Here is a 288358-nt window from a genome sequence, read left to right as displayed (position 1 = left end):
TGCCCACAAATTAATTTTAATGAAGGTGTCAATCCGATATTAATATCTGATACTAAACCAATCAAAACTGACTATGGTAAAAATTCACTCAAACCTGGCCAAAAGCACGTGCCAATTTAAGATGCCAAGTTGAACAATTGTACCATCACATGATGTTTTCAACATTAGGAAGCTAATTTACCTTATTAAAGAACATATAAAATTCCCAAACAATATTTATTCCATCAGATACTTCCAAAATACTTGAACAGAAAAAGGAAATAGCCGTCTTTTGTTTACATTGCCATGTTGTTGTGTATCAAGAGCATGTTTTTGGCGGGAAAATTAGTTAAGAAATAGATCATAAAATTCCCCAAGTCTAAAAATAGTACAGCAAGTGTGGGGCGATTTGTTTTATAAATCATATTGGGTTTTTGTCATAAATAAACTACATATAAACATAATATTTATAAACAAAACAAAATGACTAGAGTGCCAATGTCGTGTAACGTGCCCAAAATACAGCGCTATCTGAAAATCCTGCAGAGAACCCTGTAGGGATGATACATTTGTAACATTATCATGAAAATCAGGGGATCTCCAGTACTTGGCAATCACAATCCTAGTATATACCAGTACTATTGTCCACAAAACTGGAATAAAAAAAATATTCCTGTATTGAATATACCAGTATTGTACAAGTATTGCAATTTTCCAAAAAATATATTAATTGTGTATACATGTAGTACTGTAGTATTGTGAATATTCTAGTATTTTATACCAGTATTGTAACTTTGCAAAATATTTATTTGCAACTTCTTCTGGACACAGGTATATTATTATTATGATTATGAGGGTCGGCATAGTAATAGCAATACTGGTAAGCTCGTTGATGTTTAAAACGTACGGATTTCTGGCATAGACGCAGGTAAATTTTAAGAATCGGTACTAATATGCTGTGTAATAATTAGAAAGTTTGTTGAATTAAGAATAGAAACGATCGAAGTTCAAATTATTTGAGTCCTAAAACTATCAAATTTACCAGATGATTCCAACAAAAGTGTAATAAAGTACAAAATAAAAATGTAAACAATCCGATTCTCCATTTCGAAACCGGAAGACAGGTAATACAGGTAAAAATTACTTCCCTTTAACTCGTGTTGAGGTTATTTCCCCTTTTCCAATTTCTCTACATCTATGTATTTCAAAGATGAATTACCAAATATGCATCCTTAATTGTTATCCGGGAACTAAAAGTTACTCCACCATATCCTATTCCAGAAACAATATGTTGAACAGAAATCCATGATCTCAAGGTCCTTTTTTTCGAAACTATGAAACATTAGATGACAGTTCTAAACACTCTACGTTGTCATTATTAAGTGTAAGTTTTTGTAAGAATCAGGGAAAATGGGAAAATCATATGCATCCATGTAAAAACACCGGTCTGACAATATAATTTCACTCCAGGATGCCGCTAAATTCTCTACTGGAAAAGACCCTTGTTAATATTGTGATCCCTGAATGCCACTGGATTTTCTCACGGAAATTTGTCAACAGAATGTTTATAGAGAAGTGAAATATTTTACAGGGTATCCTGCCATTGAAATGTTAATTTTCAGTGCATTTCAATGAAATGCTACCTTCTACTTTTTCCTTGATTATGATGGTGCAAATAGTCATATCAAACTGTCGAACTGTTTTTATCAATTTAGATCGAGGATCAGAATTGATATATAGCAGTCGCCAGAGCCTTTAACTTTGTAAAGCCTGATAGCATCTGTAATTATCTTACACTGCCATAGGAAAGAAGTCCCATCTGCATACATGTGTACCTCATTAAGATTCAAATGTAGATGGTTAGGTCACCTTTATAAGTATTTCTAATCTATCAAATTCAACTTTATGTTATTTTCGTTAATAAACAAACCCAAATAAACAACTTTTGCTGCAAACTGAATTTGCCTATTAATTTGATTTGTATTAACAATAATCAAAAAAATATTTGACCTCTATCCTCTTATATTATTATGATCAAGACGTGTTTTTTTTACGCGTTTACCCGAATAAACCAGTCGTTCAGTTTCGATATATTGAAGCTGCCTATTTATTTTTAGACGCATAATAAGCCATTTGATGTTCAGCTAAAAATGAAACCTTACAATATTATTAATAGTCAACAATCATAGAATTGAAATATAAAGAAGGAGGAATAGCTGTCCTCAGATGTCGTCATGCAGGCCCCGGGTGGTTACGATCAAGAAAATTTGTATAAATAAAAGGGGTTTAGGGCTCATATATTGATTTTCTTACTATTGGATTAATATACGCATTTGCCTGTATAAACCAGTTGTTCTTTATAGTTTATTCAATGTATCGATATGAATATTCAAGTTGCCTACAAATTCTGTATTCTTAGATGCATAATAAACCATTTGATGTTTAGCCAGAAATGAAAACCGTGCGAGGTTATAAATATTCATCGATCATAGAAATGAAATATAAAGGGGAATGCAGAGTATCAAATGGAAGAGCTGTATTCAGATATTTCCCGCAGGTCCTGGCGGATCCATGAATTTACAAAAAGGGGGCAGTGGTGCCGATTAAGAAACTGATATAAACAGTTTAGAAGTCCCAGACAGGGACTTCATTTTCTGTTTCAGGCTATTATTTGCCGTTCAATTTTTGCCAAACTTTTTAACAAAGTATAGCATAACCCCCAAAACCATCCTGATAAATCACCCACTGTATCGTTTTTTATTACAGTTACTGTCTCGCGACTTTGAAAGCCTGGAGATGACAATTAAATAAAATGAAACTTTGCTTATAGACGATGGAATAGTCGTTTTGATAATGCATTTCTCGGGAATGGTGTCAGTCTACGGTGTTGTAGTATTGCCTTTTGTAATATTTAGTGATCATTCTATTTGGCTATTCGACCATGTTTTATTGTGATAGAGCTGTAGGTGCTTCAGGGCCTTAAAAGTGCATGGCTAATGTTTCCTGTACAGACATAATTGTTGAACTTTTATTCTTAGACTTTTGTGCTATGTTAATGTACATGACTGTGGAACTAGGTGCCCAGAAATTAAGCGCTTTTACATGACACAAAGGTTTTTATGTAATAACTTGTAGGACTTGAAATACGTAGTTTATCGACCTTGAGACTAAGCTAGTTTAGAAGGACATTTATCTAAGGACATGTTTAATTTCAATTGCGGCTTAAGTTTGAATAACAGATAGTTTCGAACTGGAGACCTTTAAATTGAGTTTTGACTTAATAATGTAGAAACCGGGAAAAACCAACTAGTAGTTTGTAGTTCAATTATGCAATATGTTTGAGAGTTTTGTTTTCATTCAAAAATGGCGCACTGCTACGATGCATCTCGAATTTTGTTGAGTGTTTATTACATGTCCTTCGTAAGAGAATGGTGAATTGAAGAAGTAAATCAAATACTTCAATATTAACCATTTACAACAATATTCTTGTGTACAGATACGTTTGAATTCAATCCCCGTACTTTCCTTTTATCACATATGTTTGCAGTTTGACGATTATTTCAGGCGTAAAAATTCAAACGACCGATATAAATTGATTCAGTACTTGAGTATTTTGATTTTTCATGCAATAATTCACCCACTGCCTGATTCTTACAGGGACTGACACTTAATATTTTGATGATCACTTTTTGTTTGCTTCATAATTATTTCATGTATTTTGCGAAATACACGATAGTTGCTGTGATTAAATAACCTCCTTCCAAACCATCTTGAATCTGTACCCTTAGTAAATGATTGAGCGTTTAATTTACACGTGTACATCGATAAGTTGATTGTTGTTGCTTGTTTTATATTATTGCAAGTATTTCGTGAATAACCAAGACTAGAACGAGTTAAAACCGAAATCACGTTGAAACCTATCGGGATTAGGAAGGGAAACATAGTAAGAAACACCAACCGTCACTGGAATGCCAGAAACATATCATTATAGGGCTTATATGCAAAACCCCGAAAATTAATCCTAGCCTTCCTATGGCGGAATAGCACGAATAACAACTTATGGTGTTCTATACACTTCACTAAAATGATTGTATCTGTAGATGACGACAGCACTACATCATTATAAAACCGCCTTTTAATACCCCCGTATCGAATAAGAGGGGTATACTGTTTTAACTTAAAGTTTGTCCGTGCGTCCGTCCTTATCAATTTTTCTCATCTAAGCAACTAATCATTACAGTGGCTTGGAATTTTTACAGTCATATTCTTCCTGTAGATATGCCATATGCAGTGGCGAATCCAGGGGTGCAGGGGGTTGGTATCCTTCCTTTTTATTGGAAAATTTGTTATTGTGTTATGCAGAATTGACATTTGGAAAAGGGCAAATAATGTCCTAGCAATCCTCTTTTTTCTGAGGAACCCGGGCTGGCACCCCTCCTTTTCAATTTGTTTGAAATCGCCCTGCATATGGTGGGATCCATTTTAAAATAAGAAGCCCCTGTTCATCGAGGATTTTTCTTATATCGTGATTGAAAAGGAAGGGGGGAGGGTTCACTGGTAAGAGATGATCGCTCAGATTTCTTGCTCTTTCTTCTTTTTTTGCGGTTGAATTAGAAATTAGCACTAATTTAAAAGTTTTAAGACAGATTGATATTCGTGTAACACGTCGTTGAGATGTTTTGGCGGGAGAAAGTCTGAAAGTGAAATTACCGATTTTATGTCACGGTGTAAATTATCGAATTTTTTTTTACACCGGGAACTTTCGGTAAATCACTGCGCATGCTATCTACATAATAAAAAGTAACAACAAACCATCGATCAATGTCCAGTATTAAATCAAATCTTTGCTTTCGTGTTTACTTACGTATTCAGTTTGTTAGGGGAAATTTTCGATATTTTTTTTAGTAAAAAATAAAGTATTTTATTGAATCAAACTCGGTAATACTTGGTGAGTCAACTGCATTTTTAGAAACTAAGCAACCGTTGATTGTCGACATTTAGCTACTACCTTCAGCTTGAGGAGCTCTGGGGAAAACAAAAACAAAATTACTTCCATTTTATCTTTTCTAATGTAATCCGTCCACCGATACCGTTTTTACAAAAATAAGTCCCCAAGAACCGATTTAAGCCAGATTGGACAAGCCCACTGTCTTAGTAATTAATGCCCACTGTGCAATCACACCACTGACTAGCGAAATCACAAGACTTAGTGTGGCAGTGGTATAAAAGAGTTGAAATTACTAGCATACCCTCCGTACAGGGTGTTTTATGTGGTATTGTTCATCAAAGGAGTATTTTCTGTCTTATGATTACGTCAAAATTCATTCGAACAAAATGTGACAGAACATGATTGAATGAAACAATGAGTGGGTGTGAATTTTATTAAATTGGCATACTCATAGAAGACAAAAAAAGACAGTTGAAAGATATATCATATACCGGAGTACATGTATGATATCACGTTAATATATGGATATATAAGTTATATCATGCAAGTCAACAATTTAAAAAAAAATGTGAAAGATTTATATTTCAAGAAATACAACAAAAAGATGTCTCCAGTCTGTTTGTTGGTGACCCCAACGATCTGAAATCAAAGAAAAATGTATTGTATAGCTACTTTGATGTACATTGCCAAAGTACGAAACGTCAAATAAAAAAAAACTCTTTCATAGCACTGCCACACTTGTGACCATGCTTTTGGAATTTCGGCTAGCGGTTTGATACAAAAGTTCAGGTGGTGATCTTGTTTACTATTGTTGCTTTGTATGTATTATTTTGGTTATTTTATGTTCTTTGTTGTGTATATCTGTTTTCCTAGTCTGTCCCTGGATTGCTTTTTTATTTCCGCTAGAATATTTGTTCCCTTGATTACTTTTATACATTATGCTATCTACAGGCGCGGGACTGGAAGCATTTTAACCTACTCAATTCACATACTATAAAGTAAATTGCAAAATTTCAACTCAGAATTTAAATGAGAAATCATCATGATGTTGCTAAAAAGTAGGCTGGTCAGAAATCATAACAGTCCAAAAAACAAAAACAAGGTGACACCGATAGTATGTGATATGAGATATCTGTCCGTGCAATACCCCTTTTTTCCAGCTTATCGACACAAATATAATGTGTTCCTGTATCCTTTTACCTCAGAGTTACCAAACAATTGGTCACAAAAACTAGGAAAAAATTAAAATGAAATAAACGGAAGCATATTTTCCACTTTTTATATCTCGTTTAATAGAAAATCCTTTTTTTTTCTTTTAATTTTCTAACTTCGTATGATCTTTTGCCTCAGCTTTCTAACAGTATCAAGAATGATACTGTTAGGTTTAAGTGATGTCATTTGGCGATTTTCATAATCAGAATTTATCAAAAATTTTGATAAAAAAATATACATATTAATTAAGTCAATTTAAGCAATTTGTCGGTGGAAAAGGGGTGTATATGAGCATTTATAGCAGAAATGACATTCTATCATACAGTTATGGAAGTCCGAACAGCCCTGATTTTTTTTCAAATTCTTTACCAAACATTATATCTGGGGATAGAAATGGTCATTCATAGATAGAATGGATAGCTGAACAATTGAAAAGGAGAACATCGAACATAGACTCAAAACCTATGGAATAACAAAAAGTTTAATTCTTCTTAAATCAATAGGTAACTGTAACTATCCTAGTTTACCATTTCACTCGCTGTAAAAGAACGACTTTTGGGACCAACATCTAGCAGTACCACTTCAATTTTCATGGTTTAAAAAAGTTTCAATACATAATGAAAAAAATGCTGAATCTGTCTACGCACTGGACATTGATTTAGCTATATCTTAACCAATATATCTTAATTTTCTACAAAGTAAACAATACTTTCCAGCTAATGGGGGGAGGGGGCTAAATCCCGGAGACCTTCTGCGTCCGCCACCACCACGCGAAAGTACCAACTGAACCTGACCAGAATGTTAGCACAAAAGAGTCTATTATGTTAATTCTTACCACAATTTTACTTTACTATTCATCAGTGCCAGACGATTCTGTCGAATCAATGACGGGCTCTAAACTATTTCCCACTAAATTAGGTTCGTCTGAGCCTGCTTGAACCTCGTGTGAAACGTGGTGTTGGCAATGCGTACCGCAACATGAATACACGCACTTTACAATGACATGTGCCTCTTGAGATTTGGGGTGACTATGGTTGCACTCTGCATCGTTGTGGCAATGTATGTGGAATGGGCAATGACAATCCCTTCCGAAAAGCTCTTCAGTCCATCTCTTGCCGACATGGTTTTTCCTTTGTGTCGGAAGTAAGAGTCGTCTGCTCTGCACAGGGCTGGAGTTAGCTAAAAAAAAGTAAAGTAAAATTTTATTTTTATGGTATTGGAATTAAGCGCTTTTATAGAGCTACACTATTTAACACCATTTAAAATTTCAATCAGATAATTCAATATAAGACACCTTCACGATCCTGTACCCCCCCTTCATTTTGAGTACAATCACTATTGCTCCGTTTTGTCAGGATTTTTAATTCATTCACGAAAAAAAATGTATCAACAAATAGTCACCTAAAACAGTGCATCCGATGAAAACTAAAATAAATAAACTAACTCCTGCCATTTTATTCCTTATTATTAAACGTTCAAGGCAAGCAGTTATGGTTCTTTGATTGTTTGGATTAAGGTTTATTTACAAATTGATAACCACGAAAAACTGGGTGATTTCGTCACTTGGATTTCCATCATCATGTAAACACATGGCTCTTTATACATTCCTATGTTAACTATGTAAAATTTGAAATTTTGAGAAAAGAAATTTTGGAGGTAGTATGAGTGAATCAAAAATCAAGAATAATAATAAAAAAAAAAGGTTTGGTTTTGATAAATTCCACTGTACCTATCTTTTCCACTTATTATAAACCAAATTATTTCCAGGGACATTTTATTTGGTATTTTCATCGTACTAGTTTAGAGTAACATTTTTCTGTTAACAAAAAGGTGTGTGCAGATAAACTCAACCGACACACCAACCGAGCTTAATGCAGCTTTGAATTTTGATTGTGGTTAGACATTGGCCAATTTAATAGGATACAATAATATAATCAGAAATGAAGGGGTCATATTGGTCTATAAATCTAAACCTCCAATCCTAATAAATTAGGACAAAATCCATTGAGTGGTTTCCGAGGAGTTACATCCTCAAAGTTTTCCTACAAATTCAACAAAGTCCCATAACTCCTGTAAAATTTGTCCAATCAAAATGGCGGCACAATTTTAGAAATCCGTACGAGGGTCCACCCCTATGAACTCCTACCGTTAAGCTGTATATATGTGTGGTCCCTGCATTACAAACCGACTATATCAAATTTATAATTTCGCAAGTTTTCATGGATTTGTGAACTAATGCCACAATTTAAGTTCCTTCTAGATCTGTTTTATTATACTTAATATCTGTATTTATAAGAGTATGGTGCATGTTGAGGAGAATAAGAGTATTGTTAACGTTACATATCTGCACGCCTTTTACATTTTTTCCTGGTAATGCGGGTTATCAGGCGCGTAGCTGCCGTTAGGCAAAAAAGCTTTTGCCTGCACTTAATTTTGCCAATTTTCTAAAACGCTATCTCCGCGGGGCTTGGGGGGGGGGGGGGCTAGCCTCCGGACCCTGATGGAGGCCTTTAGCAGCCCCCAGACACCCTGCCGTAATTTTGCCTACACTTCAATTTGGCCACAGCTACGCGCCTGGTTATTGGTGGAATCGGATGCGGATTTCATAACGTCATACATGGATTTAGGTTACAGACCACCAATTCAACCAATGAGCATTTGGAACGTACGCAAAAATAGTCAAACGCGGAAATTACCCCTGTTCCTCATAGTGCTGTGAAAAAAAGTTTTCATCTTATTTAAAAAAATGAAACAGTTTCTGAAACGAAAAACATTTCTGTACATTTTATAGGTGCATTTTGCTTCTTGTGATGTGAAGCCTAATCTCCATAATGGTTTCTAAATATACCCCTATCTTGTGAAAACACTGGGATTCCCCCATGCTATTTATAGACCCTTCACTTCCGGTGACCAGTACTGCACTGCAAGTCTGCTAACCCCACATGCCATTCTGAGGATTGCGAGCTGACATATGTAGAATCATGCTGATATATAGTCCTCTGCAGGTTATAGTTAAGGTAAAGTCCAGAGAAGCCATTGAATATTGTGAAATTAGCATAGAAGCCTATGGGAAGTGGAATTAGTGGTTTCTAGCCTGGACCATAAAATTTGCCAGGAATAAATTGGGGTTACAGATTTTTTAACTGCTTATTAAATAATTTATTAATCTGTTGATAAATATTCAATAACATGTTAACAAATATTTCATCAACATGTGCATAAATGATTTATTGATATCAATAAATAGGAAATAAATTCCTCAACGGCTTGTCACAACGGGAGAAATCAACGAAACAAACTTAAAAAAAAAACTATTATCTTGAGAGAGTCAAGATCAAATTAGGAGATAAAAACTACTCCTGCACAACATTAAAAGAATACCAGTCGCACCGTAAGTGGATTGATTTCTAAACATATGTACACACACAAACACACACACACAATAGCTGCACCCAGTATACCAGGGCGTACCAGATAACGGCTAGAAACACAAAAACCACTACACTAAATCTCGGACCTTACTACTAATGAATGAGTAATCAAGGGAACAAAAATTCTAGCGGAAATCAGAAGAACGAAGTCCAGGGGAAAAGATCAAGACATGGAAAACAGACAAACAAATCTAAGAAGATAAAAGTAACTAAAATGATACATTCAAAGAAACATGAGCAAATGAGCAACTCGAACTCCACTAAAAACTGGGAGCATGGACCAGGTGCACCGGTTGGGTAAGGGTCCTCTGCTTTTCTAGAAACACCCGCCGAGTTGCTCATAAAAAGTCAAATCCGGGTTAGACGAAAGAAGAAAGGAAAACTATGACACGTTGAACAAATCACTTTTCATGGCGCAGATGGATACACCTTAATGGTCCACGAGTTCATGATGACAACCATAAAACTTCTGTTGTGAAGAATCTGTTGGAGACGGAAACATGTGTAGTATACGCCATATCCACTTACAATTTTTTATGAATGAATAGAAGTGAACTTAACCTGTCAATGACCTGACACACTAACACATTGTCTTTACGAGGACACGAGAGGCAGCGTTAAGTAGAAATACAGATCATTGACACCTATTCAAAAGTTTGTTTTATTTATCTCAAATTATATAAACATCACAATACTACGGGGCGCCAAATGGGACGCTTGTGGTTTTGTACTCAAAATTCAATTTTGTACAGACAAAAGTGAATTTTGTTCAACAAAAATGAGTTCAGATAAGCAAAATTTATAACATGCTATAAATTTTCAATTTGTGTCACAAAAGTCAATTTTGTATGCAAATTAGTTTGCAGATTCCTTTGGATATGCAACAGAATTCTCTCATCACGATTTTGTAAGGTTTCTCATTGGATATAGTAACCGTGGGTCTCGCAGTCGCAAATTTCCGATTACTTCGAGCAAGGACATATCATATGGGTGATGAGCTACAGGGACGAATCCAGAATTTCATATTATGTGGGGGAGGCGCACAGTTACATTTTTTTTTAGCTAGGTTAAGTTTTTGAAATATTCTTCCTGGTGAATCGAATTTTTTTCTACTATCTCTCGTTGCAAAGGGTACGGATGAGATCAGTTATAGTCTCTCAGGGGATCGGAACTTACGGATGAGATCAGTTACAGTCTCTCAGGGGATCAGAACTAACTGAGCCGGCTCAAAGACAATTCTAAAGGTGACATAGAGCAGTCCTAGAGTCAGCTCTTCTGAAAGTTCTACTATCAGAACCGGCTCTACGAGAACATTTCTGGTAGTAGAGCCGTCTCTGCTAGAACTGTCAGAAGAGCTGACCGATAACTGTTTTAAATCTCTCATAGAACTGTTCTTCTGACAGTTTTATAACAGTTCTGTGAAAGGTCAGAACTGATCTCATCTGAATATTCGCTATTTTAAAGACTTGAAACCTCTGCAACATTTAGTACTAAACCCCGCATCTTTATGCAAATTATACAGTACAGCTACTCGTACGTCGTGGATTTATGATAACTATTGCTCATGCCTTGACAAAATACTCACATTCTATAGCTGACATTATAAGCGAGCTTTTTAATGCATAGAATATCGTTAAAAAATTCATCATAATGATATTTGAGAAACTTTCGTGGAAGCAAAACATTACATCGTAATCTAATGAAGCTTTTGAAATGGTGAAAATGTTGCATACACCAGTGGCGCATTTAGAGGGGGTGCAGGGGTTGGCACACAATTTTTATTGGAAAATTTGTTATTCTTATGTATAAAAAAGACAAAAAATGGTAAATGATAGCACCCTCCTTTCTCAGGAACATCGACTGGCACCCACTTTTCAGAGTATTTGGAACTGGCCCTGCCCCGGGTTTCAAAAAAAATCTACGGCAACACCGATCGCGGGACGGTTCGAACGATAATTTTACAAATATTTAGAATACCCAATGATAAAAATATCCTAAATATTAACTCGGCAAGTATGATAAATATCACGAAGTCTAAGACTTCTTCGTTGAAAAGGGAACCTAAAACATCATGCTTCGGACTTCGCTTGCACTCAAGTCTATTGCTTTTCTCGAATTACTAAATAAAGGAGCTGAGTGATGCGAAGTAAACCAGGAAAGGGTTAAAGGTCTGTGGATGAAATTAAAGTTGGTCATTCAGTTAAGCAATCTCCTGCGCAGAAGGTATAGTTACTATTTTAATGATTTGTACTCACTGTTAAGCCCCACCCCTTAGTGCAAGTCAGTACAACACACCGGAAACAGCTTCGCGTACTTCTAATTAGTGCTCCTGCCCTGTGATTTTTTATCACATCTTGTAATTTAAACATGTAGCAGAATGATTACTTCTACGGAGAAGATTGTTTGTGAACTTATTCATGTTAATCAAATATTTATTAATTTTTTTTGAATGTTGATTCTAAAATCTCGTTACCTTGTCACCCTCCTCCGTAATGACATAGTTTTCGCTCTAGTTCTGGAACTTTTCCATGAGCCATGTTTATTATTTACATTAGAAAGCAATTACGAAGTCTAATGTTTATTTGTTTTAACAGATATCCAGTTATCTTTGCATCCGTATCTAGTTAAAAAGGAATTCTTCATTATGCGTCTTAATGGATAAAATGGCGAAAATTGTGTTTAAATTCATTTTTATTTCCTGCTTAATCTTAGGTAAATATATTTACTTCTTTCTTATGAATACTGGTATTTTTAAAAGGAATACTAAATATTTTTGTGCAACATCGAGTGCAATACCTTTTTTTTCTATTTTGTAACCATACAGTCATGTACCAATACAAATTGTGAACTGAAATGCTTGCATGGCATATTTAAATAACACTATAACAATAAAGTTGAAAATGATAGCACTTTCCGTATATCCGTTACACCCTTCATTTCGTGAGTTATAAAGCTAGGATATCGTGGCTTCGAGCAGATAATTTGAGATATAAACCACTAAAATCCCCCAAATTTTTTCGTAACACAACGTTAGCCAATCAATTTGCACGATATGAGTGACGTTGACCATCAGCTGGTTGCATCCTATACGTGGTTTAATTGTTGTTTTCGTGCTAACATATATACTCAATATACTGTTAGACCTGGTTTGCACTTTTGTGTGGTATTTGTAATACATGACGGACTGAGGGGTTTCTTAAAGTCATTGTCTATCATTTAGGGTCCCTGACGGACGGTGTAAAGCATCGAAGGGTTTACACAGTCCCCAGCATAGTCATACCCGTAAATGTGGGTCATGGTGTATTGGGGGGAAATTAGTTGTCTTGTGACCTGGTTCATTCTTTAAATTCATTAAAAGCATTACACGTAATTTAATGTCGATCCGTGACTTAGTGATCCAATTTGTTATCTGCCTACAGCATTTGCTGAATCTTTGACCCAGCGAAATACTATTTGGGATAAAATCAACTTTCCAGTGCAAAAAATAACGTTATGTTTCCGATCGCCATTCTAAAATTTTCATTTTTATTTAAATTTTGAAACGAAATAAGTCATAGTGACATCAAATCAGAATACAATGAAAACCAAATCATGAAAGACTAAACATGTAACAGACTTCGTCCACGGCCTAATTTCTTTTGGATTCGGCGCTGGAGATATTTTTTGTTTTGATGGTGTTGGTAAAAACAAACAATTATCTCAAGCGTCGAATAAAAAAAAAGAAAAAAAAGGATTATCCACGGCCAAGAGCACACACGGCCAGCTAGGCTATATGCACTAAGTCCAGCGCCCTAGACCACTCGACCAGCTAGGCTATATAGCCTAGCTGGCCGATTGGTCTAGGACGCTGGACTTAGTGCAGGCGGTGTTGCCATAGATGTCACAGCGGTACGAGTTTGAGTCCCGCGGAGGGAACGACCAAAAAATTGCATCGCAAATTTGATAGTTCTAACATCGTTGGGAATTTTTCCAGACCTTTCTATAAGTTTACGTTATCTTCCCTGTATCAATTTGATCCGATGGAGTAGTGTAGCGAATGGAGTCGTCATATTCTGAGACGTTATATATATATATATATATATATATATATATATATATGTAACATTAACTGTATTGTACATGGTGGACATTTACCAGGTTGTGTGAAGAACGTGCAGCAGAGTTAATATTTAAATACCACATCCATTCCTTCTATATTGCTTTTAGTTTCAGAATTTAACAATGTGTGACAGGACGGCCTATCTCCGATGTAGTAGGTAGTGCGATTAAATTGTATAGTCAGTTGATATTCTTGGTTAAATGATTAGTTTGTAACTCAGTCATCGTGCGGTCTAGAGTTCGATCCTCGATGACGGAGGTACAATTTTGTAATGAGAATTATGTTTTCCCGTTACATTTGGCGCTCAACTAAAAACCCCACAGGGTTTGGTTAGCTAATGAGCTAGTGTTTAGAGTTCTACATGGAATGAAGCCTATTGAGGTGGGGGAGTGTAACAGGACGCTCTACCTACTTGGTAGTAGGAAGTGAGATTACTTGTAGGACGTTTCACCGAGCGATCTAGGTTTCGATCCTCAATTTTGTAATGAAAATCATGCTCTCCTGTTAAAATGAAATCCTTTAAAATGGTAGATCACGTCACAGTACTGTCATACAGCAAAATTATGTCTACAAGACGACGATAGACGATCCGAAAACGTGACATACAATGTATGTACCGTTGATCGATTGATTCATCACGGTTGTGGTTTCAAAGTCTTCGTAAAACTTATGATTTGCGTTCAACTGCGACATCTTATGATACTCAAAGTAAGTTAGACAGATTTTCGTAAATTCTAAGTATTTTTTTAAGCTTATTCCAGTCCATTGCAGAGCAGACGATCGTTATCGCAAATATTTAGGAAAAGTCACTTGGGTAAAAGATGGGCAGACGATATATTTGGAAAATATTGTCGTTGTCCCTTCCATATTCATTGTCACAGTGATGCTGAATGTAATCATAGCCATCCACGATCAACAGAAGAAAGAGTAATGGTGAAATGTGTTTTATCGTGCTGTGGAACAAGATGCCATTATCGAGCGTCTCAAGAAGCAGCAGACGACAGTGCGCCTAATTCACGTGAAAACCATTCAAAGCTATCTTCAACTGTAGATTCATCAGAATTATGAAATGACAGGTAAATATAGAATTATACAAGCAATACGATGATGTACAAATCGTCCCACTACATTTAATGTCAATTTAATGCAAATAATTATACTCCACATTTGAAAAGAGACTTAATATGATTTTCTTGAATTGCTAAAATATTATATGAAACACATAAGTATTTTGATTTTGTCCATGGCCTTAACATATGCTTTTTTATAAACAGACTAAATCAAAAAAAAAATTTCGAAAACCACAATAAAACAAAATATACCAGCCACAAATATCCAAGTGTAATAAGCAGTATATGTCTTATTTTTCTAGTTTACAGTTGCCTGCCTTTTCATTTCAGGAAAAGCGCTTGTGGATGGAATTGAGGTTCTACTTACTAAAAAATAACAAATTAACAAAAACAAAAACAAAAGTATCATAAATTGAAAAATTTGTACTGTATGTATTCTTCTTTGGGTTATCCCAGACTGGATTGTTCCTCAAGCTAACTTGTGAATGTGTATATTCTGCCATAGAAAATGGAGAAATAATTTATTAATGAATAAATAATAGACCGATGACGATCCGCTTTCCCCGTAGTATTGAAGAAGAAAAAAAATTGAGAGAAGGGATTACCTTTTGTGGAAGAATAATCGAAAGAATGCAATCCAGGGACAAGGACCAGACATGGAAAACTGACATAGACAAGAATGAACATAGAGTAACTAAAATTATACATACAAAGTAACAAAAGCAAATGAGCAACTCGGACTCCACTAAACACTGGGAGCATGGACTAGGTGCACCGGTAGGGTAAGCGTTCTCTGCTTTTCAAGAAACACCCACCGAGTTGCTCATAAAAGTCAAGTCCGGGGTAGACAAACGAGGAAAGGAAAACTGACCAGTTGAATAAATCAGTTTTCATGGTGCTGATGGATACACCATAACGATCCACGAGTTCATGATGACGACATAAAACTTCTGTATTGATGACTTCAATCTTGTAGCAACTTAACCCTGTTCCAGAAGCCTATTTTTAAGAAGTATAGCGCAATACAAAAAATCTGCGTAGTCTCGGCAAGCTCTGGTATAACGTATGAGTTGCGATATGAACACTCAATACACACGCAGGTGCTGAAGGGATGTTGCCACAGATGAAAGGAAAGTTGACAATTCTGAATGAAAAGTCATTATGTTTGTCGTAAAGCTTGGTCAATAGTTTTCCTTTACCATCGATTTCTAAGTGTAGGTCAGGATATGAGGCTGACGTCACATTGTCTGTAGTATCCTTTATCTCAAGATCTTTTGGGTAGATGCGATGTATCAAATCCCCGAAATTAGGATTGTTTAAAGATAATATGTCATCTATATAGCGGATTAACTGAGATTAAAGGATCTAGCCAAATGATATTATTTCTTTCGGATCAGATCAGCTATAAAGTCAGCCCCATAAGAGTAAAGGAAAATATCAGCAAGTAAAGGAGCACAATTTGTTCCCATTGGAATGCAGACCTTTTGTTGAAAAACACGTCCACCACACTGGACAAATATATTTTGTAAACATCTTCCTCTGTATATTTGGAAGATGATTTGGAGTTATTTCTTACAAAGTATGAGGAATCTCTACCAAGAACTATATATTTGTATCTAGGTGTACCATCTTTTTGGAAAAACAACGATGTATAATGTGTTAAGTCGGGATTTTAACTAAATATGGGGAATAGAAGTATACAGTGTTGAAAAATCAGGTTTTAATGCTATTATATTCAGATAACAGTCTTGAACCGGTTGTCTCCAAAAGATCTTTCGAATTTTTCAGGATCCACAATAAATTAATACCACTACGGGAGTAACAAGTGTTGTGGTAGGACTGCAGACCCTCTTTGACAGTTGTGGGTATAGATGTTAAAAGTTTTGAAAGAGGTTTGGTGATACGTTTTGCAGATCCCGCTATGAAACGTTTTTTGTATGGATTCTTATGGAGTTCAGGTAAATCACAATCATCGCCCTTGGTAGAGAGACCATTAAAAGAGGATTACACAGATTTATGGTTTTCCACAATCTCTTCTTTGGAGAGTGTGGTAGCAGTATAGGTCTGATCATTGCTATTATTTTCTACGTCTGCATCTGATAATAAACATTGGAAGTAAAACGTTTTGCAGACAAAAAGCAATGTTGTTTGGAGATTTGTCTGCTGGTACGACAACATATTTGTCATGTTTAGTAGACGATGTTTTTGCTACATCGGGGTCTTTGAAAACTGATGTAGCCTTGGCACTCATTGACTACTTAAAACTTTCATTCGTTTCAAAATTAAAGACCTCACGGCCTTTAACCACTCTGACACAGAATCAATGTCTTCTTGTTCTCGTTTTATCCATTTTCTCGCATAGTCTTCCACGGCATCAATAAGAACTTTAAAGTCATAATTCCAATTTCTGGAGCGTGGTTCACGGTACTTGCGCCCTTTAGAAAGAATATTACGCAGAGATTCGTTTTCGATGATAGTTAAATCTCCCGTAACGATGTGACCAGAAGGACCATATTTGAATGGAGAATTTTTGCAAGAACAGTCAGGTAGTTTAGCCTTAAAGTCCTCAATCTCGAGGTTCTGCAATAACCTTTTATAATTGAAAATTTTGGATGCAATGGGTGAAGTATAGGAATATGAAATAATTGGTTTAGATTTGTCTTTGAAATATGGGGGAATTTTGTTGGTAACGTAGTTTAATTACCAACCCAGGATTGAATTTCACATACATTTGAAACTCGGTTATAAGTAATAAATTTATTTGTGTAAGAATAGAACGGCACAAACATAAACATAATCAAGTTATGCTAATTGGTCATTCTATAGCCTCGTATCTTGACCTACGATACACTCAGAGATCGATGGTAAAGGAAAACTACTGACAAAACTATATATACGACAAACGCGATGACTTTTCATTCCATAATGTCAATTTTCTTTCATCTGTGGCAACATCCCTAAGCACTTGCGGACGGAGTTTTCATATCACAAACTCATACGTCATGCCATAACTTGAGCTTACCGTAACTACGCAGACTTTTTGTATTGCGCTATTCTTCTTACAGTTAGGCTTCTGGAACAGGGTTAAGTTGCTACAAGATTGAAGTCATCACAATAGAAGTTTTATGGTCTTCACCATTAGCTCGTGGATCGTTGTGGTGTGTCCATCTGAACCATGAGAGCTAATTTGTTCAACAAATCATTGTTTTTCTCCCTCTTTCGTCTTCCCTGGACTTGACTTTTTATGAGCAGCTCAGCCAGTGTTTCTAGAAAGGCAGAGGACGCTTACCCTACCGGTGCGCATGGTCCACGCTCCATGTTTTTAGTGGAGTTCTAGTTGCTCATTTACATTTGTTACTTTGTATGTATTATTTTGGTTAGTTTATGTCCTTTATTGTGTGTGTCTATTTTCCATGCCTGGTCTTTGTCTCTGGATTATATTCTTTTGATTTCGGCTAGAATCTTTTTTCTCTCGATGATTACCCTTCAAGTGAATTTAATCATCTCTCGACCAACTGTTGTAGGATTATGAAATTTCATCTTCCCATCTTGATAGTAAAATGACAGTTTTCTTTAGTATTCGCAAGAACTCATGCTGAAAATGCCGTTTTTTAATTACTTCGATTACAGAAATCTGATAAATCTAGAAGCCATGATTTATAAAATGAATATGATATTATTCCATGCATCTATTTTTAAATATGATGTTAAAAAAGTAAAAAATGTTAAAAAAGACAAAAACAAAAAAACAAAACAAAAAAACAAAACAAAATAAAAACAAAAACAAAAAACAAACAAAACACACCACAAACCGCAAATCACAATTAACAAAAAAAAACAACCCAAAAAACCCAAAGCATTAATACAGATATAAGGACAATTAAGTTACACCAGAGTCCATAAACATGATGTTGACAAGGTATTAAACTACAATTGTACATTGAAGATAAGATAAACAAGACATTACACACAAAACCTTATAGGTTCAACCACACCCCCCCAAAAAAACAAAAAAACCAAAAACAAAAAAAAAACCAAAAAAAAAAAAAAAAAAAAAAAAAAGCAAAACAAAACAAACAAAAAACCCCCCCAAAAAAAACTGAGTTGCATCATGTTCTGTAGATGGTTCCGCTAGCGGCACCCGTTACATATTGTAAGTGCATGAGTGAAAATCCGGTAAGCGTCAAGTACGGTAGATTATCATTCCGGTGAAATAAAAGCATCATGTAATTCAATCACATGCTGAGGGGTGACATTTTGTTTGCCCACCTGTATTTTTGTCTATTTCAAAACCACTTCAGATTTGAAACTAACATACCGGTAACATTTTCATTCGAAAGGCTCTCTGTAAGCAATTTCCAAGCACATTTTTTAACTCTATATACAGTTCATTTGGCGTTTCCGTCTATCAAAAACAAGTTCTTTTAATTCCTTATATAGATAGCAGTGTTTTATCGAAGGTTACCAGTGTAATAAATTCCGATAATTCACACTATGAAATAAATTCGGTAATTTCACTCTCGCGCTTTCTCCCGCAAAAATGTCACAACTTTGATATCAATTTGCCAATCACAGAATTCAAAAGTTACATTGAAAATCTATAGAATAAATAGGATAATCAATTGGTTATCGTGAACAACCAAAATATTATCACTCGTGCGAAGAACTCTTGAGGATTTAACTCGTGCGTGAAACAAGTTCCGCACAGTCGTTAATTTTAGGCGTTATTCGGAACTCAAGATAATATTTTGGTTATTCACTCTATCCCATTAATTATCATATTATTCATCACAGCGTTCCCAGTTCCCGTCCTCTTTGAGAATACTTTTTAACCTAACAGGAACGTTTTTCCTGTATTCGTCTAAGACATTTCTATTCACGTGATTGAAAGTTACATGACAGATCCGACTAAAATTGTCCCATTCAGTATTTTAGAACAACAACTGACCATGACACCAAACAAGACTGTATCAAACTGTACTACTTCACGGACAAGAGTAATAAAATGAACCAAGATTCTAGTGGAAATCAAATGAATGTAATCCAGGAACCAAAGGCAGACTTGGAAAACAGACATACTCAACAAAGAACATAAAATAAAAAAAAATACAAATAAAGTAACAAAAGCAAATCAGCTACTCGGACACCACTAAAAGCTGAAAGAGGAAAAGAAGACTAACCCTAACCCTGATTAATTTGACAGGTTCAAAAAATTAGTTTTTATGGTGCATTTGGATACACCGTAACGTTCCACGAGTTAATGACGACGACGACCTGTAGGGATGACTTAAATGTAGCAACATAACCCTCTTCCAGAAGCCTTCCTGTAAAAAGTCTAGCGCGATGCAAGAAGTCTGCGTAGGTACGGTAAGCTCGAGCTCTGGCATGACGTATGAGTTTGTGATATGAAAACTACATACGCAGGTACCGAAGGGATGTTGCCACAGATGAAAGGAAAGTTGACATTATGGAATTTTATCGCGTTTGTCGTATAGTTTTGTTAGAAGTTTTCCTTGACCATCGATCTTTAAGTGTAGGTCAAGATATAAGGCTGACTTTGATAATTTTCTTTTATCTCAAGTTCTTTGGTGAAGAAACAATGTATTAAATCCCCGAAACTAGGATTGTTTAACGATAATAAGTCATCTATATAGAGGGTTAAAGGGTCTGGCTAAACGATGTACTTTTTTTTTTTTTAGATCAGATCAAATATAAGAGTGAAGGAATAGATCAGCAAGCAGAGGAACAGAATTTGTTTCTATAAGAATGTCGACCGTTTGTTGAAAAACGCGTCAACCACACTGGACAAATATGTTGTCGTTAAAAAATTCGGGCATTTTGAAAACATCTTCTTTGGTGTATTTGGAAGATAATGTTTAGAATTTTTTTGTACCAAGAATGAGAAATCTCTACCAAGAACTACGTATTTGTATCTAGGTGAACCGTCTTTTTTTTTTAGTAACAACGATGTTCTTTGTTTTGTGTGTCTGTTTTTACCTGTCTAGTCTTTAACCTTTGGTAATATTCTTTTGATCTATGCTGCAATCTTAATTTCCTTAAATAACTTTATTGCTGGACTTTTAATCAAAATGTTAATCCAAACTATTACAGTCAATGACGCTACCGGATATGTTAAGTCCTAGTTTGAGACAAATGCAAAAACATGGTAAATTCATTCAATTCAGCTTCTAACGGGTTGTCACATGGTATATTTACTCCAGCAGTGCTAGCGGTTGTTTGGCAAGCTCTTTTTCTTACTTCTGTTCTGAGGAACAGAATTCCAACCTCTTACGTTGTAGGAGTAATGGTATACTCAGCAACATTAAAATCGACAACCGGATTATACTCACTTGAATATGATGTGTGCTGCTGGCGGAGCAGGACATTCTTACCCTTCCGGAACACCTGGTATTACTCCCGTTTTTTGTGGAAGTTCATATTGCAAGAGCTTTAGTTTTTCTTTGTGTGAAGTCTTCTGTATCTTCAGTTGTTACGTGTAATCTTTTTATTTGGTTCGCTGCATTGTGTATATAAATCGTCTAGCTCTGTTACATGTGTTCACGTTTATGTCATGCTTTTTGATTTTAGCGTATTTGAATCACACTACTGCGGACGTTTTGGTATTTTTTGCCGATATTGACCTAGTTATTACCAAAGATGAGTGTAATATCAAGGACAATCATTGTTTACATGTTCTAAACTGCTTAACATTACCATATCAATTTTTGTCAAACCGACTTTTGAACATTGATTGCATGATTTTTCTAGAAATGCAGAGGACGCTTACCCTACCGGTGCAACTGGTCCATGCTCCCAGTTTTTATTGGAGTCCGAGTTGCTCATTTGCTTTTGTTACTTTGTATGTATGATTTTAGTTACTTTATGTTCTTTGTTGTGTATGTCTGTTTTCCATGTCTGGTCTTTGTTCCTGGATTCATTCTTGTGATTACCGCTATAACCTTGGTTCCCTTGATTGCTCTTTAAATATGTATGGAAGACAAAACACATATTCTTTCTGTATTTTATGAAAATCACTGGAATGCTTGACAAAAAAATATTTAAGTGAACCAAGTGCCAGTTTCAATGATTAATTTGGTTTCCCCGGAGAACATTAAGGTGCGGGGTTTGTAGATTAACGGAGAAATGAATCGCACTTCGTCCCTCGATATTCAAATGGAGTATCTCTATTGTATTCCTGTCGAATTGAGTAATCCCTGATACCTATATGATTTTTTCCAAGCTAACATGTCAATACAAAAATGTATGGAACCCTATGGAATCAATAATTATGCTTCTGTTCGGAAGTCCTAATAAAAAAAACTTTACATAATAGAATGAGAAGTCTTTGCTCTTTAAGGATTTTTTTGAGTAACCGCATATACCAAACTAATTATTGTCATAAAAAGAAAATGACAATAGAAAAAAATAAGTAGATTGTTATTGTCTACATATTAGGTACCAATCCATATAAAATTCAGACACTGCCGTGAGTCATGGTATAGATAATCTAAACGAACAAACGATACTTTTTCGATATACATACAATATATTTTTGCATAACAATAATCTTTCTTCTATTCAGATCAGTAGTTTGAGAAAAAAATATTTTCATTTACCACTAAAATCAATCAGATCAAACCAAACAAAGGACGATAACTGTTGCAAACCGTAAATTTCATGTACAATCAATATATAATTTTTACTTCAAAAGTGCAACAACCAAAATACAAACTAAAACTGTTTATAGGCCGTAACTGTTTCTGAACGAGAAATAAAAAAAAGTAAATTTGGTGGATTTTCACCTCTGGTAATTTTTTCTGTATATAGATTTCTACGTTATACCATATAAACAACTGTATTGTAATAAATATAAAAAAAATATAGTATTTATTTTGTTAAACAGACAAAAGCAGAAAAAAATTATTAAGGAAAACTTGCACAAAAATCAAGCTTCAAAGAGTTTGAATAAATATGAAGGGAATGAATACGTATCTGACTATTTGGCTGTTTACTAAAAAAAACAGACAATTCTGTTCCGATCCGAAAGAAAGAATACCGTTTAGCTAGATCCTTTAATCTCAGTTAATCCGCTATATAGATGACATATTATCTTAAAACAATGCTAATTTTGGGCATTTGATACAGCGTATCTACTCCCTAGAACTTGAGATAAAGGATACTACAGACACAGTAAAGTCAGTCATATCTTGACCTACATTTAGAAATCGATGGTAAATGACAACTATTGACCAAACTTTACGATAAACGTGATGACTTTTCATTCAAAATTGTCAACTTTCCTTTCATCTCTGGCAACATTCCTTCAGCACCTGCGTATGGAGTGTTCATATCACAACTCTTACGTTATGCCAGAGCTTGCCGAGACTACGCAGACTTTTTGTATCGCTAGACTTCTAACAACTAGGCTTTTGGAGCAGGGTTATGTCGTTACAGGATTGAAGTCATCACAATTAAAGTTTTATGGCCGTCATCATGAACTCGTGGATCGTTATAATGTATACATCTGCGCCATGAAAAGTGATTTGTTCAACGTGTCATAGTTTTCCTTCCCTCTTTCGTCTCCCCCGGAGCAGAGGACACTTATCCTATCAGTACACCTAGTCCACGCTCCCAATTTTTAGTGGAGTTCGAGTTGCTCATTTGCTTTTGTTACTTTTTATGTATGATTTTAGTTACTCTATGTTGTTTGTTGTGTATGATTTTAGTTATTCTGTGTTCTTTGTTGTGTATGTCTGTTTTCCATGTCTGGTCTTTGTCCCTGGATTACATTCTTTTGATTACCGCTATAACCTTGGTTCCCATGATTATTCTTTCTAGTTGAATTATTATGCAATGTTACTATCCGTTCTTTTTTAGCGTTTTCTTAACATTTTTTCTTATTTTTTTTTATTTCTCTAAAGTCTCTATTTTTCCTGCAAAAAATACCAATGGAAAGTCACGATTCCGAATGTAATTTATTCCGGTCCAAATACATGATAAAATTTTGGACAGTACCTTATAGGTTTTTACCCATACCTAAATGACTTTCCAAGGGGATATTATAGAATTACACTAACTTCATATGTCTTATTAAGTGAAGGTCTTAGTTTGTAAGAATCAGGCAAAATAGGAAGAAATCAGAAACTTGCATGTCAAAAACCCAGTGATCCGACATTATACTAATAATTTCATTCAATGTTTTTTTTTTCTTTTCGAAAAGACCACCATTTGTTTCCCGCATTACTGATTTTTTTTTCAGAAATATTTCAATAGAATGTTCGAAAAAATATTTTTTGATAGAGTTATCTTCCCTTGAAATGATACAGAATTTTTTTTCTCTCTTTGATTCAGTTGGTGCAAATAATCAAATAACACTTTCAAAATGGGGTTTTTATACCATGTTTCACCAACTGCCTGAGTCTTACAGAAACTGACACTTGAATCATCCTTTTAATTAAGTCATCACATTGAAACTTGATAAGATACTTCGGTTGCAGGACAGATTAAAGTTTGTATTGGTGGCCCACTGAACGAAAAATATGCTATCACAACTCAAACTCATGCAAACATACCCATCATAGTAAATTAACTTCGTCCATTGTTAATATCAATAGAAAAAGCGACACAGGATATTTTAAGCTACCTTGACATGCACAGTTGCAAAAATGAGGACATTTTTTAAATGTTTGATTGTATGTGTGTTTTTATGTTCTTTTGGTAAGTAACTATATAACAGCTTAAGATTGATATGGATGTTTTTGATCTATCTTTAACCCTTCTTTATATTTATGTTTAGTAGCAGTTGAATGAGACAATCTTAAATTGTCCATGCGTTTTCTTGTACAATCTCCATAACTGTTTGAAATCAACATGTATGTATAGTTAAGAAAGAAATATACAATACAGAACCAGAAAAACGGCCAAAATCAACACCTACATAGATATAAAAGAAATCAAACACGGACATTACTAACAAGTACTAAATTTTAAAATAAATATAGCCGACGCATTAAAATTTGTTTCTTTTACTTATAATTTTCTACATTTCATTCAGAAAAAAACACATGTGGGGCGCAATTTTAATTTTCGTTTGAGTTTTTTCGAATGCCACTAAGTAATAAGTATTTGGGCAATCAGGAAACAGAATTGCGATCAGGTGATTTGCGTTTCCATGGAAGAGCGTCTTCAAGGTCAAAGGGTAAAAAGCGAAACTATACCGACTGCGTCGGAAAAACTGGTAGCATGAATCAAGTCCACCGATACGGTGAGCGTTCTCTGCTTTTCTAGAAGCACTTGGTCCATGCTCCCGTATTTTTGCCTCTGGAATCCGGGTTGCTAGTTTATTATTGTTTTTTTTTGTACGTATTATTTTGGTTATTTCATGTTCTTTGTTGTGTGTGTTTATTTCTTCCTTGGAATTATTTTTTTGCTCGAATCATCGTTCTCTTGATTTCTCTTTATGAAAGAACTAGTAATAATTTAACCTTTTGATCAAAACAAATTCTTATCTATCTCTTTCTGTGAAATATGAACACCATGCAAGCGATCAAAACAAACCAATCAAAAGAATTACTAACAGCAGTACAGGTAATTTATTTATGTTATGTTCTTTTTACAGTATATGCAAAACCAAAATTATTCAAAAAACATAAATGGAGTGACGATATGTTTGGACCCGGATGTCGATGTTCAATGCAGTTTGATTGTCATAGCGATAGCAATTGTCATCACCACTACGGTTTACATTATAAATGTATGTTAACGTGCTGTGGTACAAGATGTACAATCAATTCAGCTACGCATGCGTTCGGATAATAGGTAATGAGTAAATAAGTTTTTCCCGTTATTAAACATAATACATTATTCGTTTTTTTTTTTTATATCATGCCACTATTCGTGATATGGCACAAGAATTACCTATGACTGCGTTACAACAAACCAGTTGTATTACCGTTCATAAATTTAAATGTAACGACAGATACTAAGATCAACGCCTTATTTAAACATTATGGAAGCGATCGAGCATTAAAATTGAAACATGTGACATCTGGTGTTAATTTTTTTTTCTGTTTAATTGTATGGCGTTGTTTGTTAAATAAATCACTTAATAAAACTTATGAAAGTTGACAATTCCCTTGAAAAATGAGACATTACTCTAGCAAGTACAACAAGTTTGAATGTAACGTTAAAAGTATGAGAATGTTGTCCGATTAATTTCAATTGGACGTCATATCGGAATGTATTGCCAACATCATATTATACAATTGAAATGACAGTATTTTAATAGATACGGTACCTTCCTGAGTAAAGCTTCTCTTTTAATGACATAACTGACTGAAGTTGTTTATGGAATTAGTTAATGGGAAATTGTGTTCGGACTATTATGGATTGAATGTGGGGCATCGGATAGTGGGGTGTTCGGGCTATTATGGATTGGATGTGGGGCATCGGATAGTGGGGTGTTCGGGCTATTATGGACTGGATGTAGGGCATCGGATAGTGGGGTGTTCGGGCTATTATGGATTGATTGTTGTTTGTTTGTTGGGGTTTAACGTCCGAGCAGCAATATTTCAGCTATATTCAGACAATGAACATGAAATGGATGATAAAATGAACATTAAATGAAAAAAAAAGGAAGGGTCACAAGGATAATAGGATCGACAAATTTTGATTGCCACTGGAAAAGGGGGGATGGGTAAGGTCGGGCAATTTAGCCTCCTGTGGCGGAGCGCAAAGGTTCCTACTCCTATCGAATACCACAACAGGGTTCTTTAACGTGCGAGGAACGTGGCATCTTTCCCAACACGGTGCACCACTATGGTTTGCGGTCAGGTCTTCCGTATTACAGCCTGACAACCCCAGCATGCAACACGCCAGGGGTACCCCATTCCACCACCTGGGGCACACATCTCAGTTGCTCTGTGGGCAGAGCGCCTAGACCCCGGCTAGGTTTCTGAGCACTATTTAGTTGCCTTATACGACAAGCTTAGCGCTGCTGCAGGCCTATTCTTTTAACACCCGGACCTGCACGGGGCTATTATGGATTGAATGTGGGGCATCGGATAGTTGGGCGTTCGGGCTATTATGGATTGGATGTGGGGCATCGGATAGTGGGGTGTTAGGGCTATTATGGATTGGATGTGGAGCATCGGATAGTCGGGTGTTTGGGCTATTATGGATTGAATGTTGGGTATCGGATAGTCGGGTGTTTGGGCTATTATGAATTGAATGTGGGGCATCGGATAGTCGGATGTTCGGGCTATTATAGATTAAATATTGGGCATCAGATAGTGGGGTGTTCGGGCTATAGAGAACAGGATGTGGGGCATCGGATAGTCAGGTGTTCGGGCTATTGAGAACAGGATGTGGAGGATCGGATAGTCGGGTGTTCGGGCTATTATGAATTGGATGTGGGGCATCGGATTGTTGGGTGTTAGGGCTATTATGAATTGAATGTGGGGTATCGGAAAGTCGGGTGTTTGAGCTATTATGAATTGAATGTGGGGTATCGGATAGTCGGGTGTTTGGGCTATTATGAATTGAATGTGGGGCATCGGATAGTCGGGTATTCGGGTTATTATGAATTGAATGTGGAGCATCGGATAGTCGGGTGTTTAGTCTATTATGAATTGGATGTGGGGCATCGGATAGTCGGGTATTCGGGCTATTATGAATTGAATGTGGGGCATCGGATAGTCGGGTGTTTGGGCTATAATGAATTGAATGTGGGGTATCGGATAGTCGGGTGTTTGGGCTATTATGAATTAAATGTGGGGCATCGTATAGTCGGGTGTTAGGGCTATTATAAATTGAATGTGGAGCATCGGATAGTCGGGTGTTTAGACTATTATGAATTGGATGTGAAGCATCGGATAGTCGGGTGTACGGACTATTATGGATTGAATGTGGGGCATCGGAATAAACCAAAACTGTCCAGACCAATCCATGAGTGAACCAAAACCCGACAAAACTGAACCATGAATTAACTTAAAAACCTGTTAAAACCGAACCATGAATTAACCAAAAACCTGTTAAAACTGAAAACTGAATTAACCAAAAAACTGTCTAAACTGAACCACGAATTAACCAAATATACAGTCATAAGTTTTTTGAAGACCCTTCATATCAGTTAAAATGTAATTTGAAACTTCGTTAACCGAAAACCTATCTTTATCGAACAAAGTTTTAAGTTATTAAGAGGTTTGGTTTATACAGTTTATAAGTATAATTCTATTACACGAAAATTAACCTAAAATTTTACCGTTTCAGGTTTTTTTCGACGAGATATGGCATCATCTACAAAACGAATAACCAAGTGTTTTTGGAGAAAAAAAACATTATCTAACAAGTATTTGTAGCTAATTATGTAACATTAAAGACTTTTTAAGAATATGAACGTTCATGATTGAATTTGTTTTATTTCAATATTAAATTCAAATAAATCACATGAGTACATACATTAGTTTGACTGGTTTACAAGAAAGAGTAATCAATGGAACTAAGATTCTAGGCGATAAATAGATTAATGATAAATATAATGATTGCAGATGAATACTTCCGGTTTTCGTCAATGCATGTGTTACTTTTTAGCCACTTTCAGACTGATTCCTTTATAGACATACGATTTTATATATACATAAGATTTTGTTCTTATTTTTTATTGTTATAAAAAATAATAAAAATATAAAAAAAAAAATTTACTATTGCTTAATTACGTTTTTTCTGTTATATATAGAAGCGATCACACAATACAATACAGAGAAACCTGTTTAATACAAACCATGAATGAAACGAAAACCTGTAAAAATCAGACCCGGAATTAAACGAAAACCTGTCTAAACCAGATCCGGAATTAAACGAAAACCTGTAAAAGCAAGACCCGGAATTAAACGAAAACCTTTCTCAACCAGATCCAGAATTAAACGAAAACCCGTCTAAACCAGATCAGGAATTAGACAAAAAACCTGAAAAAAAAACCCGGAATTAAACGAAAACCTTTCTCAACCAGATCCAGAATTAAACGAAAACCCGTCAAAAACAGATCCGGAAATAAATGAAAACCTGTAAAAAACAGACCCGAAATTAAACGAAAACCTGTCTAAACCAGATCCGGAATTAAACGCAAACCTGGCTAAACCAGATCCGGAATTAAACGAAAACCTGTAAAAACAGACCCGAAATTAAACGAAAACCTGTCTAAACAAGATCCGGAATTAAACGAAAACCTGTAAAAAAACAGACCCGAAATTAAACAAAAACCTGTCTAAATCAGATCCGGAATTAAACGAAAACCTGTTTAAAACGAACCCGGAATTAAACGAAAACCTGGCTAATTCAGACCCTTATATATCAATTATAATGTATTTCAAATCTAACTAAACCTAACACCTGTCTAAACCAAACAAAATATATGCGATTAAGACGTCACTGTATCATGTTCTATTTATTCTGCAATCATCGACTTCATGTAAAAATTCCAGATGTGGAATACAGCTTTAGTGAGTTTTGTTTACGTTAACGTTTATTATCAGAGATTATTATGAAGCAACTGATTCCACGTGCGTTCCGTGCACCACAACGTGAATATAAATTCAAGACAAAACTGGGAAAAATATTACTAAACAAATGTATATTTACATTTATGAATTCATGAACGCAGTACCATTGCTGGCAAAAAAAATAATAGTACTGTGGAAAAGTACAGCCTGTATGTGTACTCGGTACAGGACGCTGAGAATGCTATGTGAAGCTACACAACTGTATATGTAAGCTACAATAGTATGGAAATATTTAATTGATACATCTGCATTATGAAAATGAAAGAAAACATGGAACTGCGTCACTGATAAAACAAACCTATAGAACAAACACACACAAAAAAATAACAAACTAAAAACAAAACGAAACAAAAAAAACCAACAATCAAACTTAAAATCGATGAGCCGTCAACAAATAAATGAGAACTTTATCACAGCTGGAGACAGGTCATGAATTGGTCATCATATCGGTTTAGGATCATAAGCATCTCTTTATTCCTCATACACGAGAAACCTATAATTCATAATTAAACAAGGTTGATAATACTAGAAGGTCAAGACATGGAATATGCACAAAGGATGCGGCGGTGTTAACTGGTTTGATGGGCACGTTTGGGCACTATCCCCTCTCTGCTTTGTGCGAAATCGTTTGATTTTGTTATTTTTTGTCACTGCAAAGGTCGATGAAAGAGATTTGTAACTTATATATGGGATAAAATTAGTGCAATATTGTCTACAGAAGCGATGCTTTATAGAGGATCATACAGAATTGTTATTAAGTATCAGTCTCTGTAAAAATAAGGCAGTGGGTTAAACACCATTTTGAAAGTTTAATTTGACTATTTGCACCATCAGAATCAACAAAAAAGGCAAGATTTTCCATATTAAATGGTGCATTGAGTTATAACTTCATTAAAATGCAATGAAAATGAACATTTCAAGGGTAGATAACTCTCAAAAACATCATTTTTTAAATTCATTTTATTTGAAAAATTCTGAGCAAATCAGTGGTACAGAGATCAAAGAGTAATCAAGGGAACCAAGGTTATAGCGGTAATAAAAAAAATGCAATCCAGGGACAAAGACCAGACATGGGAAACAGACATACACAACAAGGAACATAAAGTAACTAAATTATATCACACAAAGCAACAAAGGCAAATGAGCAACTTGGACTCCACTAAAACTGGGGGCATGGACCAGGTGCACCGGTAGGGTAAGCGTCCTCTGTTTTTCTATAAAACACCCACCGAGTTGCTCATAAAAAGTCAAGTCCACGTTAGACGAAAGAAATAATGGTTTTTTTTTGCCTGCTTCTTACAAAAGCTTACACTTAAACACTACGTTTTGCGCTATGTATAAAGTGATTATAGTGTCCGCCTATTTGTTTGTCTGTCCACAGCAATTTGTTACAACTACTTAATATGTTACATAAGCTTTATATAATAGGTATGCCATATTATGGGAATACCTGTCTATATAAAATTCAGACACTGACAATGGTAAAGTGATTCATGGTGAAGAAAAAACCACCGATCAAACGATGCTTCATATGCTATACTTTCAGATAACGATACTCATTTCTGCACGCAGATCTGCACTTTTTATACATTCACACCCACTCAAATCAACCAAATGAAACCAAATCAAGAACGATAACGCTTGCGAAGTGTCATTTTCATGTACAATCTATATAATTTTTATCTCAAAAGCGCAAAAAAACAAAATGAAAAATTAAGACTAGTTATATGATATGTTACTGTTTCTGAACAAGAAATAAAACTGAATTCGGTGGGTTTTTGACTTGCATGAATCAACCTCTGTCTGATTTTTAGGAAGTCTGCTACTTTAAAGACTGATACGAAAATTTGACTACAACTTTTGGTAACCTTTGATCATATAGGTAGGAGGGATAGTATACTTTAAAAAAGTTATCTTAGTTTTAATTTACAAATTAAGAATCAGATCTATATTTTTCGTCCACGAAGGCATAACTTTTATATTTATAATTCATTTTAACACTACATTAATATTTGTGTCAAGAAAAAAAACAGAGCAAAAATGAAAAGCAAAATGAAATCAATAAATGAAAGAAAAAGAGGCTGGTTTCGCTAAATAACCCTAAAACGTGCCTAAACCGAACCCTGAATAACCCTAAAACCCGTCTTAACCTGAACCCTGAATAACCCTAACACCCGTCTTAACCTGAACCCTGAATAACCCTAAAACCAGACAAAATCAAGACAACCAACTTTATTTATCAAAAAGCGAATTTAATCAAACCACAAACAGCAGGTGTTTTTTACTTGTATTGTACATGAATATAAACAATTTTTAAAGCTTCAGCTTCGTTCAGCGTTTAGAAATGAAGCGGTTCATAACATCGTCAAGAAGTAATTATGTTACTATTAAAAGATTGAATTTGGGATGCTAACTGATAAATACGACCTAACTCTTCAGGCGTGTTTAATAGACATACAAACCATGTTATCTGTAGAAGATTGATAAAGAGTTAAAGTTTATTGAACAATTTTCTTCGTTTTTATTGCATATCTATTCCGAAGAGAAGAAATGTGAAGACACTTCTTAGAAGATTTTATCGACACTACAGAATATTGTTCTCATTTTCAAATTAAATTTGGAATAAAAATAAAGACTTTTAAATGCACATTAATTCAACGTTATGAATCAATTTGTATTGCAAAGCTACGATTTTCTTTGCAAGTCAACACATTCTGTAAGACTGTACAAGCAGATGTTTAGTACAGATACAATACCAGGATCTTTGTAGACAAGATCAAAGTTGCACGACATGGGAAATGAGTCAAGAGATAAGGTCTACATAAATGCCTCGAAAACGGAATCATGGGACAAAGTACCCGAAAACATGTGAAATATTAGCATTTTAGTATATCTAAAACAGCTTAATGTAGACAAAGCGTACTTAGCCATATTGTTTCAAGAAGCTTTTGCACAATATTTTGTTCAAATCTGCACGCTCCAAACGAAAGGTCTATGCTAAGTTCTGACATCTTCAAAGTGATATCGTATTTTAAGCTCTATAATAGTATTACCTCCACATTTACAACATTGACCATCCCCATTCCCCACAAAATCTCCATAGTATTAATTTAAACTAGAATTATTATTTTTACAAATAGTTGTTTTTAAGTGATTTCTTTCCTTCCCCCATATGAAGTCCCTGTTTTCTATCCTTTTTCCTTCCTCCATTTTCCGATAAACCATTGTCTGGTGAGTATTCCCCAACCAAGTACTCTATATTTGCATTCAATGGCAAAGCAAAACTCCAAACTCATCAGAAGCGTAATGGCAAGATTCTGAAAATCCATGTTTTATGTTTACTAGTTACCATTTGTTCATGTCTAATGTACACCAATCCATTCAACGGCAAGGTAAATAATCAATTCGTTATAATTAAGATAGTGTACTTAACTTCAGACAAAAGAGGGCACAACAGAACAGATAGACAGCTTATCTACCTGCCATTTGCTCGCGTTTTATTTATATCAAAACATTCATTCAATGTAAAGAATTGCAAGGTAAATAAGCAATTAAGATAGTGGTCTCAACTTCGGGCAAAAAGAGGGCACACCAGAACAACAAAACAGCAAAAACAGTCAATAGAAATTTGCAAAGGGGTGTACATAAAAGGTACTGTTAATTAGTTTAGCAATTTGATACACCAAGTAACTGAGGCGATAAAACTCTCCTTTTTGACGTTGTCGAATGTAAACGTATTGTGATGTGTTAGGGTGGGACGAGATGAAGTACCCCTTCTGAAGTTTTCAACATAAAGTAAAGTAGTCAAGAAGGTCAGTTCCTGAAGACAAATGTACAATTCACAAAAAAATGTATGAATTCTAAAAGTGGGTGTACATTTTTGAAATTCTGCAAAGGAAATATTTACTGAACTGTGGAGGATTATGACATTGGCTATATTAAATTCAGAAAATGCCAGGGAATGACGTTCGGTAAGTAACTTATTGATAATGTTAAAAATTGCTTGGAGATATTTTCACGATTTTCATGGTTTCGCCGTAAGCGGTATTATCGACGTCTTAAAGAAAGACATTTTTCAATCTATTTTTGTAAAATCGCAAAAATGTAGATCTACGCTTAAAGTATATTCTATTCAATCATTTCATATAGATAAAATATTTTGGTCACAGGTTTAACTTTGAAACATATTTTTACCCTTTTTGATTTTGCTTTTTGTTTTCGTTCTCTCCGTAAGGGCATTTTTGATCGTGTTGTTGAAAACTTTTAAGTTATGTCAATGAAGTTAACGGCAAAAATATTTTTAAACTCAGAAAACTGAACAGGAACACACATTTAGAAGGCAAACGATCCTTAGCGAATAACTATGATCTCATCTATTTCTACAGTAAATAGGTACATTAACCACACCACATATTTTGCACCTGTCCCAAATCAGGAATTTCTGGCTTCTGTATGTCTTGTATCTTTTACACCTTTAGTTTATATGTTTGTTACTTGAGTATATAAGGGCAACTATTTCGCTGTATCTGTGTATAGTGATGTTTTGGGGCCAGCTGAAGCCTGTCTTGTAGTTTGAGGGTTTCTTCGTCGTACATTGAAGACCAATGGATGTTCTTGGGCTGTCATTTTCATACCGGTGGAGTTGTTGTCTCTTTGACATAGTCACCATACGTATTCTCGTATTACATAAAGTTATTAATATCCCATAAATTAAAATCTGAAAAAAAATCCAGTAACTAAGTTCATACGAGTCTTTCGTCATGTACAAGTTTCAAGTATTTCTGTTTTGCAGATTGTATCTAGAATTTCATATTTTTGATGTTCGTCAGTGTCTTATTTCAAATTTTGCACCAACTATTGTACTGCATTCTAGTTGAAATAAAACAACCATACATGTATGTTAGTTCTAATTTAAATCTGTGGTTTAAAATTGTAATCGGACACTACTGTGAAAGTACTTTAATACGCGGATGAGGGAAGACACACAAATTCGTGGATTCTTGAATTCGTGGTTTCTGACTCATCCACGAAGATCACGAAGATTGGTTTCTCACGAACAATGTTACTTTCACACTATTTGGTATAATAGTTAAAACTCCTTATACTGCTCATGGTAACAAACTTGACGTTGGTAAGAATTTTATACATTTATGCAAAATTTTCAAATAATTCCCATCAAAAGGCCAAAATAACACAATTCTTAATGTACCAATGTATAAAACTGACAGGAATGTGTCAACTCAATTGGACATTTCGGGATGACTCAGCAAAAATCCAATATTAATTTTTGTCCCAAGAATGTTTCCATAAGACAACAGAGGCGTTCATAATAGTAGATTACTATCCTGTTGTGTGACAAAAAAATATTGAGGGATGGTCATATGGAATATATTTCAAGCATCATTTCAAGGCAAGAAATATTAAGAAATTGAATAAATGAAAAGTACAAATGCCATGCAGAAGACTAAGCAGTAATGTTCATACACCTATTGTTATAAATCTCTCTATCTTCTGTACCTTCAGCACTGCATGAAGTTTAAACATCAGTCTCTGTAAGAACCAGGCAGTGGGTGAAACATGGTATGGAAAACCCATAATTTGATAGTGTAATTTGACTATTTGCATCATCAGAATCAAGGAAAAAAAAACAATATTTCTCATATCGTTTTGGTGAATTGAGTTATAATTTCATTGAAATGCACTGAAAATGAAAAGTGCTTCTGTCAAAAACGTCATTTTCTAACATTCTATTGAAAAATTTCTGAGCAAATTCAGTGATGCAAGTTATGGTCTTTTCAGATAGAGGAATCATCCTTGATTGGTATTTCATTGTCAGTCGAGATCGGTGTGGTTTTGACATGTATGCTTCTGATTTTTCCAATTTTGCCTGATACTTACAAACGCTTACACTTTAAACCATATATATATGTATATGTTGCAAGATGATTTTACGTCATTTGCTTCTAACTCTGGAAGAGAGATAAAATGGTTTACTATTCTGATTTTTATCAATTGATCAACAATCTGATGAATACACCTTTTTGTTACTTACCCAACAATATTAATACCTAAGATGCATCTAACAATACACGAAAATAGAAATAATGTATCTCTAAAGATAGAATTTATGTTCTTTAAGTACCATTCTTTGTAAGAATCAGGCAATTAGTGGCACATCATTTTTCTCAATGTGATCTTTTTGCCTCAATTATTTTCAAATACATCTTGAAAACAACTAAAAAACTATTAAATTTATTCTGAAGCATTGGTGACGTCACGTAGATATTTTTGACTGTTTATGTAAGGAAAGAATTCGGGAAAAATTTCACGCTTCTTTTCCATAGTGCTTTTCAATTAAATTTAACCACTTTGACAGTAATTTCTTGTGATTGTAAGATATAAATAATTGGATAATGCAATAAAATCTCTGTGTATTTTTACTTCATGTGCCACACCTTATACACATTTTGCCTTATCCTTAGAGATTAATTGAATACACACTATTTAACAGAATATTAAACCAACTCCTTCAAACATTGGCTCCAGCTGACGAATATTTTAAGCTCCGGATTTGGGTAAATGCTTACATGCCTGTGCGCAATTCAAATCTAAGAACGAAGATAAATTAATTCAAATAAGAATAGGTAAAGTTATGATAATAAAAAGACAAAGCAGTAACAAAAAAAATCAAACAAAAAAAAAAACTTGAAAAAGTACATGAAAAGAATCAATTATATACAAAAAAATTCGAGGCACAAATGTTGTAATTTTATATTTCCACGTACTATTTTTGAGGATATAAAGAAAAATATATGTGTACACACATAGCAAAATCATTTTGAATATTATACCAAAGTAGAAAGACACTGTATACACACTATGTCATTTGTATAAGAGAATACTGTGTTATTGTTCTGCATTATTCAAAAAAATTCTTATTTATGAAACAAAATATTTTCTGGTTAACCATGGGCGCACTGACTATACATCGTATATAAATACCTTTTGACTTCATAGCTGATCTGATCAGAAAGAAAGAATATCGTTTGGCTAGTTCCTCCAATCTCAGTTTCCGCTATATAGATTACGTATTATCTTTAAATAATCCTAATTTCGGGTATTTGATACGTCGCATCTACCCAAAAGAACTTGAGATAAAGGATACTACAGACACTGTGAAGTCAGCCTCATATCTTGACCTACACTTAGAATTCAATGGTAAAGGAAAACTATTGACCAAACTTTACGACAAACGTGATGACTTTCATTCAGAATTGTCAACTTTCCTTTCATCTGTGGCAACATCCCTTCAGCACCTGCGTATGGAGTGTTCATATCACAACTCATACGTTATGCCAGAGCTTGCCGAAACTACACAGACTGTTTGTATCGCGCTAGTACTCTAACAAATGGGCTTCTGGAACAGAGTTAAGTTGCTACAAGATTGAAGTCATCACTACAGAAGTTTTATGGTCGTCATCATGAACTCGTGGATCGTTATGGTGTATCCATCTGCACCATGAAAACTGATTTATTCAACTTGTCACCGTTTTCCTTCCCTCGTTTGTCTACCCCGGACTTGACTTTTTATGAGCAACTCGGCGGGTGTTTCTAGAAAAGCAGAAGATGCTTACCCTACTGGTGCACCTGGTCCATACTCCGAGTTTTTAGTGGAGTTCGAGTTGCTCATTTACTTTTGTTACTTTGTGTGTATGATTTTAGTTACTTTATGTTCTTTGTTGTGTATGTATAGTGTAGGTCAAGATATGAGGCTGACTTCACAAGGTCTGTAATATCATTTATCTCAAGTTCTTTGGGGTAGATGCGATGTATCAAATCCCCGAAATTAGGATTGTTTAAACTTGAAATTGAATGTTAAATATTAATAAAAGATATTATTAAAGTTTCGATAAAGGAGAAGTACTATGTGTCCATTCAGGATTGATAAGTAGACAACGAAACATACAAAATAATATAATTCGATAAAAAAGTAGAAAATAAAACTGTGCTATTGGAGCACATGACAAATGTAAAAAACATAGGCAGTCTTGCCACATAACCGATATAAGGTTAAAAAATACAGTGATATATGTCTAAACTAGACACTTTTAAAATTTCCCTTTATATTAATATAAATGTACTTATTTTGAACTTTAGTAAACAGAACACCTGTCCAAACCGACCTCAGCTTTCATTGAATCAAAATTAATAGGCGATATATTATTAATTGCCAAAGCTTTCTACTTTGATTACACATTGCTATTTTAAAGCATTGTATCACACATTTTACAAATGAATTTTAAAAAAATTAAATTACACTTTCCAAATGCATTCTTAGCATTTTTAATTATATACATTAAGAAGGTAGACCTACACGAAGGGACATAACCCTTACAAATCATTGGTACTTCTGTGTTAATCATTTCACATGCATCTCCCGTAAGCATCTAAGCAACCTATACTCATTTCATCCTATTTTAAATGAATGCTTGGCAGACTTTGATGAAATTGAATGTGAAGCAAACATATTAATGATTACAAAAGTTATGTCCCTTCTCCTAGGTGTACCTCCTGAAATGCTTAATGTTGTTCTTTTCAAAGGTAATATATATTATTAATCTATGACAGGAACTTGTTGCTTTTATTTATCTTCGGTTAATAAATTTTAACACGTAACTTTGCAAGCCCCACGCAGCGGCGTATGTTCGTCCAGTCTCTCTCTTACCGCTGCAGACAAGCTTTTCGAAATACTCGGACACTATTCAATTAAAACGTCGTATGACAATCGAATAATCGCGTATAACCATTTACTTTTTTCCGACTTAGCAAAATTATTGCATTTTCCGACAGGACTGGCTGCACCGTATACAGTATAGAGTGAATTTCGAACGTCAGACGCTGTTCGGAGCTTGTTAACATTGATAGTTCAAAACCTTTTTACTTGTGTTTTCAGTTATTTAACAGCACCAAACGTACCACCTCCAATACGAACTCAAAGGTATTGTTCTTATTGAAGTATTTATCGTATAATATAGAAGTGTTGAAGAACCTGTATAAACCGAACTTCTTTTAGACGACTTGTGTTCAGCTTTAACAAGTGATTAATTCTCACAAAATAAACTTAAAGATACTTGCATTGTAGACTTACATTTGTTTAAAGAAGATACTCAAATAACATAATTGATGTTTACAGCAACAAATCATCGATTCTTTCACTGAACCTTGATTTTTTTTTTTAAATGTTTCTATTCAAATAGGCTTAGCAGCAAGCGGGTCACATCGCAGCTAATTTTGTCTTCTATTTCACATGAAAAAAAAAATCAGCGTTTCAGAATGAATCAAATGCATTGTGGGTAAAAAGTTCTGAAGCGTTCGAAAAACGACTTCTTTGGTTATAAACAAAACTTATGTAACTTCATTGGATGAAAATTGGTAATTTGTACTGACAAAATTTTAGAAAACATTTGACCCCCTTTTTCTGAAATTCCATGAGAAAATAATATTGTTGTAGTGATTTTTTAGTTACGTTTACTTTACTTCTACTAGTGCATGCTGCATTGCTGTTTTTTTTTCTTTCCCTTTTGGTTTGTTTCGTAAATATATAAATATAAATTCCTTGTCTTGTATTTTCTTGTATTCCCTTTTCTAGGAATAACTGAATAGTGATGTCAAGTTTCAATGATTGATGGGTGGTTCAAATTACCAAATTAACCAAATTCCTGGACACTATCTTCTGATGCATAATCATTTAAATTTTCTTGATCAAGGTCTTGATACTTATACTTAACATGTAGTCTTATTTAGGACCTTCTGACGGATATTTCATTTATAATGGGAAACAGTCCACTACTGACAAATAAATTTGAACCCTTGACAAATATATCTATTTCTATACCATACCGACCAAAGGATCTTTAACGATTATCTTGTTGAGTCGTTTCCGTTTACAATTTTTTAAAATATTTATATTAATATACGACAAACCTTTTATTTTCTTTTACAGAAGAACAATAGCTTGGTGGATATTACTAGGACTATTTGTTGGACTATTTGGTATCATCTACGTGCACACTGTAGGGGTTGGATATGCTGTTGTTGATCATATTAATTCAACATATGACTATATTATAGGTATGTTAAGACATGTCATTACTGAATCATATTAATTTCAGAAATGCCACTCATGTGCATCTTGTTACGGAAACAATAGGTAGTGTCTTCTGACAGTTGGAAACTACCAATGCCATTCCCCAAAGACTTCAAGGATAGCTTTCCGAAATGTCCTACAATAACCGAACCCGTCTGAGCTTTAACTTTGGTTTGCATAGGGTATGAAAGTCTCGTCCTAGTTTTATTTTCTTTACCGGAATTTCCGATGTAGGACGTATTGAAAACCTGCATTAATTTGTTTACTTCCGGATACTCGAAACGCTGTATAACATTGCAAAATCGTCTATTTTCTGTTTTTATTTATTAATACCTTTATTATGTAGAAATGGATATTTGTCATTTTTAATCGGTATTTTTTACAAAAAAAAAGATATTTTGCCCTTAACACTGACCTCTATGCTCTCTAAAAGACAAGACACCATACTTTTGAATGGTAGACTAGGACCCATTCTAGTGAAATCACGGAGTAACAAGACGAGACTTACATACACTATTACGCAGGTGTTCAGTTTACCAAGGTACAACATATTTAATATAAAGGGCACCAGTGTAAGCCAAAAGTCGTCATGATAGTTATCTTGTCAAGACAATATAATAATAAATTATCTTGACATCCTGACAAGTCGATGTCACTTACACCCAAATACTATGAAGGTATTAATTATCACGGATTCCGTCAACATAATTATATTTGCGAGTATGGATTTTCGCAGATTAAAAACAAATTAGCGTTACATAGTGTTAAATCAATTTCGCGGGTTAAATTTTTGCTGGTTTTCTCTCCATCGAGACAAAAGCGAAAATTAGGACGTTTACATGTACATCTGTAGAGCTGCCTGTGTTGTTTATTTTCTGGGAAAATGCGTTCAAATTTTTGTCTCTCACGCCTGAATTTCGCTTAGGATAACAATTTTTTACACTTCCAAGATTTAACACGATTAGATTTCCTTGACTAATTGACAAACCGCCTGGATTTCCTAATGATTATTAGTATATGAGATATTGTTTATTAACCAAGGAACCGATTAGCCCACTTTGTGTAACTAATTAGCGCAATTGTTGTAAAGAATTTTTTTGTTGTTGTGTTATATTGACGAACAGCTATGAGATATCTATCGTCTTTAATTGATGGATATCATATATTACTGTTCACTAACTATTTTGTGAACGAATTTTTCTGCTATTTTGCGAGCAAGATAAAAACCAAAAAAAAGTAAATCGCCGCGAATAAGCCCCTTAGTATAGAATATATATCAGGCACATTGCAGGTCGCGAAAACACAGTCAGCATCAGAGGCTCTGCCTCTTGTTTAATGTTTACTTTTACCCAGGATTCCTTCAATCCGGAAATAGTAAAGTATATGCATGGCCATTCTCATATTGAATATGAGTAAACCCATGAAGAACTACCAAGAAAATCAGGTAAAAGTATACACATGGAGAATTATGTGCATATATAGAAAAGCTATAGAGAACAAGTATGTGCATATATAGACAAGTATGTACATATATAGCAAAAGTATGTGCATATAGAGAAAAAGTATGTTCATGTATAGAAATAATTCCACATAAGGCAGCTGCGGCGTTCCATAAAAGTAGATTATAATATCGGAGAACGCGAATCTGATACTGCATGCTGAGGAAACCCGCGATATAGACGTTCACAGAATACCAAGTCTGCATTTTATTGTTAAAAAATCGAAATTCATTTTTTGTCATGTGCAGCTGATTCACGACCTTTTAGCAAATGTAACTGCAAGTTTTTAAGTCAGCCTGAGGGAGGGCTATCACGTGACAATAATTCTGAAGGTATTTGGAAGACAACCCAACAACGAAATTCTTCCAAAAAGCTCTTCAAATATGATGGAGAAAAGTAAAATAAGATCTCAAATATTTCCAATTAAATGGAACATAACCTATGTCTCACGCTAAGAACTGAATACAATTCTCTCAATTTTTCATTTAAATGATAATTTTTTTCCACCTTAGGTAGAGAATGACCCTTGACTGTAGTTGTATATTATCAAATCTTTAATGTGAAAATAAGAAAAAAGTTCCTCCCGCAACTATCATTCTCACAAAGAAACTGTATTACTCTGCCTTTAACATCTAATGTTACTTATTGGTGTTTTCAGTTGGAGGTGGGACTTCTGGGTCAGTTTTAGCCAATCGTCTATCTGAGGACCCAAACGTCCGAGTCCTACTCCTCGAAGCAGGAGGAGAAGAGACAAGAATCCCTAATGTTGATATACCGCTCCTGTCTACATTTCTCAGATACAAGGAATTCGACTGGAACTACTTCACAGAACCACAGTCAAATGCGTTTTTAGGACATAAGAACAAGGTAAAACACAGTACTTCATATACAGTGAAACAGGTCTAAATCGAACCCATTTTGAACTTTAAAATGCGTACGATATAGACAGATGTTCGATTAATACAGGCCCAAAAAATGGACTTTAAGAAGTGCTTCTTTATTTAAGTTTTAGAGTTATTCAGGGTTTGGTTTATACAGGTTTTATTGTACTGTTTCTGGTGAGGTAATGACTTGAACCTTTTTTACTGTAATTTTTATTTTAAAAAAGTGTATAAACTGTATCGGAATTGAAGCCTTCGTGATTTTAAAGGGTAATTTCGTAAACTAGATCTCGAGATATATATTGGTAATGGTGCCCATTATCAAGCCCAAAAAGCTTCTTCAATTCATAGTTCATTCTAGATCTAGAAGCGTCAGAAATACTGTACAGAAATGGCAATATCCTATCCCCGCATTATTGCTTAAAATAAATGATTGTGTACGATGCTTTCTGATTGCCAAATGACGTTTGATTTGCCCTCTTTAAATCAAAAGCATTGGTTATTTTGTCCGTTAGTCCTTTTTTCATGTTAGCTTAAAGCTATTTTATTAAAATAAAACGTGTTGTTTTGTGTGATTTTTTATTGTTGCATTATCACGTCAATAATACTTCACGACTTCCAAAGGCGACATATGTCAAGACTGGAGTCGCTTCGGGTAAAATGCTCAACTGAGCCTCACATTGCTTATGGTTTAGAGCTTCGTATGTATATCGGTTTTATGTCGTATTGTTTATATACAGAGATTTTAAGCTAAGCACCTTAGATGTGTATTAATTTGTTTTATCAATCAGGTATGTTAATGCTTTAGTTGTTAAATATATTTCATATTTCGTCTGTGAGAAGCTATTCATTGCAAAGGTGTAACTGCCACTCAAAAGAATCTAATCGAATGTAAGAATCTTCAATTTCACAATCCTTATTCCATATGGATACGTGCTTAAAGAGTAAATTGGCTGTTAAGATACAAAATACATTGCATCATGATGGTAAAAACAGCTGTTTTGCAGAAGAAGACGTTGAACCCTTTAAAAATAAGACAAGAAAATTTGATATTCTGCATTGCTTTAAAGCCATATGTATGAGCTAGGCAATGCAGCCATTAATTACAACTGTTTGTAGGTATATGACGGGAAATATCAATAAAACTGCAGTGTGAAGATGATATTTTAAAAATATGTATGCATACTGAAAGGGCAATGAATTATACTTTGCGGAATTTCAGTTTCCTCTAGTTTTGGCACACACTTACAATATTTTATTACCTAATTATAAGGTTTTATCTTGTTTATTTTATATACACATATTTTTCTCTATTTTCAAAATTTATTCAGGACAGGGCGATCTATTGCATTGTCGATGTACTATTGCACAGTGCAATAGTCTCCTTGAGGAGTCTATTGTACTGACCCCATAATGACCTTTATCTAAGCCTTTTGATTGGTTGAACTTTTTTAAGCGCTTCATTGAATTGGAATTTACGCACAAAAAACTCGTGTGTAAAAACGTAGATGTGACTATCGGCTGCCAATTCGTAAACATGGAGCGGTCAATTTCCTATTCCTGGTCGAATGGTTGTCTCTTTGACATATTCCCCATTTCCATTCTTTATTATATCTCACAGACAAATTAGGTAATAAAACAGTTATTAAATGGGATGGATGCAATAGACCAGAACATTTGTCCTTTGGTACTGCGAATGATCAAGTGTTCTATTGCACGAGGCCAACAACACTTGATCATTCTCAGTACCCCAGGACAAATATTCTGGTCTTATGCATCCAACCCATTTAATAACTGTATAATATTTAATGAAAGTTTCTAACAAAAAGGCAAGTGTCAGGCAAAACGTTATAAATACATTTTTCCTATGTCCTTTTCCAAATGTTTCTAAAGTATGGATCGGGCATGCCTGATATTGCAAAAATACTTCAGTGCACTTTAAGGTAAAAAGGTGCGTTCAATTCAATTCAGAACTATACTCATATTAATTCTCGTTATTTTCGTAATGGACAGATAAATCGTACCAATGAAGATTATTTGTCACTAAGATTATTATATCACTAAAATTATTATATTACTATTAACTTCTCCTTAAACCTCGAAAATTATCCCCGCGAAACTTAGTAAATAAACGAATTTACAATATAACACTATCGCCATCATTACAGATGCATGATTTTTACGCGAGTAATTTAATAACCAACAAATTTTAATTGCACGTACTCAAAACTGTGAGTTTGATGTGCATATGGAAGAATTTGATCATAACGACCTGCTGTTAGATAATTAGCAACAAGGCAGGTGTGCTTTTAATCAAGTAATAAGAGAAGTGTAGTAATTATCTGAGTCTTTAGATTCTTTTCGTTTGATACAGACAAGCTAATACTGTTTGTTTAGACTGCATGCTAGTTTTTCATAAATGTTTTTTTTTTTGAAAATTAAAGGAAAATTTAACTAATAACTAAAAATAAAAGGAAGCTGCATTTAAAACCACTTTGTATTTTGAAAAAAAATATGTGTATTGCAAATACACTGTTTCAATTTGTAAAATATTTAACATCTGTTTATTTTGATTTACGAAGACTGATTCATACCAATGTTGAAAAAGGGAAGTGTTTGCCTCATTGCATTCTTTTGATTGCCGCTATAGCCTTGGTTCCCTTTGTTATTCTTAGACACAATAACCAAAATAATATGCATAAAGCAAAAAAGAGTAAAATGAGCAACTCGGACTCTACTATAAACTGGGAGCATGGACCGGACGCACCGATAGGGTAAGCTTCCAAGAAGGAACGTCGTTTAGCCATATCCTCTGATCATGGTTTCAGCTATAAAGATGACGTATTCTCTTTAAACAATTTTAGTTTCGGGGATTTTACACATCGCATTTACCCTCGAAGAACTTGAGATAATGGACACTACAGACACTATGGAATCAGCCTCGTATCTTGTCCTTAACTTAGAGATCGTTGGATCTATATATTAATTATCTATATTATCGTTAAAATTTAGTTTTAACTTTATGTAAATTTAGAACTGGATATTACCAACTAACGGTGGAATCGGGAAGATTGCAAGGCACTAACAAGAAGAATAGAAAATGCCATCTTTGCTATTCCTCTAATTTCGGGAATGAATTACACTATATATCGACATGTCCTTCTTTCCTTCTTTGAATCAGAACGAAATAGATTATTGCCTCTTATTTATACAAATGATAGTAACATTATTAAGTTTGGAACATTTTTTCATAGCGTAAACATTGTAGATTTATAAAATTATTAATGTGGAGTGAACCCTGCTGGTAAGCATTTATTTATCTATGACATTTATGTGCTTTATAATTACATGTATGTATATTTTCGCAATGTCTTATCTTTTCTGTAACTATATCATTCATTCATTCATGGAAAATATTGTTTGTTTGTTGTTTGTTGGGGTTTAACGTCCGAGCAGCAATAAACTCATGACAATACTATACGACAAACGCGGTGACTTCTCATTTCACATTCCGTATTGTCAAATTTCCTTTCATTTGTAGCAACATCTCTTCAGCACTTGCGTATGGACATATCACAACTCATACATTTTGCCAGAGCTTGCCTTAACTAACATTGTTATTAGTGTACTGTGATCGAAATCCGACAAATAGGCTTCTGGAATACGGTTATTTTGCTACAAGATGAAGTCTTCACTACAGATCATGAAATCGTGGATCGTTATGGTGTATCCATCCGCACCATAAGTACCGATTTGTTTACCGTGTTAAAGTTGTCCTCTTTCGTCTACCCCGAACCTGACAGTTTATAAACAACTCGGTGGGTGGTTATAGAAAATCAGAGTACGCTTAGTCTACCTGTACACCTGTTCCATGCTCCCACTTTTTGATGCATTCGCTCATATTTCCTTTTATTTCCTTTTACGTGTTGTTTTTGTTTTTTCAAGCTTTTTTGTTTTGTGTGTCTGAATTCCTTGCCTAGTCTTTGTCTTGGATTACATTTTTTAAAATTTTTGCTCGAATCTTGGTTCCCTTGATTACTATTGTCAAGATTTTGAGTATTGCATATGTAAATTAAATTTCTCTTTTGCAAGAAATTTCATCTTCCACATGGGCGTGTAATTGGTGGCTCCAGTACGTTAAACAGAATGTTATACATGAGAGGAAGTTCCTCAGTGTACAACGAGTGGGAGGAACAAGGCATTAGTGGATGGAGCTACAAAGATGTGCTTCCCTATTTTCGTAAATCAGAAGACAATCAGAACGAAGAACTTAAGCTAAGTGGTAATTATCATTGGTATTAGCAGGATTGATTAAGTATTGATTTGACTTTTGCCTCGAGGATAATCAAAGTTATGCATTATCTTTTAACTGTTAAGTATTAATGTCACAAGTAAAAGAGCGTCGAATATGCAAAAGCAATTACCGCTTTGGTATACTATAATGACATAAATATGGATCAGAGATATAATTATGATATTTTATTAAATGACTATTCCTCTTATTTATGTTTTTTTCCTATTATCCCACTGGCAATACTATTTCAGTGTAAGTGTTTGTAAGAATCAGGCAAAATGGGAAGAAATAAGAAACATGCATGTCCAAACCCCACCAATATGATAACGAAATACCACTCATGGATGCTTTCTCTATTTGAAATGACCATTATTTGATATGTGCATCACTGGCTTTGCTCAGAAATTTTTCAATATAATGTTAGGAAAATGATGTTTTTGACAGAGTTATCCGCCTTTAAATGTTCATTTTCAGTGCATTTTAATTAAACTTTAACTCAATGCACCAACATTATATGGAACATATAATGATTTTTTTATTGATTCTGATGGTTTAAATAGTCTAATTACACTATCAAAATGGTAGGTTTTTTCATACCATGTTTCACCCGTTGCCTGATTCTTACAGAGACTGACACTTAAGTATTTTTATCATATTCAATAACATTGTACCTCTCATACTCAAATGAAAAAATTACCTATTATTTAAACATTTCTGTTTACATCATGGAATATACTAAAGCTCCTGTCGTTTATAATCATGTTTTAAATAATGAATTATATTTAGAATAAGAAAAAGAGCCTTAAAGGTTCTTCCCAAGATCTAAGACGCACGTACATACACATAAAATTGTCTATATTGTCATAATTGTAACTGGAGAGCATGAATTGACTCACAAAATTATACTACGCCACCGAGGATCAAACGCTAGACCGCTCGGTGACAAACCGATTCGGCTTAAGAATTAACTGGCTATTTAAATCTCTCTACCTACTACAACGCAGATAGGCCGTCCTGCCACATTTCCCCCACCTTCAGAGTCTTCGTACCACAAACGACTCTAACACCCGTGGGTTTTTCAGTTGGGTCCCAAATGTAATGGGAGAGCATGAATTGACTCACAAAATTATACTCCGCCACTGAGGATTAAACCCTAGACCGCTTGGTGACAAGCCAGCGTCAAACCGATTCGGCTAAATAATTTATCTTTTAGTCAAGTGAATTAACTGTCTATTTAAATCTCTTTACCTACTACAACGCAAGTAGGCCGTCCTGCCACATTATTATAGAACAATGCACGACAACTTTCTGGGACGCTTGTATACAGTATTTTCAACAGAAGAACTTTGGTGTTATTTGGGATTTTCAAAGCAAAATATGGGAGATGTTTTTCTATTGGCATCGTGTTTAGGGCCTCACAATGTTGCATTTATAAAATATCGCAAAAATAGAAAATATTTTTTTTTTCTATATATTTTTGGTGGAAAAAAGTACTCCCTGTTCAAAACTCATTCATTTCATTTTAACGGTTTCTCCCCTAAAACCAAGATTGACAAGTACTCAACAAGTTGTCAAAATAACAGTTAACAAAAAGAAAAAAAAATGGAATAAAATACCCATTTCGTTTGTCTGCTTATTTAAAAAAATAGAATGACCAACAAATGTACGCGTAAAAGGGAAATTGCATTTCAGCGACGTCATATATATGTAGAATGTATAACAAGAACTATAAATGGCTAAAAGTATTCTGACAGAAGTTGGTCGACACGAAAGCAGACAATTGCACATGTGTTGAGGGGCCGTTTTGTCAGGATACGATTTTATTTTCAATTATATATCTAATACTCTCTCGGAGGGGGCGTTAGTAATTTTATCCTCAACTGGATTATGTTACCTGTATGCTTATGACCAGAAAAATCACAAATGTCAGGTTTCATGGCTGTTTACACATTCAGTTATGGCTTCATTTGCGTATACTCTGTTAATGAGATTGAGAATCAAACCAGTCTACGAAAATGTTCGCTAACTTTAATGATTAAAACCAAATCGAATCATAGCTTTTTCCAAGTTAAGGATGGTTAAAACAGTCTTCAACATGGCGCCTCGATGTTTACGAAAATGACGTATAATTCCTTTGTGCTTTAACATTACGAAACAAAAACGAAACAAAACAAAACGAAAATAATCGATAAAAAGTAAATTAAAACGAACCAACTGCAAACAAAATTAATACAAACGAATTAGAATCTAAGAAAACGAAACAAATCGAAACAGCATAATACGAAACGAAATGAAATAAAACCAATCTTTAAAGACGTTTCGTGGTTTATAAGTACCATATGTTTCACCTATTCCGGACAATTTGATCTTTAGACATTTCGTATCATAGCAATTTGGAGCATGTATTGCAAATATGTAGGACAGTCAAACCTACATCAGGAAGAGGAAGGTTATTAGAATAATAGAACAGGGATACAAAATGAAGGTTGGCATTAATTTATGTTTCATATTACTAAGTAATAATTCGGAAATTGTTGGCTGTGTGGTAATGGTTTTAGGGTACACATTGAGATCCATACATCATAGGTTTAAGCCTATAATCATATTAGCTTATTACCATTCTTATGTGTTTACAAGTATATGTGCGTCTCAGATCTTGACTTGGGAAGAATCTTGACTATTTTTCGGCCCCGTGCAGGTCCGGGTGTTAAAAGAATAGGCCTGCGGCAGCGCTAAGCTTGTCGTAAAAGGCGACTAAATAGTGCTCAGAACCCTAGCCGGGGGCTAGGGCGCTCTGCCCACAGAGCAACTGGGATGTGTGCCCCAGGTGGTGGAATGAGGTACCCCTGGCGTGTTACATGCTGGGGTTGTCAGGCAAAAATACGGAAAACCTGACCGCGAACCATAGTGGTGCACCGTGTTGGGAAAGATGCCACGTTTCTCGCACGTTAAAGAACCCTACTGTGGTATTCTCCCGGAGTAGGAACCATAGGGCTCCGCCACAGGAGGCTAAATTGCCCGACCCTACCCACCTCTCTCTATTTTCAGTGGCAATCAAAATTTGTCGACCCCATTGTCCTTGTTTCCCATCCCATTTTCATTTCATCATCATTTCATGTTCATTTTATCATCAATTTCATGTTTAACGTCTGGATATAGTTGAAATATTGCTGATCGAACGTTAAACCCCAACAAACAAACAAACAAACTATTTTTCGTGTCGTCATTTGTTTGCAAAATACATACATGTTTAATTCAATGTGATATTTTTTTTTTCGAAAAGTCCTAGACATTAATTTTTCAAATCGATGTTGTTTCTGGACAAGTAAAGTACGCAGGTCAGCTTAGTGTTAAGTGGTGTCCGAAATTCAAGCTTTTTATGTTAATGCGAATGAGCAATATACAAGCTCCTAAAAGGTAGATGTGGTACTGGAATACATCTTTTATACTTTCAGCATTCCACTCAGTTGGGGGACCCCTTACAGTAACCGAGGGATCACACCAGGAATTAACTTCAATAATGCAGACAGGAGCTGCTTATTTAGGGCACAGACCAACAGACTGCAATGGAAAAGATAATATCGGTATTTTTTTTATCTGATTCAGACGATATGAAATCAAATTGAAATCGAACATAATCAAGAATTCAAAATTAGAAGATGAAGACAGAGCCTTGGAAACATTTTCATACAACACAACAACTAAAAACAAATCATCAAGAAATCATCAAACGAATGTATTAATTGAAACTCTATAGTGGTTCATTTTTTGTTAAACAACAGTCGTACTTGTTACAAAAAACGTTATTTTGTCATAATTCAAAAAGCCTGGAGAAGTCATTCCCATTCGATAACTGGAACCATTAATTGATTGATCCTTCAAAACATGCAAGATTAATTTCAATTTAAGCACAGGCTTTTGTTTGAAAAATGTGAAACAAACATGTCGAACACCCACTGATTTGACAATTTACCTTTACACGATCAAGAAAGTCTCAGACCGCTATTTTATCTCTACATTACTGGAATAGCCTGAAAAGTTTGCATCAGAAAATTTGGAAATGTTGATTTTTGACAGATTTATCTGCTGCCTATATGTTTTTATGCAATTATATTTCATTTCACCAAAATTATATGGAAAATCTTCTTTCTTGGTTCTGATAAGAAGTCTTGTTTCGCTCGACTCTTAAAGCAACTGACATTCAAAACATAAATATTTGATTGATAACAATATCATTAGATCGAAAAATATCTGACATCTTAATGTTATTTCAGGCTTTTGTAAAAACCATATTACAATAAATCAAGGTGTCCGTCTTAACAGTGCTCTTGCTTACATTCGACCTTGTATGAAGCGTAAAAACCTTCACATCGCTCTGTACTCCCATGTTATCAAGGTACATGTATTTGTAATATTTGTAATATATTAACCGTTTCCTAATTTACATGGGCATATCACTCTGCATGTTATCCATAACATCATTACCAATCAGCTGTTTTCGCTGCATTGGTAGGTTTTGCAGTGAAAGAGTTATCAAGGAACCAATATTCTAGCGGAAATCACTAGAAAGAAAAAACATATAAAAAATGATATTTTAATAATATCAACAGTTTTTTTCTTAAATCATCAATCACTACTTTTTTGAGTGATACTAAACTAAGAATGTAATAATAATGATGCATCTTATTTCGTATAAACCCATATTGTTGAATAGACACAAATATAATATGATAATCATGGAAGACACCCAAACCATCTACAAATTATCTCAGTATTTTCAAGGTAAATATTTAATTAACACCTGCACCTGTTTATATCAAAAGAATTCGTAAATTACATACCTCATTGGTAAGTTATTGACGTTGTAAGGTTGTTATACAGTTCATCTAACGAAAGAAAACCTATTTACGACAAACCTTTCATATTTTTGATTTTTCTTACGGGAATCCTTTATTCAAACTATTTTATGCATTGTAAAGCCTGTATACAATAGGAAATCCCTACGTATGGAGTTTTCATACAACAACTCATACGCTATGCCAGAGCTTGTCGTAATTACGCAAACTTTTTGTAGACTCCAACAGTTAGGCTTCTGTAACAGGGTTATATTGCTTTAAGATTGAAGTCTTCTTCATGCTTTCATCTTATCTGGGTCCATGCTCCCAGTTTTTTAGTGGAGTCCGAGTTGCTCATTTACTTTTGTTACTTTGTATGTATGATTTTAGTTACTTTATGTTCTTTGTTGTGAATGTCTGTTTTCCATGTCTGGTCTTTGTCCCTGGATTACATTCTTTTGATTACCGCTATAACCTTGGTTCCCTTGATTACTCTTTCCCTAAGTGCTTATTGTTATATACATATATAGATGCATTTAACAATGTTTCAGTGCTAAATTTGAAGTACTGTTGAAACTATGAATGAAAACATATCTTTAAGGAATGTCCTAGATTTTGATTTTATATTAACCTTAACCATACCTATTGATTTCTACATTTCTACAGATTCTTATCTCAAATGGAAAAGCTTTAGGTGTTGAATATGTGAGGAATGGTCGGAAGGAGACGGTTGGTGCAGTAAGGGAGATAATTTTATCTGCAGGACCAATTTCATCTCCTCATATACTCATGTTGTCAGGAGTTGGCCCAGAAAAAGTGCTTGACGATCTCAAAGTAGGATAATAAAATGAATAGTAGTATGACTTGTGCTATGGGGGTGCGAATCTTGAACTAAATATGCATTTTAGATAACGTTGATATAGGAATAATTGCAAAAGTCGTTTATATATATATATATATATATATATATATATATATATATATATATATATATATATATATATATATATATATAAACGACTATTGCAATTATTCGTACGGAATCCAAGCCATTTTACTCGTTTTTAAAGGGACGCAAGCCACCAATACACGACAACCTGATTGGTGGTCTCATTGAGGAAAGGAAGAACATTAAATATATTTGTTTGAAACTCCAACTATTGACACTTCGGTCTGTAGCATAATGATGTAAAATAAATTATTTAAAAGTATCTTAATACTAACCGCAGTTACAATACATCAAAGTTTTGAATTTGAAGTACATTGCTGTCCATTGCTTCTATCGGACAGTAAACCAGGCTGTCCAGTTGGAGAGTAAATTCGCTTGATTCAAAATTTAATAAAAAAAAAGTTAAAAAAAAAACGAAGTTAAAGTCGGTAGTATGAAAAAGGTCTATGGTTTATTGGAGTAAAAAGGGCTTTTGAATTGCAGCAGCTATTCGCATTGTGAACTTGTTAACATTTGTAGCTAAATAATCGATGACATACCATAACATGACATCCAGTTTTTAGTGGAGTCCGAGTTATTCATTTACTTGTGTTACTTTGATCATTTCATGTTTATGTTGAATGACCCTGTTTTCCATGCCTGGTCTCTGAATTACATTTTTAGGCTTCTGGATCAGGGTTATGTTGCTGCACGATCAAAGTCGTCACTACAGAAATTTTATGGTCGTCATCATGAACTCGCACTTACGGTGTATCCATCTACATCATTAAAACTGATTTGTTTAACATGTCATAGTTTTCCTTTTCTCTTTCATCTACCTTGGACTTTACTTTTAATAAGCAACTTCGTTTCTAGAAAATCAGAAGACGTTTAACTTACCGGTACACCTAGTCCATGCTCCCAGTTTTACCCTACCAGTACACCTGGTCCATGCTCCCAGGTTTTAGTTAAGTCCAAGTTGCTCATTTACTTTTATTATTTTGTATGTGTTATTTTAGTTATTTTATGTTCTTTGTTGTGTGTGTCTGTTTTCTATTTTGCCAAATTTATTTTGGACTTGACTTGGTTATGTATCAGATTAGTGTTCAGTAATTGTTTTTCGTATTTCCTTATCTGGTTTTTGCACTGGACTACATTCTTTTGATATCCGCTCGAATCTTGGTTCCCTTGATTACTTTTTGAAATCCGCTAGAATCTTGGTTCCCATGATTACTCTACCTATCGATAGAGAAATTTGTTTTATCAACAATTATTAAATAGGATTTTTCCGAAATAGTTATTTTTTTTTAAATAAATACATTAATAATATTTCTATTAATATAAACCGGCATTTCCAAATGATTCCTACATACTGTTTAGGTTTCTATGTTTCGCAGCAGCCTATATAAATTTTACCTATAATAGTTCGTAGATTTTCTTGATGCGTAATGGCAGCTGGAAGTACAAGATACAAAATAGTAAAATTCTAGCAATAATATACCTCGGAAATGTCTTCATTTTAACACAGTAAAAATTACCAGTCAATAATAAGAACAGTGAACAGGATATCCAAAAATATAGGGACATAGATAAGACATTACAGTGACACCGTGCAAAGCTCCATATATAAACAAATTTACTAAATAAACAAAAATTAAATACGCAGAACCGACGCAGGGAACATGCATCAGGTGCACAGGTAGTAAAAATTTTCCCTGCTTTCTAGAAACATGATCCAATTTGCTCGGATGACGTGAAAGCTAACAGCAATCATTTTATCTTATTCTAGATACCACCCAAGGCAGTGCTACCAGTCGGCCAGATCTTACAAGATCAAGTAATATTTCCATTAACATTCCTTATGAATGAAACTTATACAATAACGCCAGCCAGAGCTACCAGTATTATCAATCGTCTGAAGTATAGACTCACGGGAAAAGGTTTGAATTTACTATGCTGAACAGGTGACAAAGACCAGACAGCGAGAATTGACTGACACTACAAAAGAACATGAAATAACCAAAACAAGAGGCTCCCATGAGCCTGAACCGCGCACCTGGTTAAATTTTTGCCTTTCAAGGGCAATAACTCTAATAAGAAGTTGTCCAACAATTTTGACTCCATGCAGACTTTGGTAGGACTTATCATGAAGATCATTGCATCAATCGGAAGTTTCATTCAATCTATTATAGTTTTCAAAATATTGACTGAAAACTGCAAAAAAAACCCTTTGTTTTTGCCTTTCAAGGGCAATAACCCTTACATGGAGTCGTCTGACAATTTTGATCCCTGAAGAATTTTGTAGGCCTTATAATAAGGATATTTCAGCAAATGAAAGATATTGGCCAAACCGAACGGTTTTGGAGAAATATGTAAAAAAAACTACTGTACGACTCCTATGTTCTATTTTTAGTAAAGTCGGCAATGTTTTAAATGTTTTTAAGGATACCCTAAAAACAAAAATACCAACTTTCATTGAATTCTGTATAGTAGTTTCTGAGGAGAAGATTATTTTAAAGTAATAACATCAAAAACAGCAAACAATGTCCAAAAAGGGCAATTACTCCAACATGGGTCAACAAATTTTCACCAAAATTTGTCCACAGAAAGATCTCATCATGCTGAATGCTTTTATCCATGTCAGAATTTGGCGAAACCTAACGGTTTTGGAAATATATGCAAAAACTCTGCTGTCTAACCCCTATATTCTATTTTTAGTAACAGCTGCCATGTTTTTGAACCGATAAAAAATCCAAGTAGTCATTTTGTGCAGGATACTCTAAAGAACAACCATAATAAGTTTCATGCAAATCTATCAGTAGTTTCAGAGGAGGATATGTTTAAAAGATTTTTAACGACGACGACAGACGACGACGACGGACGCCAAGTGATGGCAATAGCTTACATAGCCTATGGCCAGGTGAGCTAATAAAACGTACAAAAAGCAAAAAGTAAATAAACAACCCGGACTCCAGTACAGACTGGGAGTATAGACTATATGGACCGTTGGGTTCGCGTAAAAGAGTAACCAAGGGAACCAAGGCTCAAAAGAATGTAATCTAGAGACAAAACCAGTCATGGAAAACAGACATACTTAACAAAGAACATAAAGTAACTAAAGTAATGCATACAAAGTAACAAAAGCAAATGTGTAACTTGGACTCCACTAAAAACTGGGAGCATGGACCAGGTGCACCGGTAGGATAAGCGTCCTCTGCTTTTCTAGAAAAAACCGCCGAGTTGCTCATAAAAAATTATGTCCGGGGTAGTCGAAAAATCAAAGAAAACTATGACTCGTTCAACAAATCAGTTTTCATGGCGCAGATGGATACACCGTAACGATCCACATGTTGCGACCACAAAACTTCTGTAGTGATGACTTCAATCTTATGGCAACATAACCCTGTTCCAGACGCCTAGTTGTTAGAAGTCTAGCGCGATACAAAATGTCTACGTAGTTTCGGCAAGCTTTGGCATAACGTTTGAGTTGTGATATGAACACACCATATGCAGATGCTGAAAGGATTTTGCCACATATGAAAGAACAGTTGACAATTCTGAATGAAAAGTCATCACGTTTGACGTAAAGTTTTATCAATAGTTTTTCATAACCATCACACATTGATAGAATGACGGTTGTCCTTAAAAAAGACGGCTGCAAATTTGTTTCATTTAATCATATCATTTCAATGTTGCCGATTTTGCCTGTTAACGTTGTATATGTTGAATATTATCAATACACAAATGTTCCCAATGTATAATATTAATACACTAAACAATGTTTGAACGCCATCCACGATAAGTTCAAATTCTTTATCCGGTGAGTATCACTGACCGCATACAGAATAGAAGCATAAAGTATGTGTCATAGAAGAATATCACTAAATGTCTACAATATATTTTAAGCCTGTGATGAAATATGTCCGAGATTCTCTTGAGGACTTATTCAACCGCGTAACGAGTTACTTTACAGTGCACCGTGCGCCATGTCAATTAATTTAATTTTGATTACATTAAATATTACAAAATCATATAGAAATGTGTGGTATACCTGGGAGATTAAAACGCTTCACAGACACAAGCTTCTGAAATTTCAAAAGATGATCTTGATGAGACACAATAAAAACAATTTTTAAAGGTATGCTTTCCTCTAATGGTGGAATAGTTGGACATATTCTAATGGACTCTTCTAACGCTTCAACGTCAAATAAACAACCAAACGTCCAGATCACAATGGCAGCCATAATACCACAGAACTGGGAAAGTTCAGAAACTACAGAAAAGATGGTTTGTAAAACTCAACAGAATAGGATTTCTTAAAAGCCTCAAATTGAGTTTCTAAAGTGGATTAAATGAAAATATCTATTGGAAATTTTTCTTACAAAAGAGTGATCAAGGGAACCACGATTCTAGCGGAAATTAAAAGGTTACGACCCAGGGATAAAGAATAGACAGGGGAAATCAAACACACACGACAAAGAACATGAAATATAACACGTACAAAAAAAATTAAATGGGGAACTCGGACTCAACAAAAAACTGGGAGTATGGACCAGGTGTGCCGATAGGCTAAGCGTCATCTGCTTTTTTGTAGTATTACCCATAACATTGCTGCAATTACATGCAGTGCCACTATAAGAGATTATGGCACATGATAGTTTCAAAATTGTAGTTAAATTTGGTTGATGATATGTTGACATAAAAGGAGTAAAACAAGAGAAAAACAATATTTCGGGTTTACCACTATTAGAACGTGTATATATATCAAAATTAATTTGTAGTGATTTTGCAACATTGAACTTGTAGTGTAAGTATGGAATTTTATTTTAAAAGTGTAGAAAGGTATTGTCTTGTCTTATATTTAGTATAACAAGTAAAACTAAGCACTTTCAAGGGCTTTCTTCTATACTACATTTTATATGATTTTTTTTAGATCTGAGACAAGTTATTATCTCTCCTATTCGCAATGCATTCTATGTAAACAATATCTGCAGAGGAAATTTGAAAAAAATAATATTTCACCGTAGAAGTTTAACAGATAAATACAAAAAATAGGAAGTTAGTCCTATCTTATGCTACACAACTTTCACATTTGCTGCTGATCAGAGGTTACCCCCTCGAAACGCGTGATACCGACATACCGACATTGACATATATTTTAGAATTGGTGGTTTTTAATAAGATTTTGTTTTTATTCTATGTACAATTTTCGTCTGCAAATTATGTTAAAAATAGAACAAACATATCGTTATTTGAAAATGTTTTATATATACACATTAAACAGAATTCACATCTATTAAACATGAATGTGCATTTCTGTATACAATCAAACCTTTTTGATATTATGTATGATTTCTTTTGTGTCTTTTAAAACGTGAAAAATAAGTGTTGACTAAACGGCTGAATGCATTTAAGATAGACCATCATAAGTAGATGTGCATAAAAGTTTTGAAATTTTAAACATGGTTGCCATTATGAATTGGCCGCTGTTCAAACTTTTTAAAAATTCATGAAAACATAAAAAAAAACGTAGATATTCATACTTGGTTAAAAGATAGGTTGCCACAAGGGCTTCCGACCCGCCATGTTGAATTGTAAAAATGGCTGTCATTCCATGATGGACGCCGGTCAAAGTTTTAAAAAAAATTGATTTTAAATGCTCCTGTGTAAAAAAGGGGGCTGATTGAACAAGCTGTTATTCTATACATCTGGTATGTATTTGATTTCAGTTGGTATTTTTGTTTTCAATGCAAACTTGTTTGGATATCTATTGTCATTGCTCTGTCACCATGGATTTTTTTACGTTTATTGTCGGGCCCTTCAAAGCTTACTTAAAATTTTGATGATGCCTGAAAGTTTTTACTACTTTGTATTTAAGTTATATGCTGGTGCATTTGTTATATTTTACCATCTTACAAGATCAATAATAAACTTTTGTAATAAACTTTTGTTGCGTATAAAATTTTTATTTATTTCTTTGGATAATTTTATTTTCAAAAGATGCAGGATGGTCATGGTAACAGAAAAGTGACAGAAGGTTTCACCATGTATATACAGTTACTTAGACCTGAAAGTAAAGGAAATATGACAATACTAAGCAATAATCCCTTCGATCAGCCAACGATAGATCCACAATATTTAACGATAGAAAATGATACCAAAGCATTGATTAATGGTAAGTCCAACATTATCTTTCACCGAAACTAATATCTTTTTGGAGAATACATAGCTTATGATGTGATAATTTCAATTTCAGGTACCAAAACAGCAATAATGCTCACAAAAACTAAACCATTTAGAAAGATCTCACCTCGCCTCCTACCGTCATTATACAAGAAATGCATTACTCATAAACTACACACTGACGCATATTATGAGTGCATATTACGTCATACAGCTCTTCCGGTCAGTAGCATTGTGGGAACCAACAGAATGGGAGGAGTCAATGACTCAACTGCTGTTGTTGACCGCTTACTCGGGTAAGCCATTTGAGTTTTTGTTGTATAGTCTTCTCCTTTAAAAGATATTTCTTTAGATTTCTATTGAGGCATTTCCAATAAAAATGTTTGTTCTAAAATATTGGAAGAATCGATCCCCTTTGATATTAAGAGAAAATAAAGGGCTTAAGAAGTGCTTTATTTCAGGAATTTTTCTGAAATTCTTTATTTTGTCAGGAGCTCACGACTTTTGATTTGTTTAATTTCAATAAATATATGCCTCTAGTATGGAAGCAGTTTTTATATTACTATACAGAAATTGTTTTGAACTAAAATCTAGAATTGTAAATGTATTCACATCAATGAACAATTTAGTAAAGAAGTGGTTAAATGTAGATATGTGACAAACGAATAAGCTTTGCACATTTGCAACCATCGCTTTTCCGTCTGTTGTGCTGTAACCGTTTATGTTGGTCTGAAATAAAAAGTGCGCTTTGCTAAATTATCTGTACATGTATTTTTATTAACTTGTATTAACTTGAGGGGTTATCGATTTCTAAATTGTGTGCTATTACCATCACTTAACGTCTGTCGTCGTTTACATGTTCAAAATTCTTTTTCTTTGATACTATTGGATCTATTAGAATCAAACTTGGTATGGTTGTTTCCTTAGGGTTATGCGCCTAGAACTGGCGTAAGGACTTTTATCCGTTACAAAATTGGCCGCCGTTTCTAAAAAAAATATAATCCAGGGACAAAGACCAGACATCACAGCAGCTTTTTTGCATGTATTGTCTTAACTGCTAAGTTAAGCCGAATTATGATACGGAGTAAAAGTGTTCAGTATCATGAGATCTGTCTGTAGTCCAAATTTTAATGTAAACCTTCTAAGCAGAGTTGGAGTTGTCTCCCTTTTCGACGTTTTTTTTTCGCTATATTAATGGTTATTACTCTCGAAAAGTTTCCCCGTTGACAATACAGTAACAATTGGGACCAAGCTCGTTATGAATGTTCCTAAGGGTACTCTGCCTAGAATTGTTGTGGGGATTTTGATCTGTCGAAAATGGCTGCCGTTACTAAAAATAATGTTTGCATATATCTTATCAAATCGTATGGTTTAGTCAAATTCTGACAAGAAGGAAAAGTTTCCAGTATGATGAGATCTATTTGTGTTAAAATTTTCTTGTAAATCTTTCCGGTCATGTTGGAGTTATTGTCCTTTTTGAGGTTTTTTCGCTATTTTCAATTTTATTTCTTCAAAATATCTTCTACTTAGGAAAGTTGGTATAATTGTTCCTTGTGGTGTCCTGGAGAAAATGACCATAAGAATTCTGATCTGTGAAAAAAAAAAATGCTAAAAAAACTTACTGAAGGTGGCAGACAGCAGTTTGTTGTATATATTTCCCAAATTGTTGAGTAAAATTCTGACAGAAGTTATAGTGTTCTGCAAAATTAGATCTATGTGTGCTCAAATTTTCGTGCGAATCTGTCATGTTCGAGTTATTGCCCTTTTTTAACGTTCTTTTGCTATTTTTGATATTTTCTCCTCGGGAACTACTGGACAGAATTCAATGTAAGTTGATATGATTTTTTCTTAGGTATGAGAGTTATAAAGTTTTATCCAAGAAGAAAAACATGGCCGTTTTTACAAGAATTAAAATGTGGCTCATGAACTTAAGTGAGCAATTCCGGCTCTTTAGATTCTTAAAGTATTTGCTTGACAGTGTTTATGTATAGCGAAACTTATGAGTCTAGTGTTGACAAAACACGCGTCCCTCTAGCGTAAACCGGTCATACACCTTGTATATTAACCTTTGAAATCAGGTAAATTACACCAAAGTTGTGTGTTTTATTGATTAATGTTTGTTTCCCTTTTTAAGCTCCGAAACAATGTCTGACGTTCGAAATTCACCATAGACGCTGGAGCCAGCTCCCCCCCCCAAAAAAGCAAGAATCCTACAAAGTCAGAAAAAAGTTAACGGCATTTGACTCGAGTTAGTAAGACAGGAAACAAACAACTGCCGCTGCATGGAGCTTGACCTTTTTTCCAATAAAACCTTATTAATTTCAATATTTCTTTATCGTCTCTCTTTATTTATTCCCCTTCATTTCTTTTGTAGAGTAAAAGGAGTAGATAGGTTAAGAATCGTTGACGCCTCTGTGATGCCAACTCATGTTTCTGGTGACCACTATGCCCCATTAGTCATGATTGCAGAGAAGGCTGCAGATATGATTAAATCTATTTACAGAAAAATACCTTTAAAGAAAAGTAAACCACGGTAGCAGTGTCGCTTGAAACAAAATGAATGATAGGCAGGCGATTCTTTAGTTGTGGACTCTTAAATCTCATGAAAAATAACAATTTATAAGAACGATTTTCAACAACTTATATCCAATCATTTCTCGTCTTACTATTGTTTTACAATTATAGCATTTTTTTCTATGTAAACAATTTTAACTGCAAGTTTTCTAAGAATCAGGCAAAATGCGGAAACTGAAACATTCATATGTTAATCTTCTCCAATTGAAATGACCAGTATATGGAATCTCAGCAGCACTGGAGATATTTGAAAAGTTTAGTGGAATGCTAAAATGATATGATAAATGTTTTGTTTATTCTGACAGTAAAAGTAGGAACATTACTCTGTCAAAGTTTTATGTCATTCCATACCAAGTTCCACATGCTGCCTGATTCTTACAGAGACTGACACTTTATACCTTATTTAGTGTTGTAACAATCAACACTTCTTGGAATATGTACATAGTAATTAAGGCAAAAAAATGTGCATTTCAATTTAATAAAATATATTTTGTTTACTGACAACAAAACAAACCAATTGGAACCTATCAGTCTTTTTCGTTACAAAGGATGAAAATTTGGCGGAAGAATCTATCCGGAATATGCCGATCCGATTCTAAAATCAAAGCTAAACATGTTGTTATTTTTTACTAGCTCCTCTATTCATGCCAACATTCTTGTAAGAGTAAGACTTTTTAGTAATATTAACTGAAAAACCTAGCACAATTTGGTGGTTGGAACTACAGTACCTTGGCCCGCGTAACACTATAACTTCCTGAAATAATTTAAGACGTTCTTCTTTCTGCATCCGAGGTAATGGCTGAGTAGTTCCGATTGCAAAATAAACCCAAACGTTTTTCCATGACGAGATTTGTAAACCTCAAGATATAGATAAGAATTACAGCATGTGTATTTTTCGCTCCAACAGCAATAACAATCCAATGTTAAGCTAAACCTAACGGTTTTAGGAGTTACTCTATGTTATCCATTTAGTAACGGTAGTGATCTTTTTCGACAGATTAAAAATCGAGGCATAAACTTTGTGCAAGATGCTCTATGGAAGAATCATACATGCAAGGTTACATTTTGTAAATTGAATTCCGTCCATTAGTTCCAGAGATTATATTAGTGAACACGACGATGACGACGGACGTCAAGTGATGGCAATTATCTAACCTTTAACCAGATAACCCAAAAACTAAAACTCAAGAGATTTAACTCCTTAAAATGCACAATATGAACAAAATTATATCAACAACAAAAAAATTAATAAATAACTCTGGATCTGCCAATGCATGGATGTAGACGTTTTATGTCGTTGAATTGAGTTACATATTTAGGTCCCCTTATACACTAAACGTATCTATCGAATTCATATGTAACTGTTAACACATTCTTAAGTTTGTGACTTATCACAGTTTTGATTTGCAGGTTAGTTTTCAACAATGTAAATGTCGATAGAAGCTTGAGAATACTTTATGGTGTTTACATGTGACACGCGTCCACTCCGTCATCATTTTCGATGGTGGCGAAAATCTGTGAGCTGTAAATACCAGATGCAACATTTCTGGGATATATTTGATTGAAAATCTCGATTCGTTTTGTAGCTCGATACTTAAGGATTGTGCAACTAATCCTAAATAAGCATCATCGATACAAAACAGTTTGATGAACGGAATTTCTGATTTAAAACGTTTAACGACATCCATATCCATAACAATAGATCCTCCGAGTAGATATGGAGGGAATCTATCAGAAGGGAAGTCCTTCCACGATAGGAACCATTTGCTTTTCCTGTCTCTGACAGGACCCGATCCAACGTCTTTGGTGCCAACAGCCAACTTTCCAGTTCTATTTTTGTCATGTACATTTAAATATTCAAGTAATTTCGGAAGATTAAGAAAATAATCATCGTCTATAAACAATACATATCTAGCTCCAGAACAGGTGTTTACTACCCAATCAAACCCCATGACAGTTTTTAATGTATTATTCCGGTAAGTATCGAGGTAGTTCTGTTGGATCAAATCTCCATGTTTGTGTTGTTCCATGTTTACAAGTTGAACATTGAATGGACTATATCCTAACGAAAACACTACTTTAATATCACTATTGATAAAACTTCCCCATGTCTTCCGAATAGCATCTCGGTGTTCTATGTTAAGAACTCTCGACTTAACAATTATAAGCAGGTAGGGATCCTTTTTTGCACCGTTTAATTTACAAGTTTGAAATGGCTGATTAAGGTATTGATATGTGCTGTAGCTATGGTATTTTGTTCTTTTGTTGTTTTGTGTTGTTTGTTTGTCTTCTTTTGTGGTCATGAGATAACTTTCTGCAACAACCTTGTTTTTATTTTTTACAACATTGTTTTGAATGTCTGTTTCAAAAGCTTTTTCTTTGTCTGTCACATTTTTCTGTTCGGTTGCTATCGCACTTTTACGTTGATTCATACCGAATTGTTGCGTCACTTTGAACCGCTCTTTTGAAATAAAAAAGAAGTACATAATTACCAAAAGTGGAAATGTTAGCATTGCACGACTGATTATTATTTTAGCTAAATGAATAAGCTTCATATCCCTAATTATATTCTATTGAAGACTCTTGATTGTACTTTATCTTCGGTAATATTGGTTGCTAACCTCTGTTACCAATCATGAATCACAATTTATCTTCTGTAGCCTCTATTTACTACCCTCGTTTAACAGTTTATTTTCTTCCTGTAATTTCCGTTGCCAATCCTGAGAAGTATAAACGTAACATACATTTGTAGTATTGCCATTCGGGTGCAACAGACTCTTATGCTTCAAGAATTTATCATGAAAGGTAAAATCAGAGTTGCTCATTTATATTATTTTTTCTCTGTGGTTCTATATCCCCACTCCACACTGCGCATGGCAAAGTTAGCACTGTACAGTGATAAGTGGTCTGTCCTTCCGCCCGTACTAGGATTTTGTCATTCGGAAGCGGGTTTCAACATGAAAACATTTGACTATGAGATTGACGGAGATAATATTGATTAATAAATATTTTTAGATTACTAATGTATTAATACTAATACTAATTAGTATACAATGTATATATTTTATTTTCTATATCGTCCCATGTATCAAATAGAGATTTCCGTGTCAAACGCGAGTGCTATCCTCGAGGGTTGATGCAAGGGACGATATGAAACAAAGCAATGTCATATTCTTTTTATAATGTATTTGGATCGTTACAAAATATCTAGATGACTATTTCAGTTCATATTTGAAAGGTATTTCTTCATTGTCGTTAACGACGGGTCAACAAGCAGATATCAGCCCCTGGCTCTCGGCGTTATTAAAGTGAAAAACGTCTATATCACTTCCAAATGTGTGATAAAAATGATATCAGTGTAAAATATCTAAACATTAAATGTATATAGATGTACTTACCCTAATAAGGAAGGATCTGATAATGAAAATGACGGTGACAATATTCATTACTAAGTATAAAAAACCAGCGTAAATAATCAATTCATGCTGGGAGAAAAATTAATAGTGAACAGATTGTAAAAGTTATTGTATAAATAATTAAGTAATTACATTCCACATTTATGTAACTAATGTTATAGGATGAAAACTCCATTTCTAAAAGAAAGCGAAAGACCCTGTCCTTTCTTTGTTTGGGAAAAAAGAAAAGTGTCAGTCCCTGTAAGAATCAGGCGGTAGGTGAAAATGGTATGAAAAAAAACCATCATTTTGATAGTGTAATTTGACTATTTGCATCATCAGAATCAAGGAAAAGAGACAAGATTTTCCATGTTATGCTGGTCTATTGAGTTACAATTTCATTGAAATACACTGAAAATGAACATTTCAAGGGCAGATAACTCTGTCAAAAACCTCATTTACTTAAATTCCATTGAAAAATTTCTCAGCAAAGCCATTGATGCAGTTAACAAATAATGGTCCTTTCAAATGGAGAAAGCATCCTTCAGTGATGTTGTATTGTCAAATCGGTGGGGTTTTGACATGCATGTTTCTAATTTATCCCATTTTGCCTGGTTTTGTATCTTTTACCAACTTTTTTTTCTCTTACTATCCAAACATTAAATATCTACCTTTATAGGTCCACACCTTACAACAGACACTGTTGTCTGGTAAGGCTGTGCTTTGTATCCTCTTACTGTCAAACCATTAAGTATATACTTTATAGGTCCACACCTTACAACAGACACTGTTGTCTTGTAATGCTGTGCTTTGTTTCTTCTTACTGTCCAACCATTAAATATATACTTTATAGGTCCATCCCTTACAACAGACAATGTTGTCTTGTAAGGCTGTGATGTGCGCTCAAATTTTTTAAGGATAGTGCCCCGCAAATTCCAACAAAGTGTACCCAGGTCAGCACGTTCAGTCTGTTGACCATCTATTCCAGAACAAAAATACTGAAAAATACAAATTAATCAAACGAAGTTTGATCTTTTTAAATTTGACTGCAAACCATATTACACTATATCAAAATGTGGAATCAAAAATTGCCAAACGTGCAGCATTCTAATTCCCTTCTTCCTATGAAGAAAAAATCTATCTCCTGGGATTTTATGCATTGCAGCTACCCCCAAAGAATTTGAAAGAGATAAAGAATACTACAGACAAGGCGAAGTCAGTCTCATATCTTGACAAACACATAGAGAGCAATGTAAAAGAACAAACTGTTGCCCAAAACTATACGACAAACGCGATGACTTTTCATTCCATAAAACTTATTATAACTCATATGCTCTGCAGGGCTTGACGTAACTACACAGAATTTTTGCACAGCGTTCGATTTCTTGTAATTATGCTTCTGGAACAGGGTTAAAATATTGCTACACGATTGAAGTCATCATTACAGTTTTACACCAAATTTTGATGGTCGTCATCATGAATTCGTGGATCGCTACGGTGTATCCATCTGACCATGAGAATCGATTTATTCAACGGGATATAGATTTCCTTTCCTATTTCGTCTACCCCGGACTTTTTATGAACAACTCGGCAGGTGCTTCTAGAAAATCATACCGGTGTACCTGGTCCATGCTCCCGGCTTTTAGAGGATTCCGAATTGCTCATTTACTTTTACATTTGCTTTATACATATTGTTTGGGTTATTTTATGTTTTTTGGTGCGTGTGTCTGTTTCCCATGTCTGGTCTTTGTCCCTGGGTTACGTACAACCTTTTAATTTCCGCTACAATCTTTGTTTCCTTGATTACTTCATCAGCCCTTTCGTTCGTTGAAATTAAATGTAAAATCCAAGATGATAGAATTTCTTTTTACTCTTTTTGTTTTACAAATTTAACTGCCAAATACCCATTGTTACTTAATTACCAGTCCTATTATCCTCAGTCGTGTAAAAATGCCATTCCCAAGTAAAAACATCTGAGGCTTTTTGTATCGGCGACCAAGATTTCAAGGCTAATTGTGACATGATGAAATATTCCGGGCTCGTCGGGTCAGCCTAATTTTATACTGTACAACCAAAACGTCGCCAATGAACGGTTTTCATTTTCGGGGTGGGGGGGGGGGGGTGTGCCAAAGTGTTAATTTCATGAAAGTACATGTAACTGTCTTATTTTTAATCATGTGCAGGTGAATTATGAACAACGGACCTTCAGTTTTCTTTGTACTGCCCACCAATTTGGAGCAAATGTCAAAACTCGCATTATTTACAAATAGTTGCAATAGAACGGTTTTCACTTGCATTTCACAATAAATACTTTCAATTTTATTGTTTTCATCTTGAACCAGAGGTGCCATCCCTTCTACGACCAAGATCAATATTGAATATCACCTTGTCTCTACAGTCTGGGTCCGACAGCGTTTCTATCTCGGTTTTCACTTTTAGTACTTTTGTCCTAACGAATGTTGTAAGGCCGAACATTTTGGCCTTGTATGTAGTTCCCTTTCACTTTATAAAGGTTTTTTATATACAGTCAAATCAGTCTTTGTGACCACCTGACTGTGTTCAGTAATAACCTGTCATAGATGCCACCTGTATTTAGAGATAACCTGTCAATCATGATGTACATTATCAAATTAACCTGTATATAAAGTCCACCTGACCAGTCTTATGTGACCTGGATTTTGCTCTCCCTTGTAAGGTCATTTAAGACAGGTTTCAATAAATCATTTCTTTCTTATCAGTCATATTGATGACATACTTATATAAAACCTTGTATACGCACTGAAAATCGCGTATTTAATGAATTTCATCTCTTTAACAGTAGGTTAGAACATTGTATTGTAATTTTGCTGTAAATTACAGAAAATAGAAGAGAATGCTAGCTAAAACGTGGAAATATAGATTATACTTCTGTCTCGAGTGGAATAAAATAATTCTACACACGAGTTAGTTAAAATCATCCAGATTTTTTACATTCGAGCTTCAGCGGTATATGCATAATTGGGCATTTCTCCCCTCTTTGAAGAATTACCATACCGCTCGCCCAGGTGATAAAAATGGTTTAATTCTAGGGGATTCATGTCTCGTGTAATAGATTTGTGTCTTGTCCCTGGATTACATTCTTTTCATTTCCGCTATAAACGTAGTTCCCTTTATTACTCTTGCACTAAAAGCGTTAAAAGTGCAATTAAAGTTTATTTTTGTATAAAAATACAATATACATATCAAATGTTGATTTTCTTTTAACAAAATTTAAAGGTGATATTTTACTGTCCATTTTAAACTTGATTGACAAAAAACGTTGTCCAAACAGAATTTGTTAACGACTTACAGAAATTACATATAGATATTTGCAGGTTTACATACCAAAATTCCTTAAAAAATTTTGCCAATTTTATATACAACTAAACCAGAAAATAATTTTCTTTTGACGAAGACTAAGCGATTGACCTCATCCACCTTATTAAGTTGTATATTTGACATCATTAGTACGCAGATAAATATTTTACGGAAGTTTTACGATAAATTATACACTCGTTTCACTGAAAACGCCTGAATTATACCAAGGCAGAATTTAACATGAGCTGTGTAATTAGGAAAGCCATGAAATTTGTGCAACTATTTTATATAAAACTAAACAATTTCAGGCATATTCATAATCCCAAATAATGATAATTACCGTGGTTTCAATACGATATCAGCCCATAAGCATCGTTTTTTATTGCAAAACAGCAAAGCAAATACATAAGCAGAGCAAAACTCAAGAATACAAATACCTCACATATCGTCCAAGAGGTACATTTGTCAATGATCACATAGAAGAATAGAATTTAGAAGATTATGACTAGATTGCAATACAATGACCAGTTCCCAAAAGTTCGCCTGTCAATCAGTCAAAGTCAAATCGTAAAACATGATACACATTCATATAACTAGAAAAATTATTACACAATACATAAAATATTTATATTAAAAACAATATTGCAGACTATTATAAAACTCCCCCCAGCCGTGAAATGACTACCCGTAAGGACTTCATAATATCCAAGATGGTACGTGCTGTTTCAGTCTGTATACCCTGGAACGGATCTGTATCAGCTAAAGACGTTGAACACTGGATTTTCTGGTACCAATCCGTACTTCATGTAGACTTGGAAAATTTTTTTCCCAGAGGTTATCCAACTGGGTGTTTGTCGAGTGCGTGTTGATCGACGGGTCGTCTGAGAAAGAAGAAATCGATGATTTCTCAGAAAGTTCCTCCTGTTGTTCACTGTCTGTCTCATGTGAAGGCGTCCCTCTACTTCTATGACCACCGGGATCCGACTGTCCCATGAGCTTCATCAAACTGATCCGGCTCATCTTCTTGAAAACGAGCGTCCCCTTCAGGTCGCGGTCCAGTTCCATCAGCACCTCTCTTACAATCTAATTTGGTGTGTCTTCCGGCTGAGCAGTTTCCGCGGTTACTGTTGAGTCACTGTGATCCTGATCTGTTGGTTCCACCACCACGATTTCAACTAAGTCTTCATCAGGCGATTCTTGGTGCTCTGTCGATCTAATCGCCCTTAGTGCAGGTTTCGGTGTTGGCTTCTTTACAGATCTTGACTTCGGTACCGGTCGTGTAGGCTCGATCAAGTGTCCCACTGGCAGCAGCTGATTCCAAACATCAGGTAGTATGGTGAAAAACCGGTTGACTCCTGTCTTGTACAGTTGTATGCATGAACAAGTGGTCCCACATACGCATTCCAGTTTCTCTTCTTGACTGGTTCAATGTTTCCAAGCATATTCTTGAGAATCTGGTTGAATCTCTCACACATACCATTACCATGGGGATGGTAGCTGGTAGTGCGAGACTTGGTCATTCCTGTCATATTGCAAAGTCCCTTGATAATCTTCGACACGAAATTTACACCTTGATCTGAGTGAATTCGGTCAGGAATTCCGTGGTCACCGGACGATGACATGTTGGTAGAAGGCCTCAGCTGTTGTCTTTGCTGTCTGGTTTTTGGTGGGAATGGCCTGTGCATACCTGGTAAAATGGTCTAATGAGAAGTGCATATTGCTGTCCTCCTTTGGATGGTTCCAAATCCATGGATACCAGTTGGAGTGGTGACGTCTCGATGTTGACTAGTGGTGCCACTTGGTTAGTGCAGGTCTTCCTGCGGATACATCTTCCACACCTGGCTATCCAATCAGCAACATCCTTGGCCGTACCAGGCCAGTAGAACCTGTCTCTAACCAACGACAAGTTACGTTCCTTTCCTGGATGTCCCAAGTCGTGTAGCGCTTCCTTTCAAAATAGCGTTGATGTAAACTGCTAGTAGTACGAGCTGCTGCTTTACTTCATCGTCGATCGCAACATGCGATACAGTACTCCGTCGTCAATCCTAAGGTGGTTATACTCTCGCTTTAGTGTACTATCTTCCTTTTCTGGTATTATGTTGTTCTTTATGGTTTCTATCCAGTGTTGTACCGTTGTATCCTGTCTCTGTGCTTTCTTCCAGTCAATGATATCAGATGTAAGTGTTCCATTCTGTCCATCATCATCACTGAGAATGCTTGGTGCCACAGCTAAACATTCAGCAAAGTTCGCGATGGTTGTTGAATTACAGATGGCTTTAAACGAGTCGCTGCTGATATTGACTTCCTCTTTTTGTGGACATCTGCTAAAAGCATCAGCTTCAGTGTTGGTTTTACCTGGCTGGTGTTGTAGGTCGCAAGGTCAGCAAGCCATCGGTGACCGGTAGCATCCTGTTTAGCGGTGGTGATAACATATGTCAGTGGGTTGTTATCAGTGATGATGGTTGAGTGTTGTCAGTAGAGGTAATCTCTGAATTTGTCCGTCACTTGCCCAAAGCCAAGAATTCCAGTTTGTGGGCCGGGTAGTTCTTCTCCGCTTTAGTCAATCCTGTACTGGCGTAGCATATTATCTTCTTTTGTCTTTGCTGGATCTGATGCAATATTGCTCCAAGTCCTATACCACTGGCATTTGTATAAAGCTCATATATGCCGTCAGGTTGTTGGTAGCTGAGTACTGGTACTGATGTTAAGAGCTCCTTTAACTTGTTGAATGCTGCATCCTCTCTGTCTCCCAAATGCCAGTCGCTTTGTGGTTTCTTCTTCCTATGTTCCTTCTTGCCTGCTTTTCTGGCATCAACTGGTCGACTGATCTAGCTAAAGGTCCCAATGAAGCGACGATAGTATCCGGCGAGTCCAAGAAAGCAACGGGCCTCTTCTTGTGATATTGGTTCAGGCCAGTTGGTGAACACACAGCATATCTTATGGTAGTAGTCACCAAGACATCTCTTCATTAGCCTCTGGTACGTAGCCGGCTGTTGGTCAGTCCAAACATCATTCTATTGTACTCATAGAAACCAAGCAGTCCTACGGTGAAGGCTGTCCGCTCTTTGTGTGCTTCCAGTATCTCGGCTTAATTTCATAGTCACGCTGCTGAAGAATCTGCTACCTGTCAGACAATCCAACAAGTCTTCTATCCTTGGCAAAGCATAGCTTTCCCGTATCGTCTGGTTATTCAGTTGAGGGTAATCAACACAGAGAAGCAAGGTGTTGTCCTTCTTCCTAGCCAAGACTACATTGGATGCAAAAGGGCTTTTGGATGGTCTGATGATCTTGCCGTACAAGAGCTGTCGAAGATGACTGTGTAATTCGTCATAGGCTGAAGGTGGTATTCCCCTATATCGTTGCTTGAAGAGTTTCTCGTCAATCAGATCTATTCGATGCTTCACGATATCCGTGTCGCCATAATCGTCGTCAGCTTTGGAAAATAAGTCCATATAGAAACGGATAAGTTGATGTCTGTCTTCAAGTTGACTATCAGTGAGGTCACTCTTGGTTATAATCTTTGTAGCTTCTTCCTCAGTCGTTGGTTCACGTAACGTCTTCATGGTTACAGGTTAAACTTCTGCAACGATAGATCGTGGTGGAATGCTGAGGGTGCGGGTGGTGACATTCGTTATGTTGATCTTATGATGTCCAATATGTTGGTGCTGGTATGATGACATAGACGACTTCAAGAATGTTGTTTTCACGGATGAATCAACAAGTGAACTCGGTGCTAACGGAAACTGTTCTTTTACCAGCCATCTTCTCTGTTACCAGGAAAAAAAGCCAAAGCATGGATATAAGGTAAAATCAGGGATACTGATGTACATGTACATGTATGTGTAGTTGCCTCAATTAGTCGTGTATCTTTGGTATGATGGATATAATTAAGCAACAATCAACTTACTATCACAATAGACTAACACTAAATTTCACTAGTTTGGATCACACATTCATCGAAATTTCCTCGTAGTTGTCCAACGTCCTGAATATTGACCGGAATTTACTAAATCACGGATCTGTTTCCGGAAACACCTGATGCCCGTACAGATAAAGTATGAGATCTCACACGACCGGCACAGAAATCGGAATATTCCTGGGTACTAGGCGTAGTAAAACATCCAAGCGTTGGACGCCATTGTCACAACCCTGTTTTCTAAGGGGGTTGATAGAAGAAAAAACTCTAATTTCTAGGGTTGTGTATGCTTTATTGCCAGTAATTCATATGTAAAAATTGATGCCCTGAAAAATACAGTTAATATATTTAATTCACAGTACAAGATAAATAATAGTATCTTGCAAATCAAGACAACATTAATCAAAGCACCGAACGTGCTGAAACTCGGAAGTCGCTTGGCGTGCAATCTGCAAGATAGGTTCCCGATGTTTATTTCTTAAGCAATGTGCTAGAGTGCCGGTCATGACATGGACCAAGGTTTGAGAATGTTTTGGTGTTGAACCCATATTTCCCTTGCAACCTGCAGCAAAACAAAACAAAGATACACAAATATCGTGAAAATAAGATTATTGCATTTATTTACGTTCTTGAGAACTTAAACTTGAAAAAAAAGGCAGATGACGATGTTGATTGTGACGCTTCTTGATAGAATGATTTTCATTATACCATTCACGGGGCATAGTTAAAATCCAACACCACCCAAAGAGAGATCACTCCAATTGAAATGAATTGGGTATTATTTATCTTCTTTTAAATTACTACGCGGCCAAGCGCAAAAAAGTTTGGCGTCTCGATTTACCAGTTCGACAATATTTAGCTGGAAAATTAACACTTAAAATGTTTGAAATATCATTCATTTGGGATATCGGTGAAATATTTAAGTTTAAAAGAGAATCACGCATTAATTTGAAGAAAGCATTTCCGTCCGTGAAGTTATCTGCCGGAAGCCCTTTTGTCATTCTTATACTTACAATACTTGAAGCCACTGACGTGACTTCCGAATAAAAATTAACCATATGTGAATGTATTTTTTTTGTACATTTACCTATCATAGGAAAAATATAACCTGTGAGTAAATTTAATATACAGCTTCATCAATCTATTTGTGAAGCATAAACGAACTAGTTAAATATGTAGTTTGTCTCATTTGGGTTTTTACTCCATATTCAAATGTCGCAAATTATAAGAGAACGGTACATACAATAAGCGTAAAAATAGCAAAGCAAATACATAAGCAAAGCAAAAACTAAAGAATACAAAACACTTTGCTTACCTCACATATCGTGCAAGGGGTGCATTTGTTAATGGTCACAGGTATAATCCCCAGTACTACTGTATTGTACCTGAAGTATCAAAAATCAAATAAAGTTTTAAAAAAATACTTTATAGTCGCAGTATGTGATCGATTTAAAGATTTACACTTTTATTTTCGTGCGGTCCACTCGAATTGTCAAACAAATCAAAATTATTTAAGCATACCAAATATCATATTTGCGATATGTATATAGAAAATAAGCAATACTCAGTAACAAAAAAGGTAGTTCACTTAATTATGCACGTGGTCTATAATGTGTTTCATCGACACATGAAACATTCTTGAAAACATCACTTGTAAAGCCGATTATCCCACGAGATTAGTGTATTTTAACGACATACATAGTAAATGTAATTATAAGGTCAGCACAATGCTTCAATCTTGTAGCAACATAACCCTGTTCCAGAGGCCTAATTGTAAGAAGTCTATCGCAATACAAAAAGTCTGCGTAGTTACGGCAAGCTCTGGCAAAACTCAATACGTAGGTGCAGAAGGGATGTTGCCACAGATGGAAGGAAAGTTGACAATACGGAATGAAAAGTCATCGCGTTTGTCGTATAGTTTGGTCAATAGTTTTTTTTCTTTACCATCAATCTATAAGCGTAGGTCAATTCTTCATCTCAAGTTCACAGTAAACATTATCCCCCCTCTCTCTCTTTCTCTCCTTGATTACTCTCTGTAATATGTTGATATTTGAATTTGAAGTATGCTGCTGTCCATTGCTCCAATTTGGCAGTAAACCAGTCTGTCGGGTGACAAATTTGTAGAAAGTTACTCCCACGCTTTGCTTGAAGTCATAAAAAACGAAGCCAAAGTCGGGAATATGAAAAAGGATTATAGTCCGACGGCTAAATAATACGACAGTACGATAGCCCGACAGTTCGATAGTCCAACGGTTCCATATATATCTCGTTATTTGAGAGTAGCTGTTGGTTTGTATATTCCCGTTAGCTTACTGGTGGAATTTAAAACTATATCCACTTAATTTGAAGAATTAATTAGTAAGGATTGATTAAAGACTTTGTGCAAACCTTTGTGAGTAAAGTAAGGATCACCCGTTTAAGGCGCAGACCATTTTCCTCTCAAAGGAGGGGGGGCTGGAATTTTATGTTGACGTCAGAATTTTTTTTTATAAATTCATGTATTTGAAAATCAACATTGATAAGTAATGAGGAACTATTGCATTATAATTTTTTTCTTTCAAGGCTCATAAAAAAAATATTCTGGTCTAATTTGAATAATATTTTTTTTCAAAATATCACCCCCACCCCGAGTTCCAAAATGCTCGGTGTCTTACAGGGCATTGCTGCTATACATGCCATTAATTGGGTGTTATTGCTTTTATATTTTAGTTGTTTGTTTTGGCTAGATACATTAATTTTTCATTTCACAACATCTAACCCCAGAATTCTTGCTTCGCTTGACCTTTAATTGACATTAATTCTTTTTACCCCCACCCCACCCCTTTTATAAACCTGTAGTCCTGGATCCTCCTCTGCAAGTTACAAGACACTAGCATCCATACCCTGTCCAAGACTGAAATTCCCTTTCCCACTTTTAGAATAAGCCGTGGCTATTTGACGGTTGAATAGCTAACCCATTATTTGCAGGCTATTCGACCGGTTCCAATTCAGTAGCTTTTTGACCGGAATTAGAGGGACTTCGAGAACATCTTGCGACTATATATATCACCATATCAATATGTACACAATGTAATGCAATTTTGATGAATCTGATATATTATTTTGTCCAAAAAGTCTATTTATAGAACTCAATGTGCAATAAAGTTGTTCACAGAAACATTACAAGCAATTACACTTTTTGAAGAATTATACAAATACTAGAGTGTTAGTAAAATGGAATTATAATGCGAGTTGTTGAAACTAAAGATACCGGAACTGATTAAATGCAGTCGAAGATTCCACCTCATTAATGCTGCCTGAACGTCGTTGGTGTTAAGCCTTCCGTTTTCGGCGGGAGCCTCCCAACATTTCATGAAAAATTCAACAATCTCCGGCTTACACACCCGACTTTAAATAAGGTAATGACTTACCATCGTGCATGGACGAATTCAGACATTTTGAAGAGGGAGGGTGCCTATAGCGGCCGGGGTTCCACGGATAAAAATGGGGGATGCTTGGATATTACTTACCATTTTTTTTTAAATTTACACATAAAAAAGACAAGTATTCTAATATGAAGGATAGGTGCCAAACCCCCTGGATCTGCCACTGCTACCTGAAACACGACACGTGCAACACGACATGTACACGTGAAACACACCAAAATATTCTCAAATATTATCATGCAGCGATGAATCTTTATGACTGTACATGTAAAATATTTTGTAAATATTTTAAAATGCAATTAAGATTAACGTTATTTTTTTAAGTCCGGTAATTGCATGGACTGTTCATAATAAATGATTCCTCCGGATCCGACTATTCAATCCCGTTCGGTCGAATACCCATGCACTGCCTTTAAAATAAGTCTAACATTTATTTACCTTTGGGTTAAAATCCCCTCCAAAGAGGAATCGCAGTTACTGAATTGCGTACAACAGGTGTAATAGGGTGCTAGTGCTCTGTACAGTGTGTGTTGGTGCTCTTTACTCTTTCACATCCACCACCATGAACTTGTTTGTTTACATATGTACATCTATACACTCAAATATCATCATCATTTAGAATAATAATATAAAAATGCAATCCACATCAAGTTAAAAATATATATATAAATTATATTTGTCAGACTCTCTGGCTTGCAGTCTAATAAAACGGTTGAGTTTATAATAGTTTTTTTTTCGAATAAGTTAAAAAGATAAGTGTCACTTATTTAAAAGTCTATAAGCCTTCCTATTTCTTCACACTTTTAATATCTAAAACTTTATTTAACGTCTCTCGTATAACTACTATTCATTTTAAAAGATTTTACAAAAAAAATCTAAAAAAACTATCGTTCTTGAATTTATACAGTCTTTAGTAGAAAAATTAAATTTTGAATTTTAAACAGATTAAAAGTCAGGTTTTCATTGTCCATAAAATGTAAAAAAAAAATAAGACCCGGGCCCGGTAACGGTGTTTCTCCAGTTTGATTAGGTGTTTCTCCTTCTATGCTTACTATTCTTATTTCTTTGATCTATGGTTCCTTCAGTATTAAAGGCCTTTTAATATGGAGCCTGAACATCAGTCTCCTCAGCAACCATTCTATCCTTGCGGCATCGGTTATATTGTCTTTATTTCGTCTGATTATAGACGTATTATCCAGAAGATTTTTGTAATTTAACTGTAATGTTTAGTTCTTCATAACTGATTGGATTGCTATGTTTATTTTGCTATATCTCGGACACTTCATTACGGATGTCTGTTTTCTCGTTTTGCAGTTTCTCACGATGTAATATGAAATGTGGAAGATTTTCTTCTGCTTTCCCACAGGAAGGCATGTAGGATCTGTTTCATGACGATATAACTAAATACGTTTGGATTGGAGGATATATATTCCAGTCACTATTCGTAATCTTATTGGGATCCTAGTAATTTCCAGCGTTGATTGTATCTTGTGCTTCAGTATTGGATGGATGTTTCCTTTGCTGAAATTTTCTTTGTTCAAGAATCTTAGTCCATTATATAACTATGCCAAGTCCACTATTCTTGTACTCCAGTATATCCAGTATTTTTGCCTTGATCATTGTAATCCATTTTGATTTTTTTCATAGGATAATCCAGGTAGGTATATGCCTCATCATTGAGGTCGTACTGTCTGAGTAATTTGTTAACCGCGATAAACCAGATGTTATTGTCATCTCTACATACTATCAGCTGCCTTCGTGTCAGTTCTTTCTCAGTGGTGGTTTCCTCTTTGTGACAAATGTTATTGAAGAAGGTTTGCACTTTAATATGGATTTGTGCGTCTATTGGGAAAATTCCGGACAGGATGATATATATAAAGCAGGATCTTGGCATCTCATACGTAATGAAAGAATTTGTTTCAATGTCCTCTTTTTGAATAACGTAAACTGGTCTGGAGGTTTGGGGCTGGTGTTAACTGGTCTGGAGGTTTGGGGCTGGTGTTAACTGGTCTGGAGGTTTGGGGCTGGTGTTAACTGGTCTGGAGGTTTGGGGCTGGTGTTAACTGGTCTGGAGGTTTGGGGCTGGTGTTAACTGCTCTGGAGGTTTGGGGCTGGTGTTAATAGCACCATGTCATACAGTATATATGTGCAGGACTGATTCTGGATTTAGTCCATTTTAACCGTGAAATCCACATCTAAATAAGCTGTATGCACTCCCCCTGGCTTTAGTGATGTTTTCCTCCAAATTAGTTTGTATGTTTGTTTTTAGTATGTGGTTCTGATGATCCCCAGATGTGTAGCTTTTTCTACATTAAGCATTGATATACTGCATAATTGTAGATCTTGGTTGCCTCTGCGTATATATTTTTGCCTTTGATTTTGATTACCACACTCTTCTTGGGTTGTAATTCGTATAGATCTCTCTAGATTCGCAAAGTCCAATGCCATATTCACAAAAAATTGTGCCTCACTAGGACTTTCATTTAGCAATGCCACGTCATCTGCGCACCCAGTTTTATTGATGTTGATATTATCAATGTTCATCTCAAGATTGATACTGCCGTCGAGGACTATACAAGAAAATGGATAAAACGAGAACAAGAAGACATTGAATCTATGTCAGAGTGGTTAAAGGCCGTGAGGTCATTTTGAAACGAATGAAAGTATTAAGTAGGTCAATGAGGGTGCCAAAGCTATATCAGTTTTCAAAGACCCCGATGTAGCAAAAAACATTGTCTACTATATGTTGTCGTACCAGCAGACAAAGTCCAAAACAACATTGTTTTTGTCTGCAAAACGTATTATATCCAATGTTTATTATCAGAGTTAGACGTAGAAAGTAATAGCAGTGATAAGACCTATACTGCTACCACTCTCTCCAAAGAAGAAATTGTGGAAAACCATAAATCTGTGTTATCCTCTTTTGGTCTCTACTAAGGACGATGATTTTGATTTACCGTCTATGTACTGGATTCCTAAACTCCACAAGAATCCATACAAACAACGTCTCATAGCTGGATCTGCAAAATGTACCACCAAACCTCTTTCAAAACGTTTAACTTCTATACTCACAACTGTCAAAGAGGGTCTGCAGTCCTACCACAACACTTGTTACTCCCGTAGTGGTATTAATTCAATGGGGAATCTGAAAAATTCGAAAGATCTTTTGAAGACAATCAGTTCAAGACTATTATCTGAATATAATAGCATTAAAACCTATGATTTTTCAACACTTTATACTTCTATTCCCCAAACAGTTATAATCCCGACTTAAAAACATTATTCATCGTTGTTTTTTTTTTTCAAAAAGGTTGGTACACCTAGATATAAATATATACAGTTCTTGGAAGAGATTCCTCATATTGTGTAAGAACTAATTCAAAATCATCTTCCAAATATACAGAGAAAGATGTTTACAAAATGCTGCAATTTTTAATCGACAACATATATATATAGAAAGGTCTGAAAAATTCCCAACGATGTTAGGACTGTCAAATTTGCGATGCAAATTTTTGGTCGTTCCCTCCGCGGGACTCGAACTCGTACTAGCTGGTCGAGTGGTCTAGGGCACTGGACTTTGTGCAGGCGGTGTTGCCATAAATGTCACAGCGGTACGAGTTCGAGTCCCGCGGAGGGAACGACCAAAGATTTGCATCGCAAATTTGACAGTTCTAACATCGTTGGGAATTTTTCAGACCTTTCTATACGTTTACATATCTTCTCTGTATCAATTTGATCCGATGGAGCAGTGTAGCGAATAGAATCGTCACATTCTGAGACGTTGTATATATATATATATTTGTCCAGTGTGGTGGACGTGTTTTTCAACAAACGCTCGGCATTTCAGTGGGAACAAATTGTGTTCCTTTACTTGCTGACCTATTCCTCCACTCTTATGAGGCTGACTTTAAAGCTGATTTGATCCGAAAGAAAGAATATCGTTTGGCTAGATCCTTTTCTCAGTTTCCACTATATAGATGACGTATTATCTTTAAACAATCATAATTTCGGGAATTTGATACATTGCATCTACCCCAAAGAACTTGAAATAAAGGATACTACAGACACTGTAAGGTCAGTCTCATATCTTGACCTACACTTAGAAATCGATGGTCAAGGAAAACTATTGACCAAACTTTACGACAAACGTGATGACTTTTCATTCAGAATGTCAACTTTCCTTTTGTCTGTGGCAACATCCCTTCAGCACCTGCGTATGGAGTATTCATATCACAACTCATACGTTATGCCAGAGCTTGCCGAAACTACGCAGACTTTTTATATCGCGCTAGAACTCTAACAAATAGGCTTCTGGAACAGGCTTATGTTGCTACAAGATTGAAGTCATCACTACAGAAGTTCTATGGTCGTCATCATGAACTCGTGGATCGTTATGGTGTATCCATCAGCACCATGAAAACTGATTTATTCAACGGGTCATAGTTTTCCTTTTCTCGTTTGTCTACCCCGGACTTGACTTTTTATGAGCAACTCGGCGGGTGTTTCTAGAAAAGCAGAGGACGCTTACCCTACCGGTGCACCTGATCCATGCTCCCAGTTTTTAGTGGAGTCCGAGTTGCTTATTTACTTTTGCTAATTTGTATGTATGATCTTAGTTACTTTATGTTCTTTGTTGTGTATGTCTGTTTTCCATGTCTGGTCTTTCTACATCTACATTGGTAATCCGTAAAAAGCCTGTCCGGCTCATCACACGAATGGGGAAAAAACTAGTGAACGTCATCCAAAAAGGTGCTTTACAATATTTACATGTGAAAGGTGAAGTGCAGATAAAAACATGGCTAGCTCTCTACGGATTCTGGACATAGGATATGAGGCTGGTCTTAAATGCCTCATAGTCCTCCTGGTCGATCAGTTGTGCTGGTAAGGCGTTCCAGTCTATGAGTGTTCGAACAAAGAAGCTGTTTTTTCTCTGCTCACTAGTAGAGCCTAGTCTAATGAAACGCCTTTGGTAATGGGTTGATATAAAATTTATACATGGCGGGTCATTGGCGGATTTCCATGTTAATTTTGAATGCATTTGATTATTTCCAGTCCATTTCATTTGCTTTAATCGGGTAACTGGATCTAAATTCAGTAAACAGTATATAGATCTGTTTCCAATGACAGATTGCAAACTTGAGTGAAAAAAGTATCAAAACTATGTAGATTTTCTTGGAAGTTTTCCAAATTAATATTAAATTTTTCCGAATAATTTCTCAGCAACACCGGTTTATTTTCGTTTCGCAGTTTATACGTACGGAGTTATCTCCCTTTAAAGATCTCCTACGAGAAGGAAAAAAAAAAGCATTATTTTGCAAATCATACCGGCGAGACAAAATGGTAAGAAAAATCTGCTTTTTCTAGCACAAACTGTGTTCAGTTGTTTTCAAACATTTATATTTAGGGTAAACATTTTTGTGTATAAACCATCGTCTTCATTGAGAACATGCTTTACGGAAAGTGATACAAATCACACTTGTAGTTGTACTACTACTAGTTGTAGACCAAATGTAGTACATATAATGCTTTTTGTCGATTGCAACAACAAGACAACGAGCTTAACGTAGAAAAAAAATGTAATAAAACATAAGCTCTTTAAGTCTCAGGTTATTCTCTGATGAATAGGTGATAAAGAATAGAATAGACCAAAATATTTTTATACCCAAATTACGTGGCTAATTCAGTAATTGTAATGAAGAGCATATGCTCCTACAACGTAAGAGGTTGAAATTTCGTTCCTCCTAATCCCAAAAGTGATTACGTTCCTCCATACCCCAACTTCTTACTTCCAAGCACCATATTGCATAATGCTCATTTCGCTGTTCTTTGAAATCGGCAGAATTATAGTTCAATTTGTCATTTAAAACATTTTATATAGTTTCTGTACCATAATATGGCAGAAGGTGACCAAATTGAAGAAAAACAAAGGGTGCAGGATGTTTCGTAACCTGGTCATTTCGTACCAGGTCGTTTCGTACCTATACTCGACGTTACATACAATACATTTTCGAATTGAAGCTCTACTTTTTAAACTGCTGGGACTTACCGCTAGAGTTGTCTCTCTTTTATTTAATATGAAGATAGTTCGCATATATGCATGACGTGTTAGTACCAACGAGTCGCTTATTAGCTTTAATCATGCGTAACAAATCCTTATGGGAAAATCCTGTACTAATATCCGCCATGTTGGTTTCTACGGGACGATTTGTTTACAAACAAAGTTCGTAAGTTCCCGTCGAACTCCGGTGACAATCGTCTGCTTGATCAACTTCTCGGTATTGTATGTTGTTCGCGTAAAATAAATCTGAGATATCTGAAATAACGCTGAAATGCATTCTGGGTTCTTCGGTTTTTGGACAAACCATTTTAACGTAAACAACATCTCCTAGTAACCCGATCACTGTAAACATGGCCGACTTTTTACAATGTAAATATTGGCACCGAGAATTAAAATCTGATTGGAATTTAACGATTCAATGTTTAGGGAGAAGCTGTTTGGCTAAACGAATGAGCAAGTCATTTAAGACAATTTAAACGACGGTAGGTGTCAATAAGTTGTAGAAAATATTTTTATTCAAATTTTAACAGTATGTTATTTATGTGATGCTGAGTATAGGTAAATTTCAAAGTGGGATGTTTCGTACCTGGGTTATATCACACAGAGACATTTAATACCTATTGTTTAACATACAGCATTGTTATTTTTTAGAGGGTCCTTATAGATTACTACGTTGATGTTCGCTCCTTCTCAGTTATTTTCTGTTAAATTATCTCTTACCTTTAAGATTCATCTAAATGATTTGAAAAATATGACCGTAGCAAGTGTAGTTTGAAAACTTTTAAAGGTTAGCTGATATAATAAATTGTTCAATATATCTAATAAACATGACCATGTCTTCACAATCTTGCGAATTGTCGGGAAGAGTTTGCCCAGGTACGAAACATCTCACTATGAAATTTAACCCAGGTACAAAACATCTTGCTATGAAATTTAACCCAGGTACGAAACGTCTCAATTGAGGTACGAATCGACCTGGTACAAAACGACCAGGTTACGAAATGTCTAGCATTCAAAACAAATGACCTACCTGATGAGAAAATCCAGCAATCCTGGAAATCCTTTGTTAAAGCAGTTAAAATGAACTTCACATTTGGTTTTAAACTTTTGAGTGTGTAATTCCAGTTGATAAAATTACAGATTTTAAAATTTGCAAAACGAACATATAAAATTAACCAAAGAATTGCCTTTCCCAACTTTTAAGTTTGTTTTGTCAAAAATATATTGCATTTCATAAAATAAGTGACCTTATTCAAAATGGCTGGTCATTTTGACAACTGTCTTCATTACAAATGTTTTATAGGTATTTAACAAATATTTACGATTCAGATCACTCGATTTCCGGTATTAGTTAAACTTCTTTTATGTAGAAGAACATAATGAAATTTAATTTTTTAGGTTATGTTTATGAAGAATGGTGCTCAATATCGTAAGCGCCTCCACACTCGTGCAATGGTCTACTTCCGTGTTTATAAATTTCATAACATCTGTCAGAATGTTTTGGTTTTTTTTTCACAAAATGTACAATTTATGTTGACAATAGTAACGAATAAGGAGGAAATCTGCAAAAATGTATATAGGACAATCATCTGGTTATTGTGAATATCCACAATATGATCACTTATGCAAAGAACACATTAAGATTTACATGTAACCCACTCGTTAAATTTATGCTTCTTTGGCATGAGTGATAATATTTTAGTTACTCACTCTTTCCAATTAACTATCCTATTATTACAAACTTACATGTACATGTATGTCTTCACTTAACCTTTCAACAGTGGTCTTATGCATAGGTAGACCAAAGTGCCATTATGCCTCTGTGGCTTTGGACCATCTGAATGGTCAAGCAATTTCCTGTGGGTTTTACTGTCATTTTTCCTTGAAAGGGGTATTATACTTGATCCCCCATTGTTAAAGGAGAGTAAATATATATAAATGGTTTTAAGATAAACTTAATCTCTTTTGGAACTCAGTGTCCAGAGCTCTTTTCTTATTTCTATAAATCAAAACTGAATCCCAAAAGGGATTTAGATTAATACACAGTCACAGACAAAAAAAAATCTTGAAGCAAATACATGTAACTTGACATCAAGTAGTACAGATGTTCAAAATGTACAAATGTAAGACTGACACAATTGCCCAATATATATACACATGTAGTGGCATTTCACATTTATATAATATATGTCAAATTGTTTTGGTTGGTTAACTTGTTGTAGTGTACAAGTACAAATCACTACTATTAACACTCTGGCAGTTTATAATAAAATGTTTTCAGGGATCAAATTTCATAATTTTTTCCACTAGCTAATTTTAGCAAGTACTGAAAATTGCAACTTGCATTTAGCAAGTATTTCCCTTCACATTTGATCACTGGTTTTAAGTCATTTTAGTATGTATAATTAAGTTATACATATTTTTCTTTCTTTGTAGTTTCGTAATCAGTACGACAATGATGTTACTGTCTGGAGTCCACAGGTAAGAAATTTTTAAGACCACACGTACGCTAAGTCATATAAAGGATATTGTTAGATACACATGTATTTCCCACACACAGAATTGTTTATTTCTTATCACTGGCAGGATTCAACATGAACAGTGGTTTGATAGTCCTGTGCCTTACCTTAATGTAATTTAAAGGAGGACTGTAAGCTACATTGAAATTTAACGGGTAGTTCTTTTGGCGTACTAAATCAATGTCTTAAATTGTTATTAGTCCTTAAGGATGGGATCTCAAAATAATTTTGAAGGTCTCCCCAATTCATCTATCAATTATCCTGTGGGTCCTACTACTTAGCAAGAAAAGTTAGCATCAAGCCCTGATCTTGTGGAAACACTGTGACACCTACTGTTTTGTTGTTTCCAACACAATCCAACAAAAAACCCAATAAAAATATCAGGAATCCATGTTTTATACAACAAATACATGTAGGGCTAGAGAGAAATAGAAAGTACAATTGTATTACTGCCCTGTAAATTTATAAATGACACTCAGCTTTCAAAGTATCTATGGTGGACTGACTATTTACTATTGACTAACTTGTCTTAGCAACCACCTGTATTTATTAATAAATTGTCTTAGCAACCACCTGATTTCATTGATAAATAGTCTTAGCAACCACTTATATTCATTGACAAATCGCCTTAGCAACCACCTGTATTCATTAATAACTTGTCTTAGCAACCACCTGTATTCATTATTAACTTGTCTTAGCAACCACCTGTATTCATAAATGACCTGCGTTAGCAACCCAATCACCTGTATTCATTAATAACCTGCCTTAACAACCAGCAGTAATCATTAATTACTTGTCTTAGCAACCACCTGTATTCATTAATAACCTGCCTTAGCAACCATCTGTCTTCATTGATAACCTGTCTTAGCAACCACCTGTATCCATTAATAACCTGCCTTAGCAACCCCCAGATCCATTGATAACTTGTCTTAGCAACCATCTGTTTTCATTAATGACATGTCTTAAGAGACTATAATTAAAATATCCAAATGTACATTGTAGTCCATTCTATGTAAAGTTGACCTGTATATAAAGATTTGTCTTTTCTGACAATGGTTTTGCTCTCCCTAATGAGAGCTCACTTAAAACAGGGTTTTACTGTATTTAACCCCTTGCTATCGCAATATAAATGGCCAGCCTATGGTAAAACAAAAATAAAATGGAGTTTCTGTGATTTATTTCTGAATTTTACTTCCTTATTGATTAACAGGGCAGGATCCATCAGTTAGAATATGCAATGGAAGCAGTCAAACAAGGGTCTGCTGCTGTTGGTATCAAGTCAAAAACACATGCTATTCTTGTAGCTTTGAAGGTAAGGAAAATAGTTCATCTTAAAGTAATACATGGTAGTTTTAATGCAAATCTGCCCAGGTACACTTCAGTCAGCTTGAATTTTATTTTTCCACTTATTGTAATCAGGCATGATTTTTTTCTTGCTTTTTAGTGGAATTCCATTGTTTCAAATCGGTATTTTGCTGTTAAGATTCTTTTTTTTTAACTGTATTTTTACTTCTGATTTGGCCAATTTCCACTATATTGACCTTGTTAGTTCATCCCTGTACTAAACACAATTAAGTAAAATGTTGGCTTCACTTTAACTCCACTATGTCTCTAAGAAAACTTTGGTGAAGTTTTAATTTGGAGAAAACTATTGAATCCTTTATGATACACATTGTTTGATTGTAGGATAGTTAATTTTTAAATATGCAAGAAATAAGTTTTTAAAGCCTTTGTGTGAATTTTCGAAAAAAATTTTCCATGTACAAAATGTACCATGGTAATGTGAAAAACTGTTTAAAATGTAAATTAATGGGTGGTTCTGATTTAAAATGGTTGACGAACATGTTAAAATGAGTGAAGTTTATTACGGAGAAATTGATCATACATGTACATGTATTGTATTTTTCTTACTGTAAATCCTGTCTTAGCATAGCCTTAACATAACCCTTTTGAGCTGAAAGATTTGTTTGCTAAGACGAAAAAAAAAATAATGTACTTTTTTCCTGCTACCAGCCAGAAAAAGTAGGATTGGTTGGTAGAAAAATTTTTTTCTTTTTCTTTCACATTTATATACTTGTGCTTAAGGTCAGGACCAACATGATGCCTACATTGGTGCTGTCAAGTAACCATACACTCATCATTTTTGATGTTTACATTTAGAAAATATGCATCAACAAAATTTGTGTTTTTTGGAATTGATCATAGTACACGCTATCTTTCCTTGTGTGTGCACTCATTCAACCGAATCAAAAGTGCACATTAGCTGAAAAGGTCCTGGCCACGTTATCATACATATAAATGCCAAAAATCGGAAGACGGTGAAGGCAAAACATGGATTTTTTTAACAATTCAAACAAAAAACGTTTAGGGTCAGCAGCAAAAGATAAGATCGGTTAGGTAGCAGGAAACACAACTATTTTTTTTTGGCGTAAAGAAAGTGTACAGATTGAACAGTTGCACAATGCTTTGTTAATAGACAATCTTCAAAGACATTTTGCTTAGTCAGGTTTCAAGTTTATATATGGGCAGGGTTCAGTTTAGACAGGTTTCAGGTTTATTTAGGGCATGGTTCAGTTTAGACAGGTTTCAGGTTTATATTAGACAGGGTTCAGTTTAGACAGGTTTCAGGTTAATTTAGGCAGGGGTCAGGTTAGACAGGTTTCAAATTAATTTTAGACAGGGTTCAGTTTAGATGGGTTTCAGATTAATTTTAGGCAGGGTTCAGTTTAGACAGGTTTCAAATTAATTTTAGACAGAATTCAGTTTAGACGGGTTTCAGATTAATTTTAGGCAGGTTTCAGGTTAATTTTAGGCATGGTTCATTTTAGACAGGTTTCAATGTACATGATATACTGTATGCTGTAAATTTGTTTTTTTTTTAAATTTTAGCGTGCTCCTTCAGAGCTATCTGCCCATCAGAAGAAAATTTTACCTATTGATGACCATGTTGGTGTGGCTATTGCTGGATTAACCGCTGATGCTAGATTATTAAGGTGAAACAATACTGCAGTTTTAATATGAGGAATGCATTGGCCTTAAGTGCTAGTGAAGTCTGAAGCATAAAGTACTAGGTTCTATTTTCAACAAAGTAGACGTTAAGGCATTTATCATTTTTATTAAACAGCAAAAAAAAAAAATTTCAGTCTTATTATGGTATCACCCTGACATCATTATAGTCTGTTACAGAGTTAGAAATAGTAGCCTGCCCGCCAGCCCGTGACTGGCAATTTTGGGCAGGACTGGCCAATTTTAGCAAAAATTTATATAGCCATATAGTAAATTTATTGAAAAATTGTATTCAGGATTGGCTAGAATTTGAGTGAGTTTCCTACCCTGTCTATTATCTTTAGTTTTGTGTCTACACTTGCCCCAAATGTTCAGGGTTCAACCACTGCTGTTGTATCATGCTATGCTCCGCAAAGGTCTTTATTCTTTATTGAGTAGGAAGTACATGTAGCTTTTTTGAAAATGTGAAAGTAGTTCTTATCAAAACACATGGATGTCTTTAAAATGTTTTGTCTAGGCAGCCTTTTTGACTATTTCTAAAGTTCCAACAGATTGTGATGAAGTGTTTTGATTTGACAAGTTTCTCAAGGGTCAGTATTATGAATTTTTAAAAGAATTTCTTTACATTTGAGAGCCAGCTCTACTTGCTTATTATACCGCTGCTTTGTGAGAGTATCTAGTCATCTTGATGTCTGTCCATCTCACTTATTGTCTGTCTGACCACAACTTTTTCGTTATAGTTTTCTCCACTACAACTTCTTATTGTACTTTGTTTCTACATGATATTTTGATAGAAACTTGAAAAAGGTATACCATATCGTGGGATTTGATTTCAAACTGAAGTGACAGAACTTCCTGTTTGATGAGTCATGATAACTCATTTTGACCCTATGGTTACAGAGGAGTGGAGTAAGAGTGGGGTGTGTTTAATTTATTGCACTTAAGGAGGTAGACCTTGGGTAAGGGACATAACTCTTAAAAATCATTGGAACGTTTGCATTGAGCATTGAGCATTTCACATCAATATTATGTAAGCATCAAATTAACTTGGATTGATTTTATTCTTCTTCAAATGAAAGCTGGAGAGGCTTTGGTGAAATTGAATATGATACAAACATATCACTGATTTCAAGAGTTATATCCATTACCATTGGTTTACCTCCTTAAATGCTCACAGTTTTTCTAGTTTTTACTTGTTGGCTTTAAGGTTAATATATAACAAAAGCGGGGTTAGACTAGACAACTGGCTTTTCTCCATACTTTCTTGTTTCGGAGGAAATATTATAAAATTGTAGTGCATAGTTACTTAAGATTGCATGAAAAGATTTGAATGAGACTTGCACAGATACAAAAAAAGGTAGATGGATGAATGAAAAGGGCAATCCATCTATTGGTTCAAATTTTATGATTGGTAAATTGATGTTCCTGTTATGATGTTTTGGCAGGAGAAATCTGACAGTGAAATTATCAAATTTACTTATCATGAATTATCATAATGAATTGAATCGATTGATAAATCACTACTATCTGTTTAATGATATGATCATTTATAATATATATAACAAGAATAGGTATTGTGTATATGTCAAAGAGACAACAATCCCACTGGAATGAAAATGTCAGCTCAAGGCCACACGTTGGTCTTCAATGAACGACGAGGAAACCCTCACACTACAGGGCATGCTGCAGGTGGCCTCAAAACATCATTATACACAGGTACAGTGAAAGAGTTGCCCTTATATACTCAAGTAACATAGAAGTAAACTAAAGGTGAAAATGAAATGAGACATATAGAGGCCAGAAATTCCGTACTTGGGACAGGTGCAAAAAATGTAGCGGGGTTAAAGTACTTTGATGTGATAGTCTACAATCAGTATTGTTATGTTCTTTTTTTTTGTTATTTTGTAGCAATTATATGAGATCTGAATGTCTGAACTCCAGATATGCTTACGATCAACCGTTCCCAGTATCTAGACTGGTAGCAAATGTAGGAAACAGTATCCTTTATAACATTGCCATAGGTATCTTGATACAGGAATGACCATACACAACAGCATTTGGAATGATTTTAAAAATATTCAACAGATTTAAAAATGCTGAATTTTGTTGAAGCCAGGTTTGATTGTTAGAGTCTATAACTTTGATCTTAACAAAGATTAATGGATTTTTCCTCATAAGACATGTCCAACTTTACTCTCTGCTCAGTAATTTTATAAATTTTATTTTGAAATAGTTGCACTTTAATCTGTATTGTATCGTATCAATATCTCAATACCTCACTTAAATTATGTATCATATTGTGACCAAAAGTATCTTAATACATGGATATAGCAATTAAGGGTTTCATCCTTAATCCCCGAAAAAAAAGACATCGTTTTTTTTTTTGGTTTTTTTTTGCATTATATTCCTACTCAATGTATGGTTTGTATATTTGAATGGCTTTTTGTGTTCGTCTGTACATTATTTTGTTCTTCCAAATTTATTTGTAGTTATCTCGACACTTTATCAATTAATTGATTTTTCAAATTTGGTATGTGGCTTAATGAAAATAGGTCAGATGTTATAAATGACATTGGTTGCTGTCCATAATTTACTCCTTTTTTCATGGGACTGTCATTTTTCACTATAGGGAACAAGTTAAATAGAATACCTACAAAAACGTAGTACAACAGCTCATGCAGCTTCATGTTTTTTAAAGAGACTGGCCATTCAAAAATTATGCAGTGGATGGCACATGACAAACTTTGTTAAAAAAAAAAAATTCTGTCCATTTCATATACCGGTAACTAATGCATCCTTTCTCAAAGTGGGATGTTGGTTTTTTTGATAAACTGCAAAACTTGGTTGCTTTGCTAGGGAACTTAAAAATAATTTGCATGCCATTCTTTTTTGACTTGAAAAGATCTTTTTGACATACATATGATAAAAAACATTACATTGTAACATTGGAACATAAAATCAGTTGAATGAAATTTACAATGTGCCACCAATATCAAAGGAACTGTCTGGTTTTTACATAGGCAGTATCTTAAAATGATTGATTTTCAAAGCTTCAAATTAGTGTTAGTCTGAGAACAAGGACTGTCAATTTCTGATCTTGGACCTTTAATTTTTTTTTACATTGGTCCTTGACCTTCAAACATTTTAATTAACACTTTAATGTGGACTTAAGCTTCAGGGCCTAATCTAGACATTGATTGCAAGGAGAAGTTTTAGTAAATTCTTGTTTGAAAAAAAAAATGATATTGACATTTTTGTCCATGTAATCTATACAAAAACTTCTCCCTATCACAAACAAATGGGAGAAGTGAGCACAAACAAGGAGAAGTTTTTGCTCATTTCTCCTGCTTGATTTCTTCAAGTCGACCTTTGGTTTGAAACTTGCAAGTCCAGGACCTTGCACTCTTGAAGGAAAATTTGAATCCCTGTGATTTTATTTATGTCCTTAACCGATGTCAAGAATCACAGATTCCAACACAGAGGTACGGTCGTAGACCATTTGGCGTAGGACTTCTAGTAGCAGGTTATGATGTAAGTTTTCTATAGCTAATTAAAGAAGAGTCATTTCTACTGTTCAAAGATAAACACATTTATCTTACAGGGATTTTCAGAAATGGGTGAACTCTTGCAAAATTTACATCAGTTTTCCTGTTACTTTTTTTTCATGCTACTTAAAATACCACTGACATCCCTGTGGACAGTATTATTTTAAACAATATAATCAGATAGCTTTATTGGCATTAAATATAAATAAAACTTGAACTTATGGAAGACCGACAGACTCAAGCAGTAAAAGGAAAAAGTTTGAATATATATCGCAGGGATCCTTTTGAAATTTACCTATTGTGACATAATGTGGCTCAAATATGGTCATTATTTATTTGAAAACTAATCAAGAAGTAGATGAAATGAAATGAAAACAAGACACGTGCTTACCTGTGTGTCCCTTATTATTATTTTTTTTACAAGGGTTAAAGTATTTTTAACCCAGGTGAAAGTCTTGTCGGCGATCTTCGGAAGTAATGGCGAAAAATAATTAGATCAGAGCTATTGATCTTCCCTGATTTAATAAAGGTTGTTTTCACAATATTCTGTAGGTATTATCGACATTTATTGCTTCAATTGCATTACTACAAACTTATTTCATTGAATCAGCAAAATTTAGTAGAATCAAAACTGAACAAATTTGGCAGCTAATGCAGCTTTAAATAAGTACATTTTTTTATAAACTTTCTTGTAAAATAGTCCCACACCAATCTGAATTTTGAGGGAATTTGATGCGTTTTTAAAACATACAAAAAAGAAATATGGTCATAAAAAGGTATCATTTTCATATGTATTTTCAGTCACAAGGTCCTCATATCTACCAGACATGTCCATCTGCAAATTATTATGATTGTAAAGCCATGGCCATTGGAGCCCGATCACAGTCAGCTAGAACATACCTAGAGAAATTTTTGGACCGATTCCTTGACTGTAGGTATTTTATAGAAGGTAAAAACGGACAGGTATGGTGAAAATGTAACTTACGTGGCAGTGTACAACCTTCATGGTAAATAGAAAATAGTAAATATTTTCAGAGTTCACTGAAAGGTCTTCAAAAGTTCAATAAGAGTAAACTCACCTTTTACGTAAGCTCAGTAAGGCCCTGGAAAAAAAATAAAATCCATAGTAACAAAACGATGACAAGGTAAATTTTAAAGAGTTTGTGGGTTTTTAGGGCCTCCTCTTTGGTTTTGAGAGGGTCTCCTTACATTTTGTAATATATATCATATGTATCATTTTAATCAGGACACAAACTGTCATCATTTTCTTCAGGCAATGTGCAAGTAAAAAATATCTTTTTGGCTTTTTTCTGACAAACAAAACGATGTTTCATAATGCCTTTAACTCTCACTGGAATTGCTTGAGAACATAGAAATAATATTTGTTTGGCTTTATCCTGAATTTTTTTAAGGGAGGTAAATTTTGAATGAAAGCCAATCGGTGAAACAAAGAATATCCTTTTCATTCAGACTGTAACTTAGGCTTGGGAGATTTTTTTGTGTGTATGAGTTGAAATTTTCACAGGAAAATTGCAACATGTTTCCTTATGTCTAAATATTCCTAGCAAGACCTTGTGTGCAATATCTTGTTATTAAGTAACACTCCGTGTAGGAATCATGCTACATATGCTTTATGGCTAGAAAGTCTATGTATTTTTATTTTTTGATATTTTGTTTAAAGTGTCATAGTAAAGAGAAATTAAATGTGTGACTTTTCCTATAGGTTGTGTTCTTAAGATATAAAAATTATATAGAGTACTGTAGAATTCAAAATTAAGGGAGATAACTATAAATGACACTGAAATACAAAAAGAAACTGTTGGATTTTCTGTGTGGATTATCTTGTAAGAGCAGACTGATTGGAATGAATGATAAGTCATTTCATCATATAGACCAATAAAGCAACTTAATAACGAAAATTAAAATGTGTGGCCCTTTTGGGTTGTTTCACATTTTACAAAATTTGCATGATTCTTACAAAGACTGCTACTAAACAAGTCTAAAGTATCTGGATACTGCTACATCTTTATAACTACGTAGTTTCAGGATACTGCTACATCAGTATAACTACATAGTTTCAGGAAATATTTATTTTTAATAAAAAAAAAAATCTTGTTAATCAAAGGGAATAAGTCCTTTCATTGTGAATTTTGTCTTTTTCAATGTAAGTCCAGAAATAAAAATTGATATTATGAAATGAAAAAAAAAGTTGTTTCACAGAAATAAATTTATCTGTTAACATGATAATATCAATGCACTGACTTGACATTAAGCTAATGTAACACATATGGATGAGAAAAGATTTTTTTTAAATATTGTGACCATCTTTTTAAACTTGCTGCATTTATATGTAAAATCATATTTCCTTCAGGTGATTTAGAAGAGCTGGTAAAGCATGGCTTGAGAGCATTAAGAGATACACTTCCACAAGAAGTTGATCTTACTACAAAGGTACGCTACATCAAAATAGATCAGGGAAGTTTTAAATTAGTCTCATCTTTTTACCATTTCTATTATACCCCCAATTAAGGAGGTAGACCTAGGGTAAGGGACATAACTCCTGAAATCAGTGATATGTTTGCATCATACTCAATTTCATCAAAGCCTCTCAAGCTTTCGTTTGAAGCAGAATAAAATTAATCCAAGTTAATTAGATGCTTAGACAAGATTGATGTAAACTTTCCAATAATTTATGTCCCTTATTACTCTAGGTCTACCTCCTTAACAAGTGGGTGATATATTAGAATCACTTTGTCTGTCATTCCATTTTTATGTCGCAATTATCATGGGTGCCAATAGATGGATTGATTTCAGATTTGGTGTGCTGCTTGGATAGGCCGTATGTTGTAAGTGATTTTGGTTGCTGTCTTTCATCTTCCTGTAAGAGTGGGAATATACATAGCATGACAACATGTACAGCTTCATGTTTTATTGAAGTGTTAGGATCTCTCTTCTCATTAACAGTGACTTATATTTTAATGAAGTTTTAAGGTCTCTCTATTCATTAACAGTATCTTATATTTTAAAGAAGTTTTAGGATCTGTCTTTTCATCAATAATAATTAGGATCTCTCTATTCATTAACAATATCTTAATATTTTTCATTGTAAACAAAAATGTTCAAAAGTATAGGAAATAGTTAAGTGGAACTTTTTCATGTGTTCTCTTTACAAATCTGTTTTTATTTGGACTTTATTTCAGAACTGTTCACTTGGAATTGTTGGTAAAGGAATGGACTTCACCATTTATGATGATGAAAGAGTGGCCCCATATGTATCCTTAAAAAGTAATTGTTTTACATAAAGAATTATCTATATCTGGTCATCAGTCAAACCCCAATTGCTACCATTATGGTAAATGATGGTCTGATGATTAATTAGATCATTATGATAATGTCATCAACATATCAACTATACTGTTTAAACTGCAGGTTTCATTAAGTTTGTCCTGTGGCATCTTCTTGCTGCCTGTTTGTATTGTAGTATAAAAGTACTTCTCTGTCTAGGAATCAGTTAGAATATGTATAAGGTGTGGCATATAATGGAAAAAAAAGATTTTTTTGTATGAACAAAGTATTTATACCTGATATCATCCAGAAATAACCATCAAGGTGTTTGTAAAATTTACCTTTTTAGGATATTGATTGGTCAAACTTAGTTGAAATGCACTGTGAAAAAAATAGCCACACTTTTTCTTTATATAAACAGTCAAAAAATATCTACATTGCAGATCCTTCAGGATAAATTTAAATAGTTTTCAGTTTTTTTCAGATGTACTAATTATATTTGAGGCCAAAAAAAAAAAACACACAAATTGAAAATTATGATGTGTCACCCATTGGCCAATCCAATTTACGAAGTTAAAGTAAATAAAGAACCAGGGACCAGTTTCACAAAGAATTTTGATCTGAGATTTTCCTCAAATACTTCAACTAATTTTTACCAATCAAATCACTAGAAAATTGAACATTTTAGGACAAACTCAAGGATTTAAAGAAAACCTTAAGTAGAGATTTTTCCATGGAATCAAGGCCACCAAAGTTAAATGACAAGCCATTGACTTCTCCACTGTTTCTTATATTATAAACTTTTGGTCTGTCATTTTTTTCTACAAAAACTCTAAATTTGGCATAGATTACATGATGTCACACAGTTCAATGTCTGATGGAAATCTTTGGCCTTAAAAAAAAACAAGGTCTGGTTAAAAAAAATTGTTCAATCATCATATTTTAAGATGAATTGTTGATAGATTTGGTCAGACTAACAAATTGACAATTTTCAGCAGGTTTGCATGTAATGTTTATGTTCTGTCTAATGAAACAAATTTACTTAATGTAAGTATATATCAGTTTCATGGTAGCATGCTTGGCTGAAGTGGGGAGGTCATGGGTGGCATCCTGTGGCAGTGTCACATGTAGACTTTGATTATCCACAAAGTTTAATGTTGGCATAGAGAAGATAGAGTGACATTGGCTCAGAACACTGTAAACATACTAACTTTGTTAATTTTGTGGTGGAAATAAAATGTAAAATATAACATGCAAAAATCAATTTTTAACCTGTACAATGCTAATCATTCTTTGAAACTGTGAAAATTGATGCATGCTAATATGTTCAATTGACAGAAGCAGTTAAAATTAGCCACCATGACAGTTAATATGTTTATATTTGTCATAGTCAAAATAATATGTTTGATTGGGGTGCCATACATGTACCTACTTTTGTACACACAGGGTGTGAACAAGAAAATTAAAAAATCTAGCTAGGCATGTCAAAGACTTTTTCAAGGCAGGATCTGTTGAAGTTATTGTGTCTTCTTGTCCTGGAATGGATAAAATATCTTCCATAGGAGACAAAACCAAAATCAATCAAGATTGAGGTTGACAGGCCATTTGTTATTGGGACTTTTAAGGTTAAGGTTTGGTGCAGTGTTCTAGGATTCTACTTGTCCATCACATTGGGCAAGTGCAGTTTTGCTGTGTGAAAGTTGTATATTTTATTTTACTTTCCCTTTAATTGGCTAGTAGAAAACTTGAATTTTTCCAGGATTTGTTTAATTAGGAAAGCAGACTTTAAATGTGAGAAATTTAATCTTTATTTGGAAAAATATTAGTACAAAGTGTTTCAAAAATTTTTAACTCAAATCATTTTAATTTTGAAGTTCTAAAAGTCAATTGTAATTAATGTAAATGATTGTTTTTTACATGTTTCCTTAACATTGTTTCTCAGCTGCAATTGATAGAAGGGGAGGAAAGAACTAATGCAAGACCCCCAGCAGAGGGTGCTGGTGAGGTAAGCTCACATATAAATCAGTACCAGACAGGGAATGTATTCTACTAACAATTTTCAGAGCAGTTAAAATGAAACATACAAAAACTGTGTAGAGTGTGGGGATCATTTTTGCCAGGTTTTTGTTTTTGCTACCCTCAATTTTGGCTGATGATATCATGTCTTCTTTCAAAAGCTTAACTGGAATAATAAATCATTATTAAATATTGTAATTTATTGCTAAATTTAAGGAAAAAAGTCCTGCCCAAATGGAAGAAACAGATATTTGCATGCGTAATACATTTTTACATATAATATAAGGCCCAGTAACTTAGAAGGTAGATTTTCACCCAACCATCACAAAAAATATGAGGTGTGTGGGAGGATTTTACTTTTTATTCCTTACCAGATATTTGCTAGCCTTATTTTAGCTCTTTTAGGTAATGATATGTTCGAAATCCAGAGAAGGAACATCATTTTAATCACCAAGAAATGAAAGATTGTGTGGAGTAGTATCTCAATAGTAGTAACAGATGTGAAAAAAAACCTGATTTTGAAATTCCAGCCCCAATTTTTTTTTATATTTTTGTCAATTTTTAGGGGGGGGAGAGGATGAAAATCTACTAATTAATTTTATTTGGCCTAACTGTGGGAAATAAAAAATCATATCTTATATGTGATTTTAAGATAATATTTTTTTCACTGTGATTGTGATCTGCTTAAAGAAATTGTTTTACCCAGATTCATTGAGCAAATTTTTTTTTTTGGTGGTCTACAGTTATGTAGAGTGATTTCATTTTAAATACAAAAGTTTTGAAAATGAGTTCCACTGGCAAATTAGGAACACTGTTATGCTTTCATCAATTTACATGTTTATTACCACACTGGCAAAACTTTTCATATGTTTTAAAACTCCATTTTAGGCTGCCATGGAAACTGAAGGTGAAGATAGACAAGGTGAAGGTCAGGATCCACAGCCAGCTGATGCTCAAGCTGAGGAAAGAATGGACCAATGATATTGAGATTCGTTATTTTCTTCTACTGTCATTCTCCATCAACATCACAATGTACAAATGTACAATGTCCTTCACACATAATGTACTATTGAACTGTAAGATTATATGAAGAAATATTGGACTTGCTTTGTGCGTTCATTTGTTAATAAAACTATCTAATTATTTATGTGCATATGTTTATATTGTACTGTTACTTGTGTCAGATGCTTCCTGTAACCCTTACATAAAAATACAAATTCAGAATGGTGAGACTGTTCAGGGTACACACAGCCTTTATTATACCCCATGCAACAAAGTTTTGTACGGTATAATGTTTTTGACCTGTCAGTAGTTTTCCTGACTTTTTCTTAACACTTGCAGACGTTGAGCTGATCTTTTATTTTCAAGTTTACCTTGATGAGTTACAGATCAAGTTTTTGTTTTGTTCCACTTTGCTGATTTTTAATGAAAGTTATGGGCCTTAGACTTAGCAAATTTTACAAAAATAAAAGTTTTCTAGACCTAGAAATGTTTTCTGCAATTTAGCTAATTTTTGGTATGCGAGTTTACCATGATGTGTTACAGATCAAGGTCATGTTTCTTTCTGCTCTGCAGATTTTATTGAAATACAGGCCTTGGATTTAGAAAATTTCATAAAAAATACTGTTTTCCAGATTTTTTTACTAAATGCTTGCAGTTATTGTTATGTGTATACCAATGTTTTTATATAGGTTTAACAGAATTAAGTGAAAGGTGTCTGATTCAACCATGATGAAATACAGAACAAGTTTATATTTGGTTCTCTTCCTATTTTTACTGAAAAAAAAACAGGCCATAGACTTAGCAAATTTCATCAAAATGAGTTTCCCTTATTTTTATTTTCTATAGGCTTTCAGATATTGAGCTGAATTAGGGGGGCTCTGAACTTTCTAATAGTATTTTTTTCAAATACTATTTCAGGGTCAAATATGTGGACTTGTTTGGTATGTGAGTGTGCTCACTAAGATTCTTTAATTTGACTTTTTGAATATTCACAATTGTTGATTGGTAGTCTTCCATTAAGTCTTACGTACCTGTTCATTGGTGCAAAGAGAGAAAATTTAGATTTTTTTGTATGGGGCCAATATACCTGTATATGAGTATCACATCCTTTATTATCATTTTATCATATTTGGACTTATTTACCATTTATCTATCAAACTAGCCATAAAAACTGGTTTTACTTACCATTTCACTTTGAAATGTCTGTACACAGTTAGTAAAAGCAAATTTCATTTTTGTCCTGGTGTATTGTTGATTTTGCCATTTCACGTACACATACATCTAGTTAAATAAACATTATACAAAAAAAAATGTCATTGATGAACTCAGGGACTTTATTATGTAGTCCCTGGTGAAAGTAAATTTAGAATAAAAAGCTTTGCCGAGCCCTGTATGATATGCTACAGTGGTCAAATTCAGAACAGTTGGGGCAGGTGTGGACACAATATTACTTTTTGACAAAATTAAAGTATTGGGACCTACAATTCATTATGGACACAACAACTGGTTTGGACACTATATTGCACGAAATTTTAAATTCAAATCGAAATGTTCAAAACCAGACCAAAAATTTAAAGAAAAACTATTTTTTTGGGTGTAGTCCTTTTGAATTCTTGTTATTCTAAATCCATAATGAAGAGATTCCAGAAATCTGATTGAAAAATGCAGGCAGGGATCTTCATGAGGAGTCCAATGAAAAAAAAAAAAAACAAAATCGGATCAAAAATAAAAGGAAGTCCTTTTTTGGGGGAATGTGGTCCTATGTCCTCGTATTATTGTAAATTCATAAGAGATTTCAGAAATCTGAAAAAAAGCAGGCAAGGATTTTCATGAGGAATCCAATACATGAAAAAAAGATTTCGAAATCGGGCCAAAAATGAAAAAGTAGATTTTTTTGGCGTTGCCCTACTTTCTATCCCATAACTTGAAAACGGTAAAACGCATCAAATCTGCTGATACATTTGAAAAACTAACATTCTACGTGGCTTTTCACAAAACACCTTATTCTAAAACCGTATGGGCCACAAACTCCAAATTAAATGGGAACGTTCCTTTAGTAGTTAGTAAAATCCTATGTTTTGTTGCATTTATATTCCCCTGGCTGTGACTTTTATGGAATTAAAGTATTCATCAGAATTTCATAACAATTGGTCAACCACATTGAATAGATCTCTTTAAAATGCAATTAATGCGCCACATTATCTAAGGGAAGCTTAGATGGATGGATTGGTTATTATACGCCCGTCAATTTTGATGGGACGTGTTATGGTATATAAATGTCCGGCGTCCGTCTGTCCGTCGTAAACATGTCGCACTGTAACTTGAGAACAGCTTATCCAATTGTCTTGAAATTTAAAAAGTTGTTTCTTATAGTGGTCAAAGAGTCTGTAACTATACTTTTTGGTGAAAATTAGATTCAAACTTTTCGAGTTACGGGACTTCGTAAGTAAAATAGGGGGTGTTGTTTTTCACATGTCGCGATTATTGTTAAAACTTTACTCACTTGTTAGATATACATGTATTCATCTCAAGAACTGTATACCTTTTGGATGATGATTTGATATTTTATTTTCGAGTTATTGAGTCTTTGTTAAAGAAAGGGGGGTTCACATGTCGCATCGTATCTCAGAAGATATTTATCATTTTTGCATAAAACTTTACACACGTGTTAGTTCTATTCACCTGAAGATCTGTATACATTGTGGTGATGATCCTTCATTTTATTTTTGATGCCTTTCCTCCAATTTAGGAATTAGGAGTCAAAAGGGCTACTTGATTTTATCTGATTAAGTTAAACAAACTCGGTCAGAATCAAATGGTCGTCCCCTCTAATCGCAAAACGAAATTTAGAGCGCCATCAATCTTATATAAGATATGTGAATACTTGTCCCAGTCGTATGTACACGGTCTGAATTTATTTGACACTATAACATACTGGTTATAATTCCACTCGCTTCAAAATGCCTTATATTCATCAGATCTATATTTTTCGATAAATCTATGAAATACATTAGTCTCTTTCACTGTTGGACTTACCGCAACTGCAGTTACCGACAACAGCTGACCATCAGTTATAGCTTTTATGGTGAATTTCCTCGACAACAGCTGACCATCAGTTATAGCTTTTATGGTGAATTTCCTCGACAACAGCTGACCATCAGTTATAGCTGTTATGGTGAATTTCCTCGACAACAGCTGACCATCAGTTATAGCTTTTATGGTGAATTTCCTCGACAACAGCTGACCATCAGTTATAGCTGTTATGGTGAATTTCCTCGACAACAGCTGACCATCAGTTATAGCTTTTACGGTGAATTTCCTCGACAACAGCTGACCATCAGTTATAGCTTTTATGGTGAATTTCCTCGACAACAGCTGACCATCAGTTATAGCTGTTATGGTGAATTTCCTCGACAACAGCTGACCATCAGTTATAGCTGTTATGGTGAATTTCCTCGACAACAGCTGACCATCAGTTATAGCTTTTATGGTGAATTTCCTCGACAACAGCTGACCATCAGTTATAGCTTTTATGGTGAATTTCCTCGACAACAGCTGACCATCAGTTATAGCTTTTATGGTGAATTTCCTCGACAACAGCTGACCATCAGTTATATTTGAGGCTGTTATGGTGAATTTCCTATTCCTGGACATTTTTCTTGGAGGGAATACAGAACTTTTTTTCTCGATGATGAATGATAGGGTGGGGATTTATGCCATTTAAGTTCTTTAAATATTTAACAAACTAATTACTTGAAGGGATACTGATTCGAAGCAATATTGGAGAACATTGAATTCTTCAAAGTTTGAAGACAATCCAGATAGTATTGTAGAGCTTCATGCTGGTTCTATTTCATAAAACAGTTTCATCAAGAGCTTCATGTTTGAATCCGAATCTAACTTATCCCCTCGGTCTAATGAATTAACTGACAAACCTATTATCATTACTGAATTACATAAATGGATAAAAAGGCTCAGTTCTGGAAAAAGTGCTGGTCCTCATGAAAATTTTCTAATGAAATTCTCAAATATAGTAGTATTGTTAAATGTAATGCCAATTTGAAACTTTTCAATCTAATTCTCGACTGCAGAAAATCTTTTATGATTCTTATTATACATAAATCAGAGAATAAACGATAGATACAAACACGTATAGAGGTATTTCTATATGTACAAAATTGCATAGCCATGCAAACACGTATAGAGGTATTTCTATATGTACAAAATTACATAGCCATCCAAACAAGTATAGAGGTATTTCTATATGTACAAAATTGCAAAGCCATGCAAACACGTATAGAGGTATTTCTATATGTACAAAATAGCATAGCCATCCAACCAAGTATAGAGGTATTTCTATATGTACAAACTTACATAGCCATCCAAACAAGTATAGAGGTATTTCTATATGTGCAAAATTGCATAGCCATGTAAACAAGTATAGAGGTATTTCTATATGTACAAAATTGCATAGCCATGCAAACAAGATTAGTTAACTTCTATGAAAATAAATTTGCTAATCTAGTATTTGGCCTTCGTGTAAATTAAAGGACAGCAGACATACTTAAATTACTGACAACCAAGAGTATTTAGCTAAGAAAGTAAAATATTCTCTTGAATTGTTGGTCCACGTCGTGCATTTGACATTGTGTGGCACGACGGACTCCTATATAAATAAATAAAAAATGAAATTGGCTCAAAGTTATTTAGTATTATTAAGATATTTTTAAATCCTGTAAATCATCAGTAAAAATGATTCTATCTAATCGAACAATTTTAAGGTTAAGGGGTGTGTTAAACAAGGAGATAGTTTAGCCCTCTACTATTTAAAATTTATCTACATTCAATATTTGATATCTATCTCTTGTGATCCAGTACGGCTGGACAAATAAAAAATTAATACTTTGAACTTTGAAGATGGTATTATGATTTTATCGGAGTTTGCTAACTTAAGGGTTAACAGTCAGTACTTCAAATGGTAGAAAATTATTGTAAAAAAATGGCAGTTATCTGTTCATATTAAAACGACTAAGATATTTTTTCAAAGAGGCATTCAACCAAATGATATTTCTTTATCATAAGCGACTGTTGTGGGAAGTAAAGGAATTCAATTTCTTATGAAATATCACTGAACATAAAGTAAAGTTAAAAGGTGACACAAAAACTTTCAAAAAAGGTCTAAAAGCATTATATTTCCCTTAAGAAATGTAATATTATAAACATATTCCAATGAATTTATCTTGTAAATTATTGGATACTGTAATTAGACCAGTAATGTTATATATAATAGTGAAGTTTGGTTTATGGATGCATATATTTGACAGTCTATAAAGCTATTCAGAGATCTGTTATAAGTGGAAGAACTTAAGGTGTCTCTAGCTGACAGATTCACGTTCGAAATAATATACATTAAATTTTGTAAATATGTGTTTTAGGTGTACAAACAGCAAGCAATATTGCTTCAAAATCTGAACTGGGTAGATTGTTTTTGAAATCATTCATGATAACACAAGTTAACAATCATTATACTAGAATAAATTCTCATGACATTAATTCCCTAGATCTATAGTTAAGGAAGCATTATTCTTCACAAAAACCTCAGTATAGAAACTTGGTATAGCCTTTCCACCTCCATTATGAATGGTTTCAATGAGACAAAACTGATTTTGAACACCCTGAAACATCTTCTAATGAAATCAAGTCTAAAGAGTAATCAAGATATTCTTCTTTCTTCGATTACTACGCAAACTAAGGTTTTAATATGAAACTAAAATGTTTTAGTAGTCACATAAATATCTAAAAATCACCAAACCCATACTTTTTCGGTGATAAAACATACATTTAATTTGCGAAAGCTGACATTATGCATTAAGGTATATACACTATCGAGAACAAAATAACTCCCAGGTTTTTGTTTGTTTTTTTTTCGTTTTTAAGGGGGTGGTCCGGGTCGCTCATTTACTTTTGGTTCTTTGTACGTGTTCTATGAACTTTATCTGAAGAAAAAGAAAGAAACAACATTGCAATGACAAAAGTAAAATTGATTAATTGATTGTTAAACACCAAGTATCAGCTATGACATAAGGACGAGGAAATTACATCTAACTCCAACCTAAACAGTAGTCTTTATCTGTAAGATGTCGATTGCTTGGAGAAGAAGCTAATTTTAAAGGCTTTTACATGATTCGGCTGGGGATTGAATCGACAACCTCTCAAAATCAAAGCGAGCAATTTCCCTAGACACAGATTTTGATGCGAATCTGTAAAATGTATCTACAATTTTATATATGTAATAACAATATATTTGTTAACAGATATGAAAGGAATCGATATCTGATTTACGCTAATTTGTCTGTTCCACATTGACAAAAAGATATTTTATAGTATTATACAAGGTCAATCTACTTGAAAGAGTAATCAAGGGAACTAAGATTCTAGCGGAAATCAAAAGAACGCAAACCAGGGACAAGGATCAGACATATACAAAAAGAATATAAAATAATCAAATGATACGTCCCAGTGGCGGATCCGGGGGGGGGGGGGGGGAGGACACCCCCCTTAGAAAATAAGTGTTGAAAAATTGTGTGGGTTAATCATGAAAACAACCACTTCGTGATCCTCATCGGTGATCTTGTCAAAGAATTTTTTTTTGTCCCCACCCCTTTTACCTAAAACTCTGGATCCGCCACTGCGTACAAAGCAACAAACGTAAATGAGCAACTCGGTGCACCGGTAGGATAAGAGTTCTTTGCTTTCCTAGAACACTACGTGTTCTACGTGTCTTTTTCCTAGAATGAGAACGGGGAGTTTAATTACATTAAAAGATAAAACGATCGGTTAGCATGCAGCGAACATTAAGCAGTTTCCGATTCAGACACATGGGTTCGTTACAATTGACTATATAGGTCAAATGTATTACAACAAAGGATTTTTCAAACGTCCTTAATTGCACTACTCTTACGAGTCTCGCATAGTGCCATTGCCAATTGTTTAATCTGGTTCCTGATCTGGTTCCCATGGTCAATATCATCAGCGACCCAAGGATAAAACTAGGTTATATACTAGTGGGGCTGCATATTTTAAATGCAAAATAAATACAAAATGAATAGCAACGACTCCAAGCCATTACATGTGCGTGTCGAAATAAGAATCAGACTTTTTTTCGAAAAAGGCCAAGCATATGGTCTTAGCTCCTTAAAAAAACTTATCTTGTTTTCTCCGAACTCTTGAACTTTTACCCATGTTACTCGACTATTTTGTCCATTTTAGAATTGCGGATTCATCCTGTCTCGCATACTTAAGTAACAGTCCACATAAAATTCAGGCACTCTTCATATTAAAGTGATTCATGGTGAAGAAAACCCACCAAACAAACAATGCTTTTTTAATCTACATATACTATTTTTTTTTACTTTACAGTTTTTTCTCTACATATTCAGATCTAACTTTTGAGAAAATCATACTCAAAATTATCTCCCACAAAAATCAACCAAATCGAGAAAAAAAATCAAGAACGAGTCGATAACTCTTGCAAAGTGATAATTTCATATACAATCTATGTGAATTCAAATCTCAAAAGCGCAACATCCAAATGATAAAATATGACTGGTTATCTGATTCGGTCTGTAACAGATTCTGAATAAAAAAAATAAGTGAATTCGGCGGCTTTTTGACATGTACAATGTATGAATTATATCCTGTCTGATTTTTATGAAGAATGCTGCTTAAAGATATAACGCAATTTTCGCATGCGTACCTCTATATATCTCCCAAAGCCACGCGCCGATCCAAGGATCCGTACATGTAAAGTAGACCTGAATTCAAGTCTACGTGTTTTCTTATTGGCGATTCTTAATTATCAACTTTTGACTATATTTGTTGAGACCGCAGAGCCACTACTCGGCTACAGCCTTTCTAAGACAAAAGTTGTATTTATGGAAATATCAATAGGTGAAAGATCAGTGATCATAGAAAAAATAAATGATCACTGAGAAATGCCTAGGTGAATGATTACTTACATATATGACCAGATGAATGATCACTGACAATGACAAGGTGAATGATAACTGACCAATATGTGGGTAATGATCACTGACCAATGACAAGGTGAATAATGGCTTACCAATGACTACATGAATTATCACTGACTAATGAAGAGGTGAATGATCACTAAACAATCACAAGGTGTTCATTTAAACGCTCAATAGAAGCTGTTGTTTATTTTTGTGCTATGATTATTTCATTGATTCAACTTTAATTTTTATCTTTTTTTGCTATTATTAATTTATTAGTTTCATTAATTTTCTTTTTTCTTTATTCATTATTTATTAATATTATAATTTGTTATCGTTCGACTCGTGTGTTTAAACACATGATATGGGCATTCGTCTATTGCTTGGAGCGTTTGTTTATCGTGCGTTTAAACACATCCTGGGAGCGTTTGTTTGTTGTGCTTTAAATGCACGATAGAAGTGTTTGTTTATTGTGTGTTTGGTGAGGGTTTAGCGTCATTTGGGTATCGTGCATGCAGGAAACATAAACGTCTCATGGAGTGTAAGAGGAGGTGAATAATCACTGGCCAATGACAAGGTGAATTTTCGCCGACTAATGACAAATTGGATGACCAATATCTAGGCAAATCATCACTGACCAATAGCAAGATGAATGACTAATGACAAGGTGAATGGTCACTGACACATGACCTGGTGATAGACCAATGATCATTGGCAAGATAAATGATAAACTACCAATGACATAGGGAATTACCACTGACCAATAGCAAGGCAAATCATCACTGACCAATAGAAAGGCAAATCCTCACCAACAAATGGCAAGGCAAGTTATCACTGACCAATGGCAAGGTAAGTCATCACTGACCAGTGGCAAGGTAGGTCATCACTGACCAATGGCAAGGCAAGTCATCACTGACCAATGGCAAGGCAAATCATCACTGACCAATGACAAGGTGAAAGAACACAAACCAATGACAAGGTGAATGATTGTTTACCAATAAGGATGTTAAGGACAACTGACCAAAGACCAGGTGAATAGTCACTGACCAGTGACAAGGTAAATACAATGACAAGGTGAATGACCACTGACCTATGACAAAGTGAGTTATCTCTGACCAATCAAGAGGTGAAAGATCATTGATCATAGAAAATATATATGAGACACAGACACTGAGAAATGACAAGATGAATGGTCACTTACCAATGACAAGGTGAATGATTGCTAACCAATGACTACAGAAATAATCACTTTCCAATGAAGAAGTGAATGATCACTAAAACAATCACAAGGTGAATAATCACTGACTAATGATAAAATGAATGATAACTGATCCATGACAAGGTGAATGATCACTAACCAAGATAATGTGTATGACCACGGTCTGATGACAAGGTGAATGATCAATGACCAATGATGTTGTAAATATTCACTGACCAATGATATTGTGAATGATCACTGACCATTGACATTATAAATGATCATTGACCTTTGACAAGATAAATGATCATTAATCATTTTACTACCCCAGATTTGACTTTTTATGAGCAACTTGGTGGGTGTTTCTAGAAAAGCAGAGAGAGGATGCTTACCCTGCTGATGCACATAGTCCATGCTCCAAGGTTTTAGTGGAGTCCGAGTTGCTCATTTGCTTTTGTTACTTTGTATTAATACGTTGAACTTGGCAGATAATCTTACGATTTTATCTGAGTCTGCTAAGGGTTTACAGGGTTATGTTGCTACAAGTTTTAAGTCATCACTACAGAAGTTTTATGGTCGTCATCATGAACATGTGGATGGTTACAGTGCATCTATTTGCACCATGAAAACTGATTTGTTCAATGTGTCCTAGTTTTCCTTTCCTCTGTTGTCTACATATATCCAGGACTTGACCGAAGGCCATGTAAGCTATTGCCATCACTTGGCATCCATTGTCGTCGTCGTCGTCAACAATTTTTTCAAAACTCTCTTTCTCTGACACTACATAACCAATTTGAAACAAACTTGGTATGAATGTTTCTTGGGGTATCCTGCATAAAACTATTGTAGGGATTTATGATCCTGTCGATAAACATGGCCATTGTTACTAAAAGTAGAACTTAGAGATCAGACAGCAGTTTTTCACATATATCTCCAAAACCATTAGGTTTAGCCAAATTCTAACGGGATGGAAAGTGTTCAGCATGATGCAATCTATCTGTGGTAAAATTTTTATTTCAATTTGTTGAGTCGTGTTAGAGTTTATTGCCCTTTTGACGTTTTTTTTTGGCTATTTTTAATCTTTTCCTCTGACACTACTTGAACAATTGGAACCAAACTTGGTATGAATATTCCTTGGGGTATCTGCATAGATCTCATGAAAAATATCGCCGCTGTTACTTAAAATAGAACATAGGGGTCAGATAGTAGTTTTTCGTCTATATCTCCAAAACCGTCAGTTTTAGCAAAATCATTTCCATTGCTGAAATGATCCTTATTATAAGGCTTTCAAAAGTCTTCAGGGATCAAAATTGTCAGGCGACTCCTTGTAAGAGTTATTACCCTTGAAAGATGAAAAATGACTTTTTTTTCTGTTTTTGAAAACTTGAAAACTATAATAGATAGAAAGAAACTTTCAATTGCTGAAATGATCCTTATGATAGTCCTACCAAAGTCTTTTTGAGTCTAAATTGTTGGACAATTCCTTGTTAAATTTATTGCTCTTGAAAGACAAACTTTAACCAGGTGAATGATTCAGGCTCTTTGGAGCCTCTCTTATGAGCAACTCGGTGGGTGTTTCTAGAAAACAGAGGAAGCTTACCCTACCGGTGCACCTGGTCCATTTCCCAGTTTTTGTTGGAGTCCGAGTTGCTCATTTGCTTTTGTTACTTTGTATGTATGATTTTAGTTACTTTATGTTCTTTGTTGTGAATGTCTGTTTTCCATGTCTTGTATTTGTCCCTGATTTACATTCTATTGATTACCGCTATAACCTTGGTTCCCTTGATTACTTAATCATTAATTAGGTGAATGATCACTGACCAAAGACAAGGTTAATGATCACCGATTAATGAGGTGAACAATTCACATTGTCATTAGTCAGTGATCATTCAACTTGTCATAGAACTATTATTACTGACCAGTCACAAGGTGAATGATTACTGACCATAGAAAAATTACAGAAGTACAGTATTATTTTTTACATGTACTTATTAAATAGGATACAGGGACAGACAGTAGTTCATTCATTTAAAACACAAAAAACTAAACAATAATTTTAAACAGACTGAGTTGAAATTGCCTGATTGTTCATTTTGTTGAAAATTGTTTGTTTCAGGAATGTATGCCAACAGTAATGATATTTGCATTGTCTGGATACAGTCAACTTTAATACAGCTAATTATCACACGTAAAATGTTCAAAATAAAAAGCTAAGACGCATATATAAGGATGTCATTATCAGATGAAGAGGCTGATTTTCTCAGACTGGTCATTTTGGAGTTAAAAGTGGCACCGCAAGCTGTCAGATATTTGTTTAATCAGAGGTTTCCTCCTCCTAATCTGGCATCTATCCTTCAAAATAATTTGGTAAACCTGAATCGACTGAAAAATTCAAGAATCCTCAATGTAGCTCAGTGGGATTTACTGTTCCTCCCATCAGTAGATTTAAGTTATAGTTAGAATAATTTATAAAGTAAATACCCCTAAAAATTCTGAGAAAACTCTTTTTCTTCACTATTTCGATATTATTCCATAGCACCAAAATATTTTGTGTTTGATTTTTTGTTGTCTCAACAAAAAGACTTTTAAGTGTCAGTCTTTGTACGAATCAGGCAGTGGATGAAACATGGTATGAAAAAACTTTGAAAGTGTAATTTGACTATTTTACCATCAGAATCAAGGAAAACAGACATGATTTCTCATATCGTATATTACAGTTTGTAAGTTATAATTTCATTGACATGCACTGAAAATGAACATTTCAAGGGCAGATAGCTCTGTCAAAAACCTCATTTTGTAACATTTTATTGAAAAATTTATTAGCAAATCCAGTGGTGCAAAGATCAAATAATGGTAATATCAAATAGAGAAAGCATCCTTTAGTGAAATTATAATTGTCAGGTTGGTGGGGCTTTGACATGCATGTTTCAGATATTTCCCTTCAAAAGCTAACAAGCATTCAAAGGGAATACCCTATCACAGGGATTTATATATTCACTCCCATCCTAGAATATTAAATAAAGTATGAAAACATAAACATGATAATACCCCCCTTTTTTGCACATATGTTTTCATCTGTCTGTCAGTTTGTGTACATTTTTGCTATGCACATTGCTTTCTCAATGTTAAGATGGTAAACAGATGTCATTTGTATCTGATCCTCTGAAAAGAAAACCTGTTACTTTACATGATATGGACCTTTAGAATTCTTGTTGGTCACATGACCGTAAAAAGACAACTCTGCACATTTAAATTGATGAACAATCACAACATTAACAATTTCTTTGTTTTCAGCGTCCAGGCATTTAAGAATTTTTGAGATGCAGATTCCTAAATTTCACAGTTTTGTAGTGATGATATTTTGTTTGTTTAAAATAAAATAGTTTATTATGAATTAAAAATTAACATCTGATCAATTTGTAAGATTTAAGAAGTTTTGCCTGATTCTGATTTTGAAGACTAGGACTTAAAACAAAGGTCTGTTTTTGAGCTTAGACACATTTATTAGAATTGAGTTATTTTTTCAGGGAATACTACTTGGTCCTCGACATATGATGATTTGCTTGCTACAGAATATTGTACAGCATGGATCAAGATCTCCATCTGTACTGAGACCGCCAACAGGGTTTGACCAACTACCACCAAATGCTGATTTATCTGAAGGAACAGACCTTGCAAGGATCAAACACTACAGAAACTATGTAGCTTATCATTAAGAGGGAAAGATAGCTAGAACTGATTTTAACTTAGCTTGGACAGATTTGTCTGGGGTAATTTTTATTTACTAGTGCTTATGTAAAGTGTGATTCAAGATTGGAAAGCCTACATACTTTTATTTTTGATATTTTTTTTAAATGTTATAGTAAGCAGAAATTAACACGTGGCTTTTGTTAACCCTTGTTCTTAGATAAAAATTATATGGAATGTACTGTAGAATTCAAAATTAAGGGAAGCAACTCTGTAAATGACACTAAGATTCAGTTGAAAGAGTAATCAAGGGAACCAAGGTTATAGCGGTAATCAAAAGAATGTAATCCAGGGACAAAGACCAGACATGGAAAACAGACATTCACAACAAAGAACATAAAGTAACTAAAATCATACATACAAAGTAACAAAAGTAAATGAGCAACTCGGACTCCACTAAAAACTGGGAGCATAGACCAGGTGCACCGGTAGGGTAAGCGTCCTCTGCTTTTCTAGAAACACCCGCCGAGTTGCTCATAAAAAGTCAAGTCCGGGGTAGACAAACGAGGAAAGGAAACTATGACCCGTTGAATACATCAGTTTTCATGGTGCTGATGGATACATCATAACGATCCACGAGTTCATGATGACGACCATAGAACTTCTGTAGTGATGACTTCAATCTTGTAGCAATATAACCCTGTTCTAGAAGCCTATTTGTTAGAGTTCTAGCGCAATACAAAAAGTCTGCGTAGTTTCGGCAAGCTCTGGCATAACGTATGAGTTGTGATATGAACACTCCATACGCAGGAGCCGAAGGGATGTTGCCACAGATGAAAGGAAAGTTAACAATTCTGAATGAAAAGTCATCACATTTGTCGTAAAGCTTGGTCAATAGTTTTCCTTTACCATCGATTTCTAAGTGTAGGTCAAGATATGAGGCTGACTTTACAGTATCTGTAGTATCCTTTATCTCATGTTCTCTTGGGTAGATGCGATGTATCAAATCACCGAAATTAGGATTGTTTAAAGATAATACGTCATCTATATAGCGGAAATTGAGATCGAAGGATTTAGCCAAACGATATTCATTCTTTCTGATCAGATCAGCTATAAAGGCAGCCTCATAAGAGTGAAGGAATAGGTCAGCAAGTAAAGGAGCACAATTTGTTCCCATTGGAATGCCGACCGTTTGTTGAAACCCACGTCCACCACAAACTGTTCAATTTTCAATGTGGATTATCTCTCTGTTATGCTCTACTCCTGGGCCTATACTATTGGTTTGTCTGGTTCTGGTCGATTTACAATGTAATACGTCTTTAAAATGTTTGTTCCATCTTTCCATTTGTTCTTCTAGCTTAGTTAATGTCTTTCCATGTTTATTTTTCACAGATTCTGTTTAGATGGTTTAATTTGTTAATAAAGTTTTTTTCTCTGAAGTTTTGTTTGACTTTTTTATCTATCTTCTGATATTTCTTATTGGTTTCATTTTTTCTGATGTCTTGTTTTTGCATTGTTTACACTATCTTTCGCTTTCTTCCTTTCTTCAATTTTTGCCCATATACCTTTTGATTTTCAATCTTTCATTTTGTTAGTCTTTTTTCCCAGCACTTTGTCAGTTGTCATTTTTATGGCAGTTTTGCCTACTTCCCATTCTGTGTCAATGTCTAACTTGTCTCAATACTACGAAGTGCTTCAAATATATCTGAGCTCAATTTGGAATTCCTGCTTTTGTACCACATCTCTGAACTTCTCAACATTGTATTTTGCACATTTGTGTTCTGTAATTTTCTCTTTTGCAAGTTTGATTTTTACTTTAGCAATTAGTAAATGATGGTCTGAGCTTACACCCCTCATTGCCTTCACATCCTGTAATGAACTTCTCCATCTTTGACTTATTATGATGCGGTCCCTTATGATAAAGCTTACTAAAGTCCATATTGTTTAAGGTATCAGAATGACTCCTTGCTAGAGTTATTGCCCTTGAAAAGTGAACAATTAACCAGGTGAGCGATTCAGGCTTCTCGGGTAGTTACTAGTTTTATAAAAGAGTGAAAGTTTCTTTTATGTCTTAAACAGAGCTTGTCTGGGTGTATTTTATGACTTGTAGTGTAAGATTTAATTTATTTTTGCTCTATCATTGTGTGTCCATCATTGTTGTCCTTCGTCATTGTCGTCGGTAAACTTTTTCAAACATTAAAACGAGAACAAGAAGACATTGGTTCTTGTCAGAGTGGTTAAAGGACGTGAGATCTTTTATTTTGAAACGAATGAAAGTATTAAGTAGGTCAATGAGTGCCATAGCTACATCAGTTTTCAAAGACCCCGATGTAGCAAAAACATTGTCTACTATACATGACAAATATGTTGTCGTACCAGCAGACAAAGCCCAAAACAACATTGTTTTTGTCTGCAAAACATTTTACATCAAATGTCTATTATCAGAGGTAGACGTAGAAAATAATAGATAAGACCTGTACTGCTACCACACTCTCCAAAGAAGAGATTGTTGAAAACCATAAATCTGTGCTATCCTCTTTTGGTCTCTCTACCAAGGACGATGATTGTGATTTATCGTCTATGTACTGGATTCCTAAACTCCACAATGATCCATACAAACACATTTCATAGCTGGATCTGCAAAATGTACCACCAAACCTCTTTCAAAACGTTTAACTTCTATACTCACAACTGACAAAGAGGGTCTGCAGTCCTACCACAACACTTGTTACTCCCGTAGTGGTATTAATTCAATGTGGATCCTGAAAAATTCGAAAGATCTTTTGGAGACAATCAGTTCAAGACTATTATCTGAATATAATAGCATTAAAACCTATGATTTTTCAACACTGTATACTTTTATTCCCCATACTCAGTTAAAATCCAGACTTAAAAATATTATGCATCGTTGTTTTTCCAAAAAAGATGGTACACCTAGATACAAATGTATAGTTCTTGGTAGAGATTCCTCATACTTTGTTAGAAATAATTCCAAATCATCTTCCAAATATACAGAGGAAGATGTTTACAAAATGCTGGAATTTTTCATCGGCAACATGATTGTCCAGTGTGGTGGACGTGTTTTTCAACAAACGGTCGGCATTCCAATGGGAACAAATTGTGCTCCTTTACTTGCTGACCTATTCCTTCACTCTTATGAGGATGACTTTATAGTTAATTTGATCCGAAAGAATGAATATCGTTTGGCGGGATCCTTTAATCTCAGTTTCCGCTATATAGATGATGTATTATCTTTAAACAATCCTAATTTCGGGGATTTGATACATCGTATCTACCCAAGAGAACATGAGATAAAGGATACTACAGACACTGCAAGGTCAGCCTCATATCTTAACTTACACTTAGACATCGATGGTAAAGGAAAACTATTGACCAAACTTTACGACAAATGTGATGACTTTTCATTCAGAATTGTCAACTTTCCTTTCATCTGTGGCAACATCCTATCGGCTCCTGCGTATGGAGTGTTCATATCACAACTCATACTTTATGCCAGAGCTTGCCGAAACTACGCAGACTTTTTGTATCGTGCTAGAGCTCTAACAAATAGGCTTCTGGAACAGGCTTACCCTACCGGTACACCTGGTCCATGCTCCCAGTTTTTTGTGGAGTCCGAGTTGCTCATTTGCTTTTGTTACTTTGTATGTATGATTTTAGTTATTTTATGTTCTTTGTTGTGTATGTCTGTTTTCCATGTCTGGTCTTTGTCCCTGGATTGCATTCTTCTGATTACCGCTATAACCTTGGTTCACTTGATTACTCGTTGACAAATGAATAAGTTTTTTTAAATCTTCTCTTAGACAACTTGTAGGATGGATTGTAACCAATTATTGCATGAATTTTTGTTAGGATATCTTTAACAATTTTATATCTGTGAAAAACATGGCCATCACTACTTAACATTGACGACTTGAAATTACTTGAAAACCAAAGGGTTTAGCCTAAGTTTCTAGGAAGGAAATTGGTCAGTATGGTGAGCCCGACTTATGCCGATATTTTCATATAAATCTGTTCCTCAGTGTTGGAGTTACTATCCTTGAAGAGAAAAAATGACAATTTATTTTATAATATGAAAACTGGGTGGATGACTTAAATTCTCTGCATTGATTAAATGATTCTTATGACAATAGTATGATAAGTTCAAGAGTCCAGCTTTAGCTATAATTTAAAGACTATTTTTGCCAGGTGAGCAATTAAGACTCTCTAGAGCCTCTAGTTCAATTGTACATGTATGATGTGGTAGGAAGTCGTACTTAGTCAATGTTAGCTGTATAGGCATGTGGCAACGCTCAGGGCCTATACATCTGATCAATGCCCAATACCTCTGTTAAAGGACCATATACATGCTTTATATGAAAACAGCTGTTTAACCATTACTACACCTTAACCAGTTGACTGGAAACGGAAGTTTAAACAATAAAAAATTATACAGGGCACTTGTCTTTATTAATATTGATACTAGGCACATGCCATGTATTTATTGGTTCTGTATAAAAGTTTGGATTACAATTACTGAACAGATACTTGTGTATCAAATTGTCCATTTCTATAGTATTTTGATTTATTGGGTGATTAAAGTTAGTAATGGAGGATATGGTGTTTGGGGATGTATATAGATTTCAAACTGGTCTTGTTGTGTTTAATATAACAATCGAATAATAAATTGTAAGCTGGTATATTCACTCAGAACCACAAAAACCAGAACTAATCATAAATGGTGTTACATTAAAGAAATATTATGTTTTCTTGTCCATCCAATTACAGGCAGTAACAAGACTAGGTGCTGGTAATTATAACCAAGAATGTTGTGAATTGAGAGTAGCCTCCCTTTATGGATCGGACAGAGAAGTTTATAGGGAAGTCCTTAAAACACATGCAGAACTTGAACCTCTTGGAAAGGAAGTAGACGATATAAAGAAAGATAACGGTAAAGGTGCTTCTTTATGTCCCCTTTTTAGTTCACCTTAAGTTAGTTTACACCACCATTTTAGCATCTGTTGTCCATGAAATGATCCTTATAATAAGTCCTACTAAAGTTTGAGTTAAAGTTGTCAGACAACTCCTTGTTCGAGTTATTGTCCTTGAAAGGCAAAACATTAAGAAGGTGAGCGATTCCTGGGAGCCTCTTGTTTCATCTGTTGTCCATTTCTCTGGTGTATCTTTTCCATTAACTTTTCACATTTTTCTCCACTTCATGAAAATTCCTTGACCAATTACAGCTAAACTTGGCAGGGTATCTTCAAATAATTCAGTTTTAGTTCCATTTTATCAAACAGTATGGATGCTAAAGGCTATCTAAGCTTCTAATTTTAAAGATCAGCGTCTCAGACTAGTGCTAGGCAAGGTCTGTTGGATTGGTCAATCATTTCTTGTCCTGAATACATAAAATATCTGTTATAGGACATTAAACCATAATCAATCTATCAATCAAACCTAAAAAATGACAACAACTGATAGACTACAATGATAGAGTTGTTAATTACTATTAAAAAAAAAGATGTTTTTAAGTTTAAAGATAAAAATCTATCATAGAAGGACTTTTACTGTTACAATTTTCTGTGCTTATATCAAAGGTTTCTTTTTTTTTTATTAATTTAACACTATGGTCTGTATATCCATAACTACTTTTTAAGCAGCTTGCAGCATTGTTATGAAACGTTGTGGGATGTTATATAACCACATGGAGATTTGCCTACTGTTAGGAATTTGAGTTTGAGCAAACATTATAGAAATGACACCTGTTGGTCTTAGGTGTTTTTCATCAGAACTTTGTCTAATTCGTTTAATAGTGTTAAATTGCCATATCGGGAGTTGCAATTCGTCAGGAAATTTTGTTTTGGCAAAAATTGTAGAAATGACAGCTGATAGACTTAGGCATTTTTTCAGTAAAACTTTGCCTGAGGTGTTATCCGCAACTCCTCCTCAACAACTTTTAGAATTGTGAAATTTGTTGGAGTACGACATTACCATATTGAGATGTCAGGAATTTGTTGGAGTAGGACATTACCATGTTCAGATGTCAGGAATTTGTTGGAGTACGACATTACCATATTGAGATGTCAGGAATTTGGGTGAAAATTATAGAAATAAGAGTTGTTGATCTTTGGTGATTTTCAGCAAACTTCTCAATGAATTGCAGGATTGATATGAAACTCAACGGAGTGTTAGATTACCATTATGTGGTGTGCATATTGTCAGGAATTTATGTTTACAGTAAATTTGCAGTCATATTCTATCATTGTGTTTTCAACACACACAAAAAAAAAAAAAAAAAAAAAAAAAAAAAAAGTGCTGATTTCTTTTTGGAGTTGACTGTCTTAGAATGGCAGCAAAATTTTGTGTCAAAAGTGCTTATTAATCTATCCCCCATAAAATATTAGGATAAATATGAATCATATGTACTGTCCACATCGCTCCCCAAATGTACACGCTTTAACGCTTTAACACGGTTTATGTGTTGTTCAGCTTCACTGATATTTGTCCAAGTTATGGCCCTTGAACTTCGAAAAATTTACTTAAATTTAAGTTTTCTGCTTTTCTGAATACTTGCAGATATTGAGCTGTATTTTGGTATGTGAGTCTATTCTGATGAGTTACAGATCAAGTTGAGGTTTCTTTTACTCTGCCTATTTTTGTTTGAGTTATGGCTCTTGAACTTTGTAAAATTTACTGAAATTTTAGTTTTCTGCACTTTTTTCCTGACTGTTTGCAGATATTGAGCTGATTTATGGTATGCGCATCTACTCTCATGAGTTACAGATCATGTGTACATTTTGTTCCGTTTCACTGATTTTTGTCTGAGTTATGGCCCGTGAACTTTGAAAAATTTACTGAAATTTAAATTTTCCGCATTTTTTCTCTAAATGCATATATTGAGCTGATTTTTGGTATGTCAGTCTACCTTGATGAATTACAGATCAACTTTATGTTTTGTTCCGCACTGTTGATTTTTTTGTCCAAGTTATGGCTCTTGAACTTTAAAAAAAATTACTGAAATTTAAGTTTTCCGCTTTTTTAAAATGCTTGTAGATATTGAGCTGCATTTTGGTATGTGTGTCTACCTTAATAAGTTACAGATCAACCTTATGATTTGTTCCATTCCTTTGATTTTTGTCCGAGTTATGGCCCTTTAAACTTTGAAAAAATTACCTAAATTTAAGTTATCCTCATTTTTTTGGAATTGCTAGCAGATATTGAGTTGCTATTTGGTTTGTCAGTCTACCTTGACGAGTTTCAGATCAACTGTATGTTTTGCTCTGTGCTGTTGATTTTTTGTCCCAAGTTATGGCCTTTGAACTTTGAAAAAAATACCTAAATTGAAGTTTTCCGCATTTTTTTTCTAAATACTTGCAGATATTCAGCTGATTTTTTTATATGTAGGTCTACCTTGATGAATGTAATATCTGATTAGAGGTGTACATTAAGATGTGTCTGAAATCAATATTTTATGATTGTATATCTTAAAACTTGATGAGGCAACTTCAATACAACCCATTTTTGAATGATATGACTTTAAGTATTACTCAATATAAATCAAGTAAAATGTGATTCATGGTTGGAAAACCTACGTATTTTGTTTTGATATTTTGTTAAAATTGTAGGAAATAGAAAGTAACACGTAGTTTTGTATGACGGTTTCCTTGTTGTTCATTTAGACCAATTGGTGGCCTGGGCTGACATTTTCATCCCAGTGGGGTTGCTGTCTGACATATACACTATACCTATTCTCGTTATATCTCGTTATATAACTCTCAATATTAAGTGAGATAAATCTGTTAATGACAAAGAAATACAATAGAAACTATTGGATTTTCAACGTAAATAATTTCCCAAGAACAGATAGATTGGAATGAATAATTATACGTCTCATCATAAAGATCCATAATCCAACTGAATAACAAAACTATGATTCTTACAAATACGTCTACTTAAATATCAATTTCTCTACTTACAGAGAGACTAGGTGATAGTATCCCAGAGCATATGAAAGGTAAGAGAAATATTTAGAGTGAATCATTGATCAAGATATTAATGAAAAAAAAACAGACAAAACTTTTGCTAGACAACGTTGACATGAAGGACAAGACAACTTTGACATCAGGAACAAAACAACATTGACTTGAGCTAGGAGACAACATTGACAGAGGAAAAAACACCATTAACATTGGAGACATGAGAACATTGACATAAGAGACAAGACAAAGTTGACATGAAGGACAAGGCAACTTTGACATGAGGGATAAGAGACCATTGACATGAGGGATATGAAAACATTGACATGATGGTTAAGAAAATATCAGCATGAAGTACAAGACAACATTGACATGAATGACAAGAGACCATTGACACAAGGGACATGACAACATTGACATGAGGGACAAAACAATATTGACATGAGGGACAAGAGAATATTGACATGCAGGACACCATTGACATGAGGGACAAAACTCCTATGACATTATTGACATGACAGACAATACAAACAATGACATGAAGGACAGGATAACATTAACACGGGGGACTAGACAACATTGACTTTAGGGACAAGACTTCCTTGACATTATGGACAAGACAACATTGACATGAAGAACAAGACATCATTGACATGACGGATATGACAACATGTACATGAAAAACAAGACACAATTGTCATAAGGGACATGACTCCATTGTCATAAGGAACATGACACCATTGTCATAAGGAACATGACAACAATGACATGAGGGACAAGACACCATTGACATTAAGGACATGATAACTTGAGATGAAGGATAAGACATAGTAAGAGCCCATTGGCATGAAGTACAAGGCATCATTGGCATGAGGGACAGGACAACATTGACAATCTGAACTAGACAACATTGACATGAAGCACAAGACAATGTTGACATGAGGAACAAGGCAACATCGACATGGCGGACAAGACACCATTTACATGAGGGACAAGACAGTATTGACATGAGGGACACTAGATAATGGAACAGATATGGTGAAACACAACAAATGCACTGTTTGAATAACACCTTTAAAAAGGTAAATACTTACTTAAAGGTTTTTTACTAAGTGTAAACACACCTTTCAGTATAAGCTCTGAAAGGCCCCAACAATAAAAGTAATAAAATCCATGGTGAGACTCTTTCAAAATAAACTAAAAAGTCAAATAATGACAGGAAGACACATTAATGACCAACATTGTCAAAGGCTATAGACATTAGGGCAATATAATTCATTTCTAAGTATCATGCTCCAAGCACAGCAGACAACTTAGAAAGAGTGGACAAAAATCAAAACTTGACAAAATTAGAAATCACTAAAATCATGCTTTATTCATAGATTATTTGTTGAAAATTTTGAATTTGATCTTGAACTTGATATCACAGAGTAATAACTTGTATGCTAATGAACAATATAGGGTCAAAAATTTTAAAAGAAATGAAATGCAGAAAAATGAGTTCAATCATATATTTTCAGAATTATTACAGCTGGACCAGTGTAAGGATATTGGTGTATCTTGAATATATATAGGACATATTTTAAGAGCATTTGATTAAATTAAGTAAAGATTAAAACTGGAAATGAAATGTGTTTTGAAAGAAATCAAGCCATGGATGAGATACAAGAGCAAAGTCATTAAATATTGTTCAAAGTGTGCTCTGATTTGATAAAAAAATCATTATCAAACACATCCACATCCAGTAAAGGATAAAATAAATCTTATCTCTCCAGAAATGGACTTACCAACTTACATAAAATCTTTAGTAATTTGAACGCACTCTCAGGATAGTCATGTGATTAAAAAATGTAATAGAGAATCGTAGGGAATTCTATGACTTAGACTCCCTTGACTTCAAGTCAAAGGAGTCACTTTACTGTGGCTGGAAAGTGTAATGTTTGGTGGGTAGTCATTCCAGTAAGACATGTTGGCTTAATTGAGACAACATATAGATACTAGGACAAAGACAGTATTAATATTTAAAGAGAAAAAAAAACTAACTAGATGTACTTGACTCAACCACATTAGATATATACCCAAATAGGTTTTTTTAATATTTTTTTTAAATAAAGATGAAGAGTAACTCGCTAATTAAGTGTGATATTCTACACAGAAAGGTAATAAAACAATTATGGCAACTCAGTGCATGCAATATTGTCTTTTATGGAACATTTTAAAGCGATATCGACAGTTGCCTACATGGACTGCCTCGCTTCAGAAAATGACGTAACCTGTTGTGTATGTTTTTCTCTTTCCTTCCACAAGAATTGTAAACTAAACATGTATCTGAAAAGTATAATATAGCAAATAGTTCATGATACTCGGGGTCAAATTGCAATATAAAGACTAGTTGGTCAGCCCCCCAAAAATTAGTGCTTCAGTCCATATTAGTTTTTGGGGACAACCAACCAGTCCATATATTGCCATTATGGCCCTCATCATCATGAACTATTTGCTTAATGTCTTACTGCAGTTCCAAGTAGAAGTTTACAATTTTAACATGTTAAGCAACTTGACAGTAATTCAATTACATATACCTTATCTCCTTAACTCATTAACCTTATTTGAATTTTCAATTTTCAGTTAAGTATGCCATTCACATTAAAGAATGGAAGAAAGATGAAGAAAAATTTACTGTTACCAGGGCAACAGATCATGTGGCTAATTTGATCGAAGAGAACAATGTTATCGTAGTAACTGGTAGCTCTGGTTCTGGGAAGTCTTCGATCATACACCATGTGGCACTAGAATTACATAGAAATAAGGGATACGACATCATCCCATTTGTCACGAGTCCTTCAGATATTATACAGTATCGTGAAATGAAAAAGAATCAGGTCTTTGTGATAGATGATATTTGTGGGAAAAATTTCATTGATGAACAAAACTTGCAATCATGGAAAAAACAGATTGATAAAATTGAGAAACTGTTTCCATCAGAAGCAATCAATAAACAAGATACAGAAAATGTAACGATGGAAGAAAACTATGGAATACTGAAAATCCTTGTCTCATGCCGCTTACAAATATCAAAGGATGAAAAATTCAAGTCCCTGAAGATTTTCACCAAACAAACAGTAGATTTACAATCTGAAGAACATTGTTTGCTTTTAGAAGAAAAACATAAAATGATGAAGAAGTACATAACTAAACCAGAATCAGATTTGAAGGGAATGAATAAAATTTTTGAAAAGTATTCATACTTCCCCCTGCTTTGTAAGATATCAAAGGGAAAACAAGTAGAGCAGTTGACAGAACTTTTCACATCTCCTGTAGAAAGTATAAAGAATGATATCAAAGACTTGATAGAATATAAACATTTTGAGTTCTGTGCCTTGGTATTATGTGTATTGTTTCCTAATGAATTAGATGAAACATACAGAAATCCTAGAACAGCACCACAAGATGTTAAAGAGAAAGTAACAGAAATAGTTGCTAATTTTAGAATCAATCTAAAAATAGAACTAGAAAGAAAACAACTTGTTGACACCTTCAATAGACTTGATGGAACATATATCAAGAAAACAGGATCAGTCTACAGTATAGCCCATGATAAACTGTATGATATCATTGCTGTAACTTGTGGTCAAAAACTTGTAGAACTTTTCATTGAATATTCACCTTCATCATTCATAGCAGAAAGATTCAGACTTTTGTCAGGTCAAAATCTAGAACAAGATGATTCCTTCTTGTACTTATCTGATGATATTGAGAATGTTTACTTTGACAGAATATTCAGAGATCTCAAAAAACAAGATGGAAAGTCCTTCTTTTTATAATCAACAATTGAAAGAAAAAAGATATAAAGACAAATTGATGGGATATATAAAGAAACACACAGATTCATGTAAACATTTATTCCTGGAGTTGGATGATAAATGTCTTATAGATAAAAATATATATATTGATATTGATTGGTTAAATAGATATTACACTAGTACACCAATGATTGAAGCCTCAAAGATTGGCTTTTATGAATTAGTTAAATATCTCATTTCTATAAAATGTAATGTAAACAAAACAGATAGGTATGGATATTCACCTTTGTACTCTGGTTGTTGGAATGATCATGTAAATATTGTAGAACTGTTAATAACAAATGGTGTAAACATTCAGGGTGCTTTGTGTTGGGCATGTAGGTATGATGATATTAATATAGTGAGAAAGTGTCTAGAGAGAAATGCTGATGTGTCACAGTCTGGTGGTAGGTGGGGAGAGACTCCACTGTTTACTGCATGTGTGTGTGTGTGTGGGGGGGGTCATACTGATATTGTCAGATTGTTACTACTGAGTAATGCAGACCCCAGACAGAGAGTGTGGTGGGGTCTCACACCTTTAGATGTAGCAAGGTATGAAACAATTAAAAACCTTCTAAAGAGTTACATAAAAGATTGATATTCATTCTCGATCATGTCTCAATAAACTACACATGATTTATTTATAATGACCCTTTACTGTATTTGTTTTAAATATTTGACATGATTTGTGGGGTCTTGTTTTAATCAACTTTTTGTACTGAATCAGAAAATATAATTATTTTTATGATTTGTGAAAACAAGTTGTTTTTCTTAATTTTCTGGAATGTTCTGTACAGTGGATGTTCTATTTTTTGAGTTGATTTTTGTGATTTATTTTTAAACTTTTTTCATGATGGTGTTTATTTTTTATATTCAATATTTAACATGACGTGTGGGGTCTTGTTTAAATCAACTTTTTGTTTGGAAGCTGAAAATATTTATTTTTATGATGCTTGGAAAAAAAGTAAATTTTCTGGAATGTTCTGTACAGTAGATTTTTATATTTGCAGTTGATTTTGACGAAATATTTTTATATTTTTAAGTTTTTATCAAATTATTGGTAGTTCATATTACTTGTACATTTTATATCATTTGGTGTAAATATAGATTTTTTAAAACGAAAATAAAGATGAATTAATTTTAGTTAATGATAAAAATTGACAGGAAATGTTGTCTGTGGACTCAAACAATTTGATTTCCTGGGTTTTTGTTTTTTTGGTTTTTTTGTAGGGAGTGTTAAAACAAATTTTGACCTACTTTTGTTTCCAAAATTGTTTGGCCATCATGTAGAATGACAAATTTTAAGGGCGTATGCTTTCCTTTTGAAAAAAAAAAAAGATTTTCCAGATATATATGTAAACCATTGAAAAAATTATCAGGATGTTAAAGTGGGCATACAAAGAATGTTGTCCTGTGTGAAAACCCATAGTTCTAATCTCCCCAGGAAATCAATCGTCTATGCCTTCAAAACAGTTTAAAAGTACACATGGTTGGATCCTTAATACATATACTATGTTCAAAGAGGTATGAATTGGTAGTCAATGCTTTTGTGACTTAAAAAATAGTAATTTCTTCTTAGAAATAGTCGAAATTGTTAGTCAGTGGTCTTTAAAGACACGGGAAACGGTAGTCACTGCCACAGTCAGGAGTAATCCTGCCATTTTTGTCAGTCGTCAGTGATACTGTCGTTTTAGTCACAGTCATGAGTGATCCTGTCATTCTAGTCAAAATCAGGAGTGATTCTGTCATTCTAGTCACAATTAGAAGTGATCTTGTCATTCTAGTCACAATCAGGAGTCATGTTTACCATGGAGTCGTAAAATGGGTATGATCAAGTGTTCCATGGAGTCGCAAAACGGGTGTGATCAAATTCACTATGATATTGTTGAACAAGTTTTATCAAGTTTACCAAGGTATTGTAGAACGGGCATGACCAAGTTTACCATTGTGTTGTCAAACGGTTATGATCAAGTTTACCATGAAGTTGTTGAACGGGCATCCTCAAGTTTAAGTACTATATATTGTAAAACGCGTATGATCAAGTTAACCATTGTTTTGTGTGGAACGGGCAAGATCAAGTTTACCGTGGTATTGTAGAACGCGTACAATGAAGTTTACCGGTATGATAACGTTTACCTTGGTGATGTAAGACGGTCATGACAATGAAATTGAGGAACGGATATGATTAGTTTTACCAATTGTGGTAGAACAGATATGATCAAGTTTACCATGGTTGGTAGAACGAGTATGAACAAGTTTACCATGGATTTGATTAGTGTATATAATCAAGTATACCAAGGTATTGTAGAATGGGTATGATCAAGTCTACCATGGCGTTATCAAACGAATATGATCAAATTTGCCATAATGTTGTAGAACTGAAATGAAAAAGTTTACCATATATGCTATTGTTGAACGGGTATGCTCAAGCTTATCATGATGTTGTTATACGGGTATGATCAAGTTTACCAATGTGTTTTAAAACGACCATGATCAAGTTAACCATTGTGTTGTAGAAGGGCATGATCATGTTAACAATTGTGTTGTAGAACGGGCATGATCAAGTTTACCCATGGTATTGAAGATCGGGTATCATCAAGTTTACCATGGAGTTATTGAACGGGTATAAATTTTTTTCAGTTGTCTGCATTGTGTTTGTTGGTCGTCGCAGTTCCATGTAATCAAGTTTTTGCAATTTTGGATTCGGTTGTCTCCGATCGTCCTTCTGATTTAATGCTAGTGTATTTTTTTCCGATATTCTGACGTATCTGAGCTTTTGTTATGCTTTGAAGCTTCTGTATTTTTTTGTGTATATATTTGACATAGGTTCAGTAAAGTTTTTTTCTAGTTTTTTTCATGAAACTGTCTTTTTTTAGTCCATGGACTGGGAGGGTCCAGCATGCACCATCCCTCCCCACCCCTAACTCATCAAGTCCATAGTGATATTTAGATACTTTTATACCTCCTATTACCGAATCAATTTGTCGTTAAAGAATATGCTCGGATTCTTTTCAGTATAAGCCTATGATTGTACCCTCTGGCCATGGTCAAAAAGCCAAGATTTTTATGACTCAATTATTCTAGTGCCAAAGTCTTCCTCGTACAGCACGTGTAAAGAAACTAAACACATATAGATATCATCATACAACCCAATGTCCCAGCTTTACAATGATACCAAGAATGTTGCAGTAACACGTAGTGTTCTGTGGTTAACTGAAAAAATGTACCCCTACCCCGCCGAAAAATCGCTTAAATTGACATACTTTTCCATGTAAAAACCCCTAAAGCTTACTAGGTACTTTCTATTTAGTATTACCACAGTTACACAATTTTTGGGTTCTTTTCATGACTTGTGGTAAATTTTGTAGTCAGCATTTATCAAAAACTGCAAAACATGGGATTTTAGATTTTCCCGTAAAAAGTCGCGTAAATTCGACTTTACAAATTATTACTCGACTAAAACGTCTCAAATTTGAAATCATTCGATAGACAATTTTATTTTCTACTTAAATAAACCACCACGAAAAACTATTTGTAAAGAAACAATATTCATAAAATGTTGAAAATAATACCCCCTACCCCAAGAAAACTGGTCTCAGTATCAAACAAAATTCTCATCCACAGCATACTGACTCCGTAAAACTCATATTTTAGTCATTCACAGGTGAGATGATGATATACCCAACATATCTGATCAATTTGTGCGCTTAGATTTTCTTTTTGGGTTTACAATTACAGTAAATACTATCAAATTGTAAAAAGAGGAATTTTCAGAATTTTTTTATGTCACCTGTTATTGTCATTTTCACAGAATACCGTAGTAAAAACAAGCTTTTGCGTGATACAGTACATTTATATAGTGTCTAAAATTTTAAATTAGCCCAAGTTATAAATATTTGAACTTTTTCAAGGGAGTTAAATGAAAAATTGCCACCCCAACCTATGAAAATAATACCTCATTATAAACCAAAATGTTAATTTTTAGCATATAAACAGTGTAGACATATTGGATGCTATTGTTTTAATTTCAGGCGCGTATGTTTCAGTTTGTCTGTACGTGAAAATAATGAGTTTTTCACAAAAAGGGGATTTTTTAAGTTTCATATTTTCTTGTTTCAATGGTGCACTGATACAACTTCTTCAAGTCCAATAAGATGAATAATTGCAACCCCTGCTCATGAAATAAATACCTCAAAATGTTACCTAAATGGTTTTTTTTCAGCATGCATTTTATTGATTTTATTGATTGAAAAAGACTTGTTGGGTACAGGTGTTTTCATTGTCGATGTACAGAGGCTTGTTTTTCAGTTTAAATGTGACAATAATGAGTTTTTCATTAAATAAGGGGATTTTTTTTTAAATATCATATTTTCTTCCAATTCAACCGTAGTGTTTATTTTTTTCAAGTACCCTCTAGCTCCTACAAACAAGATTTTGTATATTCAAACACATTTATGTAGAATTATCTTTCTAATGAGCCAAGGGAGTGAATATTTAAAGAGTTTCAGGACATTTAGGTGAAATGTGCGAACGGTTGTTTGAAATTTACTTCGTTTTGTGGTAAGAAATAAAAAAAAACAACATAAAAACGAATTTTGACTCAGCGAGGTATGAAAAGTAGCTCAAAATTACAAAAAAATGCTTCCTTATATTTATTTGCAACAAAATGATTGGTAAATGGGAGGTATAAGGGTAGCTGGAAGTCATACTTTGGTTGAAGAGTTGGGGTGCATGCATGAGGGGTTATCTCAGCCTACGTGTTATTTTCCTATGAAAGACTTTGTTCTCATTTTTTAGAAATAAAATATAATTATCTTTATCATAATGTAATGAAAACCCATATTTATAGTCACTGTATACTTTCTTCAGTCCGACGACGGGAACCATAAACAACTGATAATTCTATCTTATGTCTGTCTGCCAGACTAATCTCATTCTAAGGACTGTATACTAGTAATGGGAACCATAATCACAATAGTCTGTCTGTCTGTCGGTCTGCCTGCCTGCCTGTTCTCTACGTCAGTCTGTCCTGTACATCTGTGTGTCTGCCTGCCTGTTAAATTCACTTCAGTCCTAGGATACATGCATTCACAATGGTGGCCTATTTTGTCATTTCTAATCACCCAAGAACAACAGCCGCGATAGAGATCCTGTTTGTTTAAATAGCATTGTAGAAGTCACATTACCAGACTGTTTTACATCATTCTGCAATCCCAGAATAATCATGAATTACACAGCTCGTCAGTAAAAACCATATTTAGGGATCTAAGTTACAAACACCGCCTATAATGTTGGTCCAAGAGTCACTTATGTCTTCTTGTCCTCCTGTCTGTCAAAAACACACAAGCCAAACTATATCTATACATGTAGACACGCGTGTTTCTTTTTCTATCTTTTCAAAGAATATAAAACACTTCACATGTAGTGAGACGTTTTTAAAATTGACATGGGTTGACACTATTCTGAACAAACATCTTGTTGCTCTGTCTGTCTGTCTAACATCAGTTAGGGGACGGTCACATTCACATGTGTTACCTGTCATGTTATTTTACTGTGTTCATTTTGTACACTTTGGTGCCAAAAAATGGACAATAATAATCCGGAACTCCCCCCTTTTTCTGTCACATCCTCTTCTAAAATTTCTGGATTTATGCCTGAATCTTGAGAATACGTATACGAATCCATGTAAAATTGTACCATAAGCTTTTGTCGAATGTTATCAATGGAGGAATTGTAGAGATTGTGTATACTGAATTCAACCATGAACTAGTAAGACCATAAATTAAAATCTTTAAGCTCTTTTTTGTCTCACAAACCATTGCGTTATAAGGCATTAAATCATAAGCTAAATTCGTATAGATCTGCATCGAATATTGTGCCCATATTTGCTCGAACATTACAAGGTTCTACCTCTATGGCTGTATCGAGCTGCGCCTTGCGGGCCTTTTTATCAAAACTATCATTAAAGATAGCGCTTCGCCTAGCGTAAAGCAGTTGAGCTCGTTTCATGGTTGATGAATCAATGGGACATCGTTTATTAAGTTTCTGTTTTTTTCATGAGTGAACGAAGAGCAAACAGTTTATAAATTACTGAACATAAACTCTATAACCTGGCTTGAAAATGCAGAGTGCTTGACTACACATGAGAAAAGAACCCATTCTATAGAACAGACTTTTCTTTATAATATATTTAGAGCTACTAATCAATATAGTTTTAATCTGTCACAATTGTTACTCAATGAAATAAACGAAGGACTTGTTACAAAATGTAGTAGATGTGCAACTCGTAGGGGGTACAACTGGCAGCTTTTATCTTGCAGTCCGTCCGTTCGTCCACTAAAAAATCTGCGTTGCATTAGTCTGAACCTCTACTTCGATGGTTTCATATATTTTATGTGTAGTTTTGACGAAGAGTCGGACGTTGTCATTATCATCCGGGTAAAACCATTAATTCCAATGCGGTGCATATATATATGCCAATGTAGTTTTGAACATGAACACAGGGAAAAAGAAAGACAAGTGTACTCAATTCTCTTCAAGAAACAGTCACACCATTCCTTACTTTTAAACTGTCCACGTCTAACAATGTCTTCATCGTTGGAAAAATCTCTTTGATTAAGAAATATATCACTTTGAAGTTACGAATTAAATTCTAAAAATCTGAACTATCCTTTTTTTTGTATTGTAAGAGTAATCATGGGAACCATGATTCTAGCGGAAATTGAGGGAATTTTATCCAGGGACAAAGACCAGACATGGAAAACATACAAACACAACAAAGAACATAAAATAACAAAATTAATACGTACAAATAACAAAAGTGAAAGACAAACTCGGACTCGACTAAGAACTGGGAGCATGAACCAGGTGCACCGGTAGGGTAAGAGTCCACTGCTTTTCTAGAAACACTCGCCGAGCTGCTAATTGTTAAATCTTTACTAAAAATTAACATTACTTTGTGTCATCTAAAAACAATATCTGAAAAAACCAACTCAAAGCAACAGACATGATTTAGAAAATTAAACAAATATTATGCAATGGCGGATGTACGAAATAGATTTTTAGGCTATGCATAATACATATCACGTGATTTCACTAGTTTTATTTAGTAAGGGCTAGGTCCGGGAAAACTGTCTCCAGCTGATACCATTATAATGACAAAAAAAAACCCAAACAAACAAACAAAACAAAATAAAAAAACAAAAAAAACGAAACAAAACAAAGATAAAATAATAATAAACATGATTTACCTGGAGTATGAAAACATGAGGCTGTTAAAGGTAAAGCAAATTACTCAAACTAAAATTGTGAGGAGGTTCTAAGGAAGGGGTGGTAAAAGGTAAAACAAATTACTCAAACTAAAATTGTGAGGGGGTTCTAAGGAAGGGGTGGTAAAAGGTAAAACAAATTACTCAAACTAAAATTGTGAGGAGGTTCTAAGGAAGGGGTGGTAAAAGGTAAAACAAATTACTCAAACTAAAATTGTGAGGGGGTTCTGAGGAGGGGTGGTAAAAGGTAAAACAAATTACTCAAACTAAAATTGTGAGGGGGTTCTAAGGAAGGGGTGGTAAAAGGTAAAACAAATTACTCAAACTAAAATTGTGAGGGGGTTCTGAGGAGGGGTGGTAAAAGGTAAAACAAATTACTCAAACTAAAATTGTGAGGAGGTTCTAAGGAAGGGGTGGTAAAAGGTAAAACAAATTACTCAAACTAAAATTGTGAGGGGGTTCTGAGGAGGGGTGGTAAAAGGTAAAGCAAATTACTCAAACTAAAATTGTGAGGGGGTTCTAAGGAAGGGGTGGTAAAAGGTAAAACAAATTACTCAAACTAAAATTGTGAGGGGGTTCTGAGGAGGGGTGGTAAAAGGTAAAACAAATTACTCAAACTAAAATTCTGAGGAGGTTCTAAGGAAGGGGTGGTAAAAGGTAAAACAAATTACTCAAACTAAATTGTGAGGAGTTTCTGAGGAGAGGTGGTAAAAGGTAAAGCAAATTACTCAAACTAAAATTGTGAGGAGGTTCTAAGGAAGGGGTGGTAAAAGGTAAAACAAATTACTCAAACTAAAATTCTGAGGAGGTTCTAAGGAAGGGGTGGTAAAAGGTAAAACAAATTACTCAAACTAAAATTCTGAGGAGGTTCTAAGGAAGGGGTGGTAAAAGGTAAAACAAATTACTCAAACTAAAATTGTGAGGGGGTTCTGAGGAGAGGTGGTAAAAGGTAAAAAAAAAATACTCAAACTAAAATTCTGAGGGGGTTCTAAGGAGGGATGGTAAAAGGTAAAACAAATTACTCAAACTAAATTGTGAGGAGGTTCTTACAAATTTGTTAGGGATTTCTTACAACAACAACATAATGAGGGTATGATATTAAAACAGGGAAAAGCCAACAGTGAAATGTGATCACGGAAGTCCATAATACATCAGCGTGTCGCATCACCGGAAATTACATGGCTGAAATCAATTATAGAATTAATTATTTAATCTACACTTAAGTATCTATCAACAATAAGTTACCTTGTGAAAATTGACCAAAAAAGGAAATAGCAAAAAAATCTGTGAGCAAAGCCCACTTGGTGATACCCCTGCTTTCCTATCCAGAATCAATATAGGATACCCTATATGTAAGTGATTGCAGCATTTAGATGGAAAAAAAAACCAAACAAACAAAATAGCGGATGCACAATGGCATCATGTAACATATAATCTGTTAAGATTACATCGAATTTCATGTAATGGTTTCAGAGGAGTTGTGGATTAGAAGAGGGTAGTACTACCCCCTTTGTCAACAAATGACGAAGTCAATATTTTGCATCAGGAAACCCCGTAAGTCTTCAAATGGAAAAATGAAATAAAAGGTGAACAATGGCATCGTGTAATAAAGAATCTGTGTAAGTTTCATCTATTCAGCGGTTTCAGAATGGACGGTCGGACAGACGGACACCATGATCACTATATACCTCACGCTTTTCACACGGATGTACAAGTATGATAAAACCTGTATCAGTATTAGATATGATTCCCGGGCGGAAACAGATATAATTGTTCAAGGGTTTGGTATGAGTCCTACTTTTGGATAACATCGACAAAATGTTCTCTCAAAATCAGTGCTAAACGTCACTTTGAATCGAAGTAAATGTAACTTTAATTACTTTTGACTATCCAACTATTAAGCTAATTACTCGTAGCGTTCTCTATTTTTGTTTAGCATTTAATACAATCACTTCTTTGTGTCTACAAACTGCACTTATGCAGATGGTCTTTTTCACTCGTGATGGCTTTGTCCGACGCTTTATTAAAGAATTACTTCAAACAGAGCTTCTGTCAAAACATTTGTATAACCCATATCTGTGTTAAGGAAAAAATGACGAAGTAAAACACATTTTTAAGTAACTAATTGATTTAATCAACTTCTTGAACCAGTTTAATTTTTTTTTTAAGTTTTTAAAATTAGTTCGGGGAATCGTGTTGATAGGATAGATATTTTTTACACCCATAAACCTGATAAGTTAAGAACTAAATATTATTTTGGGACAATAAGCAACGACTGTAATCTAAACTAAGTAAACTGACCGACGAGCAGATTAGAAACTATAAAGATGCCGTCACAAATGAAATGTTTATTATAACCATAAAATGAAATGAAAGGAAACCATGTTCTAAAAAAAATAGAAAAAAAGCAACCAAAAAAAAAAACAAAAAACAAAATAAAAAACAAAAAAACATAAGAAAAGAATAATAATAGGGCATAAATTGAACAACAAATGAAACCGCCACGTAATGTGCAAAAAGAGGATTGCAAAATGTTAAAAAAGTCATTGATTCGTTCTTAAGTTATTATGTAAAAGGTCCTCTCTGTTTTCTGAAACACTAGTCGACTTTTTACGCTACACAGATATAAATAGATCATACAATCTATTTATGGTGCTTATACCAGTTCGAAATATTAAGGGTGTTTATAATTAGCTAAAGGAGTTAATATTACAATGCAGTTTTTTGCGTCAGATAGCAACAAAACTATCATAAATAACCAGTAATGCAACATCGTACTTGGGCTCAATTTGTTGGTGTATGTAAAATAAAGGTCGGACATTTCACAGGCGCCTGGTAGGTTTTAACATAACAAAAATAACGGTCGACATATTTTAAAACTTAATTTCCGTTAAATTCCCTCCGCTATAGACTTTTAATTCTATACTGCCGCTATGGTCATAACCCGTACAATTTACCACATTAATCTCTAGGTATATGTGTAGGACCGGACTGAATTCTCCGGGTCACTTAGCTTCATTTCTCATTCATTTTTGTATTAAAATCATACGCACATAGTTACAATATCACTATGAAAATGCCTTATGAGCCTTTTCATCAACACAAAATTGACCATTTCTATTTTTCTGTAATTAGGATGAAAAGTTCACTATTCAATTTCTGATTTTACAAACGAAAAGTTGAGTGAACTTAAAACAATATGAGAAGTTTCCGATGTTTGGAAAATGAAAAAAAAGGTGGTACAAACTTTAACTCACTCATGCAGTTTTGCATAAATTTCATACAAAAAGCAAAAGTTTGATACGCATAATAGTAGGGGTTCAAAAAACCGAACCGCATCCCTTTTTGCATCTACCAATGACGTCACAAAACACCTAAGCTTTTCACTACCAGGAACCATTTGTGAGTAGAGTAGAACTTGTCAAAACTGAACAGTTTATTCCAAACAGTTTGGTAGTTGTTTTGAGATGTAAGTCTTTGTAAGAGTCAGGCAAACTGGATAAAAATCAGAAACATGTCAAAACCCACCGATCAGACAATATAGTTTCATTCAAGGATGTTTTCTCTGTTTTTGTAAAGAGCACTATTTAATCTCTTCGTCACTGGATTCGCTAAACAAATTTCAGTAAAATGTTAGAAAAATTTGGTTTTTGACAGAGTTATCCACCCGTGACATGTGCATTTTAAGTGAATTTCAATGGAGTTATAATTTCATTTAACCAAAATGGAAAAATCTTGACTTTTTTCTTCAGTCTTATGGTGCAAACAGTCATATCAAACTTTTTAAAAGTTTTTTTTATATCAAGTTTCACCCACTGCCTGATTCTTACACAGAATGACATTTAATTTGATGATTGCTTAACATCAGTGAATTTTCCGGATATCACTGTAACTTAGACTTAAGTACTTCTCCGTACAATAAGGGGGTAAAATATGTATAAGGTTTTGCACAACAAAGGAACGCAAAGATTTTATTGCATTTAACAAGTATTTATACCTGACAACCACATGTAATAACCATCGAAGTGTTTGTAAAATATATTGATACATATAGATAAAATTTTGTTGAAATGCATTTATGTAAAAATGGCGGGATAAATGTCCCGTACTTTTTCCTTATATAAACTGTAAAATATATCAACGTCAAAGATGCTTCAGGATAAATTTAGATATTTTTGTTTGTTTTTCTTAGATGTATTGGATATATTAGATGAATAAAAACCAAAATGAGAATAATGATGTGCCACCAATTACCTGATTTTTTTCACAGAATGTTACTTAAGTTTGTTGATGCGACGGCTATACTTGATTAAAGATGACGTTTTTTATACTAACTCTGTTAACTTTTTGTCCAATTTAATTTTTTTGAGAATTACTTGTAAATGATAGGAACAGTCTTGTTCTATTTGCTAAAAGATTTTACATAAAACATTAATTAAAATTTTGTCATTTTGAGAATGAATTGAACATCCCTTCACAAACCGATCGAAAACCAGACAAAAAGTTCGTAACAATAATATCAAATATGTGGTGATTTGACATTGAAACGGGACAATTGTTTGAGTTTCTATACAAATAATAAGCCCCCTTGGCGGGAGCCACTTTACCCTTCAAAATCGCATTAAACTTGAAAACAGCTGTTCTTTAATGAACTATGCGTTGATATTTAAATTTGGTCCCCGGAATCATGAGTGAAGCATGGATTCCTTATTGTACTCACAATATTAACAAAACTGTAAATATCAATGGTTAAAAGTAATATTTTATGAGTGTGAACTTTAAGGTGATGCATATTTACTATACCACCACGTTTTGCAAGTGAAAATTATGAAGATACGGTGTAAATATAAGTGATATCGGTTTATGTTCATAAGTGATATCACGTGAGGCCAAGCCATATAAAGCACATGATGTGCGCTTATGGACGCAGTTTGAAAGTTAGGTCGAGAGCAGCAAGGCCATTTCACAGAGTTACTATTTAAAGTCAGATGTTCACTGTTCACGGTTTATTTTTGGTGCTGATTTTGGGGATAGAGTTACAGGGTAAGTTTCTGATTTATTTTTGTAATGATTTAATTTTGATCTATAGAGAAAGATTGCATTTTTTCAAAAGAATTTTGTAATACGCAATACCACATGCTTATGTAATGCAATCAATCTGTAGTTTTTTCCCCATAAGAAATTACTATGTTTTTCATAAGAATCTTCAATGTAAATGCCCGTCGTGTATTTCTAAACTATTTCTCACCCGCGAACAACGTGTTAATATGATACAATGCAATCATGTATAAAAAAGGTGACTTTATCTTTCATAAGCATTTTCAATTGTTATGTCTTTGTCTTCGATTGCAAAAAGAGTTTTGTTTTTTTTTTAATTTTTATTTGTTGTGCCTTGCATTCAGTGCATGCTTATATTTTTTCTCACGTCTTTAACACATAAATCATTTTGTAGTTTATTTACTTTCATTACACTTTTCTTTATGTTGCTGTCTTTTCTATCTATTTTTAAAAAAATTAAATTCGAATCCCTATTAATCATGCAGGCCGGTCTGCGGTTTTTTGTAAAGGGGAGGTTGGGATTGGTTGGCATGGAGGGCGTTTTTCCCTTTCAAGACGTCAGAAAATGTACGAAAAATTGAACAATGCAATGCACTTCTTACGCTTTCTAAACTCAGCTTTATGAGGTTGATATTTTATAAATTGTTGATAAAACTAACGCACCCCTCTCCCAAAACGGTCATGCCAATGATACTTTTCGGTTTTATTTTACATGCATTTTTCTAAAGGTAAACCTGTTTTAATTCCTTAATGTTCCTAATTAACTGTAGAAATAGTTTTAATCACTGTTTTCTTGCAGGTATATATGCCCGGCCATCGTCGGACATTTCACAGAGTTGCCCGTCCACTGGCATACCACAGGGTTCACAAAGAGGAGTGAATGTTAGAACAGATAGCAAACCTGTTTACAAATTAGTTGTTTCGGACTTGAAGAAATCTGGATATAAACCAGGAACACAGTATGAAGGTAAGTCTTTATGTCTACATATCTGTAGATCGTGTCATTAACTTCATCAAGTTCGAATAAAGGGTACTGCAGCTTATACATTGTACATGTAGTTTATGTGTTGATAGCTATATGTATATAATATGTTGTATGGCTCTCCCTTGTTTTCTTATTTGTATTCTAAATTCTTTTATGGTTGTCTTGTGGCACTTTCTCCATGCATCTTCGTTTTAGATTTCTGGTTACATATTTGTATGTGCTTGAATGTCGTTGTATTCTAAATTTAAAGATTAGCTGGGCTGCACAAACGAGATGTCGAATTTACATGTAGATAGATTAATGATTTTATATATTTTTTCCTTGGGCTTTTTCGTTATTCAAGGTGCACCATCGTAAATGTATATCAAATAATAGTTTTCAAAGTCTTTATCTTGGAATGTGTTCTTTTGATTTCCTCTCGAACTCTGGTTTCCGTGATACTATTTTTCAACCGTTAACCGAAAGAACAAGAGCAAATTAAAAAAAAACTTCACTATCAGGTAAATATCTTTGTTGCTTACATGTACAAGGGCATTTATATTTTGGTTACAGTCACCGTTCTTGCACAAGATCCCAACAATCGCTTTGGCGACGTCCTGCTTTGGCTACAAGACGAACCAAAGCGGTGCGGAACCGGACAACTGGACGCCAGTCCCGGACAGTATTTACAGCCAAAAAACTGTCCACGAATGGTTTTCAAGGACACAAAAGCTGCTGAGTACACATTTTCGTTTAGGTGGACGGCTCCTGCGTGTGGATGTCTGCTTATCAGGTAAGGATATTGATTGTTATATCAATTGACTAAAGATTATACGGGGAGATGGAAAGGGGAAGGGGTGGGATACTCCGATGCGGTCAATTTTTTCCCTAATGATAACGTACAAAAATATTCATTTTATTCACAATGTGTGTTTTTAAATACACATGTACATGTAATGTCAAATTAGAGCGATTGTTCTATTGTTTATTAAATTAAACTGTTTTCTTAAAGTATATTTACTTTACTATGGGTTTTCTTTCGGGGTTTTACGGTGGTAGGCGGTCTTTTTTTGTTAAGGTAAGGCATATCTATTACATGAAACATGTTGGTCATCTTGAAAATTCATATAACATTATAATTTTGAATGAGCTTATCGTGTTTGATAAAGGATTGAAATAATCCTTTTATTCTAAATCTTTTTACTAAATACTGTAAAATTTCAAACAGGCATTTTAATCACGGATGAATAATTGGCGGGAAATTGTTCTAGTATAAAGAGTAATCAAGGGAACCAAGGTTATAGCGGTAATCAAAAGAATATAACCCAGGGACAAAGACCAGACATAGAAAACAGACACACACAACAAAGAACATGAAGTAACTAAAATCATACATACAAAGTAACAAAAGTAAATGAGCAACTCGGACTCCACTAAAAACTGGGAGCATGGACCAGGTGCACCGGTAGGGTAAGCGTCCTCTGCTTTTCTAGAAACACCTGCCGAGTTGCTCATAAAAAGTCAAGTCCGGGGTAGACAAACGAGGAAAGGTAAACTATGACCCGTTGAATAAATCAGTTTAAAAATGTAAATGGGATTTCATTTGTTTTATAATAGAGCTCGGATTGGATCAGCTGACGAGAGCATCTACTTTATGGAAGATGAAGAGGTTATTGATGGTTACTTGACAAAAAGAGTCTGTCCTCAAGATGACTCAATTACTTTGAATTTGGTAGGTTATAAATCAATCGTCGCAACTTCTGCCGAGTGCGTGGCGGACTAACCCGATGTTTGCCGAATTGGTAATAAATGAAATCATGTACGAATAGACTTTTACAGATTCTTCTGATTCGTATAGAAGTGCAAAATCTAAGATTCTTCCAGGGAATGATTTACTGGTAGAAAAACTAACAGTATGGTGTTTAGAGTTATAGCTATTATAAGAATGAATAACTTTCAATTGAGTTTGCAAACACTATAATAACTGTCGCTTCAGTTATATTGGAAGGTTTCAATATAAAAAAAATCAGCGGTCATTACATTGATCAAATTCATAAAGCTTTCTGACGTACACCAGAAATAAAACCATGTAATTTTTTTTAACAGAAAAATCCCTTTATTTTATATTGTGAATTACTCTTACAAAGACAGTTACTGGTAATCAGATTTAAGCCATTCTCTCTAAGAGTCAGGCAAAATTGAGACATGCATACATTTACATTTATAATGCAAATGTACCAAACTACTTGACATTGTAATTACATGTAACAGAATCAAGGTAATAAAATTCCCCCAAAAATGTTTTAAAGGAGTTGTAATACACTGATACACTGCAGAAAACAATCCAAGGATAGATAAAACACTGTTGTAAATCATTAAAAATATTAGAATTTTCAGTATACTACGTTTTATGTTATTATTTTTAATAATATGCATATTTCAGTTTTTGATATAAACCAAAATATGTATGACGTTTTTGTCTTGCAACATATTTTTTTCCAGATGTCAAAGGAAGAAAAGCACAAATTACTTTGTGAAGTGACAAAATCAGCAAAAGCTGATGATATAGCCCTGCGGTCCTATGTCCAGTCCAGACGGAAGGTGGATTTTTCTGAGATGTCGCCTATAGAAAGGGAGGCGTGGGTGATGTCGTTTGATCAGAAAATATTTGAAGTACAACAGTGTTGTAAGATGGTGAGTAACTTTTACAGTGAGTACATTTTGTTCTCACAAATCGTGAGTACCTTATTCATTAGAACAAATGAATTAGGTATACATTTAGTCTTACTGTCATTTACAATTATTATGAAAGTGTAAGAAAAAAAGATTCCCCTTCGGAAAATGAAGAGTTTCAACTTAAGCGAACATGCTAAAATCTTAAATCTACTGTAAAGAGTCAAGAAAATCTAAAGTAAAGATTTGACTTCCTCTCATGATACCTGTAACAAACTTGAAAATATGAAATGGGAGAAATCATTCACAGAAATTTATTCAACGCCCGATTGTAAAAGAGTTAACTTTTTCATCATCAACTTTGAGTAGGAGAAATAAATTTTCTATCAAGGAAAGAAATAAATCTATCAATTAAAAAAAAAAACAACAACAACACAAAACAAAATATGAGGCAAAGTAATTTAGAAAAGTCATGAGAAAGCACATACATGTAGTTCCAAGAGGTACATGTAAATGAAAATCTTTGTTTTGTGACTTCTTGTACTTCATGCAGAACAAAATAAACTGGATTCAATTTCAGAAATTTATGAAGTAATAGTTGGGTTAAAATCATAATTGAAGTGGTGAATAAATTTCCAGTCAAACATTACATAAACGTTAACTTGTATCTTTCAAAAGGTTCCGTCAGAGCAAGACGACTGCTTAGCTGATATTCGGCGCCACAGAATAGACCGTTATTGCGTGTATGGAGAGTCAGTCGTGCCATTCACTGCCAAACGACGAGATTTCATGCTAAAGATGGAGGAAGAGTGTTGTTGGAGACTGGGTAAGTACTTAAAACACTTTTTAAAAAGTAATATTAAATTTCAAAGGGATACAGTATTGTTTCGGTACGCTCTGCAACCTGGCGATAAATATACGTTTTGAAAATTACACGCAGCGATGTAGCGTTCACATACACGTACAATAGTGTAGTTCTTGCAATAATCCATCTACACATATTTAACGTTTGTATCAAATCAAAAACAAAAAATGACGCCTCATTTTTATACTTGCATGATATGCTTATTTAAGACAGCAAACCCAAATTAGTATGTGTCACCAAAAGAAACTGTAAGTATCATAGCGTAGATGGTGTTAGATATCTTCCCTTCAATATTCAGTGAAATTTCAGGCGAAGGGAGATACCAATGTTTTTCAAGTGGCCCTTTGATGGACGGAAATGGCCGCCATGTTGAAGTCTCGGAAAACATGGATGAATCGGATCCAGTCAATGATTTAGAAGATTTCCGAACAGAAATCGGTCACAAGGTAGTTGGTATAGTTATATTGCTGTCACTTTTTGTTAATTTATTCATATGTTATTGTTTTTTTTTATCCTGGAGCGATCATTTGGTTTGTTGAAGATTTGCTAGTCCGTTATATAAGTCAAAGCATCTATTTACACCTGAATGTATGGAATGATGGTGAAAATCTGAAAGTTTCTTAATAAAACAAAAATGTCATGCTTGGCACATTCTGAAACATTCGAAAAAATCGAATGGTCGCTCAAATTCTGTTTTTAAGAGAACTAATCCTCTTTTCTCCTGCAGGTTTGAAGTATTTTTTCCTTATTTCTAAATCTTTGTTTTTTTTTTAAAATCGTTATAGCTTATTGAAGCAAAAATGACAGAAAAAAATATGGATAAAGACAAAAAGAAGTCGGAAGATGATGATGTGGATGATTCGGAGGAAATGGAAGATTATAATATCGATGATAATGAAGGCAGCATTAGGGTGGTAGAGAAAGCTTTGAGCACAACGCCAGGGGATAGGAAACTTGACGATGTGAAATCTGTTGTCAAAGATAATATGGCTCTGTCTATGTCAGCACAAATCATTGACAAGACGAAAGCGAATGAGGTATCGACAACATCAACTAAAGAACCGAAACAATCGACAACAGCAATATCTTCTGGTATGTAAAGTAAAATCCCCACATAATGTTTTTGCTTGTTTCTATTTGCTTTTGGTCAATGTATATCCAATTCTATTTCTTTGTTTCTATAGCCTTCTGCTGCGCAATGGTCATATTCCAGGCGTATATATGTTAATGTGTTTTTCTTATTTATAACAATACGTTTTGATCTTTAAGTTTTTTTTTTGACATGACTATATTTGTTTACTGTTTGTCCTGCATTTTATCTAAACATTGATAATTTCAAATTTCAAATTCAAAATGCACTCCAAAAAACAGAATAATTCGAGGGACCAGTAGTCCGGTGCATTCAAATACACTATCAGGTAAAGGTTTCCAAAGTATTCTGTATCCAGTACAAACATACTTTTACTAATTCTACATCTAATGATGTGGTGTCCGACGGTTTGTTCCTCAACTTCCTGTTTTGACGATTTGGTTAAGTTTAAGACTTTATGGTTACTAGGGTTGAGGGCCCGGATCGCTAATTTCAATAAATATTCGCCCTCATACTAAGCATACTATCACTTTATTTTCAGTTTTAAAGAAAAAACTGGTGAGAACACAAACTAAATTGGAATGTTGTGACATTGGGACGAAGTATGGAGAGGGATATTTTAACGTCGATGTATGGAATTGGTGTGAAAACGAGGCGCATGTTACTGCTAAAAGATACCGAACAGGAAAAAGGCTCTGCAAGAACTATTTTCTTAGATGTTGCATCGAAAATTCCAAGAGGTAAAGCATTTTTTCTTATCAATTTTGGAAGTTTTGTAAATATTTTTGTTCGAACACACGGTATCTAAAATCAGCCGCACAATTAGGCAAATTTAAGAATTGCGCAAAAGCAAGCTGCATGTAAATTATACATACATGTGTCATTTGGGAAAATAGTGTTTGAACCTTTCAGGATGCCTCATATTAATGTTTTGAACAAAAATGACATGTCAGTAAAATTTGGTTAAGAATATGTGTTTAGGAACTATCCTTGCATTATACAATGAAAACTAAACGAAAAAAATTCGGCCTAAGATTTAAACCAATTTTACTCTACCAAGATAATTTTGTATTATACATTCATGTATGAATTAACAATTTTTTTTAAAAACATACTCTAACATAGGTTTTACTTTTTAATTTTGAAGAAATCGAAATTTTTAAGATAACTAATTAAGAATAATTTTATACAACTTTCAGGAGGGATACCAACAATTTAAACCATCTAGCAAGAATTCTGCAAAGTCACTTGACAAAACTTAATTTTTTAATCGATGCCATTCAAAGATCGAAAGGAAATGTTAAATCTTTATATCAATTGAAAGCCAACGACTTACTGAAAAGGATTACGATTCTTGTAAACAAACTTCAGAAATCAACACGTCAACAGTCACGTGATTATAAGCATTTCTCGACCAATGAAATTCCGTTCAATATACGCCTAGTCCAACAACAAAGCAGACTAGCACAAACAGTATAACATAAAAACGGTATGACGATTATAACACCATAATCCTATTTGCTGTTTTCATCTTGATCTCCTTTCCAACCTTTCTGCCAAACCCGTTTCATCGCCATGAAGATTTCCGTACATTGCATATGGCTATTAATATTAATTCAGTTTTTATCGAATTCGAACACTTTGGGTGACACGAAATATCCTTTTTTTAAAGCGTAAGGACACATTTATTTATGCATTCAGTTGACGAAAGCCATTATTCTCATATCTCTAATCGAGATTTTGTTTGCTATACAAACGTTTATTTGTTATAAATCTCCTTAACCTTTGGATTCATTCTATATAAAAAAAAATCAAGGGCGGAGATTTTGAAAGGGGCGCAAAGGGGTTCAAGGCTATTTTTTCCTCATTTTGCCCGATTGTTGAACGGAATAAAAAATAACTTCGATATAATTGAGTGGGGTTGGGGTAAAGGGTTACCACTGCCCACTGGATCTGCTTTTGTATATATGCATTTTACAGTTTGTGAATCATCGATATACATGTATCAAACTTGTATCTGCACTTGCATTGCTTTTTGGCATTCTATTTCTTCTCATATGTAATCTGATTTATTGTTTACTTGTTTTATATATAGATAATTCCGATGTTATCATGTTTAATACAATCAAGGAATATTTTTTACAATCATTTGAGAGCCTTGAAAATACTACACATTTCGTTCATAAATTTAATCTTTTGGTGCTTGTAAAGACAATACTTTCTTTTTTTTCCTAAGCATTTCAGTTTATTTGCTGAATAAAGGTGAATGATTGTTTTTCTCTTTTTGTATCAATATATGAAAATTCAAGACAATTCTGTATAATTATATATGTACGAGTTTACATTTCTTTAGGAAAAGCGAGGAGGCTGAATTTTTTAGTAAATGCATAGTATACTTCCATTGTCGCTAAGATATCTTCTTTCATATTCCAGGTCTACTATCGACCAATACAATTACAACGATAATGACGACGATGACGACGACGATGAGGAGGAAAAGGATGCGAGTCTTGAAGCAGATGAACAAGTCCATGACAAATTGACAAGAAAAGAAAACAAAAATTCTCAACAGATGTCACAAAACGACGACAATGACGACAAACAAAATACCAACGAAAGACGTCGGCGAAGAAATAAGAATAAAAAACGAAGGAGACGAAATAAGAACAGAAACACAAAACGAAAAGACAGAAAAACTCTTTAGTAACATCTGAAACCATAGAATATGCCTTCATTGGTACTAAGACTATGATAATTAACTAATTTTTTGTTCGACAAGGCCCTAAGTTGTAAATTTTCTTCCTTTATTTATTAACTTATACGAATTATTTGTATGAGTTCACCTGGATTGGGCGATCCATAGGGCCAACTCGAATCGTTTTGTTCACTTGGTGCTTTTTATTCACGTTGTTGTGTTCAAATATTATAATACACTCCTGAGGAGTATTTACTGGAAACACTATGTGTATAATTGTTTTCTTTGTTGTAAGAAAGTTAAGTTCCTAATCAGATATATGAGTTGCTCTAGTATATGTAGGTAACAGCGAAATCTGTCTGAACCGAACCCTGAATAATCGCAAACCCGTGTTTATCGAACCCTGAATAATCCGAATATCTGGCTTAACCAGACATTTTTAAAATCCCTTTATATCTATAATCGTTTTTCATATTTACGGAATTTAGCTATTTAGCACGTCTTTTCTCAAAGGGACGTAATCCACCAACATCCGACAACTTGGATGGCGGTCTCATTGGATGAATTGAAAACAATAAATATTTTTCTTGGAAACTGAAACTATTTCACTCCGGTAAGTACCTGAATGGTTTGAAATAAGTTATTTAAGTATCCAAGTACTTACCGCGATTCTATTCAATTGCATACTTGAATTTAAAATCAAGTTGAAATTTGTAAAGAGTTACTACCCCTTTCTGAAAATCTTTAAAAACGAAGCCAATGTCGGGATTATAAAAAAGGACTATTCAAATGTATTTCGAACATTGGTAAATAGAAAAGCTGTCTAAACCCAGTCCAAAAAAAAAAAGGTTCTGGTTAGTCTGATTTCACTACATATCTGTCTGCAACAAGTACAAATAAGCATGAATGTAGATGTTTTTTGTTTAACTTGTTTGGATTTTACAGCTTTTACCAATAAAATATTTCAGTTCTAGTTTTTTAGTATCATTTGACGGAATTGTTTATACAGTCAAAGTTAATAAAAAAAGTGCCAAATGACTGTATGTCGACAAATCTAAGATTATATTTGTATTGATATGAAACCAAACCACTATTAATTAACTAATGTGCTATGTTATGGCATACATTCCTTGAAAAAAAACTAAAAAAATACATTTGGTTTATATGTCTGTCTGTCAGTTTGAACCTATAACAAGAGACAGACGGCGTTCGAATGGCAAAATAAATAAAACTTCGTAGATTTCAAGATTACCTAATAAGTTACATAATGGAAACCTGTCTAAAACAGACACCTTTAAATTTAAAAATCTTTGTTTCAAATCGGATGTATATAAATTCTTGATAAACCAAACATTTGTTTAAACTGAACTAATTTTACAGCTGGAAAGGGGCCTGTTTAGAGAGGTTGCACTTTAGTAATGATCCATAGGGTATGTAAGTCTCTTTCTAGTTTCGTTTTCTTTACCGGAATTTCCGGCATAGAACGTATTGAAAACCGGAGACCGATCTGCAATTTTATTGTTTACTTCCGGGTACTGGAAACGCTGTATAACAATGCAAAATCTTCTATTTTATGTTTTTTTTTTCTTAATACCTTTATAATGTAGAAATAAATATTTGTCTTTTACACTGAACTCAACACTCTCTAAATGAAAAATCTCCATGCTTTTAAATGGTAGACTAGGACCCATTCTTGTAAAATCAAGGGGTCACCAGACGAGACTTACATACCATATTGCAGTTCAAACGAATTTTAATCCAGACCATACATTACATTACATTCAGATCCTATTTGAAACATGTAACGTATTGACATACAACCAATTCGATAAATATTAAAGAATATAGAAGGTACAGAACCCGTTTGGACTGCACACCTAATTTTGTTGAGACACGTGTTCTGTTTTACTTAGGTTCACAATACATTATTTGAATTTTTACAATTGATCTTCAGAAAAATGTCTGGTTTAGCCAGGTTTTTTTGATTATTCAGGGTTCGCTTCAGAAAAATGTCACTGTATGTCCAAAATGTAAATGGAAAAAAAAATACAAAAATCTTTTGTTTTTTAAAAAAAAATACATACCTGTACAATAGTATAGTACATATATATAACATATGTAGACCGAAAAAAACATAGTTTGCTCGATTCGAGAGGTATGCTCTACAGTTTGCAGTATGTGAAGTTTACATGTAATGGTACAAAATAATTAAAGTTAGATCACATATTCTTAATTGATAATTAACAGGGTTCCCATGCACACAAAAAAAAAACAAAACAAAACAAAAATAAATAAATAAATAAAACAAAAACAAAAACAAAAACGAAAAAAAAACACAAAAACAAAAACAAAAACTCAGGCAGTGGATGGCACTTTAAAAAAGTTTATATCACTAATGCATAATTTCCTCTTTTGTCTACCGCGAACTTGACTTTTTTATGAACAATTCGGTGGGTGTTTTCTGCAATAATTAAAATGAAATAAATTACATAGAAAACATTGAAATTCATTAAAATAGGGAAATAACTCTAATTTGAGCAAAATTTTGTTGCTTTGTTGGGGAACTTTCAAATCATTTTCTGAGCAATCTATTGCCGATTTAGAACAAACTTTTTTATTATTTGACATATATTTGATATACATCACATTGGAACAAAAAGTCAGTGGGATAAAATTTACCGTGTGCCACTCATATCATAGGGTCTGTACGAATGTATTTGGAAGGTCTCTGAAAATGATATGACGAACTTCAATAGTTACAGTTTCCATTTCCACTGCATATATAAATATGTGTGTGATACAAAATAGAAAAAAAAAGGAATCTATTTCCTTATTTCAACTTGATCGTTACTTAAGTATAAAATATGGAACTACCATTTGATTTATATGTGGTGTCAAGGATCAAATTGAAGAAAAGGACGTGACAACCCATTAGAATAAAAGGAATAATCCAGCATTTCCATGCTATGTTTTAGTATATATTTAAAATATTCGGCGTTGAACCGAAGAAAAGAGGACAGAACCTACATTTTCTCCAAATGAACAGGCAGGATAGAAAATTTGATCCTTACCCTCCATCATCATAAAAATCAAAATCTTGCTGTCTAGCAATTAAGTTACATGCATTTGCAGCAAGCATTATTCGGTTTTAAATGTTAAATTAAAAAATATCGGCGGCGACCACAATGGATCTTACCAGTTGAAAACATTCTTAAAGTTTCATTATAATGTTGTACTATTAAATTTAAAATAAATGACTCTGTGGTCCATTTTTAAGCCATAAGTAAACATGCCTCCAACTGTATTTAATAACAACCACTTTGGAACATTTTTGTCTTGTACATACAGTAAAATCAGATCTCTCTTAACCCCGAATAATTCAAATATCTGGCTAAATCAGACATTTCTTTTTGTAAAGTTATATTGTTTCAATTCAAACGTATTTTGAGCCGAACACCTGTCTACACCAACCAAGTCGCGAAGGCCTAAACGCATATTGTATATATACGTACTTTCGAAATGTGCTGCAATAACATACATTGTACCTAACTAAAATTTGGACCACTTTAACTTTAATGGCCTGGGGAATTTATTCACATGGAATTGTCTCTCTTCGGTCTCTGATAAATCAATATCAAGTTAAAATGTTGATTTTTGTCTCAGTAGTATGTAATATTTGTTTGAATGTTGATTTTTTTACCCCTCCCCCTGACAATTGAGCATTTACCCACAAGGTATCGTGTGTGTTTTTACTTACAAATAGTCTTCTGGTATTAGGTTTCTACAAAACTTAAGTCATCACTACAGAGGATTTTTGGTCGTCACGAACTCGTGAATCGTAACAATGTATCCATCTGCATCATGATAATCGATTTGTTCACCGTGTTATTGTTTTCCTATCTTCTTTCGTCTACCCAGGACGGACATTTTATGAACAACACGGTGAGTTTGCGTTTCTACGAAAGAAGAGGACGCTTCCTCCACCGTTGCACCTTGTCTTAATGCATAAACCTTGATCCTTTGATTATTACTTAACCTCACACTAAGAGTTAAATTGAAAGAGAAATCAAGGGAATTAAGATTTTAGCAGAAATCAAAACAATGTAATCCAGGGACAAAGACCAGACATGGAAAACAGACAATCATAACAAAGAACATAAAGTAACTAAAATCATACATACAAAGTTACAAAAGTCAATGAGCAACTCGGACTCCACTAAAAACTGAACACATGCAACTAAAAACTGAACACATGCACACAAATCAAAAATAGGCTGCACATAAAATGCTTAAAAGACACGTAAAAAGATAAACCTAAGCTTAATTTCATTTTTTTTCACTTGCTATAGAATGGTTTAACATTTATTAGCATCCATAAACTTCGACCCTGAGTCCAGGATTTCCTCCTTTGTGCCAAGTCACGGGTAGAAACCGGACAAATCTTGCCTCAACTGGATTCGGAAGATAACGTTTAACAATTGTGTCGTAATTCACACTACCCTGGAATACCTATAAGGAAAAATAAGTTAGGTGTCAATTTTTGTAAGAATCAGGCAAAATGGGAAAAATCAGAAACATGCATGTGAAAACCCCACCGATTTGACAATAAAACATCACTCAAGGATGCTTTCTCCATTTGAAAAGACTATTATTTGACCTCTTCATTATTGGAGTTGCTCAGAAATTTTTCAATAGAATCTCAAAAAAAATGAGGTTTTTGACAGAGTTAACTGCCCTTGAAATGTTCATTTTCAGTGCATTTCAATGAAACTCAATGATCCAGCATAATATGGAAAATCTTGTTTGTTTTCCTTGATTCTGATGCTGTAAATAGTCAAATTACACTATCAAAATGATGGGCTTCTTATACCATGTTTCACCTACTGCCTGATTCTTACACTGACACTTAATTAATTTAGTAGACCTCGAGTATCTTGAAGTTTATTATGCTTCTTTTGTTTTATTAATTTGACAAATTTAAAAGATTATTTACCATGCAAGTTGTGAGTAATGTCTGCTCAAATATTTTTTTAAATATGAAGAATTGACTAATGTGAATCATGTGTAGTTGCTTGCCATCATTTTGCCTCCCTTTATATGTTTAAAATCAGATATGAATTCACATTGTCAAATAGTAGGGGCTTTTATTATTCAAAATGAAAAATGTTGGCGAGAGGTTTCATTTTTTTCAACTAATCTTACAAAAATGGCAATTCATGGACTGTCGCAATTAAAACCAGAAAAAAAGTTCTAGTAAAGTTCACCGATTTCTTTTTCAAGTGCATAAACTATTTTAAGATAAGACAATGAAAAAAAAAACCAATATTTATAAATTCTTAGACTAAAACAATTGAAGTAAACAAGAAGAGGGTCTAAAGAGCCTGAATCGCTAACCTGGCTTAATAAGCTACATTCGTTTATTGAAAAAGCGGCCATGATTTTCTTAAATAAAATTTCATAACGCTCATATCTAAGGAACAATAAAAAAATGACCACAGTTCGTCCTAATCGTGTAGCACACTTTTACCTCGTATCAGTATTTTGTTTAACGCAAGGTTTTTGAAGATAAATGCGAAAATACTTCTGTCCTACCGCTATGTTCTATTTTTTGGTATCGTCTGTCATGTATTCCAAAGGTTAAAAAAACCTCACATCAGTTCTATTCTGAATACTCTATGAAATATCAATTCTAGTAGTCCTTAGTTTGTACCTTTGTGTAATTTACATTCAGTTTCTTTATTTCCGTTGTAACAATAGACTTATGCCTTTTTGAACTGATTTCCAGATTTAAATGTGTAATATTAATGCAACAGTGGCCAGATTTGAACGGGAATGGGCTGTGATCAGGTCAAAATACTTTAACTCCGCCGCATTTTTTGTGCCTATCCCAAGTCAGGTATTTCTGGTCTCTGTATGTCTTGTTTCGTTCTCACTTATAGTTTATTTATATGTGCAACTCTTTCGCTATACCTATGTATAATGATGCTTTGGGGTCTGCTGCAGCGTTTCGTGTGGTATGAGGGTTTCCTCGTCGTTCATTGAGGACCAATGGGTGGCCTTGGGATGACATTTTCATGCCAGTAGGGTTGTGTCTCTTTGACATATTCGCCATTCCTGTTCTCGTTATATACCAAGTTTGGTTCATATTGGTCTAGTAATGTCAGAGGAGAAGATTTTTGAAAGAAATAACACCAAAAAAAGAAAAGAGAAAAAGAAAAAGATAACGTAAAAAAGGGCAATTACTCGTAAATGGGTGAACAGATTAACTCGAAAAATTGATCACTGATAGATCTAATCATTTTTATTAATAATATCTCGTTAAAAATCGGCTAAACTTCACGATTGTGTAGATGTATGCGAAAAACTGCTGTCTGGACCCTTTGTACTTTTTTTTGTCCGGTCAGTCATGTTACTCGACGGATTAAAAAATCCCCAGATCAGTTTTAAAAGGATATCCAAGAAAAAATTCATATCAATTTGGGTTTTAATTGGTCAAGTAGTATAAGAAAAGAAGGGTTTTGAAAAAATGTCAACGACGACGATCACGGGACGACGTCGAACAGAAAGTGATGTTTATAGCTGACATTGCGCTTCGGAATGATTATGCTAAAAATAACTCGATTTTAAGCTTAGATGACTTATGTAATTATAAAAAAGCAATGCCTAGAGTAGCATAAAACAATCATTTAAAATAATATCAACTTAGTATTTGTTATTAACTATCGTACTAGAACGAAGTAATGATAGTTTCCAATTAACGTCATAATTCAAAACTATACAAAGGCATTATTGAATATACATATCGTAATCATGTCAATGCTTTACACTGGAATCTTGATGTGTCCAGGCGCGTAGCTGAGGCCAAATTGAAGTATAGGCAAAATTACGGCAGGGGGTCTGGGCGGAGCCCTGGTAGGGGGTCCGGGGGGGCGAAGCCACCTCCCCAAGCTCCGCGGAGATAGCGTTTTAGAGCATCATTTATGCCTCTCCTGGATGTATTTTATCTCAAAAAAAAAAAAAAAAAAAAAAAAAAAAAAATAGCAAAATTAAGTGCAGGCAAAAGCTTTTTTGCCTAACGGCAGCTACGTGCCTGGTGTCGAACTCGGATTAGTCGAAATCTCGGATAACTCGAACTGATTACCTAGTCCCAGCAAAACCCCCCTTACATTTTAATTGTTATAAAAATACCTATTGTTATAATATAAACACCTACTGTTATAATATAAACCCCTTTCCTTATAATATAAACATCTATTGAAGTATCTTTGTTGGCATTCAAGGATTAGGTAACATATAAAATGTTGGCATTCGAGGAAGACACCCCCTTACTCTAATACAATTTCACCTCGGATGACTCGAACTCGGATGAATCGAAACCTATTGGATGACTCGAGGTAATCAATCAGCCCTCGATAGGACTTCGAGGTTAGTTAAACCTGATGTGTCAATGTCAACTAATTAGTCGGAAAACTGATTGTTTTATTACAAACCATGATCGAAAGGTGTTTTAACAACGATTAGCGTGTCTTTTGAAATTCATTTGTTGACACTCATTTATGGCTTGATTTGTGTATTTACAAATGTAATCAATTTAGAATTGCGCCTGTAGTGATTTATTTTGGACCCCCCCTTACCCATGGTGTACTTTATTAATATTTTTGATGATTACACTTAGATTACAAACCTCATGACCTCGACCTTGTGAGTCCTCTACATACTTAAATGTGTTGCCATCAGAACTGTATTGAAGGTTATAGGTCAAAGTGTAGTAGGATGAAGAGCGGTAACCTTGTGTGGCTACAGTGTAAACATGTCTTGTTTCCCCGAGATCGACCTTTGATTTAAAAGCAAAATTAAAATTTCTAGACATTTTATTACAGTAATGAAACAATATGGCGACTGTGGATATGAATGGTTGATGATATCGATATGAAGATATTTTGTTATGTCAATACTCCCAGTTTTTAGTGGGCGGAGTCCGAGTTGCTCATTTGCTTTTGCTTTGTCACTTCGTATGTATTATACTGATTGTTTTATGTTCTTTGTTGTGTTTTTTTTCTGTTTTCTTTGTCTGGTCTTTGTCCCTGGATTACATTCTTTTGATTTCCGCTAGAATCTCAGTTCCTTTAATAACTCTCACGTGTAAGCAATATAAACACAAAGAAACAATTTGTTAAGTATGCAACAACATGTCACATGAAATAACTATTGATCAAAGTGTGTAAAGTACCAGTCCATGTAAAACTCAGGCACTGCCTATAGTAAAGTACCAGCCGATTTAAAAATCAGGCACTGCTTATAGAAAGCTACCAGTTCATGTAAAACTCAGACACTGCCTATCATAAAGGTGATTCACAGTGTAGGAATACTTCGTTCTGGAGTTTCCAATGTCATATGTAATGTCTATTATTTATCTTAAATTTTCAATAACCTAATGACAAACTAGCAATGGTCATTTGGTCTACAACTGTTTCTGAATCAGATATACAGTAAATTTGTTGTGTTTTTTATTTGATAAAATTACCTCCCGTCTGATATTATATGGAATGGTAATCTTTAAAGCATTCCACTCATCAACATTATAAACATGAAATAATCGTTTGCATTAACATGCTCACCTGAAGCCAGGAACCGCCTCCGGTTCCAACCCATCCATCATTACTGTTCAGACGTCCATGTGCAGCAGTCATTGTCTGAAAAGTATAGTGGGCAGCCATCTGAGCGTCTGGGATTGTCTTCTTACCATTGTCAACACCAAATGCATTAGAAGGACAATCTGCAAAATCGATTTAACATGTCAACAAGTTTCCGGAAACAAACATTTTTGTTTTGTCATCTATTGGGTATCATCATTAGTTTTGAAAACTTAATATACCAATCTGTTGTTTATGCCGAGTTCGATTTTTCATAAGTGCATTAATGTGACGAAAATAGGTATGATAAATATGTCAAAGAGACAACAGCCCTACTTTGATTAAAATGTCAGCCCAAGGTCACCTTCAATGAACAACGAGGAAGCCCTCACACAACAGGGCAGACTGCAGTTGGTCCTAAAACTTCATTATACACAGGTGCAGCGAAAGAGTTGCCCCTCATTACTCAAGTAACATGAAAATAAACTGACGGTAAAAACGAAACAAGTTATACAAAGGAAAGAAATTCCTGACCTGGGACAAGCGAACAAAATAGCGGCAGTGTTAAAATACTTTCGCGTGATCACAATCCTCCCCTTTAAAATTTAAAAAATATTACACAATTAACACACCTAAAATAAATTCAAAGAGGTCTGCGTCCTGCTACAACGGAAATAAAAAATACGGAATATAAATTATACAAATGTACAGACTAAAGACTACTACATGTAGCAATTAACTGGCATGCCAGCTCCAGGCCAATTCTAACCTCCAAAAAAGTTATGTCCCCATCGTATGTAAAATCAATCCAAATTCTTTCCACGTAGGTTGAGAATCACGGTACATCATAAGTCAAAGAATAAGGACACAGCTTAAGTCATCCCAAAAACTGCTTTTAAATATAGTGTTTTAATTTCTATGTAAAGAACCTATGATCGAGTCAATGTTAATACCAAAAAAGCTACCCTTAACGATTTGACAACAATATCATAACTATTTCCCTTACGAATGAGCCTATTAAAGTGTTCAATTTAATTATTAGGTGAGTATCAAGCCTTCCGTCCTTCGTGTAGAATGTTACCGTAAAACAAAGGGTGAGCCGCACGTATTAATCCTTTACATCTGTATTTGAGAATTTGTTCCTTGTATTGATTAATAAAATTGTGAATGTTTTTACGAGCTTGTGATATCGAAAACCTTGATGTAGTATTTTTTCGGTTATATAGAGTTACATATTGTGGACAAAACCGATTAAATTAATTCTAAAAATCAATTCTAAACATAAATATCGATTTTGCATTCATTTAGTTAAAGCTGATAATTCGTTAGGCATTAGTGTATCTATTAAAATCCGTTACTACGGCATGCTCGTCCATTGTTTCACTATAGGTCTATTTTGTTCTGTTTTTTTTTGTATTGTCCTGCCCATAAACAATAAAAGATGCCTTTAAGATCTAAATTCAACTCGTTTTAATTACCGTACGTTTTTTCTAACTATGCAAAGGTAAACAAGACTTATTTTGTTCCAGTCTTTAATTTTAATATGTTAAAACTTTATTTGCATACTGGTTTTGTACATTAGTAACACGTTTCGGTTACATGCATAAGCAAATGAAACCATTCAGTTGAAATGAGTCATACCACAACTACGTCTTGGAACAAAAACAAGTAGGGGTAAGACGTCACATGCTCATGTTATCATCATATAAATAGTAGTAATGGGTACACTGCTTCTTGTTTCTGCTTCATCATCTTATTCGTGATACAGTTAAGTCAAGCACGATCTATGGAGCCATTGACAAATATATAGTATACATGAATTCATATTTACTTATTTCACACAAGTTGCCGCCATAATCCTGTGCGCATGTGCAATTGAAGCCATTAAAACCATCCGAGCAAGTTCCACCGTGCCTGCATGGACTGCTAAGACACTGGTCTCTTTCTATAACAAAACAAACTTGTTTTCTGGTTCTGGCTATTTTCTGTAATACTTTCAAGCTTACGGAAAATAGTTTATTTCATGTTTAGGCAACTGAACAAAAAGGCAAGCACTATATTGTTTACATACATGCTTTGTAGAAATTCTAAATAAACATTTTTCATATCTAAATTACATGTAAAAAAGCGCCTGTAAACTCTTTGTTTTATGCTTAAATATTTTCTAAATATAACGAAGTTGGAACACTTGCAGAAGAGTAATCAAGGGAATCAAGATTCTAGCGAAAAAAAAAACGTAATTAAAGGACCAAAAACAAACATGGAAAACAGACAAACACAACAAAGAACATAACGTAACTAAATAATACATACAAAGTAACAAAAGTAAATGAGTAACTCGGACTCTACTAAAACGGGGGAAATGGACCAGGTGCACCGGTAGGGTAAGCGTCCTCAGCTTTTCTAGAAACACCAGCTAAGTAGCTCATTAAATTTAAGTCCGAGGTAGAGGAAAGAGGGAAGGAAAACTATTACACGTTGAAAAAATCAGTTTTCATAGTGCAGGTGGATAAACCGTAAAGATCCACGAGTTCATGATGACGACTATAAAACTTCTATAATGATGACTTCAACCTTGAAGCAACATAACCTTGTTCCAGAAGCCTAATTGTAAGAGTCCTAGCGCGATACAAAAAGTCTGCGTATTTACGGCAAGCTCTGGCATAACGTATGAGTTATGTCATGAAAACTCCATATGCAGGTGCCGAAGGGATGTTGCCACAGACAATAGGAAAGTTGACAATTCTGAATGAAAATACCTCATGCTTGTCGTAAGGTTTAGTCAATAGTTTTCCTTTACCATCGATCTCTGAGTGTAGGTCAAGATATGAAGCTCACTTCACAGAGTCTGTGGTATCCTTTATCTCAGGATCTTTAGGGTAGATGCGATGGATCAAATCCCCGAAACTACGATTGTTTAAAGATAATACTTCATATATATAGCGGAAACTGAGATTAAAGGATCTAGATAAACGATATTCTTTCTTTCGGATTAGATCAGCTATAAAGTCAGCCTCATTAAAGTGAAGGAATATACCAGCAAGTAGAGGAGCACAGTTTGTTCCAATTGGAACGCCGACCGTTTGTTGAAAAACGTGTCCACTACACTAGACAAATATGTTGTCGATAAAAAATTCCAGCATTTTGAAAACATCTTCTCGTGTATATTTGGAGATGATTTTGAATTATTTTGGGGAATAGAAGTATACAGTATTGAAAAATCATAGGGTTTAATGCTATTATATTCTGATGATAATATTGAATTGAGGGTTTTCAGAAGACCTCTCGAATTTTTCAGGATCCACATTGAATTAATACTACTACGGGAGTAACAAGTGTTGTGGTAGGATTGGAGACTCTCTTTGACATCTATGAGTGTAGAAGTTCAAAGTTTTGAAAGAGGTTTGGTGGTACATTTTGCTGATCCAGCTATGTAACGTTGTTTGTATAGATTTTTGTGGAGTTTAGGAATCCAGTACACAGATGGTAAATCACAATCATCGTGTTTGGTAGAGAGACAAAAAGATGATAGCACAGATTTATGGTTTTCCACTATCCCATCTTTGGAGAGCGTGGTGGAAATATAGGTCTTATCACTGCGATTATGCTTTACGTCTACCTCTGATAATAAGCATTGGATTTTATACGTTTTGCAAACAAAAAAAATGTTGTTTTGGGCTTTGTCTGCTAGTACGACAACATATTTGTCATGTATAGTAGACAATGTTTTTGCTACATCGGGTTCTTTGAAAAAACTGACATAACAATGACACTCATTGGCCTACTTAAATCTTTCATTCGTTTCAAAATAAAAGACCTGATGGCATTTACCCACTCTGACGGAGAATCAATGCCTTCTTGTTCTCGTTTTATCCATTGTCTTGCGTAGTCCTCCACAGCATTCATAACAACTTTAAAATTATAATTCCAATTTATGGAGCGAGGTTCACGGTATTTGTGACCTTCAGAAAGGACCTTACGCAGAGATTCGTTTTCGATGATGCTTAAATCTCGTGTAACGACGTGACCGGCATGGTTATTTATTGTTAGCGTAATTGATATTTAAATTAGTATTGGGAACATAATTGAAACATGAACCCTACCCTGAATAACTATCGAGAAACTGCCATCTGTATATAGTCCATGAAACATGAACCCTACCCTGAATAACTATCGAGAAACTGCCATCTGTATATAGTCCATGAAACATGAACCCTACCCTGAATAAATATCGAGAAACTGCCATCTGTATATAGTCCATGAAACATGAACCCTACCCTGAATAACTATCGAGAAACTACCATCTGTATATAGTCCATGAAACATGAACCCTACCCTGAATAACTATCGAGAAACTGCCATCTGTATATAGTCCGTGAAACATGAACCCTACCCTGAATAAATATCGAGAAACTGCCATCTGTATATAGTCCATGAAACATTAGCCCTACCTCGAAGATCTATCGAGAAACTGCCATCTTCACGTTGTCCATGAAACATTAGCATTACCTCGAATATCTATCGAGAAACTGCCATCTGCATATTTTCCATGCGAGTCAGTTGCTCGGATAGTAAATGTGTATGTAGCGTCCACATCAGGGGCCCTACCCGTGATGTGACCGTTCTTGCTGTTAAGATTTGTACCAGGAGGAAGATGTCCGGATACCTGTTGGTAGGTAATGTTTCCGCCATCAGGATCCTAGAAGAAATCAACTTCCCACAATAAGTGTGGACGTTTGCAGATGTCATGGTAAAGTTAATGTTTTTTTTATTAAGTCTTGATTATGCTTTTACTACCCACTTTTACATAAGTAAGTTGTTATTGTCACTTGTATAAATAAGTTTAATATGGAATTTCTGGATGGGAAACATTACTGGATACGCAAATATGAACATCTATATGTGGTAAGAATATCTTATCATAAATATCTATTTTCTTTAAGAACATTCAAGTTGGCCATGATAAATATGTGTAATATAAACACATAGAGTAATGGAAAAAGTTATTTTTTTATCTGTATGAAAAAAGACTAACCAAAGCCTGAACTGACACAGATACTGCTGACCCGGAAGTAAAGGTTCCCAGGGTACCATGCACTGATTGTTTCGTCCATACTGGTGGCAAACTCTTTACTTTCTAAAACATGACAAATACAATCCTTTTAAACAACATTTCTTTTAATCTGTAAAGAACTGTAAAAGCTTGATGTATGCCTTAATTCTAAATGAAATATGGTTAAAAAGATTTGTTAAAGATTCTAACTTGAATAAACTTCCTTAGGTCGGTCCCAGCAATAAAAACAGTACCGCCTTTTCCTGGTTCCAAGATGACGTCACCTCGAGTCCCGGCCTATGTAAAACAAAAGAAAATTTTGATTGATCAAATAAATTACATATTAGTACAATTTGCCGAATTAAAATGCAAATAAACGTTCCTTTTTATCTTATTTTCTATGGGATTTTTAAGGCTATTAGCATAATAAAGTAGATTAACCTTGCTTCATTAAAGTAAACTGATTACGTTTTTCCTCAGCACCTTCGTATGGAGTTTTCATATCACAACTCATACATTATGACAGAGCTACACAGACATTTTTGTATCGCGCTAGGCTTAAATTCTTACAATCGGTCTTCTTGAACGGGCTTTGTTGCTACTAGATGGGTCATCACTACAGAAGTTTTATGGTCGCCATCATGAACTCGTTGGTCGTCATCATGAACTCGTAGATTGTTACGATGTATCCATCTACACCAAGAAAATTGAGCTATTCAACGTGTCATAGTTTTCCTTTCCTCTTTCGCCCTCCCTTGACTTGACTTTTTATGAGCAACTCGGCGGGTTTTTCTTCAAAAGCAGAGGACGCTTACCCTATACCGATGCATCTGGTCTATGCTATGAGTCCGAATTGCTCATTTACTTTCATTACTTTGTAAGTATCATTTTTGTAATTCATGTTCTTTGTTTTGTATGTCTGTTTTCCATATCTGGTCTTTGTCCCTTTTTGGATTATATCCTTGTTGATTTCCGCCAGAATCCTGGTTACCTTGATTACTCTTTCTTCATTCGCGAAATTACAAATTAGATAAAAGAACGGCAAAATGTTTCTATTTCAGTGAAACAAAGCAATACTTTCCTACTAAGAAATCAGAAATGTATGAAGACCAGTACTACATGTTAAACATTTTAAGGTGATTGTGGTCTTTCGCAAAATGTAAATTAAAAATAGGATGAAAAATTCCATTTACGAATCAAAATTAAAAGTTATTTATTTTTATTTGAATGAAAAGCTTGGTTAGTTTGAAATATAATATTACCTCAAAAGTAAGATCTCCGTTGGGATCGGCAGAAATGTTCACATTTGGATAATCAATCTGGAAGAAGCTGTAGAAAAAATATAAACAGTTTTTTTTATTTAAATCTACACATTAACATTGACTTAGGATATACAATTTGGAGAGATACTTATAATATAAACAAAGAGGAAACGTTTAACAAAGATTACCTGCCATATGCTGTAAGCGGGATCAACGCACATATTACAAAATAACTCGTAACCGCCATTTTGTCTTAACAATATACAAAGTTACCCAAAAGGTTAAGAAATTATTTACATATTTCAGGGAGGTACCAAAATTATTTTGACAGCAAATTGACATTGCAATTGTGCAGCATCACTGTACGAAATCCCAAATTCCATCTAACACCAGGAAGCCTTGCAAACACATATTCACCCGACTTAAAAATGTTCACACTGTGGAGATAAAAAGAAGATAAACAATAATTCAAATTTACAGTACTAATATTTATTCTGTTTGTATAACTTGAAGGGTCGTGAATGCCTTGAAACATAATAATGTCTTAAAGTACAAGTGTCCTCAAAACATGTCATCAGCACGAACGCCAGTGATTATGAGTTTGTATGTAGTTTTTTGGTTGGTTCTTTTCTTGTTTTCCAAGAATGTTCGATCAGAGGATGGGTGAGTAAAATGTAATATATTCTTTATTCTTTTAGGAATTCAATTTTAACAATTGCTCTACGATTGACAAATGATTGAAATAAAAAAAAATATGACCTTGACATTTATAACATCAGAAAAATGAGATTAATGGGGGTTTTCAGGGTCAAAAGATATTCCTATCTCTGACAATTTCAAGTATTTTGTATTAATCTTGAAATAGATTCAATACAAATTACGATCTGGATAAAATCAATTCGATAAAATTATAAGTTTAAAAGAAATTTTAATAATTATGAGTAACTGTTTTGCCAATGAAATTAAAACATACCAAAGGGGGAATATACCTTTGACATAAAACATAAAGACATAAAACGCACCCGAAAAACTGACAAGGAAAATGATTTATCAGGGGAACCAATCTTTTAATGGAAATCAAACGAATGTAATGCAAGGACAGATACCAGGCAGGAAAAACAGACTCACACCAAAGTACACAAAACTAACGAAATAAACAAAGCAACTAAAATAAATGAGGAACTCGGACTCCACTAAAATGCGGGAGCATGAACCAGGTGCATCAGTCGGATAAGCGTCTGGTTTTCTTGAAACTCCCGCCGATATAGACAATAAAAAGTCAAGTCTGGGGTAGAAGAAAGAGAAAAGATGAAGTATGACGCATTCAACAAATCGTCTTACACACCATAACGATCCACGAGTTCATTAAGACGACCATAAAACATGAAACAATGGGAAAACAAAAAGAATAAATCCGCACAGGGTAAAAATCCCAGGGAAAAACAATTTAAGTGTTCCAGCAGGCAAAACTGGCCCTGCTTCTGCCAAAATATTCACTATGCTGTTCAATGAAAGGCGACAATATATGACAAATTTAGTTTATTATATACCCTTGAAACAAAGCATAAGAAGTATTACAAAAAGAACGGTAAATATAGAAATGTGGATTCTCAATGACAAACGACAACATAACGAAAAGATTAGCTCATTGAAGTTTTATGCTACCCTATTTTTTATTTTGGTACGAGCATTTTAGAGTAGTAATATATTAGTACCAACTCATATTAAATTCAGTCACTGCCAATAGTAAGGTAATTCATGGTGTAAAAACACAAAACAAACGACGTTTTTTTTTTAAATCATAATATGTGTTATATAACGATAATCCTTTCTGTATTCAGATCTGTATTTTCGAGAAAATCATACAGTCAGCTCACAGGAAAAGTCAACCTTAACTCAATAGCTCTTTTAAAGTGCCAATTTCATGTACAATCTATATAATTTTCTTCTCAAAAGGCGACAACAAATTAAACCAGACTGATATATAATCAATAAGTGTTTCTGAACAAGCGCTAGAATTGAATTCGGTGAGTTTTTGACATGTATGAAGCAACTCCTGTCTGAGTTATATGTAGACAGCTGCTTAATTAATCAAACATATATTAAACTTTTGTATCAAGAGTAGTCTTTTTTCTACGGTAAACACTTCACATAACTGTATGTGTGCGGTGCGTGTGTATATGATTTTCGGTAATGAGTTTGTTAAAACCTTGCATTCCTAAAACGTTTATTAATTTGCAGTGTTCTTGATATCAATGTTCCAAATGTTATCATCAAAGCACAGAGTTCAGGAGACATTCACTTGCAGGTAAGTAGTAATCAATCAACCGAGTAGACCTGATTACCACTTCCTGTGTACTACCTATTACTCCGCATGTTTTCACACTATGTTATTCCCAAAGCATATCCACTGCTGATGACAATTCTGTAAAGCTGTTTTGCATATAATGTAATAATGAACATAGAAAATCACAAATAAGTACTGAATAATCTTGTGTATAAGTTTTGATACAGATGATATACCAAATCGATTGTCTACAGAGATCAAATCGGAAATATGTTCATTTTATTTTGTTAAAGAACATTACATTTAGAAAAAACAAACATAAAGTTGAAACAATTCCATATTTCTATTATCGACATGAAATGCACGAGAGGAGAAAACGAAAACTATAGACTCATAATAAAAACCAACCAACCTGTCTTGTGATACCTAACACATTCTCCATAGAATCAATAGTTTATCTCTTCTCTTTTACTAGAAAAAGTTCGATATTTTCGAAACTGCCCACAAATACTAAGCTTCATTACTAATGTATGCAGAAAACGGTGCATTCATTATCATGAGTTCAGAAGAAATACTTTACAGTTAAGCAATACCATGATTAATAATAACACACATGTCGGATTAGTCTAGTAAAATTAAGTTCAAAGTCATTTATTTAAAGTCAAATCCATATGCAAAAGACCTCTTCCTCAAATCAGGACCACAAGGGACATTGCGATTCGATGGCCAAGACCTACTTGAGGTGATAAAAGTAAGTCTTCATACACTTATCCTGAAACACAATAACGAAAATGTTATAGCTTTTATATTCTGCTATATCTTACTGTGATACTGCAATCGGTTAGAAGTCAAACAGTGTTCTTATTTGTTAAAGCAAACAAATGTTACTCAAATCATTACTGTATATTGTATATATTTTAAAAATGTCCCATTCATATTATATATCTGATCTTATTGCTACAATCGGAGCATAAGTGACGCGGTTACTTTTCTTTGTTCTGATGCTTTAACGTTAAAGATCCTCTTTAGATGGCACAGACACTACCTCCTTTATGGTTATCCCATGCCCATTTTGGTTTTTTTGGAACGTTTGAGGGAGGACAGACGATTCATATTAAGTTAGAAGCCAGGGTAAGTTAGTCTGTAAACCAATATATTTTCGCAGCTGTGTATTTTCGCGATAGAGGAACTTTTTTGGTTACTTGCGACGAATACTTACTTTAATTTGTATTTCACGATAAAGGTCTCAGTATCGTATTAATTTTCCCATAGACTTCTATAGTGAAGTGCATATTTTTAGGATTTTTTAAAAATATGTAAATTGATTCAATAAAACTTTCACTTATGTAGCATTTCTAAGGACATGTGAAAAAATAATTTCCCGCAAAGAAAATAGGGTGAGTCCACGAAGATTGGACAGAAAAGTAGTCTTGAACTATAAATAGCCATTTTCCCTACTTTCACTTTCGTTTTGCACTCACCAAACCAACCTTTTCAGTGGAACATTTTTATGATATTATGTTAGATTTTCTTTTAAAAAAGTTCTTCATCTTACAGTGTGATGTTTGCTCTATTTTTTAAGTCATTGTTCATGTCTTTTGACAAAACATTAGTTTGTAGAGAGGCAAAAAGAAAATGCACTATATTTTTATGGCATCCATGTTTTGACGTACACCCGCTCAGGGATATGCAATACGATACTGGTACCTATTACTAATAAACATTTCAATATAATCCTAAAAGTTGTTGTTTTTCTGCTAGAGTATTCATTTCCATACTGAAAATTCAGAATATCATTGCCCTGCTACAAACATGAGTTTTCTATTAAAATTCTTATATAGGTACCCTATTCCAGGCATAAGACTAATATCTCAATGTTAGCCAGAAAATATTACTTTTGATAAAAAGCTGCTGCATTAATCAAACTAAGCAACTTTGTGGTTTATTCTGACATGGTAGATACATGAGCTGTACTATGAGTTCCAAATCATTATTTAATCCCCACTTGTGAGTTCCATATATGGAAATATTAATATCCGAACCTCCTTTTTTGTCTTTAACTCAAGGGAGCCTCTTGTTTAAAGTAAAGTATAATGACCGGTACAACCATCTGTTTTAAACTATAGATATGGTCATTTCAATTATAATAAATCCAGAAAAAATTATACCAATATCATAGTTTTAAAAAAATACAGCTTTTCATATGCAGAAAAGACAGATTTTAAGCCATTTTGGTACCCCAGGCAGATACAAATGGACCTCAATGTGACAGGAAAAGGACTTTTTCTTTAAAACAGATAGCTATGATGCAAGAAATATAGTTTACTGGTATAAATATTATAATAACAATTGTCTGCTTTAGATACTTTTTGAAAAAATTCAGTTTTTATATGAAAAAACACCATTATTTTTCTTGCCGCATTAGAATCTGTCCATTTGAACCACTAAAAAAAGTCCACTAAAAAATTGGCTGATGACTTTTGTGACATTTCTGTGTTTAAATCAACCACACAGTTATATGGCAACTCATTTTAGCTATTTATTTGAAAGAAAAACAAAAAATAAAAAAAATATTCATTTTTTCATATATAAGAGGAAATGTATGGAAAATGACTATTTTCAAGTCCTAACCACATACTTAAAATGTGTTGTAACTTGAAAACTATCCTTTATGCAGGAGTATTACTTGCTTTAGGTTACCTGAATATAGATATGCTCATCATAAATAGTCAAGATAATAATTTTATTGAACTGATATCCTACAAATTCATGAAAACAAAATGCATTTCCAAATTTGGTAAAGATTAACCATAAATGCAAAAAACCAGAGCTACCATAAAAAATCAGGTTCAAAAGTTGGCTAATTCATCTTAAAAGTGTTACCTGTATTGGGGTACTACTTTTTCAGCTGGTAAAGACCACTTGCTGAATATCTAACTTTACTTGAAAAACTGGCTTACTAGGTCTCAGTATCGTATTAATTTTCCCATAGACTTCTATAGTGAAGTGCATATTTTTAGGATTTTTAAAAAAATATGTAAATTGATTCAATAAAACTTTCACTTATGTAGCATTTCTAAGGACATGTGAAAAAATAATTTCCCGCAAAGAAAATAGGGTGAGTCCACGAAGATTGGACAGAAAAGTAGTCTTGAACTATAAATAGCCATTTTCCCTACTTTCACTTTCGTTTTGCACTCACCAAACCAACCTTTTCAGTGGAACATTTTTATGATATTATGTTAGATTTTCTTTTAAAAAAGTTCTTCATCTTACAGTGTGATGTTTGCTCTATTTTTTAAGTCATTGTTCATGTCTTTTGACAAAACATTAGTTTGTAGAGAGGCAAAAAGAAAATGCACTATATTTTTATGGCATCCATGTTTTGACGTACACCCGCTCAGGGATATGCAATACGATACTGGTACCTAAAGGGACCTTTTCGCATTGATTTTTTTCGTGACATTTTCTGTCTCTTAAAATTAACGAAGATAAATTACTCTCGAATAAATTGGTAAGCAGAACATTATTTGTAAAATTTCTGACAAATCTTTGGTAAGGAAAATTCAGTATCCTTAAAAGTCTAAAGATCATTTCCAAGTTTAGCACTTGAATATACCGGCTATTAATTCATGTACAACATTCATTACCAGATATCAGGAAAATATACATGTACAACATTCATTATCAGATATCAGGAAAATATACATGTACAACATTCATTATCAGATATCAGGAAAATATACATGTACAACATTCATTATCAGATATCAGGAAAATATACATGAATTTGATGTGTTGTATCCATTCATTCCGCACAATGTTTGGTTTCATTTCAATTGATGTGATCGCTAATTATGACAATAGCATGCAAATTGGTATTTAAACACCACTGGTATATTCACGCCGTGATGAAAGAAGGAGGTTTAGCGCACTTTGAAGCCTTTATTTAACCCATTTCGTTTGAAATATCTGTACCAAGCCAGGACAGCTGCGATACCAGCTGCTCCGGTGGTGTAATATCTATTTTGCCAGATTTGTTTGGGATTTGATTTGATTCTAGGGTTCGGTATTTTATTGTTATCCTCATTTATTTCCACTTCAACTATGCAATATGATTTCGTATCAGCCTCTCAAATGCTTTCTATTTCATAGGCTTGTCTGACCTCATGTTTCTATTTGTAATTATACCAAAATAAACGGTAATGAGGTTGGCAGTTTTGATGAGCATCCATTGTAAAGTTTTGTAATAGAAATGACAACTACAATCTGGTGATAGTTTACTCATAATTAGGTACCGAAAGCCAATTACCTCACGACAAATGTTGGCCATTACAAAAACAACAAAAAACATGGTAATAAAAAGGCAACAAAAAATAAATAGAAAATTGGAAACAACTGCAATGGTCCTGGTGTGTACAGGCATTTATAAAGGAAACAGAGGATCAAACAAGGTATATAATGCGCTAAATCTCCCAATCCTATTCAGGCTAGCTGTTTCCAATTTGTTGCAATACAACTAGGCAGCATAAAACTGCTTCCTAACAAAGTTGATAAAATCAGTATTTAAAAGGTGCTAGAAATATGTTGATGGTAAACCCAAAAGCGTAAAGTAAAGTGTGAATAAACAAGGAAAGTTTTACGATAACCAAAGGGTATTTTGTATCCCCATTTATCTGTTGGGTACCTATTTTGTAATATCACTTTTGAATGTTTTGTTTTCTTAGTTTCTTTGTTTGGTGGCTTTGAAATATTACATTAAGATTCTGAAATTTTGACAGAACCCTGATGACAGTGATCTTGAATACAGACTAATTGCTGGAAACCTACCTCATGGTATAACACTTGATGAAAATGGTGGATATCTTAACGGTGAAGTACCCGATATAGAACGGTTGTATTCATTCACCATCAGAGCCATCAACAATCAAACTAAGTACGCAGACTCAGTGTTCAAAATGGAAGTAATTGGTAAGCATTGTACCATAAATTTTCCTTATTATCAAATTGATAAAATGGAAGAAACAATGGCGTAGCGTATTTGCAACACCCAGGATGAGTAGAACTATTTATCTAACATTTTGTAAGAGAAAATTTTCTACAATTATTTTAAAATTTCTTCATGGGCTGTACTTCGTAATTTAACTTTTATTACACTTCATACGAGTACCATAGCATATACTCACTGTAAATATATCAAATTTTGCAGTGTACTGATTTTCGCCATTTTCGTTGTTGACAGAAAATCGCGTAAAAAAGAAACCAAACAAATACACAATCTATCGCTGATAATTTTTCAAACCGTGAAAATTAATACCCACGAATATGTTCCATAGACAGAATCCGCAAAAATCGGCAGCTTCAACAGATTGTACGTTTGAAGTATTCAAAGAATAACCAAGGGTACCAATGTTATAGCGGTAATCAAAAGAATGTAATCCAGGGACGAAGACCAGACATGGAAAACAAGCATACACAACAAAGAACATAAACTAAAATCATACATACAAAGTAACAAAAGCAAATGAGCAACTCGGACTCCACTAAACTACAAATTATCGAAATATCTTTTAATCCAGGTAAAGACAATTGCAAATCAAATCCCTGTCAAAATAAAGGCGCATGTGTTGATCAGAGAAACAACACGTTTTCTTGTATTTGTGCGGACCAATACAGTGGGCAAAAGTGTGATATTGGTATGTTATATAAAACCATGACCGTTCCTTTTTTTTAGATAAGATCGGCTACTAAGCAAGCCTCATAAAAAATGAAAGGATGGGTCAGCGGGTTGTAGAGTACTGTTTGTTCCCATTTGATCACCAACCGTATATTGAAAAAAATAAGTCCACCCACTGGACAAATATGTTGTAAATGGAAATGATCAATTAACACGTAGTCAAAAGGAATGTATATCGGGAAAGTCCGTATTATAAATGGCAATATTAGGTCAAGACCGGACATTTGGAAACCCGCTGCAATGGTACTGTTTTGGTACATGCGTTTCAATATGAAAGTTGGGTTAAACCAGGTTCTATTGCTCGCCAAACACCCCGTTACAATCGGCTCAATACTACCTATATATTTTAACACAATTTTATATGGCTTGCTATTCGTCTTTTGCTTTTTTGTGTTCACGGGTTTGTTTTTTTTTTCGGATATCAATTCGTTTTGAAATTCGTTTTTTTTCTTTTTGATATACCTACGCTACAATGTAGCATTTATTTCCATTATCTGATAATTGGTTCTTTTGACATTGTTTGAATGATTTGATCTTAGATTGCAAAAACAATGCCTTCGGTGTAGCTGATAAGAGGAAAATACCTGATGCCCAGATGTCTGCATACCTGTCACAAAGTACATACCTAGCCTCTAATGGAAGGTATGGTGGAGGAAGCTATTGGTGCGGAGCTAACAATAACGCTTGGTTACAGATCGATTTAGGTACAAACGCCTTCTTCAATACTGGTATGGTGAAAACTTCTTATTCTATGGAACATGGGGGTGGGTTAGGGTTTGAAGATTGGGATACCATATTGGGGACGGAGATGTTGAATGAGATGGTTGGGAATATTAGTTTTAAAACTATTTATTGATGTGATAAACGTATTAAATTCAATCAATAAAAAAATGTACATGTTGAGAAAAAAAAAGTGTAATTTAGTAGTATACATATTTGCTAAGAACTATTCGATGGGCATTATATGGGAGGATATTAACTTTTGTATGGAAAATGGGGAATTCTCAGTGGGGAATGTGGATGAGGAAATCTCAGCGGGGAATGAGGATGAGGAGAATGGGTAATGGGGTTGATATATGGTATAAATGAAAAGTTTGTACTAGAGCTGTATTCTTGCATATCAAGTAGCAATCTTCTATAAAATCAGACAGGAGATGATTCATGTCGAAAACACACCGGATTCACTTTTTTCCTATTCAGAACCAGTTATCAACCACAAAACCATTCTTAGTAATTTATATCCAGTTTCTTCATTTCCGTTGTAGCATAAACAAGGGCCTAATACATTTTTGAACTGATGTTTCAGTGTGTGTAATTGTGTAATATTTCTTCCACAGTGGCCTGATTTAAAAGATTGTAGTGATCTCGCCAAAGTACTTTAACCCGCCGCATTTTTGTGCCTGTCTCCATTAAGGAATTCTGAATTTCTTTGTGATTGGAACTTAAAGCATCCTTATTATCGAATCCTTCCACTTCCTACAATCGCATCCCCGATATCTTCTGGTATCCCCAATAACTCTGGAGTGCCTCATGTTCGATTCACTGACTTTGGAAACAATTAAATGTAATTAAGTTCGACATGTGCAAGGCAAATATTTAAATTCAAAAAAATTACTTGGACAAATACGTAGTAAATATGATGATGCAAGTACATATAGGCACACTTTATACTTCAAGACGAACCGAAAGATAGAGAGGTTTGTCATAGGTGTTAACTGTTCAAAAAATAAATATCCCCGTCTTCATCGATTACATTTAAAAATATTTCTCCAAATGGTAATGATACCATTTCTTCTTGAATTCTGTTAAATAACATATTTTCTGTTACAATTATTTGCGGTTTTGATTGACTTGTAGTGTTTCGTAGACTTGTAATAAGGATATAATCGATAGGCATCATGTCATGTTCAAGTAGTTTTTAAAATAAATGATACTGAAATAAATTTATACAAACTGGTATATTCATTTCATTGAAAAACAAAAATGAGGGACATCTTGTGAATGCATACATGTATATCATGGTAAAACCGGAGAGCTCGATCAAAGTCCTTGGATTGGATCTCTTCTGTCTCGTTTAAAAGAAATAAAGCAAGCCAAATAAAAAACCGACTTATTAAATTCACAGTCTAATCGTTTTAGGAGATGTAAGGAAGGTATATAAAACAAGATACCAGTATTATAATTCCAATTATTACGTGGATGGTTACACTATTTCTACAAGTGTCGATGGTGTCAACTTTCAATTCCTTAATGATACAAATGGAATTCATGTGAGTAATGTAATGAAGAGAAGAATTCGAAGGATACTCCGAGAACATTAAATAAGGATAATGACTATAAAACGAGTACATATACAAAGACCAAATATGAAATAACCACGGAAACATGCACATAGCAGTAAAAGTTAATACGTAAAAGTGGGAGCTAGGACCAGATGCACCAGTGGGGTGAGCGTTCTATGCTTTTCTAGAAACAACTATCATGTTGTTTATAAAATATCAAGTCAAGAAAAAAAAAGGAAGAGGAAATGAACAGGAAAACCATGACACGGTTAACAAATCGGTTTCCATGGTATAATGATTACGCGATAAGAAATGTTTCTAACCTCATCCGTATATCTAAATGTGTGACTGCATTATTTTCAAATTAGTTTTTTTCAGTTAATTAAAGTTTCAAAAGTGTAAATAAATATACCGGAAATCTATGGTCTTCATTACTACAATAAAAAGTGTGAAAAATTAATTTTATCAACTTATTATTTGTGAATAATTTCATATGAGGTAAAATAATATAAAACTGGAACAGAATACGACTTTCGTATAGTCAAACGCTGAGTTGACCACTGTTTTACCCATTCTGAATTTTGTGCACAAAAGATTCCTTTTACGAAACTTTAAAGCTACTTTTGAAGTGGGATATTTGGTTAGCCGAAGACCATAGTTATCCCATTATACCACTTTATTATAACTTTACCAGAAACATAGTGTTTTTTTTCATTTTTTTTACTTTGCCACTTCAAGTATACTTTATTATTTTTTATTTAACGAATATTTGGTCATGAGGTCGGTAATTTTGTTAATTCCTTTTATATTACATATCACATTATTGTTTATGGAATACAATTGTTGTTATCTAAAATATTCAAATAACATAGATCACAATGTTGTTGAAATAGCAATGCATTTTTATTGTTTAAAATCGGATAAAATATCAATAAGGTCATAATATGTGAAGAGCAGTGTTAGTGCTGAATTAAAACGGAAACATTGTTCCTGTCATTCTAAATGCCATTTTTCATGACCGTATTTTTTTATCAAATAAAAGACTATTCAAAAATATTTCCAGACATTTCATGGCGGTAGAAGTACGTATACTGATGAGCTACCAGCACCAAAGGTGGCACGATTTATCCGCTACCATCCACAAGGCTATAGAAGTGGATATTATCCCTGCATGAGGGTCGAGCTGTATGGCTGTTAAATTGGAAACATTTTTATGTTTTACCATTATCACAACAATAAAGATTGCCCATATCAAAAAGCCTTAGTTACATATAAAACTTTTTGTAAATGTCATTCATGTATAGATCTGGATGATACTTTACTTCTCATATTTAGGACATACTGAATGTAACAGATAATTGACTAATGTATAATTGTAAACTTTTTTCTTCTTTTCTTGGTTAATGAAACATGGCTACAACTCAATAACAATTACTCCTACTCAACAACAATTTTTATATGTTGTATGTTTTTTTTATTAATATAAAAAGTACAGGACTTATGAATATACAAAAAAAGTTTCAAGATAAGGACAAAAACCAATTAAAACTTCAACAGGAATGATATAAAATGTTCATTATCAACTGTTTTTTTTTTACATGAATGACGTATCACTTATAATTTGTTAACAAATATAAGCACATCCGACATCTTCCCTCAATTATCCGGAACTAATATTGATCTAAAACCGGAAACCGAGAGCAGCTTACGTTCGAACATTAGGATAAACGAAGTTATATGATCATCCGTTTTAAACAACAACGCTTACCCTACCGGTGCACCTGGTCCATGTTCCAGTTTTTAGCGGTGTCCGAGTTGCTCGTTTGCTTTTGTTACTTTGTATGTATGATTTTCGTTACTTTATGGTCTTTGTTATGTATGTCTGTTTTCTATGTCTCGTCTTTGTCCCTGGATTACATTCTTTTGATTACCGCTATAACCTTGATTCCCTTGAAGTAATTTATGCAACATCTTCAGTTTTGAGAATTTTCTAACACGTATTATTATTTATTGTGGTAAGACGTTTATTGTATTGATATGAATATCGACGAGCTACTCTGACAAAGCTAGCTTCATCATTGATATGAATATCGACGAGCTACTCTGACAAGGCTAGCTTTATCATTGATTGAAGCTACCGCTACGGTCTCCACAATGATTTAATTTGCACCGTAGATAGTTAGTTTTTAATTTGACAAAAGATCATTTGTCATAGCTGTTATTCACCAATCGTCAATTTTACACCTTTTGAATGGTAAAAACTTCCTTTTTACACCACACACAATCGGATCCTCTATTCCCCATTTCTTATAGAGAATTCCATTTTATCCAACGAAAAATTTCCGTGCCCTATTCAAAGCTCATTGCATCATTTACACGATCACATTAAATTGTATATTTTGAAATACTTTAACATTTGAAAGATTATTTTCAATTAATTTTGATATATTTTCCTTATAATATAGTATGTAAATATGTGTTTTTTTATGAAACACTCGAACAATCACCACATCACTCTATTTATATCTTGTTAAATTTAGAGGATTATTTAAAACAAAAACAATATTATTAAAATCAACTATTTAAGAAATCGCCAATCGTGTTAACTTTTTAAAATATAGTGTTATTGCACTTATATTAGTGAATACTGTTCTGAATAGATATTATATCTCAAAAGCTTATAAATGCAAACTTATACTCTCAGAGGGTTAATCTTTATCAAGTTGAATATAAATGCAATTATTCTTTATAAAATAGTTATGAATATTTCAGAAATGCTTATTTGCGTGCTTGCGTAGATCTCATTTATTCAATATCCACCTGACAGCAACTACTTTAATGCATTTTGTTATGATTGGATTCCGCGATTTTGTGTTGATGTTTGACAACAATTTAATATTATTACGTCAATTTCGGAACGTTTCAGTAATTTTCCGAAATTGTATAATTTCCGAGAGAAAACAGAAATAGTATGTATTGTTTTTTCCCTAGGTTTTCTATCAAAATTAACAAGCAAATATCTATAACCAAATGAAAATACATGAAATTTTGAATTGAAAAATGAAAATTCTGTACGATTAGAATGAAACCTTTTGTTCAATAACCGATCATAGTAAGTGACTGATTCTAAAACAATTAGCATTAAGGAAAGCAGACGAAACGCAAATAAAAAGAACACAAAAATATCTCCAACTTATCCGAAAAATCAAAACAAAAAAAAATTAACGAAATAAAAGATTGTTAAAAATAGATACATTATTTATGGTAGCAAAAAGTATAAAAAATTACAAAAATCATTGTACTAACTATATAAAAGTTCAGACAATATTTTTATCAACATGATACAAGTAAATAGCATTACAATATAAATGGGAAACAGAGGAATCCATTGGAGGTTTTAAGTAAGAGGAAACAGTGGTTCATTACTATGAAGGTGTTCGGATATGTCGTACTTTCTATAGAAATATGCAGTATTTTGTCATCTCCAGGAGAGTAAGTATAAGAGTATTTATATTTTAATACTTTACTTTGAAAGTTTCGAAGTGGTGCTTTGAACTCATGGTAAAGGTGACATTTGATACCCAAAATTTAAGTGTCAAAACGAACTAATATACAACTGTAAAAGGCGCGTATGTAAGGTAAATGAACAAAACACAACTTACACTCCACGAAAATTTTGACGCCGTCCATGTATTCTTCAACAGCTTATAGTAATACCTAACAGATAGGGATGTACTACATTCCTGTCGTTTTTCTACCAGTTTTTATTTTTTTTTCTCTCTCTCTCTCTCTCACACAATAATGACTAAATTTAATGTTCAGTAACATTTTGAAATCAGTATCAGCCTTTATGTCTTACTTTGTAATTTCTACCGTTTTAAACGTCGTGCTTATATATATAGTAAGAGTGGGACATTAACCCTAAACAGCCAGGTAGACAATATTGAAAACAATAAGGTTACTTATGTTAACTTGTTATGTAATTTTAATTCTTAGAGTGCTACAAATGCATTTTCCGAGCGTTACAATAGCTGCACAGGAAGATGGTGACCTCACTGCTGAGGTATGTATATGGTTAAATGTATATATTAATAATTTAGTTTCGGAAAAAGAAAGCCTTCTGATTGGTTGAAAATTTTCTCCATCATCTCATGGACCAAATTTTGTAGCGTGACTGTGACGTCATCAACATTTTTAATGGTATACTCTTTAAATTTGATACTAAAGTTAAATTACAAGGAATGACTGTTACATGTCTTCGGTCTATTTGAAATAACCTCAATGCCCGTGGTGCACACTTGAAAATAATCTGCTTTGTAAGTTATTTAGTGACCACCACGTGATTGAGGTAATTTCAAATAAACCGAAAAAAATATAATAGTAATTCCCTTAATAATGGTTAAACGCTGAATATTTTCATAAACTTGCCAATATTGTATACACAAGAATTTGTAGTACAAAAATAAAATAATCAAATGAAACAAACAAATACAATCTTTTTAATTGAACAAAGAAACACATTTTTATTCGAAAGTAAATACTTAGTTGATTAAATTTATCATATTACAATACAAAATGGAATACAATTGTTTTAATTTAGTCGGGCCAGGATGGGGATATTCACATCAACACTGGCAATGGATCTGAAGCAGTTTATTTCGAAGGAAATGATTTGTTGGAGTTGATAGAGGTGAACTGTCCTGTTGTTTTAAAGTTTAAATGGGACATATCTAAAATGATACACAGAGAAAACAATTACACTGCGGGTGATGTGTGCATAAAAATTTCTTTTTTTTTTATAGATTTAATGTTAGAGAAACCCACTGGAGTCATGCATATTTTTTACAAGACTTAGCTTCAATAACCTGTCATGTATCATCCTGTCCAATTTGAATTGTGTTAGATCACTGAAATATAAGAAAAAACTCATTAAGTGGAACTCCACCAAAACACAGAAAATCAATAGAGGAATTATACGGAAAAGCACTAGATACGCATTATTAAAAAAATGATTAATGTTCATAGATAACATCATTTTTAATTTACAGATTGTATACAGTTTGCCACACAAGACTTAGGTTCAAAAACCTGTCATGTATCATTCCCTGTCTAATTTGACTGTGTTAGATCACTGAAAAATAACAAAAACACATTAAGTGGAACTCCAATATAACACGAAAAATCAAGAGAGGAAGTATACGAACAAGCACTAGATACGCTTTATTAAAAAAATGATTAATGTTCATAGATATCTTTTTTTCAATTTCCAGATTGTATACAGTTTGCCACCAGTTTGGCTGGATCATTCGGAAGTAGGATTTGTTGGCACGTTTGAAGGAGGGAAAATGATCGACATACCGCTCAACGTTCTAGTGAGTAATGCGTTTAAACATCCAGCTCTACTGAATCAACACTTCTATTTTCCCACTGACCAAGTCTTTTCTGTTTTTAAATAGATTTCATATTTCGGCGAGTTTCAGTGTTTTGTATCAGGTCAAAATTTAAAAAAAACAAGATGTGTCTAATGGATACCAGTAAGTTTCTTAAAGGACAAAACTGGGTTTTTATGTTGTTGATACAAAACCTAATTTCTGTTCATCAATTAAGTGCCAGATCCCCAGAAGAATCATACTGTAAGGCAAACATGGTCTTAAACATAATGACCACTGGAAGAAGTTCCTATGGCTAAAGGTTTGAATACTGATTTTATACTGTAGGGATTTACACCTAAATGATATATCAGTATCATCCTCTAATAGGACCCCTCGGGAAAGAGCGTCAAGTTCTCATTAGTTGCCGGAGATCTGCCCCCGAGTGTACACATTGACTCAGACAGACAGAAAATATTTGGTATTGCTCCAGATCAAGATGCCCAGTACACTTTTACTATCAGAGCAACTGGAACGACAGGGAAATTTGAGGATGCTGTTTTCAAACTAGAAACTATTGGTAGGTTATAACTTATTAATATTCATCTAAAAGTTCTTTTCGTATGAAAAGAGTAGTCAAGGTAACAAAGATTCTAGTGGAATTGAAAAGAATACAATCCAGGGATAAAGACTAGACAGGGAAAGCAGACTCACACAACAAAGAACACGAAATAACCAAAATAGCACGTACAAAAAAAACAACAAAAAACAAAAGTAAATGACCAAATCCGAGTCCACTGAAAAAAAAACTGGGAGCATAGATCAGGTTCTCCGGGTAACCTCCATTCGTTAACAAAAAGAGAAATCTTAATATCATAATGTTAATTATCAAAAAATAATGCAAAACAGAATATATAGATCTAATTTACCACCTAGGTGGTCTCAGGGTAGTGGTCTCGCCTAAAAAGTTATACCAATGACCTTAAAATTGGTAGACGACTGATTGGCTCGAATAAGAATAATTTGTACTAGTTGGGTGGCATGTATACGTGTATCTGGCGGCTATTGGTTGCTTCTTTGAGCTAGCGTAGCGACTTAAAGCGTTCATTAAGTACACAGCAGAGTATATTCCGATTGATAAATCGTTCTCGCTTTGGCCATAGAACGTTAAACCATAACCAATCATAAAATCTATTTAAACTTAGTTTAAAACTTTATTTCCCGACCACTCTCAAATTCAATAACTGAAAACAAACAGGAATGCTACAGTACTGTAGGCTTTCATTTCTAAAACAAATAATTCTAGCAGAAGCAGATTGCTAAAAACATCTTTACAATGGTGAAATGTATGAACAGGAATGTTCTTTTTTCATGTTGTTTACACAGAAATGCAGCATTGCATGTTCGAACCATGTCTGAATGGTGCCACATGTAACGAGACGAACTTTGGTAAAGGGTACGAATGTGAATGTGTTAGTAACTATGGTGGAAGCAATTGTGACACAGGTAACTTTCATATTAAATGACCTCAAATATTTTCAAATGTGTATGTTTGAAACAAGAATATTCAATTTAGCCTTAGCTAATGAAAAATTTCATCTCATCAATACGTGATATAAAACACGAGACATGGATGCCATGTTTATATAACATGTATAATAGAGAAATACGGATATGGTAAAACGTAACAAATGCACCATAGTATATAGTACAAGAGTATAACCTAAATGCAAAATGATTAATATTGTCAGGGGCTAAAGCGTAATATAACGACACAAATACACAATCATCATCAATATTTCTTTACTGTTGACAGGCGCATGGAATCTGCGGTGGGGATAAACTATAACTTTTTAAGACCTTAACCACTCCCAAATTTATGGTGTTTTTTTTTTTGTTTTTGTTTTTTTGTTTTGTTTGTTTTGTTTCGCATTACCAATTGCATGATATCATTTTAAAAAATAATACCAGTCATAAAGTATTTTCTGTATAAATTAGGTTACTTGAACCACAAAATTTCTCGTCCCTTATTATTTATTCAGGAATCAAACGGTATATAGTGGCATTGATTTACTGTTATTATACTTATTTTCGTGTGATACTTATTTTCACGTATTTCGGAGTCATGCACTATCTGCGAAAAGTACACCAGAAAAAAATTTCTACCATTATTCTTTACGCAAAAAGTACGATTTCCGCGAATATGTTCTAGGACCAATAATCGCGAAATTAAGTACAGCGAAAATAAGTACTATTGCAGCATTCTAGATATATTAAATTATATATGATAGTATTATCAGAATTCACAAATAAAATCATAATATTGCTTAAATAAACATTTTGCAGACTGTAGAGAAAATGAACTTGGAGTGGAAAATCCATCATTGATTCCGAATGCACAGATGACCGCCTATTTATCTCATGAGCAGTCAAATGCCACTAACGCTAGACTTAGTCGAGAGGGAAAGGGATGGTGTGGAGAGAATGCAAATTCCTGGTTACAAATAGATTTAGGTGACAGTTGATATCCTGTCTTACTTAAAGTCCGTCAAGCCAGAATCTTTTCTAAAGTCAAATAACACTTGAAAAACTGCGTAAAATTTGTCCGCTAAATTCTGTCACGTTAGTGCTGTAACAAATGTATAATGTTTTTCTTTCTTTTTGCTTTTCTGAACGATTATGTAGCAGTATTTGTAAGAATCATGCAAATGTTATACATGATGCACCTAAAAAAAGTTACACATATTTAATTTGTTTGAAACGTGTAGTTTTTTCATTTCAATCTGACTGGTCTCCCAAAACATTAGATTGTATCATTTCAATTTCATATCCCTTAATATTAAATTCATCAATACTTTTCATAAAATAGAACATGCATTTGACAAGCTTTTGTCAATGAATAACCTATGTTATGAAAACATACTTATAATTATATAGCCAAAAAGCCAACAATGATCGAAAATTAGTTTTTGTTTATTGTCATTATTATGCATTTGACAGGAAAGAAGTCGAAAGTGGTTGGAGTGTCCGTGTATGGATATAATATGCAATATAAAGTGGATGCATACCAATTATCGTATAGTTCTGACGGACACCATTTCACGTACAGTCAGAATGGCAGCTCTCCAATTGTAGGTTTTATGAATTGATTTGTATCAATGGCATTACATATCACATGTTTTATTGGCCTTACATTATGTACCAATCCACATAAAATTTAAGCATTGACAATGATAGAGGTGAATCATGGTGTACACAAAACATGGAACGTACGATGCTTTTTTTTTATCTTTATACAACATTGTGTACGTAATTTTATCCTTCATGTATACAGACCAGCAATTTGGAGATAACTATACAAGTATTATCTAAACATGTATATTCACACGTGACATAAATTAACCAATAAAGAACAATAACTCTTGCAAAATATCAATTTCATACATCATTTATGTATTTTTTTATTATGAAAAGTGGAACAACCGAATGACAAGCTAAAAATGGTAATGTGGTTCTATAAATGTTTCCGAGTAAGACATTGAATATTTTGACATGCATGAATTTCTGTCTGATTTTTATGTAAAGACTTATCTATAGACCTGCTGATAAAATAACGTGACTAGTGTTTGGGGGAAATAGAATATAATACACTAATTGTTTTCCGGAGACAACACCATGTTATATGAGATCCGTGAAGTGAGAGAAATTATTCTGAATTTTCGTTGGTGTTTTACATTGTTTACTTTAATTATCTCAATTACCATTGAACATTTATTTTGACCTATTAATTTGGGACGTTAATTTGTATGTGGTTAAACTCATTTTACGTTAAATGTTGCATGTAGTTTCTGTTTTATTCTAGGTGTACCATGGTAGAGTTGGGAGTCAGTATTCTAAGATATACGAGATCTTCTCAGCAAAATTTGTTCGTGTCCATCCCTATTCTTACAATGCAAAGTTTCAGCCCTGCTTAAAAGTAGAACTTTACGGTTGTGTTTTGTAGTTTAATACATGTAATGACGAATAAACTGATACCCTGTTAAATATTTTCTTTCTTTATCTACAATTATAATTCAATTTAATTTGTAACAAGCTTTATGATTGGTTGGTTATCTATTAGCGAACCAGGTTATTTCGTGTAAACCGGCTGGGTACTATGACGTCATTAAGGACTATTGGTTCTCACTCCGCGATTCAAATTATTCGAAACAAAGTAATGTTTTGATTCAGAATCATGTATTAATATCATCCATTAGACATTAGTTAATTATCGATGTTTAAAGAATGTTTGGACTAGGTTACACTTATTGACCAGGCTATTGAGTATGAGCTGTTCAGAAATTAGAAACATCAGAAAGTAGGTGCTCATGACGTTGTGGTGAACGTTTGGTATACTACGAAAGAGATAAAGACAGCAAACAAAAAAGGAACAAAATCACGTGTGTTCAGGCGGGAATGTATAGACAACCAGATAGTACATACACAAAGCCATTTCGTAATAGAGGGGTAATACAACAGTATTTGAAATTGGTTTGTCCTTTCTTTAATGTCTATAAACAAGAAAAAATCAAATCACCAAAAAAAAAAAAAAAAAACAAAATAAATAAATAAAACAAAATAAAACAAAATCAAAAACAAAACTAAAAAAAAATCAACATAATAAAATTTTTAAACAAACGAGTGGAAATCTGTACATAGGGGGTATCCGCGGAAAAACGAGTGGGTATCCCTGTACAAACGAGGGGAAATATGTGTTACCAACGAAGGGAAATCTGGGGACAAACGAGGGGAATTCTGTGTACAAACGAGCGGAAATATGTTGATAAACAAGGGTATATCTGTAGATAAAACGAGTGGAATAGTGCTATGTACAAGTTAATCACTTTATTATTAATTGCTTGTCAATGCGAATTTCAATTCAGTTTATCACTTCACAGCCATACACTTCAATGCGCATGCCTGGTTTTCCATGGTATGTATGCGGTTTGAACCTGATATATCTGGCGGTTACTGGATGTGGAAACTGGTGCTTTACAACACTGTTGACACTGCTACTTGCACTGAAGTCCTGTAACCAAAACATTTATTAAAAAAGTAGAGGAAACTTTTGTAATGGCAGAATGGTTACATAAGCCAATTTGAAAAAGCACAATATATATATACACTATTAACTAGTAAATGATATGCAGAACAGTAATATTTAACATTGATTTTTCTTTAAACAATCAAATAGTTTGACATCCCTATTCTTTTACCCCTCTAAAAATGTTAAATGTTTAGTGTTTAAAACGAGAGAAAAAAATTCTAACATAATTTTGCTGCTGATGAGAGATTATTTTTGAAACACATACACTGCCTATCGACATTTTCAATTGTCAATATTTCTATAACTGGTATTTTATTATTGTACCCTGAGTCTTTTGAAAGATGGCATGAATTCATATATTTTTACCATATTAGAGGAGCTATTAGTCACATAACTAAATGAATTTCCGTCCACACTATACTGAACATAATATGACTGGAGATAATTAGATGAAGACTGTCCTTGTGTTGCCACTGCGTATACTGATGACACATGTCCAATATCAACCTAGCAATGTAAAGGATAAAAGCAGAGGTAAAATGATCCTACGTTCTATATATAGGGCAACAGAAATCTGCTTTTTCACTCATCATAATTGTAGAACAAGGCGCACAATGAGAAAAACGTTAAGTTGCACGAGCTGTTGTTGCGCCACGGATACCCTAATTACTTTGAAAGTACTATTGCTCGTGGGATACGTATTTTCGTGGTTTTCTTGGATAGACCAAACCACTAAATTTAATTCCCAACGAAAAGGAGATTTCAATTTTATGTGTATACTGAAAACCACAAAACCACGATTTCTAGAATCCACGAATTTGTGTTTTTTTCCATAATCCACGAAAATTGGTATCCACGAATTAAAGAACTTTCACAGTAGTACTGTAAGTTGATTTCGGACAGCACCAATTTAGACCCGAGATTGTTTTGTGATCAACCTTTATTATTCAATTTAGATTACAAATGTTATATCATTTCATTTCCTTTTGATTTAAATACAACTGTAAAATGATGTTAGTTTTCAATGGAAAACTCGTAGTTTTTAATCGAAAACCGTCACTTTAAAACGAAATGACATTGCCCTAATATTGTATGTAAGAAAACTTTTGTTTTGGTGTTTTTAAAAAAAATGTGCTGCTTTTTGTAACTCTGGTTGTGTAAAAAAGATTTAATGATTAATATACTGCTAGAAATGCATGTTTATATTCTACAGCCGATAAGAAGATTATAGAAAAATGTATCTTCAAATCATACCTGCAGCCAAGAGTCTGTGTTTGTTCCCGTCCATCCTCTGAGATTATTTAGCCGTCCGTCAGAAGCTGGACGGTCACCAGAGGCGTAATGACCCGATAACTGAGCATCAGGGATACTTTTAATGTTCTGGTCAATTCCAATGGCTTTGTTAATACAGTCTACAAGACAACAATAAAAACAAGTAAAAACAAATGTTTACCTTGTCTTTTCCTTGTAACACACACTTGCTTTTGTAGGAAGATTCCAACATATTTTTTTCGTCATATGCTTAAAAGAGTAATCAAGGGAACCAAGGTTATAGTGGTAATCAAACAAAAGTAATCGAGGAACAAAGACCAAACATGGAAAACAGACATACACACCAAACAACAGAGTAAATAAAATCATACATACAAAGTAACAAAAGCAAATAAGCAACTCGGACTCCACTAAAAATGGGAGCATGGACCAGGCGTCGGTTTCACAAAACGTCGTAAGTGTGAAATTGATCGTAAATCATGACGTCACAATGCTATTTTAGTTTATGACGTCATTACTTACGATCTACTTTACACTTACGACTTTTTGTGAAATCGAGACCTGGTGTATCGGTAGGGTACGTGTCCCAGGGTAACACCCACCGAGTTGCTCACAGGAAAAAAAGCGGTGAGTAAATATGTTTTTGAATAAAAAGAATGGTTAAATATTTTTCTGGTTTTTTTTTGAAAGCGTATGCCTTTCGTGACTGAAATTTTCGAAAAAAACATTTTTTTTTATGACTTTATGCACATATTTTCAAGACTAATCTCGTTAGTCTGTATCATACGTTTGTCATGTTTACATGTTAATCATTCATCCGGGTGTGAAAGTTTGAAAAAACATGCATTACTTTTACATACTAATTTGACAAGTTGGTCCACCGTATGGTATTGAACAGTTACATTTAAAGCCATCAATATCATCTTCACAAACTCCACTGTTTTCACAAGGGTTGCTGGCACACTGATCTTTTTCTAGAGCAAAAAGAATTGACATGGCCTTAAAATATGGAGTGAGTAATAAAAATTAAAATATACTCATAACTAAATGTTTTGGAGATAGAATTATTAACGAAACTGATAGTATATAATTTTTTTTCTTTACACTTTCCTACTGCCTGATAGGGTCAGAGCGTCCGCGACGTTCTTTATATGTAAATTTTAGAAGTATGGATGGCCCAAAATCATTTTGCCTGACATGACGTATTTTTGGAATTGAAATAACGTATGAAGTTAGTTAGGAACTGACAAACTGACAATTTAAACCTTAAAAAACACAGACGCATAGTGTATGTTGTAGGAAGACTCCGGTTGGTTCGGACATCAGAGATGAAACAACATACATGTACCTCATAGGCAAATCCTAAAATCATAATGATATATATATATTTCATATGGTGTGGCGTTCTTCTATCCTAATTAGCCAGTTGATTTAACAGATAATTTGAGCACCAAAAGCCATCTTACTATTTGCATGTGTATGGACGCTATGTTTTTATTTATATATATATATATATACGCTGTGTTTCTTTAAGAGTAGATACGGATACGAACTTTTCTGATATCACAGAAACCTTGGTTGCAAGGAACTTGATATATAACATAGTGATAAAGTTTATTACGTTTAACATTAAAAAGGAAAACGCAATGTTGCCCGTTGCCATGGCAGCCGACTTTACCGCCAAAACTTGAATTTGACATGGCTAGTTTGAATTTTTAAGTTTCGAGACGATTCAAAATCGACGTTGCCATAGCGTCAGATTTCTCCGCCAAACTTTTAAAATGTTTGGTCTAGGAGAAAGGAGGTGTTTATGGTGAAAATGATATACAGAGACCAAATTTCGAGTGAAGTAGACATATTTCCAAAATTCACGCTATACTTATGTATATATATAAGTTACTAATATGGTTAAAGTTCATAACTGATAAATATATAATTAAACTGTTTCATTGTTTTATCTCGAATTTAACAAATGTATTATTTAACCAGACGTGGTAATGTTGTTTTCTTGCTATCAATTAATCACTTTAACTCAACGGATTATATGCACTGGCATTTTGACGTGCGCCGCTGGCGGAGCAGAACATGCCTACCTTGATGACACATTTTTTGTTGGAGTTCATATTTCATATTGATAGTGCTTAAGTTTTTCGTGTGATGTCTTTTTTGAGAAAAAAATACGATCCGTATAAGAGAATCATGGGACTTTTTTACGATTTATTTATTATTCCCGTCTATATTTGTCAGCTAAAATAAATATAAAAATGATAAAAACATGTAAAACTGAGTTAATTGTACAATTTTTTCATACTGGGTTCTAGGCAAACATATATTATTTTGACTGTCATGTTCGACATCAATAACTCTATCTACACGGTCTAAAATTCGGACACTGCCAATGGTATTTGTATTCATGGTGTAGAAAAACCCACCAAACAAACGATACTTTTTCAATCTATAACAATAATTATTCTGTATTCAGATCTGCACTTTTGAGAAAATGATACATTTTATCTTCCACTCAAAATAACCAAATCAAACAAAATCAAGATCGATAACTCTTGCAAATACCAATTTTATGTACAATTTATATAAATCTTATCTAAAAGACTTGTTATGATCAGTAACTGTTTCTGAACAAGAAATAAAAATGAATTTTGCGGATTTATGACATGCATGAATCACCTCATGTCAGATTTTTACAAAGACTGCTACTTAAATAAAACAAATCTGATAAATCAATTGATAAAATACCTCTGGTGTCGATTGTAAAAATCTGATCAGCATATTTCCCATGCTTGTCTGTGACCCTGATGCCAAACTCATATGTTGCATCAACATCAGGAACTTTGCCTTGTAATTTTCCTGTATTCTTAATCAGGTATACGCCAGGTGGAAGGGCTCCAGATACTTTTTCAAAAGTCAAATTTCCGCCTTCTGGATCCTAAAATATTAATATAAGACATGTCTTATTCAATGCGATGGAAATGGTATCATGTATTTTTAAAACGTGAGAGGCACGAGACAGATATTTTGAAATCGCACATTCACGAAACAAAAGTTTTTTTTAATTTTTTTATTTTATTTTATTTTTTTTAAATTTCCCTTTAATGATAATATTTTAAGACCATATACAATTCTATTAACTTCGTCGTGTTATAAATCTCCCAAGTAGCCATGGGGAAGCCATGGAAAAGTGGTAATAATTAGTACATACTATAGCTTCTAACAAAACGTTGACAGATTGCCCTCCAATAAATACACCGAGGGAACCATGTGCCGAATTCACTTTCCATGTCGGTGGAAGACTATTTACTATCTAGAAAAGGACATTATTTAAAAAATAGTCCATATTTACAACTATATGTAATTTGGAACCCGTTATATGATTTATTTATTTTGTTGTTATTGTTGTAAAAAGCATTTAAAAGTAAGATAAATTGTCTTTAGAAAGAAGAATATGTCGTTGCTAGGGAAATAAACTATCATGATTCCATTGCATACAATATATTCATGTCTGTCAATAAAGGTTTACGCTTGCCCGGAAAGAGACATTAGTTTCTTTTTTTTTCTAGTAAAGCTTTAAAAATACTGTAATACTTACCTCAAATAACTTGAGCATGTCAGTTTGTCCAATGTATACGGTGCCATGGCCTCTTGGTTTCATATAAATATCCCCTCCTAGTGGACCTGCCTAAATATGATTGCGTAAAACATCATTTTATAATTATTCCTGTTCTTTCATTTTTATGTGTCTTGTTTACAAATTCAAAAATATCACTGATATAGATATTACAAAATCGGTATTCTGTACACGTGTTTCAAGGACTAACCTATTATTAGCAACGTTAGAACTTGATTTCACAATTAAATTGAAATTCAAGTTTCCTGTAAAGTAAATAAGCATACAAAAAGTGCTTAAACCAAAACAAATATCAAAGAAGGAACCTCATCAAGCACCGATAATTTCTGATTTCGCGTTCAAACTTTGAGACAGACACACGAAGGATGAACAGGCAAGACAAAATAAATATATCTCTATCAAAATGGGGATAATATTAAGGTCAAATAGAATATCTATGTCCTACAGTTCTAAGGACAAAATCAAAATGATTCACATAACGCCGTCCTAGGAACACCCCAAATCAACCATTTATGGTAATTTTTAGCTGATGTCGATAGTGAATATGATAAGATCAGCGTTTTGTAATATGAGTAATCAAGCGAACCAAGAATCTAGCGGAAACGAGACCAGACATTGATAACAGACACACACAACAAAGAACATAGATTAACCAAAATGATACAAAGTAATAACAGTAAATGAGCAACGTGGACTCGACTAAAAACTGGGAGATGGACCAGGTGTACCAGTAAGGTAAGAGTCCTCTGCTTTTCTAGAAACACCCGCCGAGTTAATGTTAAAAAGTCTGGTCCAGGGCAGACGAATGATGAACGGAAAACTATGACACTTAGAACAAATCAGTTTTCACAGTGCACATGAATACATAATAACGATACACGAGTTATTATTGACGTCCATACAACTTCCACAGAGATGACTTCAAACTTGTAACAACAAAACCCTGTTCAAGAAACTTTATTGTAAGAATTCTAGCACGATACAAATAGTATGCGTAATACAGCAAGCTCTGGCATAACGTATGAGTTGTGATATGAAAACTTCATACGCGAGAAAAAAATACCTACAATAATATTTTTCGAAAATTTACATGAAGTTCAAGCCAAGTAGCCTTAGAATAATTCACAACTGTCAAAATTAAAGTCTTGTATTTAGAATATAATAAAAATAAAGTCATACCGTGCAAAATGTGCAAGATAGTACATACACGGTAGATTATTTTGAGTTTTTATTGCCGTAAAACTTGATGATGTAGGAAATAATTTTTTTTTGTAACGCTGAACGACATAGCACTATAGGGAGATTCAATGTGAACTCACTTGAATAGTAAGATTCCCACCATTCTCCGCTGTTATATACACATTAGGATATTGAATATCAAAGAAACTGAAATAGATGTTGGAATTTAAAGACAATACATGAAGATAAGCACGTTTTACATCGCAGAAAACGGTCACAAATCAACTATAAAGAAATGTTTTCGTCAGTACAACTGATTCTATCAAAGAAGCTATTTTCAGTGTGTGCGTGTATGTGTGTGTGTGTGTGTGTGTGTGTGTGTGTGTGTGTGTGTGTGTGTGTGCTCATTTTTATTTTTTTTTATTTTTTAATGTAAAATAATGGAAAAAGATTTGAATTGTACAATTCACCTTTGAATTCTTGAACAAAATTTAACATAAAAGTTATAAGAACAACAGCACAATAATTTGATATAAAATCTATGAAGAAATGAAAGATGAGTCAACATTAAGTCAAGGATGAAAAAGAAAATGAAAATATATAAATACTTAACTAACTTACCTTGCATATATAGTAAGGAACAACTCTATGAAAATGATAAATCTTAACGCATCCATGTTACTCCTTTATCAAGATATTAACAAGCAGATATTTTCTTACATCATGTAGTTGTTATCGCTCTGAAGACTTAACGTAAATCGGTGTCCGTATTATTTCAATTTTACAAATCTGTTAGAAAAAGTCTTTCTTCTCATATAAAGTATATTATTTTCATTTTTACTTAATCCACTTAAAGAAAGAAAAATCATGAAGTTAATACAACCAAGAACCGTTACAGGTATTCTTAACTATGTACATGACGAAAATAATTAATAAAAACAAACAAAGAAAAACACTAATTAAAAAAAACAACCTCTATATACACAAACAAAACTGATTAGACTAATACAGAGAAAGTAGGGGATGTGAGATTTGTCATAGGGACTACAACCCTATCAAATAGTGGCAATATGCCACATATTTCATGGGGATTCAATAGACGGTGATAACATATCAACGACAGCAATTCCCCAAAAAATTATCTGTAATTTCTTTTTGAAACACATGAATAAAATTTAAAGTTTGAGGAAGAATGTCAAGGTCGTATATAGGTATCCATAGTGATAGAACAATCTGAATATGTAATGTCTGAATAAAAAAAACATCAAATCATGCAAAGTCGAATGAACAACAGAAAAATCAAATAAATACAAACAAAAGCAAAATATATAGCATACAAGAAAAATGGTTATGAACATAAAAACAACGTTATTATCACACAACCAGTTTTAACTACTTCTTGTTTTTGTTTTCTTTTGTTTGTCACTTGTAATGAAAAACTTAACACAACAACAACAACAAAAAATGACGCCACTGGGATGAACCCTACGGTGATATACATCTTATGAGTATCGAGATTTTCAGGCTGCGGTTTGCACTAGTTTCGTAGTTTACGGTCATTGCAAGGGAACTCATTTTGCGGTTAGCAGGGTATATTTACAAAAGGAACTCAATTTGCAGTTTTCCTTACATTAGTGGATATGAAATAAATGTGAATGTTGTTTCTACGTGCAATTTTCATTTATATTAGAGAAATATAAAGAAAATATTGAGTTCATAAAAAATAATAAAACTCTCTAAGTGCAAAGTAGAACATTTATCGCAAAGTTGAAAATCTTATTACTTAAAACAACTTGCATATCTATTAGTATCTATTAGTATTATTATCTACACTCCGACACAGTTATGCAAATAAATAAATGAACAAGTATGAAAATTTATCATGAAATTTGACACTTGTATATTTTGAAAGGTCTTCTTATCTAAGAAGAAAAGATATTTCAGTGAAACAGGTACTTTCCCAAATAAGTATACTTCTGACCAATGGGAAGTCATTTTGTAATAAAGACTGCCCATTTCAAATGTTTGTCCTTTAGATCTGTTTTCGCAACAAAATGACCTCCAAAATGGCGATTTTTGTTCTGTTTGGAACATTTTTATTTTTGCAATGTTCTGCTCAAAGCCTAACCGAGTAAGTAATGTTAGTTTTTTATGTTTTCGCCATTTGTTATACAGACTAAACTGACTCTCCTTTTGACTATTTCAAAGAGCTTGTAAATGCATTTTGTCTTTATTTATATCGAACAACCATCAAACGTTTAGACTTCATAAAATAATTATGATAGGGAAAAGTAGTCCATACTATTCAAACAAATTAAGAAATGGGTTATTAAAAGATCATTTTAAGGAAGCAAAACAAATAATCAAAATATTTTACATGATACCCATGTTATACATGTCGCTTTTTGGGGCGACTAATTCCAGCACAGTACAGACGAGCTGTGTAATGTCGTCATCTTGAACTAGTTAATCGTTATTGCATATCCATCGGTACCATGAAAATCGATTTGTTCATGGGGCTTTTTTTTTCCTTTCCTCTTTTTTGTACCGCCCTTGAATTTTTATGAGCAACACGGAGGGTGTTTCCAGAAAAGCAGAGGTCGCTTACCCTACCGGTCCATTTTGTCCGAGCTCCCAGCTTTTAGAGTCCGAGTTGCGTATTTACTTTTGTTACTATGGATGTATAATTTTGGTTATTTTATATTTTTTGGTTATATGTATCCGTTTTCCCTGTCTGGTCTTTGTCCCTGGACTACCTTATTTTGATTTCCGCTAGAGATTTTTTGGTTCCCTTAAGTACTCTATCTGTATCATACACCTACTTATCATACTATCGGTGTTTTATTCCGCAAAAATACATCCTAAGAAGGTAAAACTAGAATAAGGAACATTACTCAGTGATATGTTTGAATCATATTCAATTTTACCTAAGCCTATCAAGATTTCACCTTAAACAGAATGAAAATTATTCAAGTTACTTTGGTGCCTACATGAGATTGATGTAAGATATTTTACACAAACGTTCCGATATTTTTTAAGATTCATGCTCCTTAGCCAAGCCTTTTCCTTTGTGTATCGAGAAAGACTTAGACATCATTTGGACTCATATTATTTTGAAGAACAGAATCAAAATACAATGTATCAACATTTTAAACTTATCGACTTTGAATCGCTTTTCTATTTGTTTTAGTCCGTTGAAAGTTGATTTTCCAAGTGTTACCGTTCATGCAGTTTCAACTGGCGACGTGAACTTGTTGGTATGTTTTATATTGAGTCATTCATATATCCTCCGATATAAAAGCGCTGGTGAGGTTTATATTGAGTCATTAATATATTCTCTGGTATGAAAGTGATGATAAGGTTTATATTGAGTCGTCCATATATCATCTGGTATGAAAGCGTTGGTTAGGTTTATATTGAGTCGTCCATATATCTTCTGGTATGAAAGCGTTGGTAAGGTTTATTTTGAGTCATCCATATATCATCTGGTATGAAAGCGTTGGTAAGGTTTATTTTGAGTCATCCATATATCATCTGGTATGAAAGAGCGTAAAGCTAAGCAATTATTGAAACAAAAGAGATCTTTTACTAAAAACACAAGAATGAAATGGGATAAATTCACTGAGGATAAAAATACGTTTCATAATAAGAACACTTTGAAGAAATGTCGTGGAAAACTGACTAAGCCAAGAAATTTTTTTATAGAAACATTACAAATTAATATTTGTTACTATCCGTAATATCGAGCATTTACAGAACATGAACCATTCTACAAAATATACTGAATATTCAGTACAAAAATAAGACTGAATACCCTTTTATTGCTATACTACATTTCAGACTCTATTTATGGCTCATTTCAAAGGATTTGATATATTCATGTTTTTGACTGCTCTTGGTGTAAAGCTCATAATTGCTTTTACATATAAATATTATTGAGTTTATGAGTAGAAAAAAACAGACACTAGACCAACAAAAATATATAGATCTCCCGTATATCATAACTTGGGGCATTATATAATGCAATTGTACTTTCCGGAAATAATGATAGAGATTTTTTAAATCAAAATGAACGTCTTGATAAATTTTTGCAAAATACTTTAAGTCAAATTGTATTCATAAATTGTATATCCGGTTTTTAGGTACACCATGGTAAATTTACACCTCCAGCCTTTTTGAAAGCTACACGTTAAATTACCTGGATTGCTACCTTTTCGGAATAGCATATGTCGCATTATGGTTGGAGAATGTTTGTTTTTGTTGTGGACTAAAAAAATGTTTGTTTTGTTGGGCTTTGGTAAAACCAATACAATACTTGAATCAATAAAAAAAATATTTTCAGAGTCGAAATGGAGATATTATGCTTGAACATAACGGAACAGGGAGAGTCATGTTTGACGGGGAAGATCTGAATTACATCATTCAGGTATAACTAGACGTAATTAATTCAGAGGGCATCCAAGCAAAAAAAAAGGTTGCACAGGACATTTTTTTTTCAAACAAACTTTCACCTATTTCATATTGCAAATTAACCTTTTCTCATAGTTGATTGTTGGTTTTTGATTAATTGCAACGATTGAAGAGAAGTAACATGCTTCCATGGAAAGCATTGGCATTAATTTAAACGGAAGATTGCTCTTTATTTTGTGCAAAATTTGGATGGGTTTTTGGTTGAATTTTAAAAGCAATTGGATGTAAGTTTAAAATAATCTTTATGCTATTTTGCATACATATGATACATGTATATACATTACATTAGAACAAAATATTCAGTTGGACAAAATTAACCATCCGCCGCCTTTATCATGGAAACTGCCTGATTTCCTCATAGGCAGTCCCTTAATCATATGTATAGACTGATACTGATTTGTATGATTAATTGTTCTTCAGAATTGTTTTTGAATTAAGCAAGCATTTTGCAACTATACTTAAATTTAAATCCGATAACCATAAAATAACAATGGTATACAGATATTCAAATCAGTCATGATACATGGTACGAAATAGAGGTGAACATACAGAAATAACACAAACGAGAAATAAACAGTGTGAAAGAGAAGCAAAGACACATAGAGTATAAAATCTGTTACAGAAGAACATTTACAGTTTTGATGATTGTAATAAAATTACACAATTTTTTCAGCTTTGACTTTTGTTGCATATTCATTTGTGATTGAAACTTGTATATGAGAGAGTAATCAAGAGAACCAAGGTTATAGCGATAATCAAAAGAATGTAATCCAGGGACAAAGACCAGACATGGAAAACAGACACACACAACAGAGAAAATGGAATAACTAAAATCATACATACAAATTAACAAAAGAAATGAGCAACTCGGACTCCACTAAAAACTGGGAGCATGAACCAGGTGCACCAGTAGGGTAAGCGTCTTCTGCTTTCCTAGAAACATCCGCCTAGTTGCTCATAAAAATTCAAGTCCGGAGTAGACGAAAGAGGAAAGGAAAACTACGACACGTTGAATAAATCAGTTTTCATGGCGCAGATGGATACACCGTAACGATCCACGAGTTTATGATGACGGCTATAAAAGTTTTGTAGTGATGACTTCAACCTTGTAGCAACATAACCCAGCTCCAGAAGCCTATTTGTTAGAATTCTACCGCGATACAAAAAGTCTGCGTAGTTTCGGCAAGCTCTGGCATAACGTATGAGTTGTGATATGAACACTCCATACGCAGGTGCTGAAGGGATGTTGCCACAGATGAAAGGAAAGTTAACAATTTTGAATGAAAAGTCATCACGTTTGTCGTAAAGTTTGGTCAATAGTTTTCCTTTACCATCGATTTCTAAGTGTAGGTCAAGATAACAGTTAGCACTTTCGATCTTTTTTATATTCTCCTATTTGTTTTGAAACTTTTATACCTATGAATATAATGCTCTTCATCCCCAATTTTATTTTCATTGTATATCATTTCTGATTACGGTCTCGACCGCTCTATTGATAGAGGTTTAAAAAAATTAAAATCACTTTATTTTACAAAAATATTTGACAAATGCAACATGCATGTTTGGTTGCCTTTATGTTGTTGGCCCGTTGACATATTCGCCATACCTATTCTCGTTATATTCAAAATATAACTTTTCATTATAAGCATTTTACTTGGTTGTGAAATTTTTGATGTTTACCATTGAGGAGTATATATTTCCTCCCTTTAATAGTTAATTTTAAGTCAACCACCCATATGGGAAGAGCACTCACCGTTCGGCTACCTGGGTGAATACCATGCAGGAAAGAAGATCAGTGTTACTGTGAAAGCTAAGGTAAATAGTTCAGAATGGACTTTGGATGATTCTTAACTATTCTAATATACATTATCCATTTCGGCAAAACTGATTAACATCGAATATAATGTAGAGCAACCGTCCAGAAACTTACATAAATTGTCTGTTAATTTTAAAGTCGTGAACGGTTGACTTTTGCAGTATTTCCAAACTTCACTATTGTTCACAACACTGTGATGTTACTTATTTTCGCAACAAAAATCCATAAACAATGGGAAATGCTCTCATTTGGATAACTTAAATTACATCTTAAATAAAAGTCGCGTAACCAACATACAAACAATGGAAGTATTAGAGACGCCTCTGAAGTAACAAACTCAACAAAGGAGCGTTTTAGAGTCATTTCAGTGCGCATCGCATTTTGTGTCATTAAACTTATACCATAATACCCGTTTGATCTTACACAAAGACAGAAAAGTGTGAGAAAGGAAATTAACTTTCAGTGATGTAAACAATTTTTGATTACCCTTTATTTACAATTTAAACAAATTTGTATGAAAAAGCTAAATAAATCTATAGAAATTAAAAATGTTAAAGATCTTTGAAATAAATGTATTTTTTTCCTAATTCCAAAAACCTCAATATGATTGTAATCGTAGTTTTTAAATTCGTATTAATAAAAAAATGTTAACACTGAACTAACTGTATGTCAAAAACCAAACAAAAACCAAAACAAAAACAAAACAAAACAAAACAAAAACAAAAACAAAACAAAACAAAAAACAAAACAAAACAAAACAAAAAACAAAAAAAACAAATTTTTCATCCAAAACTATGAAATTACAGGTGAAGTTTTGGGATAACAGTAATTACAGGGAACCTAGATCCGAATGTTAACCAAACGAATATAATCTACGGACAAAGACTAGACGCCTACTAAGAAACAAAAAGTAACCCAGACTCCACTAAAACCTTTAAGTATTGGCCAGTTACATCGGTAGGATAACCACCCTCTGCTTTTCATGAAACACTCGCGTGTTGCTCATAAATTCTCACGTCCGAGGTCCACGAATGAGTAAAGAAAAACATACCTCTTTTTCGGAAGCTTCATTATAAAATGTCCATGTATTTTCATTCAGCTCTGATATAATGTATGTGTTGTGGTATGATAAAATGAGGAGAAAAAAAAAACACACACAGGCACGTAAAAATACATCTTTAATATCTATGTCGTTAATAATTTGAAATTGTTATACTAAATATAAATTATTTTCACAGGATCCAGAAGGGCACTCACTTGTTTACTCTGTAGTTGCTGGATCACTGCCACCGGGGATAAAATTAGAAGCATCGTCGGGAAGAATACACGGTATAATCCCAGATTCTGATGCCACATACACAGTAACAGTTAGAGCTACAGATAATTATGGACATTTTGCAGACAGCGTTTTAAAAATTGTTACAAGAGGTACATATACAGTTATTCTAAGCTAAATTGATCACCAAAAGAAATATCTTGAAATTATAAACGCCGTATTTGTCCTGCTGTTTAACTCATAATAATTTAATACTAAACATGCTTCATTTAACGAACAATTTCAAAAAGGTATTTAACAATAGAAGGTATATAATGGAAATAAGTAATAAGGTATCTGTAAAACTTTCTTCATATAAATTTCAGACAGAGATGTATGGGGGAATCCCTTTTCGTAGCGAATGGACGTACGAACAGACAAGCGTAAGGACACCCCTATCACTATACATCCTTCACTCAAAGTGGTGATATAAATTACAGTGTTACAATTCCATGAATAAAGGGAGCATTATTTCAATTGGGCAAACAAATATAATACTTCTCAATAAAATCACTTCAGGCATAATTTACTGTGATATGAGTCCATGTGTTAACCAAGGTGTTTGTTTGGACAAAGATACAGGCTACAAATGTTACTGTCCAAATCCATATGGTGGCCTACGATGTGAAATAGGTAAATATGTATATTAACCATGAATGGGCAGCACACTGGAAAGTCGTATATTTTTTTCTGTTGTTGTTTTATTACTGTTGTAATAGAAAAATGATGTGAACCAGATCCTTATATATCGTCTTTGAAAGGCTTTGAGACCACAAACGTGATTGATTTCCGATTGCAACATGAGAAACATGCTATAACATGGATTGTGATTACCTCCCGCAATTTTTATTCATTCTGGTACAGTGAGGTAAAATCAAATTCATATATAGTAAAACATAATAAATGGACTGTGAGTTTTTTTCGGAACTTTTTTGTAATTAAAAAAAAAATTTTCTTCCATTTAGATTGCCGAAATAATCACTTGATAGGCAATACAAATTCAAAAGTTGTACCAGATGCAAGTCTTACTGGTTACCTGATGTATAGCACCTACCAGGCTATTGGAGCTAGGATGAACAGTGGTGGTTGGTACGGGTTGAACTCAAGTTCATATCTACAAGTCGACCTAGGTTAGTATGCATAATATTATTTAACTAATCTTTGTATGCTGTGTGTATTAATCAGCAAAGTATATGACACTTACCTCACCCCCAACCCGATAAACCTGGTCCATGCCCCTCATTTTCAATGGAGTACGGTTTAATTACTTATTTAAGTTTCTTTGTTGTTTGTGTTTGTATTTCCTGATCAGTTTTATATTTGGAAAATATATTCTTTTGATTTTCGCTCGAAGTTTTAATTTCTATCAGGAGCGGATCCATGATTTTATGGACGGAAGCGTGATTACGAGAATCAGTATAAACGGAAACCAGATTATGACATGTTTAATGAATGGATATGATAAATTATCATATTCAATTCAATATTTAACAGATTACGATAGATTTTCTTCTCTTAAAACTGGGGGCGTACGCCCATTGCGCCCCAACTTGGATTTAACAACATCCCTTCGGCTCCTGCGTTTGGAGTGTTAATATCACTCATACGTTATGCCAGAGCTTGCCGAAACTACGCAAGCTATTGTTGCTACAAGATTGAAGTCATCACTACAGAAGTTTTATTGTCGTCATCATGAACTCGTGGATCGTTATGGTGTGTCCATCATAGTTTTCCTTTCCTCGATTGTCTACCCTGGACTTAACTTTTTATGAGCAACTCGGCGGGTGTTTCTAGAAAAGCAGAGGACGCTTACCATACCGGTGCACCTGGTCCATGCTCCCAGTTTTTAGAGGAGTCCGAGTTGCTCATTTGCTTTTGTTACTTTGTATGTATGATTTTGGTTACTTTATGTTTTTTGTTGTGTATATCTGTTTTCCATGTCTGGTCTTTGTCCCTGGATTACATTCTTTTGATTACCGCTATAACCTTGGTTCCCTTGATTACTCTTTTGGACCCGCCACAGTCTATTTGCAAGAAAAAGAAGTATATACTTTGGAGATAGATTTTACAGACAAACCTAATTGATTTGAGTGATTTTTTAAATTTATTAAATACGTATTGTTTGAGCCTTTACTCTCCTTAGGTTGGAATATTGACATTATACAACCTGGTAGAGATAAAATATCCGGGGTAAATCAACCCAAAGATGCTTAGATATGGTTAATATACAGTTGAAACATATACCCTCGAAAAAAATGTGCTGCTAGAAATCACCTCATCTTGACATGGAATGAACTTGTTTATCACATATTTTTGCACAAACTGACAACGTTAAAAACGTAGAATAAAAAAAATGTCAGCATTACCATTTATTGAAATATCTTGTGTACCTAATACTTTTGTATGAGTGGTCGTTCATGTCATTATAAATGATTTTTTAATATTACAAAATGAATTTCTAATATTAAAACATCTTTTTTAATATTAAAAAAAATGATTTTGTAATATTAAAAATTCATTTTCTAAAATTACAATATTGATTTTTGTCCACTTTTGGCTTGCCAAACAGTTAGGTCATTTCTGAAAATTGTATCTCATTTCTTTTAAATAAAACTTGCTTTTAGGCAGTCGGCACAGAAATTTCAAGTGTTTGTTTTTCATAAAAAAGTGCATATTTTAAAAATCTTTGGTGTGTGGAGGTTCAAGTATTTCTAAGTAATTTAGTGATTATTGTTATAAAATCCAGTAACTATGGTAACATACAGAAACAATATTAGTTTTAGTACAAATCAGGGGTGCCTTTCAAAAACAAACAGCAAAATACTATGTTTTATAAACTATCAGGCACTGCGACACTACCACTGGATGAAAGAGTAATCAAGGGAACCAAGGTTATAGCGGTAATCAAAAGAATGTAATCCAGGGACAAAGACCAGACGTGGAAAACAGACATACACAACAAAGAACATAAAGTAACTAAAACCATACATACAAAGTAACAAAAGTAAATGAGCAACTCGGACTCCACTAAAAACTGGAAGCATGGACCAGGTGTACCGGTATGGTAAGTATCCTCTGCTTTTCTAGAAACACCCGCCGAGTTGCTCATAAAAGTCAAGTCCGGGGTAGGCAAACGAGGGAAGGAAAACTATGACCCGTTGAATAAATCAGTTCTCATGGTGCTGATGGATACACCATAACGGTCCACGAGTTCATGATAACGACTTCTATAGTGATGACTTCAATCTTGTAGCAACATAACTCTGTTCCAGAAGCCTATTTGTTAGAGTTCTAGTGCGATACAAAAAGTCTGCGTAGTTTCGGCAAGCTCTGGCATAACGTATGAGTGATATTAACACTCCATACGCAGGAGCCGAAGGGATGTTGCCACAGATGAAAGGAAAGTTGACAATTCTGAATGAAAAGTCATCACGTTTATCGTAAAGTTTGGTCAATAGTTTTCCTTTACCATCGATTTCTAAGTGTAGGTCAAGATATGAGGCTGACATCACAGTGTCTGTAGTATCCTTTATCTCAAGTTCTTTTGGGTAGATGCGATGTATCAAATCCCCGAAATTAGGATTGTTTTAAGATAATACGTCATCTATATAGCGGAAACTGAGATTGAAGGATCTAGCCAAACGATATTCTTTCTTTCTGATCAGATCAGCTATAAAGTCAGCTTCATAAGAGTGAAGGAATAGGTCAGCAAGTAAAGGAGCACAATTTGTTCCCATTGGAATACCGACTATTGAAAAACACGTCCACCACACTGGACAAATATGTTGTCGATTAAAAATTCAAGCATTTTGTAAACACCTTCCTCTGTATATTTGGAAGATGATTTGGAATTATTTCTTCCAAAGTATGAGGAATCTCTACCAAGGACTATATATTTGTATCTAGGTGTACCATCTTTTTTGGGAAAACAACGATGTATAATGTTTTTAAGTCGGGATTTGAATTGAGTATGGGGAATAGAAGTATACAGTGTTGACAAATCATAGGTTTTAATGCTGTTATATTCAGATAATAGTCTTGACCTGATTGTCTCCAAAAGATCTTTCGAATTTTTCAGGATCCACATTGAATTCATACCACTAAGGGAGTAACAAGTATTGTGGTAGGACTGGAGATCCTCTTTGACAGTTGTGAGTATAGAAGTTAAAAGTTTTGAAAGAGGTTTGGTGGTACATTTTGCAGATCCAGCTATGAAACGTTGTTTGTATGGATTCTTGTGAAGTTTAGGAATCCAGTACATAAACGGTAAATCACAATCATCGTCCTTGGTAGAGAGACCAAAAGAGGATAGCACAGATTTATGGTTTTCCACAATTTCGTTTTTGGTGAGAGTGGTAGCAGTGTAGGTCTTATCACTGCTATTATGTTCTACGTCTACCTCTGATAGTAAACATTGGATATAAAACGTTTTACAGACAAAAACAATGTTGTTTTGGGCTTTGTCTGCTGGTACGACAACATATTTGTCACAATAGTAGACAATATTTTTGCTACATCGGGGTCTTTGAAAACTGATGTAGCCTTGGCACTCATTGACCTACTTAAAACTTTCATTCGTTTCAAAATTAAAGACCTCACGGCCTTGAACCACTCTGACAGAGAATCAATGTCTTCTTGTTCTCGTTTTCTCCATTTTCTTGCATAGTCATCGACGGCATCCATAAGAACTTTAAAGTTATAATTCCAATATATGGAGCGTGGTTCATGGTATTTGGGATCTTTAGAAAGGATATTACGCAGAGATTCGTTTTCGATAATGGTTAAATCTCCCGTAACGACGTGACCAGAAAGATCATATTTGAATGGAGGGGTTTTGCAAAAACTGTCAGGTGGTTTAACCTTGAAGTCCTCAATCTCGAGGTTCTGCAATAGCCTTTTATAATTGAAAATTTTGGATGCGATGGGTGAAGTATAGGAATATGAAATAATTGGTATGGATTTGTCTTTGAAATATGGGGGAATTTTGTTGGTAACGTTTTTGTGATGGAGTATGTTAGTCAAATTAATTGCATCTATACCTTTGTTGACAAACGGTAGTGGAAGAAATGATCGTTTTTCTTCATCTTGCCTTTTCACACAAACTGGTTTAAAGAGTCTGTGGAAACCAATATCCAAAATGATGGCAACAAGTCTGTATAATGATGAGGTGGGGTCAGAAACAGGAGTGTCAAGACTTGTCTTGTAAAGGGAGTGTAGTAGAGTGAGAGGTATAGAATAAAGTTTGGTTCTAATGTGATGAAGTCCAAGAGTTTTTTTTGTATGAAAGGAAGGAGACCATCTATGGAGACATCATGTAACTTAGGTGACGTATAGTGGCGATGGCCATGACTCCTTCCCGTCTTGGATTTTTGTCAAATAAATTCATCACATTTATGTTATTGTTCTATTGGCTTGAAAGGTTTCCTATACTTTTGATGTTGTCATTGCATCCGTTAGGTATTGCAGTACCTAGTCTGCGTATCCAGTACTCCTCTCTCTTTCCCTACGATAGTTTTTACTTAGAACGGGACTATTCGTAGGATGGTAATTTTTTTTTCTAAAATACGAACTTTCATGGAGAGGATTGAATGATCTTGTTGATTAAAGTGTTGATAAATTGTCGAGAATTTGGTGGTGTTAATTCCCGAACGATGACCGCAGATTCTTTTATTTAATCGTTCTGGCGTTTCTCCGACATATATTAAACCGCATAAGTTGCATTCTAATCCATATATTAAGTTTGTTGATTTGCAACTTAAGTCATCGTGCCTTCTTGTATGGAAGGTTTGGTTTGTAAGGGAACTGGAGAAGTAAGGGTCGGTTATAAGAATGTTGCATGTTTTGCAATTTTTAATAACACATTTTGATATGGTACAATGTGGTTCGTCATCGTTGTAGTCAAATATATCGTTTAAAGTGATGGAACATGGTTTGATAATTTTAAAATAGTCAGAATTTTTGTACTGGAATAGATGGTCTGCAGACTGAACGTGTGATTGGATACTTTTAGTTGAATTGGTCGGGGCACTTTCCATACCAGATGTGAGTGTGCTAAGATTCCCATCTGGGGACACCACATACTTACAAGACAACAGAGTGTCCGATCTGCTGTCAGGTTCGGACCTTTTTATACTGGGTGACGTCCGAGCCAGTTTTTCTTTCATTCCTCTTATTAAAACCATTAATTTTAAAAATTGTATTACTGGGTTGATACCCTCTGGGACAAAATCCACCAGCAGACGTATCGACCCAGGGTGTGAAAGAGTAATCAAGGGAACCAAGGTTATAGCGGTAATCAAAAGAATGTAATCCAGGGACAAAGACCAGACATGGAAAACAGACATACACAACAAAGAACATAAAGTAACTAAAATCATACATACAAAGTAACAAAAGTAAATGAGCAACTCGGACTCCACTAAAAACTGGGAGCATGGACTAGGTGCATCGGTATGGTAAGCGTCCTCTGCTTTTCTAGAAACACCCGCCGAGTTGCTCATGAAAAGTCAAGTCACGCATGAGGTAGGTGGAAAAAGGGTAAAAATAATAAGACCCTTTTCGATTCATTCTCTCACAATTTTAGTTCCAAAAGTTCGTGCGAAAAAAGGTATTTTGAAAATCAGTCATCTGATGCCGAGGAGAGACCTTAATACGACAAGGGACTGAAGAGTTCCGGATACCATTTCTCATTTAAATTACACCTGTTTACCATTACATATATTACATCTGTCTATGTATAAAGGCTTAACTACATTTAAACAATATATCCAACAAATTTCAACTTTTAATTTTAAGTTTTACAGAAATCAAGGTTGGTAACTTGGTGTGCGAATCAGTGCCCCTTAATATAACTGTATAGTGCATCCTTGATATTCACTTCGATATTTAAATCCATTCTATATTCAATATACAACCCAAAAACGAATGTCAAACGAATATCGAACAGCAAAAGAAATCCTGTTTGATATTCAGTTTGATATTAAAATCCGTCCTATATTCAATATATAAAACGGAAACGAATGTCAAACGAATATCAAACAGTAAACAAATTCTGTTTGATATTCAGTTTAATATTCAAATCCACTCTATATTCAATATATAACCCGGAAACAAACGTCAAACAAATATCGAACAGCAAAAGAAATTCTGTTTGATATTCAGTTTGATATTCAAAGCCATTCTATATTCAATGTATTAACCGGAAACGAATGTCAAACGAATATCGAACGGACCAAACTCCTGTTTAATATTCAGTTTGATATTCAAATCCGTCCTACATTCAATATATAACCCGGAAACGAAAGTCAAACGAATATCGAACAGCAAAAATATCCTATTTGATATTCAATTCGATATTCAAATCCGTTCTATATTCAAAATATAACCCGGAAGCGAACATCAAACGAATATCGAACAGACAAAAATCCCGTTTGATATTCATTTGATATTCATTTAGAGTTTACATTCTTAAAAGTAGTCAGAAATGAATATCAAACGAATATCAATGCTGTTTTGGCGTAGTCCACTACGTTGATGAGTTCTTGCTGGTACCTGTCTTTGAGTAGCTGAAGTCTGGTGTCTATCACTCTGTATCTGCGTCTCTTGGGTGGGCGAGCTCCTTCTGCTGCGTACTGGATGATGGTGCATTCTGTAACTGACTGGGTCTTCTGTAGTGCCTTTATGATCTGGTAGATGTTTGGGTGGGCATGCTGAACTTTCTTTTTGATCTTGTTGTGTCTGCTTCAGGGCAGTTTTGGTGGATGAAATTTAAAAATCCTAGATTGGACGCAGAATAATGTTTACATTATGTCACTTTTAAGTTTTTAAGTTTTCATTTTTCAGATTGTTAATTAATTCACTTAAAAAGTATGAAATAAGTAATAATTACACAGTTACAAAATAACGAAAGTTAAAAAACTGTATCAGTATAATTTAAAATTAAGCATATTTTATCAAACATGTTAAAGATATTTCAACAAAAGCATAGGGTATTTCAGCAAAAATTTTACAAGTTTTATTTCAAGTTAAGCATATTTTTTAATATGTTACGGATATTTCACCAAAATCATAATATTTTAGCAAATTTGTAAAGTATTTCGTCAAAAGTGTACAAGTTTTACAAATTTTGTTGTTAAAATTAAGCATAATGTTTACAGTTTGTGAAAGATTTATTGTTAAAATGTGCATATGTAACTTAATTCAATAATAAATTATAGAATTATTTATAGGTGAAATACAGGTACATTTCAGAAACAAACTTTAATTGTTTAAACAACATAACCCTTATGTTTAATTATATCTGTAATTAAAAATGGACAACCCAGGATGACACCGTTAAAACACCCCAATGGAAAAAAATGATGGGAATATCCTTATTTTGAATAAGGTTGGGTGTTTCTAATAAAGCAGAGGACGCTTACCATACCGGTGCACCTGGTCCATGCTCCCAGTTTTAAGTGGAGTCCGAGTTGCTCATTTGCTTTTGTTACTTTGTATGTATGATTTTAGTTACTTTGTGTTCTTTGTTGTGTATGTCTGTTTTCCCTGTCTGGTCTTTGTCCCTAGATTACATTATTTTGATTACCGCTATAACCTTTTTTCCCTTGATTACTCTTTAACATTACGGCCACTTATACTTTTGACATATAAAGATTATCCAAAGAAAAGCTCCAGGATTGTAACTTTTTATGTTATGTTCGTAATTTTTGCAATTAATAACAATACAGTAATGTTCTGTCAAAAGATTTGACAAAAAATTTCCCTTACAAAAAGTGTTCTCTTTTTACTAGGTAACATATCACACATCGACAACATCCAAATCAAAGGTCGAGATTCATCCAGTTATAGGTATTATTATACTGGTACTTTTTATATACAGTACAGCGATGATGGAAATATCTTCCGGAACTACACATCCAAATCTACAGGAAATACCCATGTATGTATCTAATCTCATTATTTACTCTGCATGTGTATACACATGGGTTTAATCTCATTCATTCACTGTATACGTACATGTTTTGGGTTTATGTTATAGAAATGACATTGTTTCCCATTTAGTACATCAATAAAAACAATATATTCATACTTTTCATACTTACTGCTATGACATTAATAGTAGAAAACAGAATGCACCAGAGTATAACCTAAAAAAAATTAATAATATCCATCAGATGGCATATAAGATATTAGTATTACACAGTAATAAAATATAGAGATATAACATGCTATGGCATTCATGTAGCATGATCGATGTGTCTTCTGTATGTTTGTAGTCCAGGCGAGAGAAGATATAGTGACGAAAATTAAATCTTTTAATGAGTAGAGAACAAGGTTAACATTTTTCCTCTATCCAGTGACGAGGGGCAGAACTCTACCTGTCTTTGGTAGTCACAATTGCTTTCTTTTTTCTTTTATTCTTTTTTTTATTCTGAAGATTTTGATATAGAGAGTATAGTCGGTCCGCAGTGGACACCAAAGGATGGTGCTCATTTGAATCATTGCATTCCTCTTCGCATTCTATGTTGATTGGAAATACCGAATAAATTTATAATGGCAAACACTTTTAAAGATCACAAAAATGTCTTTAATAAATATGAACAAACCTTTATACATACGATCTAGAAGGCTACGACAACAAAAGTAATAAAATCTAAAATAACCTTGGTAACTGAACGACGACAATTCTACTGAATCAAACTTATTTTAAAAGTTGTATCGACATTAAGACACAATAATAACCAACAACTCTTGACTCTGGACATGAGCTAAAAATTTGCTGTCGAGTTAAACTAGATTTATATTAGGCAATAATCCCCCTCCCCTACTATAAAGTCAAAAATGAACTGAATAAAAGAAAAAACAAATTCACTAAGTACATGTATACCATCAATCCTCTCCATGGAATACCTCAACATACACCATTTAGATAAAATTACTAATATTCTACTTTGAAATGATCATTTTTCAGATATTTAATGGCATTTCATATAACAGTGTTCACAAAGAAAATCTTCCGGAGCCTCTTGATACCAGATTTATCCGGTTCTTTCCGTTATCTTGGAACAGGAGTTACAAGCCGTACATGAATATTGAAATCAATGGATGTAATGATAACTAAACAAATAAAATCAACTGCCTTTTTATGTAAATTCAGAAATTGCTTCTACATTAAATTATTGCATACAAAATGCGGATTCGCAATAAAACTCGCATTGCGGATTTTTTTTTAACTTAATTGATGGTGTATATTTCTTAAATCGCAAAGATTAAAAACGCTATTGCGGTTGAAATCGCAAAATTGCAAGAATTATTGCATACAGTAGTCTCAGTAATAATATCACAGCATTTATTTTGTGTTTTGGTGACCAAATGATATTATTGCTTTTCTTTAATGTTTACATTTGTGAAAATTAAGAAATAAACAAGTATAATACTGATCTTGATTTTCATATCTTACGATAAAACACTTTTAACATATAAAATACTTTAAGTAGAAAATTTTTCAAGTCGTACATTGAATCTATCAAGTATTCGGTGTGTTCACATTTGGCTTTAGTTGTGAATTACAGATAAAACAGGTAAAAAAAATACTAAGGCGAAATGGAAATTTTATTTTTTTTTAATAAAATAGAAACAAAACTGTAAACTAATTAGGTGTTGTTACATTTTTTTTAAACGGACCACTTTCTTCTAGAGGGGAATGGGAGTGGAGCCAAGGATATTATTTTGCGTGTTAATTTTTTTTTGCGCACGCGCAAAAATAATTAAGTTTTTTTTTTCATGAACAGTCTGTTTCAAGCCACAAATTTAAACAGTTGAATACTTTTCAAATATTTTTTTGCTGAAATACCCTATGCTTTTGTTGACATATCTTTAACATGTTTGATAAAATATGCTTAATTTTTTATTATACTGATACAATTATTTTAACATTCATTATGTTTTAACTATGTAATCATCACTTATTTCATACTTTCTTAGTGAATTAATTAACAATCTGAAAAATAAAATTGTTCAGTGTCCAAGCTTAAAAATGACATAATGTAAACACTATTCTGCGTCCAATCTAGGATTTTTAAATTTCATCCACCAAAACTGCCCTGAAGCAGACACAACAAGATCAAAAAGAAAGTTCAGCATGCCCACCCAAACATCTACCAGATCATAAAGGTACTACAGAAGACCCAGTAAGTTACTGAATGCACCATCATCCAGTACGCAGCAGAAGGAGCTCGCCCACCCAAGAGATGCAGATGCAGAGTGATAGACATCAGACTTCAGCTACTCAAAGACAGGTACCAGCAAAAACTCATCAACGTAGTGGACTACGCCAAAACAGCATCCCATCTACTTCACTTCGGCTAAAAGATTTCTGATTGTTACTGTGAATATTATATTTTTGTAATACGAATCAACAGTGCTTATTTAAATATATTTTGTGATAAAAATTGCATAATTTGTAAATTCATTGTTTTCAAGACCAGACATGGAAAACAGACACACACAACAGAGAAAATGGAATAACTAAAATCATACATACAAATTAACAAAAGAAATGAGCAACTCGGACTCCACTAAAAACTGGGAGCATGGACCAGGTGCACCGGTAGGGTAAGCGTCTTCTGCTTTTCTAGAACACCAGCCGAGTTGTTCAAGTCAAGTCCGGGGTAGACAAACGAGGAAAGAAAAACTATGACCCGTCGAATAAATGCAGATGGATACACCATAACGATCCACGAGTTCATGATGACGACCATAAAACGTCTGTAGTGATGCCTTCAATCTTGTAGCAACATAACCCTGTTCCAGAAGCCTATTTGTTAAGAGTTCTAGTACGATACAAAAAGTCTGCGTAGTTTCGGCAAGCTCTGGCATAACGTATGAACTGTGATGTGAACACTCCATACGCAGGGGCTGAAGGGATGTTGCCACAGATGAAAGACAAACTGCTAAACATCATTTTTTGCCTTTCAAGAGCAATAACTTCAACAATGAGTCGTCCGACACCTTATAACACGGATCATTTCGGAAATTGAAAGAATTTGGCTAAACCTGGCAGAACTGGAGAAGTATAACAAAAATTTTGACCCCTATGCTCTATTTTAGTAACAGCGGCCATGTTTTTCAAAGGATCAGAAATCCTTACATCAGATCTATGCAGAACCCAAGGAACGTTCATACCAAGTTTGGTTCTACTTGGTAAAGTAGTGTCAGAGGAGAAGAGTTTTGAAAAATTAGCCAGGTGAGCTAAAACATGTTTTCAAGTAGTGGTACACATGTAATTTAGGGACCAATAAAAACCAAAACTGGAGTTTACCAATGAACATGATTTTTTAAAATTAATTTAATAAGCGTAAATGCATAGGATTAAATTTGTTTAACGAAGGTATTATTAAGTACTCATCATCGACATGTAATTTTCAAATTCTTTATTTATCTGCAAATCCAATATCAATAAATTGACATTATTAAATTTGGAGCATAAGTAATAGATAATTACATGAAATAAGCTGAACATCATATAATTAAAAGTTGACTTGCTTATACTTACTGTAACTTTGTAACTTGTTGCAATTTTGTTCTTTAAAATCATTTAACAACTTTAACCATTTAAAAACCATGAGTGGCACTGATCTACATGTTTACACGAAGTTCCCATTTTGCCTTAGTTCACCCCAAATCTTACTATGGCGAAATGGAAATAATTTTAAGTACCAAATTTGTCTGCTTAGGCGAAATGGAACAAGCAAAGTGGGTTAAATGGATATGCTAGAAAATGGGTCCATGCTCCCAGTTTTTAGTGGAGTCCAAGTTGCTCATTTGCTTTTGCCACTTTGTATGTATGATTTCAGTTACTTCATGTTCTTTGTTGTGTATGTCTGGTCTTTATCCCTCGATGACATTCTTTTGATAACCGCCATAACCTTGGTTCCCTAGATTACTCTTAAACAAATTAAGTAGATAAGATGCAATGGTAGGTGATATCGTATAGATCGTTTTGGGTCTTGACATAAATGTTGATTTACCATTACGTTTTAACGGTTTATGCATGGTAACCCTGTTTGTTGACATGATAGGAAATAAAATATCAAGTTAATATACACGTATCCAGCCATTTCAGATATAAAGGAAAACTAATAATCAGTCATATTAAAATAAAACCGGTTGTAAATAATCTACTCGTTTCTGAAAAGTTTTTCTGCAACAGACATCGATAGATGCAATATGGTGGCTCAATTTATTTTCTTTAACTAAACCATCTGCACCATGAGATCCGATTTGTTTACATGTCATAGTTTGTCTATCGTGGATGTGATATCTTAAGAACAACTTTGTGGGTGCTTGTAGATACACCTGGTTCATGCACCCAGTTTTAGTTAAGTTCGATTTGAACATTTACTTTTGTTTCTTTGTACGTAATATTTGGATTATATCATGTTTTTTGTGCGTGTTTGTTTTCCCTGTCTAAACTTCACCTTTAGTTTTTCGATCGATATTTGTATCCGTGGTGTGTACTCTTTCACTAACAACAGAGACATAGAGAGCAAAAACAACAAAAAAGAAACCATCTGAAATACAAATGTATTTAATATACTTTTCAAGAATGTTCAATATCACCATTTAAAGTTTATTAATATCACAAGTAACAAAAATATATACAACAGTAAAAAAAAGAACTTTCTTTTTCAATAACTACTTATTCAATTCAAAGGGAAGTAACTCCCACACCAGACAGACAGGTTCACAAGGAGAAGGACCAAACAGGGAAAACATTAAACTATACAGGATGTTTAATTTATGATTTGTTCCCCTCTTTTTCACGTTGCAGGCAACCAGTCTGTCTGATGAGCAAGTTGTTTCCCTGCGTATGAAAAATCACCAGGGGCGTAGCCAGGTACAGCAGGTACGGCTAACACAATACCAATAATTTTCGTTGATACGGAATGGAGTACCTAAAATAGTTAATAACAAAACAAATAAAAATACAGAATGTTTTACTTGGTTTTTAATCAAAACATGTTCTATCATAACAAAGCGTTTTTTCAACGTTACCAATCAAGATTTTGGTACTACGCCTCAGGTAACAGTAAAATAAAGTACATGTTCGCCCAAGAACTTTATTTGATTTGCAGCACGCTTTCTGATTGGTCGTTTCTCTTTTAGCAAACCAGGTTATTTAATTTAATCTAGCATGATATTGTGACAGAAATTATGTTCATTGTATTACTTTTTGATCACTAATCTATTATGTACTGGAATTCATTAAAAATTAAATACAAGTAATGTTTTTCATTTTTTAACAGATTATACAATTAAGAAATAACCTGGTACGCAAAGCTCATAAATTAGAAACATTCCTCAACATGCTAAATAAAGCAAAACCCATATCAACTTTCCTTAATTGTTAAAAGCACCTGTTAATGATTAGAAAGTATTTAAAAGGTTGGAAAAGTAAAGACAAGAGGCTCCAAGGAGCCCGAATCGCTCCGAGCAACTATCCGTCAAAGATCATTTCATCAATTGAAAGTTTCATTCTATCTGTTACAGGTTTCAAGATATTGGCTGAAAATTGCTAAAAACATATTTTAGTAGAGTCCGAGTTGCTCAGTTGCTTTTGTTACTTTGTATGTATTATTTAAGTTACTTTATGTTCTTTGTTATGTATGTCTGTTTTCCATGTCTGATCTTTGTCCCTGGATTGCATTCTTTTGATTACCGCTATAACATTGGTTTCTTTGATTACTCTTTTGCCTTTCTAGGGCAATATAGCTGTAACAAGAAGTCGTCCAACAAATTTGATCTACGCAAACTTTCGTAGGCCGTATCTTAAGGATCATTTTAGCATTGGAAGTTTCATTTTAATTTCATAGTTTTCAAGATATTGGCTAAAAACTGTAAAAAAACCATCATTTTGCACCTTTCAAGGGCAATAACTCTTACAAGGAGTTGTCTGGCAACTTTGATCCCTAGAAACTTTTGCAGGCCTTATAATAAGGATAATTCCAGTAATAAAATAGCTAAACCTAATAATTTTGGAGATATATAAGAAAAACTTCTGATTGACCCCTTTGTTCTTTTTTAGTTACAGCGGCAATGTTTTTCCACGAATCAAAAAGTCCGGAATGAAAAACCACCCTAAAGAATATTCATACCAAATTCGGTTCCAATTACTCAAGTAATGGCAAAGGAGAAGAATTTTTAAAGAAATGACATAAAAATAGCAAAAAAAAAAAAAAAAACCTCAAATAAGAAAATGAACTCTATACGGTTTAACAGAAAAAACCAAAATTTTAACAAAGATAGATCTTATTATGCTGAACACATTAACACCATATCAAAATTCGGCCAAACGTTACCGTTTTGGAGATATATGCGGAAAAAAACTACTGACTGACCCCTATGTTCGATTTTAAGTAACAGCGGCCATGTTTTTTCGAAGAATCAAATATCTCACCATCAGTTCTCTGCAGGATTCCCCATGGAACATTCATACTAAGTTTGGTTCCAGTTGGTCAAAAAGATTTTTTAAGAAATAACACTGCAAAGAGCAAAAAATATGTAGAAAAAGAGCAATAACTCCAACATGGCTAAACAGATCAACATGAAAATTAATCCACAAAAAGATCTCATCATACTGAATACTTTTACCCTATGTCAAAATTTCAAGTAGTGTCAGAGGAGAAGAGTTTTGAAAAATTGTGAACAACGATAACGACAGACGCCAAATAATGCAATAACTCACCTTCGATAGGTAAAGTAATAAAAAATGGGTCATAGAGAGAAATGCCCGAATTTCATTGAACAGGAAGCAGATGTCTGACAGTATTGACATCCAACGGTATGGGACTCGTTCCAATCGGAACTCCCCGGTCTGTCAAGTTACACAAAAGATAAACCTCAGAGGCACTAGGCAGAAGACTTTGTCCGATCCAATTCTAAAATTATAGTTTTACAAGTTGCAATTTTTACCATTACTTTTTGTCCTAGCTCCTTGCCATAGTTCTTGTCTGAGTTATTGTTCATTGTTTTTAGTGATATATAACCATTTTTTAGCGCCACCTGGTGAACAGAACTACTTTGAGTCGCATTTGACTACAATTCCAGCAATGTTTTCAAGAAGAAATTCTCTTTTCTGCATCCAAGGTTATTTTTTTAGTGTAGCGGAAATGGCCGATTAGTTCCTATTGACCCCCGTAACTGAAGCTGGCTACTAAATATCAAGAGGCTACAATCAGCGGTTGCTGAAAAAAGTGTTACAAAATAATTTCCCCACCCGTCCTCCATTCGGAGTACCAACAGTCACTATACTTTAACCTGATTTTTACTATGTAAAATTCAGCCAAAAATGAAAAGAAATGTGTTTCTATAAAATTCAGCTACAATGTTTCAAACTATTTTTCTTAACTTTCCCTGTCTTATATAACTCTAATTGGTATTTTCCTTGATAACAAATACTTTTTTCAAAATATTTGTAAAAAACCTGTTTTCATAAAACTATCAATATTAAAATAAAAAATAACATTAATTAAAAAAACACTTTCAAAGGGAGGTAAGTAGGAAAATGTTCTATAAAATAAAAATGGGAATTAAATGGTTTTGAATTTTACAAGAAAAGGGTTAGGTGGCCCAAATTTCTACTTGTACTATAAAAGAATGTCAGATAAGCGTTTTTTTCTTTTTATATGATTTTTTTACAAATGCTATATCAATTTTTGATAGTGAAATCTTAATAATGAAAATTCCCAAATTAATCTATAGAAAATGTAAAAATCTGCCTTCATACACACTCAATGTCTCAAAATCAAGTTTGATGACAACAATTTTTACATTATTTTTTTCTTGAAGTATGATCATTGTGAAAACAGGTTGCATTCTATGTTATTCTAAGCATACTTCCACTCAACCTGGAAAAGGGCAACACAGACTTGATCGGTTTTTCGGGAAAATAAGTGAGGAACCTGAAAAATGGTGACATGGTACAAGACAACATGTAAAAGCCATATACCAAATACATAAGCATTCCCTCAAAAAGAAGCTGATAAATCTGTTACAAAATTGCCATTATGTACCACCTGCAAAATCATGATATTGAATGGTAAACAGAAAGTAAATGAGCAAGGAGTTTGAAAAGTAGAGACACAGTACAAGTCATAATGCAAAAGTAATATTTTTACATGAGCATTCCCTCAAATAGAAAAAGAGAACTTGGTTACAAAAAAATGAACTGACTGACTGACAGTTGATTGCAGAAAAGCCCCACTCTAATGACTTGGGTTATAATTAGGAAAATCTTTAAATTCTGAAAAAATTGCTACAATCTATTTTAACTCCATTTTCATTTGCATTATTCTTAGGTAGGACTGTAGTTAAAAAAATCAAATTGTAAACACAACATTGACAAATGGTCCATTTCTTAAATTAAAGCAACATTTATAAAATTCTGCTGCCTTTGATTATAAAATAAAATGTAAATGCTCTTTTACAACATTCAAATATGATAAAATAATGAAAATGTTTTTATATAAACATATAGTATGTATGAAAAGATTAAGCAAAAATCAACTCTATTTTCAACTTTCTTCCAAGTTCAACTGGACAGCAAATTTTCAATAATAAATAATGATTATAAGAATGATGATCAAAGATAAAACTGAATGGCATTCAAAAATAAAACTGAAGTGAATAATATAAAAAAAAAAATTTTTTCATAGGTCTTCTGAAAAAAAGTTTAATTTCACAGAGTCTGCCAGTAATACATTTCCTCAAAGTGATGCTGTATCAATACTTAAGTAACAGTCTTTTTAAGAATCATGCAACTTTTGTAATATGTGATACACCCTAAAAAGGCTACATATTTTGATTTTCAATATTAGGTTGTTTTAAAAAAAACTATATGATGAAATGTATTATCATTCATTCCAATCTTACTGTTCTTAGGAAATAATTTACATCAAATATTCAATAAAGTTTCTATTGTATTTCAGTGTCATTCACAGATTTATCTCCCTTGGTTTAAAAAATTCTGTACATTTACCATTTATACCCCCTATGAACAGGGATTATTTAAAAAGCCACATCTTACTTCCTCTTTACTTTAAAATACCAAACAAAATTTCAAAAATAAAAATATGTAGGCTTTCCAACAATTTATCACATGTTGCATGATTCTAACCTGGAGAGCCACTTCAAAAGCATATTAAAAAATCAACCTTATGCTCATTTGACAAACTGTACATAGTCCTTAATGAGTTCAGGCATTTGAAATATTATGTATATGTTCGTTTAAATCCCTGTTATCTGTTATATGACAATAAAGTTTTTTTTAGGCTTTCCAAAACATATGTCTTCTATGTTCCAAGGTTCAAGGGTATAAATCTGATAAAATTCAGTGGATCATAATATAATCCAAATCAATAATATCATGTTCTGACTACCAATGAAGTTTCATGAAATTTATGGCAGTAGTTCCTGAGGAGCTGCACTTACAAATGTATGTCAATAAACAGATGGTTAGGGCAAAAATAATGTCTCCCAACCAAAGTAGGTGTATACAGACAGATGGTCAGGGCAAAAACAATGTCTCCAAACCAAAGTAAGTGTACACAGACAGATGGTCAGGGCAAAAATAAAGTCTCCCAACCAAAGATGGTGGATAGAGACAGATGGTCAGGGCAAAAATGATGTCTCCCAACCAAAGTAGGTGGATACAGACAGATAGTGCAATTAGAATTTTGTTATAGATTGGTTTGTGCTATATATGGAATATTTCCCAAATGTTTATGTTTGTCTTAATTAGCTTTGTGTTATGTACATAATACAACTAATTATATAGATAGTGGTTATCTATCAAATGTTCCCGGTGTAAAAAAATTTCGATAATTCACACTGTGGATAAAATATTTATAATAAACAGGAAAAATCAATGACCTAAATATAATCAATCATGCCAAGAATGTGTGAATTTTTAACTCATGCATGGAACAAGTTCTGCACACTCGTTAAATCTGTGTTCTCATGTTTTAGCTTATTCATTGTCATATTTTCCTTTCTTCATTCCTCTACCCTACCAGTGCACCTGGTCCATGTTCACAGTTTTTGAGTGGAGTCCGAGTTGCTCATTATCTTTTGCTACTTTGTATGTATTATTTTGTTTATTTTATGTTCTTTGTAGTGTATGTCTGTTTCCATGTCTGGTCATTGTCCCTAGATTACATTCTGATTTCCACTAGAATCTTGGTTCCCTTGATTACTCCTTCCAATCAATTATACTGTTATTAATCAAAACTTCATGGTCAATTTTATTATGCCTCAAATAACTGGGCATAATATGTATTCAGAATACATCATCATTTATGTAAAAAATAAGCAAAAAAGACTTTTTAAAAAAACAGGGGCTGATTTAAACTGTTTTAAAATTACTGGGCATACTATGTAAGCAGATGACTTCATTCATGAAAAAAACAAGTAAAATAAAAATAAAACTGAAGATAAAAGGGGCTGTTTGAAAACCGTTCTGTCTACAGTTTTCTGAGGTATTTTATACTATTATTACAAAACTTGTCATCTTATATAAAAACGTGAATTGTCTTCTCCACTGGTGAGGAACATATCAGACAAACTGAAACATTCACTCCACATTCAGCACAGCAAACAAGATGGCCACATGGTATGAAAACAAGGTTGACTTCTTGTCTACCACAAATCTTGCAGGATGTCTTATTTTTCATTTCTCTGTTCTCTTGGGACAAACTGCTTACATCTAAAAAAAATCAATAAACAAAATGAAAATGAAAAACAATCATAATGTTTTAGTGACTGTTTGGTAAATCGTTATTACTGGTAACTATAATACTATATGGTAAATCATTATTGAAGGAAACTATGGTAGTATATGGTAAATTAATATTGATGATACATGTAGCTATAGAATATATATTAAATTGCTATTTATGATAAGTATAGTACTATATGGTAAATCGTTGTTGATGATAACTATAGTACTATATGGTAAATCGTTGTGGATGATAATTATAGAAATATATGGTAAATCGTTGTTGATGATAATTATAGAAATATATGGTAAATCGTTGTTGATGATAACTATAGTACTATATGGTAAATGGTTGTTGATGATAATTATAGAAATATATTGTAAATCGTTACAGATGGTAACTACACTACTATATTGTAAATAGTTATTGATGGGAACTAAAGTACTACATGGTCAACTGTTATTGATAATAACTATAGAAATATGAATTACAAATGAAAAAAGGTTATAAAACAAAGATAGTTCTTTGATGTTCTTTGAGTGCTGGTGGTCCCCCAGCACCAAATCATGTGGTTGAGCCTTCACATACCTATAGTGTTTGTGGTTGTTCCACTGGCTTGACTAATCTGTATCTCAAGGATGGCCTGGACTAAAGATTCCACATCAATTCCATTAGGAGAACCTTAAATTATCGTGAAAATAACTAAAAGTACATGTGTTTGTTCTTAGGCATAAACAAAGGAAACAAAACATTAATTACAAAAAATATGTGAGCCAATGTCCACAAGTGATACATTAAATACATGAAATCCATGAGTCAATGCCCACTAGTGATACATTAATCACAAGAAATCTGTGAGTCAATGCCCACTAGTGATACATTAATCACAAGAAATCTGTGAGCCAATGCCCATTAGTGATACATCATATACATGAAATCTGCGAGTCAATGCCCACTAGTGATACATTAATCACAAGAAATCTGTGAGCCAATGCCCAAATACAGTGATTTAGCAAGAGCTAATCACTTTAGTCATTGACTAATTAAATTGTCAAGTGACTAATCAATTTGTCCCATAAAGATAAAACATTTGTCATTTTTCATATTATTTTCATTTAATTTAGCAAAAGTCACTAATGGTTTCAAAATCCTGGCTAAACTACTCTAATAGTGAAACATTAACTACAAGAAATAAATGAGCCAATACCCACTAGTGATACATATACTACAAGAAATAAATGAGCCAATACCCACTAGTGATACATATACTACAAGAAATAAATGAGCCAATACCCACTAGTGATACATATACTACAAGAAATCTGTGAGTCAATGCCCAATGATGATACATTAATCACAAGAAATCTGTGAGCCAATGCCCACTAGTGATATATGAGCAACCAGAAAACTGAGAGCCAATACCCACTGGTGACACATTTACTACATTAATCCTGTCAGTTAATACCAACAAGTGATACATTAGCTACCAGAAATCTATGAGCCAATGCTCACTAGTGATACATTAATCACAAGAAATCTGTTAGCCAATGCCCAAAAGTGAAACATTAACTACAAGAAATATGTGAGCCAATACCCAAAAGTAATACATTGTCTACAAGACATCTGTGAATCAATGCCCACTAGTGATACATTAATCACAAGAAATCTGTGAGCCAATGTTCACTAGTGATACATTTTCTACTAGAAATCTGTGAGCCAAAATCCAATTGTGATACATTGACTACAAGAATCCTGTGAGTCAATGCAACAAGTCATACATTAAGTACATGACACCTGTAAGCCAAAGTGATGGACAAACAGCATGAAATACAGGTATTACCAAATAAAAACATAGTATTTTATCTCGATTCTCCAATATACCTAGCTTCTTCATGGCTTCACTGATACTCATTTGATCAAATCCCATCTGTAGAGCTTCCAGCTGAGCTGCCGTCGCAGAACTAGCTGCAATAGTTGATGGTCCTTGGTTTGCGTAAGTGTTTTGATGTAAATCTGTAAAATATATATACATGTAAAAAATTTCATGCCTTGTTGTGCTATGTATACTCCCACTCGTACAGGAAGTAAATATTGGAGAGCAACCAAATTGCTCATGACATATGTCCCATCTATATGAAGAAACACCAAATTTGAAATCAATCCATCCATTGGGAGATAAGTGTGATTCCAATAAACATATGTACTACCCACTTGTTGAGTGAGGGTATAACAAGTACTTACAAAATAACCCACTTAATCATACATATACTATATGAATATATTTTTTTGAAATCATTTAGTATTTGGTCTATGTCAAAAGGCAGACCACTAAGATGAATTGCCCCATTTTCAATATCAACAAAGAAAAAGTCAAAACTCTGTAATGTCATGGAGACAAAACATGATTTTCCAGTCCGCCCAACCTTCATTACACAATAACCTGATTTTCATAATGTGAAACTCCACCAAATAAACTGTGTTAAAAGCACGCATGCCCAAAAAATGTGAACATTTCAGTCCACACTAGATGAAAATGTTGGGGCACCAAACCGGGCATATCAAAGCATTCTTTTTTTAAAATTTCATAGTGCTCTGATTAAATCAGTCATATTTAACCTACTTGAAATAAAACAATTTCCTTTTTCCTTAAATATACCATATGCCAAACATACAAGTACCATATGTACTGTAGGTGTAATTAAACAATTTGACAAAATTGAAGGAAGTTGATGAAGTGTATAATACAATGTGCTATAGTTCATTTCTTCTACATTTTTATGCTCCTCTACTGTCCGATCCTAACTAGGACTGTTTCTTCCAATATACATGCCTAGTGGTCTACTTAAGGTCTTGTGCCTAGTGAAACAGAACAAACACAGATTGCTATGTTTAGCCATATGTCCCCCTCCGCCGCAAAAAAAGTTCAAATGCATAATACTGTTAACTTCTGTCAAAATTTGTTGAATCAAAATGGTGGCACAATATGATCAACAACATGTACTGACTTACTTACTGCCTCTTTTTGCCTGCTGGCATGTAGAACAACAAAGGTATATACATACCAGCTATATTAGGTAACTGAAACAATCCTAGTTTGAAGAAAATACAGTGACAGGTTTTTTGGAGAAGTTGTATCTACATTGTATAATGTTGCATGTTCACATTCAACAAAGTCCCATAACTCCTGTAAGACTAGGCAAACCAAAGTGCTGGTGCAATATGATCAACTGCATATGGTGAGTAATGATCCTTCTACATTTAAACAAATTTTGAAGAGTTGCATCCACTAAGTGTAACAGATGGATGCATGGATGTTCCCTTTCATGTTGCAGCAGAGGGCAGAATAATGTAATTGTATTCAGTTTTTTACTCATTATAATCTGATCGATGGAACACCTACAAAATGTAGCTGGGGTAAATTTGGTAAGTTTATCTTTTTTTCAGATAGTACCTTATAAATGTAGCAAGTAGAGCAATAACTGGCTGAGGAGGGGGGACCACTCCAGTGATTTCCATTTTTTGTATGTAATCAACCATAACACCATCCTCCATCTGAACCTGCCTATAATTGTTTCACATTCCAATTACTTAAAGGGGTAGAGTTTAGATTGAAAAATGAAGAAGGTAGGAATTCTATCCCCACTTTCTTTGCCTTAATTATGCACAGAACTAACAAAACTTCCTAACCACTGGTACAATGTCCCTTCCTACTGTATTTGCTATTGTAGTGCCTGCTATTCTGTTGAATTTTGATTAGTATATGAAAATTTTAGTGCTACCCATGGTTTCATTATAATTTTCCCAAAATTTTTTGTTTTAGTCATGCTTAAATGTACTTTAGTCAAAAGAAAAAACTTACATGCCCCCGCCTGAGCACCTTCTTGGCTATGTCCATACTGAAACAAAAATAGATGTTTATAGAACTTTATTTCTTTCCATAAGAAATTGCCATTAACAGTCATAATGAATATAAATATTGCACAAGCTACATACATGTAGTTTACTTGTAAATACATACAAATGTAAGACAAAACTGAAATAATATTACAGAGTAGTAGTTGATAAGACCAAACAGAATAATACCTCTGTTTCCTCTAACAGATCTTGGCCTAAAAATTGCAAAAATAAAACTGCCGAAAAAATTTCATGGTTTACAAAAGTATCAGTAATTGTAATAATCATGCAGGTTTGGGAATGTGATACATCCCAAAAACAGCTACAGTTTTATTTTTTATAAAGTTGCTTTATGGGTCTAACTGACGAAATGTGTAATTAGTCATTCCAATCTATCTGGTCTTCAGAAAAAACTCACATCAAAAATACAATGCTTACATGTATGTATCTCCATAAACTTTGAATACTAGAACACATTCTATATAAACTATACCTCCTAGACCCAAGGTTATAAGCCATGAGTTAACATGAGTTCACTGAAACATTTTTAATAAAAAAAAAAAAAAAAAAAAAAAAAAAAAAATACATGTATCTACAGTATCCTTCCAAAGGAGTGCTACATTATTGATTGAATGGCCAGGCATTAAAAAATGAAATAAAAAAAGATTACATATGAATATTTGACTTTTTCATGAAATTGAATGTGTGTACATTTCTATATGTATTTATAGCAGTCATGCAACCTGTATTTTTAATGTTCACCAAAATTGATGTTATCATACATGTACTGGTAACTTTTCCTTACACATCACACATACATGTACATGCATTTTTATCCTTCCTTTTGAAGTCAATTTAAGTCAAATAAACACACTGATTATGTAGATAGCAGTGTTTTATAGAATGTTCCAACTGAAATAAATTTTGATAATTCACACTGTGTAAATTCAGTAACTTCAATCTCAGACTTTCTCCCGCCAACACTTCTCAACTTTGATAAAAATCTGCTGTTTCACAAATTTTAAAATTGATGTTGAAAATAGAATGAATAATCGATGAAATCTATATAATAAATAGGATAATCAATTGGTTATCATGAATTATCATGAATTAGCATGCTCACATACCCTACGCGTCCCCATGTTGGATACTAAAGTAATTTTTTTCGTAAGAGAAATACTGTAAATGTAAAAGGAATAAGAGTATTTTTTAGGCTTTAGACCTTTATCTTCTAACTAACTTCAGTTACTCAGAATGGTAGTTTAAAACTCAAGACTGTGATTTCTTAAAGTTTTAGTTCATCTAAAGTAAATATCATTGTAGCGGAACAAAATGTCCCCATGACCTATCATGGTGAATTTACATGTATATACCAAAAATCATGTCATAATCTGCAAGCGTTTGGAAAAAAAAGACAGAAAAATGGTTATTTCTGTGAATTACAGCTAAGTTCAATGTCCATAGTTTTGGTAAAAATCATTGGAGCAGAACCAACTACAGCCTTGTCCTGTAACTTATCATGGTGAATTTAAATACTAAAAATCATCTCAATATCTGCAAGCGTTTAGAAAAAAAGTCCGGAATACTATTATTTCTGTGAAATTTGTTAAGTTCAAAGCCTGTAATTTTGAAAGAAATCATCAGAGCAAAACGAAAATTTCAGTTAACCTGTAACTTTCCTTGGTGAATTTACATACCAAAAATCATGTCAATACCCGCAAGCTTATAGAAAAAAGTCAGGAAAATGCTTTTTTCTGTGAATTTTGCTATGTTAAACCCATAATTTAGGTAAAAATCATCAGAGTGCAACAAAACTTAAACTTGACCTATAACTTATCAAAGTGAACTTATATATATAAAAACCATGTCAATATCTGCAAGGGTTTACAAAAAAAAGTCAGGAAAACTGTTATTTCTGTGAATTTTGTTAAGTTCAAGGCCTGTAGTTTTTTTTTAAATAATTGGAGCGGAACGAAATGTAAACTTGACTTATAACTTATCATTGTGAAATTATAGATAAAAAATCATGCCAATATCTGCAAGCGTTTAGAAAAACAGTCTGGAAAACTGTGAATTTTGTTAAGTTCAAGGCCTGTAATTTGATAAAAAATCATCAGAGAAGAACGAAACTTAAACTTGACCTGTAACTTATTTTGGTGAACTTATATACCAAAAATCATGTCAATATCTGCAAGTGTTTAGTAAAAAAGTTCGTAAAACTGACGGAATGACAGATGGACAGGTCAAAAACATTATACCGTTCACAACTTTGTTGCGTGGGGTATGATAACCAAAATTTAATAAGTCATGCCAAGAATGCAGTCAGATTTAACTCCTGGGTGGAACAAGTTCCTCACACTCATTAAATCTAGGTGTTCTAGGGCACTCATGATCATACTTTGGTTATTCACTCCTTCCAATTAATTATCCTATTAGTATTAATCATAATGAGAATGGATATGGTGAATATGTCAAAAAGACAACAACCCCAAAAATGTCAGCACAAGGCCACCCATAGGTCTTTAAGGAATCATGAGGAAACCCTCACATCACAGGGAAGACTGCAGCTTGCCCTTTAAGCATGACCCAACGAAAAAAACACATTCTACAACCATTTTGTTATGATGTACAAAACGTACATGTTACTATGTATATTGTATAATAGTCAAAACTCATTTCATTTCCATGTGACAAAAAACAAATCTTTAAGACAGTGCTTAACATTTGTTTTTCTTTGATTTTAAGGGAGAGAAAGGCAATGGAAAAAAGGATGGTGTTTGAATATTTTAGAAAAAAATAATTTGTCATCGTAATGAGAAAAAATTATTTCTCTCAGTGTTAGACTTCTTACAATAAGGCTTCTGGAACTGGGTTATGTTGCTACATGTACAAGATTGAAGTCATCACTACAGAAGTTTTATGGTCGTCATCATGAACATGTGGATCGTTATGGTGTATCCATCTGCACCATGAAAACTAATTTGTTCAACTTGTCATAGTTTTCCTTTCCTCTTTCGACAACCCCGGACTTGACTTTTTATGAACAACTCGGCGAGTGTTTCTAGAAAAGCAGATGACAATTACCCTACCAGCGCACCTGGTCCACACTCCGCGTTTTTGGTAGAGTCCGAGTTGCTCATTTACTTTTGTTTCTCTGTATGTATTATTTTTTTTTATGTTCTTTGTTGTGTGTGTCTGTTTCCCGTGTCTGGTCTTTGTCCCTGGATGACATTCTTTTTATGTCCATGGGAGTACGAATTGCTCATTTGTATGCATTGTTTTGGTTATTTTATGTGTTGCTCATTTACTTTTGTTACTCTGTATGTATTATTTACGTAATTTGTTGTGTTTTCCATGTCTGGTCTTTGTCCCTGGATTATATTCTTTTGATTTCCAGTAGAATCTTGGTTCCCTCGATTACTCTTTTAATACCATAAACTAAGCATCTGAAGAAAAAAGTATTTGACTTGTCTTGGAAAACAATCCATAGCACCTCCCCCTTAGAAAATCAAACGGTTGCTGCCTAAGAATGTAAGAGAGGCTGTACATGTCAACCTGTAATGGGTTTTAAGGAGGTAGACCTATGGTAAGGGACATTACTCTTACAAATCATGGGAACGTTTGCATTTACCATTTTACATCAATCTCATGTAAGCATCAAAGTAACTTGGACTGATTTCATTCTGTTTCAAATGAAAGCTTGAAAGACATTAGTGAAATTTAATGTGATACAAACAAATGATTTCATGAGTTATGTCCCTTACTCTAGGTCTACCTCCTTAAACAAAATTTGTATATGTATCAAAAGCAAACCTAAAAACATCTTAGTACCCAACTTATAAATCAAACCAATATAAATCAACATACAAAGTCCTTTCATGGTCATAACTTTAAAGAATTATGCAGTCAAAATCTTGAAAATGTACAATGTATCATCACTGTAAAAATCCTAATATTGTGAAAGTACTATTGTTCATGGAGTACCAATTTTTGTGGTTTTTGTGGGTAGACTAAACCACAAAATTAGGTTCCCAACAAAAAGGAGGTTTCCATTAATGTATATACTGAAAACCTCAAAACCCAAATTCATGCATCCACAAATTTGTGTTCCTTCCCAATCCAATAAAATTGGTATCCACAAATTAAAGAATTTTCACAGCACTTGTCAATGCATATACATTGTATAAAGAAAGCATGTTCCCTGCTAATGGTTAAATCTACAGCCCAGAAATGTACATGTAAGTCATATGTGTCCACCAAAAACATTGAAGTCACAATATGAAATAGAAAACCATGCAGTCTGGATGTGGATAATAATCAAAAGAATATAATCCAAGGATAACGTCTAGTCAGGGAGTACCGACTAGCCAAAACACTAAAAATTGATCCTAAAGAATCGTTATTGGTGTAAAGGTTATCTCCCTTCTAAGATTTTACTTATTTTAGCCTATATTAAAAGAAAACATGATCACACCTGAACAATATGGTCCACAAATTCTTTTCCTTTAGATGCTATGATCCATTGGCAAGGCAATCCCATAAACTGCTGGGCAATTTTTGCATGTTCAACTATAGGAATATCACTAGCTTCCCATTCAGAAATAGCAACTCCACACCAAAAACATTTAGTCCTGTCTCCTTGTCCTGAAAAGCAAATCATAAAAATTACCAAATCAAACCAATCGATGCATGTTATATGATACAGAAACACATGTGTACATGTATATAAAAGATGTATATTTAATTTCTGCACTTGTCTTGGAACTGCTAGTAGTCCTTTGTTTGTGCATACATGTATGTGTAACTATAATCAGTTTCTTTATTTCTGCTTTAACAAGTGACTCAGGTCTTTTTTAACTGATTTTTAGGTTATTTAATTGTGAATTATTTTTGTCACAGTGGCCAGATTTAAAAACAGGGAGGGTTGTGATGATACAACAGTACTTTAACCCCACCACATTTTTGTGCCTGTCACAAGTCAGAAATTTCTGGCCTCTGTATGTTTTGTTTGAATTTGGCTTTCAGCTTACTTTTATGTTGCTGAAGTATATACCAATATACTTCACTGTATCTGTGTATATTATTTATATGTTCCTGGAGTATGTACCAATATACTTCACTGTACATGTGTATAATACTTTTATGTTGCTGGAGTATATACCAATATACTTCACTGTACATGTGTATAATACTTACATGTTCCTGGAGTATGTACCAATATACTTCCCTGTACCTGTGTATAATACTTATATGTTCCTGGAGTATGTACCAATATACTTCACTGTACATGTGTATAATACGTTTATGTTGCTGGAGTATATACCAATATACTTCACTGTACCTGTGTATAATACTTATATGTTCCTGGAGTATGTACCAATATACTTCACTGTACCTGTGTATAATACTTTTATGTTGCTGGAGTATATAACAATATACTTCACTGTACATGTGTATAATACTTTTATGTTGCCTGAGTATATACAATGTATCAATATACTTCACTGTGCTTGTGTATAATACTTGTATGTTGCGGGAGTATATACCAATATACTTCACTATACCTGTGTATAATATTGTTTTGGGGCCATCCTGTACATTTGAGGTTATAATCTTGAGGAAAATAATGAAACAAAACCTAATAGATAAAGTTGTACGAACAAATCACAAATGTTAAGCTCATACATTTCTATTCTGTTCAAGTGTTTACCCAAAAAATTTGTGAAGGTATGGTCCTTTATGTACATGTATTTTGAAGGTACTAAATTGTTACTAAACATGCTAAAGGTTATTTTGAGGGCAATACATGAGGGCAAATTATTTTCTAAGATCTGCAATAAAAAAAAACAGCCTTCACCCTAATATGATGTTGTAAATTGGTGGCAACACTGCAGGAATATTTGTTTAATTGCAAATTATTTCAAGATGATATAAGAAATCTAAAACTGAAAGCTTGGTTTGGCCTATTGGGGGCACATTGTAAAATTCATGATGAGGGCAAAATGCTGTTTGAAGATGAAGGCATGGTGCAGCACCATACGTGTATATAGTAAATTGGTCCATGGAAATCTCACAATACATTTTTAGAACTATGAACTGTTTTGCAGTACATTTTCATGACTATGTTTTTCAGTAGAATTTTGGTACTGTCTTTTCTTGGGGGCTATGGATTTTTTTCAAAGACAAACTTTTTTTACTTTGAGCAAAAATAACTTGTAATTTTTTCAAGGGCCAATTAAAAAAAATTTTTTTTCACCATCTTTTGGAAACAATCTTTTTTTTTGTCATCTCACCACTTTTTTTCATGTTTTAAATTAGGCAACCTTTTTTTGTCATTTTTTAAAACAACCTTTTTTTCTCTCCAGCGATAAGTCAAATTATCTTTTTTTCATACTTTCCAGAAACAATTACATGTATCTCTCCAAAAAATCCATAGCCAGAAAATCAAATGTTTACTGCAGTAATGTTACAGTAAGTGACAGTGCTGTTTCAGTAGTCAATACAACATTACACTTACAGCACAAAATAGAAATGTACATGTACATGTATAAGCCTAATATTAGTAACAGGTGAAAAAATGTCTGCTTAAATACATGTATGGATGTGGCTCCTTTCACCCCTTAGAACTTGAAAACTGGAAGACTACCTATAATCTGATTGAAAAAAAACAGGAAACTCTCAAGGATTTTCATAAAAAGTTTCATAATTGGACAATAAATCATTATTAAAAAACAAGAGGATCCCAGGAACCTGATTTGCTCACAGGATTGAATTTTGCCTTTAGAAAGCAATAAATTTAACAAGACGTTTTCCAACAATTTTGACTCAAGATGAATTTGGTAGGACTTATCATAAGGATCATTTCAGCAATAAAATAGTTTCTTTCTATCTATTGTAGTTTTCAAGATATTAACTGTAAAGTGAAAAGAAGACTTTTGAAATATATGTAACATTCAAAATAGCAAAAAAATGTTATAAAGGGCAATAACTCCAACATGGTTTAATGGATTAAAACGAAAATTTGACCACATGTACATATGCAGATCTCATCAGGCTGAACACTTTTACCTTGTCAAAATTTGGCTAACCTAATACTTTTGGCGTTATATGCGAAAAACTACTGTCTGACTCCTATGCTCTATTTTCACAATGTAGTAATGGCAGCCATGTTTCTCGACGGATCATAAATCCCTAACTCAGTTCTATGCAGGATACCCCAAAGAACAACCATACAAAGTTTGGTTCTGATTGGTCAAGTAGTATCAGAGGAGAAGAGCTTTGAAAAATTGTTAAGGACAAAGAACGCCAAGTGATGGCAATAGCTCAGTTGGCCTTTGGCCAGGTGAGCTAAAAAGTCCATTGATAAGAGTGTGACCCCCTTTGACCACTTTAAATGTGATTTACATGTATAAATTTAACTCTAAAACCATAAGGGATTTCTGAATAAACAAATACATGAATACCCCATATTGCATCTTTTAGGCAAGTATTATTAAACTTTTACTTGTCCCAATGTTAATTTTACTTGTCCCAGGCAACAAGACAACATTTAAGCATGGAGTTAAAAAAAAACACAGGCAAGGATTTCGATAAGGAAACCAATGAAAAAAATATTTGTAATCGGAACACAAATGAAAAGTTAGGGTATGGTCATTTTAACCTGTTTTAATTTGAAAACAGTAAGAGATATCTGAAATCTGATTGACAAGCATGAGCAGGGATTTTCATAAGAAATTCCAATTAATGAAAAATTTTCAAATCAGAGCACACATAAAAAAAGTAGATGTTTTGGGACATGGCGCAATTTCCATGATTTCGTTTCTTAAACTCCAACAGGATTAATAAGTCTACCCTGTAAAAAAAAACTTTTTAAACAGAATTTCAAAAGGAACATTTTTACATCTTAATCATATAATAGGATCAAAAATAAACTTTATTGACCTATCAATTCTAACAATAACATCCATTTCCCCCTTTTAAGCCCCTTATTCTAAAAGGAGTGGGGCAGAAACCTCCAAAAACTATGGGCCCTCCTCAATGTCCATACGAAAAATGTGTGATTTAATTTTAAAAAGACCTGATTCATGTGCATGTAAGTTTCACTCAAGTTAATTACCATTAATAAATGAAGTTAATGGACCCCAAAGAAAAAAACAATAGGGTGATACCATTATAACACTGAAAAAAAAATTGATGATTGTATAAAAACTTAAAAATTACCTAAATAAAATAGCCCTGCATCTGCTAAGTCTTCTGGCTTCTGTTGCATCTGTGGAGGCCACCCATGAAAGCTAGACTTTCTCATTGAGGAGTCTTTGTATGAGAGAAATTTGATTGGAGATTTCACCAATGGGCATTGTGGAAAATTACGCTTGTGTTCCTCACATATATTATCATTTGGTTCCCAGTCACTCAATATTCCTCCACAGTAAACACATTGCACTCTGTCTGCATTGCCATGACCTAGATAGTAAAACCCTTGATTAACAAGTTCGTCAATTGATAAGAAATTTTTCTCTGGTGGCCATCCATGTTGGAATGATTCTCTCCGTAAACTGGATTCATTTCTCAAGGGAGCAAGTCTATTTCTTGGATGATTCATACCTTGAACAGTCAGGCTACATGTTTACTGGACACAACAGAAGATATTGATGATATACCTTGTACCTGTAATCATGCCATATCACCTAAAATAAATGAAGAAAAAGTTGTAACCATGTACATGTACAGTATATTAATCCCTTTTGGGATTTGGTACTGGAGATATATTTTTTTTTGTTTTGACCATCATTAACTGTTTTCAAAACAAAAAATATCTCCAGCGCTAAATCCCAAAAGGGATTACATTTACATGTACATGAAATCATCAGATAAAATCACAGGCACATGTCTTAGAAAAAAACCCTCTTATTCAAAGAGGGACAATTTTGATGGGGGAAGAAGCGGTAAATCATATACAACAACTTCAAAATGCTTTCCTTTTCATTGCATCCTTTAAATGTTCGGAAAATTGTTCTGCATCTTCACAATGTTTTGTTTTATTTCATAAAAGAAAAAAAAATGACTGAAAGGGAAAGTAATTTTATTTTCAAAAATGTGAGAAGAGGGCAAGTTTTAATTAATATGACCCCTTTTATCTGTATATTAAGTAATAGTCCATATAAAATACAGACATTGCCCATATTAAAGTGATTCATGGTGAATGAAATCCTACCGAACAAATGATGATTTTTTCAATTTATGTATGCTACATGCAAGAAAATTTGGGTACATGTACAAAATGTAGGTACATGTATATAGGGAAATTATTTCATTTTTCCAATACCACTTTCATTGAGTTAATGGGGAAACAATCTTTATTTCAACAGAGCAAAATGGCCACAAAATGGTTTACAAAAAAACTCTACAAAATGTACATGTACATGTAGCCATAATGTCTGTAGGTACACGTACATATATATTTTTTGTACATTATTTGTAAGGTACAAATGTAGCATGGAACAGACAAATTTGTTTTGCTTTGCCAAGGTTTCTCTTAGGATTTTGAAAGCTTTAGTCAGAAAAGGCCGACCATTTTAATAGTATATTTTTGCATCCGACATAAAATATTTTTCAGTATCATCTATTATTTACAGCACTGTGTAAAGACAATGAATAAAACTTAAATGTACATGTACATTGCATATGAAAAAAGCACATAATTTTTTTTCACTTTCATGCAACCATGTTGACCAAACAATTCAAATAGCATACTTGAGATTTAATTAAAACAGCAACTCCCAAGCCTTTTAGAATCATCAAAAATAGAAATCCTTTTACACTCTTATACTTAACTAGGGACCACATACATGCAATCTAAAATTTTTAATGTCTTTAATATTGAAAAAATGCTGTTTTCTGCATGGCCTGCCCACCCTTTGTAGAAACACAAAAATACATCTAGCACAGTGTAGATATACATGTAGATACATGTATGAACTGCCTTAACATGCACCAGTACTTATAATATGCATTGAACGGATAAAAAATTTTTCAAATAAGTATGAATTGCTCCTGTGGTTCCTCATGAGATCCTATTTTTAGCACAATTTCAAGTGTGCTATAGGAGTCAAGACCGAGGTTAATGACAAATTTACTAAATGTATTTTTTCACATTTATATTTACATAAATTAATTTGAGATAAATACTGTTATCTGATTGGTTAAAATAATTTTGTTATATCTCGATGGATAAAAAAAATATTGACACATCCCTTTTCAGTTAAATTCTGAGCTATTTTTCTCATGTTTAAAAAAAAATATGTTTTAAAATTAATTTAGAAGAATTGGCAGTGATAAAAATTTTGTCTATTGAAAAATAACAAAAATTTTCCATGTGCATATTTTGTTTATTGCACTTGTGCAAACAATATGCACATGGAAAATTTATATTATTTTTCAATAGACAAAATTTTTATCATTGCCTATTCTTAAATGTATAATTAGTTTCTGAGGAGTTCATTGATACTATATAGCATAAATTATATTTTCAAGATAGTAAACCTATTGCTGACATGCAACTACAAATGTAGTGAAATGGGGTAGTGACCAAATTACCCATATTTGGTTTACACTCAAGTTTGATATAAAAAAATAAATGATTACTAGCTTGCAATGTCATTTTGATACAATGTTAACGTGAAGAAAATAAAATTTCCCAGCAAAAATTTTTACCAGCATTTAAACTTTATTGACCTTTAACTGTGTGCATTAAAGCCACGCTTGAGTAAATTTCAATTGATCAATATTTACTCCATGTGCCTGATTAGTGTAAATGCCAAATTAGGTGATTGTTGACACCTGTTGTCATTAGCTTGGGTTAAAAAACTGTCACTTTCGCCACTCAAACCAATGTTGGGCTTACACTCAATAAATGTTTTTTGTACTTTCAAAGATTTCAGGAGACATAATGAGACTAGATTATTTTCGTCATTCTTTAAAGTCTTTCTTAAATAACAAAAATGGCGGGCACCAGGCAAAATCACTGCTTTACTATTACGAGGCAAATGAAAACAAAATGTATTCTTCATTTAAAAAATTTAATCATAGGCTTTGTTTTTTGTTACATGTGCATTGGCAATTTGTGTTTTACGATGTATGTATGTCCCATTGATTTGCCAAGAAAAGAGGCCATTGTCCCATAGGCAAAACTTTAATCCCTATCACTGGTAATAAGCAAGCAAAGCTCTCTCTTAAATGTAAAGAAACTCATCTAAAAATTCATCATACCGACACACGAGAAATTTTTGTCCCAGCAAACCATTACATCTGCATATATTAAAGCTTCAGAAATACATGTAGTTAAAATACAGGTTAGACAAAACATTTAAAAAATATCTATGTTATTTTTCAAATATATACTTCCAGTTGAAAGGATCTTAATAAAACCCTGATCTACACCAAACCCAGAACAGTTGTTCTGATATCATAGGAATATATGGAATGCCCTTTGCCATCTCCCACTTATTACTGATTAAAAACTCCTTTAAAAAAAACTTGCCACAATGATAAATGACATAGTCTAATTTGTGGAAAAGGGAACCTGATACTTTTGCTTTGGACTTCACTCACACTTAAGGCTATTGTCTTCCTCACATTATCGCTACATAAAAACACCATAATAAAAATATTCATGGAATATAAAATTTTATTACAAATATAAGACTTGAATTTCGTCATTGCATGATAGCACTTCCTCTTAAAATCAAAAGGAAGAAATAGCAATCTTTGGTGAAGGGTAGTCCGAATTGCCTCTGACCCTGCAACCCTCCTCTTTTTTATTTGGATATTGATATGTCGGGTTGGGGTCAGAACGATGTGCCATACAAAAAGTTGGAGATTTAGCGGTACCGCGGAGTATCGCCCATCAACGGCTTGTAACGACTTTCAAGTTGAAATTGTGCATGTCACACCTACCTAGTTCGATTCCAGAATCATTTTCCTGTATGCTGATACCAAATTTGCTACCGTAATAGAGAGTAGGTAGGTGTGACATGCACAATTTCAACTTGAAAGTCATTACAAGCGGTTAAAGGGCGATACTCCATGGTACCGCTAAATCTCCAACTTTCTGTATGGTACATCATTCTGACCCCAACCCGACATATCAATATCCAAATAAAAAATAGGAGGGTTGCAGGGTCAGAGGAAATTCGGACTATACTCGGCGTCACATAAATAACATACTGTTAAAATTTGAATAAAAATATTTTCTACGACTTTATTGACACCAACCGTCGTTTAAATTGTCTTAAATGACTTGCTCATTCGTTTAGCCAAACAGCTTCTCAAAAACAAGTCGCTTATTAGCTTAAATCATGCGTAACAAATCCTTACGGAAAAATCCCATACTAATATCCGCCATGTTGGTTTTTACGGGACGATTTGTTTACAAACGAAGTGCGTAAGTTCCCGTCGAACTCCGGTGACAATCATCTGCTTGATCAACTTCTCGGTATTATACGTTGTTCGCGTAAAATAAATCCGAGATATCCGAAATAACGCCGAATTGCATTCTGGGTTCTTCGGTTTTTGGACAAACCATTTAAACGTAAACAACATCTCATAGCAACCCGATCACTGTAAACATGGCCGACTTTTTACAATGTAAATATTGCCACCTAGAATTAAAATCTGACCAGAATTTAACGATTCAATGTTTAGGGAGAAGCCGTTTGGCTAAACGAATGAGCAAGTCATTTAAGACAATTTAAACGACGGTAGGTGTCAATAAAGTCGTAGAAAATATTTTTATTCAAATTTTAACAGTATGTTATTTATGTGACGCCGACTATAGGTGAAACGGCTGTCGATATTACAATAACATGTTACAAACAAAAAATAATTGCATACGTCGTCCATAGAAATCATGGTGGTGTGTACATGCTTTGTACGTCTGTTGTAGAGCTCTCAATATCAGCCTGAGGGAACAAAATTTCCTCTGCAGCAGCAGGGGTATTATAGTATAGGGAAGAGAAACCCAGCAAAAAAGGGGTGAAAGATTTTTTGGGTAATTAGTTATACCATTTCTGAAGCGGACCTTTTTACTTTCCTTTAACTTTACTATCTAACAGCCCGTGACAGAGACTAGTTATAAATTTAGATTTTATGCTTCTTTACATGAATAAGGATGTTAATCAATACATAAATATAAATGATAACTGTCAATATTCTCATATATTCAAAGATGATATTTTGGAATAGAATAGAACATATTTTATTCTCAATTTGATGCCCGTAGCTGAACAGAATTCAAAACAATTATCAAAGCGAACAGATATCATTAAATATGGCGTTTTGTTTTAAAACAATATAACTAAATATCTATATCTGTTTTCAGCATTCTGACCCTGCTATAAGTCGTATACATTATGTAGTATTAACTTCTTGGTGTCTTCCAGTAGGATATTTGACCTCTCATCACATATTCTTGATAGTGAATTCGTCATCATGGTTCATGAACCAAACTTATTTTTCATGCCAGGTCGTTCAAATATTTATCTATTTTTTTATTTATTTCACAAAGTGGTTTTCTTCTTTCAGTTGTTACAGTGTGGTATTGAATTAAGAATTGGATGTTTATATGCGTAAATTATATGAATGGAATGTATTTGGATGCAGGGGTTATGAAACCCCCCTGTATCACAATATACTTCATTCATTTATTTTGCGCATATAAACATCCAATTAATTCAGATTCAGTTTTAGTACTCAATTCCACTGAGTCCACGACAGAGGTATTTCGGCTTTATCATAGACGTTAACGGGTCCAATATGGGTAAAAATCAACGACATCTTTATTGAGAAGTTGTGAAGGATGAGATGACAGTTTTAGGTGTACATCTTGAAGACTACTAGATTTTTCAACTTTTTTGTGAGCACAGTTTGTTTTTGTTTCGGTATATGTAGTATATAAACACAACTTCTCAATAAAGATGTCGTTGATTTTTACCCATATTGGACCCGTTAACGTCTATGATAAAGCCGAAATACCTCTGTCGTGGACTCAGTGGAATTCAGAGGTTGGATATAGCTTTAGTCAGAGACTATATAATACTTACTATTAGGAAAAGGTTAATAAACGAACAAACAAAAAAACTGAATCTGAATTAATTGGATGTTTATATGCGCAAAATAAATGAATGAAGTATATTGTGATACAGGGGGGTTTCATAACATGATCGTGTTATTGTCTCATGAAATTGTATGTACGACTTCGATTGGTGTCAATGGTTTTCCTAAAAGTACTTGAACAACTGGAGATTTTTAAAATAAAACATGCAGTCGACTGATAATTTTCCTTTTAAAATAAACTCTTGTAGTTTTTAAAGAAGATAGTTTATGTTTGCTTTAAAATTAAGTCTCATGATTACACCAAGATTCATATCACAGGGTCTGTCAATTAATACTTGTCATGTCTAATATAGTCATTGACCAGGCTAAAATTAATTCATAAAAATATATTTAACTTCGATATTTATTCAGATCTAAACTTTTTTACAAATATGTCCACAGGATGGCGAATCTACTCCAAAATTTATCTTCATCCATGTATGTGACCTGAAACGCAGAAAATAGGTTTAATCGATAGTGATTCAGGAAAACATTAAAATGTAAGGAAATAATTTAACGACCAGATACATAAGAGGCATCAGTCTACATCATGTACATCAGTCCAAATGAATCATTGATTTTTACCATAATTCATTATAAATTTCTTTTGATCAACCAATTAGATTTATTCACAATACCTTTAAATTCAATGTGAACACATCAAATGGTATTATGCAATATTTTGATATGCAAAATTATCGTTAGTACTACATGATTTGACACTTATAACATTTTACTGAAAATCAAAGAAAATATATTATCCATATAAATGTAAATTATATAATTATAACATCATGATTTTTACATTAATTGTTCAAAGTAATTCATTAACGACTACTAAGACAGACACCTCTGTCTGAGCTGAAGGCATTAATTGCCACATAAACAAAAGGGGGACAACTTGTAAACAAACACAAATTATATTGATCTTTACTGATGGTTTTAAAACGACCAAATTTAGTAGTAACACATTTCTATACAGTTAAGAAAACATAGATATTGTCACAAAAGTGAAATTATACGAAGATATTCAATGTTATTCCGAAATTTCTTTTCCGACAAAATTTGTCGTTGGAACTCTCTGTTACTCCCCATTATAACCAAAATTTCAACTGTTGATTTCGGTAATATACTTCATTGTGCAGATATAAAAAAAATAATAGTCAAAATTTGTAGGCACATATAAATTTTCATTCCCAAAACCAGCCTGATATATGCATGGAGTTGAGAGAAATCACACTTTTACCTCGCAATTCTACACCTACTTAATGGATCCGCCATCTTGGTATCATGGGTTGCATATCCCTGACAGCAGCAACTCGGCGGAAGTTTTGATCAGTGTAAAAATTGCCCACAAACGGATATAACTAGAATTAGTTTCCGGATCGAGTTTCAACGCATTGTACATACATATGGAATATGACAGTGTGCTAAAAAACGAAGAAGATATAATTATATTAGTCCAGATAATCACGACGTTCACTGAGGCATTTTGCCGACCAAGCAAGATAAAAATAACCACCCAAGACGGCAAATGATTATTTGGATTGTAAATTAATATATTATTACACGTGACAATGACCAGTGATTTTAGCAAAAAAGAATATAAAGATATAATTTTAAAGATACTTATACAACATAACCTATTGTATTATACTTTTTATGTTTAGTATATTGAGTAAACCAGATTGAATGTTTCTACCTACGTCTTGTGCATGTTGTTGCTTATTTCTACCTAGAATGCATTTTTTTTTTGTTAATTTTACATCTTGGGACCCTATTGAAATAAACCTTCGGTCTTTCGTGGTATATCCTCGGTTATCAAATTTGGCTCAAAACTAATTTTAGCACAATTTGTTTTCAGGACATTTTTTTTATATCTCAAACTTATGATGTATGTACAATCTGCTTAATATACATTTACAAATGATATATGAATTTGAGAATTAAGGCGGTAGACCTAGGGTACAACTCTTAAAAATCATTTGGACGTTTGTATGCAGCATTTTACATCCATCTTATGCAAGCATCAAATTAACTTGGATTGATTATATTCTGCTTCAAACAAAGGCTTGAGAAGCTTTGGTGAAATTGAAAATGATACAAACATATCACTGATTTCAAGAGTTATGTTCCTTACCCTAGGTCTACCTCCTTAAGTAATTATTTTAAATGCCGCAATACATGTATGCTTTGCAACTGTTGTATGTGTTTGTAAATAATGATTTTGTAGGGAAGGGGATTATTATTATGTATATATATTTACTCCAAATAACAAACGTGCACGGAACCTTTTTTTTTTAAAAATAAACATTGAAACCCCGAGAAAATGAAATGGTCCATGCTGCAAGCCATGATGAAATCAACTAAACTGTATATGGGTTATATATAAACTATGTTTGTATAACTTATGTCAGTCAAGAAATATTCGGTACAATTTACTTGTAATTTAATATTCTCATAGCGTTGAAAGGACAACAAGCACGCGCATTTATCAGATATATAAAAGTTACATAAAAAAATAAACATATCTCTGTGACAGGCCGGCACTGTTTTGTTTGTTTGCATATTCATTACGTACGTTTCGGTTCCCATTCAATCCATGATCACGATAAAGACCGATGATTATTGGGATTTTTTTTACAATAGGTATACTGCGGGCCGCTACTCTTCCTCTATCCGGGCGCAGCTTAAGTTACGACGATTGCGAGCGTTTTTTTTTTACGTCCCATTTTTTTTAGCATGCAGGCCTATAACACGCGATGTTTTATGTAGCATTACGAAGGCTTAACTGTTCCTCTATAACGGGACAAAGTCTCATTGTTGGCCGCTATAATAAAAGCATCACTATCTTTTGTAAAAAGGACAAGAAAGTCATTAACTTACTAAGCATACAAATAGGGAGACACAAACGTCGACAAAATTTTCTCCACCCTTGTTAATTAATTCTGTTTTATGACATATTTCAAAAGTCAGACCCAGGGACATTTTGTTGCAATCATGTTCTGCACACAGATATTTTAAATGAGTTTCTTTATTTCCTGTTCACATTAAGGTGTTGAAAATAGTTATAGTGTTTTTTGAATCTTTGGAAGTAATGAAGTCATATTTTACATCTATTTTTATCTGCATCGACATTTATAAGTGGAAGTTGGGTCACCCCGTCCGTCCGTTACTTTTCAGCTTGTCATCACCACTCCTCAGAAACTACCCAACAGAAATTTCTGAAACGTGGTATGTAGTAAGAACTCCATATGTAGTTACATGTATCAGTAAATTTCGATTCTCTAATTTTATGGTAGTTATGCCCTTTGAACTTAAAAAAATAGCAAAAATCATCATGTATCAGCTTCTCATCACAACATCTCTGAAGCTACTCATCAGAATTTTATAAACTTTGGTATGTAACAAAAAAAACATATGTTGTTGTACATATAATCAGGAAATTTTTATGGGAATTATGCCCCTTTAAACTAAGAAATTTACCCTAAATCATCATGTAACAGCTTTTCATAGCAACTTTTGTAGTAAACTCCTTAACTGAATTTCATGAAACAAACATCACATGTAGTTGTGCATAGTATCGACAAAAATATTTTGATTATCTAATTGTTATGGATTGGAAATTTACCAAAAATCATCATGTATCATATTGTCATAGTAACTTCTCGTAAACTACTTAACTGAATTTCCTGAAACTTGGTATTTTGCAAGAACACCATTATAAGTCGTTGTGCATACATTTTCAGAAAATTTTGATTCTCTAACTTTTCTCTGTCAGAGTGGTTAAAGGCCGTGAGGTCTTTAATTTTGAAACGAATGAAAGTTTTAAGTAGGTCAATGAGTGCCAAGGCTACATCAGTTTTTAAAGACCCCGATGTAGCAAAAAACATTGTCTACTATACATGACAAGTATGTTGTCGTACCAGCAGACAAAGCCCAAAACAACATTGTTTTTGTCTGCAAAACGTTTTACATCCATTGTTTATTATCAGAGGTAGACGTAGAAAATAATAGCAGTGATAAGACATATACTACTACTACTCTCTCCAAAGAAGAGATTGTGGAAGACCATAAATCTGTGCTAACCTCTTTTGGTCTCTCTACCAAGGACGATGATTGTGATTTACCATCTATGTACTGGATTCCTAAACTCCACAATAATCCATACAAACAACGTTTCATAGCTGGATCTGCAAAATGTACCACCAAACCTCCTTCAAAACTTTTAACTTCTATACTCACAACTGTCAAAGAGGGCCTGCAGTCCTACCACAACACTTGTTACTCCCATAGTGGTATGAATTCAATATGGATCCTGAAAAATTCGAAAGATCTTTTGGAAACAATTAGTTCAAGACTATTATCTGAATATAATAGCATTAAAACCTATGATTTTTCAACACTGTATACTTCTATTCCCCATGCTCAATTAAAATCCCGAATTAAAAACATTATACATCGTTGTTTTTTCCAAAAAAGATGGTACACCTAGACACAAATATATAGTTCTTGGTAGAGATTCCTCATACTTTGGAAGAAATAATTCCAAATCATCTTCCAAATATACACAGGAAGTTGTTTACAAAATGCTTGAATTTTTAATCGACAACATATTTGTCCAGTGTGGTGGACGTGGTTTTCAACAAACGGTCGGCATTCCAATTGGAACAAATTGTGCTCCTTTACTTGTTGACCTATTCCTTCACTCTTATGAGGCTGACTTTCTAGCTGATTTGATCAAAAAGAAAGAATATCGTTTGGCTAGGTCCTTCAATCTCAGTTTCCGCTATATAGATGACATATTATCTTTAGACAATCCTAATTTCGGGGATTTGATACATCGCATCTACCCAAAAGAACTTGAGATAAAGGATACTACAGACACTGGGAAGTCAGCCTCATATCTTGACCTACACTTAGAAATCGATGGTAAAGAAAAACTATTGACCAAACTTTACGACAAACGTGATGACTTTTCATTCAGAATTGTCAACTTTCCTTTCATCTGTGGCAACATCCCTTCAGCACCTACGTATGGAGTGTTCATATCACAACTCATACGTTATGACAGAGCTTGCTGAAACTACGCAGACTTTTTGTATCACACTAGAACTCTAATAAATAGGCTTCTGGAACAGGATTATGCTGCTACAAGATTGAAGTCATCACTACAGAAGTTTTATGGTTGTGTATGTCTGTTTTCCATGTCGGGTCTTTGTCCCTGGATGACATTCTTTTGATTACCTTGGTTCCCTTGATTACTCTTTTATAGGAGTGATGTCCCTTTGAACTTAATAATCATCACATGTATCTGCTTTTCATCGCCACTTCTCGTTAACTATTCAACTTATATAATGTAATGAAACATGGGACATTTGTATGTAGCAAGAACAACATATGTGGTTGTGCATAATAAAATATAATCAAACAATTTTGATTCTCATTTTTATGGGAGTTATGCCCCTTTGAATTTAAATTTTTATTGCAACTCCTCCAAAAATTCCCTAAAGAATTTCATAAGACTTGGTATGTAACAAGAAAACCATATGCTGTTGTGCATATGATCAGGACATTTTAATTCTCTTTTATGGGAATCATGTTCTGTAGTTCCATATCTGCGTCCAGAACACCGCTATAAATAACAGCTGCAGTGCGACGAAGGTCCAGAAATCGATTGGTCTAGCTTGTTTTTGTTGGAAATCAGTTAAATATTTTATTTAATTTATAGCAGAAAAAAATATACCAATATCCAAATAGTATTATCAAAATGTTATTTTCTGACCCATAGATGATACTAATGAAAAAATAAGTCTTGAAGTTCTTCAAACTAGCCGAGGCTTGTGTTTTTAAATATAAGTGTAATATACTTTCTAATTAAACTGCTAACAATGTCTAATGACTACACATCTTCTGTTAAAATGCGTTTGTATTAAAACACAAGTGAAACTAATGGCATTCCAATTTTACCTACCATTCCTTAATGGTCAACATACGAGAACGATAGATCGAACCTGAAGGTGGTCAACAAAGTAACTTAACTTATTCACAAATTTAAATTGAAAACGAAAGTAATAGATATTATAGAAAATGATCTCCTGTGACTTAAATAATTTTATGTTTTTCATATTTTTCCAACAAAACCAGACCATCTCACATTACGACCGAAGGTTTTACCTGTGATTAAATGAAATCTGATAATTATTTGCAGTTTTTCGCGGCAATTTGGCCTTGGATCACGTGACAACACGCTGAACCTACAACTTTGAAAACTTGAAACTTTATTACTTGATTAAACTCCTATTTCTACATTTAAGATATATTCAATGGCATTTTACAAGTTAAAAAATATATATAGTATATATATGATACAATACATTATGTACACAATATAATCATACAAAATTCAAAATAGTGAAAAATAGTCTGCAAAATGCAATAATTTAAGTTGACTTTTGAAAATATCCAAAGATTCACAATTTCTTAATTATAAGTTTAAAGGTAACTCATTCTATAGTTTTGGACCTACAGTGCTGAAACTTCCATCAGAAATTAAATATTTTCTTTCTATTAAAAGGAATTACAAAGTAACCTTTGCTGGAAACAGACGATCTCAAAATTCGTTTAGACTCTACGTGAACAAAAGGTCAGTCAAATATTGTGGTGCCTTACCCACTGAACAGTTGTACATGTATGTTAATATTTTAAAGCTTATTCTTGCTTTAAATGGCAGCCAGTGTAATTCAAACAATGCTTCTTTTGAGCTGTCATATTTTCTACGATTTAGTACAAGTTTGGCACACGTATTTTGAATTCGCTGGAGTTCAGATAGCTCGCTTTGAGCAACACCATACAAAATTACATTACAATAATCACCTCTACCAAAGATAACACAAGAGTCTCAGTAGCTTCTTTAGATAAATACTTCCGAATGCTTTTGATCTTAAAATAATTGATAATAGCAGTTTTGCATTTCTTTTTTTATATGTTCTTTAAACGTTAAAGAAAAGCAACTTTGTAGCAGGTTGTAATAAGCCCACGTTTGTCACTGCATGTGTGTTAACAAGCAGGCCATTATATTTTTAAAATTATTGACGACTTTGTGGGCAAACAAACAATAAAACAATAAAACAAGCAATGGTAAAGAGTTAAATGAGCGCGCGTAGATTTTTACCACTCATATATACGATATGTAGCTTACCTGATGTGTAATACTTTGAATGATAATTATTTAAAACATTTGTATTTGTCACAATAAACGCCCAGCCAATTAAAGTGCCTAATATTATATCATCATTTTAATGTTGCTCGATGCATCAGAGTTAATTTCGGAGGTGATCGACTCTTTAGATTTCTACAGACGGTGAAAACAAGGCGCGGATCCAAAGATGGGCGCATCGGGCATATGCCTCCTCTTAAAATATGGGAATATTTTTTGCCCGAAATCTTGATTTTTAACTAATTCTACTTCCCAAAATGTGTTTGGCTTGCTACGCTCGGCTTTAAATTCCATAACCGCTTCTCTAACCTGAAATCCTTGACCCGCCCCGAAACTTGTCTTACACAAATACCGTGAAAAATCCGAACGACTTTCTAAATCAAACACTTTGATATATAGTCCCTTTAATATGTAAATTCGAAAGTATGTTTTGAAAGTGTTTTAAGTAAACACCTTGACCTGTAAACCGATCCTATTTTGAAGTCCAAAAGGGGTTAGATTTAGATCAGTTTCACTGTATATCTGTACTACCATCACGTGACCACCATGGTCGACTATCACTCATTTGTGACGGTATATGGTATTCGACCTTAATTTATCTGGCAGTTAAAATAGTACAAATATTATGGTGCGCTTATTCTGCACTCTTTGCTCTATAGGTAAGATTTAAAAAATTATTCGCTCGCTGTTATAGGCCAAATCTTTAAAAAAAAAATGTCGCGCCTACTCACCACAGCTTAAATAATAGTAATTTGAACTGGTTCTGTTTTATTACAGTTTTTTTTATTAATCAAATCCAATGGGTTTTATTGGCAGGGTAGACAACAAAGTATCCACTGATTATTTTATCAAACAACGCTGCAATTTTGAAACCGACAAAACAAGAATTTATTTGTGTAGCATATAATATCACATTGACATGTCAAAATAATATGACCTTGTGCAGTTAATACAGTGAGCCAGTACCATCTCCGATTTTATCTATCTAGATAATTTATACATGTATCTTATCAACATGAATCAAAAATGAAGTAAAACTATCCAGAAAATACTGTTCGATAATTTATCATAATTTGATAAAATAAACCATAACTAACAACTAACATTCATTCATTCATTCATTCATGCATTCATTCAATCACATTTTTAGTCTATAGAACTAGTTGAACCCTAACAGTTACCATGGAACCGTCTTTACTTTTGTTGTCAGGGCCATTCAGAGTTTACTTAATTGTCGCAGACCTTTTGTTGATTATCTTAAAGTGTTTACTATTTTATAGTTAATTATCATGTGTGTATTTGCATTGTTTCACCAATATCGTCTGTTTAAAAAATCAAAGTACTCATGTACTGAATCAATTTATATCGATTGTTTGAATTTTTATGCCTCAAATAATCGTAAATAGCAAAAAAAAAATGGAACAAAAGAAAAGTAAGAGGATTAAAATCAAACGTATCTTAACACAAGTTTGATATTATTATAAAGGTATAATATCAATCTATTTGTTTTATTTTTTTTAATTAACTATTCTGATTACGAAACACGCACACCAAAATGCATCGTAGCAGTGCGCCAGTTTGGGTAATATTCAGGTGCGATATCGGATTACATAGAATACTTAGATGAATGAATACAAAACATAGTGCATACTTGAACTACAAACGACCTCCAGGTCGAAACTGTCTGTTAAATCATTTGAACTTAATACTCAATCATTGAAATAAATCATATCCTTAAATGTTCCTCTCAACAAGCTACATTTTTTAATTGATAAGCTTTATAGCTCAAGTGCTACAAATTATTCCATAGACTTTTATATGTCATGCAACAGCGCGTAGTTTCTGGGTGCCTAGCTATAGCTCCATAGACACGAACATTAACATAAACGATAACGTCTTATAATATAATTTCACCATTCATGTCTGGTGTAGGAAACATTAGCCATGTACTTTTAAGTCCTGGACCACCTACATTTCTATTATAGTAACCAAGTAGATTGATTTTTGCAAAAAAAAACACATAACCCCAAAAATGACACAATTCCAGAGAAATGCATAATCGAAATTCCTATGCCATCGTCTAGGCAAAGTTTCATTTAATTTGTCATCTACGGGCTTCAGATGTCACGAGGCGATAACTGTAATAAAACTACACGGTACCGTAGATGATATGTTTGGATAGTTTCGGGGGATGTGCTACCCTTTTGCAAAAAATGGTCAAACGATAAGGGCAAGTAATAGCCTGAAACCCCTTTCTTCATACAAGTTTCTTGATTGGAACCAATATCCCTTTTATCCGCCAAGGTCTGCATGGAATATCCGGTATTCCAACTGGTACTCAGCATTCCTCTTCATATTTCAATTCTATGATTTATAACTATTTTTAATCTCGCAGGGTTTTCATTTCTAGCTAAACATCAAATGGTTTATTATGCGTCTAAACATAGATGTGCAACACTGAACGACTGGTTTAATCGGGTAAATGTATAGAAATAAACAGGTACAGTACTGATAGAGGTTACAGCTAAACTATGTTATATTTATACCATAGTATTCCGAGTTAGACAAATAAACTTTCGAACGCGCAGCGTGAGAAGTTTATTTGGCTAACGAAGAAGGCGTTGCTATAAATGATTTGTAACATGAATGACACGCCCATGACAGTCCGTGCAGAAAAAAATAACGTTTGGCGGGAAAATCTAATAACCCGCACAGTAGGCAGTATGGCAGACGCATTCTCTCTACCAGATTGGCTTGACATTGAAAATGTAGAAAGCGATGATTTGGTTCTCTCTCAGGTGTGTATTTTTTAATTGAATTAGACTGATTTACGCTAATTGTCTTTTTGAAGGCTCTTTAAATTAATGAGTAGACATTATATTTTTTGTTCTCTGTCTGGCAAAGAAAACCTGCATAGATTTAAAGATTTGTATTTTATTATATGAAACCTAATAAAATTGACATTTGTATGTTTGCTTTTTTGTAGGCGTAATCTTTTCCCAAAGAGGCGGAGCTTACCCATGCAATATTGGTTTTAGTGTTTTGGTTATTTCATGGCTGTTTCCTCATTGCATTATATAGGCCCATGTGACCTTTCATGCAATATTATTTGGTTGCTTCAATTTAGAGCGTACATTTTGGTACATGCTTGTCGTCTCTATGTTATTCCATAAAAAGATCAAAGGAAAAATTTTAATTGGATCGTTGTTAATACAAATCCAATTAATCAGCAGGTTTAGTTCGCAGTAATAGTAGTTCATTTGTTTTTTTTATTGGCGTAATTAACATAGAATTCAATTTGATATATTAGAAATACCTACGAAGTGGACCTAACAATCTGCATTTAAAGAACCTTAATGGGGGATGCCAATGGACTATTTTCCGGCGGTAGTGTTAGTTAATTGAAGATGTTATCAGGTTTTACAAATCTAAAGGCTCTGGTGACTGCTATATCAATTCTGATCGAAGGATTTTTCGAGGGTGCATACTATTGACTCCATACCGAGAATTCTAATAAAGTTGAAATGAATTGAACAATATTGGAACATAGACGTCCAAAAGCTGAAGACAAAAGACTATGAAAGAAAGAACAATTAATTGGCTCCATTCAAAAATAGATCTTTTCATGCTTATTATTGAACCGACTCAGTCAGTACTCCCAAGTGTTAAATCCAACACTTTGCTTACTCTAACCGATGCACACAGCTCATTTTTTCAGTTTAAAGTGGAGCCCGGGTTGCTTATTTACTTTTGTTTCTGTGTATGTGTTTTTTTGTCAGTTCATTGCTACATATGCGTGTTTTCACTCATGCTTGTTATATGTTCTTTTGATTACCGCTCAAATATTGGTTCCCGTGATTGCTCTTCCACCACAAAACTTGGCTGACCATTGCATTAGTTTTTACGTCACATCTATGGCAACACCGCCTGCAAAGTTCAGCGCCCTAGACCTCTCCGCCAGCTAGGCTATATAGGCCGCTGGACTTTGTGGAGGCGGTGTTGCCATAGATGTCACAGCTGCACGAGTTCGAGTCCCGCGGAGGGAACGACCAACATCGTTGGGAATTTTTCAGAACCTTCTATATCTGCATTATCTTTCTTGTATCAGTTTGATCCAATAGAGCAGTGTGAGCGAATAGAGTCACATTCTGAGACGTAAATATGGTATGTGGGGAATGGAGAATGGCAAATGTGGAAATTTTGTATCTAGAGTGATGGAATCTACGTAGGAAAGTCCGAAATTAGAACTTGTAATGTATAATATTTCAATAAAATACGAAAGAAAGTAATATGGAATTATGTGGGGATATTCTATAAAGGGTATCGGAAAAATATCGAATCATTAAAGCAAAAGGACACTTCAGAAATTAAAAGTTAAGCATAAAGCAATAATACAAAAACATGAAACAATCTAACTACACAATGTAGACAACGAAATAAAGTACGATAACATATAAAAAAAACTTGAGATAAGAAAACACGTCAGCATGAAAGCACTTGCTATATGAACGCCCACAATAACCGGGAGTGACATCAAGTGTCCCAGAAGGGTAAGCATGTCTTGAAGGGACAACGGCACCAGTCACATTGCGAGTAAGAAACATTTGGAAAGTATAAAATTAGTGTATTGTTTCAACCCGGTAAGACGTGAAATTAAACTGAAAATATCTTGTCGGTACATCTGTGAGATAGATAGACAATTCATACCGGTCAACCAAATAGTGATGACAATAAAATTTGGTTGTGATATCAACCAAGGCTGATGTCAATGTACAAATCGAATGCTTGAATGTAAAAAATCAAATGTCAAATGCATACTTAATATACTTATGTGGGCTGGCGGTTTAGATATACTGCCATTAAGAAAGGAAAGTTTACAATTGAAAAGTCAAAATTATCAAGTTTGTCACTAAGCTTCGATTTCGACGTGTTAATATCAATATCAATAATTGACTATTTTAACATGTTGATAGTATGTATAAACGGGTTGATAATTTAATTATTATGTAGATAGCAGTGTTTGATCGAATGTTCCCAGTGTAATAAATTTCGATATTCACACTGTGTAATAAATTCGGTAATTTCTCTCTTGGACTTTCTTCCACCTAAACGTCACAGCTTTACACGGCAATCACAGAATTTAAAAATCTTAATTTCGTTATTCACGATAAACAATTGATTATCCTAAATATTATATAGATTTTCGTGGCAAGAACACTTGAAGATTTAAATCTTGGCGTTCTTCGGCACTCGTTATAATATTTTGATTATTTATCAATTAATTATAAATATTCATTTATCAATGTTGTATTTATTGATATCAATGGTTAATTCTTAGCATAGATTATTTATTAAATGATATCAATAAATGTGAAATAAAGCCATATCGATCATTGTATGATCAGTAAAGTGTTAATAAAAAGAAGGCGTATATAAGTTGTATCTTAATCTTAGGATCGTTTGGTTGGTCAGATATATGTGTTCGTTAAAATTATGACTACTTGAGAGATAAAACGTCATCTGTCTTCAGATTGAAGGACAGGTCTTTAAGTGTGGTGAACAACGTCAAGATAGAAGAAAAAATTTTTTGTTTATACTGATACAAAATGTAGAGTTACTAGAAGGAATTCCTTTAAATATTTTGGGAAACAACATCTAATTCAAGCCACTTGTAGAGTGGCTTCATCAGAGTAACTCATAACGTCATTCTTTACTGCTGCAAATAAATTAGTGGATGGTGAGTCTGGTTGTACACTTGGCAGACCCGTTAATACACTCCGTTTGTAACGACACAAGTTTAAGGAAATAGACCTAGGGTAAGGGACACAACTCTTACAAATCATTGGAACGTTTGTATTCAGCATTTTACATCAATCTCATGTAAGCATCAAAGTAACTTGGACTGATTTTATTCTGTTTCAAATCGGCGAAATTTGAGCAAATTTAAGCAACTCGCCGGATGATTCTAGAAAAGCAGAGGACGCTTACCCTATCGGTGGACCTGGTCCATGCTTCCAGTTTTTAGTGGAGTCCGAGTTGCTCATTTGCTTTTGTTACTTTGTAGGTATGATTTTAGTTACTTTATGTTCTTTGTTGTGTATGTCTGTTTTCCATGTCGGGTCTTTGTCCCTGGATTACATTCTTTTGATTACGCTATAACCTTGGTTCCCTTGATTACTCTTGCTCGGGAGAAAGTAAACCATTGCCAAAAAGAAAATGTTCAATGTTTATTTCGCCGTCATAGATACATGTATTATAAAGTTGATCCAGAAAATAGTGAATTGCATCTTCTATCATCCAACCGCATTCACATTTGGGATATTGTTTTCATCCAACATGAAAATCGTCAGCATTCAAATTGCTCGATCGATGTCTTAGCCTTGTATGTGTAACAGTATAGTATCGATCGCCAGAATTATAAAATTTCGGTGGTTTTGGTGAGGTTACTCGGATTGTATATTTGAAAGAACTGGGAAAAGTGGAATTTCTGATACCGTTATTCAGACCATTCCATAAATTAACCGTCGATGGTAAGAATGAATTAAAGAATAACTGAAGTCTTGTTAATGGACTTCTATTATCGCTTATCAAGTTTTATAGGTTTTATTTGATTCAAATTTTGCATACTATCGATTGGGGCCTCTTGAGTGTGGGTTTAGTAGAACAAGCACGTAAAAGTGAGCGTCCTCTGCTTCTCTAGAAACACCCGCCGAATTACTCATAAAAAGTCAAGTTGAATAAATCAGTTTTCATGGTGCAGATGGATACATCATAACGATTCATGATGACGACCATTAAACTTCTGTAGTGATGACTTCAATCTTGTAGCAACATAACCCTGTTCCAGAAGCCTACTTGTTAGAGTTCTAGCGCGATACAAAAAGTCTGCGTATTTTCGGCAAGCTCTGGCATAACGTATGAGTTGTGATATGAACACTCCATACGCAGGTGCTGAAGGGATATCGCCACAGATGAAAGGAATGTTGACTATTCTGAATGAAAAGTCATCACGTTTGTGGTAAAGTTTGGTTAATAGTTTTTTTTTACCTTCGATTTCTAAGTGTAGGTCAAGACATGAGGCTGGCCTTACAGTGTCTGTAGTATCCTTTATCTGAAGTTCTTTGGGGAAGATGCGCTGTATCTAATCCCCGAAATTAGGATTGTTTAAAGATAATACGTCGTCTATATAGCGGGATCTGAGGTTGAAGGATCTAGCCAAACGATATTCTTTCTTTAGAAAGACTATTCTTAAAGATATTCGTAACATTCCTAACTTCATTACGGTACAACATGTTATCAAGCAAACCAAAAGTTTCAAGATTTAATAATTACATTGAAACGTGTTTTTATTTTTTTGCAAGTGATTTATTTGGTATAAAATTCTGTCATTTTAGATCTTCTTTGAATGATGTATATATATTTAATTTCATTTGTGTATACTTTTATTTTTTGACATCTTTCCCAACACGGTGCACCACTAAGGTTTGCGGTCAGGTTCTCCGTATTATAGCCTGACAACCCCAGCATGTAGCACGCCAGGGATACCGCATTCTACCACCTGGGGCACACATTCCTGTTGCTCTGTGGGCGACCCGTGCAGGTCCGGGTGTCAAAAGAATAGACCTGCAACAGCGCTCAGCTTGTCGTAAAAGGCGACTAAATAGTGCTCAGAATCCTAGCCGGGGGCTAGGGCGCTCTGCCCACAGAGCAACTGGGTTGTGTGCCCCAGGTGGTGGAATGGGGTACCCCTAGCGTGTTACATGCTGGGGTTGTCAGACTATAATACGGAAAACCTGGCCGCAAACCATAGTGGTGCACCGTGTTGGGAAAGATGCCACGTTTCTCGCACGTTAAAGAACCCTACTGTGGTATTCTCCTGGAGTAGGAACCATAGGAGGCTAAATTGCCCGACCCTACCAAGACAATGACATTCGCCTTCATGCATCGCAGTTCTTTTTAGGGAACCGAAAATAGTCGAGTAGTTCCGATTGAAACGGAAACAAGAGGGTTTGTCTTTCAATCTCAGAAATGTTGACTTACTCTTTCATATGACAATTGTTTGCATATTTGACTCTTTGGAATATGTTTGAATGAGAAATTGTATATTTGGCCTCTTTTATTGTATTTCCATACTTAAAACTTTGATTACTTCTTGTAAACAGTTAAATTTGGTCCATGCTCCAAGTTTTTAGTGGAGTCCGAGTTGTTCATTTGCTTTTGTTACTTTGTAGGTATGATTTTAGTTACTTTATGTTCTTTATTGTGTATGTCTGTTTCCCATGTCTGGTCTTTGTCCCTGGATTACATTCTTTTGATTACGCTATAACCTTGGTTCCCTTGATTACTCTTTTAGATTTAGATTATAATAGAGATAACTAATACGATAAGCACTTTAGCACTGATTTCCTTTTTTTTCTTTGTATGGAAAGCATTTGATAAACCATATAACGAAAAATAAGGTATTAAGTTTCCGAAATGGAAAGTCAAAAACTACAAATCAATCATCATGTCTCCATATGATATATTAAACAGAAGAATCATTAACATGTTTTAATTTTTTATGACATGAATATCAACAGCCTTTATACCATGCTTTTATGAAATTCAATGTGATGGAAAGACTCATCCCTTCACGAAAATCATATTCGTCATATCAACAGTTATAGAGCTGACTTACTGACGAGAGATCAATTGTATATAACCAGTAAGCTTTAATAGTTACACATTTTGTGATCCTGAATTGTCTACCTTGAAAGTAGGTATTCTTGGCCTCTTAGTATCATATCAGTTAAAAGCAGAAATGACTCTTCGTAATCTTAAAACTTCAGACAGAAGACAAATTATCTGAAAAATGAAGGATGATAAATATTATGTTTCTATTTTTATACATATCGGAGAGAAAATACTGCAATATATGAACAGAACAAAAACAAAAAAAAACATATCGTAGTTCTCACTGATGTAAGTGTTCTAGCAATAATGAACAGAAAGACGAGCCACTCAATCACTCTAAGTTTAAGTTTTATTCATCTGATATATTTTACCAATTCCAACCATGTTTTTATTTTATTCAGAAAAAAATGTTAACCGCCTGTGAGTAAATGTTTTTGAAAGTTTTTGTTGTTTTTTCAAATTTGATTTTAGGTCACCGGAATATCTTTCACTAGTAAAGAATTTATAATTTTGATCATATGCACCGAATAAATCATTTATTTTTGTTTTGTTTTGTTGTCTTGACTTGTGATACAAAATCACACCATATGGTTTCAAGCTAGGACGATACCTTTGGTATGAATGTGATGGTCTAGCTTTATGCGTTATTTCTAAAACTAATATCCTCAAAACTATAACCGAATATTCACAGAGTAAAATGCTATATAAATGACATAAATGTAATGCTTGTTTTGATTATATCATGGTAAGTTTAATGAATAACCTAATAGCAATGGAAAGGAGGCCACTTCAGTGAATTTGAATTTGCACGGTATAATTAATTTTTCGATTGTAAGGGAAGGGTCGGGTCCACCGCCGCCTCTGGATTTGCCGATAATTTTAGAAAGAGAAAAAACTTTATAAGAAATTGAACACCACATTGCACTAACAAAGCGTTTATTTTTTAGGTAGTCGATATTGTACTGTAAAGAAAAAGTTGGAACCTATTTTTCATATTCTTTGTATACAGCTGAAAACACATGTTTGTCATATGTTTTACATATGTTTAGGAGAACCATGAAAAACATATGTTCCTGACTAAAGAATTAATTCATGAAAAATAAGTAATTAAAAATCATATCATAGGGTAGTTTTACTTTATCAACAGTAATATATACATGCAAAGATCATAGTTGTTAAATGATTTTTGAATGTGTATAAGATCATATATACATTATGTATATTTTAATGTTCAAAAACATTCTCTTACCATACTGGTTGTAAACATATGTTTCCAAATATTGTAAGACATATGAACACAAATGTAGCAATTTCCCCTGTATATATATATGTTCATTTGACGGTAGAAAATCCAAAAAAGTATAGTTTTAGTTTCATCAAAAAATATATTTACATATGTGTGACTAATATAAAACTTACACGGGGTTTCAAATATTTAACTCTGATTGGAGTGTCTGTTTTTAAAACTTCAAGAAGTGACAGTATCCCATCATTTGAAATGACTGAAAATAGAATAAAGATATAACATATATGTTTAGTGATTTGATGTTTGCACAGATTTAAAGAAAGAAACAACATGAAAACTTTGAAGCAATGGAAAACGGAAAAGAGGATTTCCACAATAAAATATGATTTGCAGGTTAAGTAAGACATTTTTCCAGGACATCAATTAAAGGAGCATTTAAAGATTAAAATAAGTATCCAATCGCTACAGCAACTTGTCCAAACAATCAGGAACAAAAGGGCGAACCAAATCTTGATTAAATTAGAAATTATTTCATATCGGTTAAAAATCCCATTTTCTTATTGGATAAAAGGTGATCATGTGTCATTCTTGTTTTTTTTCAGTATTGATGTTCTGATAACTGTTTTCTTTATGCCTTTTCCTGTTTCTATGTGTTTGTTTGCTTGTTTGTATTTTCATGAGAAAAAAAATCATCAAAATAGGGGTCTATTTCATTATTTCAAAATAAAAGTGAAGGTAAAAGTCTATTTTTAGTTCGACCTGTTCTGGTGTACCAAAGTTTGTTCCTTCTTTTCTAAAAAAAGGTCTAAAATATTTTGACATTTATTTGATAGAAAAATATGGTCAAAAGTTAGATTGAAACTCCTGGTTTATTTTTTTTTATTTTAAACTCATGAAAATGTAAGGTTTACCACAGAAGCCTTTGGGACAAATAGTACAAAACTGAGACCTTCAGATGCATTGTAAAAATGGCCGTAGCAAACACGTCTGCTGCTTTCAGTTACAGATTTCGTTGTCAAAAACAAATTTAAATTTTCCGTTATTTTTGCTCATGATGAATTATATTTTAGTACTTAATTCCAAGGTTGAATGTAGAGCAGAACATTTGCGGATATGGTTCCTCAATTAAAAATACCAACGTAATAGTTGTTGAAATACTAATATTGTGCCATACACTGCCCGAAGGATACTGATCAATATCGCGATATACACTGCCCGAAGGATACTGGCAAAATGAACCCGCCTACGGCTCGGTTATTATCACTATCTTACCTGTCAATACATGTGGATCGGTCATTATCGCTATCTTACCCGTCAATACAGCTGTCCTTGCACAGTTTATCAACAACTATTATTTAATTATTATTATTATGAATGTTTCCATTTTTGAACAGTTTAGAATTAAAGTCCTTGTTTAGACCAGTTTACACTTTTTGTAAACGAGTTCGCGGTGTAAACTGCCCCTCGCCAGGTTATTTCGTATAACCTGTATTCCTTAAATTTATCTGCTTAATATCAATACGTAGAAACGTCCATTTCGAAGACAAAATATTTCCTTATACATGTAGCTTAATATAATATAAACGATACTTGACAGAAGTGAATATTTGTCTCTGTAAATTTCACAAGTAGAAAGAGCTTAAACACTAGTGCATGTATGGCTCTACATAAAATTTTGACACTACCAATGATAAAGTGATCCATGGTGTAAAAACACAAAACAATGCTTTTTAGTCTACAAAATCATGAACGATAACTCTTGCAAAGTGCAAATTTCATGTACTATCTGCATACTTTTTATCTCAAAAGCGTGGCAACCAAATGAAAAACTAAAACTTTTTATGTGATCAGAAATTGAATCTAAACAAGAAATAAAATTGAATTTGGTGGGTTGTTGACATGAATGAATCACCTCCTGTCTGATTATTATAAAGACTGATACATTAAAAAAAAGAAGATAAGTAAAAGAATTGTTTTTTTTTATATTTAAGATTAGCTTTTTAAGAATCACTATTATTTTAACATACAATTGTTCACATGGACATCATATTCGATCCATGCAGTAGTTTTCTAGCGTTTTGAAACATACTTTGCATTTATAGCTATCGTATTTTCTAAGTTTTAACAAACATTACCTCTTGCACACCGAGAGCTTTCTCCAAAAGACACACAACAGAAAAGAAAAAGCGACAGTGAAGCAATATTCATTATAAAGATTTGAAAGGTACAGCTCCTACTAATGTGTGACATCTCTTTACTCAGGGTATTTATACCTTAGGTAATCACCGTTGGTAATATACAAGTACAGAAGTTGACCATTACATCACATAGTCATTTACAAACGTAAATATTTATTTTACCTTACATTTTGGTACTTGCCGGTTCAACCTTAATGAAAATCAATTTGTCATTACACACATTAATTGACGTTATCAAAGTGTAACTGTCGAGATAGCAAATTATAGTACAACCATATAAAGATACAATATCAGTAAGTGAAACCGACTTTATTTTACGAAAGTGGGTCGTATTAAGGATACATAGTTTACCCCAAAGAATTATTATCCTTTAGCTAACAAACGTGATACTAATATCATACACAAAACTTTAAAATAAAGTCAAATCATCTGATCTTAATACTTGCTGATAGCATTGACTAGTTCTCAATAAAAAAGAAAAAGAATATAGAGAATGAGTCAACAAGACAACAACCCTATTTTACTGTAAAAAAGACAACAACAACATCAACAAAAAATAAAAAAATAGAGATGATATCCACATCATTAGCCTGTTGAATGGTCAGCTTGGGGTTTCTTACTTCTTTTCGCTACTGATTACTTTTTGCGAATTTCGTAAACACGAAAGAAATGCAAAACTACGTTGTTTGTCCAAAATAAATTGCCGTGAAATTGAATTGCCATTTTACAGAGCAAAGATGAATCTCTAGGAAAATAAATGGGTTTACATTGTATGAAAGCTCGACTTTCATGGAAAGTCTTCGGAAATTAAAGATGGGTCATTGCCACTAGATTGAAGTCATCACTGCAGAAGTTTTATGGTCGTCACCATAAATTCGCGAATCGTTACAGTGAATCTATCTGCACCATGAGAATGGATTTTTTTCATCGGATCATCGTATTCCTTTCCTCTGAACTTTACTTTTTATGAGCGGGTGTTTCTAAAAAAACAGAGTACGTTTACCCTACCGATGCGCCTCGTTCATTCTCCCAGATTGTAGTCCGCATTGATCATTTACTTTTGTTTCTTTTTACGTGTTAGTTTGGTCATTTCATGTTCTTTATTGTGTGTCTGTTTTTCTTTTCTAGTTTGTATTCCTTAATTGCATTCTTTTGATTTCCGCTGTAATTGTTATTATAACTCTACATTAATGTTGACAAAAAAATAATAACATTAATTGTAACCAATTAAAAAAAAACCTGACATTTACGCAATTTCAAAATATAATTCGCACGGTATTTATAAAACTTGAGAGGACCTTGGCTTTGAAGATCTATTTAGCACTGAAGAATTCCACATAAGAATAACTGTATACAACCAAAAGTAAAAGGTGTTGACAGATATATGATTACATATACATGATAATTTGTAAATCTTCAGATTGGCTTGATAACATTTGATAATTGCTAAAATATGATCACTATATGTTAGCGAAAAAACAAAAATTAATCATCATATGACCATCATATTTTGCACTTCATATGATTCTCGTCAACGAACGTATCGTTTATAGCAGACGACGATAACAAAGAATATAGAGAAATTAGAAATTCTAAGGTTGGAGGTCAAAGCAAAGAAAATAGAAACTGCATCAACAAACAACAGAATGTTAAAGATATAGGAAAAGTAAATTAGCAACGTTTACTGTACATAATATATATGCGGTAGAGGTACCTCACCCCATTAGACTTCTTATATGTATTATATACTTGGTATGGCTGTATTTGTGTACTGTTATAGATCCTCTATGGTCTTACTCGATACCATCAGATGTTGTCCTGTTCAGTTACACCATGTGCTAATGTTTGCGCTCTAGATTTACTTACGAGGAAGTATCACTCGGTTAACGAAAGCTATATTTTTTTATATAGCCAAGTTGGCCGAGTGGTCTAGAGCGTCGGACTTAGTGCAGGCGGTGTTGCCATAGATGTCCGAGAAGAGAAGGGGTTCGAATCCCGCATCGGAAATTTGCAACCTCACATCGATTCTAGAGTTGGGGTGTAGTTTAGACTTGTATATATAAGTTCGAGTACCGCGAAAAGTAAAGCGCCCTAGACCACTCGGCCAGCATATAGCATAGTTGGCCGGATGGTCTAGGGTGTTGGACTTTGTGCAAGCGGCGATGCCATAGATATCACAACGGTACGAGTTCGAGTCCCGCGGAGGGAACGACCAAAAATTTCCTTTGCAAATTTGACGGTTCTAACATCGTTAGGAGTTTTTCAAACCTTTCTATAAGTTCTCATTATCTTCCCTGTATCAATTTGATCCAATGGAGCAGTGTAGTGGATAGAGTCGTCACATTTTGAGATGTTTATATATAAGATGAGCAAGAATCAGGTGCACCGGCTGGTAAAGTATACTTTTATTTTATCAAAATACCTACCGAACTAGTTATGTGGTTTTAGAGTGATAATGTTCTACGAAATACCTCTTTGTTTATATTGAAACCTCCAGAGAACTAGTTCAGAATTAAACTAAAGTTTTAAGTTCTATTTATTAGTAAGAATTAGGCAGTGGTTGAATCAGGGTTGAGAAAAACAAGTAAAAAGTGAAATCACATTCAAAATGTTATCGAGGTATAAATTATGTAAAATGCCCTGCAATTCTATCATCAAACAGAAATAATCAATAGACCATAAAGTTTGTGTCCACATGGTCAAGTTGTGTATTTTTTTTCTGAGCATGATATACTGTTTTTTTTTCAATTTTGTATGATTCTTACAGATTCCAACACTTGATTATTGACATGTTTAAAAATGAGTTCACTTTTTTATACCAGCAAACACTTCTCATTGATAAGATGTAGTCATTTTCGAGGGCATTTAAGTAAAACTGTGAACCTGTTTATAGTACGTGAAATAAGTTCTTTAAAACAAACACTATGACTGAGAGTACGCAATGCAAAGAAAAATGGATTCATACATACCTGTACTATAGAAATGCTAAATGACCTCATATCAGGTAAAAGGTCAGAAACAATGGATTGAGGATAGATGTTTTGGACTGACGGGTTAGTGTAGACAATAACATACATACATTACACGACTCCTTATTTTAACAGTTGTGTGGGAAAAAAGAAAATATTCCTTAGGGTACAAATATTGCTGGAATTATGAATTGCAACGTATGAATGTTACGATTGACGTGTGCTGGCGGGTCAGGTCCCTTTAAAACTTGCTAAAATGCTTACTTTCCATAAAAATGAAAAAAAAGGCCTTTTGTTGTCCGTCTGTTGTCTTTTTAATTTTCCACTCTGTTACACTTTTGGTGTGTGTGTGTTTGTGGTTCCGTGGTGTTTAAAAAATATTTTTCATCGTCTACTGATCTGTTCTTATCTCTCATTACTGTACTAATTTGCCAGAAATAAATATTCAAAACAGAAAGATGTTCAATTGGGAGCAAACTGCCTGAGTGGATCCTTTAAGCGACAGCATCAAAGCATGGGAATTGAACATCCATTACTTAATTTAGAACCAATCAAGCGAATTATACAGCATTTAAAGTATTAAATTTTCTAAATACTTCTAATGGCTGCGCTTCCTGTATGCTGAATGTTTACTATTCGCAAGACATTTATTCTAATTTAGATGGAAACATGTCTATCTAAATGTGCTTTTTTGGGTCTTCTAATATCTATTCAGATAATTTAGAAAATTGTTTAATGATAATCTCCGGGCAATTATGTTTTAGAAGTTCTTTATGGACGGCGTATTTTAATAATTGTATATTGATATAATCATCCATGTGTTTAGTTTTAACCCCCACATATCGCAATCACCTTGTCCGTCCGTCTGAATTCTCAACTTCAGTTTATTTTGAATGCTCAAATGTTTTTTTTCGCTCGTCTACTTCCTGTTTACTGTGTATTGTTGAGAGGGGTATTCTTAGCATGACGTACAATGAATAGCTTACTTACAAAATTTTGTTTGTTTCAGTAGTTTCTACATTTTGTTTCTGTCTTGTCTTGGCTTGGTCTAGTCTTGTAAATATAACGTAACGTGTCTGATTTAGAACTGATAATACTTTGAAAATCAAAATAACTTGTGTAATACAACGAAATATGACTGCCAAATAAGCATGATCAATGGCACCGACAGAAGGGTGTTGGTATTCCATGAACCTAAAATCACAAACGGTAGTCATGATTAGGGAAAAAACCAAACCTGGCCTATTTAAACCACGCTACAAAACGGAAAATCCGTTAATAGTCAATTTTTATTGAATGATTGAATCCAATGTTGGCTAATTAATGAGCGTATGTCAATTAGTCTTAATAAGAGTCGTAGTACTTTAGAAACTTTGAAAATACATTGGGTAATAGAAAGGCGGAAAATCCACCCCCATCAAGTATAATATTTATCTTACTTAGGAAAATACTTATCTATAGAGCTAAATTATTCCTGACAGGGTTTTAATTGATTGATATACGAACAACATGCTCGTTTCGAATTCTTTTTTTTTTCAAACGTCGATTAAATGGCTTTCATTCATATACTGGATTTCAACAAAATTATCAATTGATTTCAGTTAATCATACGATAATACTTCACGCAGCTCAAGATAAGTTTTTTTTTACGATATTATCATTATTGTTGTAGTTGTTTTCTTTATTATGCATACCATATCCATTAAATTTCATCATTTATATCATTGTAATTACTTTTTAGTTTATTTTCGTTTTCATATTGATGATAAAAATAATATAATCATTGATATATATTTTCATTATTTAAATAATTTTTGATTTCGAAAAAATAAGTGAATTTTTACTTTTACTTTATATTAGCGTTAATTATTAATTTTATTCACTTGGAAAATAATTCCAAATTAAGTACAAATGACTTTAGTTCTAACGAAAGAACCAACTGGATCAAGTTTGCAGTTATTGATAAAGTTAATCGATTCGATTAGTAACACTAATCAGGTGTAATTGTTCATATAATACGGAAAAATAAATCAAGCTCTGCGCTATTTCAGATGGTTCTCCAATAGCTGTGAACAGCTTACCAATATGTGTTGACAAAAGACATTATATTGAGGTTTTGTGTTAAACAAATGGTCAATTATCCATACAAAGCCTTAGTAATCAGGTATTACACAGTGATTTATATTGTATTTCTATTTGTAGATTGTTATTGTATAGTATTATGTCATGCAATATTCCTCAGATTCCCATATCTAAAGTGTTAAATTGCAAATATAAAGCAAAAGATGCATAGGATATGCTTGCGGGCAAAAATGTAGTGCTTGAAGGAAGACAGCTAGTTGTAGTGCTTGGAGGGGAGACAGCTAATTGTAGTGCTTGGAGGGAGACAGCTAATTGTAGTGCTTGGAGGGAGACAGCTAATTGTAGTGCTTGGAGGGAGACAGCTAATTGTAGTGCTTGGAGGGGAGACAGCTAATTGTAGTGCTTGGAGGGAGACAGCTAATTGTAGTGCTTGGAGGGAGACAGCTAATTGTAGTGCTTGGAGGGAGACAGCTACTGCATTATTTACGTTTTGGCTTTGATCTAGATTTAGATTTTGGTTTTTTGAAAATTGTCAATACATACAACAACATCTAATTAGTTATTATTTTTTTCTGTTATACATGCTATTTTATGTAACCACCTATTTGTCTTCGTATGACGAATATGTATTTTAAATAATTCTTATTACTTTAGTAGAAGATAATTCGGAATATACCCACTAAGATTATCATATGTACTTTTCAAAAGTAATGGTAAATGCAGTGAAGCCATCTAAACCGAACCCATTTTGTACTGTAGTATTAATTTGGTTTAGAATGATGATCTATTCATCTAGATTCTAAATACATACGAACGAAGGGCCTTTAAAATAGGTTTAGGCAAGTTTTCAGTTTATTCAGGGCTCTGGTTAAAAAGATTTCACTTGAAAAGGGAATGTAGCCCACACAGCAGAAAGATTCGAACGACTGAAAATGTCTCTAATCTTAATTTACTGGATCTATTCATGTTTTAGCTTTAACAATAAGGTCGAACAGAGATGTTCGTACATATACGTAAGGTGTAAATCCAGTCCAATTGTGACTAAAGTTGAAATAAATTTGCTGTCCTTGTGATGTATTTTCGTTGTGTTATTGGCTTGTTTCCACATCTTCTCTTAGTTATTTTAAAAACAAATGTATCCATAAACAGTAGTTAAAATTTTGCTTTAAGATTTCGCTTATATTCTTGGATTTTTTAAATTATATATAGAAGGACAACAAACTGTACATATCGTAAGAACCATACATGAACACTGAAAGATAACATACTGACATTGGCTTGTACTACAACTGATTAACGAAGGTAAGTGGAGTTGTTAAAGCATTTATTTAGACATTGGTGTTGCCATTCTCTAATGGTTTGATTCTGAAATTAATAATGACTACAGATATAGATATTAATGTTCAATGTTGTTTGCAACAGAAATGAAAAAAAATTGGTTCCCTAGAAGCCAATACAATATTCACCAATCATACATACAATGAATGGATATGTACATTGCAATTTATTTATTTTTATTTTTTGCAATGTATGACAAATCGTCAAAATTTACCGGAAGTAAATTGAACTGTGAACACCTCTATTGAACTTTGACCCCCTTGACGGCTCTCTGTAGGTTGTCTATTTCACTTTGTAGGGACAGGTTCAGGTAATGCATGGAATCGCTTTCACCAAGTTCCTGTATTGTCTGTGTGTACGGATCATAACGCACTTCGCAGTGCCTCTGGATTGATGAAGCAAAACGTCTGAAAATTTAGAAGTCAATCATAATTCAAAGTCTTACTAAACAGACTGTAAATATTGTATAATTCTTTCATCCTCAGTAAAAAACCCAAAATCCGTCTAAACATTAAGTGTGTTCTAATGCAATTATTGACGTATTATTCTCATACCACGGGTGTTATTTATGCATTTACGTAATTAGCAATCAATTAGTCGATGCCATTTGCTTGTGGATCAGAGTTTCCGAAGTTATTCATCTTCTTTATTTTCTTAGAAGTCTGACTTGTCTGACCCTATTAACGTCATTAATTATCTATCCAAAGGTGTAGGGGCATTAAGCTATGTATGAATATTGCCTAAAATCATCAACTTTGTTGTAATAACTTTAAAGTTGTTCCTAACAAAGAAGAATATATAAATATAAGAGAAATAATATTTTGTGGCATAATTTAATTGTAATTACGTCATCATGGTGCCATAATTTAACACCATTTAGCAAAAACTTCCAATATTGTAAATTTTGCTGTTTTTGTCGGAAATATTTACATCCAGATAACTATGTCAATACACAAGAAACAACGTTATATTTTTACATATAATAAGCTATGTAATAATGATTGTATTCACTAAATATGAAGTTTTTGGGTGTGGACACCATTTCCTTATATAATTTGACAGAATATCTGAATATTGGTAACCTTTAAGATTAAAGTCTTGATGTTTACTCATTAGTGATGGATTTAGAGCCCCAAATTCACAATTAAATCCTTCAACAGTGTATGATTATTTTTCAGCTTAATTTTAGCCCAGGAAGACCCTTTATCGTCCATTCTCCTATGCAGCATCACAAACGAAAAAACTAATACGCCGAGGCTTCATTCTTTCTATTGCACTTCTACGAACACCTAGGTGAAAGATTTGGCTACCTATTTCGATATTTCTTTTTGTTTTGAGTATGTCTTGTGTACAATTTTCATTTTTATTTAGATCTGTCTGTGTATTTGTTTTAGTAATGTTGATGAGAGCTTACTCCTTGAAACAAATGTACAGGACAAAAAAAAGTAATGAAATTATAAGTTGTTTGTTATTGTTCTTGTTAGCTTCAGAGCTTGCCGAAACTACACAGACTTTTTGTATCGCGCTAGAACTCTAACAAATAGGCTTCTTGAACAGGGTTATGTTGCTACAAGATTGAAGTCATCACTACAGAAGTTTTATGGTCGTCATCATGAACTCGTGGATCATTATGGTGTATCCATCTGCACCATGAAAACTGATTTATTCAACGGGTCATAGTTTTCCTTTCCTCGTTTGTCTAACCCGGACTTGACTATTTATGAGCAACTCGGCGGGTGTTTCTAGAAAAACAGAGGACGCTTACCCTACCGGTGCACATGGTCTATGCTCCCAGTTATTAGTGGAGTCCGAGTTGCTTATTTACTTTTGTTACTTTGTTTTTCCATGTCTGGTCTTTGTCCCTGGATTATATTCTTTGGTTACCGCTATAACCTTGGTTCCCTTGATTACTCTTTTAAACATAAATACAAAACAACGTTGCATTTACATCGAACTGATTGATGAGATGTGTTTTTGAAAACACAATATTTATTTATTATTGTATGTAGTTGTTAGCTTAAAACGTTGCAAATGATGTGGCATTAATTTTGTTTTATTAACCCAGGTTACATTTGTCTATCATGGTCTGTACCATGAGAACCAATCTGTTCACCATGACAAAGTTTTCCTTTCCTCGTTCGTCTATCCCGGATTTTACATTTTATTAGTAACTTGGCAGGTGTTTCTAGAGAAGCAGAGAACTTTTACCCTGCTGATGCAACTGATCCAAATTTTTAGCTCATTTACTTTTGATTCTTTGTGTTTTTTGGTTATTTCATGTTGTATGTGTCTGTCTGTCTGTCTGTCTTCCTTGTCTTGTCATTGTCCTTGAATTATGTTCCTTTCATTTCTACACGAATTCTGGTTCCCTTGATTTCTCATATATCAGTTTCGTTGTTTCAGGGAAATTATTTATATCTTTTTATTTTTTTTCATCTAACATTAGGTGGGTTTTATCTATCATACTTCTGTTACCTCATTTTCTGCATCATATCATCAAATGATTCCACTACAAAATAAATTGGTTGTATATCTTCATCAGTGTATTCTTGTACAGCTGTTTTTTCTGGGTCAAAAGGAAACTTCTTTGGTGCATCGGATAGGGCATGCATGAGTTCACCGTACGAGGAAAGAGTCCCAGCACCGTAAGCTTTCAATTGTCCATTCTCCTTACATAAGCCAAACTCGACTGTGAACCAATACAGCTGTAAAAATGTTTAAAAATGTTATCATCTGTCAATATAAATTTACATACCGGTATGTTATAATTATTGAATTAAATGAAAACCGTTTTTATCGTTTTTATATTCTTAGTACATGCTACAGTCTGTACCAAAATCCTTTGTTGTCGGTCATGATCAATACAGTATGTCTTTTTATTCGTAAGACTCTCTTATTATTTCTCAAACAATAAACAAGGCGATATTTTCAACACCATTATGTCTTCTTTTTTTCTTAAAGCAGTATTTACTGATTTTTCAAACAATTTTGTTGTATAATCAACCCACAGAGGATACTTACTTGACAACTGCAATACAAAAAAAAATATAGTAAATCCAATCTGTGTTACGTGTAAAAAAGCTACTACATATAGGTTTGTCTTGTTTTTCTAGCAAACCACACTTGGTCTTGTAGCTAAAACAACTACAGTAGTGTTTTTAAACTGCTGTCTCTTAAAATATTAAGGTGAGATATTTAGTTTAATGAGTGCATTTTTTGGCATTACTAATTATTTTTACCAAGAATTCAGTCACTCTAATAATCAGGCAGTTGATAATATATTTTGGGAGAAAAAAATAGTGTAGGTTTTTTGTCAAAATGTGTACTTACAGAACAGAGGGAAGATCAAACACTCGTTTGCTGGCTGAATGAGAAAAATGTATCACAGCCAGAAGCAAATAGTAAAATTTTCTGAAGTTTGAATGCAAATTTACCTAGGTTATATAACTTGCAGAACCCAAAAGTGGTATTCAAAATTAAATAAACAAAGTTCAGTGATAATGTACGTATGATTTTTGAGTATTTTTTTTAGGTTTTTCCAACTTTGCCCAACTCTTAATAGAACTTATTACTATATTGTTTATTATAGTAGTGATATGAATTGTTAGAGAAACAAAAGAACAAATTCACGATTCGAATGTTAAAATACACAGATACTACCGTAGCAAACTTTTCAATATCAGCATCAGCTGCTCCCAGAGACGCTAAACCGATTTCTTGAGAGAACTGTGCAAACTTTGGATCAGCTAACATAGGGACATGACCAAGCAACTCATGGATACAATCTCTGAAATTTATATCATCAAAAAAAGAAAACATAATAATGGAATCTAACATAAAATATTGATATAATGATAAATTTTTGGCATCGTTAATCTATTGTCGAGCAAACGTGTCAAGTTATATATTATGTAATGTACAGTGAATTAACGAATGTATGTAAAAATATATGTAAATCTATATTATTGCAAGCATTATTTCGTGATATTGAAGTTTCTTAACGGTAGGCTTTATCATAATGAATGGAACATCAGAATTTACAAATCATATCGTGGAAAAAGTTATAAAATCTACGGTAAGGTAAGCTATATGAATAAAAAGTAACGTTACAAAATTAAAACATAGCATTTCAACTTATTAAAACATTTCTGTTAAGAAAATCAAAAATACGTCTGTTTGATCTATAGAATGTAAAGCGAGAGACGCCAGGGAAAATTGCTTGTTATTTACGGATATTGGATTTCAGGAGTTTAAAATGCAATTTTGTTTCATAGTAGTTTTTGAATCATCGCACATTATAAGAAAAAAAAACATCATGAGCAAATAACTCATAACTTTCAATATCAGCACTTAGTAACAGTGACATCAAATCATCCATGAAATTTTTAAAAGCATATAAACAAATAATTTAGCACCTAGCTACGTTGAAATGATTTCAGATGTAACAAAAATTCACATTTAGAACTAAGTTTAATATGATATCCTGAATGACAGCATTGGTGACAAGGTATGATATCCTGAATGATAGCATTGGTGACAAGGAAAACTATCAATATCTAAACTAAACTCTAATGTTAGTCCAACTATTATGAATAAGTACTATTTTTAATTGCGTAATGTTTTCTATTATCTTAAATTAAATCACTACATGTTTACGGTTCGTTTTGCTACAAGAGTAGTTGAATGCTGCGTACGTATACTAGTAGTTCGATGTAAACAGGCATTCAGAAGGCGATATATTCTATAAAAAGATGAATCTTGACAAATTAAGATGCACTTATATGTTCTGTAAATAATCCCATCGTTGTTCGTTTCCCCAGCAATGATTTGTGCATTAAGATGATAATCATCTGTGGTAGGTATTTTATAGAAATGATGTACAAGTTGAAGCGGGAATTTTTCGAACACTAATTTTACATTAAATGTTGCTCTTATTATAAATCATACCCATGTAAACAAAAATAAACAACCTTCAATGCAAAAAGCACTATTGAATAATGCACAAATCTGTGCAAATATTTCTACGATCCTGTTTTCCTGAACACCAAAACATGCTGTCTTACCAAGCTGGCAACTCTTTCGTCTAACCCGAACTTGACTTTTTATGAGCAACACGGCGGGTGTTTCTCAAAAAGCAGAGGACGCTTATCCTACCGGTACACCTGGTCCATGCTCCCAGTTTTTAGTGGAGTCCGAGTTGCTAATTTGCTTTTGTTGCTTTGCATGTATGATTTTAGTTCCTTTGTGTTCTTTGTTGTGTATGTCTGTTTTCTATTTCTGTTTTTGTCCTTTGATTGCATTCTTTTGATTAACGCTATAACCACCAAGAGAACCAATCCCTTGATTACTCTTTTAAACTAACAAAATTGCAAAATTATTACAGAAGCAAAAGGAAAATACAAAACAAAAAAAAAAAAACAACAAATAAATTTTTAAAAAAATACATGATGCAAATGTGTTATGTTGTTGCATTGTACCAATAAAACATATTTCGTTTTGTTTTCCAAAAACATTGTCAAATGAATTTGATAAATTGTATCCTGTGATTCTAATTGGTATTATTATTATTATCATTATTACTATTATAGACTGTAAAGAAGATTATGTTTATAGATGACTTGTAGCAACCCTGTTCCAGAAGTCTATTTGTTAGAGTTCTAGCGCAATACAAAAATGTCTGGGTAGTTTCGGTAAGCTCTGGAATAACGTATCAGTTGTGATTTGAACACTCTATACTGAAGAGATGTTGCCACAGATGAAAGGAAAATTGTCGTAAAGTTCGGTCAATAGTTTCCTTTTACCATCGTTTTCTAAGTGTGGTTCAAGATATGAGGCTGACTTCAAAGTGTCTGTAGTATCATTTATCTCAAATTCTTTGGGGGTAGATGCGATGTATCTAATCACCGAAATTAGGATTGTTTAAAGATAATACGTCATCTATATAGCGGAAACTGAGATCAAAGGATCTAGCCAAACGATATTTTTTCTTTAGAATCAGATCAGCTATAAAGTCAGCCTCATAAGAGTGAAGGAATAGGTCAGCAAGTAAAGGAGCACAATTTGTTTCCATTGGAATTCCGATCGTTTGTTGAAAAAACACGTCCACCACACTGGGCAAATATGTTGTTGAATAAAATTCCAGCATTTTGTAAACATCTTCTTAGAAAGGATATTACGCAGAGATTCGTTTTCGATTTTTGGTTAAATATCCCGTAACGACGTGACCAGGTAGCCTTTTGTAATTGAAAATTTTGGATGCAATGGGTGAAGTATAGGAATATGACATAATTGGTATGGATTTGTCTTTGAAATATGGGGAAATTTTGTTGGTAATGTTTTTGTGATGGAGGATGTTAGCAAAATTAATTGCATCTGTTCCTTTGTTCACAAACGGTAGTGGAAGAAATGATCGTTTTTCTTCATCTTGACTTTTCACACAAACTGGTTTAAAGAGTATGTGGAAAGGCTTAGAAATGGCATGTCCCTTAAGCGCAAATCCTAAAATCATATGTTTCTTTCCCAAATTTAAAACTTACGGTTCTGGTGAATGATCTGGTTTTGAACCATGTCTGACGTACTGTGTACACTGGAACACCCTGAAGGCTAGACTGGCCAGAAAATCTCTTGCTGAGAGCAATCCGGAAACAGGACGTAACTGAAAACCGGTTCTACCTAAAATTGATTACATCAGTATTTAAGTAAAATAGTTTGTAAAGGCACATATTAGTAAATTAGCATCGATTTTTGCATGGTTGACATTTTTTTTTCAAACAGTAAGAAGCGTCGTACATGCAAGTGATAAACTTCATTGACAAACTTACGTTTAAGGAAATTGGAAACGTCTTCTAATTGTGGAACGTTGTGTTCACTGTAACCACACTCCTGTTCAAGAACACTAAAGTTTTCTATGTGCTCTTTACATGCATGTGTAGGAAATAGATCTTTCAGGTGTTTGTAAACATGTCCCCTGAAAATAAATAGCATGGTTAAAAGACACGTTGAATTTCCTTTAAATGAGGTCGTGCAACTAATTTTCAGGAAATTTAGTGGTACTTATTAGTCTTGCGCTAGTCCTACCATTCGATTGCAGGCATGACCAACCTTTCACACAGTAAAAGAGAACCACAATTATAGCAAAAATCAAAAGAATGTAAGCCAAGTACACAAAACCAAATATGGAAGAGTAACCAAGATGATAGCGGTAATCAAAGAGTAAACAAGGGAATCAAGGTTATAGCGGTAATCAAAGAGTAATCAAGGGAACCAGGATTATAGTGGTAATCAAAAGAATGTAATCCAGGGACAAAGACCAGACATGGAAAACAGACATACACAACATTAAGTAACTAAAATCATACATACAAAATAACAAAAGCTAATGAGCAACTCGGACTCCACTAAAAACTGGGCGCAAGCGTCCTCTGTTTTTCTAGAAACACCCGCCAAGTTGCTAATGAAAAGTCCGGGGTTGGCAAACGAGAAAAGGAAAACTATGACCCGTTGAAGAAATCAGTTTTCATGGTGCAGATGGATACACCATAACGATCCACGAGTTCATGATGACGACCATAAAACTTCTGTAGTGATGACTTCAATCTTGTAGCAACATAACCCTGCTCCAGAAGCCTATTTGTTAGAGTTCTAGCGCGATACAAAATGTCTGCGTAGTTTCGGCAAGCTCTGGCATAAGCATGGAAAACAGACACACACACACAAAAAAGAAAATAAAAAAACCCAAAATAATACAAAGTTACAAAAGTAAATTAGAAATTCGGATTACTAATAACTGGGAACATGGACCAGGTGCACCGGTAGGGTTAGCGTCCTCTGCTTTTCTAAAAAAACATCTGCCAAATTCCTCATTAAAAGTCAGGTCCACGATGAACAAGAGGAAAGGAAAACTATGACACGCTGAACAAGTTAGTTTTCCTGGAGCTGTTGGATACACCGTAACGATCCACGACTTCATGATGACAACCATAAAACGTGTAGTGATGACTTAAAACTTGTAGCAAAATAACTCTCTTCCAGAAGCCTAATTGTGCGAAGTCTAGCGCAATACAAAAATTCTGCGTAGTTACGGCAAGCTCCTGCATAACGTGTGAGTTGTGAAATAGAAACTCAATACGCTGGTGCTGAAGGATGACTCAATTATACAGCGTAACTGTCTCGAAATGAAACACCGAGAACTAACGAAAGTAGGAAAAACAACAAAAAATAAAAAATAAAAAACTATCAAACCAATTATAAATCAATAAATTATGTGACACAATCTGCGCAGGCTATGTCCAAGCTTACTGCAGACTACGAATTCAAAAGTTTTATTTTAAAATGTTGTTTAGTGGCATGACAATAACATTGATCTCCCAAATAGTATGAAAGTACTTAATTGACACTATGTTCGAAAATGATGTTATAAATGCAACGGTGATGTAATAACGTTTAGTGAATGTGACATCGGTACCATAATTTTCCGTTTGAGCCTTTTAGTTGTCATTCTCTTAGGAAAACAGAAAAAAGCTGTAGTGACATATTCTATTCTCCCTTTAATACAGATCTACTTAATGGTATTAGACATATGACATGGTATTTATCTACGCCATTTATCAACTGTAAATAATATGAATATAGTCCTTTCAATAGTATAATGATTTTTGTTAGATTTTCTAAATGTTATTGTCATTCGTTGGTCTCGTGTGGTTAATGTTGTTCTATATCACTATATATAACGTGTTAATCGTGGTTCGTTATCTCATATTGTGACTGGAACCAATAACAGTCGTGGTAGAAACTACCATAACTAAAATTTTAATGACATAAAGACGTACTAAAAAAACACTATAAAATCAGAAATAATAAATAAAAAAAAACAGACAAAAATTAAACAAAACATACCCCAAATTAAATATATGAAATTTAAGACTTTAAAAACAGAGTACGCTTATCCTACCTGTGCACCTGGTCCATGATAACAGATAATTAAATATATGATTCGTGCTTGTAAAGCAAAAGGCTGTCCCGAATTCACATTATACTAGGCGTTCCTTAAACTTTGCTAGATTTGAAAAAATTGTACAATCAAACAAATTTTGTTTCTCGGTGCTGACGAAACCACCATCCTGTTCCGGTACTTCAGAAATAACCTTTCAACGGCTTAATGATAACTACTCTCGGAATGAACCTTAGAAATATAGTATACTTTTCAAAGAGTAATCAAAGGGCTCCATGATCCGATGGGATATCAATGAATATATTCGAAGGATAAAGAAAAGCAAATGGAAAAAGAATATATATGGTGAATTGAAAAAAAAGCTCCTTCGTATAACCTTTATACAAATATTTAATATTTACAGAATTCACCGACAGGTCTTCAATAAGTGTAAAAACACAGTAAGTTCTGAAAGGCCTTGATAACAAAATTAACAAAATCAACGGTAACAGAACAATGACGCTTCTTCAAAATGACTTAAAAGGTCAAATAAACGGCACGAAGACACAGGAAAACAGACACACACCGTCTGCTTTTCTACCATCGAGTCGCTCATAAAAACGTCATGTCCAGGGTAGACGAAATGGCAAAAAAAAATTATGACTGGGTGAACAAATACGCTTCTACAAACAGCTACTGACAAAATATTTGCAGAGGCAAGTGGGAATGTTATTATTGCAATTGCATTTGTGACATAAAAGAGAAATAAAACATCGCACGCAGTAAACATTGAATCAATTATAACTTAAAGATCAGATATCCAAAGTTGATTACATGAGCGTAATGTTAAATCTTTCTTTTTAACAACTTGTTATCAAAGACATCAGATCAGTGTATTCTGACATTGATAAATTTACCCATTAGCATCATATTAATGTTTTAATTGTTCTCACAATATTGTAGCTATTTGTTGTTAGGCGTTTTATTATTCTTTTAATAAAAAAAATTGCTTAATCTAAAACATGTCAAGTTAATTTGAAAACGATACAAGTATCACTTGTAAAAAACACAAAATGCTTTAAAAAGGGTGACCCAAAAATGAATTTGTCTCTGACTTTATGTATTCATTGTTGGAGTCAATACTCATTATTTTATGTCTGACAAGTTTATCTCTATTTGATTCAATTATTGGATATCTTTTTTTAACACAAGATATTTGTAAACCATAGCCCAGGATTCATGAAAAATCTCATTTAAAAATGCTTTCATCCATTTGAATATTTCCCCACCTATTCAATTTCCAGTTACCTGATTGGCAATGAGCTGATGACGAATTGAAGGTAGATCAAAATTTACAAGTTTTAATTAAATCTGTTCGAGAACTCAGACCTTTGGACTCCACAGAAAACAGGACTCATAACTCGTGACTCGGAACTCATTACTCGAACCTCAAAACACTTATTGCAAGGCTCAGAATTCAGGACGGAGAACCCAGAATTCAAAACACAGGACTCGGAACTCGGAACTTAGAATCAGAGCTTAGATGCTAGAATGTTAAAAGAAAAACAAAAGCTAAAGTAAAGACACATAGGAAGCAATATAAATTCGAAAAAAGTTTATGACACCGGTAGATAAATAAACAAAGAGATATTTGGAAATTACAAATATTATAAATCTGCTTGATGACGTGACCATGGTATATTTGTAAGGCATGATATCAGCAATATATACCGACGTGTAACCTATGGGATGATTCCAATATGTCGTTATACAAGTACATTACCTGAATGTGGAAGAATAATCAAGGGAACCAAGGTTATTGTGGTAATCAAAAGAATGTAATCCAGGGACAAAGACCAGACATGAAAAACAGACATACACAACATTAAGTAACTAAAATCATACATACAAAATAACAAAAGCAAATGAGCAACTCGGACTCCACTAAAAACTGAAACAGTAATCATCGACGATCTACATCCACAATGTAGAGAGCCGAATTTAAACAATACATATTAAAGCCGATGATAAGACGTAACACTAAAAAGCAAAATCAGTACCAATATAAACTGGAGTATAAAGCTCTGATTGTCATATTGCAAGACAGTATCATTCAGTAATAGTCTACAAATACAGATACAGCTCTCTGACTCGAGTGACAAAGGGATACCATCAAAACAATTTATACTTGCGTGATATCATTCAACTGAACAAAATACCATGATGTATATTAGTAAATAATGCAAACATTGTGAAGAATTATCCGAAATAGACAAACCAAATTAAGATAATCAAAATCACCATTACCATTATCATTATCATGAAAATTTCACTGACATTACCCATTCCATAGCTATGAACTATATTCATCCGAAAGGTATTGAGTGTTTTTTGTCCTTTCTTTCTTTCTTTCTTTCTTTCTTTCTTTTCTTTTTTTCCTTCTTTTATTCTGTCTTTCTTTTTAACGCTTTTTTTTCTTTTGTACCGAAATAGCTTTTCGGGCCAACACTTATAAAAAAGTTTAAACAAAACCATGATATAAATACTGTACCATGTATCAATCTCCTCTTGTGTGTATACAATTCTTGGTATCTGCTGACCACTGCAAAATGTTAAAGTTTACATTTTAAATGCCTGTACAAAGTCTGTACTTATATCTGTTTTTTTTAGTGAAAAGTCTATACTTATACCTATTTTTAGTACAAAGTCTATACTTATACCTATTTTTAATACAAAGTCTATACTTATATCTACTTTAGTAAAAAGTCTATACCTATACTTGTATTAAGTACAAAGTCTATACTTATAGCTTTTTGAATACAAATTCTATATTTATATCTATTTTTAGTACATAGTTATATAAGTCTATAGTTATACCTTGGATATTAAACCAAAGCATGATATCATTCTTTTTTATCTAAAGAGGGCATTTATTCAATAATTAGTCTACAACAACTTAACGGCAGAATATCGTACTCATGATATCTAGTACTTCTGACATTTACATCTTTTTAGAGTGTAACCTTTTCAAATCGACATATAACTTGGACAGGATTTAAAAAGCAAATAATAATTCCAGTTTTTAAGAATACACAAATGTATCTATATTTTCAATTTGAGTACATGTATATATATTATATACTTCATACAGTTAAATCATGACTTACTGTCTATAATCGAAAGCAATGTCTGCAATCATCTTTCTTCGCTCTCTGTATTTTTTGTCGGTAAAACCCTGGAAAAAAGTAATGCAAAAGTCTCAATAGACCAATAACTCGTGGAATGAAAAACAGCACTATTAGAAGACGAGGGAAAAAGTAGATCATTATTCTTAAACTTTGGTGTAGATCTTTTGATATCACTTAATTAGGCTGACGGTTTCAATCCTTTTATGCCTTTTCTGATATTTACAAAACTTCGAAGTGTTTATGAAATTGGTTTACATATTTTTATAAGATTTCAAATTACAATGATAAAATATATCAAATAATGAACTCAAACATTTTATGGTAGTGCTTTCCTGGTTTGTTACTGCATTGTCACAAAGTCATTTCGGGTTAGATCCTCGGTGACGAAGCATTTCATGTAAAAATCATTATTATGTAACGAGAATAGGTATGGTGAATATGTCAAAAAGAAACAACCCCGTCGGGATGAAAATGTCAGCCAAATGTCACCCAGAAATTTTACCTGACTTGGGACAGGTGCAAAAATTGCGGAGGGGTTCAAATACTTTGGCGTGATCACAAAGCTCCACTATGAAATCTGGCCACTATGGAAAAATGTTGCACTATTAAACACATCTAAAAATCAGTTGAAAAAGGTAAAAAAAAGTCCTTTGTTACAACAGAGAAAAGAAACTGAGTAGTTACTATTCTAAATGTATTGCTACTTGCATAGTGAGTCTGCTATGATCTTTTACACTACTATCATGTGTATGCTCATTTGCATTTGTTTTTTGTTGAACCGTATATCAAGTTTACACAAAATGCGTATCCAAATAAACACGCACAATATTAATTTCATACTAACCGGATGATCACTGTCCAATTCTGGTTCAAACTTTGTCACTAAGTGAGTACAGTTATCAAGTTCTGATATGTGTCTTGGAAACCACGACGCTACAATTATGATAATATCATATAATTTTTCACAATAAAATAATGGAACTGTTATTTATATGTATTCACTGGATTTATATGTGGAAGATGAATATTGCATGATATCAACTCAAGTATCACAAAATACAAGCTCGGGAAGTTTCTTGACGTTGAAAATAAATGTAGATGATGATACAACTTGTTGCTCATTGATTCTTTTAGAATATTTGGTTGCTTGACATTCTGCATCTGTCATTACAGAAATTCTAGCCATGGTCCGTCCATGACATTACCGATGTTACAGGTAGGAGAATATACGAAAACTCACAACATCACTTTCGACTAATCAGGTTTTATTAAAAAAAAATGCGTCACATAATTTATTATTGCTCGTTGAATGATTTCGTATATGATGCTGGAAAAACTACTCGTTACCACACTCAAAAGAAAGCTAATACAATTTAATCTACAGACTATCATCAAATGCTATTTCACAATCACACAACAACCAATCGCAACGGTGAATTTCATTTCATCCTTTGTTCGTATCATATCATTGATGATGTAATACCGCAAATTATACAACCATCCAAGACGTATATAAAACAGTCGAATCATAGTGAAGTAGTATTTTATTATAAGGATATGGTTCTTGCCTTAACAACACATTTCTGTATGGTTTGATATAGAACGTCATGTCCTGTATTTAGGTACCATTCCACATAAAGTTCAGGTACTACTAATGGTAAAGTGATTCATGGTGTAGAAAAACCCACCGAATAAACGATGCTTTCAGTCTATATATGCTACACACTTTAGAAAATCATACATTCATCTCCAACTAAAAATAACCAAATAAAACCAAATCAAGAACAATAACTCTTGCAAAGTGCAAATTTCATGTACAAATTATATAATTTAAAAGCACAACAACCAAATGAAAAACTAATACTGGTAATGTGATCGATGTAATCGGTAAATGTTTCTGAACAATAAATAGAACTGAATTCGGTTGACTTTTGACATGCATGAATCACCTTCTGTCTGTTTGTATAAAGACTGCTGCTTTAAAATTTCTCAAACACCCGTTTCCTGTTAAAATGCTACCATGTTAAAGATTCAGTATTGATATCGTTTGATTTTTATTTTTGTGTGTTTTTGTATGTGTGTTTGTACTGTAAATTTTACACGTTTTTTTAGTTTTAATCTACTGATCATCAGATTGTTATAAAATTCCTATCTTTATGCAAGGGTTTCCTCACTTTCAAAAATACCTCCAAAGATTTATACATAATTAGATATGAACAACGGTTGTCAGGAAATGAAAAGAGAACGGCAATAGCGTTTGTACTTCAGTTAACCTAATTTTGTCAATATAAATAAGCCAAATATATGGAATATCGGCTTTAAAGAAGACCATAGCGACAACAGTGAGATGAATCAAATACAAAAAAAAAATCCCAAAATATGGTCTAAACCTGAACACATGAAACAGAGACGATCAACATACATACAATTTGCCGCACAGAAAAAAAAATAAAAAGTCGAGAAACAAGGGAAACAAGACGTCACACACACGAAACATCTGAAGAACAAACAAATTGACCTCCCACAAAAAACAGGGAGCGACATCAAGTGCTCCGGAAGGGTAGGCATGTCCTACTCCGACAGCGGCACCCGTCATATTGCTAGTAAGTGTAATTCGGTCATGATCTACAAATAATGATGACACTATTTACACTAGGGCAAGATGGAAGATTTTTGCTTAAATAATACGAAAGCAGAATATAGATACTTCTCGAGCATACCTGTTGATTCGAGCTCCTTGTCTGACGCTGTAGTGACGTCAGCAATTGTATTTATCATGCGTAATGAGTTGATGTGTGATGTTATTCTGTCACTTGACCCAATACATTTCATAAGTATTTCAAACTGCGCTCCCGACTTCCGGGATTTTCGGGATTCAATATGGTCTATTACTACCTTTGAGGCCTAGAAAGAAATATCATAAAAATATGCAATAGCGAAATTATTTCCTGTAAGAGTGTGTTCCCACTAACTAAAATAACAAAACAATTTATTTGCTTATTCATTTGGTGATGAACAAACATTAAATGGTCAAAAAATAAATGTAGAATAGAACGTTAAAATTAATTACATTTATTTCTCTTCCTACGAAGAATAAGATACCATTTATCAATAGTAATTTTTCATATTTACGTAATGCAAGCCTTTTTCAAAGGGATATAACCCACTTACACAACAACCTTATTGACGGTTTCATTGGAGAAAGGGAAAGTAGTAAACATATTTTGGACAATATATGGACACTAAAACTTTTTCATTTCGGTAAGTACCTGAAAGGTTTGAAAGAAGTATCCAAGTACTTACTGTGGATCTTGAATATTTAAATTTGAAGTCTACTGCTGTCCATTGCTTTAATTTGACAGTAAACCAGTATATCGAATTACAAGAATGAGGAAAGTAACTTTCCTTTGCTTAAAATCATTAAAAAACGAAGTCAAAGTCGGAGATATGAAAAAGAGCAATTTGGAGGAACTAAAAATAAGTATAATAACGTGCTCTATACGTGAAGAACAAGAATATTCCAGATGTAATTGTTTTCATCTTTTTTATCTTGCATTACTAAAGAAATTACATGGAAATTGTTGGTATTTTTGTCATTTGTCGCTAATACAAACAATAATTCGTATTAAATTGCTATCAAATGTATAATACTTGTCTTAAATATTGAGTTAATTATTCATTGTACTCGCAAATTGTAACGAAATTGGTTTCCTTTTAGACTTTATTACCTATATACAAGGTCTCTATTACCCTGTTTGAAGAATGATGGTACGGTTTGATATCAAAACCTTTTAGTTCATAGACAAAATGAAAGAAGAACATGTACATTTCCTGTGACGCAGGAGTAGTCATTGAAACAGTGACTGGATATCATGTCTCTGTCTTTATTGATAATCTATTTTGTACTTTCTCAAATTTTAATTTTTTTCATCAGAGACGTTTTAAATTATGAGATATAAGGTCAATGATCAATGAATAACACATTAATGGTCGATTAAATTTCGTTTTTGTAAAGTTGATATAAATTCGATGCAACTAATGGAACTCCATTAGAAATACTATGCCTTTAAACGACTATATTCATGATTTGTATCTTGTTTTCTTTTGTACAAACTGCAAAAGTATTCTATTTCTTAATTCCGTTCACAATGTACGTTAATATAAGGCTCTTGCGTTTGCCTATGGTGTATGATTATAATAAGAAAAGTTTTTTTTAAAGGAATTTGGTAATGAATCTTTAAATTTAGATTCAAGGAAAAGCAAATAACTTGAACGAGAAAAAGAAAAAAATCATGTAGATCTAGAACCGGAAAACATATTTAAATTTACATCTAGTCGTCGACATGATGTAATCACTTGTCATGGTACAAATATGTGTTCATTTGGTGTAGATTTCACTTCCATGAAATTTATCAGACAAAATGACAAAAGGTGTTTTAATTTGAATATAACTAAGCAAATCACTCCTAAAATTGATAAAAAAAAGGCAAAAAAAAAGCGTGCATACCTCAAAAATCCTTAATATCCGTGACAAACTTGCTATTCCGTCTTTAATGGTCAAAATAAGTACTACAATGTGTTCTGGTTCTTTATCAACTGGTGATAAACACTCTCCATTCTGCACAAAAACTTCTTCTTCCTCTTCACTGATTGAGTTCCTCTGACTTAAAGTTCTTTCCCGTTTCTCGAATTCTAAATTAGTTACGGTCTCAAATTTCGCATCTTCGATGAGACTCCTTCGTCTCCAAGATCCGCCATGCTGAAATAAAGAAAACGAAATACATACTCACGTACGAATATTATACATTTCGTATTGTAAACATTAAAAAATGAAGTAGATAAATTATTCTTAAGCGGGTACATGCTTTTGATGATCTACCACTCTTGGTGTTTTCGTTTTGTTTTATGTGTTTTACTGTTTTTGTTTTGGTGTTGAATCACTGTAACCTCCTTTTCAAATTCACAACAATATATAAATCCTTCTATTATTCTATTATCCTAAAAGATAATTTAACACATGTATCAACTTCAAGAATAAACTAAATTTCGGCAAACCACGAAAACCAGAAAATTTCAAATAAAAGTGCCCTAAAACAAAAAAAAAACAAACAAACAAATAAACAAACAAAAAGGAACAAAAAAAAAAAACAAACAAGCTGTTATAGTAACATATACAATTATGTTTGTTCCCATCAGTACTATGCGTTAAGTTTGATTCAGTTCTTATATACCTGTAAAGAATCCTCAATATAATTGAGCTGATTATAATAATAAGTAATCGTCTGTATACAACTTTACATATCGACTTTTTCAATCAAGAAGTTCATTAAGGGGGCTTATGTAAAGACATGTAATTAATATTCCTCAAAATATTAAATTGCATGTATTTATCTATTCCTGTATACTAGTATTAGAGTTTAATTTTATGTTTCTATATTTCAGATTTGCAAAAGGACCTGCTTTATCGTTGCATGTATCAGTATTATAGTATTTATCAGTATCAATTGTCTGATATTACAAATCATTTGAATGTTTGTATTCAGCATTTTAAATCAACCTTATGTAAGCATCATCGTAACTTGGATTGATTTCCTTCTGTTTAAAATTAAATTAAAGGCTTTTGTGAAATTGAATATGATACAAACATATCACTGATTTCAAGATTTATGTTCCATACCCTAGGTCTACCTCCGTAAGTTTCATTTGTTTTAGAATTACTGTTTTTACATCTTCAAATCAGTCGTACATGGTTCATGCTCCCATTTTTTTATGGAGTCCGAGTTTACATTTGTTAATTTGTATGTATTATTTTGGTTATTTCTTATCAAAAATCATATCTCATTATCAGTTACTACTTTTTTTTTATAACCAAATTTTACGTAGTTGAATCTATGACTACCAAGTTTACATTTTGAACCCGTATGTACTTATATTTAAATCTTGACATCTTTTTATTAGTGGCTATTGCTTTCCATACCTTTGAATTGGTGACTACAAATTTTGCTGCCTTTTAACCAATGTCTACCAATGTTAACATATTTGATACAGGGACTACAATTTTTTATATATTTTTTAAAGAGTGATTACCAAATTAAACTACTTGGAAACAGTGATAACCAAATAAAACTATCTTGAAACAGCGACTTCCAATTTTAACATCTTTGAATCATTGACTATCAAATTTATCAACATTGAATCAGTGACAACAGATGTTTACATCTTGTTTCTATGTCTTTGCTCAGTAATCTTAGATTTATTGTCATGTTGCTTATAAATGTTTTACTCCAAATCACAATAATTTAAATTGAATAGTTCATTTCCTTTCACTTTAGTTGATTTATCAATTAATTATGCATTAGCATCGATATTATGACATAATGCATTAAACTTGTTTAAACTTTAAAAAGGTATCTTTCAATATGAGTTACACAGTTCTGTTTCAATTTATTACAAGCTTTTTGTACTAATTGATAAAAATTGATAGGATTATATCGCTGCATCACTTAAGTATCACTCAAGTTAAATATCATTGAACATGTGATATATGGCGGGAAAACCTGCAGATTTTTATTTTTGATATTTCATTTCAAATAGTATGGTAAATGTAAATTAACACGTGGCTTCCCATACAACTCTTTGTCTTCGAAAATATGAATGATATGGAATGTATTCTAAAATTCAAAATCAAGGGAGATAAATGACACTGAAATACAATAAAAAATACTACTTTGTATTAGATTTTCAATGAAAGTCATCTCATAAGATCAGAGTTACTGGAATTGATATTTATACATTTCAACCGGTGCACCTGGTACATGCTCCCAGTTTTTAGTGGGGTCATTTTCTTTTGTTACTTTGTATGTATGTAGTTGCTTCGTGTATTTTGTTTGTGTGTCTGTTTTCCATGTCTGGTCCTCGTCCCTGTATTACATTCGTTTGATTACCGCTATAACGTTTGTTCCCTTGATTATACTTTCAGTATACAGACCCATAAAGCAACTTAAAGAAAAATAAAAATGTGCAGCCTTTCTGGGGTTTATTATAGATTTTGCATGGTTCTTACAAAGGCTGCTACTTAAGTTATAGATTAAACCAGCCTAGAAACTAAACATAATAGCACTCAAAAGCAATATTTTCCTTATTACACTGTGTCAGGTATTCAAAACCCTATTAGTATAATTTCTTTTTGTAGCTATTTCTCGGATGGAAAGCATTGCAACATTCTAGAGTGACTTTTATTTGTAAAATGTATTGATGACCTTTAATCAAATATTCCATAGAAGTACAGGATCAAAACTCATTAAATGATTTTCTACTTCTTTTCACAGCACAACATGGGTTCGGTTTTAACTCTCGACAGGACTTACTGTATTATTGCAAATATCAAATAGTCTACAAGGTATGGCTTTCAAAGTTAACTCAAAGATTACTAAACAAAGGTTTTAAAAACTCCGTTATGCTAAAACAATTATAGTTTTGAGTTTACCTGGAATTGGAGATTAATATATTTTAGATTAAAACATGTAAAAAAAGAGGAGATGTATTTTTTAAATCGGACATTTAAAATTAAAGGGGGTACAGAGGAGCCGATACCTATAGACAAAGCTACGTCCTGTACTCAAAACAATCATAAAATCAAATCAGCACATTCAAACACGAATAGACACAAAATAAAAAAAAAACGAGTGTGAAATAAGGTCCTTTGGTCAGGTGAGTAGTCCGTCGTGTATGACACCTGTCGTGGGGATATATCCGTCGTGTACGACACACGTCATGTGGATATGTCCGTCGTGTAAGACATCTGTGGTGAGGTTTCATTAAAGATCAAGTTCTGTAAAAGCAGAAAAATCTACTTTTATATTAAAAAATAGTAATACAAAAATTCCTGAACTAATAAACTCTACGCAATAGTCTTAAAGGAAAGTACGTTTTATAAATGACAATATCAATGTAAAAAACAGTAAGTTAAAAATCACTTAAATAGTCCTGACTAGGTACAGGCATTTCTGATTGAAATTGTGGGTTGAACTGTTTTAAAGTTTACTAAACCTCCTGCTTCCATCACGGTAAATTATTTATGAATTATTACAATACAAACGGGCAGCATAAAATCACTACCGGTCAAGGTCGGAAAAATCTGTAGTCGGCTCCTGCGTATGGAGTGTTCATATCACAACTCATACGTTATGCCAGAGCTTGCCAAAACTACGCAGACATTTTGTATCACGCTAGAACTCTAACAAATAAGCTTCTGGAACAGGCTTATGTTGCTACAAGACTGAAGTCATCACTACAGAAGTTTTATGGTCGTCATCATAAACTCGTGGATCGTTATGGTTTATCCATCAGCGACATGAAAAGTGATTTATGCAACGGGTCATGATTTTCCTTTCCTCGTTTGTCTACCCCGGACTTTACTTTTTATGAGCAACTCGGCGGGTGTTTCTAGAAAAACAGAGGACGCTTACCCTACCTGTGCACCTGTTTTAGTGGAGTCCGAGTTGCTCATTTACTTTTATTACTTTGTATGTATGATTTTAGTTACTTTATGTTCTTTGTTGTGTATGTCTGTTTTCCATGTCTGGTCTTTGTCCCTGGATTACATTGATTATCGCTATAACCTTGGTTCCTTTGATTACTTAAACAATACATAAAATATGAATAATAAATAAGTGAAAATAAAAGGTACTTAATACAAATTACATATAAGAAAAACAAAGAAAACGATAACAGTAAACGCAGCAACAAAGGAAAGATTCCTTCATAGTAAATCTTCGTCGATAAGACGCGTCAAGTCCGAGATGAAAAGTACAGACACTAAATTTGTTGGTATCAGTAGTGTATTAAATATTCCTGAGCAGGTGTACGTTAAAACATGGACCTTAATAATATAGTGCGCTTTCATTTTACCTTATCCTGTTTTTGTTCCTGGGCAAATGATTATCATTTTTCATCAAAATTACAGGGTACATGTCAGCTATGACACAAAAAAAACTTGTTTATGAGGAAAAACAGTATTTTTATGAAAAAAATAATGCTTCAGAAGAGGGTCTATTTTATGAATTCAAAATAAAATTGAAAGTAGAAGTCTATTTTTAGTTTGACCAGTTCTAGTGTACTAAAATTAGTGCCTTTTTTTTTCTAAAATTGACCTTAAATTATTTTTGACATTCCCTTCCTGGGTAAACATTGTCAAAAGTTTATGATTAAAGATTTAAGTTCAAGAATAAAAATCCTTGTCTGTTTATACAACTTTTTAGGCAGCGCATGAAACATATTTTATATATTCTTGGTCCGAAAGCCTGTCTGTCAAGCAAAGATGGGGCATAAGTGGTCACTCGCTCTGGCAAACCTTAACAATTTAGAATGGTTTTGTCTAAAAACCAGACAGGGGATGATTCATCATATCTCAACGTAATCAATGCTGTTGAAAAACATTTGTTGCGTCCTAAAAACAACTCTTCTTGTGTGCATTTTCTGCGGTCTGCTATATGTCCTGAAGTATTTTTGACTGGTTATAGTGTAAAAATGCTGGCGGGAATGTTTTCGGGTACTTCTTTGTAGTAGAATGTGACCAAATTTTAGTTGTTAATATCTCCTGTGAGCAACTTTCGTTAGCATTTTAATTTTTGAATACAGTTTCTATGAGTCCTACTTCCAATAAAAAACATTTAAGATTAAGAAATGCATGAATCAGTTATCATAAGGTTCTGTCTGGTTATAAGACAGAGCTGTACTTAAGACATTTATGCATCTTTTTGCGGGGGAAGCTGATATATTACTGCACAAGAAAGATAAAATTATAATTTTAATATCAAATTTGTCTCTTATGTCAGTTATTGATGGACTGAGATGATTACTGTCGTAAATTCGGGGTGAAGGTATAGAAATGACTCTGAAGTTACTCTTTCTGTAGTTTATTGAATAATTTAGAACTTCTATTATGTGTTTTTGTTTCTTCCTTACTTTTTATCCCTTTTTTTAAAATGGCTTGACAAACCATGAATCGTACAGATAGATCACTCTAATATATAATCAGGTATATCACTCTCTACCCTAGAATTTCATATGCAAATGTATTCAGTATATAACACATAACATCTGTAGTAGACGGTGTTACATATGAATACCACTCAGAAAATATATCTCCCTCGACTGCGCCTTGGTTGATATATTTTAATCTTGTAGTATTCATGTTAAATTTTCTACTTAAGACGCAGTGAGTATAACATTGTTTTGTAGTGTACGAATTATTATCATTATTTAAATTTATTGCATGATAAATTGAAGTAATGATTCTACATCTTCTTGGATGTGTATTGAATTTATTTGCAAATACAACTTAAAAATAAGAAAATCAATTCAACTTCACAGTGATAAATTGAAATTATTCGGTTTACACGGGATGATTTATAAAAAAGATTAAACCCTACCGGTGCACATGCTCCCAGTTCTAGTGCAACCCGAGTTGCTTATTTCCTTTGTTGACTTTGTATGTATTATTTTAGTTACTTTATGTTCTTTGTTGTGTATGTCTGTATTCCATGTCTGGACTTTGTCCCTGGATTACATGCCGATGTTCACTATACCTACTATAACGAGTGATGTTTTGAAATGTCCTAGTCATATATTAATACATTGTCTTAATGAGTTTGCTCTTAAAATAAAAAAAAGCCATGAATCTGATAGTTTAATGATCGACTCCTTTTGTTTACGCTATTCTAATTAATAAGTGCCATTTTATACAATCGTTTAAAGCATCTTTGAACAGTAAAATTATTACTGCAACAATGGTAATGGTAGCAATTCAGCAGTTTGGATCAAATTGACGATTCATTTATTTAACAAAGTACCATTGAGAGAATCAATAGAAATGTTATCAGTGTACCAAGTCAGACTAAAATATATATATAATCTTATGTTTTTACTGTAACAGTAATTAATTAACGGAAAATTCATGATTTCAGTAGACTATCGCGTAATTATTACCAATTTTGAATATATATATATATATTTTTATGAACGATTCTTAATTTCTTTTATTCGAATTATGCTTTTTACTCACTTGGTTACATATATTATTTTTGTTTTGTTTTGTTTTGTTCTTGTGTTTGTGGTTTGTATTCTTTTTGTTCTGTTGTTTGTTTTTTTTTTAGTTTCAGTTATTATCGCTTTCTTTTTTTACATTTGGCCGTAGTTACCTATTCCGACATGTTTATTCTAGTTGCACAACCAATATATTAAATGGACGACCATTCCCGTTCACGTAACAACAGATTGAATTGCTAAATTCAATGCTATGGAATTTCATCTAATTGTCAGAAAAAATAATACAGGGTGTTTAGAAAGCAACCATCCTTGAAACCTATTGTTACCTTAAATATAATTAGCAGGTTTTATTAGCTTGTTCATATTTTTTATTGTTTCCATTTTTGCTATTACACTTCACTTACTCTAGAAATATTTATAACTTGATTAGAGAAACGTCAATCATTGATTTGTTGAGAGGATTATGATAACACAATCATGTGTACAGAGGTATTGTGAAACGAGAGACAATTAAGTACCAGTCATATAAAATACAGACACTGCCTATGGTACAAGTGACTCATGGTATAGAAAAACATACCGAAAAAACAATACTGTTTCGATCTTCAAATGAGATATTTGCAGGTAACTTAGTCTCTTGTGTCTTCAGATTTGAGAAATCATACATTCATCTCACACTAATATCAACCAAATCAAGCAAATCAAGAACGCAAACTCTTGCAAAGTGCTAATCTTACATACAATTTATATTTGTTTCTCAAAAGCGCAACATCCAAATGAAAAACCCATGACTAATTATGTGGTCTGTTTCTGATTCTGAATAGGACATAGAAGTAAAGTTGATGGGTTTTTGACATGCGTAAATCAACTTCTGTCTAATTTTACTGAACAAATAATTGAAATCGTTCGTTTAAATGAGCGCTTTACTGACAATGATAAGGAGAAAATTTTTATACTTTTACAATACTATATTACGGCGATATCTGTCATGAAGAAAAAATAAAGGTTTAGGTCATATAAATTATCCATTGGACCGTCTTTCCGTCCGTGCGTAAATCATCGAGCAAAGCAAAATTTACTTTGGCACATTTTTTTCGACACAAATCGTAATCATATGACTAATTAGATGTGTTATAATGTAATTAGTCGTACAATTTAGTACTTAACGATAAGGCAAACTGTAAGAATACCTGAATTAAAAAGGAAATGAAAACATTGTTTATAAAAATATATCTAAAAGTGTCACCAGTGACAATAGAATATTTACCGTAATTTTCTAGTATTCCTGGTATTGAAGCTAGATTTATCATCAGTAATCTGTGTATTTATTAGGAATACTTCTCTTGTACAATGTAAATTATGACTGCAATCTTCCTATTAATTTGTTTTTGTTTTTAAAATTTGAATTTCACATTGCTTATATCTACGGTTTTTTTTTAGAATTACAATTACATCTTGCATCTTGCATGTGATTTGTAGCTGTTGCGTGCGTCAGTTGATACGTATAGGAATATAAAAATCCAAATCCAATATTGGCAAAATATTTTATATAAATGTCATCCAGCATTTTTTTGTTTGATTCAATTTTCAAAGACAAATTGTTATGATTTGTAACACTTATCCACTGTGTAAACTTGGTGTTAATTATCTATAGACAAATTCATATCGGATTCCTTGGTTCGTTACAAGCTTAACAAAATACTCCAACCGCATGGTAAAAGGCCATTGTCTCTAGCAATGTTGATTCAATGTGATTTATGCTAAAAGCCTATTGGAAAAATCATTGAATTAGTCCCTTTAAGTGGTGTTATTAATAATTTTGTAATATTTTGTAAGAGAAATTGATACTGTGGAGTTTTGTCAATAGGAAATTTCATTCAACAGCTATTATTTGATTCTAGGTTTACGTCATATAGTGTACTTTCTATGGACTGGTTGTCTGCACATAATTGGGTGTCCGAAAAAGTTTGAATGGGCAAGGGTTTCGTGGAACCATTTTTCATATAATTTAATTATTGCAAGACTACAACGGTAACAACATTAATGATTTATTCATTTTGGTCCTTATTAATTCTATTTTGAAAATGTGGACAAACATATCTTACATATTGTTTAACTAGATATGCTCATAACGTTTTGTCATTTTTTTTTTATTATTTAAATTTTATCCTCTTTTGTTACAGCAATAATTTGTGTGTTTGTTTTATGTTTTTGCTTTTGTTTTGTTTTTTTTTTTTCATTTGCTTAGAAAAACTGAAAAGTGACTTTGTGGGAACAATCGGTGAACCTCGGGATATATTTTATCGGTCAATACACTTATCCATCAAATTTTACAATAAATAAAATTTAATTAAAAGTATTAAAAGTAATTAAAAGTAATTTAAAGTATAATTTAAAAAAATATACTGACTAAAATGATTCGTTAGTACATTTATTTCTAGAATTTAATAAAACCAGGATTGTCCACTGCATTTTTATAATTGATTAAGATTAATTTACAATCATTGCAAATATCAGACTCTACATCTACAACTGTAGCAGGTATCAAAAATGCATCACAACTGGCGTTTCAACTCAAAAGCACTACAAAATACACATTTTTAGTTCAATAAGAACGCATTTCAAACAAAGACACAAATAGAAGTTCAACAAGGACGTTCTGCATGCATATTTAAAAGAAAACTAGCTGTTCAACAAAAGCTGACTGCATTATTAATACAAAACTAGTGGTATTACAAGAATGTACTACTGCTCAATAAATATCAAACTTCGACTTTGTTTACCTTCAAAATGAAAATGAACACTCCTTTGAAATGTTATTTTTATCTTAAATTCAATTGTGGTTTGTATGTATGGGTGAAATGCATGTGTTATTCTTCGACCGTCATCAAGTACAGTGTTGCGTCTCCTTATCAGATATACAATACAATGACGTTCTGTAAATGGCACCTTTTTATTTCCGTATTTTGTATGTTTCATTAAGTCGACAACTGCTAGTATTAAGACCATTAAACTGAAAACTATAACCCAATAGCTATGTATAACGTTTCATCAAACTATCGATTTCTTAGCTTTGTAGTCTGTAGAAACAAAATACATGGCTCTTTTTGTGTTTGTCCACCTCTTTATGTAAGTTTTATTGAGAATTAATGTCAAATAGAAGTTTCCATTTAAAATTCAAGTAGATATATGTCCTCTTTAGTCCATAAAAACCCATTAGTTCTTTTCAAATTTGGGAATAATCGAGTTCGGTATCTGTTTTAAATTCAAGTTCTTATTTACATTTTTGCTTTGATTTACACAATGAATACAGTATTGTTATTGACAATCATAGATTTTTTTTCTGTTTAGACTGTGCATGATCTGAATTTTAATATACCCACGTATATTCTGAAAAGCGCTTGGTTTAGTTAATGTAAGAGTTACCAAATTGGGCGATTGACACGTTATTCCTTGCACGTATTTGGGACCGCTGTATGATAATTACCATGACAGCAAAGACAAAGGAACACTCCTCTGAATGACTTTCATCAATCTTCCTTAGTCATGCAAAAATTATCGTTATTTGTCGACGTGAACTTATGAGAAGAACTATTTCCCTGTACTTAAATAGTATTCACCCATACACTTTGAAAAGAATCCATCACTTTCTTAAAATAACTAAAGTTTTTTTACACAAAAATGAAAATGTAATGACAATTTAGAAGTATTTCTGATTAATTTAAGATGAACAAGAGACAAATAGATAACTATCACTATACAAAACTTGAAACAAATAACAACAACTTAGGATTAATTTACTGGGAAATAAATTTGTCAAAGAAAAAGACAACAATGTAATATTCGATTAAGAAACAATAGTTATAATGATATAAAAAGCCCATTATGGTGGCAGTAAAACCATGATGTGTGACAATATCAGTGAAAGAACCACCAAGAAGTCATAGAATCTCATCTTGTGAACTATAAGTCTATGCTTTTTATCTCAAGTTTATTGATCAATGTAAACAATGAAAATATTCAAGAAGAATATTGTATGATTATTTCTATTGTTTTCTGTCTTTATTTGATCATAGCATGAAACGATTATTTATTTGCAACTGGATAGAGACTCAAATATTGTTATATAGATAACAGTATTTTATCGAATGTTCCCAGTGTAATAAATTTCGATAATTCAAACTGTAAACTAAATTCGGTAATTTCACTCTCGGACGTTCTAGCGCCAAAACGTCACAACTTTGATATCAATCCGGCAATCACAGAATTTAAAATTCAAATTGAAACAAGTTCCGCACACTCGTGCAATCTAGGCGTTCTTCGGCACTCGTGATAATATTTTGGTTATTCCCTTTGGACAAATAATCATCCTGTTATTATTTCAAAACACCACAATAAAAAAACGTATATTAAAGGTTTGTTGACAGTTTTCACATAAATACTTATTGTCTCAATAGAAATAAAAGTGTCAAATTGGAAAAATATTCAAAACATATAATTGATTTATTCAGAGTAGTGTTGATAATTAGAAGATAAGCAACATCTGTCTTGGTTTATATTGGTTTTTGTTTGTTAAAATAATACATAGGATTTTACGTGCTCTTAATTCAAAATACTGGGTCGTAGAATTCATCAACATTAAGTATATGAGTCAATGTGCGTGGTAAATACAATGAGTCCTGACAGTTTTTTTTTTTTTTTTTTTTCAGAGCACAGTTGGAACCGTTTTTAACTGAAAAATTAATAACAAAAATGTAATGTTTAAAACATAAAAGAATAAACAAACAAAATAAAAATACACTTTTTTCAGTGATTACTCTAGTGAACTCATGGTTCTCCATTTTGCCTTGATATGATTTCAGATCTTGAGAGTGGAGTTTGTACCTTATATGTACCTTGTAAGGTATTGCTTTATTTCGTGTTCCTGTTTGATTTCGTGTTCCTGTTCTATTTCATGTTCCTGTTTTATTATGTGTTCCTGTTTTATTTCATGTTCCTGTTTTATTTCGTGTTCCTGTTTTATTTCGTGTTCCTGTTTTATTACGCATTCCTGTTTTATTTCGTGTTCCTGTTTTATTACGTGTTCCTGTTTGATTTCGTGTTCCTGATTTATTACGCATTCCTGTTTTATTACTATGGCTTTGTTTCATTCTAAATGAAAATTCGTGTTGAATAACCTGTTTTTTTATTTATTTATTTTTTACTTTTAATTTTCATATTCCGTTCTATACTTGAGTGTTTTCGTTGAAAATCTCAATAGTTCAATGTCACAACTTGATTCTTCAATGTTTAAAAATCTCATTTGATTTGCAATAATGAAAATAGTCAGCTTTTACCCTAAGTGGACACGATTATTTCAGAAAAACGGCTACATCTACTAACATAATTATCAATAGATAAAACTTTGGTTTGAATAGGAATTCATTAGTAATGGGATGGACAACGATCATTCAATTATCAAAGACACAAATTAACAAAAACATTAGCGGTTTTATCCCTTTCATTAAACCACGACTCGGAAGTGAATGTTTTAGTGAGTTCATATCGAAATGTTTTGTATGAGTTTAGTGTCTGTGGATGCTATTTATATCATGTTTAATGCTGAAGTCGGATTGCAGCAAAGGAAATGAGTTTTATCGAGTGCCTTCAAGATAAAATTCAGCAATTATAAGATTCAAAGATTAACTGTTTGTCTTGATTGGAAGAAATCCTTAAAAATATCGCATACTACAAACCTTTAAGTCAGCAGTGTCGCAAAACATTTCGTCGGAAAATAGTTTTGTCTTATATCATTTGGACATTAACTCTATATAACAACTGTAATGCGCCCAATATTAGGGCCAATAATGCTTGATTGTTTGTAGTTAAAGCCCAAAATTATATATTTAATGCATTCAGGACGAGAGAATAAATCACGCTGATTCTGCATTTCAGAACAAGTACAAATCCAACAGTCTATACTGGATCTTTAAACGTGCTACCACGGTAAAAATGACAAACTACAGGACGGAGTTCAAAGAATTTCGACATAATAATGTGATAGATAATGTAATTTCTTAATATTGTTGTACCTTTAAGAGAAATCAAGAGAACCAAAATTCTAGCGGAAATCAAAAGAACATAATCTAGCGATACAGATTAAACAAGGAAACCAGACACACACAACAAGAAACATAAATTAACCAAAAAAAAAAAAACACGTACAAAAAAACAAAATGAACAACTCGGCTCCACAAACAACTGGAAGTATGGATCAGATGCACCGGCAGGGTAAGCGTGCTCTGTCCTAAGCGACCTTGTCCTTGTTTGTAAGCCTTTTAGTAACAGCTTGCTCTATCTTACTGGAGTCAATTTTGGTTGTAAATATAAAGTAGAAATATAATGATACGTAGTAGAGTCCTTTTTTTCAAATATGTCGATCTAGCTTTTCCATTCCAAATAAACATAATAAAACACTAAAATGCTTTGAAATGCTCTAAACGTTTTGAATAACCATAGAATCCAAAAAAAAAGAGAAAAGGACGATTAACATTCACACTTTAGACGACATAACAAAGTACAACTGCAAACAAAATTGAAAATAAAATAAACAAAACAAAACAGCATATAAAACTAAAGTCTTTGCAAAACGATCTCCTATAAATCTGAAACTGAAATCAGGTTGAAGAATGCATGCCCTGCTCTGTCAATTCATATTTATTGAAACAAAAGGATATCAAACCATAAAAAATGCACCATTGCAATCATTGCAACTTACATCGGCATGATATCTTCCTAAAAACGAGTTACACCATCTTAAAGAAAAGTCATGCAAATGTTGTTTGCCTGTATTTTACTGTTGTGCTTTTAAAAATAGCATGTATGACTCATATAACGTTGCACTTTGTAAGTGAATATCACGTCAAGTACTTCTTCATCGAACCCTGCATAAAACAAAATATGTGACTAACTTGTCTAGACGCACTAAATGAAAATTAACAAAACACTACATCCCAATAAAAAAAAACTGGCAATCATTCAAAAATGACTAAATATTGGTTTCTTCATATAATTTATGAACAATACGGTATGTAAATATTGTATGTGATATGATTTTTTCCTTAAGTAAAAATTAAGACATCATTGTAGAGCGTACGAATGCTGTAATGCTTAAACATTTAAGACCTTAAGTAGGTCAACAAAAAGTACAAATTTCTCTAAATGGTGCAATTGGTTCAAGTGTCACTCAAAAAGCGACTCTGTGTATGGGATAAGCAGAGGACACTTATCCAACCAGTGAACCTGGTCCAAGCTTCCAGTTTTTAATGGAGTCCGAGTTGCTCATTTGCTTTTGTTACTTTGTATGTATGATTTTACTTCTTTATGTTCTTTGTTGTGTATGTCTGTTTTCCATGTCTGGTCTTTGTCCCTGGATAACATTCTTTTGATTACTGCTATAACCTTGGTTTCCTTGATTACTGATTACTCTTTTCCGTTTATTCATATCCTATGCGCTGCATTTGTATGATTTTTTTCACAGTCAGCTTGAGTTTTTAACTCAACGACACATTCCCTAATTCCATTTTCTTCTCTAAAGTATGAAATATATAAGTTATAAGTATTATAAGTTTTGGTAAAAAGGGTTTCAAACCTAGAACCTAATTATGAGAAAATATGGTATTTCTTTCTCTTTGATAAACTTGTTTTAGTTAGGAACATCGGATTCCTAAATTATGTTACTAAAGCAGTTGTATATGACAACAACACTCTCGTAATCCAAAAGTACAGTATTAATGTGTGTAAAATGAAATAATTTAAGACAACTTGGCGCTGTATAATTAGAACTTAAATGTAAAATATAGGAGTAATCAAGGGAACCAAGGTTATAGAGGTAATAAAAAGAATGTAATCCAGGGACAAAGATCAGACATGGAAAACAGACATACACAACAAAGAACAGAGTAACTAAAATCATACATACAAAGCAACAAAAGCAAATGAGCAACTCGGACTCCACTAAAAATTCCACTAGAAAAACAACTATTTTAACAAAATAAAAGAGTATTCGTTTACATGCATCTCACGTGGCATATGAGCAACTCGAATGGTATTTTTATAAAAGCATAGGACGCTTACCCTACCGGTGATTCTGGTCCATGGTCCAAGTTTTAAAGTTGAGGTTGCTCGTTAACTTTTGTTTCTTTGTGCGTGTTATATTAGTTTATTATTTTATGTTGATTGGTTTCGAAGATGAACAAAATATGTATTGTTGCGAGGTATCAACATTTCAGTCCTAGGCCTCAACGTGAAAACGGGAAAGAGAAATGATCTACATACAAAATGTACAGGATAATATACAATAACAATTAAAAATTGAATCAAGAAAAACAAGACTTCACAGAAAATACTGAAAGACTTGCAATATGAACTTCTTTAAAAAAAAATAGTGACATCAGGTCAACCGGAAGGAGACAAAGCTTGTCCTTCTCCGCCAGCGGAACCTATCACATCGCAAGGAAGTAAGATTTGGTAGTAGTCTGGCTACAATGATGTAACTCTCCGGTCAAGACGGAGTCACAAAGTGATCCTACCAAAAGAATCCATAAACAAATAAAAAACGACAACAAAAAAAAAGAAAAGAAAATCAACGGAGCAAAAGAACAACAGAAAATGTGTTTGATTTTTAACATTTTAATCTTTGAAAACAATGCAGAAAAAAGGCAATTATTTGTATTTATACGAATGTGTATAAGAGAAGTACAATGAATTCCTTAACATGCAACACAATGTTGTATCCTTGTCTTATAATTATCATGACGTCTTCTGTGTTCTTCCGACCCCAATAATTTTATTCAATAAATTCTATATTAATGCATGTCTGTTTCCACTGTATAATTCTTGATTTTTGAATTGAATTTTATACTCCATTCAATTTTCTAGATAACTGTCATTTACAATTATTGTACGTAGCAATGCTCTGACTTTATATATTTATGGAGCCTCAGATGAAAGTTGTATGCTGTATGCTTATATTCGCAGAATACTGATAACGATTTGAAAAATTCCCAATTAAAAGATTAAAAAATTCTCTTTTATTTTTTTTTTGTAAAGAAACTGCATGTTTTTTTTATTATTATTCGTTTTATCATAAATGCAGAAGTAGAAAGTTAACAGTCATCATTAATCTAATTTTCTTACAGGTTTATTGTTTTCAGTTGAAGATTTCACATGTATAAAGAGAAATACGTGTACAGACTCTATTTTCATCACTAAAAAACATTTTTGAAATGAACGATAGCTCCATTAGTTTTGAGCTAAAGCGTCAGACCAATACGGGTTTATAGGTACTACGTCTTAACAAGTGGAGAGTAGCCATGGTCAGCGTTGAAGTCTGGTTTACAAGACCAGATGGAGCAGCCATGGATGCAGATCTTGATGCATTATACATGTATCAACTATTCCAACGAAAATATTTTTTACACATAGGGTAGAATTTGTGTAATACAGAACGTGAATTATGGATTGATTATTATTATTACCAGCATTAAAATGAATAAATACCGGTTTTATCTTTTATTTATTCTTGTAATAACAGTTAAACTATTGTGACAATCAGATTTGTTTTACGAAGTACCCTCTGATTACAAATGCTTGAAATTATTTTCTGTTAATAAGCGATTAACAGCATCGTTTTGACTAGAGTTGCAAAGATAATATTATTGAGACTGAAGAAAACAAATGATCTTACCTCCTGACTGTAACTCTTCTGAAACGCAAGTCGTCTTTTAGCTGTCTGAGCATCCGCTGGTGTCGGTGAATACATACTTTTAAATGTCCCCAAAATTTAAAACTCCTTTTAAGTCTAGTCTAGCTTGCAATTTATCAATTTCCCTTTTTTCTAAGCTTTTTATTCTATCACGAAAGCGACTTGAACAATCACTGCCGTTAAAATGCAGATTCTTTGGATGATTATAAAATCAAATTTTAAAAATCAGTTAGGCTACCTTCAGAACCAGTGATGGTTAAAGGCTTAATGCTGGCTACTTTAATAATGCTTAGAATTAATCTATATGTTTATACTGGAGTTTAATCGATTGTTAAGTGGCGAATTAACGCCCAGATATTTTGTGGGATATCCATTTAATTTGATTTAGGGGTGTGACTTTTGATTCTTTATGAGAAGTTAGGACAGAATGCCATTCCTAAAAATGTAATGTACGTGCAATTTATGTGGTAGTCGAGGTCTACTTTTTTTTTATTTTCACAAATTGTTTGCTGTAATATGTGACAGTCCATTTACTAATAAACGTTTCTTGAAATAGCGGAAATGAATTTATGACATTTCAAAAATGCTACTGCACTTAATAATTGAAAACGCTTTCATCGCTTATTGATTTTAAGACTAATTCATGTATTTTGGCAAGATCAAATCTAAGAATGTTTTAATTCATTATTGTCCTTGTAATAGAAATCAAATCTTTTTGTACAAAGCTAAATAAGGTATTCAAAGTTTTTTTTTTTTTTTTTGTTTTTTTTTGTTTACATGTTACTCTTCAGATTTTGTGTCAAGACTGTTTGAAGACAGACATGTGAGAAAAAACTAGGGACTAACCAAGCAAAACAACACTGTAACAGCAGCTAGAACATGCTAACAGTGTTGGAGTGCTGATTTCACTTTTGTTTGGATGCCTGACAGCAAGAGCTTGATTTGTTGTGCGCTGTGTTGTTTTTCTTACTTTTAGTTTAATATTTACCAATATTTAACCATGTTGTCTATGTTTTTATATCTTCAAAGTTACTT

At 33.6% G+C, this 288358-nt stretch overlaps 13 protein-coding genes and 3 long non-coding RNA genes across 27 annotated transcripts in view; 9 read left to right on the top strand and 7 right to left on the bottom strand.

Moving 5' to 3' along the window:
• The window catches only part of LOC148613171 (uncharacterized), a 12140-nt gene extending 11036 nt beyond the window's left edge, over positions 1–1104 (bottom strand). The window contains exon 1 of the mRNA XM_088586374.1: positions 1022–1104. Within this exon, the coding sequence (XP_088442500.1) occupies positions 1022–1085 (64 nt within the window). The 5' untranslated portion in view covers positions 1086–1104. The remainder of the gene's footprint in view (positions 1–1021) is intronic.
• A 4238-nt stretch (positions 1105–5342) lies between these two features.
• On the bottom strand, positions 5343–7684 carry LOC148613170 (uncharacterized). The gene is made up of 3 exons (XR_015923131.1): positions 7541–7684; positions 6975–7318; positions 5343–5566 (listed from the first exon to the last, which is right to left on the bottom strand). It is a non-coding gene; the product is annotated as an uncharacterized LOC148613170 (long non-coding RNA).
• Positions 7685–12122: 4438 nt separating this feature from the next.
• Positions 12123–15289, top strand: LOC148613169 (uncharacterized). The gene is made up of 3 exons (XR_015923282.1): positions 12123–12282; positions 14421–14745; positions 15070–15289. It is a non-coding gene; the product is annotated as an uncharacterized LOC148613169 (long non-coding RNA).
• A 9009-nt stretch (positions 15290–24298) lies between these two features.
• LOC148613168 (uncharacterized) lies at positions 24299–28131 on the top strand. The gene is made up of 3 exons (XR_015923130.1): positions 24299–24456; positions 25358–25557; positions 28009–28131. It is a non-coding gene; the product is annotated as an uncharacterized LOC148613168 (long non-coding RNA).
• Positions 28132–32761: 4630 nt separating this feature from the next.
• On the top strand, positions 32762–60761 carry LOC148613167 (glucose dehydrogenase [FAD, quinone]-like). Of its 5 annotated transcripts, none has more exons than XM_088586369.1 (13): positions 32762–33268; positions 38251–38295; positions 39301–39428; positions 41602–41810; positions 45917–46106; positions 49574–49702; positions 50393–50514; positions 51620–51787; positions 53671–53821; positions 56020–56168; positions 57882–58056; positions 58138–58360; positions 60199–60351. In XM_088586369.1, the coding sequence occupies exons 1-13, from the start codon at positions 33249–33251 to the stop codon at positions 60233–60235; spliced, it is 1746 nt and encodes a 581-aa protein (XP_088442495.1). In that variant the 5' UTR covers positions 32762–33248; the 3' UTR covers positions 60236–60351. The 5 variants fall into 5 exon arrangements, with proteins under 5 accessions (XP_088442495.1, XP_088442496.1, XP_088442497.1 ...); XM_088586367.1 differs by lacking the exon at positions 60199–60351 and adding an exon at positions 60439–60761 and having other exon boundaries at positions 32764–33268; XM_088586370.1 differs by lacking the exons at positions 51620–51787; positions 60199–60351 and adding an exon at positions 60439–60761.
• Positions 60762–61903: 1142 nt separating this feature from the next.
• LOC148613166 (beta-1,4-mannosylglycolipid beta-1,3-N-acetylglucosaminyltransferase brn-like) lies at positions 61904–75321 on the bottom strand. Its single transcript, XM_088586373.1, has 5 exons — positions 75149–75321; positions 72601–72670; positions 64705–65031; positions 64037–64052; positions 61904–63358 (listed from the first exon to the last, which is right to left on the bottom strand). The coding sequence occupies exon 5, from the start codon at positions 63191–63193 to the stop codon at positions 62057–62059; it is 1137 nt and encodes a 378-aa protein (XP_088442499.1). The 5' UTR covers positions 63194–63358; positions 64037–64052; positions 64705–65031; positions 72601–72670; positions 75149–75321; the 3' UTR covers positions 61904–62056.
• Positions 75322–79960: 4639 nt separating this feature from the next.
• On the top strand, positions 79961–96286 carry LOC148613165 (proteasome subunit alpha type-1-like). The gene is made up of 11 exons (XM_088586366.1): positions 79961–80050; positions 83205–83249; positions 84498–84599; positions 86177–86280; positions 88202–88290; positions 89754–89824; positions 90640–90769; positions 92210–92289; positions 93039–93110; positions 95066–95128; positions 96028–96286. The coding sequence occupies exons 1-11, from the start codon at positions 80048–80050 to the stop codon at positions 96118–96120; spliced, it is 852 nt and encodes a 283-aa protein (XP_088442492.1). The 5' UTR covers positions 79961–80047; the 3' UTR covers positions 96121–96286.
• Positions 96287–116078: 19792 nt separating this feature from the next.
• On the top strand, positions 116079–120832 carry LOC148613164 (uncharacterized). The gene is made up of 3 exons (XM_088586263.1): positions 116079–116106; positions 117014–117049; positions 119637–120832. Exons 1-3 carry the CDS (start codon positions 116079–116081, stop codon positions 120830–120832), a joined length of 1260 nt encoding a protein of 419 aa, XP_088442389.1.
• A 12177-nt stretch (positions 120833–133009) lies between these two features.
• Positions 133010–142436, top strand: LOC148613163 (uncharacterized). 2 transcript variants are annotated; one of them, XM_088586362.1, is made up of 11 exons: positions 133010–133161; positions 133976–134143; positions 134714–134933; positions 135758–135872; positions 136643–136834; positions 137492–137639; positions 137988–138124; positions 138464–138770; positions 139310–139508; positions 139968–140257; positions 141202–141340. In XM_088586362.1, the coding sequence occupies exons 1-10, from the start codon at positions 133107–133109 to the stop codon at positions 140245–140247; spliced, it is 1821 nt and encodes a 606-aa protein (XP_088442488.1). In that variant the 5' UTR covers positions 133010–133106; the 3' UTR covers positions 140248–140257; positions 141202–141340. The 2 variants fall into 2 exon arrangements, with proteins under 2 accessions (XP_088442488.1, XP_088442489.1); XM_088586363.1 differs by lacking the exon at positions 139968–140257 and having other exon boundaries at positions 141202–142436.
• A 3341-nt stretch (positions 142437–145777) lies between these two features.
• On the bottom strand, positions 145778–156723 carry LOC148613162 (uncharacterized). 2 transcript variants are annotated; one of them, XM_088586364.1, is made up of 9 exons: positions 156600–156723; positions 156412–156478; positions 155360–155446; positions 155132–155233; positions 154606–154795; positions 151928–152041; positions 150082–150239; positions 149148–149297; positions 145778–145972 (listed from the first exon to the last, which is right to left on the bottom strand). In XM_088586364.1, the coding sequence occupies exons 1-9, from the start codon at positions 156656–156658 to the stop codon at positions 145829–145831; spliced, it is 1071 nt and encodes a 356-aa protein (XP_088442490.1). In that variant the 5' UTR covers positions 156659–156723; the 3' UTR covers positions 145778–145828. The 2 variants fall into 2 exon arrangements, with proteins under 2 accessions (XP_088442490.1, XP_088442491.1); XM_088586365.1 differs by lacking the exon at positions 155360–155446.
• Positions 156724–156891: 168 nt separating this feature from the next.
• On the top strand, positions 156892–168168 carry LOC148613161 (lactadherin-like). 2 transcript variants are annotated; one of them, XM_088586357.1, is made up of 9 exons: positions 156893–157074; positions 158653–158719; positions 159360–159449; positions 159728–159829; positions 163480–163669; positions 164278–164394; positions 164975–165139; positions 166575–166705; positions 167781–168168. In XM_088586357.1, exons 1-9 carry the CDS (start codon positions 156980–156982, stop codon positions 167913–167915), a joined length of 1092 nt encoding a protein of 363 aa, XP_088442483.1. In that variant the 5' UTR covers positions 156893–156979; the 3' UTR covers positions 167916–168168. The 2 variants fall into 2 exon arrangements, with proteins under 2 accessions (XP_088442484.1, XP_088442483.1); XM_088586358.1 differs by lacking the exon at positions 159360–159449 and having other exon boundaries at positions 156892–157074.
• Positions 168169–170053: 1885 nt separating this feature from the next.
• Positions 170054–176130, top strand: LOC148613160 (uncharacterized). The gene is made up of 9 exons (XM_088586360.1): positions 170054–170209; positions 170714–170780; positions 171318–171407; positions 171988–172089; positions 172477–172666; positions 173473–173592; positions 174433–174600; positions 175087–175217; positions 175949–176130. Exons 1-9 carry the CDS (start codon positions 170145–170147, stop codon positions 176087–176089), a joined length of 1074 nt encoding a protein of 357 aa, XP_088442486.1. The 5' UTR covers positions 170054–170144; the 3' UTR covers positions 176090–176130.
• Positions 176131–176955: 825 nt separating this feature from the next.
• On the bottom strand, positions 176956–184045 carry LOC148613159 (lactadherin-like). Its single transcript, XM_088586361.1, has 9 exons — positions 183888–184045; positions 183407–183473; positions 182049–182138; positions 181662–181763; positions 181199–181388; positions 179305–179418; positions 178427–178584; positions 177539–177679; positions 176956–177154 (listed from the first exon to the last, which is right to left on the bottom strand). The coding sequence occupies exons 1-9, from the start codon at positions 183941–183943 to the stop codon at positions 177005–177007; spliced, it is 1068 nt and encodes a 355-aa protein (XP_088442487.1). The 5' UTR covers positions 183944–184045; the 3' UTR covers positions 176956–177004.
• A 1212-nt stretch (positions 184046–185257) lies between these two features.
• Positions 185258–204864, top strand: LOC148613158 (uncharacterized). 5 transcript variants are annotated; one of them, XM_088586351.1, is made up of 10 exons: positions 185258–185397; positions 186457–186523; positions 187609–187692; positions 189450–189551; positions 190791–190980; positions 191387–191500; positions 191833–191997; positions 193712–193767; positions 199657–199805; positions 200838–201489. In XM_088586351.1, exons 1-10 carry the CDS (start codon positions 185321–185323, stop codon positions 200953–200955), a joined length of 1122 nt encoding a protein of 373 aa, XP_088442477.1. In that variant the 5' UTR covers positions 185258–185320; the 3' UTR covers positions 200956–201489. The 5 variants fall into 5 exon arrangements, with proteins under 5 accessions (XP_088442477.1, XP_088442479.1, XP_088442478.1 ...); XM_088586353.1 differs by lacking the exons at positions 193712–193767; positions 199657–199805; positions 200838–201489 and adding exons at positions 202976–203111; positions 204699–204864; XM_088586352.1 differs by lacking the exon at positions 193712–193767.
• LOC148613157 (baculoviral IAP repeat-containing protein 7-A-like) lies at positions 204440–227550 on the bottom strand. The gene is made up of 7 exons (XM_088586356.1): positions 227428–227550; positions 222757–223223; positions 219011–219180; positions 214502–214538; positions 212524–212655; positions 211231–211323; positions 204440–210629 (listed from the first exon to the last, which is right to left on the bottom strand). The coding sequence occupies exons 2-7, from the start codon at positions 223136–223138 to the stop codon at positions 210436–210438; spliced, it is 1008 nt and encodes a 335-aa protein (XP_088442482.1). The 5' UTR covers positions 223139–223223; positions 227428–227550; the 3' UTR covers positions 204440–210435.
• Positions 227551–254381: 26831 nt separating this feature from the next.
• On the bottom strand, positions 254382–287598 carry LOC148613156 (phenylalanine-4-hydroxylase-like). Its single transcript, XM_088586349.1, has 11 exons — positions 287306–287598; positions 271037–271288; positions 269250–269433; positions 267374–267462; positions 266509–266576; positions 265893–265943; positions 261234–261379; positions 260949–261084; positions 258073–258199; positions 256888–257117; positions 254382–254819 (listed from the first exon to the last, which is right to left on the bottom strand). Exons 1-11 carry the CDS (start codon positions 287378–287380, stop codon positions 254654–254656), a joined length of 1524 nt encoding a protein of 507 aa, XP_088442475.1. The 5' UTR covers positions 287381–287598; the 3' UTR covers positions 254382–254653.
• Positions 287599–288358: the final 760 nt, after the last annotated feature.

The sequence above is a fragment of the Perna viridis genome, chromosome 6 (assembly GCF_037379345.1).
Source record: "Perna viridis isolate PV_CMFRI_1.1 ecotype Kerala chromosome 6, ASM3737934v1, whole genome shotgun sequence".
In the NCBI taxonomy this organism is placed as follows: domain Eukaryota; kingdom Metazoa; phylum Mollusca; class Bivalvia; order Mytilida; family Mytilidae; genus Perna; species Perna viridis.
Note: the sequence above shows the minus strand (reverse complement) of the source record. Positions and strands in the feature narration are given on the sequence as shown.

What these genes read in the sequence shown, in the direction of transcription:
- LOC148613157 (XM_088586356.1), bottom strand. Translation starts at nt 223,138, where the DNA reads ATGAATCATCCAAGAAATAGACTTGCTCCCTTGAGAAATGAATCCAGT. An exon ending in AGGTGCTCAGGCGGGGGCAT is followed by an intron (nt 212,656 to 214,501) that starts GTAAGTTTTTTC and finishes TATATTTTACAG; the next exon opens with ATTTACATCAAAACACTTAC. An exon ending in TGAAGCCATGAAGAAGCTAG is followed by an intron (nt 211,324 to 212,523) that starts GTATATTGGAGA and finishes CGATAATTTAAG; the next exon opens with GTTCTCCTAATGGAATTGAT.
- LOC148613167 (XM_088586367.1), top strand. Translation starts at nt 33,249, where the DNA reads ATGCCAGGGAATGACGTTCG. An exon ending in TTTTAGGACATAAGAACAAG is followed by an intron (nt 41,811 to 45,916) that starts GTAAAACACAGT and finishes CTCTTTTGCAAG; the next exon opens with AAATTTCATCTTCCACATGG. An exon ending in TACCAAAGCATTGATTAATG is followed by an intron (nt 58,057 to 58,137) that starts GTAAGTCCAACA and finishes TTTCAATTTCAG; the next exon opens with GTACCAAAACAGCAATAATG.
- LOC148613165 (XM_088586366.1), top strand. An exon ending in CTATTCTTGTAGCTTTGAAG is followed by an intron (nt 84,600 to 86,176) that starts GTAAGGAAAATA and finishes TTTAAATTTTAG; the next exon opens with CGTGCTCCTTCAGAGCTATC. An exon ending in GGTAGCAAATGTAGGAAACA is followed by an intron (nt 88,291 to 89,753) that starts GTATCCTTTATA and finishes ACCGATGTCAAG; the next exon opens with AATCACAGATTCCAACACAG.
- LOC148613164 (XM_088586263.1), top strand. Translation starts at nt 116,079, where the DNA reads ATGCTTGTAGATATTGAGCTGCATTTTG. An exon ending in AGATATTGAGCTGCATTTTG is followed by an intron (nt 116,107 to 117,013) that starts GTATGTGTGTCT and finishes CTCTACTTACAG; the next exon opens with AGAGACTAGGTGATAGTATC. An exon ending in TATCCCAGAGCATATGAAAG is followed by an intron (nt 117,050 to 119,636) that starts GTAAGAGAAATA and finishes TTCAATTTTCAG; the next exon opens with TTAAGTATGCCATTCACATT.
- LOC148613161 (XM_088586357.1), top strand. Translation starts at nt 156,980, where the DNA reads ATGTCATCAGCACGAACGCCAGTGATTATGAGTTTGTATGTAGTTTTT. An exon ending in CAGGAGACATTCACTTGCAG is followed by an intron (nt 158,720 to 159,359) that starts GTAAGTAGTAAT and finishes ATTTATTTAAAG; the next exon opens with TCAAATCCATATGCAAAAGA. An exon ending in ACCTACTTGAGGTGATAAAA is followed by an intron (nt 159,450 to 159,727) that starts GTAAGTCTTCAT and finishes GATCCTCTTTAG; the next exon opens with ATGGCACAGACACTACCTCC.
- LOC148613159 (XM_088586361.1), bottom strand. Translation starts at nt 183,943, where the DNA reads ATGGATGCGTTAAGATTTATCATTTTCATAGAGTTGTTCCTTACTATA. An exon ending in TTCCTTACTATATATGCAAG is followed by an intron (nt 183,474 to 183,887) that starts GTAAGTTAGTTA and finishes CATCTATTTCAG; the next exon opens with TTTCTTTGATATTCAATATC. An exon ending in TTTTACAATCGACACCAGAG is followed by an intron (nt 179,419 to 181,198) that starts GTATTTTATCAA and finishes TTTTTGCTCTAG; the next exon opens with AAAAAGATCAGTGTGCCAGC.
- LOC148613163 (XM_088586362.1), top strand. Translation starts at nt 133,107, where the DNA reads ATGTTCACTGTTCACGGTTTATTTTTGGTGCTGATTTTGGGGATAGAG. An exon ending in ACTCAATTACTTTGAATTTG is followed by an intron (nt 135,873 to 136,642) that starts GTAGGTTATAAA and finishes ATTTTTTTCCAG; the next exon opens with ATGTCAAAGGAAGAAAAGCA. An exon ending in GAACAGAAATCGGTCACAAG is followed by an intron (nt 138,125 to 138,463) that starts GTAGTTGGTATA and finishes AAATCGTTATAG; the next exon opens with CTTATTGAAGCAAAAATGAC.
- LOC148613156 (XM_088586349.1), bottom strand. Translation starts at nt 287,380, where the DNA reads ATGTATTCACCGACACCAGCGGATGCTCAGACAGCTAAAAGACGACTT. An exon ending in CAAGGAGCTCGAATCAACAG is followed by an intron (nt 267,463 to 269,249) that starts GTATGCTCGAGA and finishes TCATAATTGTAG; the next exon opens with CGTCGTGGTTTCCAAGACAC. An exon ending in CGTTTCCAATTTCCTTAAAC is followed by an intron (nt 261,085 to 261,233) that starts GTAAGTTTGTCA and finishes AATCAATTTTAG; the next exon opens with GTAGAACCGGTTTTCAGTTA.
- LOC148613158 (XM_088586351.1), top strand. Translation starts at nt 185,321, where the DNA reads ATGACCTCCAAAATGGCGATTTTTGTTCTGTTTGGAACATTTTTATTT. An exon ending in GTGTTACTGTGAAAGCTAAG is followed by an intron (nt 189,552 to 190,790) that starts GTAAATAGTTCA and finishes TTATTTTCACAG; the next exon opens with GATCCAGAAGGGCACTCACT. An exon ending in TGGCCTACGATGTGAAATAG is followed by an intron (nt 191,501 to 191,832) that starts GTAAATATGTAT and finishes TCTTCCATTTAG; the next exon opens with ATTGCCGAAATAATCACTTG.
- LOC148613166 (XM_088586373.1), bottom strand. Translation starts at nt 63,193, where the DNA reads ATGAAGCTTATTCATTTAGCTAAAATAATAATCAGTCGTGCAATGCTA.
- LOC148613162 (XM_088586364.1), bottom strand. Translation starts at nt 156,658, where the DNA reads ATGGCGGTTACGAGTTATTTTGTAATATGTGCGTTGATCCCGCTTACA. An exon ending in CCGCTTACAGCATATGGCAG is followed by an intron (nt 156,479 to 156,599) that starts GTAATCTTTGTT and finishes TTTTTTCTACAG; the next exon opens with CTTCTTCCAGATTGATTATC. An exon ending in ACCTAAGGAAGTTTATTCAA is followed by an intron (nt 155,234 to 155,359) that starts GTTAGAATCTTT and finishes GTCATGTTTTAG; the next exon opens with AAAGTAAAGAGTTTGCCACC.
- LOC148613160 (XM_088586360.1), top strand. Translation starts at nt 170,145, where the DNA reads ATGAAGGTGTTCGGATATGTCGTACTTTCTATAGAAATATGCAGTATT. An exon ending in ATTTTGTCATCTCCAGGAGA is followed by an intron (nt 170,210 to 170,713) that starts GTAAGTATAAGA and finishes TTTAATTCTTAG; the next exon opens with AGTGCTACAAATGCATTTTC. An exon ending in CTGGTTACAAATAGATTTAG is followed by an intron (nt 174,601 to 175,086) that starts GTGACAGTTGAT and finishes TGCATTTGACAG; the next exon opens with GAAAGAAGTCGAAAGTGGTT.